This window comes from Tinamus guttatus, unplaced genomic scaffold (genome assembly GCF_059628265.1).
Source record: "Tinamus guttatus ecotype Peru unplaced genomic scaffold, ASM5962826v1 Tinamus_guttatus_pri_ptg000383l, whole genome shotgun sequence".
Taxonomy (NCBI): Eukaryota; Metazoa; Chordata; class Aves; order Tinamiformes; family Tinamidae; genus Tinamus; species Tinamus guttatus.
The window spans coordinates 7,147,416-7,435,773 of NW_028288917.1; the positions used below are offsets into that span (position 1 = coordinate 7,147,416).

The 288,358-nt window shown below is 37.1% G+C and overlaps 4 protein-coding genes across 4 annotated transcripts; 2 read left to right on the forward strand and 2 right to left on the reverse strand.

Moving 5' to 3' along the window:
* Nucleotides 1-9,438: 9,438 nt before the first annotated feature.
* HCRTR2 (hypocretin receptor 2) lies at nt 9,439-40,327 on the forward strand. The gene is made up of 8 exons (XM_010222409.2): nt 9,439-9,676; nt 23,161-23,339; nt 24,570-24,813; nt 31,776-31,891; nt 36,385-36,605; nt 37,992-38,113; nt 39,130-39,330; nt 39,778-40,327. Exons 1-8 carry the CDS (start codon nt 9,439-9,441, stop codon nt 39,969-39,971), a joined length of 1,515 nt encoding a protein of 504 aa, XP_010220711.1. The 3' UTR covers nt 39,972-40,327.
* Nucleotides 40,328-44,403: 4,076 nt separating this feature from the next.
* GFRAL (GDNF family receptor alpha like) lies at nt 44,404-68,557 on the forward strand. Its single transcript, XM_088530552.1, has 10 exons — nt 44,404-44,425; nt 46,141-46,263; nt 51,791-51,943; nt 53,444-53,878; nt 54,177-54,233; nt 54,976-55,303; nt 57,802-58,061; nt 61,411-61,509; nt 67,349-67,430; nt 68,404-68,557. The coding sequence occupies exons 1-10, from the start codon at nt 44,404-44,406 to the stop codon at nt 68,489-68,491; spliced, it is 1,647 nt and encodes a 548-aa protein (XP_088386678.1). The 3' UTR covers nt 68,492-68,557.
* Nucleotides 68,558-76,524: 7,967 nt separating this feature from the next.
* HMGCLL1 (3-hydroxy-3-methylglutaryl-CoA lyase like 1) lies at nt 76,525-150,123 on the reverse strand. The gene is made up of 9 exons (XM_088530618.1): nt 149,991-150,123; nt 128,946-129,023; nt 128,376-128,483; nt 122,843-122,938; nt 121,393-121,541; nt 108,657-108,720; nt 104,041-104,229; nt 81,594-81,719; nt 76,525-77,290 (listed from the first exon to the last, which is right to left on the reverse strand). Exons 1-9 carry the CDS (start codon nt 150,093-150,095, stop codon nt 77,177-77,179), a joined length of 1,029 nt encoding a protein of 342 aa, XP_088386744.1. The 5' UTR covers nt 150,096-150,123; the 3' UTR covers nt 76,525-77,176.
* Nucleotides 150,124-212,494: 62,371 nt separating this feature from the next.
* BMP5 (bone morphogenetic protein 5) lies at nt 212,495-264,919 on the reverse strand. Its single transcript, XM_010222405.2, has 7 exons — nt 263,680-264,919; nt 241,629-241,821; nt 235,747-235,895; nt 225,094-225,291; nt 217,258-217,334; nt 216,320-216,430; nt 212,495-212,691 (listed from the first exon to the last, which is right to left on the reverse strand). The coding sequence occupies exons 1-7, from the start codon at nt 264,161-264,163 to the stop codon at nt 212,542-212,544; spliced, it is 1,362 nt and encodes a 453-aa protein (XP_010220707.1). The 5' UTR covers nt 264,164-264,919; the 3' UTR covers nt 212,495-212,541.
* Nucleotides 264,920-288,358: the final 23,439 nt, after the last annotated feature.

Here is a 288,358-nt window from a genome sequence, read left to right on the forward strand (position 1 = left end):
GCACCACATGCATCAGCTAAGGTACCATGAAAATAACGATGAAGTGAGCTACTATAACAACGGAGATTTTATCTGGCCTGTGTTTTCTTCCTCTCATCTCCAGCTTCTCACGTTTCCTTTTGTATCATTCAGGCTATCAGACCACAAAATACAATCTTTGGCAGCTACTGTTTATATTTAAGCTCTTTATTACTGTAAATAAGAAAAATGTGTAATGGCAAGTTCAGGAAGCCAAATCTTGGTGAGCAAAACAGAAACAGCATCTAGCCTGTGATACCCCTTTAAAATGATGAGTTCTGTACAAATTTAAGTCAGAAGTATGAAAACAAAAGACTATGTATTCTTCAAGATATTTTTAATGATTAAGGCTAAAAACTTTTCTTCTTGCCTTTGTTTTCGTCAGGACCCTGCCCATGTAGTGATTAAGTATAGAAATAGCTATGAGTTTTATGAGGTTCTGATGAACAGTCAAGCAATTTTCATTTAACACATTCATTTCATGTTTTTACAGACCTCCATAGTAAGGAAGTACTGTAGCCTGAGATGCTGAAGAAATGGATTATCTATTTTCACAAAACACCACAAGGACTGCACACATATGGACTTTCCCTCAGAAACGTCAGTGGAAGGGCTCTAAGGTTGCCCCATCTGCTGAAGTCTTCAGGTCCTCATACTCATGGCATGACATTTTCAATTTCACAGAAGGGTGATAGAGAGGTGCTGCTTAAGTGTTTGTCCTGTTCAGTTCTAGTGCCCCAAAAATGTAAGAAAGAGTAATGTGAGGGATTATAATGACTTACGGCTCTGATAGCTTACGTCTTGCTCATAAATTTATGAGATTTATGAGACTGCATGGTCTAACAAGCGCTAGGTTCTCGTGCTGAAGTTCCCAGTCCCCTGGAGCATACCCAGCGGCATGCATGCCATGGCACACCTCCGAGCCTGTTCAGGGTCCTGTCCGTCACACCGCACTTCCACACAATCCATACTCGGAGCAGCTAGCGTATGTTCGCTCACAGGAGTGTTGCCCCCAATCTGCTCCTTTTGCCGTCACCTTTGCAGGGAGCAGAAAGAGTCCTTAGATGACTTACTTATTCCTGCAAAGTCCACACATATCTTAATTTTAAACCACAGATAAAAAGATATTTTAATAGAAGGAAAAAATATAATTATCTGAGGCTCAAAACTTGCCCAGTGGAAAAGCAGAGAGAGGAGTCTGTCCCTAATTGTGAGGACTGATATTCAGGCATGACAATTGAAGCTAGATTTGACTCATAAAATGCAAGATGACTGGAAACAAGACAGAAAAATATGAGTTTAATTCACTAAAGGACGCATCTGATATTCAGGCTGGGGTAATTTCTGGAGTACAAGGTTGATCTGTATTTCAAGCTTTTTAACATTTCCTCTCTTTTTTTATCTACATAATATGTTTTTCCTTCTTTTATTTTATTAGCTTTTCTTATTTTTCCAGGTTGGATCTTCATTTTAGAGTGTTTAACAGAACAAATATCTTAGACAGCAACTGCCTAATGGGAAATTGGATAATGAATAGCAATGACAGCATTCTTTGATGCAGAGCCAGGCAAAATAAGACTTACTAAAACATGCAACAAACAGTAACACATGAATGCAGAAAGCAATATTCAATATTTGGGAGCTGAAGAAGACTACTAAAGGTTCTAGTTTTAGTGATTTCAGAGCACAGGCAGATTCTAACATTTATTCCTTTTTGACCGAGCATGACCTTAGAGCCTTCAGCCAAGCTCTTTACTGTTTTGGTGTTTAATTTCTTCTAACAGACTTCCTGCTAACAGTGAGTAAATTTATATTTTATGGATACAGCAGCAAACTGCAGAAAAAAAAATCAATGCAATTTATGCTGTCACAAGAGTTCTCTTTCACCATATACACTGAAACATTAGAATCTTGTCCAAGAAGGCTGAGATCAAAAGACATAAGAAATGCCTAGTGTTTCCTTAAGAAATTGAATGTCAATATATCTTCAATTTCTTAGGGAGAAAGTTTGCTTTTATACCACAAGAAGCTGTAGAACAATTATGAAAATAACAGAAAAGTTCCGGGTGTTTCAGTGCAAAGTAGAATCCAGACACTCAAATGTTTTTTGTGAGTATTTCATTGAATGACTAAGAAAAATATTCATGCAATAGTTGACTCAAAGCAGCAGGAAAATAAGATATCTATTAACCTAACTGAAATACTTTTATTAATCTGAAAAAAGATATAAAATATAAAGGATTATACTGTCTAGACAGAAACAATGTTTTCAATGGCACATGAAAATACTAACACATAAACAGATTATGAAATTACATTTTAAGAACCAAATAGAAAGAAGAAAATAGTAGAATAAAGCATGTATTCAAATGATCTTGATGCTTTACATACTGCTCTCATGATAAAATGCTTCTGTGTTGTTTTCTGATGACACAGTAAAACTGGAAATCTCAGGAGGCCACATTAAGAGCATAGTAGGAATAGGTAATATAAATGCTTCAAGGGAAATGTCTTGAGAAATATTCTTTGTACCATTCACAGGACTAGCGAAAGTGCAAGATGTCTGTACGGGGTTAAGAAAATGGCATAGAAAAGAACAGAGAAAATAAGGAATGGAAATTATGAAAAGCAGAGGAAATTAGGGAATGGCAAACTTTAAGAATAAATGGACTTTATACAGGAGGAAGATAGTCCATCCAAAGGAAATTAAATCCACTGATGATACAAAAAATCAAAATAGTTATAGGAAAATTTTCCGAGTGATTATCTGAAACCTAGAATGTTGAAAGTACACAGTTTAAGATGATTCAACCTCTGGTGGTGATGTACTCTGTACTCAGATGAATCGTAAAGCAAAAGTCAGCAAAATTCTGACAATTGACAGCAAAAGAAGACCAAATTAATAGAGTTTCATTTAAACACACATACAACCACTTGGACACACACAAAAGAGGCAGGATCATATGTATGAGTATTTTAATGCAAAGACCAAGAATCTAAAATACAAGATGGATAATATGAAATGGCTGTCTTAAGTGAGGGTTTGGACAGGCAACTCAGAAGTAAGGAACTTAGTAGGTATATCTACAGCGGTAGGTTGAACAGGATCATGGCACAGACTCAGAGTTCCCTCATGATGGTCAGGAAATTCTGTGGAAAGAAAAGTTTTCAAGAAGTATGGACATAAACTAGGTCACACCTGACTTGTTTCCTAGACAGCAATTCCTATGTACCGGTAATGTAGGAATATCTGGCAGTCTGCCAGTATTTGTCACCTTAGAGAAAATATAGATCCCTAAAAGATTTCCAAGACCAATCGATACTTACAGGGACTAAAGGAGTAAAAACACTGAATTATTGCCACAATAACATGTTGTAACTTCTGGTCAAAAACAGTACAGGAACAGCGAAAGGTCTCATCATGTAGCCTGACTCTTAAAGAGCCCACAGGGGAATTTGAAATTAAAAAAAGACCAGTAAGTCTGTATCCTACACTTTGCAATTTGGTATAATAGTAGACATGCAAAAACATGTAATAGATATCAAAATTTTGAGGGGAGAGGGAAGGTGTGCATCACAGGTCTTGCAAAGTTTTATGTCGCATATTCTTGTTTTCAAAAAGAGTCTTCCAAAAGACTATTAAAAAAAGTTGAAGTGTATTCTTATAGGTCCTTTTGTATTTGAGAGGTTGTTCACAATAAGGGAAAAATATTAATAATTAATAAATTATTATTTCACTGTTACACTGTTGCACTGTTCAGTTTTCACTGTAAAGAGTGTGGACATCTTTACAGTGGGAAGATGAGAGACAGTAGACATAAACTGAAACACTGAAAAGTCCACGTGAACTTAAGGAAAACTTTGTTGTTAGGGTGACTGAGCACTGAAACAGGTTGCCCAGAGAGTTTGTGGAGTCTCCATCCTTGGAGACATTAAAAAACCATCTGGACAGGGTCCTGGGCAACGTGCTCTCAGTGATCCTGCTTTATCAGAGGGGTTGGACTGGGTGATTTCTAAAGCTCCACTCCAAGCTCAGCCATTCTGCAATTCTGTGACCTGTTTGCTGCCTCTCTCATTTTGCTCTCATTTATTCTACTTCTTGCAATATACGAACAAGCAAACCAAATAAAATTATCCAGCAGAAGGTTTAAAGCTGTCAAGGGATGAAAAAAATTAACAAACCATGGAAATCATTGCTTCTGTTCGGAGTGAAAGTCAGAAGTTTGGATGGGTTCAAAAAAGCAATAGAACAACTTTATCAGAAGAAAAATCCATAAACACTTATTAACCATAACAAAAATTATTTGCCTCAGGAAGCTGCAAACTGTTGACTACATGAAGACAGAAAGCTGTAATGTTGGAAAGTACCACTGCAAACTTGTCTTACCTTCATGTTGTTCTCTAAACATCTATTCCTGGCCACTGTCAGAGACGTAATAGAGATTAGAGGGATCTTTGACCTTATGTTGTATGCCCTACTTTTATGAGGGACTAGAGAACAAAGTAAAAAAAAAGGTCTGATGAAAACAAAAGAAAAATCCAGTACTTTGGTCTGATCTAATGTCAGTGTGGCCCAGTAGGTCAGTGAATCTGAATGCAGAAAATACAGATTATAGCCTTGACTCTATCATTTATTTTCTGTATGACTGAAAGTGATATGTCACTTAAAACCATCTTTGTGGCTATTCTGCTTCCGGCTCTTAATTTGTCTTCACTACTTCAGGTGTACATTCTGCAGAATAGAGATTGTCCCTTGCTACATGTTTTAAAGGCACAGAGCTCTGTTCACCATTATTTTCTATAAATAATGCATTTCTTTCTAGAGCATTAGATGTTGTTCTAAGTTCACCTGAAAGGCATTGAATCTCTTTAAAATAATCAAATCCTTTATCAAAAGCTCTGTGTTCCTTCCCTTTAGGTGTTCCTCAAAATACTCAAAAATATAAACATAATGTGAAGAAGTATTTCTTTCTTATTTGTTTATTTAAACTTCCTGACGGATATTTTCACTGGATGTATCTTGTCCTATGAGAAAAAATAGAAAGCTCTCCTTCTTTTGCCTTCTGTACACAATTCAGGGACATTTAGGGGAAAGGTGTATTATAATTTGTTATATCAAAGTTATATCTGTGTCGTGAACATTATTGATTTATTTGCCTTTAAATCTTTTTAGACTTGGTGGAGGAGTGCATATTGCAAATGGAATTGCCATTTTTTTTTCTAAACTATATTTAGTACTTAGAGATTAATAAATAAATGGCCCAGAAAATGGGTGGAAGAACAGTGTATTTGTAATGATTTTTTTTTTCATTTTAATAAGTATTGTAGCAAGTTGAAAATTATACATATGATATACAAGAAAGGTAGTAGGGATTTCTGCTGATGGCTGCACAATAAAATTTTCCCCAACAGTCAGATTCTTATGAAACCTCTAGATCACCTGCTTTTGGACAACTATGGAATATATAGTTTCAAATTGGAATTACTGCAGAGTAACCCTACTGACATGAAGTTGCTTGTAATTTACAGCAGTGTGGATGAGACTAGAATCAGACCTTTTCACTTAAAATACACTAGTGGATATTGATGATGGTGAGGTCAATGATTTAAACAACTGTTGATCTTTTCTTATTTGATCACTGTAGTATTAGAGCAATTGACCCTGGCTGTGCCTCAGTTTAACAGAATGAGCAAACAAATAACTCAATAGAATATAGCTGATATTCTTATAAACATAACAGTGCCTTAGCAAGCTCACTGGAACTTTTAAAACTGGCTCCTACTGAATGAGAGCCTGCTTTTGTATATAAAAAGAAAAATGCCTGAGTTTGGCTAAACAAACTTAACTGCTGGATATTTCTTGCATCATCAGTGGTTCCAAAATTTGGTAGCACGTCTGAATAATATCTATGATGTTAAAACTTATCTTGTCTTTTAAATTTATAGTTAATTGCTAAATTGACAGTAAAACAAAGGACAGCCGAAAGGAAAGATGTTTGGACAAGTATATTGTTTTATGGACCACAGTTATGTTCCATTATAAGGTTTGCTGATTATTTAATTCTTTTCATAGACCATAAGGTCTATGAAAGACCATAGACCAAATGTATAGCACACATTTTCTTTTGTAGCTCCTTACACCTTAGTAGCTGGTAGTTATTAGCTTTTCCCCATGGAATTTTATGGCTGTAGATTCCCAAACCTGCCTTTTTATCAGCCTTTCTCTTCTTCTGTTTCTCTCTTCTTAATTAATACCTTCCCCTCTTCACAGTCTATTTAGCTGATGATAGCCCAAATGCTGCTCAGGAGCAACTTAGCACTGCTGCCAGGGAAGCACCAGATCCATCTTGATGTGCTACTATAGGAGGAAAGACACCAGAGGGACTTCACAGCCAAAATCTCTGACACGACTGAGCAGGATGGATCCAGCAAACAAGCAAAAATGTTGGGTTTTTTTGGGTGTGCTATGATCTGGCACATTTCATAATAGAAAGAAAGGAGGCAGATAAAAGCTATTTAATCAGAAGAGTCAAAGGAAGCTGAGAGAGAGGGCATATTCACACAATTCATCTTTACTGTCAATATAACAATGTGCTTCTCCTCAGCAGCCCTATGTGGTTTGCTTCCCAAGCATGGAAACACTTGCTAAAATGTTCAGCAAAGTTTGAACAGTAATAGTCAATTTTATCTGCTTTTTTTAACCAAAGTTTTCAAAAAAATTAAAACTTGATCTGCTAAGAAGAAGAGAGTCCTAATTTAATATGCTAGGTTAGTGTTAGGTTAGTATGGAACTAATCCTCTGAATCAAATAGATTTTAAAATGAAAGGGTTAGCCTATAATATATGAAGAAATGTGGCCTATTTGTGTGATTAATACAAATGTAAGTCTGCAGTAGAATGATTATTATGGAAGGGGAAAATGTGCTTGACAAAGCAATAAATTTGGATGCTGAAATAGAGTTGGTTTGTTCCATATGAATGCCAGTTCCTTTGAGCTATCAGATGGAATAAAACATAAAATTGTATTTGATTTATATTCACATGGTCTAATATCATATAACAAGTGGCATTTAAATCCACAAGACACATCTCCCAGGGCTGATAATTTCATTTTAACGTTTTGGGGTTAGTGGTGGAAATTTATGGATCAGAAAAGATGTTAATTTATATGAACCTTTTAGCTAAATAAAGTATGAGACATTACTCTCCTGAAGTAAAGAGGTTAATAGATATAACCTTGAATTTATATTTCTTTTAAATGCTGAGTAGCCAGTTTATTCTTTGTTTTATAAATTTGAAAAACCACGTTAAACTGAAAAAAAAAAGGTTAAGGAAATGAGTAACAAAACTTTGAGGGTTTACTTACATATAAAAGGGACAAATTTAAATTGTATTACCTTTGCTGCAAATATAATTAAAATGTTATATATACAAAATCTATATATATGAATGCATTTTTAACATATATAAATCATCATTAAAATTCATCAGGTGAATCCATTTTGCTAAAACACTTTCAGAGATGGAAAGCCAAGAGGGATTATTGTAATCACCTACACTAACCTCTTCTGTTTTGCATGTCATGCAACTTTCCTGAATGAATTCGTATTTGAACTAGCACTTATCTTTTAGAAAGGCATCCAATCTTGATTTTAAAATGCACAGCTGTAGCGACTCAAGTTGATAAGCACTTGCTCAGTAGTAGATTGTTGTACATGTTGCAGATTTTAGCTCATTAGTCAAGTTTCCTTTACGCTTCTGTGTACCTTAATCTACATTCACAGCTATATAGCTCTAAGTATTTATACTATCAAAGACCACATTAACCTTTTTGGGTAGGGATTCATGATGGGAGGTTGTGGCCAACTGATTCTTCTGGATTTTGTAACATCTGCTGTTCTCTTCAATGACATTGTTTGTTGAGTGTAACAGAACCAAGAGTTGACCTGCTTGGGACCAGTAGAAATGCACAGGATCAGCAGTGATTCTTCACTTACCATTTCATTCAGAGGCCAATTACTTATCTAGTTTTTAATCTTTATTATGTGTGATGTATTGATTCCTTATTATCCTGCCTCCCTAATCAGAAAGAGGTGGAATAATTAAAGCAAATATCTTACAGCAGTCTAGGAATACCGAATTTACGCAATTGCCTTCATCAATCAAGCCTATGATCTTGGTGAAAAATAAAGAGTTGTAAGATTTTTTTTCCTTAAAACCATGTGGATTCTTCTCATATATATATATATATAATTCTGTTTTTTACCATTAGTAAGAGAGATGAATGCACTCCTTCCCTTTGGGCACACTACTTAAGAAAAGCATCTGTGTTAAGACAAGCTCTTAAACATCTGTTTCTATTGTGCACCACATACAGCTACATCCCAAACAACAACTAATAAAATCTTAGAAGTTTTCATTATGTGCAGAGCATGTTGACTTTATTTATAAAGCTTGCGAAGTCTACCTTCCTAAGCTATGTACAATAGGTGCTGATCCTACCTTTATATTAGATCATATCCCACTCTTTAATGGATTTATCCTAAGAAATTCTCTCGACTCCCCTGTGGAACAGAAAAGATTTTTTTCTTTATTCTTTCTCGATTTTTTCTTTTTTTTTTTTTTCTTTATTTTACAGAGCGGGAACTAAAGCAAGAAGAGCAGATGTATAGAAACACTGAGTTGTTGCTCAGTGGCAACACTGGGCCTGCATATGCAACGCTGGACTTTGCAGTCAGCAGAGTGGAGTGTATGCCTATAAATTGTGATTAAGTACTGTGTGGAGCTAAGCACTGGAGTGCTTCTGAATCCTTGACTCTCTCTGATGCTTGTGTGCTGGAATTAGAGGAGCACAGCAGTCCCTTCATTCTGGCAGAGACGCAGACCTTACACTTCTTGTTGCTTAATTGCCTTGGTGGGAGCAGGTGTGCTGTTTCGTGGGGGACATGGTGCTTATACCTTGCTCATTTACTTGTTCATCTAGGAAGAGATGAAACTAACAAATCACCTCGATAATAGATTTTTTTATTGGAGAGGAGAGATTTGGTTTCTTCTTTTTTTTTTTTTTTCATCCAGGACAGGCATGTCCAGAATTCCTGTCCCTTTGATTTTACAGATCGTGCGCTGGGCAAAACATGACGAGAGCCCAGGAGGCACCGGGCAGGACGGGGAGCCCCGATGGGGGTTGCGGGGGAGGCGGCGGGCGGGGGCGCCGGTGGCTCCGGCCGCCTCCCCCGCGCGGGCGCGGAGCGCGGCGCGGAGCGCGGCCCGGCCCCGCATTGGCTCCCCGCGCTCCCGCGTCACTTGCGCGCGTGGCTCCGCGCGGCGCCGCGCGCGGCAGTCGCGCGTCTCCATGGAGGGGCTGCGGGCGGGCGCGGGCGAGCGCTGAGCGGCTCCGCGCGAGCCGCACCGCCGCCAGGCATGTCCGGCCCGCGCCTCGCGCCCTGCGCGAACGCGTCCTCCTCCTCCTCCTCTTCCTCCTCCTCACCGGAGCTCAACGGGACGCGCGAGGCGCTTCTCAGCGCTCCCGCTGACTACGACGACGAGGAGTTCGTGCGCTACCTCTGGAAGGAGTATCTGCATCCCAAGGAGTACGAGTGGGCGCTCATCGCCGGCTACATCGTCGTCTTCATCGTGGCGCTCGTCGGCAACGTCCTGGGTGAGCCCCGCGCCCCGCAGCCCGCCCGGAGCCACCCGCCCGGGACACGTCCTGCGCCGCAAGCTCCCGGTTACAGCGGGGCGCCCCGGGAGCGGGACAGGAGCTCCGGGCGCCCTCAGGGCCGTCGGGAGACCCTGCCCGTTGCCACCGCCTCCCGTCCCTGTCCGCCGGGAGAGGTGCTGAACGCTCCTGGCGAGGCCGCCTCGCCCCCGCGCTGCTGCCCGCGGGGCTGCCCCGGTTCCCCCCGCTCCAGGAGCAATAAATGCGCTATGTGTGTCCTAAAGGCCAGGACGCGAGCGCTGGGCGCCCACCCGCCGCTCATTGAGGCTGGCGAGGGAGGCGGCGCGCCCCGCGCCCAGTCACCCGTGAAGGAGCCGGCGGTTGGGGCCCTTGGGGCGGCGGTTGGGGCGGTTGGGGCGACGGCGGTTGGGGCTGTTGGGGCGACGGGGTGCGGGGAAGGGAGGATCAGGGGCTGTGCGGAGGCTGCCGGCGTCGGGAGGAGCGGGAGGAGCGGGAGGAGGGTCCTTCTTGCTGGTGAATGAAAGTTTCGCTGGAGGCGGAGGGCGGAGCAGCCGCCCCCACCCGCTGCCCCCCGCTCCCTCTGCCCCTGCCTCGCTCCCCGCTCCGCCATCGCTCCGGCTCCTGGGAACGGGCAGGCGGCCCGGGATGGGGGTTAACTCCCCCTGCCTCCCTCCCGGCGCCACTCGGCTAATATACACCGGGCTGTAAGAAAATGTGTCTGTGAGGATGGCGCCAACACAGCTCCGTGTAAGCACACACGTGTATGCACACACGTTCACACACAGGCACGCTCACACTCACATGCACACTCAGACACACACACATCCTCCCACCCCCACACACATACACTTGCACACACACCCTCTCACACACACCCGCGCACACCCCAAGAACTCATAAGCACCTTCTCACATACACCCCACTCCTGAGGCGTCTCCATCCCCACCAGCTCTTTCCCATTCCTGCAGAGCTTTCCATTTCATTTTGTGGAATGGGAATATACTGGTCTTCATAAACCCCGTATTTATGAATGAACACGCATGCCGTGTGACCACCAGGGAGCTCATTACGCCCAAGAATCTGCTTATCACGGCCATTCGCATTTCTTTCTCTTTTATTTACACCAGTGATATTCTCATGCAAAGAGTGGCGCACTAATACACAGAGCTCTGCCCTAAGGGTCTCTCATTCATGTTTTTAGAAGGGATTTACTTATAGCAGGGCTGTCATCTGCAAGCTTTGTACACTGCCAAGGAGGCTGAAGGCACAAATTTAGAAGTCTCTTTTTCTTTTAAAGGACTGATATTGCTATTTTGATTCTGTAATGGCATGCTAGCTCCTGATAAATACCGAATATGCATCAAACCAGTGTGCATTTAGCAAAAGGAATTACGTTATTCAGCAGTCTGAATATCTGCTTACTCTCTGTTGCTCAGTAGTGAGCTTGATAGACAGCACTAACAGCCATTCCCAAAGAGCATGTGCTTTAAAAAGAAAAGCATCCTTCATTCTGATCCAGAGCAAAGTCTGATTTTGGAGGAGGGGATAGGATTTGTCTTCACCTGTTTACCTCCACTCATCCTGTAAACAGGCTGTCCTCCAGGCTCAAGGTCAAATCTTTTGCTATAGAATCTCTCACCCTGTTTGCACTCTTTTTCCCTGGGAAAGCCACAAGGATAAGCATTTTTCTCTCTTTCCATTTGAAAACAGAGCCAATATTGGTGCCAAAATGGAAATGGCCCCCCCCCCCCCCAATATGTGCAAGGTGTCTTTTTATTATTATTATTATTATTATTATTATTATTGGGGGGGGGGGACAGGGTGCAGAAGTTGACGTTTGACTGTCCATGCACTTGTCCTTTGTGCTGAACCTGCTGCTGTTTCTGCCAAAGTTGTCTGTGTGGGTTACTCAGACCTCACTCGCGCAGGGTGCTGCTTCTGTTTACAGGCAAAGGGTTGTTTGTGGGGTCTGCGGGTGCAGGTGCTCATTAGTTGAGCACTGTCTCATCTTTATATAGAAACCTCCTAATGCTCTGATTGCAGCCTCATGTGAGTTTGGGGAGAGGAAAGGATATGCTCCTTTTCCAAAGGTATTTTTTGAAACCTTCTTTGTTTTTTTGACTACTGGTATCTGGTATAGAGCAATACACATTTTGACATTTTCCAGGAGCTTATTATTCCTATTTGAAAAATCCGTATCCCGGTTTCATCTGGAATTTACTCTTGGACCTCCGCTTTGAACACAAGGCAGAGGCTGGTTTTAACAAGAGTTTTAATGTTTTGTAGTGTCATCCTCAGTGTTGTTCTGCTCACCAGTCTCTCACCAGTGTAGCTGGTCTAATGCAGCATGAGAAGCCAGCACTTTAGTTCTGCTTCTTCAATGTACTATCTGGATAGTACTTGGGAAGCCATAGAAGAAGTTTTCCCTTCCTGTGTTGATCTGCAAAATGAGATATCTGCCTCTCATTTTCAATAGTGCATTTGCAGGGAATGAGGAAACTCACTGTGTGCCCTCAGTAACATCTGTACAAGTGGAAGGCACAGAACATCCCTCAGTCATTAGCAATAGACTGGAATAAAACATGCTGACAGTTAATTAGCAACCAAAGGTAGAATCAGAAGCTTGAACTTGGATTGACATCTACTGGACTTTTGGCTGAGCTGCACCACAGGAATTCTCTCTATTAATAGTAGCACACAACAAAGTCTGCATTGCCATTTAGCCTTCAATTTAATTAGGAGAATTGAAGTGCACTGTCCAAAATGCTGCAAAACCAGCTAAAAGGAAAACCATCAATGAGGGTTTGCATTTGAATGCAAGTCTGATTATTACATTCAAACGCTTCATGTCACTGATGCTCATGTGTGCCACATCAGCTGCCACCAGATATTTCATCCGGAGCCACTGAAAAGAAACACGACCTTGTTGCATGGCTATGTTTTGACTTCCGGTGTAAAAGCTCAAGCCACAGCATTTTTCTTAGAACTACTGACTGAGATTTCAAGACAGAATTCCAGTGATACACAGAGTATATGAATGCTCATATGATAACACCTACATGTGCTGTCTCCATGTCCTATTTCATTTTCGGTTGGTCACTATATATCCCTAGAAACAGAATAGGTATTGAGGGTTAGGACTTTCTGTTTTGCACACAAGATTAAGGATCCTGGATGCCATAGAGCTCTTGCAACTACTTGGCAAAGATAATTCAAGGCAGGACTTCTGAACTGGGTATGGAAGCTGAGTAAATTGTTTCTTCTTTGTTTGTAAGTATTGTTTCACAGAATCACAGAATAGTTGAGGTTGGAAGGGACCTCCAGAGATCATGTAGACCAATCCACCTGCTCAAGCAGGACATCTAGAACATGTGGCACAGGACTGTTTAAAAATAGAAAAGCAGGAAATTAAAGGAGGAAAGATGTTTTTAGGATGCACGGAGGTCTCTAGTCACTGGACATGATCATTCCCCTTCAACTAGTAGCATCATTTAGAAACTGGAATAAGATCTTAAGGGATTAAGATTTTTTAAGGGATTTTAACAGAAAACTGTTCAGCTCCATACATTTAACTCTGTTTACACAGTCAAAGAATGTGAATGGTTCTTGTTTAAATTGTTCATTAGAATAAACCAGAAATTTTCTGATGAAATGCTTTCCCTCAGGGAACCCTCCCTCATTCACCAAAATCAAAATATACAGCAGGGCTCACCAAAGACCTAGTGCAGAACAAGGCTGCCGCTTGGTCTCCTGCCAGCTGGTCTGCTGGGCCTCCTCACAGCCTACAGGAGCCAAGAGCCTGAGGACACGCGTGCTGCCACCTCCCAGCTTGACACGCCACAACATTGCGTGGGGACCATGCAGGGCAGTACAGAGAGATCTCAGAGATTTTCTTTAGCCACAGAGTTTGGTGATATTTGTTTTTCTTTCCAGCTCAGAATGAAAATAAGTCCCATTGATGGAGAATTAGTCTTCTCCAGATAGGTCCTTTATATATATATATATCTATTTTACAGTAACTCCTAGCACCACATTATGCTGAGATCTTTACAGAACCAAACCATGGTTCTTTCCTCAAAGTTCTCGGGCTGACTCACAGAGCTCAAGAGGATTTGTTTGTTATTTGCTGTATGGTTTGAGGCCTGATTTCTTCTTGGGTGCAGAAGAAAGGTTTTGCTTATAATTTTAACACCTGAGTTCAAGTCAGTGTTCATCAACAGGCAACTGTAATCTCTCAAGTCTTTCTTTAATATGATTTTAAATATATTTGGTGAATTTGAGTAACTAGGATTGCTTAGTTGTATTTAAAAAAGGTACCACATAGGAAATGATATGGTTCTGATATAATTTTGTCTACATATGATATAGAATGTGTGAGTTTCATTTATGTAAGATGTAGGGTTTCAACTGATGTACATTGATGCTTGCGTAACTTGAGGATTACTAACAAGAAACAGCCATGAGCATCCTTGTGAGGTACATCTAGAGAAGAAATGCATCAAAAGATTAAGTTGATTTAAAATGATGACTATTCTTGTACAGATTTTCATATCCAGATGCCTAAGTTTACTTCCACTATATAATTCTTCTGACCAGAGGGGACTTTCCATTAACATCCTTTATGTTAAAAGGCAACTCTGCATAGGGCAGACCTGTTGAACCTGACTCAGAAAAAGGGCAAAAGGGAGAGGACTGAAGGAAGGTGAGCTCCAAGAGATCATCTGACAACTTGAACATTAGTATGAATTTTGTTGATTTTCATTTCAATTCTTCCAAAAGAAATGTCAGTTACACCTGATAGAGGCTGGCTTTGCAATTGGATTAAAAAAAAAAAGTGTACTTGAATAATACCTTAATAATTAGTAAAATATTAAGCAGTTTGACCACTTGTATTCTAACATCACTCCAAAAGACACTAGTTCTGCTGGAGGAGACTGGGTTTTGAACAAATGGAAAAAGTCCCAGTCCCAAGGATCAAAAACTATAAAAAACTATACAAAATAGTTAAAATAAACTCTCCATTAAACTCCTCCTTTCTTCTGTCTACAGCACTATTATCTCTTATCTGATATATCATAAGCCTCAGCTCAAGGGCTGGCTACGCAGCAGTTCCTTCAGAAGAACCAACTAGCACCAATTGGTCATAAATGCTAGGACTTCAGGTGGGATGGCAGAGGAAAGCACACAAATATTCACTTAGCAAGTTAAGTTGGAAGTAAATAGCAAACTCTTCAACCAATGAGCTGCTCTAATGAGATTGTTGAGATCCATGAGATCTATGTCTACCAGAAACTGCAGTTTCAGGTCAGTGAGGTGCCCTTCAGACAGAAGCGTCTCTGGGACACTGCCAAATGAAATGTAACTCAAGATTGTTGTCGCCTCTTGCCTTAGCTTACCATCTTTCCAAAACAGAAAGCTTTGGAATGTCACTTAACTTTTTTAAGCAGTGTTTATTTTCTGTGCTGCTTGTCAAGTGGAGCGTTTTTCTGGTTATTTATTAGCAGCTGATTTATTTGCTTTCAACACCGCACTTCTCACAAAAGCAATTTCTCACAGCGCAATGTAGTGTTCTACACAGTGCAGCCAGAGCAGGCTGCTCTCCTGGGAAGGTGAGCAAGGAGGCCAGGGTGACAGCCACGCAGGCAGAGCAGTGCCATCACCTACAAGGGCACAGTCCCACTGTGCCAGAGCAAGGAAAGCAGGGCAAGTCCAGTGATGGCCACAACCCAGGGATCACCAGGCAGGTCTGTAGGGATGAGGTAGGTCTGAGGTCAAGCTGCAGGTGGGTCAGGATAATGACCTGGATCAGCCAAGCTCATGACCAGGCACAGGCGTACTTGCAACATGGTTCTCTGCCAGAGCTAAGGGCAAGAACCTGAGCTTAAACGCAGCTCCCAAGTAAATAAGACCCCCTCACTGCTCTCACTGGTGTCTCCCAAAACTCTTCTGCCAGCAGTCTGGCCCCAGCTTACCCTGGCTGCGCCAGATTAGAGCTGGTGGTGGCCGAATCCCAGGCTGGAGGAAAAAATTTCGGGACTGAGTGGTGTATTTGGCCCTGGCAAAACTGTCCTCTGCCTCCTCATTCTTGAAATGGACTTCAGGAGTGTTAGCCCAAGTTTGGGAATATTTGCTATAGCATTCCATTGGCTTACACAATTATACTTTCTTTGTCTAGTCTAAAAAAAAAAAAAAAAAGGGAATTCTTAAGCCCATATTAAAAATAAACTTTTTTTTTTGTAATGTAGCTTCATTTAATACTGACTGCCGGATTCATTTTGAAGCATAAGGTTTTAAAGATGCACAGCATTTCAGTCACAAAGTTCACCTTAATTTTAATGAGCCACTCAGATTTTAATTTGAATCATAGTGAAGTGTGAGAGTTTCTCATTGCAGAATCATGCAGTATGACAGCTATATTTACGATTCTTACATCTCTAATATGAAGTGTGCCTCACTATTTTGTATGCATTTTATTGTTATTGCGAAAAGACAATTAAATACTTCAAATGTGATTATGAAATACTGATCATTCAGTACAGCCGCCTCTGCAGAGATGACTAGAAATGTAACGTCAATTCATGGTTGTAATGATTTGTGGGCATATGTAAGTGTGTAATTGTATGGAGGGACAATTTACTGTGTTTATCAGTATAGATAGCTCAAGAAATTGTGTGATGGTACCTCTCAGTTCCTCCACAGATGATCAAAACTGGGATTTTTAGCTGACTGCATTTGTTACATAGCTGAACTTCTGGTAAGAACTCCCATTCCCATCAGAACTTTAATTGTTTAAAATTACGTAATGTGATTGAGGTAGAAAAGGAACCCTGTGCAAATTATATGATTGTGCTATTGCTCTCAATTCTGCTTTATAGAGATTAGCTTCCAGCAAGTATAATGTGGTTCTTGTGTTCTTGTCTAACACCATAGCAATGAGGCAGTTTATAAAATATAGAAGTTGATAGAAGAGCACAAAAGTAGCCAACAACCCCCAAATCTCAATTCCTTTTAAAACTCAGAGTGCAATGGAGTACTTGATAGCTAGAAAGCATGTCAGGACTTATATTGCTATAAGCAGACTAGTTTTTACATACCTGTTTTTCTTTATGTAGTTTCCTTTTGCCTTCTGTGAGAGATAGTTCCTCATAAGTACATTTCAGTTAGGCTGACAATTGAGAAAATAAGATTTCATTTATTCGGTGTTATTCAAATATATTTCTTAAAATTTCAGTGTATTTATAGACTTTTTACTATAAAAAAAGTGATGAATCCTCTTCACATGGACCTTTTTACTTATGATGCATCAGGAGCATGATCTAACTACCTACCGCTTTTGTCATGCTTCTGTGATTTTGTTCCAACCTATTGATGTGTTTCTAGTGTGTCTTATGAAGAGGAGCTATCACCTCACTGACAGACTATGTGATTCCTTTGTATATATAGCCAAGAATATTAGCCATCTTTTCAGCTGTCACATCACGTATACAAGGACAGTTCTTATCTGCTGGGCATTATTACCAACTGTAGATTTTTTTAAAAATATATTTTTATTGCAACAAACAGTGTATAAAAAGTGTGTTTTCTCTGTGTCACCATTTCTATTAGTTTTTCAAACTTAACCTGATCTTATATCAGATTTGTTTTCTCTAGATAAGATTAGCTATGTAAAAATGAAGCAATGTGTGAGTTTACAAGTTCACAGTGGTTATGAGACTGACAGCCTAGGAAAGAGCTATCCCTTCCTTTTCACAGAAATAGTCTTTGTGTTTTCAGATCTTTTGTTCTTACTGCTGGACACAAACTCCCCTAATTAAATATCCCCTACAATTTAGTTAAAATGCTTCTCACTCCTTGTTCAAGATCATCAACATAATTACGGAAAGACTCATCCAAAAAGCCTATCCAATAGAAACAAAATTCACTTAGACTTAGACACCTAATTTTGGACTCTTAAATTAAAGCAGAAGGTTTCTCAAACAGGAATAGATCATAATGACAGTAGCTTCAGGTAGAGCATTTTCCCTTTCAATATTGTGCATTCATTCAGTGGGCAGAGAGGCTCTAGCACATTGAAATCCTGTTTGATTGCTTATCTGCTCAGCTTTTCTTCCAGTGTGATTGCATTGCTGGAAAGCAGCTCTGTGGGGAGGGACTTGGAAGTCCTGGTGGACAAGAAGTTAACCATGAGTCGGCAATGTGCCCTTGTGGACAAGAAGGCTAATGGGATCCTGGCCTGCATCAGGAGGAGTGCTGCCAGCAGTTTGAGGGAGGGGATCCTGCCCCTCTACTCAGCTCTGGTGAGGCCGCATCTGGAGTATTGAGTGCAGTTCTGGGCTCCCCAGGACAAGAAGGACATGGAGCTTCTAGACAGGGTCCAGCGTAGAGCGACCAAGATGATTAGGGGACTGCAGCATCTATCTTATGAGGAAAGACTAAGTGAGCTGGGCCTGGTTAGCCTGAAGAAGAGAAGTGTTAGAGGGGATCTGATCAATATGTATAAGTACTTGAGGGGAGAATGTAAAGAGGATGGGGCTGAAGTCTTCTAAGTGGTGGTCAGTGACAGGACAAGGGGCAATGGGTGCAAGTTGAAACACAGGAAGTTCCATCTCCACATGAGGAAGAATTTCATTCCTGTGAGGGTGACAGAGCCCTGGAACAGGCTGCCCAGAGAGGTTGTGGAGTCTCCTCTGGAGATCTTCAAAACCCACTTGGATGCCACCCTATGCCACGTGCTCTAGGTGTCCCTGCTGGAGCAGAGGGGTTGGACTAGGTGATCTCTAGAGGTCAACTTCAACCATTCTGTGATTCAGTGATACCACACCATCAAGACCTTGATTCACAATAGGTAATGTGAATCACATACACACACACAAAAGGAAAATGCCATATAAAGAACCATATTTTTTGGCTGGAGAGGGGAGAAAGAGGAGGAAGGGAGGGTGTACAACCCAAAACAATTAAACATTTCTTGTCACCACTGATTATAAACCATGAAATTTCTGCCTCATGCATTTGAAGACATTGATCAGTGCTTATAACCACAGAATTACTTCCATATAACTTCTGTGTATCAATACAATATTTTAGACAATCAGTTGTGATTAAATTAATATTAATATTAAATTAATATTAATATTTAATAAAGCAAAAGTAAGTCTCAAAGCTCGTTATGATGAAGAAAGAAAATAACAGTTCTTTGTTTATAGGCATTTGGGATTTAACATTCTTATTTACCAAAAATGAGGTAAGAGGTGATGTCATTCATCTATACACACAAATATCAGGCATTACTAGCTATGGAAATTATGTTTTCCTTTGGATTGAGAAGTCCAATTGGAAGTTCACCCATTGAATAATAAGTTGATGAAACTTCTGGACCATTAGAGAAATAGTTAAGGGGTTGACATGCAGAACATAATTGACAGCTGAGCCAACTATTTTCCAGTGGAAGGACTGTATCATAGTGTTTAATATGCCCAAGACATCCTAAATCTCCCAGGAGGCAATCAGCTGCATTTTATACCAGCTGGAGCCTTTGAATTGTTTTCACATTCAGCTTCAGATACAATGAATAATGCTAATTGAATAGATGGCATTACAGCCTCTAATTAAAATACCCCAGGATGCTAAATCAACAGGGATTAAACTTACACATGAGCAACATCAATCTAAAAACCTTTGCAATACCGTGGTATTTGAGGGTTTTTTTTCTTCAGGGATAGAATGAAGAACCTGAAGTTTTCTTTATGGTTTTATACAACAACAGTCTCAAATTTTGTCTCTGATTTGAGTTTGTTGTGTTCAGTCCTTCCTGAGACCTGCTCACGAGATATTTTTGAGGGAGATGATGGACATTTGCAGGGGTGAATTTGAAAGAACAGAACACTTCACAGAGGAGAACTACCACAAGTCAAACCAGACTGAGCTGGGAACTCGGTCTAGTTTCCAAGCCTTCACTGACACTGTGTGGCAGAGGTAAGAATAGCAACTGTTTTGCTCAAAGCTGTTCTCTTAAAAGAAACAAGGCAACTTCACTATAAGAAAGCAACTATAAGAGTCTGATTAGGTAAACACAGGAAAACCAGATGCTTTTCGCGAAAACTGGCCTGCTTGTTTTCATTAGTAGCTTTGAGCATTTTTATAAAATAAAAACTAAAATATAGAAAACAATGAAATAAACTGGACAGGTATTTACATTCTAATAGAGATTTGTTACAGTTACAGAAATATACATAATAAAGGAACTTTTCTCAGATTCTTTTCTCTCACATTTTTCTTCCAATTTTCTTCGAATGCCTGATCCTCTCCTCTTCCCTGCCCATGTTAATATCTTGTCTCCTGCTTTCTAACTCACACTTTACAGCTGGGTTCAAAGATCATGTAAAAGATTTGCATATAAGCTTAAATCATGCTTTTATTCAGGGCTACTTTTACTAGTTTGTAGCTTTTCAATTTAAGTTCCTAATAGTTTCATTTAACACACTATATTGTGCCTTAACTAAACACACATCCTCTTATTTTCTCTGTTATTTTCTTATTTTCCCATTTGCCTTTTTTTTTTTTTTTTTTTTTTTTTTTTTTTTTAAGCAAGGCTGGAGCTGGACTCATTTCCTGCTTTATGATTTTGGATTACTTTTTGGTAAAATCCACTTCCAGCTAAGAATCTTTACTACCTGTTTGTTTCCTCATTGCTTCTCTAAGCCCAGCACAGAGATACTGCTCTCTGCTGTTTCACTCTGCTTGATAAACAGCATTTCATACTCTGTGAAACTTCCATTCTCTAGCCAGCATGTTTCTTTAGGGCTTATAGAGAAGCCTTCACTTCCTTGCAGGACCGGCTGAGAAGGAAATGGAAATAGAAAGGCATATTTAAAGGAGTGAAAGAGGAGTGAGAGAAGACAATTTTCCCCTTTTTCAGTGCTTACCTAGTTGCCACCTTCAGTAGCATATTAAGACTGTTTTGCAATCCCAGAAGAAGATCAGCTTTGCAAGACAGAATAGAGACACTTTCTTGATGATCTGCTTGATTATCGGTATACGAATGAAACTGTTGTCCAGGACTGTTGAACAAGCTTAGCACTGTAGTAGGCTCAGAAAGACGTCAAGTCGGGGGAGGAATATACTGAATTACCTTTTTGTGATTTATGACATTTTATTCTGTTCATTGCTAATCCTCATAGTTCACTTTATGCTTGATTTAAAGAAAACACCATATAATTGTGCAAATTGAAAGCAACACTTCAACCAGCAGAGGGCAATGAGTTGGGGGAAAAAAAGTCTGATGGTCATTTAATTTTTTTTTTCTCTTCACAGGTTTTTATAACAGTCTCTCTTACACATATTGATTATATGTATATTTTCATGCAACAAATTGCTGGGAGATTTCTTAAGTACTATGGTAGCTTACAGATGCATAAATTAAGATGCTATTGCATTAAGCACCATACAAAGAGAGGATGAAAAATGGTCTATGCTGCAAAGAACTTATCAGGTCAAAAGGGGAAACAGAGAAACCTAAAGTAACAAAGCCTGTTACCTATGCTTGTACATTAATTTTCTTCCAACTTTTAGATTCCTCTTTCCTCTTTAAACTAAAATTCAAAAGAACTTAGAGCTGCTTTCTATCTTACTTCTCCCTGAGTGGCAAGGGGTACAGTCTTTTATATTTCTTTAGCCAATAGCCTTAGCCATTGTTGTAAGCTATAACTTAGTAGTAGTAGTAGTCCCTTGCACCAAGTAAAAATGGTGAAGCCTTGAATGGTTATTTTGTAGCTATCATGTGATGCTATGCATATAATTACTTCATTAGGCTAAGTAAAACACCCAGATGATCAGTAAAGACGATTAATATAGTATTTCCTTTATGCTTTGATTTATAGGCACTGCCTTTAGGCTGTTTGAGGCCACAGCTAAAAAGATCTGAAATTCTGTATCCACAAAAAACACAATAGAAGAGATAAAAGATGTGACAAATTTTCTCCAAAAGCAATCCGAAGACAGGAAAGAACCTTTCAGGGGAATTTGACTTGAATTTACAATAGCAAGACAGATGCATATCAAAGATTAAATTTAAGCAAGCTATATTTTGATATCCTGATTTTGCTTCAAAGTCTGCACAGTTTGGAAGACAAGAAGAGTATCTATTGTAACACAGCAGAATTTTAGATGAAACTTGGAAGACTACATCCTAAAAGGGTACTTGAGAAGATCAGCTTCTCTTAGAGAAAGACACCTAGTCCCTTTCTACTTTCCCTAAATTATTCCTATATGTTAAAATTTAGCCTTCAAGAGGAATGTTCCAGTTTTAGCTCCTAATAAAGCTTTAGGAATGTTTTGAGTCAGTATTGCACTAATTTTGGGCAAGGCACTCTGACAATTAGGTTGTGATCCAATTTGAGGAACATCCAGAAAATAACAAGGATGGCTGCAACAGTTCTGAAAATGATTAGCAGTAAAAGGTGAAGATATCTGAAGAGATGACTGGGAAGAGATATGATAACAATCTTCACATATGTGAAACATTTCCTTAGGGCAAAACTGCTCTTTATTGCCATCTGTATCCAAAAAAAAAAAAAAAAAAAAAAAAAAAGGCAGCAAGGAGGAGATTAGGAATAGAAAAACTTTTTTTTTTCTTTTTTTAATAGGGAGGATTGTTAAACACTGGAACAGAGAGACATGAAAACTTCCCCAGTAACAGATTTTAAATAATGAACTTGCCAAGAATGTCTTAGAGGTTAGTCTTACTGCAGTTGTGCTGGTCTAAAGACTTAGGCGACACAGGATTTGTGGGGTGAAGTAATATATTTTATTATATCTTCTGATACAGCTAGAAGATGGACTTAAGCTTTCAGGCACACCATCCTTCTTAGGATCTGAAGGTCTTAGGAAGAAGTCCTGGTCTTAACATATTATGTGCCTTAAAGTCTGTCTATTTTTTCCATCTGTGTTAGTTTAATCAGAGAATGGTTTAGCTCTGATTCTATTTTAGATTTGGACAATCTCCTGAACAGCCTTCTCATTCTCTTCTGGAGTGTTCTGTGATTTGCTTCATATATCTAAATTAAGCCCTGAAAGATTACTGAGACTTTGAATTGTCTTCCAGATTACTTGATGAAAGAATCACTGTTTAAAGAAGAATCTTTGATGTACAATGAATTGTATTGTTTTCTTACAAGAAGTATTGTGGTATTTCAGGAGAATTTTGTGGATGATTTTTTAAAGTGTTTTTAGTGTTTGAAATTCTGAAAATTTGAAAGCTACCTGTTGCTTTTAATCACAATAGTCATGTCATATCTCTCCATTTACTTTCTTGTATTTCCTTTAACACAAAACATTAAACTACATATTCAAGAATTCTTTATTAAACTAAGGACATATTTCCTTAATTCCAGAATGCAATTGTTTTCCTGTGGAAGCATCACCGAGGTTACTCACAGCACACTAATTTTTCTTTTCAAACTCAGTTTGTATTGCAGTGTGGAAGAATCATCACATGCGGACAGTTACCAACTATTTCATAGTAAATCTGTCCCTGGCTGACATTCTGGTCACAATTACCTGTCTTCCAGCGACTTTAGTAGTGGACATCACAGAAACTTGGTTCTTTGGACAGCTGCTCTGCAAAGTGATTCCCTACTTTCAGGTATTGTATTGCTGTGTTTGCACACACATTGTTATTGCTATAAAAAAGAACAAAATAATATTCCAACTGAGATTATGTGATAGAAGCTTGTCTCCACTAGAGCAGATACCTCAGGATACCTGCATAGAGCTGAAGGACTGTTCCACTCATAAATTATGTGTTTATGCTTAATAAATATTGTTCTTGGTGCAATTGATTGGTAAACCCACCTAATTCAGAATGCGTATAAGCTAATAAAACATATATAAATAGAATTTCAGGAACATATAGTAAGTGCCCATGACAGAGAATCAAGACCCTAAAGAACTGTGAACTAAGTTTATACTTATCATCATGCACTGGGATTTGATCACTTTGTGTCCCTTAAGCAATTTGTGACACTGCTCATTTATTATCAGTGGACTTACTTCTGAGAACATTTCCATCAAAATGACTGGCACTTTTTCTAAATAAATCTGATTAGATGAACAGACTGCCCATACTAGATTGACAAATCTTTTGGTCTTTCAGTCGTTATAAATCAAAACAATTCAGCAGAATTCTGAATATATATTTAATATTTTTTATGGATACAGTATGGATATATGGATACAATATGGATATGTGCAGGCTGAAGAATCACATTGTCAAGGAGAATCATTCTCCAACAAGTATATCCTCTGCTGGATTGAATCAAAATCACAAACTTTCATACTCTCCTTTCTAGTGGAATAAAATCTGAAGAGAAAGTAAAATGATTGCCTAATGTACAAAGTGAAAAACAAAAACCGAAGTCATGGATCATTTCCTATGCTGAATAGAAGTGTAAAATGACCCCTCTTCCATTGAAAACTGGTATCTGAGTTTAGCATAGAAAGATATTTTACAAAGAAAATGCAAGAATCTGATTAGTGGCTGTAGCTTTTTTAAGTAATTTTTTGTAAATTCTAAGTTACGTAATTTTATTCTTAAAGTATCTGACTCTGCCTAGAGCATCTGACTTTCTCAGCTTGGGTAGCACCTTAATTTGTGAATTGTCCTGTTGATTCCAGTGGGACTGCAACAGGTAAAGGTATCACAAAATAGGAGGAGATTTATATATTAGTTTGTAATTCTGTAAGAAGTATTTTAAAAAGAAGAGTTTTTCTGACAATTTCTATTTAATACTGCAAATAAAGGCCTAATTACATTGAAAATATAACTATTTTTTAAAACTCGGAGAAAGTTTATATACTATTCTCTTTTTCTTAGACAGTTTCAGTCTCTGTGTCTGTCCTAACACTGAGCTGCATTGCTTTGGATCGATGGTATGCAATTTGTCACCCTTTGATGTTTAAAAGCACAGCCAAGCGGGCAAGGAACAGCATTATAATTATCTGGATTGTGTCCTGCATCATAATGATTCCTCAAGCTATTGTTATGGAGTGCAGCAGTGTGTTCCCAGGACTAGCCAATAAAACCACCTTATTCACAGTGTGTGATGAGCACTGGGGAGGTGAGTGTGTCTTTGAAAATAAATAATGAATTTGTACTGCTGTTATGTAATAAATACATCAGGATATGTTAAAATGAAGTCAGAGTGGATAAGCATATCACAAAATGTTCTTAATTATATAATATTTCTTAGAAGTACTGCTTTTCAAATACTTTGTACATTTTTTTTCTTTTTTTTTTCTTCTGTATTGCTATGACTAAAAGTACTTGAAACCAAGTTTAAATGGATGAGGCTGTCTTGTGTCTTGACCATGTTAATGTTTCCCAAGGGTGAAAAACATTCCCACCCTTCAATGCTTATGCTTATGTAATTCTCAGTGATTGATGGACATTGCAGATAATACAAAGGCTGTATTTAGCCTTCGGAAATAACTACATACAAATAGAGCTTCCATTTACCTGGGATACTGATTTTGCTAATTGCTGATATTTGATTTAAACTTTATAGAAATGTCCTGGGACTTCAATGCAAATTATATACAACTGCAGAATTTAGAGATGGCATTAATATGAGGTAGAAGGTTAGTGTACCACTTGGATTTTATCATGGGCATTAATTAAGTAACTTAGAAGACGTAATCAGTTTCCAATGATTTAACTGATGAAGTATTATTCTGCCTATCCAGATTAACTTGTTCTAAGTTTGAATCCAAGTGTGAGAATTCCCAAAGAATGCAAGGGAGGAACTGCTTCTGTTTTGTCTGACTTCACCTAGTAAATAATGGTAGGCACCTCCTCAAATGGTTCAGAGCTGACTCTGGTGGGTCTTGGCACAACTCCAGTGCTAATAGTGCATATGAGCTACGTGCTGTGACCTTGACACTGAATGAAGTGACCACCAGTAATACCATTATTCACCCACAGGAAAATAAAATCAGGTTTGCCAAGGTGTATATAGTGGTTAATAGTCTCAAGGCAGAATAAAATACAGATTCTCTTTCAGAGCTGTCTCTCTGTAGAAAAAAATCTAGTCCTGTGAACAATTAAGATGAATTAGTTTAAGCCATTTTAAATGATTAAGGTTCTTCCATGTGCTATTCTGAAAGTTTCTACTCTGCAGGGCCCAGGGAGGGGATGAATGAGGAGAAACCAGGTGCCACATTCCCTGTTTTTCATATCCTTCATCCCAGCTGGTTCTCTGGAACAAGGGACCATTAGTTGTCTGGCAGCCATTCCAGGCAAAGATGCACTGAAAGTTTATAGGTTAATGCAAACCTTTATACTCATTGCTTCACTGTAGAGGACATGTTTATTCTTTACTTCTAATGTGCTTTTTTCATCTGTGTACAAATTCGTATCCCAGTCTGCTGCTGGAAGCTGCGGTATTTATACAACTATTTTCTTTCATAGCATTCACTCAGGGTACAATTTGTGTTCATCCATTTTGTTTGAAAACTAATTATCCATGCCTTCATCTCTTCAAGGTTAGATTTGCAGCAAAGATTCTTTTAATCGGCCCAGGAAACAACAATGATAGAAAGCTCTGGAGTTGATTAATTAGGGAATCAGAAGAGCATTTTGTCAGGAGAACACAATTCCAAAATTTCAAGATCTGTATATTCAAGATCTTTTTGATTTCCAACAGAGAAGTGTTACTTTCAAACTATACAGTCTATAGGAGGTCTGGAACTATTTTAAAATGTCTCTTGTGCCTTACTTGACTAGAATAGTTTCAGCCTTGATATGCTTGAGCTGAAGCACTTATTATATACCGATATATATATATATAAAAGCTCTCATGTGTGTTTGCAAGACTCCATCCTTCTGGATTGTATTTGTCCAAAATGCAATCTAACAATCTTCTGACTTTGTTACTATTCTTAACTCAGACCTTTGTAGAGGTGGAAAGGGGTATGACAAAGGTAAATATTTATGCATAGAATAAAGTTCTTTCTGTGTTTGGCTTCAGGAATGAAGTGCCAACACTCCAGAATTACTTTTTTTTTTTCTTAATTGATTATAAAGAGAAAATAATTTACATTAAAATTAAACATTAAAAACATTAAAAGACATGAAAATTTTCTGAAGTAAGATTTTGTTCCACTTAAAAACAACAAATCTGCTTTTATACAGGTTTTATACCTGCCTTCTCAAGTAATTACCCATTAATGATAATGCAATGCCACTTTTTATGCTGGTGCATTTTGGTTATGTGTAAAATAATAACCCTCTCTTCACTCTTTCCCATAGTAGTTTATTAGAACTTATTAGTTTATTAGAACTAATAGACTTGAGAGAAGAACTTTTCTATGTGTAAATAGGTTGCTCATATAATAGAATTTAGTAATTGTAGTGTTAGCCATGTATTAGCAGTGAGGATAATATAATACAACATAATATAATATGTTAATATCCCTTTCAAATAAAATGTCATTAGCATAAGTACTTTCCATTGAAATGAAAATGTCTTAAAACAATGAATGGGGCCAAAGCAGAGATGAGCCAGTTTTTCTACTAAGAACTTGGGTTTGAATTCAGATATATCCCCAAACAGAAGAGCAGTAAAACATGGATAAAAGGCCAATAGTTCGAAAAGCCTGATGAGGTTTGATCTCAGAAGAAGGAATAAAGAGATAATTCTTACAAAGAATAAGTTTTGTTGTTGTTGTTTCTGTTTGTGTTTTTTTCATTTTTGGATTCTGGGAAAATAACGGGTCAAAGCAAGTTAACTAGCAGGAGGTTGAAAGAAGGAAAAATTCATGTTCCTAAGTATAAGCTGCATTTGAAAAGAGAAAAGTGAAGATGTGGAAACTGCAGATACTCAAGAGACTCCAAGAAAATTCTGTAGGAGAGTCAATTTGTGGATGAGGAAAGGAATTACATTTGGGTGTTCATTGCTTTGTTTGCAGCTGCATATTATCTGAGATGTCTAAAATTAGGACACTTCTGAGGAAACCTTTGCAGAGCACTGCATTTACTTCATTTATCATCTGTCCCAAGCATGTTGAACTGTAAACTACCAAGGTGGGAGGTCTAAAATGAGTGTTTTGGAAACCTATATTAATTTGAGGAAAGCAAAGTTGTTGAAACATGAGGTACTAAGGACGAGTAACAAACAGGAAGCTGTGTCCAGGAAAGTGTCAGAGATGTCAAAGCAAGTGACACTGCTCTACCCCATGCAGACTTAGGTCCAGCTGTTACCACTAAGTCTAATGAATGGCTGGAGGAAAGTCTATTCAACACTTGACACGTGGGTTCCTTAACAATGCTCGAATAGAGGCCACCTTGAATAAGAAGAAGATTTCAAGTATGCTATTGGAGAGCTGCCAGTGACAGAAAATAGAGCAATAGTTCAGCCTAAAACAAGGGTTAATTTCTTCTTAATTGCTTCTGGTATTCCTGACATGAAATTCATCACTAGTTCTGCTTTGAGGGTTTCTTGATTTTTAGTACAGCTTAATAATATTTTATTTAGGAATACAGAAAGATCCAACATGTGACGTAGGCAGGTTCATTTAAGGAGCCAGTGTTGGCCATAGTTCTATAGAAGGCTCTGATAGTTATGTGCTGAATTTGATGATAAAGTGCCAAAATAAGACAGACATATATTGAAATGAATTCATCATGTGTCCAAGTCAGCTAACCACATTCTCCTAGAACTGTCTCATGAAAAGGGTGTTAGCCAAAGTGTGTTAGCCAACTGCTTTGTATATGATAAAAAGAATATGGAGATCATTCTTTTTCAACACTATGCAGTTGAGTAGAAACAAAGGAAAGACTTCTGTATACCATTTTCTCCTAGACTATTCATAAAATAGTAGAAAACATATTTTATTAATTCTGGAGAAAGTAACATAGCTGGAAATTGCATTATTAATATTGCATTAATATTATATATTACATGAAAGTTAATACATCCTGTTTATCAGTATTTAGCAGTTAATTCTGTAATACTAAATATTACCCGCAGTGCAGCAACAAAACAACCAACCAACCAACAAATTCTATATCTCGATACCTGGATCTTCCTTAGGTGTATATTTCAACTCTTAAACAGGCACAACGATTGTATTACATAGTGTTAGAATGTTTCAGAGTTCATATATGACCTCAAACAGGCTAATTTGAATGATACTAAGGAATCCAGAAATTCCTGTGTTCAGAATAAATGCAAGGAATGAGAACATTCAGACTACACAGTTTCAAGTGATTTGAAAATGTACAGTATAAGGCAAATATCTAGTCCCTTTTTATGCAGAAGTTAGAATATTATTAATGCTAGATTGTGCTTTGTAGTATTGAATGAATAATCCAAGCATCATCAATCCATACATCATGTTTTAAAATGTTACTTTAATATTAGCAAGCTATAACTACAGCAATGTAGGAACATAAATCAGAAGGCACTGTGCTATGCAATATGATTTTCTCTATTGTGGCCACCCATTTCCTGATATCTCTGTTCATTAGACTTCATCCTAGAAGTATATTTTCTTACCTGTCTTGCTTCTCTTTTTCACTCCAAAACCTAGCAGAGATTTACAGCTCCCTGAGACTAGGAAGCTTGGAATCTCTCCACAGATGCTCAAAAAATTTCGATATTCTTGTTTTTTCCTATTGTTATTCTTAGGGAAGCTGTTAAGAGTCAAAGAATTTCATTATGCCTCTGTGGTTTAAAGGAATATTTCATTTGCTAAGATGCATCAAAGGCTTTTGGATCGGCGTGTGTACACATGTGTGTGTGTGTCAGATTGGTGCCTATGTGTCAGGCTGGGGTGACCATGTGTCATACTGGAGTGTGTGTGTGCATGTGTGTGTGTATGCAGGGGTGCACTTAGTAAAATTCTGGCTGAATGTAAAAACCAAAGTTTCAGGCCTCTTTCTCCTTGCTCCATTGAACAGCAGGCTGGAACTGGAGCATTGTAATGAGGATAAAGCTTTAAAACAAAGTTTTAAATTTAATAATCCCTGCAGCAGACAGAGAAGGCCTGTTTCAGCATATTGATCACTTATCAGGCAGAGATCATCATACTACATGACTGGTACTGAGTAGAAATGCTAACCTCAGTTCAATCCCTGTGACCATTTGTTTTTTTTTTTTCTCCCTTTTCATCTTTTCAGGGAAACAGGAGGCAGCAACACTCATTCTTCTTAAAAAGATGATTAATGCAACTAAGAATGGTCTGTCCCTGTCCCAAAGTTTATTAAGTGACCCATGGAAGGCAATTTTTTTTTTCCTTTCTGCTTGCATGTAAGAGGATCAGAGGTTCCAGTCAGACAGCTGATATATCACCAAACCCATAGGCTGATTGATGTTCTCATTCAAGGAGCTGGGAACTTACCCAGCGGATAAATGAACAGTATCCTAAACCAGTACTTCCTCCTTCTTGCCACTGTGATTATCAAACAGCTTTAAAGCTTTACTTTGGCTTGAGAAGCTAAACAGAGTCACTCTTGTTAAAGAAAAGTTCTACAAAGTGCTTTGCCCTGGGTGGAGGAGGGACAGGTTTCCTTTGATGTTTTGCAGCTGGCACTTTCCAGGTGGCTAAACTTCAAAGGCAAATGTTAGAATCTTCCTCTAACCTGGCTCATCAGTTCTTTGTAGATAGCTAGGCTCATTTAATGTTTCTCCTTATATGGAATGCTAAACTGGAAGCCATAAACTCCAGATGGCCTTTTAAATATATACTGTCCTTCTACCTGCAAGGGGCCTGGCTGATTGCAGAGTATTGATGAGGCAGGTGGCACCTCCTTCTTGGAAAGAATGTACTCAGCTCCCTCCTTGACCTCCCGTGATCCCATTAAGTCATGTTACTCCAGTCTATCCTTAATCTCTCCACCTGTGAAGCATGAACAGCAGTATTTCCCCATCTCACAGGCTTGTTGTGAGGCTGTACTCCATGAAGTGCAAAATCATTTTGATATCATCAGCAAATATACAAACCCAAGTTATTGCCAATGATAAAGTAACTACGCAGAATGGTTGGCCTTCCCCAAGGGCATTAGCATGAGCTAGTACTTGTAGCTGTTCAGTTAAGAGTTGGTAAATTGGTTTGTCGAGGAATCTCAGAGCAAGTAAGAAGGCAAATTCTGCTCATCTGAATTGTCTGAACCCTGATCCATCGAAGTTGTCAGCTATCAGTGGCTATGTCTCTGTTACCTTTGCTAACCATGAACATGTACTAGATTTTGCTATACCAAATTTCCATTTCCCTGATACTGAAGTTTTTCTAACTGGTCAGCAGTTTCTCTTCTACTATTATAGTAGATTTGTGTAATGTCCATTCCCTTTCTGAAGCTGTTTTTAAATGATAAATTGTAACTAATATCAACATTTGGTAATGCCAGATTATGCTTGATGGTACAAAAATGAAATTAAGTGTTCCAGGTACCCACTGCATATATTCTGCTATAATCTAAAAAGGAAAAACTTAAATATAATATTCTTAAAATGATAATATATTCACAGGAGCTGACACAGCATTAGGACATCAGGATAAAAGAATCACTGTTCTTAAAGTGGAGTTCAAATCTCAGGAAATTCCCTTAGAACACTTGGTTGAATACTTGCTTTTATTTTTCTCATGCAGTTATAATAATATATTATTAAATATAGCTTGAAATTAAATTTATTTCACCACTGAAAAAAAACCCTGAAATATGTTTAAAGAAATGCCTCCTCTTCTCTCATTGAGATTCTAATATGCATGTACTTCTGTGCTGTAGTCCCTATTCTCTGTTTATGAGAGACTGTACAATTCACTCGGAGATACATAGCTGCCCTTAGAGAAGCAGAACTAAAGATAGTTACACAACCTCTTGACATATTAAAAGATGAAATGGTTAAAGTAACTGGTTAACTACCGATAGATAATAGCATGTTCTATGTTCACTGATTTGTTACAACAAAAACTTCTGTCATTTGGCTTTTTTTTTTTCAAAAATATTATTAATTTGGCTCAAAGTATTTTCAAAATGTATGTATACTTAAATATACTCTTTCTATTTAAATTCTCTTTCCAGCTGAAGTTTACCCCAAAATGTATCACACATGTTTTTTTCTGGTGACATACATGGCCCCACTGTGTCTTATGGTGTTGGCCTATTTGCAAATATTTCGAAAGCTGTGGTGTCGCCAGGTAAGTCACTTATTTTGGCTCTGCTTGCTTGCTGTTGTGACAGTGTATCTATTCTCATGTATAACTTTCTCCTTAAGTTCCAAATCATCATTTAGGTCTGAGTTACACAGATTTTTAAATCAGCATTATTACTACATTTAGGGTGCAATTCCCTGGGTTAAAAACTGAGATGCATTCAGAAATGAAGGCAGTCAATCTACCTTGCTCAGCTCTGTGTGAGATTTCTGAGAAAGAGATAAAGAGAGGAAAAGTGTACAGGAGCCTTAATTTTAAGGAGAAGAAAGATCTCTTCCATTCTATTTGAAATGCTTGATGAAAGACAGACATAGGTGAACTTATATGGTGATTTTACAGTGCTAGAATATCCTGTAGCAGTTAGAAGTTAGGATTATCTTTCCCATTTTGTTAGCAGTCTCTTCAATTTTATTTTTCATTTTATAATGTACCAATTTTATAGTGAGTCCAATATAAACAAAAGTAGGACTTGAAAGTAAAGCTATCAGAGCTGTGAAATTGGAATTTTCTGCTATGAACCTGGATATTATCTGTCATGTTTGATGTGAATTACGACAAATAATTGCAATAGTTTCCAGTGTGAATATATAATTTCTCAAACTTCAAATTAGAAAAACAGGTCAGAAAAAAAATTACAAAATCCGAACAACAAACAAGCAATCAACTCACAAGGGACATTTGAATTGAAGTAACAAAAATGATGTGAATTGTTTTCAGAAACATTTTTCCAACAATAGCATTTCCAAGTGGTTTTAGCTTGCTTCAGACTCATTTCCTGGGTGCAAGCAGTGCTGTAATCAATTATGCATTAGTGCTTAGTTCCATCTGATATCTACTGCTTTGCCCAGGATTTATTGACATCTATAGCCCCACTATTTGTCATTCTATAAAGGCCAATAAATTCATCTTGTTGAGGATATGATGCAAGATATTCCCTGTCCTCTCAAACAGCTCTAACTATCATTTACATCAAGATATGAACACATTTTTTTTTTCACCATTATTTTTGATACTGTCTGAATTTGAGGCTGTCCTATGCTGGGCATAATACAGAAGCACCACATCAGAAGCATGTTCTGTACAGTTCAATTTAATCCTTTAGAGAAATCACAAGTATAGTTTTGATTTCCAAGTATATGTATGTTAGTATATTTAAATACGTCACAAAACACGTATTTCATGTAAATAATGAAAATGTATGAAGAAACAAAACTAAGTCATTTTTGATATCATCTGTTCATCATAATAGCAGTTATTTTCATTTCACATCATATTAAGGTTAAATGAAAATTCTTTTATTATTATTATTATTATTATTATACGTGTTTTGAATTCTTTACATTCATAAGATTTTATGTTAACATGATCTTATTATATAATTTAACCTTTGCAATCAGAATGGGCCCTATTCACCAGGAATTATAAAAAATGCTTAGCACTGTTAGTTTTGAAACTAAGTTCAGTCTGACACAGATTTAGTACGTTTTATGTTGTTGAATAATTAGCTATTTTTTTGTCCTGTAGGTCCCAATGAGCTTATCACTATCATCCTTCTCTTCTGTGCAATCCACCTATTATCTCTAACCATTAATAAAGATACTGTAAAACAATCATTCTTAACATGTGTGTGGTCTGAAATTTGCTAGTTAAGATTCAGAGTAGAAAAGTCTGTGAACTAACCTGTTTTGTTTTTTAACCCCACTCATATTATTTGGCCTAATTCAAGATATTATCCATATACATCTTGCCTGATGAAAAATAAGGTTAAGCTGATTCTTACACATTTTTTTTTCCAGTGACAAAAGGCAACTGCTACTACAGCCTTAAAGCTGTCAATGATGGAAAATTACAGGTGCCTGTTTTCCTAGTGTGATGATAGCACTAAGGGGCTGCACTAAGTGAAATTAAAACCACTTCACATTTATTAAAAACTGTGACTTGGCTTCAGTTATCAAGTATTTTTCTAAGTGAAACAGGTACGCTGTAGTCAGTCATGTAGAGCAAGTGAATACAGGGGTCTACAAGTATTCTTTAATGATTACTTTAATTAAGAAATCATGCTGTTTACCACAACTTTAGTTAAATGTGGTGATTCTCTTGTGAGCTACAAAGAACCTTCCAGATGTATGCAAAAAGCTAAACGGTGTAAACAGCAAAATCTTTCCATACCTTACAGTTTTTCTAAAGGTTATTTTTTAAAATGGAATATCTTGTGCACGCAAATTTTCAGGTGACTAAATATAAGACGGGTTCACAAGCCTACCATAGTTTGTGCACTAACTATTACAATTAATGGCTATGTCGTTTGAGAAGGTGTTTTTATAAAAGCATAACAACATTTGAACAAATACGACTGAATAAATCTTATGATAAAGTATTGATACATAGTTTCTATACTATCTAGTTGCATACTATGTACTTGTGTATATTGTATTTACATTAAAGTCTTTTTATATTAATAAGCAGGAACCTGCTCCTTTTTATTTTGGCAGGTGAAATATATCCATGCAATCTTTGGAAGCTGTTGTTATGTTTGGAGAGCTTTTCTTTGTTCTTCAGTAAATTCTTTGATAATGTTTTCAAGGGTCAGAGGAAGGGTACATAAATTGTGGCTTTTAATACTTGTTAGGACACAACTAATGAGTTTTTGTGAATTATTGGCATTATACAAATTCTACATAACTATTCCTATAATTGATTCAGCAGAAAAAGCAAAGTATACTTTATGCTGGAAAGTGTCTACTTGCTAGGATACATTTGTATATTTACACACACGTCCCTGGAAATGTATCTGTGCACACACATATGTAAACACACATGCCTGTGAGGTGTTACATTTCTTAGATGGCACCGCTTCAGACAGCTTCTGTGGATTTTTTTTCTGTATGAAATTCTTGCTGTAGTATTGCTTCCTGAACTCTAAGTAGCAAAGTCCAGTTATTTGACAAGTAAAGACAGAGGAGAAAAGGATTTTGTAGAAATAGTCTCCATGCAATCTTCTGCAAGATCCAGCAATTTGATGTACAGTACAGTGAGTTCATACATTGTATCACAAACCCTACTTTTAATCACATCTTGTTATTAAAGACTGCTTGAATAGCAGGTAAGACCTTTCTATCTGCACAATAACATACAAGCAATGTATGTGGTCATGTCAAAAATTTCTGTAGAAAGTCATGTACAGTCTTGAGCTACAATTCTTTTACCTTTCATATGAGCTGCACCTAGTTACTAAAAATGTTTAGCAGAAAATTCACAAAAAGTGAATCTTTGACATAATGAAGAGGGCAAGTTGAGGACAGATTTGGTCAATCTTGTCACTTCTATCTCCTTTTCTGATCAGTTCTTGCTACAAATATGTAACTCACTGTGACTAAAAAGGAAGAAGAATTTTGAAATTAGAAGACCAGAATACCAAAACGCTCCTGAGAGTGCAGAATCAGAATCTTATAAAGTGTGTTATAGTGGGTCATGGAAAAGACACGCTACAGTAATATACCCCCTAATTAAGTAAGAAAAGTCTCCTGGAATAGAACAACAAGGTTTAGATATGAAAGATACAAAATGGACGTTGCTGATTTCAGCTGAGTGAGTGGCGTTAATCAGTAGAAATGTTAAGGTGCTTGGTTTTGGATCCTTAAACACTCTGGTAAAAATGAATTTTATTTTGTGTCCCCATGCTGTATTTCATTGACTACCTGCTCATCTAAACAGAACTTCACCAAGACGTTCCTTTTTTTTTTTTTTTCCTAAGTAGTAGCCTTGGTGCAGCAACTATCCACAGCAAAGAGTCTTTGGCTAACCTTCCTCTCTCTATGCCCTTGCACTCTTCCATAATTCCCACTCTATTTGTCATTGTATATACATTCAGTTCAAAGACTTTTGCAAGGGTATCCATATTTTATCTATGACTTCTTTATCTGCTTCATTGTCACTTAAGCTGCATATTTGAAAATTTTACAATATTAAGGGCCATGTAGGCTTCAAATCCTTGTTTTCTCATGACTGAAAAGTCATGTCAAATTTAGTCAAATTTAGTCAAATTTAGTCAAATTTAGTCAAATTTTAGTCAAAAGTCAAATTTAGTATCTTAAATTAGCAGCATATTAGTAGGAGATTCTGTATAATAGGATACTCTGTTATAGAAGAAAACATTTAATGTAGAACTTCATAGCAGAATAAATTTAGAGGAGTAGTTTGTAAGTGTGACAGTCTGAACATGGGAAGTGTGTGGGAAGTGAAGATATCTTTTACCATATCAATTGATATATGTATAAAGCACCAATTTTTGTGCACTGCTTCAAGTGTGTCTGAAAGCTGTTTTGCTTCTCCCAGCTGCATCAATTAATAATAATAAAAACTTCTCCCTATAAGTTTATCTTGTACATGTCAGTATGTCTATTTTTCTTGCTATAGCTACCTAAAGTGTTTCACAAAGTGCCAATAAAAATAATAACTTACGGTATTTCTTTTTTTAGATACCAGGAACTTCTTCTGTTGTTCAGAAAAAATGGAAACCTCTGCAGTCCTCAGCACTGCCCCGAGGGACGGGACAATCAACAAAGTCAAAGATTAGTGCTGTGGCAGCTGAAATAAAACAGATTCGTGCAAGAAGGAAAACAGCACGTATGCTAATGGTTGTCCTCCTGGTTTTTGCACTTTGCTATTTACCAATTAGCATCCTCAATGTTTTAAAAAGGTAAAAACCTTGAACACTTTGTAAAGCTCTTTGCTAAGAACAATTCTCTGTAGTGTTATTCCTTTTATTCTGACAGCTGCTTTGAAGAGAAAGCCTAGGTTTCATGATAAAGAAACTGAAAATGTACATAAAGTTGCAAAAATAATAAACAGCTAACCTATCTGTACCACAGAAATTGAAGGCAAGATTACAGAATTCCTGTTAGCAAGCTCTGATTCATGAAAATGGTGTATCCTACCCTCACATTGTTTCCTTTGTCATCTACATGGGATTACAGCTTGTTTGCTGTAAATACACACATGCAGACCTACACCACCTAAAGTTTAGTGGGAGACCGTAGCGTTGTGATATGGCCTGAGAAATACAGTTTTCTGACCAAAGCTTCACCGTACACACTAGTGAGATCTTAGGTTAATCATTCAATTTGTATTTGAAGCTGTTTTTTACATTTTTACCTTTTTCTCTTGTTGTATTGGGACAGAAAGCTGTTTGCATGCAGTTTTATATATATATATATTTTTTATACAGTGCTTAGCAGTCTGAGGCCTTGATATATCTTTAGAGACTTTTGGAATACATGTTTTGGAAAACAATGAAATGAAGCATAACTTGCTGTTTTGAGACAATTTGTTAATTTCTGGGAAATTGTGGTTGTGGTTGAGAAACTTTTTTTAAAGGAATAATTCCAAATTGGACATGGAGACTTAAATATATTCCACGCAATTCTGACACTTTTCTGAGGCAAAATTTAAGTGCTTCTTCATCCTCGGGTCCCTTGGTATGTGAAGCAGGGAGGGAGATGTATTTCTAGCAGGCAATTCAGGTCATGTATGAGCAGAACCACTATCTGCAGAGGCCGCATAGGCTACTGCAGGAGTCTAGGCCCCTACTTAAACTTTCACTTAATCAGCAGAAGTTAGGCATAAGGATTCGGAACAAAACAGATTTTCTGAAAGACAAAAGCTGCTACCATGGTCTCTCTACCTCATTTTTAGGTCAGTTTAATGCCATCCTAATTCCACAAAATGCTGTATACTGAAAACTAGGCCCAGAGTTAGAAAGTACAATGACAGGAATAAGGCGAAAGCAAAAAGCAACTTCCTAACCTACCAATCATTTATTTAAGCTATGTAGATGAAAAATCATGCCTCTGCTCCCCTACAAAGGGAAATGCTTATGGTCTCAATGTACAAAACCATTAAGAAAAGAGGCTGATAAATGGGAAGAGGTCTTTTTTCTTTCAACAAAGCCAACTGTGTTGAACGAGCCTTTCTGATATTGCAAATAAGTCACCTGGGATAAAAGTAGACTTGAAGTTATGTTTGACTTCTTCTTATATGCTTTCTAATTTTGCCATCTTTCAGGTTTGTTTTTCTTTTCCCTTAGGGTATTTGGGATGTTTAATCATGCTGATGACAGAGAAACTGTATATGCCTGGTTCACATTTTCACACTGGCTTGTATATGCAAACAGTGCAGCCAATCCTATTATTTATAACTTCCTCAGTGGTAAGTTGCAATCATCTAAAATTCAAGTTTAATGTAACACTGAAATGTAATGAGCCACAGCAAAGATTAATGCTGTGTAACACCAGTATAGCTCCCCCAGTGAGAACTATATCCTATTTTGGGGAGAAGTTGCCGCACATATACCGTTGCTTTCAGACTATGTACATTTAAACAAAATAACAGTGCCAGAGCATGGGTCAAATGGCTTGAGTTTCACTGTCCATACCATTAATTCATTAGAAAAGTCCCTGACATGCAGGCTATGAGGGTCTAATAGTATGAACATGGACAAGGGGTGCTAATTAGGTTCCAGGCCAAAAAAAAAAACCCCAAAAAACAAAAAAAACCCACAGGATGCTATTTAGTTTACTAGTATGATTTGTCTTCATTTAGATTTGCCTTATTTGTCTTATTTGATTTTATTTGGAGAGCAGAATCAGGACCTAAACTGGTCCTATGTAGTTCTTTGGCTTTTGTTTTTGTTTTGTTTGTTTGTTTTTGTTTTGTTTTGTGAGTAGTATGAGAATGATGTGAACAGCACACTCCAAGCTCTAAAAGAAGACTAATGGGTTATCATACATTTTGAATTTTCTTTTAAATGTACTAAAGGTGAAAAACAAATTAGTCATGACCTCTCACTTGGATGTCAAATAAAGATTCATCCATTTAAGCTTACCAGTGCTTAACCATTTGCTTTTACTAGGTGTCATTAATCAAACAAACATCATACAGAGTAACTTCAGAAGTCATTGTAGCTTGTTCTGTCTAGCCAAGAATAATATCCAATTCATACTGTATCTCACATACATTTTTTTTGAAGGCTTTATCTTTTCTGATTTTCCCTAAGCTCTTGAAATTGGGACTTCCTACATCAGCGACATTAGAAGGACATTTCCATATTCTGGGTTAATTTTGCATTAGATAACTGTTTTATTTTCTAATCTATTAACTTTGTCAAAACATTTTTTATGACATAATGTTTTCATGAGTCTTTTTTTTTTTTTTTTGATTGACAGGGAAATTTAGAGAAGAATTTAAGGCAGCATTTTCTTGTTGCTTCTTTGGTATTCGCCATAACCATGACGACCGGCTTACCAGAGGTCGTGCCAGTACAGAGAGTCGAAAATCCTTGACCACACAGATCAGCAATTTTGATAATGCTTCAAAACTTTCAGAACATGTTGTGTTGACCAACATAAACACAATTCCAGCAAATGGTACTCCACTGGTTGTATACTTGTCTCTACGTCTTTTGGTGCTATGTGACAGTAGATGATATTTTACTCTATACCCAATATCTGTCATCATTCTCTTTTTTGGGTCTGCCCTGTATTGACTTGCACACAAAAACCTGTATTTCACTGTAGCATCTGGATCAGGAACTATAAACTATTTAAGAAAGGGGAATTGAATAAGTAATACAGTATGTTTAAAATGTTTACTAATAAGAAAAATAAGATTTATTTACTGGAAATCCCCTTAGGCTCCAGTCAAGGAATCTTTGCTGAAAATTCACACATGCAATTTGGTACATTTTCTGGTAGATATTTTTGTTAGTAGATCATCTTTATACAGTTAGAGGACAGCACCAGTCACAGGGTGAGTCAGTCAGCTACCTGTTCCAAGAAATAAAATCACCTTAAAAACTATATTTTATGTTACAGGTATCACAGCTACACTGAGCCCATTGAAATCAGTGGAACTTCATCTCCACATACCAGGGATGAGTATGACTTCAAATTTAGATGAAGCAGCAAGAGTTTCTGCAGAAGACACTGGCACAGTGGAGAATGCCAAGTGGGACAAATTAATCCCTAACAAAACTAAACTTACCTCAATGGAATTACAGCAAGGCTGACTTTTGCCAAATACTTTTAAGATCACCTGAAAATGACATATTTTTAACTGTGTTGCAGACCACAGCAACAGGATAAAGGGATTCCTTCAGAACAACTGCCTCTTCTTTTTCTTCTCAGTCTTACGGAAACCTACTTACCTCAGTATGAGCTAAAGAACACATCTTTACAAGTCTTTTTAAGGATTGAATTGTACCATACTTTGTAAATATTGTAGATATTTATTTTTATACATTTTAGATGCTGTGGAATGTTCTAATTTGTATCATACAAAGAACTGTAATCATTTGAAAGCAGTCTCAAACATCATCTATTTATATCCTGTTTCTATTAATGAGCGACTTATTTGCAAGGAATGCTTACTTATGCACTAGTGATATTCTGGAATTATTTTACACTTCTTCTCCTGCTATTTCACTTGCAGTAAATTCTCTGTTTGCTATAGAAGTTTCCCTTCAGATTGATTTTGTGATATTCCAGGTTACTTCACTAAGCACAGACATGACTCAGATTCAAACTCAAATTGCTGAAAGTCACACATGTTTTCATAATATTGTACTAAATTACTATTTTTTTTCCTTCAGACTGGAGTGCCTAAAAACTATCTATTTAAGTAAAACTTATGTGATACTCAAAGGTGCTATAAGCTCTGAATTCCTACTCAGGCCAATAGGAATAATAAGTGTCAGCACCCCTGAAGAACAGGACACTAATTTTGGTGGCTCATTTTAGTCCATAATGTTCACAAGTGTTGTTCTAGAAGATCTCTGAGGGTTGTTAAAATAGACAACATTAGTTATTTTGCATTTTCTATCTCTCAGCTGTCATTTATTACTAGTGATCCAAAAAATTAAGAGATTAGTTTGCCAAGATAGTATTGAATGTTCAACAAAATAATAAAATATTTCTCTCCAGGAATGTGAAGAAGATATTTCATTGGACTGCTAGATCAAGTACTCACATATTCATTCTCCTTTCATGGGACAAGCTCCCTGGCCTGGGGCTTCCTGCTATATATTGTAGTTTTCCTTCTTAAATGGGAGAAGATGATGCTGGAGACTTAAACTGCTGGAGGACCATGGCCTGCTGGTTAGATAGAGGCTAATTTAGAAGGACCTAAGCTACAGTCCTGATGTGACCCTGTTCTTAATTCTTGCATTTCAGATAAGATTCCACTTTTTTTTTTTTTTTTCAATGAGAAGAGTAAAATGGGAGGGAGGACTTATTTTTCAGTAAAAAATCGAACTCTTGACATAGGACTTTTTCATATGGTCACATTTTGTTGAAAAAAAATAATTTTTCATAGACAAGATGTTATTGACTAACCTATGTAAATATTTTTCTAGGATTTACTTTGACGTAAGCCATGTCATGCAATGTTCTGTCTACCATGAGAGCTATAGTTTTATAAACTGCATAATCACTTTATGCTTTAGCCTTCTCTGTTACTTGTTTTATTAGACATTGTTATAATTTACACTGACATAAAATGAGATAAAAATCTCAAATTGTTTGTATATTAGAGCTCTCTTTTTGTAGTAAATGAATAAGGAGACATACCTAAATGGAAATGGTATCTAAATATCAAATAAAAGCATAGGAATTATTCCTGTATTCCTATGTACAAACTTAATTTTCAAGTATAGCTATTCACTGTTATTTAAGGAATTCTTTTACTTCGTCTCTTCTATGAAAAGAAAATCCAAATAATTGTGGGAATGATAGTTTTAGACTGTATAGAACAAGATATTATTTTTTCTATGTAATTTGAAATGGTCAGAAAAGGAATTGCTGAATTAAAATACAATAAAAAGAGAAGATTGGAATTTAGAAAGTCTTTTTTTTTTCTGTTTTGATATAAGCGAATAAAAGCTAACATAGTAATCGAACTGCAAATGATATTCATCAATCTTTTAATAATAATCATATGAAATGCTCCCCCTACCACTGTTGAAAAGTATGGTAAAGGAATTCTACAAAGCTATACTTTCATTTCAAAAAAATGTATTTCTAACCTTTTGTGGAAGAGAGAGAGCAAGCATGTAAAGTAATGTATGTAAAAAGTCAATGATTATGTAGAAAACTTTGTCAGCATGACAGGGGAGTATGCACATTTATCAAACATACAAGGTTCACCAGTGATTTTGGAGAAGCCAGAAAGATTATCATGCCTTGTGAGGCATGTTACCCCAACCCATGCGAGAAGACTAGGTTTGTTTGCTGCTCCCTTAATGCAAATTGTATAAATTGTGTTAATTATATATGAAATAAGAATATAATCAAAAGTCACTGGCACCTTTTGACTCCTGCAGATGTTCTGTGACAGGATAGAAAAGGAAGTTCTGACCTTAATGATCTCTTTTTTCGTGTGTTCTTTATTTTCACTTATATCCCCAAGAATAAAATATTCCAAAATTCTGGAAATTATTTTAGACATAAATTTAACCAAATAATGCTTTGTGTGTGTGTGTGTTCATGTGTGTATAGACCATAAGAGATGAGAATTTTTAATTGACACATGAATTTGATCTTGTTCTGGTCAAAATGTTATTGCTTAAAGAGAGATGTGGATGTAAAAATCTGTCATTTACTTGTGTGAATTAAGGGTGATTTTTCACAACTTATGCTGTCTTTTACTCCAGACAGCGGTCTTTTCTTTGGAAACATCCAAATATTAGAATACATTTAAAATACCAATCAGGTGCATTTATTTTTCAATGAAAGCCATCATAGGAAATTTTCTGTAAAGATAAACCAATGATTGAAATGAAAAATGTAGAACAGAACAGTGATAATAATGCAGACCAAAATGAATCTAAGACAGAACTGAGACTTTGAGTTCATTACCTTTTGCTGGTGGGAAAAAGTTAAGCATCTTAAAGAAATTTTGGTCAGATGGAAAAAAAAAACGAATTAAGTTTTGATGCAGCTGGAAGGGAGGGTGGCTGACAAGGTCACATCTACATTACAAGACTTGGCCAATCATCAAAAAGAAGCAGCTGATTAATGCATATTTCTTACCCATGTTGAATCACAATCTATTACTGCATATTACAGTGGAATTAGGCAAAAATACCTTTAGCCATCCAACCTAAATTTTATCTCCCAGCTTAAATGACACTCAGCTACTCCTTTCATCTTTTTTTCCCCTTTTTTTCTGTTTGGTTTATTGGATGAAGTAGTACTTTATTTTAATGAACATGCTTTCAGTGAATGACAAGCTTTTAACATGTTGAAACTGAGAGCTTTAATAAAATATATAATAATTCATCTAAGGTAAAATCTAAGTTAAAAATGAAGAAATTAAATGTAAACTTAAGTTTTCCTGGGGTAAACAGAAAATAGGCAAAATCTTAACTTCATTCAAGTTCTGTTGTGACAATGGGGAAACAATTTCATCCATTGCATCTCTATCCCTACTAGACATTCAAAAAGCTTTATGATGCCTTTTTACTCTCAGGAATCAAGGACCAAGTCCAAATAAAAATACTCCATAAGGAGTAAACAGATTGCCAACCAAGACTCAGGAGTGTATGGAGGAATGAGCACCTATTGTTTACTCCTTTCAGCGCAAGAATTAGAGGGGATCCAAAGAATCAAGCAGGTCGCACATTCAGAACAAAGTGTTCGTACGTAGGCACCACTTGTCAGTGCAAATGCTAAACATTTGCATGGGTACGCAGCTGCTTCTCTTGTGAGAGAGGGTGTCATGGGACACTCCTCCAGCTCAAGAAGATCCTAAGCAGGAAATGGTTGCCCCTTGGGGAGTAAGGGAACTATCACTTTATACTTGTCTTACACTTTCCCTTACATATATGCTTTGGGAAGGAGGATACCTAACTAGTTGGACATTCCAGTTGAACTTTTATAGCAAGTTTAATATTGTTATGATCCATATGTTCTGGCCATACTTCTATTGGGTCTGTGTACTAAGGTACCACCCACATGTTCGCTCTCTGAACCGTCAAGCTGCTACACTATCTGAGGGCTGTTCAGTAGCCAAAGTGAAACAGGCAGCTGTGCATATATCTCCATTTCTCTTAACCTTTTCCTTGCAAAGAAAGCACTGAATCTGGAAAAGGGGAACATCATCCACTGCTCTCATTTCCCTCATTTATCTACAGAGAGACGTTCTAAGATGACATATCGTTGTTTGCATGGTTTATGGTTTGTTTGCCTTTTTATTAAAAAGCCAAGCCAGTTGCTGACTCTTTTACAGCAAAGTGTGAGTGCAGCTCCCTAGGTCACAGCCACAGCCAATACACGGGCGCTTTATTTGTTTGCTGTCCGGCGAGCCCTACAGCTCCTCTCTCCCACTCGTGTTAAATAGCGCGGGGCCGGGCCGGGCGGGCGCTGTCCGCGCCGCGGGTGCTGAAGGGGCGGCGCGGAGCCACCCGCTCGCGTCGCGCGGAGCTGCCGCCGCCGGCGCCGGCCATGGCCGCGCTCCTCGGCCTCGGTAAGTGCCGCTCTGCCCGCGCCCCCGCACCGCGGCCCTCAGGCAGCGCCGAGCGGGTCCCTGCCTGCTGCGTGCTCAGGCTTCCCGCGACCGGCCCCTTCGCGGCACTTGGGTGGGGAGCGAGGCAAGGGAGCCGGAAAGGCACCACCAGCACCCGTAAAAAGTTGGGAGATGTGGAAATGGGATGTCTTGGCTGAATGAACCGTCGCTTGTGTCCTGGGAGGGAAGTGCTGAGTGCTGGCAGGGCTTTGAGAAGGGTTATTGATATTTCTCCTTCAGTTTGAATGGAAAAAACAAAATCAACAAAGCAGGCACAGGAGTTGATAAAATAGGCCATGATGAAAAACACATCCTCAGGTATAGATGCCTTTTTTATTATTTCCTTAGACTTCCATTTTCCCTCCCTACTTTTTGTATGTGTGCTGCTTCTCTCCTTAACTACTCTAAATTCCTTTTCTGCAGTTAAAACCATTCTGAAAGTGGTTTATTTTTCTTTAGAATTAAACTGTCCTTTACCATATCTGTAACCCTAAATATATATCTGTAGTTTACTTTTTCCCTTGAAGCTAGTTATATTGCTGCTCCTGAAGCTAGATAATGAATCACATCTTGGAATATCTAAGTTTCCTATTGCCTATTACTATCTGCCAGATAATAATTCTATGGTCTTGAGAGAGACACTGCAATTCCTCTCTGCCTCAGCTTCGCATGTGAAAATGAAGGAATTACTCTGCCCTTTCATTTTCATTTAACATTAGATATTAAATTCTTCAGATTTGGATTTTGACACCTATGCAGTAGGTCAGAAGGCACCTGTAAAAAAATATAGATGCCTGTAGAAATCTAAATTTATGTGTTTTCAGATTAGATTTAATCTCCTGTAAATTAGCTTCTGTTTGTAAAGTAACTCTTAGACCCTATAATATTTTTAAAATAAGATCTACTCTCCGAGTACTCAAAACACTAAAGAGCATAATTAGAGTAAATGACTGAAGTAGTGGTTATCAGCTTAAATTCTATAAGTCACGCTAAAATGACCTGGTTTCTAAAGTTATACAGGCCAGTCTCCTGTGTGTAGGCTTGCCACTGTAGCCTCCTGCATATTACTGAGCTAGCCAAAAACCTAGCTATAATTAGATGTGCCCCTGTCTTTGACTGAAAAAGATTCAATCATATATTTTACTACTTAACGCTCTGCTTTGCAAAGACATCTCTTCCTTTTTTGTGGGTAAGCTTTATCAATTTCTAGATGAGTTCAAAAAACAAACAAAAAATATTTAAAAAGGAGTAGGAGCTGCTAATGCTCAATCAGTCCTTATTTTGACTATTCATTTTCAGTCACTGGTTCTGGAATAAAAACACCTTGATGGGAGGAAGATAGCACAGCGTCTTTCTGCTGTGGACCCCAGACAGAGGGGGTCCCACCATATTAGTAACACTGGTCCCATCTTCCCCACCATGTTAGTAGCTGCAAAATATGTAAATCGACACCCAGAAAGATATCCTTTCTTTGTATTTTGTACTTAGATTTTAAAGTTTGTAACTTTATAGTCTTGCATTATCTCTTTCATCTGTGAGCCATATGGAGAATGGTTTCTGACCAAAAAGTATCATCTAGATAAGCAGTAAACTATAATGTTGTAATTTAAACATAACTGAAAAAAATAAGTACAATATCTGCTTTGTTAAATAGTCATTATATTCTGTTTATACAGTGTTGCTCTTATACTTCACAAGTGTATCTGCTGCCTGTGGGCATTTGAGGGAACCATGTATAAATGTTGCAAATGGATGTGAGAGTGTCTGGAATGTTGTGGAAGATGTCTGCAATATTTCAGGTAATTCTTTACAATGCACATGGAATCATTTTGAGTTGGTGAACATTTGCGTATTCATAGCGTATCATTATATTGCTGGTGTGACTGAAGGAAGTCAGTGGAATTTCAAAGTGCAAATGACAGCAGCAGGCAGCGAACCACCTTCTGAAATTCTTGACTACAGCCAATGTAGCAGTCACAATGTCCAATCTTTAATGTCATAAATTGCATTTCTGGAATGTAACTGAAGCAAAAATCTGCATTCAGTGGAAATTACGCTGTTTGGAGATTCCGCTGTTATCCAAAGCCAGCATTTATTTATGTTATGAGCTAGGGAATCCTGCCCTTGTTTAAAAAAAAAAAAAACCCTCCACTACCACCAAAAAAACAGAACATCAGAGGAACTGATTTTGCATCATTCCTGAGGCAGTGTAGTAGTTACTTATAATAATTTTTTAAAATCAGCATTAGAATAAGAAATCAAATAAAACATGCCTCAAAGTTGTTGAGAGGCATATTGTATTTGTTCAGTGAATAGTATTCACATGACAAAGTGATCCATATCCAGGGAATGTTGGTACAATAAATTGCAAATTATGAATATTATTGATCCTCCTTCAGTGGTTAAATAGATTCTCACAATAACGAAAGCAGAAAATCAGTCTCCATCTTTTCATTGCTATGCTAGTAAAGAAGACTAGGTATCATTGGTTTGGCCTGAAGCTCATCCTAACCTCTAACATAATCAGATGAAAATGTTCTTTTTTCCCAGCAGTCTATTGTTTTTTTGAACTCATTACTTAAAATTTATTGGATATTAGTCACTGTCTCTCACACTTTCAACTGAACTTTCCTAGCCCCAGTCTGACTGTACAAAACTGATTTCTGGGAATGGTAGCAGGCCCAAGCTACCACTACTAAACCAATACCTGGAGAGTGCTAGTTTGCTCAGCCCAAACCAGGTGCCATACAGAAATGCAACAGTATAAAAACAGCCACTTGCCACTGGCCTAGCCTAGATCTTATTCATAAATGTAGCCAAAGGGATTTAGACACACTACTGCCACTCCTAGCAACTTAATTCCACAATGTAAATTCTCAGCCACTGAGAATTACTGAGGTATCTACATTTCATGGAGATCTAAGTGTATGTGGAAATCTCTCTTCTCTTTATATTGGCATTGCCTGGACAAAACCATCCACGTCCTGATGCCATAATATGTTCCCAGATGCAGCACCCGGACTCACATTTGTTTTGGGTGGAGAATCCAGGCAGGAGAAGATACTGGCTGTTTGACCTAATGGGTTGTGACCAGAAGAAGTGACCAAGCATAATGAGTGCTGTGGATTCCCTTTTGGATTTGTTGCATTGTCCCATTTCATTTGTGTGTCTGGTTACAATACTCCATTTCCTTCACATGTTCTCCTGTGTGCTTAATTACTGAGTCAGAGAAACCTTCTGAAAACAAATCATTTTGACTGCTTGGCAACTTTTTGTGTCTGTATATTTCTGTAGGATAGCAGCTTTTGGCAAGGACCATCCAGCATTGCAGGACAGTTAGATATTCTCTTATGTCTAGAAAAATGTATTATAAATGTAGTTAGTGTGTGCCATGGATCCAGAGGCTATGAATCCCAGTCAGACAGATAATATTTCTCAGAAAACCCACTGGAACAGAAACAGAAAAATATTATTAATAAGAATAAAGTTATACCAACAGTGAAGAATACATGTACAAGATAGAAAGCTTCATGTATGAGCCGAGATCCCCTCAGTGTGTAGCATGAGCTTATACATTGGTGGCAAAAAGGGCAAATATTCCTTTTACTATGTTCTTTGCAAAAAGCTAAGTATGGATTGCAGTTTTTCTTTTACTCCATGGTACAAATTCCATAGCTCAGTCCCTCAGGTTGCAACCTCAGCATTGAGTCTATGTATTATGATGACCTCTGTCTTTTATTCTTCAGAGCAGGTCTGGGGACACTGGTAGCACCTCCTAAGTCATTTCTTTTCTCAGGCAAACTGTTTACCAACACACCCCAGCAACTTTTTCTGAATTTCAATTTGTAGTTTTCTAAGGCCTCCCTCTGCATTCCTTTCTCTGCAATGATATAGTGAAACATCTTCCAGGCCAGGATTGGAAAAGGCTGAAATATTTAATCTTGAGAGAATCAAAATCTTTCATTCCGAAAATGAATTCAGCAGTCAGATTTCCAGCATTACACAATGAAGGATTTTAAGCTTGATTTGAGGGCTGTTTTTGCTTTTTATTCATATATTTATTTACTTATACTTACTATATGATTACACAATCATTTTCAAAATCATCATTCAAAAAAAATCTCAGGTTGCTATCAAATATTAAGAAAAAGTAGTGTGAATTATATTTGAAAGTAAAGTTTACTTTTCACATCATCACAGAATAATACAATGAGTTTGAAAGGGGCCTCTGGAGATTTCTGGTCCTACCTCCCTTCTCATAGAAGGGTCAACTAGGGCAGCTGGTCCAAGACTATGTCCAACTGAGTTTTGAATATTTCTGAGGATGGAGACTCCAACATATCTCTGGGTAAAACTTATTCCAGTTTTCAATCATCCTTACAGTAAAAAAGTATATTCTCATGTTTAAAACATTTTTTTTTTAATTTCCATTTGTGCCCATTGCTCCTTGTCCTGTCACTGGACAACACTGAGGAAAGCCTGGCTCCACTTTCTTTACTCCCCCCGCACCAGCTATTTATTCACATGGATAGTGCCTTCCTGAACCTTCCCAAATCTCTCAGTCTCTTCTCATGTTTTAGATGCTCCAGTCCCTTCATCAACTTTTTGGCCCTTTGCTGGACTCACTCCAGTATGTACATGTCTTTCTAGTACTGGAGAGCTCAGAACTGGACCCAGCATTCCCACTGTGGTCTCACCAGGTCTGGGTAGAGAGGAAAACTCAGTACTTTCATCTGCATCTTCAGATGCAATTCCCACTGAGATGATTAAAGAGCAGACTATGCAAGCAGAAAAAGATTATCACCCTGGAAGTGTCAGAATCTACTCTGTTCTGCATCTGTTTGTGGTCATATGTGTGCAAATTATGTACATATAAATAAATCAAATTATGAATAATGGCTGCCAAGCATTAAGTCAGAGAGTATTTTTCATAAATGCCTTGGTAGCACATGTATTAGCTAAAATATATTACCTAGAACTAATCTATGATAATGAAACAATAATTGAAAACCAGCAATAAAATATTTTCTGCTGTTCATCACAGCTGAATCAACACAGTGTACAAACACACCAATACAGATAATAGGTTATTTCCACACTGCTTTTAAGAGGCCAGGCAAGGGAACTCTATAAATCTGCTGTGCTTTCTGATTCTGTCTATGCCCTTTGAATATTCATAGCCGCACAACCTTTAGGTCTCAACCCCTGGCTGTCACGTGCTGTAATTCAGAGAAGCATGTTCACAATTTATAAGGGCATTCTGAACACCAACAGCACAGCTGACTAATGAATGCAAAATATTAGTGTCCTAAAGGTGAGTGACTTAAGTGGCTTTGGGCAGTAAAAGACACTAAGATCTCTTAGCCTTAGAAGTTTCTTCTTCTGTCACTGCTACACACTTCTACTCTTCGAATGTCCTGAAGCCCATGACAGACACACTCATAAATTTTGTAAATTAGCTAGCCCTTTCTGACTTATTTTCTCTTTCCATCCCTGGAAGTCCTCCCTCCAAAGTTCTCTCCTGAAATTAATTAATTATCCCTAACTCTTTTGATAAATGTAAGGAAGAATAACCAGCCATCTGTCTTCATGGACTCTTCAGTTCTCACAGAGAACTTGTCATGAGAGCATTTCAAATCTATTTTTACCATGAGGGAGTCTCCTATGTCTGTGATCTTCAGTAGCTCCTAGCAGGCTTCCTGATCCCCTTGGCTACTGGAAGGAAAAGAAATGTGAGGGCTAAGGTCAGGATCGTTAGTCTTTTCTAGAGATGCATATGGCAGTTCACAGGTGGGATTGGAGAGACAGGAGAAAGCCCAGACATCATGCCATCCTCCTGTTACTGCTATAAGATGTGGTGGGAGCAGAGACTAGGAGCTGTAATTCTTGCTGGGCTGGGGCACCCCCTGTAGTGTTTCCTCTTTTAAATATATCCCAATGCTCCTTAGTTAGCAACAACAACTGGATACTGGTTGAAAATGGACTTTGGAGTGGTGGACTGGAGACATGCCCATTGGTATAGTTAATCTTCATTCTTTTAGACATAGGCAAAATGCATTGCTTCCTCTTGCAGACTTTTGCCAAGACTTCCTTCTACTGCTATTCACATCAGTATTGCATAAATGACATTACCAGCCTGTCAGTGGCAGCTCACATTAAAGCCTGTCAGTGGCAATGATAACACATGGCTGATAACTTTGAGTTTTACTAGAGCACATGATCTTTGCTGCTTCACACTGGCCACCTGAGAAGTAGTAAGTTAGGAAGCTGTGCATCATTTTGATGGGGCAGAAAGAAGAAGATATATATTTAATGATTAAAACAGCTCCTCATTCTGCCCTGTGAAAAACATGGATCTTTTGACCCATATATTCCTATTGCTAAGTATTCTAACATAGTTAATATTCATAAGTCAAAGAAAGAAATTTGGGGAGGTGCACACCTGTTTGAATGAGGTAGACTATGCACTTCAAAAAATAACAATTTCTTAAATGATAATAAACTACTTAAATAAAATGCTTCTAGAACTCTTTAGTCCTTAAAGTACAAGATTGATCTACTTATCTGTTTGCACCACAAATTACATGTTCTTTCTTTTTTTTTTTAACTATTCATGACAATCTGTATGAGTGTCTCTGCCAATGAGTGCACAGAAAAACAGCTTGCTTGAAGCTGGAGTGGCAAACTAAGGCTCTGCATTTTTTTTGTGTTAACATTCCAGGTTAACTTCTCTGTTATTTTTTATAGCATGAGATACCCCATTCAGCATTGAGATTTCCAGCTTTGGAGGCAGGCATCTAATTTCTAGGCTGGCTCAAGATGAGCGTTTCAATGCCTTGATCCAGGATATGCCCATAAGTTTTGATGCATTTTTCTTAGCTTGATCTTTGTACCTGACATACCTAGTAAAAACATTTCTATTTATTGAGATTCAGTGCAATGGGATATGCTGGCTTACCTCACTACAGACTCTAGTGAATACAGACCCTTAAATGAACTCCTTTACAAGCCAAAAGTACGCTAATTCTGTTAAATTCCTGACAAAAGTAATTATTTTAAGGTTTTATGTACCTTAGAAATGCAAAGCAGGACAGCCATTCTGGTAAGGGATCAGCTTGAATAAAAGAAGGCAGTATTGTACCCACATCTATCAAACTGAATATTATTTAAAATCTGTGAATTAGGACACATTTTCAGTTAAAGCTAAGTCCAAATCATGTTCTCTTGCAAAAGCATATTATTTTTGTGATCAAATTGAATTGTTTTATGTAACTTTATCCCCTAAGCATCCATAAACATTATTATATTCTTAATTGTGAGTTCTAGGTAATAAATGCAAGACTGAAGATGCCGTTGGCTGTAACACAATCATACAGGTACTGGCTGACAAATACCCAGTATTAAAAAACTGTGTCTGCACCACGGATGGTTTCTGCAGCATCACAACACTGCTTGAGAAACAATGCAGCATTAATAAAGGTAAGTAATTAAAAATGACACTTGAATTATGCAGAACAAAAGAAAAATAGCACTTTTGAACTCTCATTTTAACTGGACTTGTTGCTCTACATATTTCCTAAATCTGGTAATTTCCTGGAAGAAGAGCATTTTTTTTTGTCTTTTCTATGACATTCACATACCAATATACATACAAAATGTCATATTTGTTTTAAAATAAAATCACAGAAAAAGAGACAGCATATGAGAAATTTAAATGGTTTACAAAGCTCTTGCTCTTGGAATGCAAGAGTGAAAATATGTGTGATAAGGGCTACCTGCCCGAGGAATCTTAGGCACCTCCGAGGATACTCTGTGTATTAAGACATTTGCTTTCAGCCACCTTGTTAATGAGACTGTGAGTAAATGGGGCTGTTCATCTCTGTAACTGTGTCTCACTGTGTTACAGGAGCATATCCACTATATCTACTAAAGGTTAATGGATGTGGGAAGTACTATTACTGTCTTTATACAGCTGCACTTACTGCATAAAATACATTTTTTTTTTAATTCCATTATTGTCAATGGGCTAAAACCTCTTTTTTAATTTAATTATGAAAACTTTTTCTCTTGAGGAAGTTTATTTCTACAAATAAGAACTACTCAAAAAGGCTTTTAGTTTTTGATCCAGTGTCTCCTTGCACAATGATTAGAGAATCTGACACAAGAGAGGTAACATCAGACAGTGAATGTACATCTGGAAAGTGAGCACAGAGGCTGCTTCTTGACTCCAAGCCATCCTTCCATAGAGGCATCAGACGGTGTATGTCATCACGTAGCAAAATATATAGCTTTATTGCAGAGGAAATAAGAGCAACCCATTCTGAAACTCTTTGCCCCAGACAAGAATAGTGGGTATCTATCTTAAACCTGATGTCAATGAGATTGAGTGGGTTGCCTTTGCTTCTAGCGAATGGAAGTAATTTTATATGTTTGTTGATTAAACTTGATGGAATTTCTTCCCAGTGTAACAAAAATGTTGAATAAATTGTACCATTACTAGTTTTGCTTATAAATGAAGAACATTTTGTAGCTTTTAGTGCTGGTAGATACTTCAGGAGTAATTCTTCCTGTCCATTTATGCAACAAATCAACCTTTGGAATTGCCTTTTCACAGATTATACAGTGAGTCTAGAAGATAGAACATTATATGTCCAATTTGTAGGTGGCTAAAATTATATGAGATGAATATCTTTATGCAGTAAATTCAGTGAGGGTGTTTCATTTTATGGTTAGGAGCTGACTTGCTAAACTGCATAATACAGATACTAGGGCACAGAAAGCATGAGCAAGATGCATTCTGCAAGAATCTGGAATGGTTATGTATGGGCATAACACTGAATTTAATCATGGCATAGTTACAGCTATTTAACTAATTTTCTTGCATTAGGACAATTATTCTTTTCCTAAAATTGTTTCAAGGTGACCAGGAGAGAGTGATGACATTTAGTCATTAATCTCACTTTACACATATTTGTACAGAATATTTGGATACTTCCTTAAGATCCAATACTGACCTAAATCTCAGGCAATACAGAAATGCCGAAGACCAAAGACACCCGGGTGTTTTGGAGAATGACTGCAGTGTTGCAAAGCAAAGCTGCCGAGAGGACCCTTCCTGTTCTTCAGCGTATAAGAACTTCCAGCGTGTTTGCCAGGCAGAAGTGGGGAGATGCCGGCTCCAGGTGGCCATGCAGCAGTGTCTGTCAGCATGGGAAGAATTGAGGAAAACAGCACTGGGCAAATGCAAGTGCTCAGGCCCACTTCAAAAGAGATGCGTTAAAATATGGAAGGGAATATTTAACAACCCTTGTTTACAATACTCTCAAGAGAATCGAGCTTCAGCATATAGTGAAAAAGAAGACAATATGGACAATGATGATGATGATGAGGAGGAAAGTCAGGACATTGACAGAGGTTAGTGTGATTCCAGAATTCTGATGCCCTTCATACTTACAATAATATCCACATTTGTGGAAAATGATGTGTAAAGAATGTTTTTGAGAATTACTGGGAAATTGTGCACATTTATCTCAAAATCTGAGTATATGTAGCGACACTTTCAGTTTGTGAACAAGTTGGCAGTTGTTTTTTTTTTTAATTCTTTTTATTTTTACTGTGCCAGCGTCACAGACAGTACTTGAAAGTTCAGAAGTAAGATAAGACATTATTTATAATTGCTGCTTATGCCGATAACCATATTTTTTTGTTCTAGATGATGTTAGTATGGAAGCAAAATTACAATGGAATTTATCTACCCTCTCCAAGCAAGGTAACTCTGAATTTATTTGTGAATCCTAATAATTGATTTTATCTCTGTTTTAAGATAATGAGCAATCTATTTCTGACCAGATTAGAGTGAATAGTTTCAATTCAGATTACTAAAGAGCAGGAAGCCAACAGATTCCAAAATATTTTCAGTTAAATTTCTGTGATAAGAAGTTAAATTTCTGTTAAATTTCTGCAATAAGTTAAATTTCTGAGATAAGAATCTCAGAACTGATAGGTAGTGATCATGATCCTGACAGATTTACAAAGGCAAACCTTTACCTCTGCTTAAGGTCCAAATTATCTAGGTATTTCTAGAAGGTTTATTGCTTACAAGCATATGAATTAACTTTAAGAATGCAACAATGGCATTTTTGTTATCTTCTTCATTAGTTATCATGGAACATAATTTAAAATTGAATTTGGACATTTCAGCAGTTTAAATATCCAGCAGCATTCTAGAAACCATTACAAGAAAGGGGCTGTCTTCTGCCATTTTTCACGTCCTGTTCTCCATTTACGTGTCAAGGACAGAAATCTGCAGGAGGGTTGTTTATGAGGCCCAGGGCTGGAGAATTTTGAAAAATGTGCAATGGTCTTTAAATATGCAATGTTGGTAAAGATGGATCAGAGTTTGGGGAGTCAAATTTGTCTTTAAATGGAATATTGAAGGCAAAACAACTGCCTATCAGCATTTGAGATAGGCTGTCTTATGATTACATTTTAAAAATCATTATTCTTTTTAGAACACACAGCAAACAGAACCTGTTTGGATGTGAACAAAGAGTGTGTTGAAGATGAAGTATGTAACAAACAGTTGTCCCTATACCTAAAAGGTTGCTCAGTAAATAAAAAATGCAACATGAAAGAATGTCAAGCAGCCATAAGGTTCTTCTATCAAAACATGCCTTTTGAGGTTGCCCAAACCATGACCTTTTGTGATTGTACCCAGCCTGATGAATCTTGCCACAGAGCTAAAGAACTTCTTCATGGCAAGCCCTGTGCAGTGACTGCAGTTCCTACCCCCTCATGTCTAAATGTAATTCACATGTGTGAGGAGAATGACTGGTGCAGGTAGGTAGAACCAAATTTACTTTTCCTACATTCTGCCCTGTCATATGCATGAGAAAAAAGGCTTGATGGAATAATCATATATATGTGTATGCCATGTATCTCATCTTTAGCAAAATATTCTTATGTGCTGCATCTATGCTCTATTATTATTTGTACCTAATGTGCAAAAACATATTATATGGATGAAAGCAGTGGAAGGCTTGCTATTTTTTACACTTCAGTCCTGACATCCCAGTTAATTGAGAATCTTAGTTCTACACACATCATAGTGTTTAGTGCCACTATTTATTTTTCAGGCAAGATTGATTGTCACCTTGGACTGGTGCTCCAGACTATTCAGATTTCCAAAGTATGTTCTAAACTTCTAAGAAATTCCTCTTGTAAATTTCTCTTTCTCTGGTAGAAGTTAAAGTCATGAAGAGACAGATCACAACAGATATTTCCTCCTATTTATTATGCTGTTGTTATTAATAGAATCCAGATGTTATTAACAGCAGAAAGATAATCACACATGTTCACTTTTTCATCCACACGACTTTTTTGCACACTCGTCCCCTCAATGCCAGTTAAAGCAACAGTTGGGTGGCCCACACCAAATGATAACTCAGAGAAGTGTCCCGGTGGCCCAGTGGCTTCCAGAAAGCACTGAAGGTAACACTGAATGTTTACATGAACTTGTCTTCCAGCCAAATGTACTTAGACTTATCAGTCTAGCTTGCCCAATTTTAAGTCGGAAAGCTAGGTTATCTGTCACTTGGCACAGACATTAGACATTAGGTTCTCATCTGAAAAGTGACAGCAAAATGACAGCTTCACCTGCATGCCTGTCATAACTGTGGTAATTTTCTAAATAAAATAAAAAGAATCTCTTTCAGCTAAGGTCTGAGATTTAATATGGGCTTTTGTTCTGCCTATGTTTGATGACTCTTAACACATTTTCACTGGACAAACTATGTGCTTAGGTATTTTCATTACCACTTGCTTCAGATAACACCTGCCAGTCTGCACCTTTGCCCTCTAGCAGTTTACACAAATTATGCAGCAGACTGGGCAAAGTTTGTTGGGTTAAAATAATTACTTGCTCCACCCAAGTGTCTGACCCTGTGGCTGGATCCCGCCGTTGCTGGATTCAGCGTGGCCTCTTTGTTAAACTTTCTATTTACTCTTTTCTACTCAGACTGACTGGTACGTGAAAAACACTCTTGCTAGTCTGACACACGCATAAACCATCAACATGAAGAATAACATAGGTTTCAGGTTGTATTTTGTTTTAAAAAACATATGTAGTCTTATTTAATTATCAGCATTTGTGGATGGTCAATTACCTCACTTACTTAAGTTTTCAGTGTGGTCGCTGGATCCCATGTGGGTCAGACATGAAGTTTACCTCATAACATATTGTGGGAGCATTAATGTTTCCTGACATTGACAGTAAGTGGACATAATTAGAAAAATTACTGTGTAAATTACAGCTAGCTATATCTAAAAATTAGGAGGTGAACAAAGCATTTCCATTAACACAGAGGTGGTATCTGCTTTGAACTCTTTTCCTAACTAATGAAAATACTTAAAAATAAGGTCCTAGCTGGTATCATAATAGTCCATATTTTTCAGTGTGACTTGCTTTATAACAGCTACACAATAGCAGTATTAAATTAATAGACCAATCTTTACCACTAGAAAAAGTATTTTAATATATTTCTGTGCAATATACAAGAACATTTTATTTCTATTCTCATTGAATATTTAATATAAGTGATAGTTTCCAATCATTATCTCTGGTTTTTTTTTAGTTAACTTTTAACAGATGTTTTCTATTATCATACATAGTATATTAAAGGCTAGTTTTGTCCTACCCCAAGAGAAAATAAACTGAATCTGCGATTACTGAGCTGTAAAAGAAATTAATCCTTCCTATAACTCATCTCCATTATCAATTAGTTTTTAAAGAAGTCAAATGCGTGTAGCTGAATTTCTTCTAATTTATCCAGATTTTTTGACATTTTGCCTTTTGTTAGCATTTTTTTTTTAGCACTGGATGTAGATTACTTTACGTCAAATAGATATTCATTCTGCCTGTCATCCTACCCAACAACTTATCCAACAAGTGTAGAAAGCACCTGTTTTTGTTTTATTGCAATGACCAGTTTTATTTCTTTACCCACGTTCCTTCTCTGAGTATCTGAGATTACCATTACCCACACTGTTTTTTACTGTACCTTGGGAAATCTCCACAGGTGCTGATCTGGAGTACAGTTGGTTTTTCTCAAAAACATTTTGGATAAAACTCATGTTTTCCTCAAACTGCAGTCTTGCAATTTCACAGAATCAGGGTAAATTGGAGCAGAATTTAGGTTGGCTGCCATGGAATATTGTGAATATTAAAGTTTAAGTGCCATCTCTGGAGAAATTCTCTTTTTCCAAATATCCTCGATTTTTTTTTTTTTTTTTTGGAATCACAATGCTTTTGAACTGTCATTGCATATTCTTTCCACTAGGAAAAAATACAAAACTTTTCGGTCCAAGTGCTGGAGACACGTGACAAAAAAATGCTATGACGATGAAGCTTGTCTTGAAACGTTAATCAGGGATGACATCCCGTGTTCTGCAAACGCTGCTTGCCAAGCAGCCTACATGGGCACGTGGGGCACGGTGCTGCGCGTGGAGTGCTCCTGCCACCACTCACCTGCTGCGGAGCAGCCTCTGTGCGAGCTCTTCCAGCGCCTGCTCCACAGCAAATCCTGCCTCAGCGAGTTACGTGAGTAACACAGAACACTCAAAGGAAGAATTGGTTTATAGGCTTATTAAAATGCTTGTTCACACCAAACTCTCTTAGCAGCAACCCCATTAATTATACCTGGAGCTTTTAATCCAAACTGAAACACCAATTGTTTGTGCAGTCTTTTCTCAGGCATTGGGAAATATTTTGTGTTAGCAGCAAGTCAATAAAACTGCCTACATGACTCATTGCATGGATTTGTTGGAATGGCCACAAAAGAATAGTTTCTGGGGCCTATAATACTATGTAGATTAGAAAAGCTCCAAAGCATTTGTGCCATTCACTGCTCATTGTGCTTTGGTGCAGTATTTTTACAAATAACATGATAAGTGATGTTATTTTTTCTTTTCTTATTGGAGTCTAAATATTAGTACACTTGACTCTGTAGTTTAGGTAATGTATGTTTAGGTAATTACTTAATAAATGATAAAAAACATCTGGCATTGTAAGAACAGCTCAGGTCTGTGGTGAAACCTAATAGAAATCAGGAGAATTAATTAATCAGGAGAATTAATCTTCTGTCACCAAACAGTTTGTTTACAGAAATGAGGAAGAATACTAAAATCAAGCAGACATTTTTCTAGCTTTAATCTCTGAATACAGATCTTGCTTATAACTGAAATCAGAACATACATAACAATGCATACACTGCCCTTTTTTGATAGTAATTTATGTACTTCTTATTTGCTTTACATATGGTGGTATGGTATGTTGCAGGCCCACCATTTAATAGCAAATAGTTTAAACTTCTTGTGTTCAGAATATTATTGATAGCTTTTAGTTACATTCATGTTGACTTCATATCTATGTAGCTACCATCTGTCAACATCTAAGTGCATTTCTGAGACACCATCGTAATATCACTGAAATAATGCAGGTTTCTACCAAAAGTCATTAACTAACACATTCAGCGATGACTTTCATTCTGCTGAAAATAACCTCAGGGACTTAAATAGAGCTTCTGCAGGAAAAAGCTGTTCTGTATAATGAATTGAGGCTTCAAGCTTTGATCCTCAGGAAAGACCCTGAGATTAACTCAGAGCAGCTATGCTTTCTCAGCACCATTCAAGCCATTTAAGTGCTAAGCCAGCTATTTATTTTTGTTAAATGTAAAAGTCATTGCCAAATACTACTTAGGGAACTGCTAAATGCAACAAATGGCAAAATGGGTGCATTTATGGAAGCAAATCCCCTATTCCTCCCCATCTCCTGCACTGAGCTCCAAATTGCTGGGCAGTTCCTGGGCAGGCAATGCCTCTGGGTGAAATTAAGCTGGAAGGTTCATATGCTGCATCTGCAACCTTGAGCCACCACCCACCTCTGGAACCAGAGTAGAGACCAAGCACCCCCATCTCCCCAGCTCCACACACTTCCACACTCAGGAAGGACTCATTCCACTTTATGCCAGTTCCTTTACTGTATACGTCATTTGGGAGGACACCATTAGCTAACATATCATACCTTATATCAGGCAATTTCTATATTCTCAGCCTAGCTTGGGAGAAGTAACCTTTCATAATGATTTCAGTGAAAAGCGATGTCAGGAACGACTATTTCAAAGTTCCAGCCCAAGGTCTATCATTTAAAAATACATCACAGTTGCCTGTATGCATTTCACTAAATTGAGTAGATATTTTTTGAGTTATAGAAGCCGGGGAGTTGTCAGTGATAACTGCTTAACTTTTGTTTGTCACTCTTAAAATACAAAGGCTGCCCAGAAATGAAAATTAAGTTGTTGAAACACTGCCTCCAAGCTTACATAGTCAGTGCTAAATTTTAGACTCTGGTACAAGTTTATAAATTAAATATAAACTTCCCTGGAAAAGGGATACCAAACCAATTTTAGATTTGAGACACACTAGCTGTGGTGTTGCTGATGAACGTTATTTATTTGTTTGTTTGCTTTATGTCTGTATTTAATGATCCAAATGAGTGATCCCGTAATGAGACTAGTTATTCTTCACCTATGAGCAAAGAGATGACCGTCATATCATAATAATCAAATAACTGCTCATCAGCTGCTGCCATTCCCTGAAGCAGTCTCATGATAAAATGCTTTTCATGATGGAAAACATCTACTTCACTGAACACTTGTGTGGTGATTTGTGAATTTTGCTTCTGCTTTTATTTTTATTTTTTTAAATGTCTGGCCAGGATGCAACTAAACTATGAGAGATTTGATTAAGCTGATGAGTTTTTAACATTGAAGTTTCTCTGAATTGGCAAATCCAGAACTGGTGCTTCCTGTAAATAACATTTTCACCATTACACGGGGTTGCCTTGCTGCACATATTTGCTCTTGAGGATCAGCTTCCAAAATTAAAGCTTGCAGCATGCTCAGTAAAAAGCGAAAACCACAAACATCTGTCTGCTAGATGAGACAGGAGCATTGTGTGGACTAGTGTCAGGGTAGGATCTGTGGCTTGAGAGGAATAAGGAAAAACACCAGTGACATAAAGTAAAATGTTATGTTTCCAAAATATTTTAATTTCGGGTTATACTGTTGGATCTCATAGAAATAATATGTTACAAGAAGATTTAGTTTAGGGCTATTTAGATGCTATTCGAGACTGCACACATGATTCTGTATGTCTCCTTCTTTTAATTCCTCAAAGGAATAAAAAGTTATCAGGTTGCTCCTGTTTGTGTGAGTGATCATGCATGTTCTTGCATATTTTAGCCTCCCACTCTGTAAATTCTACAGGTTGACCTTTCACTGGGGCTGTTGTACTTTGAGATATGTATTTTTAGATATAGTCATGAAATTATGTTCACTGAGCAATAAGGCTTTGTAAAAGAAAATCAGTATTTTGAAATCACTTCAAACTAGCATCCATTCCTTACGACTTCTCTTTTTGTTTTCCTTTTGGAGAGCCTATTTCTAAACTTGTTGCTTTTTTTTTTTTTTTTGAGTGTATGTGTGTGAAAAGAAAATGTAACCAGTTCTTATGAGGAATTTATTTTTTCTTTAAAACACGCTTCATTCATAAAACAAACTCTAGTGGAGATGCAACTGAGATAAAAAAAGGAAAAGCTTGTATTCTCTCATTCATTTGGTTCACTGAGTATCAGTAAATAATTCTTTTAAAAAGCTTCATTTGGTGGGCCTATTTCTAAACTTGTTACTTTTATTTTTTGGAAGGATGTGTGTGAAAAGAAAATATAATCAGTTTCAATTGGGATATTATTTTTCTTTAAAACACGATTCTTTCATAAAGCTTCATTTGTAAAATTCTGTGACTTCTATCAAAGCAACAGGAAAGAATATTCACCTAAGTCATCATTTAAAAATAAAATTTTGAATAAGTATTTTCTTTTCAATATTCAGGTCAAATCCCAATTAAGAAAAGAGATTCCCATTGGGTAAATAAAGAAATACCAGGAGAAAAGCTTTCCAGAGCACAGCTGCATTCTTCTCCAATTAACGGTGAGTTAGAACCAATCGCTTCATGATTTTAACAGAAGTACTCTTAAAATTGCTCTTATGTATGACAGGGTGGACTAAATGTTGGGACCCTTGGATGTGTTCAGGAAAGTGAACTAACTCTATCTGTGGCTGCCCCATTCAATATAATGTGGGCAAGTCTTTCTACCTGTTTGTCTTAGCTTATATAACTACAGAATAAATATAATGAGACTGACCCGGTTTTGCTGCTAAGTGGTTTTGAAATAGCTGGCTCAAAATCACTATATTATAATTGGGGAAAATTAAGCTATTAAGCCTGACAGAGCCTGACTGTCCATGTAATCATTAGAGAGCAGTAGTCATAATGTATCAATGATTAACTTTGATGTCACACCTACTTCTTTCTTAGCTCCCTTGATGTTTTGTGCCATCGGGGTTACAACTACTAAATTAGGAAGCCCCAGTAAGCGGCTTGAGAAGGGTACAGTGTCACTCTCCATCTGACATTACTTTCTCATGCAGCTGAAGGGTGTTTCATTGTAGATCATAATATCTCACAAGATGAATAGCTGCATCTAGTTATATTTTCAAGCATATACAACTCACAGCAAACATAACACAAAGCTAAAGGACGTTGAATTAATATAAAAATATTCTCATAGCTGGAGCAATATTAATTTCATATTTCCTTTTGAAGGACCCCACTACAGAATGAGAACACTGGAAAGCTAATGCATAAACATTGACTGGAATGAGAAAGATCTGTTCTCCAGATCTGTTCTCCCTTACGTGGAGCAGATTAGAGCACTCTAGACATTACTATGAATTAGTTCCTAGAAATGTTCATACTGAGCATCTTTTACAGTGGATCAAGCAATTCAAACTCTGTGCAGAGTACAAAATAAAGGATATGCTGTTATCTCTATCCTTCAGCTATTGCTGAAGTGGGAAGTATAAAAATAGATTGTCATGACTGGAATTCCTGAAAGCTGCATGTGAATTATTAAGTGAATAATTAAGCATCCATTTGTCACTTTAGCAGTAACATTACTTACTCAAGAACCACGATGTCATCTGAGTGCTCTGTGCAGTTAATGAAGAATTTCAGAGACTATTGGAGGAGGACTGATCCCATCTTAGGCTGTCTTTGTTGGTATCCAGAATGTCCTTGACGTGTCACCCAGTCTTTACTGACTACAGGGAGGGCGATGAAACTCCATCTGGAACTTAACTCTAATGTTCAAGTAATTAAATTTATGGACAGAAATACTACTCTTAACTGAGAGAATATCAGATACGAGGTGTTTCACTCCAGTGACTACTATTAACTACATATCCTTTCAGTGGGTGGAATGTATTATGCATTTTCCCCAGAGAGCCAGATAAATGTTTGCAAAAAGCAGGTTGTACCTAGTTAATTCTTCTCCCACTGAAGTCTGAATACTTTCCAAAATTCTGTCCTTGAAATCCACCAGAATTTTGGATGGCCTTAGAAAAGCAGCAAGAGTGCTGACCAACCTTAAGCCTGCAATAAAGCACTCCTCCTGTTAGAGTTGTCGTGTGCACTAGCTGGGACCTCTTCTAGCTATAAATAGGAAGTCTCATAGGAAGCCAGGTCAAGGAGGAGAATCTGATTCAGAATATCTGATGATAAAAAACATATTGCAACTATTTTGGTAAATCCCATTGCCAAAAATATAACCTATGATCCTATATTCATATACTAGTAACTGTGCATTATTCCAGCAGCAAGGGGAATTAGTATCTTTACAAAACATTTTTCTTTACTAAAATTAAATGCCAAGCAGAATCTCAGGTTGCAGAGACAAATGGTTCAGTGGTCAACCATGGTCTTTGTGTGCATGAAGCTATTAGCAAAACTTGGAAGGCAGGAGATGAAATTTGCACATATCTTGTTCCTGTATCAAAATTTCTGCAGGGTCCTTTATCAGCTTGCCTTTGAAAGACAGAAGGATCTTTTTCACAAAATCAAACTGATGACCATTTCAGATGAACATGCTAGGAATGAAAGTCTGTATTTCTTCAACATAATAAAAGTGAAAAAACAATAAGATTTCTTTCTTCTTTTCACTGGCACTGATAACCATGCTATTGGAAAGGATTGTTTCCAAGTAAAAGAAATGTTCATACTAAGTTATATATATACACAAGTATATTTACAAAAAAAAAATTGTTCATTGGAAATAATATTATTCCAGCTTTCGATGCAACCAAAGACACTTTGGTGTGAATGGCCAAATAATTTGGGTCAAGAGTATGGGATGTTCTATTTGGATGAACAAATACCTTATCATGATGCAACCAGTTCCTGTGGATTAACTGATCCACAGAGGCACACTTTTAACCTGTAACAAAAATTCAAGTTATTCCATTTCTCATTGAGAAGGGGAAAGAGTAGGCACAAAAAGTTGCTGCAGAAAAACTAATGCCTGGTAACTTCATGCACTCTAGTACATCATATATCAAAGGCGTTAGTCTCCTAAATATAGTTGTGATGCCCAAGGTCCTTCAAAAATCATAACTGCATTTACACTCAATTGCACACCCAGGAGAGTCCATGGAAAATTAGTCAGCTGTGGGTTACTATAACCCAGGTACTGAGATGTGATGTGGGCAGTCCTAATCTTACAGAAGTTAATGAGAATTCTGTTGCAGGTTTAGATAGGGCTGGAATTCTGTGTCTGTAAAACAACGACAGAAAATGTTAAAGCTAACAAAAACACTCCAAACTTGAAAAATGTTTGCCTATTTATGCACTTTCGGCCTGGTTTTGACTTTATCCTATGCAAATTATCCCCATGATTTTAAAGATTCACATCATTTACAAGATTACTGCCTACACTTTAATTTGAAAAATGATTCATGTGTGAAGATAAGCATTTACTTTCATCAGCGTACAGCTTTGGAGCTCAAGTATTCTTTGGCTGAAAAGGGAAGCTGAGAATATAGAATTCTTATCTGCTTTTTGTGAGATAAAATAAAATTGGGCTTAACACAAAGCTGATGAAATTAATCTTATTTTCCTCTTAAAGTGTAGAGCTATCAGATATTTTCTACTATAGAGTGTTGCTGTACTGCAAATCTAGATAAACAAGTAATTGGCAGGGTTTATCTATAATTATACCAGCTGCTGTGGGAACCGAGATTAGTTCAGCTCTGGTGACTTTAATTTGTAAAGTATGAAACATTGTCAGTTTCATTGTTTTATAAACACAGAATAAAAAGTCTTGCCAACCTGCAGGTAGCCAAGAGCCCTCTGAGCATCAGCTGGAATTAATCTGCCCAATGAATATTCATAGTGTGTATACATAAATAGGTAGATTTAGAGATGAAACTAATCCCAGTATTTTTTCCCACCTGCTGATCCACAGTTATCTTTCCCCAAACTTTGCTATAGAAACATCCTTACATCCGCTATAGAGAGCATAGAAACATATAGAAACATCCTTACATCTGCTTACATCCTTACATCTGCTTACATCCTTACATCCATATCTACATTGCTATAGAAACATCCTTACATCTTCTATAGAGAGCATCGTCTTCTGCAGTACTGCAGTACTTCTCAGCAGTACCTACCCCCAGCTGTTGTGTCCCTGTGTGTTTCCCATCCTGGGGGGGACAAGATGTTTGCTACATGCCACACTAGCCTGCCCTACAGGCACCCTATAGAGCTGCACTATAGAGCTGCCCCTATAGGACTTCTTTAGTCTGTGTCACCAGGGCTGCGGCTGCTCTAGAGGATGGAGTTGAAAACATCTCACACACATACACACAGAATATTTATACCCCTTTCTCCACAAAGCCAAAGAATCCAGACTTGCAGCTTTGCATCTCAGCCAGTTGAAGAGAAGGTAATGCTATAAAAACAGAAACAGCTATTTCTTAGGAGAGTAATGAAATAAACATGTGGATACACCACTTTTTTACCATTTCTGCTGATAATATGAAAGTATTCCAACTTTAATGATGTTTTTAATTCTTAATGATGGCTTTGTCTGCTTTCTAGTGAATTATGATTGAGGACACAGCAGGAGCAGTAAGGCTGTTTACAGAACCACTCCTACAAATGTGCTTAATTGCAGTTAGTGTTCTCATTTATTTCATGCACTGTTATTTAAGCCTATGTCTAAGTTGCCTTAGTTGTGTGATACACAGTATAGAGAGATACAGATGTCGGCACATATCTGCACAGATATGCACATAGACATGTGTGTGTGTGTGTGCACATATATGTGGGTAGATATGAATAAATATAAGTGTATGCATATTTAGGTGATCAGTTTCATGCATGCTGTGATCTCAATGGGATGATACAAACTGTTATGCCATAATAAAATTTAAATGTGTATTCTGATAGTTTTCATGGAGAGGATTTTGGACAAAGACAAAATTTTATATCTGTACTTCTAAATTTTCACAGCACAATTTTGATTTTTGACAACTGAATGGCTATAGATGACAAGTGAAAATTTACATTTTACTTCCACTTATATTTTTGACCATCCATGACTGCTACTGCTTAATTTTTTACCCAATATTTGTGGAGATTTAAAGTGATTTAAAAACTTCCATTTTTCTTAAATATGTACAAACCTCTCATTCCATTTCAAAAAATAATCACAAAATCTTGTAGCCCCTTCAGCTACAAGTGACTTAAGTGTATAATTAAGATTCAAAAACTGCCAAAAAAAAAGCATCAACATTATTACTTTCTTAAATATCACCATTTTAAATAAATATCATAACTTGGGAGTGGGAAGTTTCTAATCTGCTTTTAAATGTATGATATTAGTAGTCCTGTCACTGTACAAAAATAGATCACTTTTCTTTCCAAGATTCACTACCTTAAATCCCTTTCAGTAGCTTGCTCCTCGAAATGCTATGTTCATTCTGCATAGCGGGTGATGGTTTATCATTGCTTTCATTTCTTCTTTTATCTGCTTCTTGCAGGCCCAGTGATGGGGCTACAGAGCCAGTCTCTTCCTCAGGGATTATTTATTATTTATTATTTCTGTGTACACAGAACAGAACCAGTGCCATAGAAGAGTCTCATGCTTTATGCTGGTGGATCTGGACTGGAGTCCTGTTGTCAAATAGTCTAAATCACTGCATTTCCTGTTCCCAGATTCTGTGTTATTATTGCATTCTGAACTGAAAATTTTCCTCAGAATATTTTATCAAAACTCATTCCCTCATGTAAAATCAATTTCCTCTCATTTTCTGGATGACAGAAGTTGAAACAATTCCCAGTTTTTCCTCAATAGTTGGATTTTTTAGCACAGAAGGCGCCTAAGTGATTTGTTGGTCAGAAGCCCAAAAGAAAGGAAATTCTGCAGGCACAAGGCCCAGAAACATAATGCCAGGTTCCATGTTACATTAGATTGATCAGGTACTGCTGCACACTGCAATTATGGTAATATAGCAAAAAGAAAAAGAGTCTAGAAGATTATTAAGATCCAGATCTCTTGTAATAAACAGAATAAAATTAACACCTTAAAGTCAGCCAGGAAAATATTCCAGAGTATATTTCAAATGCAAATCAGAGTAATAAACTTGTGCAATTCCCCTGGAGCACTAACAAGTAGTGCCATGCATAAAAATTGCTTTTGGAGTTGGTATTTACTAAGGGGAGTCCAAAATTTATTTTGCATCAGCTAGTGATGGAAGGATAATTCCTACTATTGAAAGAAAAAAGAGAAAATATACTTGTTTTCTCCTTTTAATGATACTCAAATTGGTTACAATTTATCTTGCTTTTGTATGTATTCAGATCTCAAGCTTCATTCTGATTATTAAATAATTTTTTTCATGCCTGCTTTCCGTTTTTGTCTTCTAGGTGAGACAGTCTACATTATTGCCTATTCCTGCTGCATAGTTCTCATCCTAGGAATAGTCCTGTTGACTCTTCTAAAGATCAGGTAATTTGATAGGAATATTAATCTTTGGTTCCAGGAAATTGGAAAAGCAGAAAATAAACCGTTTCAGTGTAGCTAAGAGTTTGGCACTGTGATTGTCTTCAGAACCAGTCCAGCACATCCCAGGGATGGAAGGAGCCGACATGGTAGGTGTCAGCAGGAAGAAGTGAAATATGAGGTGTATCTACAATGCCCTCCATTCATACAGAGATCGGGGGCTTCTGAAGGTTTCATTTCCTGTCCTCTGGCCGAGGAAAGCAAAATCTAAATTTGAAATTCTGGGAGGCTACAATCTTAGCCCTTTAGCAGGCAGGGATAATGCAGAAAGGAAATGAGCATATTCAGCATTGTAGCATATTTAGAAATTGAGCTGTGAATGCTGCTATTATAGTTAATATTGTTGCCAACTACTGTTATTGCTGATAGGATTCTGTAAACATTCCCACACATGCTGCATGGAAAGCTGCACATTCACCATCGCTTGCTAAGAAAACAGAAATGTGCATTCATTTAGGCAAATGAACATGGCCTTTTCTTAAATGATATGTTTTCTTGGACCAAATTAAATGGCCAGATTTCAAGAATTACACTGTCAGATGATAGGTAACAGAACATGATGTAGCAGGAGCTATATATAGTGGGAGGGATATTGAGTCAAATTTCATTATTAAATTCAGAGGCAGATCAAAGAGGACTTATCCAGAAAAATGCAAAAGGAAAGTCATATATATGGGAACAGAGGCTTTCTCTTTAGGTTAGCATTTATAGGAATATCAGCATATAAATAAACCTCAGATTTAAAGAATACAGGGGATGGACGAATGAACAGCACATTAATAATGGGGCAGGGAATTATTTTATACCACAAAGTTCATGATAAACAGAGGGAAATTTTGCCACTGATTTCAATTAAGCCAAAGTTCAGGCAAAAGCTGTATAGTTTATTGTTAAATATATGCACATTCTTTGTTTTCAGAGCCTGCAGAACAAAATATGAGTCAAGAAGTCCCTCGCCAGACCATTCTTCTGAAGCATTTATGGTCCATTATAAAAGTCACAGATGAACCACTCTGTTGCTTATGCTTTTTAAGGCTGTTCTTGAAAGCCAGCCCATTGTACATATGCGATAATAAAGTATATATTAGAAAACCTACTAAAAATCACGGAATTTTGTAGTTGAGCATACAAAAGAGTTTTATATTTATTAACACATATTAAACCTTTCACAAGCCAAAAAAAAAAAAAAGAGGTGTACTACTTTCATTTGTGTAGGTCCACAGATCTGCCACAGGCTGCACATTTACTTCATCTTTCTATTCACACAGTAATGGTATAAATGCTTTATCAGCATAAATCTGGCTTTGCGATACACTTAGGAGTGGCAAAATTTGAAATCACCCTTGCGATCCGAACCCATTTTGGTGGAAAGGAAAAGACTCAGAAACCATTCTGGAGAGATTTAGAAAAACGCACATTTGTTAGATTTGTGCACCAGGTTCACTTAATACAGGGAGGACAAATATCCCATAGATATTTGGAAGCCCTCACAGGTAGGCAGGCAATAGTTTGATGGTAAAGCACTTTCTTGCATAGGAGGAGATCAGGTTTTAGGGCCAATCACTATGAAGAGGTATTAAACTGACTATTTGGACTAATGCTTTGTGCACTGGGTTGTTGCTGAAAAGATAAGCCGTTATCATCACTAGTTAGTCTTTCTCCTTCAATGTGCAGCAATAAAGAAAAAGATAAGCACTGCCAATCTGAAAATGGTAATTTTAGAAAACTGTTCTGGTGCCTGAATCCATAGAGGTGCTTGTCTGGGGCCTATTGAAGAGCCTGTTTCTTTAGAAAGAGAGAAGTTAGGCTCCATTCATCACCTGTGTTTCCTATTCATGCGGTCCAGGCAGCACTTGGACTGCCCGGTCGAACATGTGTACTGGGAGCCATGGTCCCTGTCACACCATGCTGGATCGTGCTCTGGGGCTTTGTACTCTGGATTTCACTCTGTAGCTAAGTTATTTTGCTAGGGCTAAGCTTTTATTTATTATCAACTGCTTGACTTTGGTATATCTTCATTCTGGATCCGGTCAGCACAGAATAACAGACTGGCACTCCTTATACTACTATGTTACCATAAGTAGCGTATGTATAAGTAGCATATGTATTACCTTGTTATGATAACATGTGATGAATTAATTTGATTTTCAATTAGATACATTTCAATTTTCTGAATTTTTTATTTATGATTTTACATACTTATTCAGTTCCAAGCTTAACTATGTTTGGCTCAGATTTAGGGCTAGAAATTAAAAATATCTGTCATGATTAGAAGAACAAGAATCTCTACTCTTTAAACTGACTTTTATTTCTGGCTCTAATTGATAGCTTGTGAAATGATTTACTGTGTGCAATCCTATGGTGGAAAGCTTTAGAAATCTTAACAATTACTATACTGTATCCTCTTTCCTTGCGACATGCCTAAAACCAAAATTACTTTCTTGGTTTGCAATCAGATGCTATCTCTTTACTAGACCAACATTTCTGCAAAATTGCAATGGACATAAACAAGGGAAAATTGGGTAGATTGCCATTCAAAAAAATCTCCTACATAAACTCGCCAATTAATCACGTTTAGTATATTTTCCCATTACATGTATTCCACAAGTTTTCTGGGAGTTGAGATTAATATTCCTAATCTTCAAATCCTAAACAAGAAAACTTATGAGAATACTATTGAGAATACATTCTCAGTGTTGAATAAAAACATTTTTTTTGCTATAGAAAATAGACATATGAAACAAACCCTTTGCAGGGTTTTAGTCTGACTTGAAAAAACAATGATGCAGCAAAGAACATGTTCTGAAATTTGCAGAAGTCCAATTATATTCAGATTTAAATAGAACTCTTTATTCAACAAAAAGAATCATAAAGGCTTTTCCTGTAAATTTTTATCTGAAAACTTTATTAGAAAACAAAAGTTTTCTAATATTAGAAAATATTAGAAATATTAGAAAACTTCTATTAGAAAACAAGTTTCCTATTTAAATGTTGGGAGCTTTCTGCATATGCACATTTACACACACATATATGCATACGCAAAATGTATTTGAACTTGCAGATAGGTATGTGAGTTATTATGGAAAAAACATATATTTAGTGGAGATTACTTTTGTAATTTTATGGGCTCCCTTAGTTAGGGTTGACTTAAATGCTTAATGAAGAAATATATTTTCTCCGCAACATATGTAAAATGTATATCACAATTCTTTTGATTTATATTTCATACTGATACTGTATTTTGTCAATTGCAAGTAGGTAAGTGTTAAATAAAGGAATTTCTGCTGTGATGATGTGTACTTAGGTGACTTAACAGTTAGTTAGGGTCTAAATCAATTCAATCAATAACATTTGCCAAAGAGCAAGATCCTCTAGTTTGGCCATTTTACTCTGATCTTCCAGTCATGTTAGGAAACACCTAACAATATCATACGCAAAGCAATTTCAGTCGTGCGCGGCAGAAATGAGCTTTTTTATAACAGTCTCATCATTAGAATACTTTCCTGTAAAATCAGACATATGCACCTAATTCCCAGATGAGGATTATTAAACTCACGTTGATGTCACTGGGCAAATGACTTGGAATTCCTGGGCTATAGGTCATTTTGGCTAAGCACACTCCTCGCCTCCCTTCCATTGGAGCAGGGATGCTGCATACTGGATACGGAAGAAAAGGAGAGTGATTGGGCTAGAGGGGGAGAGCATGAATTTTAATCTTAAAACACTATCATTTGGAAAGGGGATACTGGGTTCCAGTGTTTGCTTTCAAAGTGCTTTATACAGTTTATCAAAAAACTTTTTTTTTTTTATATTAAATGAGTAAACAGACAAATGCATAGGACTATCTGCTCCTTATGCAGTAACCAAGATACAAAGCTGTGAAGTCAAGTCTTCACTTCTCCTCTTCTCTTGCTCCAGTGAGTCTTGCATTCTTCAGAGGAGGATTTTCCTTAGCAATCTCACTTGTCTGTGAGGTGAGAGAACATACTTCTTGGACAGAGACCTAGACTTAGCCTTTTCAAGCTGTAGAAGGAATTATACCCTGGTATTTGGTCAACTAATCAAGACACTAACACAGAAGATAGATGGAAGAAGGACCTGCATCATCTCCAAGATGATGCCCAACAAGGGGAACATCATTGAGTCCTCTAAAAAAAAAGACTGTGAGCATCAATCCATCAGAGAAAACCTTTAGTCATTCAATTCAAGCTGGTGAAGACACTTGAGTACAGCTCAGGCTGAGGCACTGCAACACTAACGTGGGATGGGGAATTTTGCTACTGACTTTTCCAAGATATTTCTCGGACTGACATGCTGTTTCAGACCACACATTGAAGTAATTCAGTCTGCCATGAAGTGCGTAGGGGTCTCAGACACTACTTACAGGGCACTGATTTTTACTTTGCAGTGGAACATCTAAAGTTAGATAACGCCTCATTGAATTTTCAAACTCCCAGCTCCATTATTTGATGTAGCTTTTAATGTCTAGTTAATGGAGGGAAGAAATATATCTCCCTAGTTACTTAGAAGAGATTTGTCAGCTATAAAAGCACACAGGGACAACTGATAAAAAGGTAATCGTAAGAAAATGCACTCAGAATGGATTGCAAGGTAACAAAGTCAACACAGGCATACGTGTCAGAGTGACAGCTTATATTTACTAACGCCGTGCATGTGAGCTGGTTAGTCAAAGCTGCTGAATCTGCCACGTTACACGAGCATATCAGTTTCAACAAACACAGCAATACATTTTACTTCGACTTTAACATCACACATTGCAAAATCACAAATGTATTTAACCAAGAGGACAGGCGACAATTTTTTAGCAAGTATATAATTGCTTTGACATCCGATTTGAAGGACTGAATTGACTTTGACTTATTTTTTTTCTGCCTGCCATGATATGGTAGCAATGAAGACCAAACCTGCATTGGAGGAGAACTGCAGAGAAGCATAATTTTCAAAAATAAAACATGTCAAAAGAAAAGCATTTATCAGTAAGTCAAGAATTGCAAAGCAAGTGTCTTTCATTCATTTTTTCACCCTGATTTTTCTATTTATTCAGTTCTCTAGACATTTCAGGTACCTTCCATAATCCTAATTAATTATTCTTATAAGTGTTATATGAACAAAACAATTATTCTGCTTTTCAAGAGAATTTAAGGCAGTCTCAAAAATCATACAAAAACTGAGTGGCAGAGAATCCTTATTTTCAGGTATTTAACATAGTAACCAAACAATATTAAAAATATAACTCTATGAATATATTAGACAGATCTTATACAATCACACTCATTCTTTGGACAAGGATTACTTCATTTCAACAGCATTGATCCCAAACATAGGAATTTACCTCACAGTAAATTGCAGTCTTGCAGTCTTAATTCAGTGATTCCTTTTTACAATAATAAAAGCTTTATGAACTCAAATGATGCTATTAGGAAAGGAAAATCAGCCAAAGCCTCTCTGGACTTATTCACAAAACAGAATATTCACTTCTTATTCCCATAAACCCTGGTTATGCATGAAAATGAAACATTAAAGTGCTGGTCCAGAGCCAAGTTGCCCTAATATAAAAGTTTAAGCTATAAAGCAAGCTGCTGCTGGAAGACATTAGCGCTACCCATGTAAGGATCCATGTCACTCCTGTCCTGTGAAAGGCACTGAGGAACAATTATGCCCATTGCTAATGGAACTAATCAACTTCTCCTTCAAAAAAGCCTTTGAAAACTAAATATCTTGCTCAGCCAAAGAAAACAGTATTTGACTTTCTAGCTATTGCCAACAGCATGGGAAAAAATATTGTGACAGTATTAATGTTCCAGTAATTTGTGACATTGGTCTGTTGTTGTGGATGCTTCACAGGTTCAGACCAGGGCAGAGACTAAAGCCTGTTCTGGCAACCTTTGCTTACTCTCTGCATGGCCACGACACAGGTAAGATGATCTCCATGCTGTTCTGTTAAAAAAACTTCAAAGCACTGAAGTAAGTATCTTCTTGCATCTAATAATTTCTCACTGATAAGACTCACAGAATGCAATCAATGACTACTCTTTCTCTTGTCTGCAGGCTGTTACAGTCTCTGCATGTTGTCAGAGTCTATGCTATCCCCTTTACAGAATGTATATGAAACCAACAGCAAAATAAATCAGCAGGTTTCACGTCCCCAAATTGTGATCACAGCATGATCATGACATTCATCTCTCTATTATTTTTTCTTGATACCTATCAACATATATATGTAATTTTTTACATTTTTATAATGACATAGTAATAAGAACATCTGCTAATGGAAGTGAAACACCTACATGAAAGTCTTCTGCTGCCAGAGCAAATTAAAGCTCACCTTTAGGATAAAGTAACTGAGAAGGACTATGAGACCAGGAAACACTCCCTGTGGGTCACTCTCAAGATAAACATAGAGATTTAAAAGGTCAGAAGCACTGGAGAGCAGTGATACCATCACAAGACTCATGGCTCCAGCCATACTTTTGAGTAATCTCAACTGCTTTGCTGTGTGCTTAACTCTCTGCTGACTATGTGCATAATGCACACTCATGGCGTAACTACTGGATTAAGATCTAAAGGGCAATATATGTCTATTTTGTAAGGCCAAAAATTAGGTGTTAAGATGCTTAAGTAGGCAAAACAACACTGTTCCAGGAAGGCAGAGGTAGATCTTTATGTGCCTAACAATCTTTGGCAGTAAGAACATGAGATGTCTAGAGATTCTTAGCCACATTACAAGTAGAGAAGGTTTTTGTGGAGATCGCTCACCTGGACCCGCAGACTAAATTCATCCCAGGTGGCACTTTTGGCACATAAATGTTTTTTTGAATTTGGCTCTATATTTCTTTCTCCTTTATAGTGATCTTGACAAACTATCTGTGACCTCCACCCTGGATTACAGTAACTCACTATGTGGTTGAAGCTGAATGTGAGCATAAAGTACAGGATCCAGATGTAACTGCTCATCTTTTCCACTGCTCACATCATTATATAATAACAGACCTGAACCTAAATCTCCACAAACTCCCAAGTAGTTTCGAGAATAGACTCAACAAAGAACTGAGGCATTTTAAGTTGTTCATCTTGATGATGAAGTAGGCTTCCAGTTTCAGAGCATATGGAGAGTCAAGACCCTTAGAAATGTAAACTGGACAGCCCAGACACAGAGAAGGCGATGATATAGAAGTATTCAAAGAGCTACATCTGAAAACTTCTCTAGAGTTTAAGGGTCCCCTGGCATCAAAGACAGGAATCCTTCTTAGTGGGTTCATACACAGTCTTCTAGAACTCCTCTCTCAAAGGACTAAGCAGAGTTAATTCTCTTATTTCAAAGCAGAAGCTAGGTGGTAGTGCAAAATTCACTTTTACAGAAAATGTTGCAATTAGAATATTTACTAAAAAAAGTGGACAATAACAGTTCATTTCAACCCTACATAGTGGCATAACTTCATCCAGATTTACTAGAAATTGCTTAAGTGCCTTTTTTTAAAAAAAAAAAAAAACATTATTTATTCAGCTTAATCCTGCTCATGTGGGATAAACAAGCTCACAAGGTTTTGGTTGAAAGAATATTCTTCAGGCCTCACCTGTGCAATGGATACTTCAGCTTAGTATGAACTAATATTGCCTGCACAGAAGCAAACTGGTGAAGAAATTACAAAGAAAGAGGAGTGTAATCATGACCCTAGGCACCTTCAAGGGAAAATGGCATCTGAATTACAGTGCCTTTAGATGCCAATTCTGGCATCTCAGTTAGGCTTATCTATTAATTACTGGACTAAGTACTGCTTAAGTACAGCCGTGTGTTCCTCACTTTATTGAATTTAATCTTTCACAAAATTTTCACATCTATGGATCGCTCAAGACCCAGCTACACCAAATTTCACATTTTATATAGGGACCATAGTGACTGCTAAACCACAAAAGACCCAGTTACATCTTCAGAAAGCAAGAGTGGAGCACTTCTGTGGGGATCTAGCTATGCATCCAGAGCAGATCAAGCAATTCAGGGTCTTCATGTTTTTAAGAGCCCTTATAAGTCTTTTTATTAGATGCTTCAAGAAGGGGTGTAATTTAATATTTTGGGTTGATGGACAAGATATTTCCTGCTCCACCTAAGCAGGAACTCTTTGCTTATTCTTTAAATCTTACCTTGAGAAGAGTGAAGCATTGCAAGTTATATTGTTTTTCATTACCAACATAGCATAAATAAGGAGCATATTAAATTTCTAGCTTTAAATCATGCAGCATGCCAAGTTTGAATTTCTCAAACTGTGCCAATTCTAAACTACAACATTGGCTAAAAGATCTCAGGAAAGGTTCACTTGGGAATTTCAAAAGCAAGCTAAGACTCAGCTGTAACTTGGCAGAGCTGAGTTCCAGACAACTATCATTCAACCTTTTTCTTCTTTATATGCTATCTTTCACTTTCTTTCATCTCACCTTTTCCGAACTGCATTATTTCAGAGGAAAATGGAGTATGTGGAAAGAGATAATAGTCCACATGTTAACAGATTATTTTCAGAAGAACTACAGAGAGAATTACTGAAGCATAAAACACAAACAATCAATAACAGTACTGACATTTCAGGTTGAAAAACTGGAAGATTTTTCATGCAGCATTTGAACAGCTTATAGAGATGATAAGGCTCCTTTTTTTTTTCACTTTTTACATTATTGATATACAAATGACAATACATTTCACTACCATCCATCCGAACTAAGACATTTAAAAGTACAGTGGCTCCATCAGAAGACCGCAGAGAAAAACTGTTGGTGGTTCTCTCTGTGTAAACTAGCCCAGCAAAGTATTATCATGTTCAAAAATTCATAATTTATGCTAAGCAAGAATATCAATTCTTAGATTATAAAATGAAAAGTCAAGATGTTTGATAAGTTTATAGACAAAAATCTAGCCCATTCTACACTACTACTATGCTGAATGATGGCTGAAACTTTGCCATTTTTAGTTGCTTCATACAACTAGATTTTAACACAGTTAAAAAAAGGCAACTACAACAAATTTGACATATGTAACAAATAAGGATATTTGCATTAGATTTCGAGGATCTGGCAGGCTGCCATTCACCACGAAGTCCTGGAACAAGATAAAGTCATCCATATATTTAGCAGATGTTAAACAAAATAAAAGTATAAAGTATAAAAGTGCTATTGCTAAAAATTTCTTATGGTGAATTCAGATTTGGCTCCATGTTCATAACATGACTGACTTGACGAATGAAAAGTATAGATCCAAATAAATAAAACACATAATAGAAAGGCCACACACAATGTGGGATCTCATAAACTACTGCAAATATTTGTACTGTTCTGAAGCCATCTTGATAAAAGTTAACTGTTTATTCTCTATTTCTAAACATTTTTTTCAGAAAAGAACTTACATTTAATTTAAATATACCGCAAACTGTCCTGACGTGTATATTTTCTCATCTGCAGAAGTACCAAGCATATGGTTCTGTAGTGCAGTCATTTATTTCTTACTTGCAGATCAGGCAATGCTTGACAAGACACTAGAGTGCAGCAACCCTTCCCATAATAAGATGTTACATCTGGCTCCTATTTTGGTTTCCTACTGAAATGATTTTCTTGAATTTGTTTTCTTAATATAAATGTCCTTGGTAAAAGTATGTGACAAGTGAAATTAATTCATAAAAATATTTCATTTAATTGACAGGTCCAATATTGAAGGAAGCTTGTGCAACTTTTGAGTTTGTTTTCTTGTTCAAAGCTGTACAGATGAAATTTCCAGTTTCCATCACTGCATAAAGATTTACTCCCTAAAAAACAGTGGGAAAAAATGTTAAGAATAATAAATACACAAACTTAAGATGCTTAAACTGCATGTTGTCTAGATCCAGATCCTAATCTTTGCAAACAAAGTGTCCAATACATAGCACAGGGAAATTATGGAGATGAGTAGAGGTATACAATAACCAATTTCCTATGCTTTGAAGGGTTCGGCCATTTTGAAGGTAATTCCTTGTCCTAACAGCTGTGCATGGGATACATACTACAAACGTAGAAGAAACTGGAATAGGCAAATGGAATAACTAGGAGACACTAGGAGAAAAGTGTAGCATCAAAATGCGTACTGTACTTATTTATCACTGAAAACTACGAAACCTCATGTATATAAGTGAAGTATCCTATTCACAGGTCAGTAGAATGGAGGAGACTTATGCTTGAATTGACAGCTGCCACCAGTGAGAAATGGGATCCTGCATTCTTTTAAATAAACATAATCTTCTTCTTGAAGCAGTTCTCTTTCAATTTAAAATTATAATTTACATTAGTAACACAAGCTAGCAAAAAAAAAAAATGCAGATGATCGATCTGATCTGCCCTGTCTAAAAAGATGTTCCTTGAACAATCAACTCCTTTTTATTTTCTTTTTTTTTTTAATAACATAAGACATTGATACCTCTTGATTGCTGAAGTGCAATCAGATCAAGGAGCAAAAAATACTTTGTTATTAGTCTCCTGACCTACTCACGTAGAGTTAAAGTTTTAGAGTTAGATTACAAAGATGATTTAAGTACTTGCTCCAAAGATTGGTATTTGCAAATCAGTAAAGTTTCTGCAGAAGGGATGCAAATAAAAAGAGGTTTGTAACTGTCAATATACTGGGCAGACAGTTACAGAAACTTGGGGGGAAGTGTGTCACTGGGCATTAAAGAGCACAAGACATATTGCACTGGAAATACACTTTCATAACACGGATTTACACACTACAGTACATAGACCTGATTTAGACACTTAAACCTACTATTGGATCTAGCAGTTATTTCTATGTTCTACAGTCATCTTTGCCTTTTTCACCCTTCTGGTCAGCTATAAATGTTAATGAGAATAGAAATTATTTCATGGAAATGGAATCAAAACCATATTTAACTCAAAACAAATGTTTCAAAGTTTTCCGATCAACTCTAGTACTTAGCACCATCTAAAACACATTGTTCAAATACATCCTTTTATCACTCTGATATCTTTACTGAGTTATAATTAGAGTGATTTCAGCTCATTCTGTTTATCCTTATTGATCATTATGTAGCTTTACTTTGTAGAGCACTATTGTTCATAATGTCATCTAAAAATGCTTACATCATCTGTGCTGTTTTACTAGGAAGAAATGAGAAACATGCCACCATAGACATACCTGGTAGCCAGGTAATGGAAGAGGAAAATAATAATAATAAAAAAACAGCTATAGGAAATTCACATTTTCAGCTCTGTAACACTGCATAATGTGATATATGCCGATAGGAAACATATGTGGACAGTTCACATTCATTAAATGGAATACAAGCATCTCTCCCATTTAAATTTTCATTCTTATGTAAGTGCCATGAACCAAAGAAGACTAGCATCAGGGCACAAAACCTATCATGTATAAGCATGATTCACAGCTGGGAATGGGAAAAGAGTAGAGACAAAAGTTTGTAAGGTTCCTATGTCAAAATAATACCTCTTCAGGTAGATGCTCAGAAATGTGCTTAAATCTGTTTAAAACTAATCCATATACTCAGAATTATCCTCTGATCCCTTAAAACACGAGCAAACATCTGCATCTCTAAAAGAATCTCTGGCCTGCACAAGTGACCTAAATGGTAAGCCTGTAAGAAACTAAACAGTTTCTAAAAGAAGGCAAAATCCCTTAATTATCATTGACTTACTTTGATTAATCGATTCTCATTCAGCATTCATAAATACCACGTCTATTATCTCTCTGAACTTTGGGTTTGCTGCCTGTAATGTGAGGCTAATAACTGCCTCTCAGAAAGGCTTATTGCTTGTCAAGCACTTTGAAAGCATCAAAACCACAAGTATTATTACTGTAATCACATAGGAACCATATAGAAATGGTCTTCATGTAAAGTACATCTCTCTACAAATCTTCATACACATTAATGATCTATGACATAATCGTCTATTCATTTACCATGGTACAGCAAATGAATCTCTCTGTAGATGGACACTGCTAGAAATTTACTTCACTTTTACCCTGCCAGAGATTAATTTAACATGCCGCTTCTCAGTTGTGCCTTCTGAAGAATGCTATAAAACAAGCATTAATGATTATTTAGATACATATAATCATTCCATACACATTAATGAACACTTAAATATTGTCCATGCTTTAGCTGTCCCTTTAAGCGACTTCAGCTTCTCATAAAATGAGAGCTTTAGTGCATAGTCAAAAGGAACAAGAGAAATACCTCCTAGGAATTGGATACCATTTGTAATTAGAATTTCAGTATGTGCAAAAAGAGACATATAAACAGATTGTTTTGGCAATAATTAAAGAAGTGACCATGGTACCAACAAGAATGATCAAACCTGATTACATTTATGTTATAATTTTGAGGCTCCATAGATACATTCAAGAATTTGTCTCTTTTCAATGGGGCATAAAAGACAAATGAAGTCTTGTGTTTAGCTATTGCATAATCAAAAATTAAAAAGGGAGAGAAATAAACATGTCTGACAGTAGGGAAAAGGACACTCATCTTCACAAGATTTTGTATCAGCCTTTAGGACCAGTTGGATTCCTGCCTGAAGACTAGTTTGTTCACAGTGTAGTAAATCTTATCAATCAACCTGCAACCAGGCACATTTGATTCAATCAATTAGAATCATTTTATCTAATTGATTCCTTTTGCTTGAAATCATGTTAGAAAATGTGTATTTTGCCCAAGGAAAGAGTATACTAAAAGCCGTAGCTTGAAAGGTGCACAGCAACATATACAGTGTGAAGTGAAATGCATGATTTCTCCTCCTCAATCCAAAGAACTGTGTTATTTTAAAAGAATAAACACATTCTTTGTGAAAAAAGCAACCCCACAGCTCCTCTGAACTGTTCAAAACAGAGTTCACTTACAGAGTGGGCACTCGTGATAAATCTTTTTCCTATACAGTTATCTGATATCTACCCAGAACTCCCTAAGGAGAACATGAAAACATTGCACTATGTAAGGTACTAAATATGATTGAAGAATTTGCAAAGGATGCAAGATTTGGAGAAAAGTTCCATAATCCTTTTATGCCAAAGAAAGTCTTCTTTAAGTATTCAAATGATAGAGAGCTCCCCGATAACTTAGAGTTTTGTATGTCAGAAAACAGGTGTTTTTTAATTTCTTCTTACAATAGAGCAAATGCAAAACACACAAGTTTCATTTTTGGCAGCTTTTTACACATTCTCATTTGAACTTGACTCAATGTCCAAGTTAAAGGTAAAGTCATTGCACTGCTTGAGTTAGTAAAAATTCATTATGCCAGCTTTCTAGAATAATGATGACCTACAGGAAGACCAGGGACCAATGTGTTGGAGGAGACAGTATTACCAGATTCGCAGGAATGCTGAAAAATTAACATGCCAACCTAGGCAGGGATACCAGATGTGTGATGCTGAAAGGAGGAGGCTTACTGCTCCTTACTTCCATAAGTGCAGCCCACGCAGATGAGTTACCTTGACTGCTCCGCTAAGAATAGGGATGGAGATAAAAATGACTTGGACGCTTACAAAAGTCAGCCACCGCTGTTCTAGGATTTTGTACACTATTGAAAGGTATTAAGTGAGTAAATGACAAATAGCACTGTCCTGTGCTTTGGCTCCAAATATTGCTATTTTTTTCCTACTTTGAAGACAGAAAAAAATGTAACAAGGACTGTGAATGAAATCCGAAGCTCTGTGATCCCCTTTGTTCAAGCAGAGTTCTCCTTTGTCTTTCCACAGAAGATACTATTAGTCTTTTGGAACAAAGTCTACACTAGTGATTTTTTTTTTGTGGTGATTGATGCAGTGAATCGACTCAAAGCAATTGTTGCTGTTTGTCTAATCTCTGCCTACAGAGAGTGAGGGTTAATTCAAAGTCTGTCAAAAAGCCAAACTAGTTCTGACTATTGCTAGCGTAGAAAACATTAATCATATTATATATTGAGAAACGTTAAACCACTGAGCTGGCAAAACTACCACTTTCTCTCAACATCTTCATCTACACAAGTGACTGTCAGGTATGAATATTATTTTTTGTAGAATTTTTTTTCCTCTTAAAGTTTCAAACAGTTTAAAATATTACTTACTGTACTGATTCCCAAACCATTAAGCATGTATATCACATCCTCTGTGGCCACATTTCCAGTTGCACCTTTTGCATAGGGACAACCGCCCAGTCCTGCAACAGATGAATCCACAACAGCAACTCCCATCTGGAAAATAATAGCAAAAATATGAAACATCAGCACAGATTATTATTTATAATTATTCATAAACATTAGACTATGCTAGCTAACATAGATAAAACATATATTTCTCCACAAGTGGACATATTCCTTATTGAAAATTCCCTATGAAAATATCTGTTCTGACATGTTCATAAGGTAAGACTCTTCAAACACAGAATATGGAACAGAGAGCCAATGGCCCATTTCATGTGATTTTGGCAGATAAGGCTTTTTTAGTCAAACATAGTTTTATATTTTCTCTCTGTGCATCTACATCTAATTCTGCAATGGCTTATATACAACCAAACACAATCGATGTATTCAAATGTGTAACTTTAAGCATATATAAAAGCATTTGTAAGCTGAAAGTCTTAATATTATCATCTCACTGTGTCTCCAAAAGATCTGGGGTTATCTATCTAAAATGTGTTTTATATTAATGGCTCTTCCAGGAAGGATGTTCCTCTTAGCATTTTCTCTCTTCTGATTTTCTTTGCATTTCCCACTTATTAGGGATGATGAAAACAGTATGTAAATAATTTTGTGGAACTTATTTTGCCTTAGCTTTCGAGGAGACTGTAAGGTATTTTCACCTAAATTCAGCACTGCAGTTTAAAGAAAAATATGTTTTGTCACATCTGTTCAAGAGTTTATGAGTTCAAATTAACCAAAAATAAAGCTTTAACAAACTTTATAATGGTGAGTCTCACCCATTGTTTTTAGTAGACACCAGTCTAGAGGAAACAGTCCCCCAGAAATAAACTTCCCACCCTAACACAGTCTCGGAGAAGCAGCCAAAGGCTCCAGTCTGGAATGTGCTTAGAATAACTGGATAGCTTGGATATCATGGAAGTTCTCTATGGACACAGATTCTAATCTTCACTTTTAATATTTTAAAGGGACTTCTTCATGTACAGTGCTAAGCTTGCTCATTTAAATTAAGGCTTGGAAAAATAACCGATCAGCAAATTGGTTTAGAGCCCTCACTGTAGAGCAAGCTGATTCCTGTTCTAGAAGAACCTAACTGTTCCCGTATGTTTGACTAGGAGCCTGAGTTTCTTTCTCACAGCCATGAAAACAACTAGCTGGCATGGTAGTCAAAAGACTCTGCGCTGCATGTTGCAATTGCCAAGTTCCCTTTCCAGATATAATATACCTCTCAATCTCACTTTATATGTAGGGTTTTTTTTTTGTTTGTTTTTAGTTCTGAAATAATCTTCCCTAAGGCTTTGCTGTATTGCTCCTTGTTTTAACAGTGCTTTCTATAGTCTTACCACTAGTCTCAGAGGGTATTTAAAGTTCCAGTGGTCCTGGAGGGTAACAGTAATTCGAAGGAGGGTTGTCCCAGGCCCTACTCTAGAACAGGAAAAGTTACCCTGAGGTAGGTAGCTGCTCTCAGCCTCTAATGAAGACTTCAAAGGACACAAATTGCCTAACCGTGATGGGCAGGACAGCACTGGGGGCTCTTTAAGCAGGGATATTGTACTTGAAAGTACACTAATCTGTGAATTATGGAGTGAATCACCAAAGTACGTTCCACATTTCAGTCACTTGTCACACACTTTGTTTGTGTAAACCACTGGTCAGAAAATGTGTTATGCAACACATTTGTGTCCAATGCAGAGAGGATACGAGTTTATGATAGCTTTCAGCTAGAAATTCTGTCTCTTTTGCCCTAGCTGCTAAGAGTCATGCGTCTATTTCGGAAGTCATTGCTTCAAGCTCAAAATGGCAGCTGCCAGGCTTGCAAGTGTCTCTGTGGAATCACACCTAAGGCTTTGTACTGAAAAGACTAGCTACAGCAAAAGATTTGGCAAAAAAGTAGAGAGGTAACATGTAGATGGGCCAGTATGATATGAGCCTGCATCCCACTGTCAGGTCTGCTCTCTCAATCTGATTTTCAGACTTCCATCAGAAATGGGAATTTCCATCAGAAAGGAGTGTTTCGAAGAAGAAAACATAGAAGTTCCATGTCCTTCATGGAACTTCCCTGCAGCTGGCAGGTTATGACCTAACTGCTAAACAGGGAGTAGTCTCCTTCCTGTACTCATTTTCATGAGTGGAAATAAAAGTTAAAGATAAATAATATGCAGAGAGGCACAGTTGTCAAACTAGCAAAGAATATCAACAGCAGTCACTTTATAAAATGCTAGTGAATTACCTCATGAAACACTTGCTTTTATGCAAAAATGGGGAAAATAGCAACTGAAAGTGGTATTTGACAACAATTAAACTGGCTTCTTAAAACAGGTATAAAAGTATGCCAGCTGAAAGCTAGGGAGAATTTGGAATAGAAATCTCATAATACGGAGGTGCATATTAATTGTTAGTACCTGCTGAAAGTGTCCATACATACCTGGTGCTGTGCTGGGTCTCACAACAGTGTAAGCAACATAAAAGTAACATGAAGTACATGCCTTTGCCGAAGCAAAGAGCCTCATTTGAGTTAATTCTAACAACCTTCATTGGAAGCTGGAACAAGCTCAGTCAATTTTCCCTATGTGGTTGCAAGAGCTCTAAAGCAAAGTCTTCTGCTGGCTAAGCAATGGGAGAAGTAACCAGCAGGTGACAGGCAATGACTGTCAGTCTGTGGCCACTATGTCTGCCTGTTCTGGCTAAGCAAAGATGAGAAAGCCTGTTCACATGCTTATGTGTGGAACGTCCGCTGTGCAGCTGCTTTCATGCTATTATGAGACACTTCATTGCCTCCCAGAAGCAGACTGTAATGTGTTATGCCTCTATCATTTATCTGCATTAGGATGGATTTGCCATTTTAACATTCAGTTGGTTGCAGATAAGGTCTTAACATTCCTGTTGTTATATACAGCAGCTCAGACTAACCTCCAAACATAATATGTTTCCAAAATAGTGCTCTTAGTATGTAATGAGTGTATGTCTCTTTACTTTTAAGATATTGTACTTAAAAGTTCTCTTTAAACGCTTCTGCTAAGGTGTCAGGTCCAATAAATGGCTAATTTGGCAGCAGGCTCAGGTGCTTCATGCATGAGGCACTTCTTTCAGTGACATGTGAACACGGTGCGTTTTCTGATTTACGTGCAAAATCACTGCAGCTCATCTCCAGTGTGGCCCCGTTCAAAAAGCCATGAAATAATTCATGCTCTGAACTTTATTCTTATAGCGTGTAAAACAGATGTTTGAAAACATCCTTCAGCAGCATTACTAATTTTGAGGTTAATATTACAGCCTAGCTTGTCCCAGCACAGAGTCTGTGGTCACACCTAATAAATAACTTCCTTGCAAGTTTGAGCAGCTATGAAGCTCTTTGCTTTTACAGCCCTTGAAAAACATAATGGGCTCTAAAAGAAGAGCTAAAAATCAAGGTAGAGTGTAAAACAAGGCCTCATACTCCATTACATGTACAATACTTGTCAGGCTTTGAGAGGAGATAATGAGTTGCAAGCCTTTCAGCAACCTGAGCTCACAAAACGTTCACTGTCAATATGATATCCTTAAAAAGACCACAGTCTCGTTGTCACTTTCTGGCAGGCACTAAATTGTGCTGCGATCCATGAGAATTTGCACTGCAGCTATTCCATAGGACGTGTCCAAGAAGAGCACTCGCAGAGCGCTAATGCATGGAGATGTGTGTGGGTGAACGCTGGCTGGGCTTCCAGGACAGTTTAAGTGCTCCAATATCTTCTGACACTGGTGGAGGTTTGATAATCACTAAATCCCTGATAGCAGTTCCTGAACATCTTCCAAACTTTAGCTTTGGCTGCCTTTAGCTTACTCTCTGGAGAAAGCAGAAGACTTTTTGCCGCTGTCCCACGTTAACTTTCTAGCTCCCCAATGAGAGAGCACGGAATTGAATTAATCACTTCTTGTCAGATAGCCAGTTTTAACAGGAAACCATTACTGCCAGTGAATAATAAATGCTTCATGTTTCTCAGTCTGCTTTACTTCTTGTTGGGACCATCAAACTGCTTATTTATTCATCTCAAGCCTTGTTTCATCTGACAGAAAGGTAACTTTGTCTCTCTCTCACAAATGGTCAGCTTTTCCTATAAATGGGAAAACTAAGTTTCATATAAGTTAGGATGTTTTTAAAGCTATTAGGTTTTGAAATCTATATTTTGAATTCTTTTTTTTTTTATCATTTGCACTTATGAAGTATCCAGGGTGTCTAGATAAGAAGCGGTATCCCAAGTATGCTACCGTTTATAAACAAAAGTAGGAATAGGTCTCTTATCCCAGGACCTGGAGGGCCCAAAGCATTGTGAAGTTCACAACCACAGTGCCTTAACAATAAGTACATTTAGATATAACCATCTACTACTATATTAGCTCAGCATTTGCACAAGGCGGAAAGAGAGGAAGAACTGCAAGGACGAGCAGCACACATGAAGTCGAAGACTGCCCACACAGAAGCTGCCACAGGACTAATACTTCAAATTGTCCCATCTTGTAGCCCTGCCGTGCACTCCTGACACACTGTGGCACTGTGATATCATGGGTCTCAATGGCATCAGTCTGGTGCCCATTGCCTGGCATCTCTTCTGGAGAGATACTGATTGCCACAGAAATATAAATAACTCTTCCAGCAAACACCAAAGTGTGTGGCTTTGTAAGGCGTAACTCTTCCAGGAGTTACATCACCAAGCTACCTAAAATCAAGGTTTGCCATCCCACTTTATTTTAGTAAGACAAAGTCATACAAACAAGTAGTATTTTAGTAAATGAGCTGTATTAGTAACTGAACTGAGTAAATATTTTAACACTTAAAGCAGTAAAATGGAACATGTCTTTTTGTGAAAGTGCTACAAACCAGCTGCATTTCTTATTTTGCTTCTTTTTTTCTCACTGCTCTTGCTAAAGGGCATCACAGAAGTAAACAACGCCAACTCCATCACTACTGACCACAGGGTGTCACTGTTACATTAAAGTCTAAAATTTCCTATTTCAATTATTTACAACATTAATATATTCAAAAAAAAAAAAAAGCTGTTCTCCTTAAATGTATTGAGATGCAATTTCTGGGTAAACATAACGTAAGTTATGCTGCATAAAATAAGTTAATACAGCACTCCTTTAACTCATTGCAAACATCTTTTCATCTTGTTACTGACACACTTATAAGCAAAGCTGGCAATGACACCTAAAGGTCCCTAACACTTTCCATCATTTCCATCATTTACTTTGTCAACCTCAAACTTCTGGATCTTGTATTTTCTATGCCTTGTTCAGGCCTCAGGCTGGATTGTTTGGGAAAGCTTCAGCAAAAATGAGTTTGGCCATTTCCAAGAACAAGTTTTGGGGAAGAAAATCCTTTCTTGTGCTAATATTCAGCAATTCTAACAGCAACTTCAATAGAGACATTCTTGTAGCTTTACTTTCTCAAATTTGGCCCAAGAATAGCTTTTTTTTAAGAGATCATACAGTTTGGGCAAAGTTCCACCTCACAAGTTAGAAAGTGGTCAGTCGGGGAGCTGAAATGCCTGAGGATCCACCTAGAGCAGTGCTGCCCAGCCCGAGAGAGCAGTCACTGCCTCAACTCAGCAAAGAAATTTGGAGCAATTTCTTTGAAATTATCAATTAGAAAATTCTTTAAAATTATCAATTTGTAGAGGCTATCTACATCACCTGCACAGGATCACCTGCACAGGACGTAACAACCTCTCATCAGTTGGCACTTCACACTTGTGCTGTGGATCCTGGTTTTTTTCAGATAACCTTTGCGGATATTTTGGGGGAATCAATGTCTTTAGGCATTAACAGTGATTTTGATTTTGTTTTTGAAATTTTGAAAGGCTTAGAAAGCCATAACAAAATTATAATTTGGAAGAAAATGTTCAGAAATTTCTAACAGCATCGCCAATGCAGGCTTATTTTTCTCCCTTTTGACTCATTTTCATCTACGAGACATTGTGGGTTGCTAATCCAGAGCCATATGCAAGTAAAGCTGCTCCCCCACCAAGGATCACAGAACCTGCAGGGGGAGCAGGAGACACATCTTGGTGCCACCAAGACGAGATGACCATCCAAGCACAGGATAACTTTCCATAATCCCCTTCTCCCTCCTGCCCCCATGCTCCCCAGGACAAGAGAGGGCATTGCCAGACTTTGCAGCTCAGCTGCTGCTGATCTAAAGTAAGTAGTTACTGTCCCAGATGTTCCTCAGCACAACTTGCTTCTCCGAAGTAAACCTCTGGGAGTTTTACGGCCTGTCTGCTTGGTAGGTGCTGTGAAATAATTCAGTTTCAAAATTTTGCTTAGGTTTTAGAACATTTGGAATCAATAGTACTTACTGTAGAAGAAACAAAATCCACTCACTTTACAGTGGATGTTTCACAGAGGATAAGCTGTGGAGAGAGGGACCCATTTAAACAAAATTATGATGTAGAGCATAATGGTTGAGTTACACAACAGCATCTGAGACTGGGTTTGAGAAGGTAGGAACGACAGAAAACTTCTGAGACAGGCTGCAGCGAAAACACTCCACTGTGCATTATAATGCTGAAATAAAGGACAGAAAGCAGCTATGGGGCAGAGATGGAAAGGCACAGATCTAGTATTCGAAATGCACATGCCAAATATGGAGCACATGAATCCACAAGTGAAAATTGCTAATCTGATCTGAACATCACAAATGGAACCAAAACAGTAAGTTTTTGGAAAAGTTACTTTTTCCTAGTGTCAGGGATCGTATAACTTAGATCATCTATCTTAGGTGTTAGATCTATCAAGATCTATGCCTTAGAAAGAAACTACAGAGTATTTTAATCTTGCCTTCTGGCTCTGGCTAGCTAGCCCCAACTCCTAATCCTCTAGTTGCTGAAAAACCAGTTCCTGTTGATTCACCCAATGGCTCATGCTGGGTGGCCCATTTAAGCTACTCCTGGAGGTCTATTTTCCATTACTTTCCACTAAGATGATAGCTCTTTTCTGTGTGATGCACCAAGTGGCAGAGTATACTAGTTTGTAATAATGTAGGTGGGTGGCAGAAAAAATAATTTTAATAAAGTAAATATGTGGTGTCTATGACAGTGTTTATAAAACAGCTGGAAAAGCACAGCAGAACTATTTCTCTCCACGTTAGTGTAATGGTATGTTAGCACCAGGGTATCTAAAGGGGAGAAACGGTAGCACAGCATTTAAAAATCCATCTGATTTTAATTCAGCCAGAGCCCTCACAGCAGCACCTGAGCCTCCCCTAGAGCCAGGAACAGCCCCCACCCACAAAAACACTTTGTTTTGACTTTCGTTCCCCATGTTATCTCTGAGGTCACACCCACCTGCCACCCAGTCAGTGAAAAGGAGGACCTCCCCCATGTCCCTGGGACTCATGTCCAGATGTGCTGCGGAGTCTCCCTGCAGAAGCATCATCAGCCCATGTGTAAGGGCTCGTCACCTATACAGCATGTGTGGTCTTCCCAGTCTGAGAACTACCACTAGCTCATTGGCATGGCAGCTAGCAATACCTCAGGGATCAACACGGGTGGAGAGGATGCACACTAAGACATGAGGAATTCCAGTGGCATTTCTGGAGGTGTGAAAATGTATCCTACTGTCAGCTTCCTCCTCCTCTGCATGGGATGCTAAGGCAGATTAAATGTGAGGCCCCAGTTTATACCGTCATACACTAACTGATGCATGTTAGTCCTAGTACAAAGCCATTTTCCTCCACAAGTAGTTCAACTTCATCCAAAACTTCCAAAGCAATTGCATAGCTGTCTTCTGCATATAGAGTGAAAAGACCTTTTCAGACATTAGTGAGTTTTTGTCATGTTCCTACTCAGCTCTCGGCAAGGAGACCTACACTTGTTTCTCCTGGATGCGATTACAAACAAAAGAGCACTAGGTGAACACTTCAGTCCAAGCCTCCCTTGTCTCTGCCATATGAAGGCAGAAGTTCTATCTGGAGATTTTGACTGGCACCCCAAACATGATGGCAGTTGTGATATATTAAACGACCTGCTGCTCATCAGAATTTACAGTAGCTGAATACTCTCCCTCCATTTTCATACTGAGGACACCATCCATCACAAGAGCACCATGTCTCAGTTCCACGGCAAAATGTTGTTGGCATTTCTTTCTAAGGAAAAACAAACCTGTGTTTCTTTAGACATGTAAGTATCGACTAAGAAAATAAGTAAATGCCTAATCATGTTCAATAAATGTAGCCAAAAAAAAATGGTTCTGGAGACTCATTAGCTTTCAACAAATTAAATTTTAGTATGACATTAGTTTTAATATTACATCGTATATTCACTCAAAATTTTCTTTTTCAAAGTTGTTGAACAACCAACAGCTTTCTGTATAAGGGTGCATTTGCTGAATGAGTGGCTTATTGCTGCAGCAATAAAATAGTGGCTGCTGAGACAGTTGTCTTGGGAATGGCTGCTTTTATGTGTATGTTTTTATGCAGTCTCATGTTCCCAAGGCTTTTCCTTGGATGTCAATACCTATGTCTTCCAGAAAGTCACTTTGGTTACTGCTGTAACTGTTACAATCGCTTCCCTGCCATGTAAGCCTGAGTCAGTGGATTGGGCTGAGTGTTTAAACAGATCTTAGTAACAATGGAGTACCAGGATTCACTAAAAAGAGGGCAGAAATAAAATGATCTGGTTGTATTAAACGCCAAAAGTCTGAAATTATTAACTGGCTGTTATTGTTTTCATCTGTGTTTTTTTGGGAAAAAGTAACAGTTCTGCTAACTCTCGAGGCTACTTATTTTGGAACAGAAGATGCTGAAGAAACTAAAGATACTGCAAATGCTGAAGAAACTCATTAATTTCCACCAGGGTTGGTGGTATATATTGATATAATTTATTACTTAGTACTGGGAAAGCACTTTAACTTTTATCAAATGTTTAAATAAATTCTTAAGTATTTCATATTTGTTTATATGAATTCAAAATGTGCAACAAGAATCTACAAGATTTTGAATTCTAGTTTAGTGGTATTTTCATGGCATTTTCTGCACTTTGTATTAATATATAGAATATACGATTCATATTCAAAATATATACAGTATATGCTTATAGCATTTATCTTCCAGTGCAATAGATTCCTTTTCCATCTCATTTCTAGAGATACGTCTCACCACAGAAATGAAGAATCATATATTCTCTCTGCAGTTTTGTAGATGTGTATCTGCACTGTTCACTATCGTTATGCACTGTATTTAAAGTTCAGGCCAAAAATAATATGTACTGTTAATACTGTTAAATAAAAAGCAACACCTTTGAGATTTTTTCAGGCACAGCTATAATTTTGAATCTCTTTTAATTCTATTTTCATAATCCCTTGAGTGAAACAATACTTCATTCTATTTTACTGCGCAGGATGTGCGGAAGAGTTCAGAGATACTGCTCCGTAGTATTCATTGACAAAATATACTTACCATTAGGAAAAGTAAGTTGCCAAGAAATATGGTAAACTACCCTCAGAAAAAAAAACTCCTGGCATTTATTACATCATCTGGATAATGCAGGTGCATATCCATCTTCTGCCATATTTGGAAAATAAGAACTGTGTTCTCCATTTAAATGCTTTCAATTTATTTACAGCTAGATCTGGAGACTTAATATTTATCATCACAAAGTATAAAGCCAAATGTCCTTTTTTCTTCAGGAGCACCAAAGATTAACAGATTAGAATGTTTTCCACATGTCCATTTTACTGTCAAGAGAATATTAAAGAAGTTTTCCAGCTTCCGCAGCTCAGCCAGATGTCAATGGATCCCACAGTGAAGCAAAATTGGCAGAGTAGCCTTCTCATGACCCCAGCATTGTTTTATCAAGGATCAGTTTAAAAGTATAAAGGGCCATTTCTTGCTGAGATCTGTAATGTTTTTCAGCCCTTTTCCCTGCAATTACACAAAAGTGCTGACTTTGTTGAACTACTGATACGCAGTAGTATTTCTTATGACTTCTCTCACACTGTGCTGTAATTGCTGTTTGTGTTGGCACGAGAAAAGTACCAGGTCTTGTTTCCACTGTACATTTCCGGACTCTGGTTTCAGTAACATCAGTGTAGGATATTGCACTGGGCATATGTTTTGTTGTGTAAACATTTGCTGGTAATTTACTCTGTCAATCTCCACCGTATGGCCTCTAATTAACAGAGGTTAAGGGACTTCAGATGGACAATTTCTAACATATTTACAGTAGTTATACTGCTTCTTTCTTTCGTCACTGGTATCTGTGTTCTGAACATCACTGCAAAGGGAAAAACCCAACAAAATAAAAATAAATGTATTTTGGCTTGTACATCTCATTCTCCAAAGGGAATAAACACTTGGTTCCTATTTTGTTAAGCAAAAATTACAGCAACAATTATTAAAATAAATATTATGGTATAATAAAGTATTAAATATTTGTGATTTTCTTATTATTTTTAATGTGATTTTCTACACCTTTTGTAACAAAACCCAACTTTTTTCTACTATCTGCACTTTTTTTTTTAATATTCCATGCATTCCCACTAAATATGCCATGAACTTGCAAACCACTATGTACAGGCTTAATCTGATTCAGGATTCAGCTGAATATATTTAGCAAATGGGAATAGTAAGGTCTTCTTGGAAAATATATCTTCCACTGCAATATTCAGAACCAAGGAGCAACTCCCATTCCTTTTAAAAGCTCTGGAATATATGTTTTATTCATTCATCTATATAGTTCCAAGGAAGTAGAACTTTCCATTTTGTGCTTAAATATAATGACCTGAGTAGAATTCCAGGATAGGATTAAACAGCCAATAGCAAAGGAAATGTGAACAAATAGGGCATCTTTTGGAAACCATAACTAGAATGAATCCTTATCTAAAATAAAGTCTTTACCCCAGTTTTCAACTCAATGCAGTAAACTTCTACAGCAAGTGTGACAGCTTCTCAGCTTCTACTATTCCATCACGATTGGGTCAGTTTTATCATTTTCATCCCCTTTATAACCTCCTTGCCTTTCAATACACTAATTAAATGCAAGCATCTACCTAGGAAATTTCTTTCTTTTCTGAACTAAGCTCTTTTTCTTAAAAAAAATATAAAAAAAAGATTATTTCAATTTGTATAGCAAAAGCATCTCTCAACAGTAGAGCCAGAACACTGCTTTTATTCAAGAAAACAGTTAGCTTAATATCTCTTTTGCTAGAATAATACTGTATTGCCTTGCTATATTGACTTCTGTTCATTAGCTTTATTCTTAAAAGAAAGACATGCTGAATTAAAAAATTGTTACCATTTGTTCCAACTGTTAGTGTAAATAAAATCTCACTAATGTTAAAATAGATTAGAGAAGAAAGTTTCTTTCATTCTGCAATTACTAGCTTTGTGCATTTGGGAGGCCTTTGTGTGTGTCTGTCATTTGCCTCTTAGTCTATCTCTGTACAGCACTTGCACTAAGCAATAAAGCAGAAAAAAATAAACAGGAAAATATGAAAGTTGGCAAAAATCACATTGTATAAAGCTGTCATTCATTTATCTCAAAAAAAGATCAAAATCTTTTAACTTCTGAAAGCATAACTGTTTCAATCTGTACCATAATATTAAAAAACAAAACAAACAAAAACCTCCCACATAAATGACAAATTAACTGACTCAGAAGACTGGTTCAGTGTTGCTTTTGCACAGAGCAGAAAGCAAATACGATTGTCATACTTCTAGTTTGGTCAGTTTTGGTTTCTTTCTTGGCCAAGTTATCCTTGATTTATTGAACTTACGCAAAATAGTCGCTTGCTCTCTCACGGCTACGAAGATCTACCCAGAACACTACTTAGATTGAATTCAGGAACCTGAATCTGCCCAATCATAGCCTCTCTGAACTTTTTACACTTTAATTTACCTTAAAACACCCTCAAGGGTTGTTTAAAGCCAGTTTATGTATCTCAACAACATGGAGCAAATCCTCCTTCATCGCTTGCTGGATTGTAACAGAATTGGTTCTGTGGGGCCCTAAATATACAAGAATTGCCAGAGGTTTGGGTCCACCCCCTCAGCACAGCTGTCTGTAGAGCTGCCCAAAAAGGAAGTGAGCATTATCCTGTAAACACTGTTCTTCCCTACTGGAGACACTGGGATTTGGGACCCACTTGCAGCTATTTCCCAGAAATGTTCCTGCCATGGCAGACTAGCCTCCCTCTTGCATGGCTCCAAATGTCAGCTTGCAAGACAAGTATTTTTTTTTTTTCTAGGCACGACTAGAACAACTAGAATAAGCACATTCACAAATAACAAAAGGACAAGAAGCACCATTTCTAGCTGGGAAGTATTGTAGCAGTTTTTACATTTACCATTAAACTTAAACAAAAGAGGAAAAAAAAAAAAAAAAAGGAAAATCACTCCGGAGGAAAAAAGGAAGGAAAAGTCATTTTGCCAGAGCAGAAAAATACACATATCTAAAAATCATTTATCTTCTTCTAGCTGATGTGTACAGAGGTACAGCCTGATCAATGTGCAATATGATTTTTAGAGTATTTTTTTTAAAGTCAACAAACTTTTATAGGAATAATTTATTTTGAAAATACAATTAAAATGATTTTAAAACTGAGCCCAAGAAAATGAATGAGGAATCAAATCTTTAAGAACAACAAACTAAAGATACTGTAAATAATTGTATCTTCACCACATTCTTGCAAATTTTCTTTCGAAGTTATGTAGAAATATGTTATTTTTGCCATTATACTACATGTCTCTTTAGTATGCTGCATGCCAGCTCAAAACCAAAAGCAAGTGAAAGGAATAAGAATATGCCACAGTCAGTCAAGAAAGACACTAGATGAAAACATAAAGATAGATACATAACTATTAGCATATTCATGTTTTAAATTACAGATTATCTACAAATATGCGTTCTAAAATCATTGAAAGTATATTTTTATCACAGAAATAAATAAGAGGTCTGTTAACACAAACCTATGACTCTATAATCATTTTAGGTGACTCTTTTTGAAATATAGATATCAATCTTGTGATTAAATAATACATTTAATTTAAATCATCACATTAGCCATGTCAACTACAGACAGTGGATAGCATTTTCCATATTCAAATCCCATGGAAGTTGCTTACAGCTTTAGCATTTCTTTTTTACCAATCGAACTAAAATTCTTTGTGATGACCTTGAACTAAATCACTTTGGAAAAATAAATAGCAAAAATATAGTTCAACTTTTAAAAACAACATAAATATACTGCTTTCCTTATATTAGTAAATTAGGATATACTCTCTTTTAAAGTGTTCATGCCCCTGTGGCTTTGATCTAAGACTTGTAATCTGGGCAGTTCCATTTGGGAACTAACATGGATAAGGAACCATTCACAGCTGACAGTTCGGAAGTGGCGACTCAGTCTGTTTTGGAGGGTAAGAATTTGCTGTTATAGCTGCGGGCTTTTTATTTTAACAGGTATTGGTGCCAGAGAAGTCCAGGAATATTTATTTATTAGTATAGATGTTGCCAATTAACACTTTGCTGGACCTAGGCAGCACAAAGGAGCAGGGTGACTGATTAAGGTAGAGATATGGCAAGAGTAAGTGAGCTCTGGCAAGGAGTGTGAAAAAAGAAAGAAAAAATATAGCTCAAATAGAAGGATAAGGAGATATTGAGGCTAGAAACATGTTAAAGGAACAACATAGTGTCTACTCATCTAGTGTGATATCCAAAATTATTGTGTCATCTTATGAAATGGGAATGGATAAAGAAATGCAGGTGGTGGATGAAAGGGAGAAGGGGACGGGCCTGCAAGGATAGGGCAGGTCTGGGACAAGTCAGCTGTGTAGGAAACTCTGCCTGCGGAAATCCCATTTCATTTTTTGTAAATTGCAAAATGCATGAGAAACAAGAAGGCCTTACAAAAGGGACAAATAACACAGACTTTTGAGATTTAGCCTGTCTTTCTTTGAGCCAAAAAGTGCCTACGTGGTGTTAAATGAGCCAAAAAATCAGACTTTACATTAACAGAAATTCCTCGTTTTCCAGTCATCTTCATAATCTAGACTCTGATTTTCAAAAAGCATATTAGAAACTGTTGCAAAATAACATTTAACAGTCTCATTTCTGATTGCTACTGGCAAGCAGCTCATTAAACCTACAAGTAAGCCATGCAGTCTCTTGGAAAAAAAAAAAAAAAAAAGAGAAAGATCAAATGTTACCTTTTTATGCATGCAATCCAGCTGAGGCACAATACAAAAATGCATGGGGAATCTGACACCAATGTGCCCTCGTTATTTTTTTCATGCATGCAACAGATCAGTGACTTCAGTTTTCCAGGGCTATATTTTGACAACTCCTAAAAGTACTAAATATTTATTTCAAATTGGGCTTAGCATTTTGAAAACTATTTTATACTAATTTGTTCTATAAACACCTGAAAACCCTTTTTGAAAAGCCTTCTTACATTTCCAGCATTTGGAAGTAATTTGTCTCTAGTCCAAAAAAATGAATGTCTGTCTCTAACAGAAAGAGCTGGATTACTGCCCAGTCCACTTCAGAACTGGATGATGCTGACTCTTAGCCATTTAAATAGTCAAGTTAAACAAGAGACAGTTGGGCTGATAAAAGGAGGTCTGTAAAAAGACTATTGCTCTGGCCATGTGGACTTACAACTACCAAGCAATGACTAGGAAAATAGTGGAAGAGAAAAATTGCCAAGTGCCAGAGAAAATTTCAGGGATTAGGTGAATGCAGGGGCACATGTTTTTTCATATCATTCTTCCTTATTGTCAGTGAGCTGCCAGCACTGCATTCACTCCCCCGATGCACTGAAAAAGAAAAGAACAGAAAAAAAAAAAAAAAAGGAGAACAAAGGAGAGGAGAAGTAGGTAATAACAGTCTATACTGAGTATTGCATGTGGATGGGCCTGCAATCTGCTGTATATATCTGAGTATGTCTAAATTATTTTCTGAACACAATAATTTGTGTGCAAGGACGAATTTACAAGTCTGTTATTAACTGGCAAATGATGGGGCGGTGAGGGAGGGGGGGAAAGACGATTCTCTTCTCCAGTTTCTTGAAATCTAATTTCATTCTGTTTTGTACACCATAGTTCCAAACGTGAAATTGAAAGAATAATGCTGCGAGTACAATTAATAACGATCAATTATTTAAAGCAGATTGTCTGAATCTGTTTTTTTTTTCACAGAATTATATCTGAAACAGAAGAAAGATGCACAGTAGTGGAAGCAATAGTAGAATACTTTTCAGGTGTCAGTCCCCTAAATCCTAATGCCCTTAATGCTTCTGGATTTAATGAAATAGAAAATTATCAATGACGCTGAAACTGGAACATCCTACTGGCACTGAGGAAAGTGAAACAGCAACTGAATATTACTTACAGAATGGGAAACCCGAAAGAGAAAGCATACATTCCAGATGAGAATATAACCATCTTTAAAATGGAAAACTGCTAAAAAACATTTTAGATTTTATTTCTCCAGTTGTGCAGTGATTTCTCCATTCATATTCCGTTTAGATCTATAGTGATAATTCTATGTGTAATTGCGGAGATATATACAGAGAAATAAGTGGATTTGCATGAGAAATTCTAGGTTTAAAAATGTTTAAAATGACAGCTGAGCTTTGAATTTTAGCCAAAGGGAAGTTGTGTCTATTGCTCCAAGTTGGCTCTAGTGGGAGAACCTGGGGATGAGAATAATCTTTAACTGCTGCAGGATCTCTCTGTCTGATTACTGTCTTGAAGCAGATTTAGACTTGAGGTTTGCTGGTTGAGGACTGAAAACTTCTGAAATTCAATCATCACATTTGAGGAGTGAAGATTTCTATTATTTGCTAATCACTTAGGATATATTAAAATTCATTAAAAAAAAAAAGGCTTAGTATATTCATATAAACACACCTTTGTCTTTGGACCAGACCCTCTCCTGAAAAGTTCACAATTTAAACATTCTGAAACAAGTCAGGAACTTATTAAAATTGAACTCAAATAACTCGTCTAAACTTTATTCCAATGGGGTAACAGTTGTAATAATATCAGTGAGGAATTCATTTGTGAACTACAGAAAAATCAAGCCCTTCAGGAATCGCATAGCAGGCACATCCTGCAAAGAGCAGAAGATACTAATAAAAATAAAGCTGCTCCTTCTTTTGCATTCATCAGAGAAAAGAGCAGGGGTGTTACCATTTATTCACTTACTTTCCTGTTTGTTTTTCTTTTTCTTTTTGAAATTACAGGCAACAGTGTAAAACCAAGGCCTTTATAGAGCATCATCTCTCCCCCGTCAAAAAAAAAAAAAAAGAGAGAAAAAACTTCATTAGAAATACTTCAAAAGATTTCTCAGACTTTCACAGTGGCTGCCCATGCTTTCATTTTCTTCCCAAATGTTGGTCTGATTTGTTCATTTCTGCAGTATGTTTTTTCACTTATAAAAGTAACTATCCAACTGTTCACAGCAGTAGTATTATCTGATATTATAACACAAGCATTTTTCTACTGTCCTAAGGTACACAGGCTCTTTTTAAGTTCTCTTCACAGAAACCTTGCAATCTGGAACATTTTCACAATTCACCTGCCATTTTCCTCCTGATTTCTTTGCTTTTAGCTACAGACAGACTTACTCCTTTTTGTTTTGGTACCTATCATTCTTACATGATTTTAATCACTTTTTCCTTTCTTAATATCATGTATTTTTTTCTGCTCAAACTCATAAACTTTTTAACTTCTAGCATCATCTATGTGTTACATTGTTTCTATATGGAAACAAGAGCAAGGCATACAGACACAAAAAAAACAAACTAATGTTTTCTAAGGAATTTTGTTTTAGTTTGCTGACAGATAATTCAAAACTATTGCTTACATTCTTAAAACCATTAAAAAAACACACACTAGTAAGTGTCCAGGATAAATCAGTTCCTACATAAATGTAAAAGTAAAAAGCTGTACAAGGATTTTTTTTTACAAAAAAGGAAGAGAAAGGCACATTTTACCAAATAACCTATTACATGACCTTATCTAAAATTATGCATATTCCTACTCTTCTGCTTTTATCCCCAAATACTTTTATTTTTTTTGCTTGTGTTAGAATATTAGCCAGCTTTAGCTAGAACGATTGCCCCTAAGATGAGACTTATGGTACTGCAAGTTATTAACTTAAGCAGAAAAACCTGAGACCCACAGACCGATCCCCGCCACTGCCCTGTTGGTGGGCGCTTTCCAGCTTGAAGAAATTCCTTTTTATAACTCCCATTTGTTTCCTGCCATTTAGCCAACTTTCCACTTATTACACGTCTCCACGCCTTAATATTAACTTCTAGTACAGAACACTGTAAATTGTTTTCTGAAAAATCAAAGCATATGATGGCCACTGTATATCCTTTGTCTGCTTTGGCAGTGACCGCCTCAAAGAATTCCAGGGAAATACTGAAGCATGACCAGCCCTTCCTGAATCCCATACTAGCTATTCTCAGTCAAGCTGTCTTTTTTTCTAATGTTTCCCCATCTGAACTTAGAAAACTGGAGCTCTCAGTTAAGTGCTTTCCAGTTTCCTAGCATAACTTTATTATTTTGTAAGCTGCAGAAAGCAAAGCTGTTAGGACTACTGAAACCTCTCCACCTCTATGCCCTTCTCAAAACAGGAATGCAAAAGTACCTACATTTTCAAAGTCCCAAAACATATGGATGTTTCATAAACCTCATTTCTGTTTTAGAAATGGAAAATTGAAGAAAAGTCATGTGCACAGAGACATGGCAAACTGGGAAAAGACAAGCCAAGATTTTATGGTCCCTGCCTCCTGTACCTCATTCATTCTCTATAATATCTCCCTACTGACTTTAGAAGCTGTCTTTAGTACAGTGTTGAAATTTTAACTAAACCTATCGTGACTATTTTTGCTCTGTTAAAAATGATTTAGGTGGAAATCATTTCACTGCTGGGCTCTGGTTACCCCAGCATACAGCTGATAATAATAATAATAATAAATTCCTAATGGTATTTAATGTATTGTTTTTGTTATCCAGCATGCTGTGGTTGTTTGATTGTTGTTTGACACATGCATGAGCAAGGAACCAAGTTTTTAATTTTATTGCTTAATTCTTACTTTATGTACTTATAATTCTCCCATAATAAAGTATGTTGCAACGAAGCTCATCTAATGTCCCTTAAAGTTGTGGCCCTGTCCAAGCAACTGTACACAAAGTATAAAAAGCTCACACTGTTTTGCATTAGAGACCAGCTACTATTTTGCATTAAAATCATGAAAAAGGGGCAATTTCATCAAGGACAAACTTGCTTGCGTTTGCTTGGAAACAAATCCCAAAGAGAAAAATAAAAAAGCACAAAGCTCTTGAAAACTAAACCCAAGGAAAACGTGTACAGAACACAGCCCTGAATTTTGATCATCCAACATGGTGATCACTTATATCAGCACCTAAATAAAAGTACATGCATGAATTAATAACAATTTGAGTTAATTCAACCTCCTCTGTTCTCTTTGTTTTTGGCAGAAAATTAGTCTCACTTAAGGCTTCAAGTGCAGGACCACAGGCATCATGGAAAAGGAGGATTTCAAACACAGGCCTTTTTTCAGTGCTTAACTCAGGCCATACCTTGGCTGGCTGCTCTAGTCTTGTAGCATATCAGCCCTCCTGAATCCATACGATGAGAGCTTATGTATCTCTGTTCTGATTCCTCTTTGGTTCTGGCACCCAAAACATATCAACACCAACTGCCTTTGTGTGAATCTAGCCCTATTCTGCACGCAAACTGGTGCCAAAAAATAACGTATATACAAATCGGTTAGTGTCACCAGTGTCAACCAAAGGGGTCAGAACCTGGTTAGCCAAGGGATAGACGGATTAATTTAGCAGCTTAAAAAGGCAACTTAAACAAGTTTATTTAATCTTTAAAATCCAGGGAGCTTAAAACATTATTAAAACCGTATTAAATATTTTCAGCTCTCTCTAAGTGCTTTTTATTCTAATGTTGATGATGAAAAATTCCATATTCATAAATTTGGATTTTGCAGTTGCTTTGATGGTTTGAAAGTTTAATTATAGGCTTGCTAAATTCAATTTATGGTACTAAAGTGTGAATTTGGGATTGTTCTTAATTTTCCCTGAAGTTTTCATTTTCTGGAAAAAGAAAGCCCTAACAAAAATGCATTTTCATTTGACAATTCATCAAACTCATTCATCTCATAGTGTCCAATAAGATAGAAATGATCACACAAAGTGTTAAAAATCCTTTTTTCTGATGAGTCTTTAGAGTTTTACACTTCCTTTCTGTAAGTTAGGCCTAATTCCAACAGTGTAAGGATCAGTCTACATCAATGAATTAAGATTAGTGAATCAAATTTGATAAATTTCTATGAGATTGCCATGCAATTGTTTAATTCATGGAGCTATCACTCATTTATGTCTCTTGGTATATTATTTCTCATGTTCAGATATGTGCTATGAAAACAGACTCATTCAGCTGTTTCTGCCAGTGTGGTTACACATGCTATGCAAGAAAGTAGTTCTTCCATTAAAATACACCCTGCTTCTTACCCATTCTGTAAATGCAATGGGAGTTAATTGCCAAAGTAACTCAAATCTCCTGAGATCAGTGGTCTACGGTATTGAGGCATCTCAAAACACAGAACTCCATCTTTTTACTCTGCCTTGGAGGTCTGTAACAATTGCCTAGATATATTTTGCTATTTGTTTTAGCTGCATTTTGTTTTTGTCACATTAGCTAACCTATGCCTTTTTTTACCCAAAACATCACAACCCCTAATTAGATCACCACACCACTTGCTATCTTCTTATTTTGGCTCTTGAATAAATTGAATTTTAATATGTTTTTAATATTTTAATATGTTAATATGAATTTTAATATGTTATTTTCCTGATTGAACCAAGTTTATGCCAGTTAATCAAAAAACATGTTTCTGCTTAAAATATTTAATATTTTGTTTCAAAACATCATTTCATGTTCTTCACATCTTTATACAGATTCTCTTCATGAAATAGTGTCTCTCCTTTCTCCAGGCAAAGCTTTCTATCTGTTATTCACTTTAACAACTCAAAATATTACTTATCCTTTAAACGGTGGCTTATCTCTCCTCCATCTATCATTACCTATCCTTTTGCTAAAACGACAAGACATAAAATGGATACTACTGTTATATGGCTACTTCCATGCTAATTTCTTATACAGATACAGCCTGTCAGTTCTAGATGACTTTGGATCAGCCCCAAACAAAAGAAAATATTTTGGATGGTATAATCCTGCATGAAACAATATATGAGCTGTACAAAAAGTCTTACTGAATCACAAGCACCTCTTTACACTCCTAGGAGATCTCCCATCCAAGCACTGCATGAATTAGAGTGATTTGTGCCTTTACATCTGTCATTCATTAATTCTTAAAAAATACAATATACAATAGTATTCAGCCTGAGGTTAGAGTCTACAGTGTCTTTGGAAAAAAGCAATTTGCTTGCTGAATATTCATTATAATTGTTTTCATACAAGAGATGCAGCCTGTTACTTCTATAACTCCTCAAACAAATTTTTCACCTTATGAAATACTGTATCTGTCATATAGGCTCATAAAGAAGGAAAGGTTAGAAATTTCATTTGTAGAGATAGTGAAAAAAAAATACTGATTTTAAGACAAGAGATTTTGCTCCAACACCTTAAACTATCCTGCATTTTCCTTTGGGAGATAGGAAAATACAAACAAGCCTAACAGCAGGGGCTAGAAGTGACTTTTAGTTCTTCTGATACAATCGCTTTGGCACTCTATGATAAAGATGTCCAGTAAAAGCTGCCCTGTTTTCGAAATAATATTGATCATCTTTAACTCAATGCTAGTTACCAGTTTTCTTTAAACAAAGTTATTATTTAGAATCAGTGGTAGGCTACAGAGACAGCAAAGGATGTTTGATGTAGGGACCCAGTTTGAGGATCCGAGAGTCTTACATTCAGACTAAGCCAAGGAGCAGTTTGCATAAAACCAGTCACAGGGCATGTGTAATGCCTATTTCATCAAGGACTTGGTTAAATCTGTGGCAAGTACATGTAAGCGCAAAATACAGCACCTTTAGAAATGCCCTGTAGCAGAATTTTATTTTTCTACTGGAATCTCAGGTTTCCCTAGTGTCTCAGTAATCAGAGAAGGTTGGGTAGGGAACTATTTTTCACACTGCACATTAGGTACCTAAGAGCTTTTTCCCCAGTTAGCTCTTGCTGAGAAAACTTATGAAATAAATAAAAAGATAGGAGCGTGAGGTAAATGTGAAATCTATCAGCCACAACAGGCACTGGCCTTAACAAAGCATAGTCACTGTGTCGGTGCTTAGTAGGCACCAGACAGCAATTATTTTAAGGAAGGATGTGAGAAACAATGCTTCAAGTATTTTTATGAAGAACTCCTCCCATGCTCAAGGGTTTTTCAGGCTTTCAGCTATTACATCTGCAACTGAAGCTAACTGTGAAATTAGCAATTTATTTATCCCATGATACATACGTACCCATTTGCAGCACTAAAATCAAGTAAGAATCAATACACAAGTAAAAGTTAGAATCTTTTTTACTGGATTTTCACATATGAATCTAATTGAATGCTCACAAGATTCCCATATTCCCACTATTCATTGTTCTTGCTGATATCATTAAAACTGTTAATATACTGCTGTTCTTTCTAAACAACATATGTGGCATGTCAAACTCAAAGGAGAAGACATCTTCTAAGAAATTAACTCTTGCTGCCTACTTAGCAACAGATTAGATTAAACAAGATATAAAATTATTGTTCATCTTATCTGGAAAGCAAAATTGCTAAATATGAAATAATAGAAAGGGCATGTTAATAATGGCAGTACTAAACCCCTCGTTCTCTGTAACACATTCCCAAAACATTTAAATTTATCAAGCAAATCCAATGCATTAAATTACGCATTGTTCTGGTTTATATTTAGTCACCTCTTTAAACTAGAAAATTTTAATTTAGTAGTCTGTGAATGTGCACATGATACTAACAAAAGAGGAATCCGAGACATCAGAAGAAAATATATTTTTCTCCCTCATTCACCCAAAATTATTGGCTTTTAATCACTATCACTGTCTCTTAATGTTTTCATTTGAAATTCAAGGTAATAAATAGGTAAGAGTTCAGAACTGACAATTTCCAGTTTCACGCAGGATTGTAGAACGTGTTTTGACATTTTCTTGGCATAAGCAAAAGCAGTAATACCTGTAGAAAATCTAAAGCATGAGCTTTCTGAAAGCCTGGTGAGTGCCTGTTTCCTATCTTCTTGATGTCCTTAAAATTAAGATCTTTTAATCTGTGTATTATTTCAATTCAACTATTACTATCATATCTATAAAAGGAGAACCCCAGTTACCTGTATGGCTGTGAGGATATTGGCTAACGCCTGGCCATAAGTGTCATGACAGTGAACTGCAAGAGCATTCAGAGGAATTTCTTTCATAACAGCTTCCAACATCCTTTTCATACTTCCCGGAGTCCCCACACCAATTGTGTCTCCCAGAGATATTTCATAACAGCCCATACTGTACAGACGTTTAGACACCTGAGTAGACAAGAAACACAAAGAGGTCAAGGTGAAGAGTGAAACACACAGTTAAAAGGACACATGTACTGCTGTTAGTTGTAACCCTATAACACATAGGGTTTTGTCTCACTGAGGTGGACCTACTATCAGAAATCCTCTATTTATTCTTAAAAATTGCCACTAAAACAGCATCCCAAAGACTCTCTTTTTGAAGTTTTTAGTTCTGTTTCCCTACATGGAATAACCAACCAAGCCAAATCCATCAACAACATGCTTTTCGACTCTCCCACAGAATCCAAACAGGCAAGATTTTATACGATGAATTAAGTTTCTGTCAAGCCCTTTCCCAACATTTTCCTTTCTTCGGGGATTTTCCAGCTGTTTGGTTTTCTTCATGTACTTTTCAGCTTACAAGTTGTACAGGATAAAGACCTGCCCTTTTGCTTGCTTATTACATGGAGCCAAGCACTTGGCTGAACTAAGACAATAAATAATTAACTAGAAGCCTGATTTTGCTTTCTCTTGGCACTGAAAGCAACAATGAAAACTGAAGTTTTAACATACTCTAGCTAGCATCAATTTTGCTTGCTTTTCATAATACCAAACATTAAAATACAAAAAAAAAGCAAAACTGTAAAAAGAATTAACATCATGTCCTTATGTCTCAAGATTTTTCCTAATACCAAAGAAAACCCTACACAAATGCTTCTTATGTCTATAAGTAGAGCCCTAAATGTGCCTGGAATTATGCCTTTGAGTTTTTTTGTATGAATAAGGGATTTGAGGTCTGGCCCTGTAATGTCTGTGTGGAGAGAGATATATACCAGGAAGCACAAAATTATGTTTGCACTGAAAATATCACCTTAGAAATTGAATATAGAAACTTTCTATCTTAGCTTGTAGAATTTATTTGGAAAGGGTTTTAATTTATTTTCAGTTCCTGAGTATGTTTGTCCCCTTTAGCATCCCCCACTGTGTAATAACACTCCCAAAAGGAAACTCCACTGGCATGGAGTCCCAGTCTAGAAATCAACTGTTTAGAAATAACAAAAAAAAGAATCCTCTTTTTCCAGGACAACTTCAGTTGCCCTGTGCTTTGCTGTTAAAGCAATTCCAAGACTTCATTAGTAGGATTGCTGTGAATACGTCTGAGGAAGCTAACAAAGCACTGCACCAGCAGTCCCGGATGGATTAATATTGCTGTTCACTTAATTCAAAGAACAGCTGAAAAAGAACTTCAAGTAGTCTGAATTGCTCTGCTCAAAGCTTGCAAGTTCTGTGACTCTTGCAAATGTAGTAAAACTCTTTGTGCTTTAAAGTCAGAGTCCTGGATCCATACCATCATAAATTCGATATATCCTTAAGCACAGGACATTCACAGGATTTCATCTCGCAGCAAATTTTTATATCGTCAACACAAGACAGCTGTTTAAGCTGGACCACAGCTATAAGAAAAAAAAAATGGATCGTCTGCAGTTAGATAACCCCCAATCTTTTGTCTAATATCTGCGTGAAAGCAGCAGACTATATTTTTAGGTGTTTGTTTTCTATATTTGATCCCAGGTACTTCTAGCTGGCTAGAAATCCTGTCAGATTCAGTTCTTTCATGTGCTCAGTCTGTGGGTCTTTCAGCTTTTGGAAAATCAAGCTCTGAAAGGTCTTGATAGAGAGTACTAACAAGGTGACTTGGTTAGCCATCACTGACTTTCCATGATCTAAACTTAAACTTAAAAAGCAAAGAGGTATATATTTAATTCCAAGAAAAATATGTATGTTTTAAAGTTGAATGGTAGCTTTTTGTATTGGATTTTCTATCCCGCTGTTCTTCTGTCAGTTCTAGCTTATCTTAAGAGAAGGCTTGCTTGCTTAGAGTTTTGTTAGTTTCCAGTATGGATTTTGGGGAGGAGGGCAAGGAAGAAGAGAACACATTGTTTTGTCAGTTTAATCAGAACTTCATGACGTAGCTTTGTTAACAGAAAAACGTTGTGCTCTGCATTCACTGCTCAACAACCTCACTGTGCACAAGTCTTGTACTGCTCATTGTGGGAGTACCGCTCTGATGCCAGGCACTGACTAAAATGTGAGGGGCTGATCCAGTAGGCGTTCCTTAAGCACGTGAACAATTCTACTGCTGGAAAGAAAATCTAAAATTACACTCTTAAATTGAATATAAACAGGTTGCATTCCAGTTACAGATTTTTTTTAAGTGAATAATGGCATAAATGCAAACTTGTGATATAAGGGAAACTTTGAAATTATCTAAATAATATTGAAACAGAATACATACATTTTCTGTGGCCTGATCAGCATGGGGAAATTACCACATACTGGATAATATTTGTATGAATTCACTGATCTAGGTTAAAAGGGAACTAAGGCAAGAAAGATGCAAGCAAAGAGACAACAGCTCCATACAGAAACAGCCGAGTATATGCCTAGAAGACAATGGGCAACACAATTAGTTTCAAGGATGTTACCATGGGTTTCCAACAACTTTCAAGCCTTATTAACCTACCCTTAAAGATCACAAACTAACTGGAGGATTGTAAGTGGTTAAAAAGTGACTCCTTTTTAGAAAGCAGAGTTATAAAACAGGGTTATTCACTGGTTTATTTTACAGGATGAGAAGAACCAGATGGATGTCCTAGATTAATTCTACAAGTCTGAAGGCATCTCAAGTTTAGACCCATTAAATCCCTATGTGTAAAATGGTTACATATTTAGTAAGCCAGAAATACATGTAGTCTGGTTTGCAAACTACTTCTCTTAATTACTTTTGTTCCAGGTTTGGAAAAAAAAAAAGGCTTGAAAAAAATCTGCTCTCTGTGGCTGATCTTGGAAGAAACAGTATCAACCTAAGCTGTATTTGCTTTTGCAATGCAAAGTGTCATGGAAGTGACATGCTCCCATCCTCGAAAAGATGACCAGCAGGCAGCTCTCTGACAGAGTTAAGCAGCACAGACAGTAATTCTTATAATCCTGATTCAGCAAAGAATGAGTGCATGTGTTTATGCAAAACCCATTAACAGCTAATCAGATATTTCTAGATAAGCATCAATTCTTGTTGAATCAGGGCCTGCATTAATAACTTAATGAGGTACCTTTTAATATATTTTTAAGCACATACAGAATCATGAACAGATAGAAAAAAACTTACTGTGATGAACAGAGAAAACATAACAACTGTGTGAGTAAAAGGTTTGGAATACTCTCCCACTGTCACACTGAAAGGGAGCTCTTCTGTGCAAGGAGAGCAGTTAGTTTTAAAAAATGAGCAACACATGGAAAGAAGCCTGTTGGAGAACATGATATTGCAGTAAGCAATTTACCAACAGCACAGCTGAATCTGTCATCACTGCTGTAACTAAAGCTGTGTCACTTCTAAATTTCACTTCATACTAAAACCAATTAATTTAGAAACACTGAATACCTTCCAATTTAGCTATTTTTTCAAAGAGTGCAAATATATGTGGCTGCCGTGGGAGCAGCACTATCACAAATTCCATCTGGAATGTAAACTAGAAGATGCAGAAGTACAGGACCTGGAAGCCACACACACAGAACACAAGATATAAGACAAATATTGACTAGCTGCTACAGAACAACAACCAAAAAAAAGATTTGGAAATTCTGCTAAGGTTCCAAAAATAGGTAATTAAGTGTAAAAGGCACAAGAAGGAAAGAAAAATCTTCTCAAGGAGCAAAGTCAGCATGTCTTGCTGACTCTTGAATTCTCTCACTTTCATGTCCACTCTCAATTTTGCTCTCTGTCTTCCTGCAGAAATCTGTATTTCACTCTCCTGCCTTTTTAGGGCCTCAACTCTGTCTCTGCTGGAGAGAAAGGATGGACAAAACATCTCCTTCCTTCTCTTTTATCTTACTTGGAAAAGGGTGCTGGGAGGGAAGGAGTATCATAGGAGTGGAGTAAGTAAGCAGCAGGAAATGACATTGTGCATGGGTTTTGATTCATGCCTTAATCACATGGTATTAGCACCTTATGTGCCAGAAACACAGTGTTTTAGTAGTGGCACTATGGATGGACAGTGTGCAATACGCTCACGGGAGCACAGAGCACATTTAACAGCACGTTCCATTCGCAGGAGGAGGTTGTGCTGGAAATCATCTCATGCAACATGGTCCACTGACATATGTACTTGAGTCTATTTCCTTAAATATTTCCTTGACATCTTGTTGAAGGAAATAGCAGATTTTTTCTCAAGGTTGATTATAATAAAAACCCATTATTTTCCTTAAACTTGACTGGATAGGTTGAAAAAAATAGTGAGGTTATACAACAAGTTTTAGAGTAAACTATGTTTGTGTTTGTTTCCCTTAAATTTTATTAATTAAAGACCTTTTTAAGATTAAGTAGAGAAAATAACTCAGGCAAATTTTAAAAGGCATATTTTTACCATTAGAAAGACAAGCTAGAAAGGCATTCTTACTTCTGCCACTTTAGTTGGTGTGATATTTCCTTCATAGGGGCATCCCAGCGCGCACGACACATACCTGCAATAAAAAGAACAGCACACTAAGATAGTTTTGTTTTATATAGACTTATCAATATTGGTTCACATGTTACATTCAAAAAAATGTTACTTTAAGTATAACTTTGAATATTTAAGTAGATCATAGGGTAATTAAAATTGCATCAGATGAAAATAGCTGATTTCTCTTTTTTTAAATCACAGATCATAGTTTTACAGCATTATCTATGGACAATGTCTGTCACAAATTGTAAAGGACTGGTAATGCAGTCAAGTTAATGCGGCTGCAGGAAAATTCAATTTTCCTGGTATTTCCTTTTTAAATTTTAAAGGCCAGTGCAATTTTTTTTTTGTCTGGCCCACACAAGATATTCAGAGGAGTAAGATATCGATTACCTCTTTGTGCCAGCTACCTGGACCATAGATAGCAACACAAGGACACAAGGAAGTTAGAACAACCCTTCTACTACATTAAATGGAATTGTGGTGAATGGCTCTAATCCTACACCACACAATTTCTCTGATGGCCTTTCTATCCCAGTACTCCAGAAAAAATGCTAATTCAATTGCTGGCTGCAGCTTAAGTATGGTTTTGGACAAGACAAAACTGAGAAACCAGCCTGTGTCTCTCAGCAGCTATCTGCTCCACAAAGCATTAAAAACGCCACCACTGAGCCTTCATTGTTCAGTCCTAACACTGTGTTAATGTAGAATTTGGTTTAAATTTCAATTTTTTAATGATAATTAAAAGCCATGAAATTCCAATTGAGCTTTTAATTGTTGATCTTAAATCGATTAGGAATAAGATTAACCTAGCCAGAAATAGGCTTTCAAAATCAAAACATGTCTGGCTGTACAGGGATTTACAACAGATTCAGAAGCAGACAGAACCCTAGTCCCAATGGGAGGTTGCTCAACAGCTTAAGCAGAAAACAAGAGCCTTCATTGATTCCCCATCATTCTGTTTCCACGAACAATGAAGGATAAAATGTTAAATTATACACTTTATAGTGCAAACTGGATTGATCTGAATGGATGCCAGTTTGTATATAGTCAAGATCCATAGGGTAAGGGATATATTATTTGCAGCCGAAGAAGAAATTGATAGAATGTGAAATCAGAGTGAGTAACAGGCAAAAACAAATTATGAAAAATTGGTCAGCATTTTACCATCTAGAGCATATTCCATTCCAATAGGTGAGTGAGAGTGTTACACAGTGGAACTAGCAGTAAGAAAGAACTTAAAAAGAATCTGAGTAGTCCTGATGAAGAAATTAATTTTGTTTCCACTAAAAGGGCTGGGTACATTACATCCTGCTCGTAATTCTAGTCCAGATTCCTACTGAGCATGATTTCAATTATTTGTATGTTATTATGAAAACCACATTCCCAAAACTTGGCAATAGACTTCATCAAATATGTGCCCTCCTTGACATTAAGATGTCACGATTTAAGTTTCAAATTTTTGAATTAGCTTATCTACACTAAAAAAAAGAGGTAGCTACTTTCAAAAGTAAAAACATTGCCTAGCTTTTCAGTGATATGTACTCAAAGACAGCTTAAGATAATTTCCATATATTTTACATGCATATGCACAGATTTTCAAATGAATCTAGGCATGAATATTCTCAGACCCAAAGGATTTTTATCATAATACTATGCTACCTAGGATTACAGAACACACAGACTTTTACTGGGATTATTTTGCAACGTAAGCCACAATGCTCATTATGAAGTGAGAAACAGTACTAAACACAAAGAAAGTAAATGCAAATGCTCCCTCTATTAGCCATATCTTACATGTTCCTAACAGCTACATATATATTATTATCAAAAAGACCTGCATTTGGTAGTGATAATGTGGCATGAATGACATCTGGAATGGGGTACAGCAAACCAAATAGGCCAAGGGGTATCCACAGAACAAGGAAATACTCCCTGTAGTTCACACCGGCTAGCTGAAAGCGATGACCTGAGGAATCTGCCTACTGCAGTGTACAAATCTGTTTGAGATTATGAGCTCTCTGCATGCTTATATCATCGTGCTTAGGCTAAAATTTTAAACAAAGAAAATATGGCAGACATAATCTATCTGGACACTGATATTCAGTATTAAACTTGAGATAAAGACTTATTAAAAGAACTAGACAAGTAAGGAACTTCCTAACAGACAGAAAATAAAGTCCTGTGGAGATTGAAGAAAAAAACGTTAATAAAGTTCATCAAGGATGAGTTTGGCACAATTTTTATTTCATCTTTTCATAAAATTAATTGGTGTAAAAAGTAGAAGCATAATGGTAATATTAAATTTAGTGGCATTGTACAAAAAAAGTACTGTGATTCTATGAAGAAGGGACAGGAGAAATAAAAGCGGGACTCAGTTCACGGAAATGATTAAGTGAAATGTCTAAAATGAGGCTTTAAAAGATTCAAATACATTCCATATATACATCAGGACAAGTATTTTCATTTGTACGTAACACTAGAACACTGAAATAAGAGATACGATTTGAGTCATTCATAGAAAAAGTAATACAAGCTGGAACTGATGCAGAAAAGGGCTGCTACAGCTAGCTGGGGTACGGAAAGCTTATCATATAAAAGTAGAAAATACAAGAAAATATGCAGATCTACATAAATGAGGGAAGATAATCAACTATTTGCTCTGAGCATTTGCCAAAACATCTAGACCCAAGGCAGCTCTGGATGGAATGCTTTGTAATTGCACTTGTGCAGTTACAAATTAATAAGTTTCAGTGAGAGGAGATAGGTTGTGATAGAAAGGTAGATCTGCTATCTGTACCTTCATTTGGCAGATATATATTTTTTCTTTAGTGTTTGAAATAAGCCAAAAGGCATTAAAAGAGAAAAGAAACTAGCCAAAGCAGAACCCCAAAACCACCACCTACGCCCGTTCAATACTTCATTTGGAGACAACTCCACATACTGAGGGTATGCTTAGAAATAAGAAAATATCAAGGAGACAGAGCCACTTACGGCAACAGAGGACAAAAGTGTAAAGACAACCCTGGTCAACTGCAGCAAACACTACTGACAGGTCAAAAGAATGAGGATAGACTACTGTTTCTGAGATCTGGTCATCGGGGAGTTTGGTGAGAGCTGTTGCAGTTGCAAGCAAGGAACAGAAGCCAAAGTGTAGGAGTTATAAGAGGGAATCACAGAAGAGGGTCCCCAGACAGTAATTATAAACAGCGCCTTCAATGAGCTAAGGAATGAAGAAGAGATAGACGATGAGATATGAGATGAAGAACTGAGTGAGGTCAAAAGTGAAATTTTTAAGAGACAAATGCTTGCTTATATTGCAATGGAAAAGAGCCAGGGGATAGTGAGAGGTTAAGAAAGAGAATAAGGGAGGGAAGAAATAAGAGGGAGAGCAGAATGTGGGGTCACTGGGGCAAGTGGAAGGGGTACAGATGGAAAGTAGACAAGAAACTTCTGCTGCTCTGACAGTGGAGGAGAAGAAGGAGGAAGGATTATAGAAGGAGGGAGTACAGAAGGAAGATCAGATTATAGCTATTTTTCCTTAGGAAAAATGAGTAGGATCCTGTTTGAAGAAAAGAAGCAGAGGGAAAAAGAAAAAAGAGTTTGAGCAATCAGTTACAGAGGCAACTGGGATTCAATTTTGGGATTCAATTAAGCTGGAGAATACAGCTGTTTTCTAAAAAGATGGCAGGACTGAAAGAAAAAAAAAAAGAATTTGTAACGAAAAAGGCTGTGCTGGTCTCAAGATATTCACCAGAGACACTCCACACTATTAGAGCAGAGGCAAATTTCTAAGAGTTCACAAAGCAGACTTTGCAATTGAAGTGCTTAATTCTAGTATGTGCTTAAATCTTCACTGCATCAAGGCCAGAAATTTTTGTAGCTTAACCATGTCTCTAGCATCGAGAAAAGAGCCCATGCAACCAGAGGTGAAAAGAGGGACCTGCAATATGTGAAGCTTGTGCTATAAAGCTGCTCTAAGAAAATACAGGTAGATGCTGTTTTTCTCAATCAGGTTCTATAGTAAAAAAGTGATAAAGAGAAGCACTCTGCTTGTTTTGTCGGGCAGAGCTTTCCCAGACACTTGCCTGTTCTCCAGATTTCACTGCAGGTGAGTATCTTTTGGTAGACTCAAAAGTTGTTTTTTTTATGCTTATAGCAACAGTAACAACTTTACTGTACAATATTTTGGACAAAAGTGCTAAACAGTCTCTGGGGATGGGGAGGAGAAGGAAGAGGAAAGAAAGAGAGTTTTCAATATCTTTCAATAAGCCAAAACCAAATTGCAATGTTCCATAAATGTTATAGACAGTATACGGTCCCCACAATCAAGGTCACTAGCAATGGTGATAATCACCACACAAGCCCAATGACTGTGAAATGCAGGATAAAAAAAACACAAACGGGGTAAATGAGCAAACTTTTCATAAGCAAAGTGTGTTAAAGCAAAATGAATCCAAGCAGAAACTGAACTCCGTGTTGTAATCAGCCCTTTGTCAGCTTGTTTCAGCAAGACTTCCAGAGCCAGATCCACAGCTGCTACCACAGCTGGAAGCATGGAGCCTCCTGAGAAGCCAGTTGCAGACTCAGATGCTGCTGTTTCCTGTTTATTATTATAGTGTAAGTTCGCATATAATTTACCATGTTCACTGCAGATGTATTTATTTTTATTGGATGTTCGTGCTAAAGTGTATATGCCGATCATTTCGTGAATTCATAATATTAAGGTTGATATATTCTGACTCTTCGCAGAGGAAGCCATTTGTTAGGAACAGGCAATCTTTACTGTAAGGAGAGAGAAAACGAAAGAAGAGGGGAGGGAAAGGAGATTCTTCCAGAAAAAGAATCTCCAAGCCAAGTCCTAAATGTGTAAGAAAGGCCAGCTTTTTTTTTTCTCATTTTAATTTTAATTAAAAAAAAATCTTTTTACTTAGTACTTATTTCTAAACAACATATGTGCCATTCAAAGTGAAAGATTATGATAATAATATTCTCCATTACTTTTGAGTGCCTGGAAACACAGCTACAGTTTGTGCAAAGCAATGCAAAAGTTAACTTTCCACGTAAAATCAAAGCAAAACTATGACTGTAACAAAGGGCCACTTAACCACTTCAGATTTAGTGTATCTGTTAAGCTATGAACCAATGAAACCAATGTCATACCAGCAGACATACTGCATTGTTATTTTATAATTTGATAATAACATTTACAGTCTAATTTTACATTATCTTTCCGAAGAAACAGAAATCATTTTGAATTTCCCCAGGAGTCATATATTAAAAAATTAAAAAATTTATCTTCTTTGACTCACCAGCATTATTTTCTACCTTTCTGCAGGCACGAAAATAAATAAAAAATAAAATTAAAATAAAAAATAAAGTAAATAAAATAAAATAAAATAAAATAAAATAAAATAAAATAAATAAAAGTGTGAAAGGTAGTACAAAACTATTTCCTAAGGAAAAGCTCTCCTCCTACACCGTGTAATTATCCAGTAAGATAAAGCTAGTATAATGGCTATTATGTCTATTTCTTAACCTATTCCCAGTCGACAAAAACACACACAGTCCCTACATCCTGGAAATCTCTGTATTCTCAAGTTGTGCCAGGGGACTGCGAGCAGCTGGCTTAATGCAGTGTGAGCAGAAAGACTTGTTTACCACTTACACACAAAATGTGCTGCTTCCAACTCTATGAAAGGCACGCCTACATCGTGGTGTTCCCAAAGTCTCAAGGTTAGGCTGACTTATAGTGACACGAAGGTGTCAGCTGGTTTTCGTAAATACCTGAAGCAGTAAGAATGGTGTAAACCCCCTGCTATCAGCGTAACTGTGACTACGCTAAAGAACTGTTCAATGTTGTCAAAAGGGCAGTCTAAAGCAAATCCAGAAAAAAAAAAAGTGTACTCCATCCCTAAGTATTCCAGAATGCCAGAAAATAATTGAATTCAATGTTTCTGTCTGTATTCATAAAATGCATGCAGTTTTGAACTGTACTGATTTGTGCAAGACCACACTGTTGGAGTGTTTCTCATAAAGTCCCTAATTATACATATAAAATACAGCAATATAAGGCCAGCCAAATGTATGAAATGTAATAAAAGGAAAAGAGGCATTATTGAACAGAATTATAAAGATGATATTACCTTGATAGTCAGAATTTTTCTAACAAATTTTCCAATTAAATTATTCAAATTAAATAGCTGATTATTAACTCCTGGAATAATTTGTTCTAGGTATATTAAAATCAGTATGTGCTCAAAAATTCAAAATAAATCAAAATATCACTGGCAGATGCAAGACAAGCAAAATGATTTTTTAAAATAATTTCTATAATTTTACATCTTCGTCCATTATCACAAATTCTTACAATAATAATAATAATAAATATTTCCTGTAATCAACAAGGAAATGTATCTGTAATAACCTGCAACACTAGCATTATAGCATAATATTTAAAGATACTAAATAATACTGCAAAAAAATAACCAGTGTGGTACCTACCTGTCATAGCAAAGATTATTTCTGTATTTCAAGTACATCAATCAATATTTATACTTTATACAAGGACAAATACAAGCAGAATATTGATATTTTTCAATATTCTTTTATATATTGTGAACTTCATCATACTGCTCATTCTTAAAAGTTACATGTCTACAAAATATATTTTAAGGGAATTACAGGCATAATTTTAAGAAGCAGCAGCTTCTCAAAGAAAGGCTTTTAGAATTAAAACTGTTATTCTACAGCAAACATTTCCATCTGTTTTTCTAGCACTGAACCTCTAAATATTTGCATGCAACTTCACATTTGCACATGCAAATAGTCCAGCTGGCCTCAGAAGCGCTATTCATGCAAAACTTTTTCAAGACTGGGCCATAAGTATGCAAGATTGTTTTTAATGATGGCCACAAAGCGCTGCTCTTTTGAGACAAAAAACATACTATTTTCAGCTTTTATATTCCCAGTAAATTTGCATTAGGATTACAACAGTCAGGTACAGGATTGATCATTTCAACAGAAGGTAGTTGGAAGCTACTTCACTTTTACAGGACACAATCCATGTGCTGAAGTTCCATTTGTGGGAAAAATGGGGACAGAGGACTCCTTATTTCACCCCACCCAAGGAACGTGGACTTCTATTGTAGTACTTGCATTTTATTTCTGTGTCTTTTTAAATTCTGGAATGCACTCAGAGGAATCTAGCTTAACTAAAATGTGCTTGTCTGACATTTTCTCGGTATACTACATTTACATTTGCACTACATTTAAACCAAGACACAGTCAAGTAACTACTTGTAATTAGCACATGCCACAGCTTCACACCAATCTTGGCTGTTTGGCTTCATCTTTATGCACTGGAAGAGTAGTCATATTTTTTAATAGTACCTAAATTATGCATTAAAAGATGCAATCCTAAAAGCAAGAGTATTTTGTGCCATTTCACATGCAAAATATGCATAGTAGTCATTAGCTGACCACAGTTTAGAACACTGATTTGGCACAGTGTCTCTACAGAATGTGTCCCAGATGTTTTTATAAAGTTCTAATGCATGTACAAAGAATAAAAATAAAAAAACCCTTTATGACACTAATAAATGGTCTAACTTCTAAGACCATATGCAAGATTTCAATTCTTCATAAATATTTGAACTAATTTAGTAAACATTTAGAAAACTGTGTACTGTGCTACAGATTTTAAATGTGACAGCTGACAACATAAATTTTCTGGATGATGATCGAGTCAATGTTAGTGCAGCTGTAGCAACAGTTAGACATGCAAAAGCTTAAAGTTTAGTTTCAACTCAACTGAGTGCATTTTTCATGTGATTCAAGGATTGCCAATGATTTACACTCACTACATAAATTCTAAATTGCCAGTAAAAATAGGAAATAAAATTTGAACCCCTTAAAATTATTTTTGGAAGCATTTTTCAACTATACAAGTAAGGAGTTAGGGCAAAGCACTAAATTATCCATTTCCTGCAAATAAGTAACATTTAAACAACAATAGCGCTTTAGAAAGGAAACAATCTCTGTATTGAAAATAACATAAATACAATTTATGCATATTAATATTTTTATTACCTAAGTAATTCAAGCAAAATATTTAGCATACCAAACTCCCATAAGAAGCCAGACTGTGTAGATATGGGAGTTTGCTTGAGCAAAGGCTGCAGGTTTGGGGTTTTTTTTGCCTTGGTTACCTAATAGGTCTCAGTGTACAGAGTGCATATCATTGTCCACTGCTTTATTCAATGTCATCTTGTACCACTAATTAATGCATTTATTATATCATTACTTACAGAAATTACAAGGTCCATCCTTAGGCACATAAGGATGGGGTTCATCTGTTCTAACTTGAGCTATCAAAGAATCATAGAATCATAGAATGCTTAAGGTTGGAAGGGACCTTTAGAAGTCATCGAGTCCAACCCCCCTGCACATGCAGGGTCACCTAGAGCACGTGGCACAGGACTGCATCCAAGCAGGTTTTGAAGATCTCCAGAGAAGGAGACTCCACAACCTCTCTGGGCAGCCTGTTCCAGTGCTCTGTCACCCTCAATGTTAAGAAATTGTTCCTTAAGTTCCTGTGGAACTTTTAATGCCTCCGTTTCTAACTGTTTCCTCTAGTTCTGTCGGTGGCCACCACTGAAAAGAGACCAGCACCATCCTCCTCACTGCCTCCCTTGAGGTACTTATAGACACTGATCAGGTCTCCTCTCAGCCTTCTCTTCTCCAGGCTGAACAGGCACAGCTCCCTCAGCCTCTCCTCATAGGGCAGATGTTCCAGGCCCCTGATCATCCTTGTGGCCCTGCGCTGGACTCTCTCCAGCAGCTCCACATCCCTCTTGTACTGGGGAGCCCAGAACAGGACACAATACTCCAGATGTGGCCTCACCAGGGCTGAGTAGAGGGGCAGGATCACCTCCCTCGACCCGCTGGAGATGCTCTTCTTAATGCACCCCAGGATCCCATTGGCCTTCTTGGCCACGAGGGCACACTGCTGCCTCATGGTCAACTTATCATCCACCATGACACCCAGGTCCCTCTCCGCAGAGCTGCTCTCCAGAAGGTCGGTCCCCAGCCTGTACTGGTGCCTGGGGTTATTCCTCCCCAGGTGCAGGACCTTGCACTTGGCCTTGTTGAATTTCATGAGGTTTTTCACCGCCCAGATGTCTAGTCTGTCCAGGTCCCTCTAGATGGCAGCACAGCCCTCTGGGGTATCGGCTACTCCTCCCAGTTTCATATCATCAGTAAACTTGCTGAGGGAGCACTCTGTGCCTTCATCCAGGTCATTGATGAATAAATTGAACAGGACTGGACCAAGGACTGACCCCTGGGGGACCCCGCTAGCTACAGGCCTCCAACTAGACTCTGCACCGCTGATCACCACCCTCTGAGCTCTGCCATCCAGCCAGTTCCTGATCCACCTCACTGTGCACTCATCTATCCCACACTTCTGGAGCTTGCCCAGGAGGATGCTGTGAGGGACAGTGTCAAAAGCCTTGGTGAAGTCGAGATAGACGACATCCACCGCTCTCCCCTCATCTATCCAGCTGGTCATTCCATCATAGAAGGCTATCAGATTAGTCTAGCAAGATTTCCCCTTGGTGAATCCATGCTGACTACTCTTGAGCACCTTCTTGTCCTCCATGTGCCTGGAGACAACAGCCAGTATGAGCCGTTCCATCACTTTTCTGGGGATGGAGGTGAAGCTCACTGACCTGTAGTTGCCTGGGTCCTCCTTCTTGCCTTTTTTGAAGACTGGCGTGACATTGGCCTTCTTCCAGTCCTCCCGCACCTCCCCTGTTCTCCAGGATCTTTCAAAGATGATGGAGAACGGCTTAGCTATGACATCCCCCAGCTCATGTAGAACTCTGGAGTGCATCCCATCAGGGCCCATGGATTTGTGGTTATCGAGTTTCCTTAGCTGCTCTCTGATCCAAAAAAATCATCTACATCCTATGTCTTGGATAGGTCATTTTTAGGGCTACTAAGAGAGGATAGGATCAAAAGGAAAGATCACCATGAGGGACTTAATTAGAGCACACATGATAAAAACCCTGAAGGCTGCCTATAGCTGAAAGCGTATTTAGAGTGACAAGCTCAGACTTACATGCCCTGTGCTTCAACAATCGTAAATAATATTTAATTATCATAATTAAATAGAAGCTACTAAACAAAATAAAACCTGAATTTATTTTTCTCCTTGAAGTAGAAAAGAATTAGTAAAATGATGAGCAGCAAATCAAAAAAAATGAATGCAAACCAGAAGTATTTAACATCCCATCCTTCTACTCCTAAAACACTGGCTTTAATAGCATTCAGCAGAAACTGGGTCGCAAAATCCAATTTCTGAAATTCTTAAGTTTCTGACCCTCTTTCTACGGCTATTTGACTAGCATATGTGATGCTCACAACAGAGATCTGGAAAGAACATGACATAAAAATGTCATAAAGTGCTAATTGCTTCAGCATATAGAAAAATTTCCATGGGATACACAAATGAACATGCCATTTCCCCAATTTGTCACTCAAAACATCCTTTTCAGTAGCAGCTAAATAAAGGAGAAGATTATAAATTAAAGGCTCTGAGAGCAGATTTTTTTTGATTGTTACTTCTGCAAGAAAAAGTCACCCTGTGATTGCAAAGCATATTTCTATCAAAGCAGTACCTAAGTTTTGCTTTCTGATTATCTTACCTTTCACTTATCTGATTACCCAATACCTTATATCCTCCTCTTTGTGCCCCCTTATCTTGTTTTCCTTCTTTATATTCTTCATTACTATAATATTCTTTTCTGGTTTTCTTCCTTGGCTTTCTATCCAAACATTTTTCTGCTTCTTGCTTCTTTCTCTGTGCCACATACAGTGGATCAGGTAGTAGATAATAAAAATATGGAAACACTGCAGAATTCTATCTTGGGAACAGTCATTTTCCATCACGTCAGTGTATAACAGCCAGAATAACTGCTACTGGCATGCCACAAATACCTTAAACATACATTATGTGGAAAAAAGCAGCAGGTTGCCACTTTATTAAACACGTACAAAATAAGGCAGAGAAGACTAGTTACCATTTCATGCTCCAACAACAACCGAGAGTTTGCCATAGGGAGCTTCCTCAGCCTCATGACTTTACAACTCCTGGTGCAAAGTTTCTCTGTTGACACTCATAGCTATCCAAACACAGAGCCAGTGTACAAGCCCGGAGAGTCCCTTTAGCTGAATTGTGGTAGTGAAATACAGGTATATGAAACAAAAACTATTGCCAGATACACTGAGATACCTGAGAAAACTGAAAAACAAAAACCTAAGGTTATGTCTTCTCTGAATTGACTGCTGTCTCCTACACATATTTTGGACCTAAAATTTAGATATCCCTGAGCTTAATTATCTCTGAATTTTCTAGTTTTGTTCTCACCACAGAATTTGATTTCAGAAAAACATGGCAAAGAACAGTGATAAAGACATTTTAAATAACAGACCTCTTGTAAGAGGTCAGGAAGACAGGGTTTCTATCAACTTGAGAGATTAGTAGGTAGGTAAAGTATTAAAATTCTGGTACAATCTTTTATTTCTTAATTCTGTGAAAGTTTTTATTTATTTATCCAATAACTGATTACCTAAAACAATTAAGCCAGGGAAAAAGGTCCCAAGCAGGTATGAGATATGTGTTAAAAAATGCCTGAGTCTGAAGCAGAACTAGAAGTCGGATCTCCATTTTTTCAAGGGACATGCTCTAACTACCACTGTGAGCAAAACGTGAGCAGTAGCATGACCACATCACTATTGCTGGAGGAAAGAGAGATCCCGCTATTATTCCTAGATCGATTTTCAGGCACTGAGTCTCTGAGGTATCTACTTCTATCTATTTTCAGCTCCAGGTACTTCCTGAGCCTGATGTAGTTTCTATTAGTAGCCAGTGGATCTCACTACTGAGTTTCCCCTTAAATCTATGTAACCCTTTTTGGCGTTCATTAGGACTTTCACAAATAACCTTTAATACATCGTTTTAATTACACAATGTAATGAAAATGCAACTGAAAGACTGTTCAAGGACAGGAGTAATTCAAGTCAGGAGTAATAAGTCAGGAGTCAGGAGTCAGGAGTAATTCAAGTTTAAATGAAAACACTCAGAGAAAGATAAATGCTAGAAGAATTGAATAAATACTAGAAGAGTTTTACGCACTATAGACTCTATTGCACTTAGAGTTTCCAGAATAAATTTTATCAAGATTTTTTTTTCCGTAGGAATAAATTCATTACATCATTTTTATATACCTTGATTCTGTAATGTATGCATTGATATATAACCAATACTACATAAAATAAAAACTACGCAGTATAAGTTTAAAGGTTGAGCACTGTTACGAGTTCTGAGCACACAAAAAATATTCTGTCATCTATGGAAATAAAATCAAATTTCTATAATAAAATTTATATTTATATACAAAACAACTTTTTTTTCAATTTCCAAGTAAAATTACAGATATCAATAGTACTTTCAAAAGACAGAGCAAAACACTGAATATATTCCATTGTTCTCAAAATATTTTTAAAACAAAGACTGTTATGTTAATTGAACTGTAAAAATCCAATAGCCAACTTTTCTACTGGTGTATAAAAAGAAACCATAACAAGAAATCCAGTAACTATGAATTATTTAAGAATCTATATTTACCCACGCACTGGAATATTCATATTTCTTGCTGCTTTAACAACTTCTTCAAATTTGTCTATGCTTTCTTCAATTGAACAATTAATATTCATTTTGCTAAAAGATTCAGATGCTGCACCAAATACTGAGACTTCTGTAGCCCCTGATGCAATCTGAAAGATATATTTCAATAAAACAGAAGAGTAATAATATATTAAATGATTAAACTGTGCTTAATTTTGTAAGCTATTCTAGAGTTTTAGTTTTAAGTACATTATAAGTCTCACACATAAGTAAAGTATAAATGCAAATTAAATTCTGACTGTTCTTTAATCTATTTGAATGCTAGGAGATTGAAACTAATTTTATAAATTCATCTCACTGGCATATTTTCTTCTTGTCAATTGAATAAGCAGACATTTTTAAATGATATATGTACATACTAAGTTGTAGGAAATGATATAAAATCTGACTATAAAAATAACAGAGATGGACATTAACATTTCATTTTTTCAGAAAAGAAGGAAATTATATAAATACTGTGAAATATCCACCCTCTCTATGAATAGGAGGAAATCACTCTAATACACAGGACAAGCTCTATGACCTACACATATTCAGATGGACAACAGTATCTGCTTCTGCAGAATAACATTTAAACTTCAGCAGCTCTGACAAGAACAAAAATATTTTCCAAGGGAAGAGAAAAATAAATATCAACAAAAAAGAACTTAGGACTCACAACTCCTCTACTTTCACCAAATAAGATATAAAGGAGATATAATTCAACTCAACCAACTACCATTGCAGCTTAAGTGTAGTAGTATAAATCTGACTTGCTGTAGTTAAAACTCCTTTGTACATAGGTCACATATGCAGTATAAAAACTGACTCAGAGTAAGCTATAAAGGTCCAAAAAGGACTATACATTCCGAATGGCTTCCTAGATCCAAACAAAGTATAGAAAGCATAAAAACTCTTCAGAAAATGAAAAATACTCTTAAATAGCAAAACATACTGCTTTAAGACTGAAATGCTCTTTTTTGTAAGTTTAAACTCACAAAAAGTTTCTGTTATTTTGAGTATGTCTTGTATGAACTGAAACATTTAACAGTTTTCAAACTTTACTAAGGTGGGTTGGAATTTTTTTAAAAATTAATACAGACCTATGAAGTATTTTCATTCAAATGTCTCGCTACTTTCCAATAAAACCCCTTACATCAGAAACTTCTCTAGGACTAATAAGTCAAAGAAGGAAAAGAAATTTTCTTCCTCTGTTTATACAAGCACCAGTCATAACATTTTGCAAAGACTCATTGATACTGCTATTAATATATGAACATACATAATTTAATGTCATTCTGCAAATATTGCTCAGTTCTAACAGAACAGTGTATATGATACTAAAGAAGGAGGTTTTGGTACTGAACTGATAGTATCTGAAATATAAAAGCACCAATTGGTGACATCTTACAGCAGAATGAAAACCTTGCAGATTAGGCGTGAGAACAGGATATTGGACTCCAGGATACCGCTCAATGCCTCTCATTACTTCTTTGTGATCTGCCATCTAGAATAGATAAATATTTTGTATTGATTATCGGTTATTTTCTCACTTTGTAAAGCAGAAATTATCTTACACAGTACTTTTGTCTTGATTAGGTATATAGTTTGCAAAAAAGTGTAACAGTAAAGAAGTTAAATAGAGGTTGTTAAATGATCCATTTTTTACATTTCTTAACTTTTGAATACTTGTGGTGCAAACTTTCTAATTCTATATTATCTTAAAACTGGAGATAAGATTTCTCTTGTGTTTCTTTTGTACCTGTAAAAAACACTATTGTAATGTGCATTGAGTAATTATGATCAAGGAGATCACTGCAATTCCAAAGCTAATTCAACAGACTCAACCAGTAGAATGAACAGAATAATGAAAATTCCAATACCATCAAAATGTCAAAATTTTCCCAAAAATTCACCCTGACTGAAAAGAGCTAAAAAAGACTTTACAGTCTTAAATGTCACGGAACCTGAATTATATTCAACGCAATAATCAGTGTGTCTGAAAAGACTAATCACAACAAAACTATTCTTAAAAAAATAGTAAAACATAGTTCTACATACAGTACCACTTTTAATCTATTTAGAATTTTATTTTAAATACAAAAAAAATTGTTTTGTTAGAGGAAATAAAATGTTATAAACAGGTCAAGAAAATTACTTTCCTCAAGCATTTGTTTTCATTCACAGTATTTAACTGTACAATCTGCATTCCTTTGAAGAGAAATTATCTATTTAAGATATGCTCGTCTCACTCATGATTAAATATAGTTCTGTATACTAATCAAAAAGATTAATCAGAAACTCATTCATGTAATAAACTACAGATTATTCAGACCAGCAGAAAAATTGAAAATAAGTGTAGGAAAAATGAGTTTATGTTTTAATAGTACCCCTTTCTGGAAACAATAAAATTAATAAAGCATATACCTCATATTTTGTGTCTCTAAAGGTCTGAGTTTAAAAAAAAATAATGTGCTTTCTGTGCTGTCAATTTAGGACTACCTTAGTAAGAGACATAACAACAAAGCTTTGGATACACATTATTTACAATGGAGGCACTGACAGCTTCACAGTACCACAATTGTAAATATATTTATATAAATATATATTATTATTAAATTATACCATACTATTAAGTGACAATACTATTGGCATCCTGGAATCTTCATGTCACTGTCTTTCTATTATGAAAATAAATGTATTTAAAAATCATAAAAAGACATGCATATCAAACATACGTATGTACACAATTATTTTCTCATCAAGAATAAACTGGTGACATAAGGCATTTTTTTAATTGTTTCTATGTAAAGTAAATCAGTGTGACCACCTACCATATGTGATAATCTCACAGAAATACATTCTATCATGCCTTATTTTTTAAAAACTTTTTTTTTATTCCTTAATCAAACAGAAACAGTATCTACATTTCTCAAGAACCGGGAAAATACTTGAAACCAAATGATTAATTAAATGGCAAATGTTGGAACTAATTCCACACTTTAAAATTATAGTCTGACTTAGAATATACTAGAAAACCAAAACGACAGCATTTCAAACAGCATAAAGCTGCCAGGTCCAAGTAATATTTTAAGTATTACATTTGTCCCATTGCTATTTTTCCTGTAAGAAAAAACTTATTTTAACACATATTGCATGTTATAAGTTCTTAAATTGTAATAAAATATTTTTTTTCCAAATTTCTTTTAAAATAAGCTTTTAATAGTAGGTATTTATAATTTTTGGCCACTTAGGTTATAGGTGTGGGATCCTGTTTTATATGGCACCTTGCTACCGTGGAACTTTTCCTTTTAGCTTTTTTCGGCAATAAAATTTCTGCCAAAAAAAACACTGGGTGGGAAACCATAAAAGAGCCTTAAAATACTAAAAAAAGAAGTAAGTGAATGAGTGATCTAAACTTAACCAGGAATTCTATTCCCATGACCTACGAAAAGAAAAAAAGAAAGGAGCACAGAAAAGACAAAGTCAAGACTGCACTCCCTATCAAAGCAACACAGTCTTATCATTTAAATAAAAAACATTTTAAACACAAATTAAACCATGAAAATAAAGTACTCAGACTTGAATTTAAGATAAGAAGAGATTCTTATTTTTTTTTCCAAAACTGACAAACCAAAGCTAAATCTGGTACTCCTAAGGGCTCACAGGAAAAGCAAATAATTAAGCAAAGAAAGAAGAAATCGACTTTTGCTTTCCACTTTTCATTTGCATATTTAAAAATCCTACATTATTCTCTGTTGCTGTAACTGCCAAGGTGTGATGGTTCTTGGAAGAAACCTAGCCTAAGCACTTCTAATGGAAATAATCTCAAAGTACATTATTGTGGGGTTGAACAGAGAAGTTTGGCATTGTTTATGTTTTTTTTTTATTCTTTCATTTTACCCTTTCTTTGGGCTTCTCCTTGGTGGTCTCAGAAATACTGAAATAAATTGAGCGTGCATGAGAAAGTGCTGTACAGCCAGCCTGCTCTCTTAGCTGTTGAGCAAGGTAAGGTACAAGCCATCCACCAGTGCTGGGCAAAGGTGCATTCTCAGCTTAAAATGCATAAAACTTTTATACATTTTGACAGAAGACAATAAAAAATATTTTATATTAATTAATTTCAAGTTTTATTTCTTAAATAAGATGAGTAGTCCTTACTAAATATACAAACTCAAATGTTTCTGTGTCTGCAAAGTGTGTAACTCCCTAAAAATTAGTTTATATGCTATAAACAAGGATTGACTTAATTCTTTACCTGCAGGCAATAATCAAGTTTTCACAAACAGGAGTTACGTAGTATACTTCAGGACTAGGCCTGAATTTTCAGTATTAAATCTCAAATAAAAACCTGGCACCTCTATTGGCAACAGAGCTTTGGTGCTGGCTACAAAAAAAAAAAAGTTGGGATTTCTGTTGAAGTGCAGTAAAAATAGAAATTAATTCTGGAAAAGTAATGAGCAAATTATTACAATTCACCAAAACCCTATAGGGCCACTGATAGAGTGCTAGATCTATAAAACAACTCGGGTGCCTAACTGCAGCTGCATATGCTAAAGTCCCAAATTTAGAGCTTCCAAATACATTCCCCAATATGGAAAACTGGATTTCATTTAGGGGAAAGTAAAGAATTATGTGACTTTTCTGTTTTACATCAATGTTTATTAGTTCTCAGAAGAGTAGGAAATAGGTAGAAACAACTTTAAGTTATGTTAATGATCTATCACCTCAGATCTCTAGTCTTTTAGCTCTTTGGTTTTTTTAGTTACAGTTAATCAAATATTTAAATAAACAAAGTACAAAATAAAACACGGAAGTACTCCCCTTGTCTCTACTCCACACTGCAACATAGGACTCAGCATAAAGAATTTTCTATGTATTAGTGATTACTGTGAAAAATCTCTGCCTCTTTCAGAGCACATTCAAAATTCATACATAATCTGTAATCCTGCTCCTTCAATTGGAATCCTCCTCATGCAAGTGCACATGTGTCTGTATGTGTGCAAATGTTTATAATGGTGGCGTTGGGGAAAGGAGAACATCATGGATAGGTATAAGAAAATCACAGATGTTGGTAGGGATGTCTGAAGACCACCTGGTCCTAGCCTCCTGCTCAAACCAGGTCAGCTAGAGCAGGGTGCCCAGAATTGTGTTCAGTCAGGTTCTGAACACCTCCAGGAAGCGAGGCTCCAAAACCTCTTCGGGCAACATGTTTTGGTGTTCAATGTACCAAACACAGCAGATATACTTGAGGAAACTGATGTTTGTGTTCAGGGAAGTGTCAAGCTGCCATGATGCTCTTCACACCCTCTAGGCCTGAAGAATCTATTCCTTTCACCAGGGAGCACTGCTGTGAAGTATCCCTTATTTGCACTAACTCCACACACCCACCTCTCCCTTTTCTAATTGCAGGTTCTGAATTAGTGTTGCTCCCACAGGAGGTGTCCTCCATTATGAATATTCCACAGAGGTCATGCCCCACAGAGATCATGCCCACTGCAGTTCATCCAGACACACAAATCCAGGGCTCTATACTCTGACATCTTCATCTTCTCAAGTCTTTGTCACTATGTTTACACTCAGAATCCTATAATCCAGTTACTCCATACTCCACCGTCCCCACACCTCTTATCCAAACCCAGTGTCCTGAAATCCAATTCCCACGTTCTCCCTTTATTGTTATCCCTTGCACATCCACATACAAGCACATTCCTCACCTGCTTCCATAGCCTCGTGCTGCTAAAGGAAAACCTAGAATCACCTTCAAACATATTTATGTTTGGAAAGTGAAGATCACATCCATAATTTCTCACATGCCATGTAGAAATCATTCTAAGTCATACTCCTACTATTCCTGTTTATCAGAACCCAGTTCCCCTCCTAAAGGCTTTAGCTGCCTGCACTGAAGTCCAGTTCATTGATAAGATGAGAGCAGTTTGAGAAGCCTCAGCCAGCTTTGTATCCTCTCAAGAAAAAGTCAGAAGTTTCAGCTGACAGGTGATTCACTGACAGCTCTGTTAAGAAGCGTGCTTTTTCACTCAGAAGCAACTCATAAGCCGGACTCTCATGCTCCCACCTTCCTGAGAAACGCAGCAGTGCATTGCAGCCAAGCTCATTCTTGGCTGTGCATCCTCTTGATTGTACCTCTGTTGACTGACTTTGTGTCAGAGACTTGTCTTCCTTGACCTCGGATCTGCCTCATCACTCAACTTCTCTGAAGATCTGCATGTTTGGCTTCCCTGGCTACCTTCACCAGACCTGCTCTGTTCTTGGGTGGGACTGCCCTTTGTCAGCGAGGCCTCAATCTCTGCTCACCTTGTTATTGTTGGCTCCCAGCTCCCCATTCTTTGTGCAGCCACCAGCTGCTCCCCAGCTCTACTGACTAGATTTAACCAGCTTCCCGCCTAGCTTCTGACTTTTCCTAAAAACAATTTTTTGACACTGTGTTTATATGCACTGCAGATGACCCCACAGGCATGTAAATCAGGACTGTGGTAACATTAAATGGCAGAACACCTTACAAGTGGAAATGCCTGTGTTCCAACAAATCCTTCAATAGACAGATGAAGGTATCAAAGGTTCTTTCAGTTTTAAAACTTTATCAATATTCAAAAGAACTTGACAAAATGTCCAGGAAAAAAGAAGTACCTGTGCTGCAGTATCTTGGTATTTTCACTAAAATATAACTTGTGGAACAGAGAGATACATAGATAAAGGTATGTATATTCTTCTACATCTTACTTCTTCTTAATAATTTGCACCCCTTCACTGGACTTGCATAAAACTGTAAAACTTTAAAACTGTGAAAATCTTACCAAAAGAAAAAAAAAGATTACTGCTGTCCCATATTCCTGCATAGTGAAGCAGGCAAAAGTATTAGAAAACTTCATTACATGGGATAGCCTTTAAACTTAAATAGTTCTCATGGTGATGATTTTACATACCTGAGGAACCCACTTGGATGAAACAAAACTAGTCACTTCTATTGCAGGCAGACCTGTTTTAGAAAGCCGGTTGATTAACTCAATTTTGATATCAGTTGGGACTATGACCTATGGACATGGAAATATAGTAAAGTATTTAATGTAGCAAGATATTTCTGGAGGAGAAATGTTCTTAGCACATAACACATTATTTAAAGTCACAAAAGAACGTGAAAAATCTTCTATGCAATTGCATATAAATTTGGACTCACTGATTCTTAGTAACCAAATATGAGCATATTGAAGAAGTGACAAAGGAAATCATAACCCAGCCAAAGGAAGAAGAAAATAAAAAAGATGAACAGAGGCAGATGCAGATGAGGCAGAGAGAGTAAATCTCCTATTCTATTAATACTAATAATACCGTTAATACCTTTGTCATCAGTAACAACAACATACGTAAACTTAATCTATTTGTAGTATTTATAAATAAATATCCAAATATAGTACATAATGAATTAAAATGATATTTCTATTTTGCATACAGGGTATAACACATTCTGGTAAACAAAAAGTAGAGAAAAAGATTACCTTTTCATTTTGCAAGCCATCCCTTGGTCCAACTTCTACTATCTTCACATATTCAGGCAGTCCGGGCGTTTTAGATTCCTTAAACAAAAATCACTCAATGAGCACAAAACACTGAGGGTCTCTAAGATCAAAGATACAACGTGTACATGTCTTCTTATATGATTCTGGGTATGAAGTCATTATATCAACAGTAAATTTGCTCACTGTCCTTAAAATTCTGTGAGAACATGTTCTGCACCTTGAACTAGGGAATAAAATCTGAAAGCAGAAGTTATCTGCATGAATGCTCCATTGCTTCTCTGAGGCCACAAATGTTTATTATACAAAAGTATATAAAGCTATAAATGAGCACTGTGTTTTACAAAGTGAGAAATAAGTCCCATTTCAAAAAACTTCCAAACAAACGATGCTGTCCTCCAGCTTTTACTGAATGTTCTCAATTTGTGGAGCAGTTACTTGTGTGTAAATGTTTGCAAGGCAAGGCTATAAATCTGAGCGGAGCACAGCAATCAAGAAATGCTGAAGAGATTATTAATGAAAGACAAAAGTAATCCCTCTGCTTGAAGATGAAGAAACCGAGGAAACCTGGTAGACAAGAAGAATTTTCCAGGTGTAAAAGCTGATTTGGAAAGGTAGGAGATTTGGGGTGAAAGGAGGGAAGGAAGGCAGCAGCAAGGTCACAGGGCTAAAGAGAGCACAGGGAGCTAGAGGCAGGGGAAGGGAAAACAAGAGCAGAAAATGAATCATTGTTTGGCTGGTCTGTTTCTGAATCGAGCTGGCAGGTGTGGCAGTCAAACTAACCTGGGCTTTTATGTTGGTTCAGAGTAGCTGCTCATATTGACAAAAGCTGTGTTGTTTAAAGACAAATCGAATGGCAAACTTTGGGCATCCTGACAGGGCCTATTGCAGTAGCAGGGACATGTCCAAGCAGCCCCAGCAGGAGCTCGAGGGACACCGATTCCTGCAGTGAGATGAACACAGTATCCAAGGCCGTGTCTCCATCCCAATATTTCAAGTCCTTGATGGGATTAGTGCTAGCTACTTGAGAGACTGCTGCTCCCTCTCCAACCATGACCTCCCCTGACAGCTCAATTTCCCTGGACAATGAAACTGTCAGCTGGGAGGGAAAGGCGCCGGGAGCAGGAGCCAGAGCTTTCACAAAAACCAGGCGCAGACTCAAGAAGTCATTTCTTCGGTGTGTAAATAGGACCACTAATCTCACAACATTCACATTTTTCATCCCTTCCTTACTAGCATTGTCAGTATAGTTTCAACCAAAGGGCTGACGGTTTCTCCTCACAGCAATGGAAAGCAAGCCGTCTGCACCATACTTCTACAGCACCTTTGGTTCACTCCCCTCTACACACCTATTTCACTGCCCTGGATAAAAGTAAGATCTCTACAGTAACAGTCACAATACCAGCTAAAGTATAATAAACATATTTCAGAGCATTTACTGTACATTTATCTAGGCACAGTAAAAAGAATGGGAAACAGCTGTATAGTATCTTTTGCATCACGTGGAACATCTGGTAAATGAAAAATTTGTCAGGCCGTGCTAAGCCCACACTCACTGACAGCTTAAACCCACTTAAACATGGAGGTAAAACTTTCACATCTGCTGCATATTGTTACTTTTTCAAAAAAAAAAGTTATTTTTGTGAATATGGCACAGTCTCAGCACTAGGGGCATAAATCTGGGCTATTTCATCATTATCAGACCCTTCTTGTTACAAGACAAATGTCACAGCTGTGCTATGAATAAAGCTGTGATTGAAAATAAAATGGATTATGTGAAGCAAAGCTTAATTTAGTGCAGGAAGAATGTCCATAACACTTTGGTGGCAAAATGTTTAATTTCTAGGCCAAATCATGTAAATCCCATTCAGTTTCTGCTGTGGTAAGGCTTCTGCTGAAATCAAGGGCTAGCTATGTCTTTACAGATGGTTTAAACACCTGTATCAGGTGTCACTTCAATAGACATTCACATAACCTTTTAAGAGGATGGATGGAGTTGCTGGATTTCACAAAGATTAGAAATTTGGAATGGACACTGCTGAAAGGCAATGAGTATTGACTTTTATACAACAGCATTGATTTTTAGTTCCCATTTGTGATATAACAGGTGTATAACCTCACTGAGCCAAAGCCCAGGCCTCTCATAAGACAGGATCTTCGTCCTTGCAGCCCTTCTGCCCTCTAATCCCACCTTGAATTCACCATTCTCAAACACGACACTGAAAAGCGTGTACAGGGTGACTCACAAGAACCACCAAGCAGAAATGCAAAGCCCTATTACAGACAAATCCTTACTTCTTACCAGCTCAGAGTGGACTTCTTGGCTCTTAGCCCTCAAGTATCTTGCTTTGCACTGAATTTAACCTCCTTGCTCTTGCCTTCATGGCTACTCAGTTCCTCCTCCGTGGTATCCAGTGTGCTACTAACCATCTTTCTGTCTTCCTGTCGTCCGCAAATTTTTACCACCTTAGTATTCCATGGGGAGAATATTTGGACTAACGTGATTATTTTCACACAAACATGTATTATTTCCATAAATTTGGTCTAGTACTATTGAAGAAACATGTTAAGCAAAAAGATCTGAGGAACTCCACCAGCAAAGTCCCTTCAGCCTAATAAATCTGCTTTTAACATTATCTCATTTCCAGCTTCTTATTTACCTCACAATTCGTGTGCCCATCCTCCTCCTCTCCAGTTTAACTAATAACTTCTGTTGTGCTGTACTGATGAAGCTTAGATAAAAAGCAAGAAAAAGGGCTGCAGAATACTTAGATTCAGTCCCGTGTGTGCTATTTATGCATTTTACAATACATAATCATTGGGGGAAAAAATCAGAAATAAATCAGATACTGTATCTCTATATGCTGTTTTCTGCTAAAATTGACTAGCTTTTTTCTCATTCTGTGGCTCAAGCTCAGTAAGAGTAGGAATGAAGTATCTCTTCACCCTGATCTCGCCTGTCCCATGTAAGGTAGCAGTTAGCAGGGTAGAAATTAGGACATTCTTCCAGGAAGTTTGGAGACTTAATAGGATTTTCAGGAAGGAAATCAGAACAGACTTCCTGCTTTTTTGGAAGGGCTTCTGATCCTGGAGCCACACTTGCAGAGAACTTCAACACCATTTAAAAACATAGCTGAAGAAATGACCAGTCCATTTTCATACTGGACCCAGTGCCACTCATAGTCCTAAAGCAAACTCCGAACGCACGGAACAGATTGGAGTCTTAGTGAACTTACGAAAAGTTTAAGCTCTTCTTTACTATCTGGATGGTCTAGACCTTAATCAGGACTCAGACGACCAGGATCAAGATACCTGGTCCCCCTAACTAACTGGACCATTCAAAGGTACAACCATTTGAAGTAAAAAAAAGAAGAATTTTTAGAACCAACAATGAGACACACTAGGAGAATTTTAGGTACCTTCAATTGTAACACTAAACAGTCCACAGAAAATAAACAGAAAACGAAAACTAGTTTGTATATTTTAAGAGAATCCTCCCCCCTCCCTCCAAAAAAGTGAATGTTACAGAAATGCACATGTATTCATTACACAAGTATATATTTCACTAAACATGTCATGAAAATCTTTCCTGTTTCAGGAAAAATATTGAATAAAATTACTTTACAAAATGTATTTTCATGTAATAAGTATAAAAAGTAGCTTTTGTAGATATTTAGAGGTGACTGCTTATTGAATTATATACTGGCTCTGTTGAAAAGAAATGACTACCAAAGTACAATGTTTGGAATATCGAAAAGGAAATAGTTGACATAAAAGACTAAGGGCCTGGAAAATTTGTTTTTTCCATGTATCAAACCTTGCCAAGGGATAACAAAAAGCATATAAAACCACAAAAAAACTGCCTTCCTCAGAATTCAGCCAAAGATTCTTAAAAAAAAAAAAAAAAAAAAAAGGAAAGAAAGAAAAAAGAAATAGGAAAGCCATACTATTTAGCTTCAGACATTGTATGCCAAATTTCTGTACGGAAACATTTTCCCTGAGTTATAAATAGCTGAAAATAGACGTCTTACAGAAAACCCTATTAACCCGTAATTAGAGCAGCAAAAGCTTCTTAGTATAGCCATAAATGCAATCAAATTAAATAAACTTACTTTCTTACACTTTGTCACTGCTTCAGAACTTTTAGTAAAGCTGCTGACATTCCTCCAGCTTTCTGACTTTCATTCCATGCAGCTCATCCTTACGGACACTGACAAACAGCCCCAGAGCTTTTCAAAGGTAACTAAAGGAACCCAAAAGTAAGGGAGAAGAATTTTCAGTCTTTCTAGCCAAGCAAAGATGAAGCTTTGCTTTCCACTTCCACAAGGTGGTGTCCTGGCATAGAAGACAACTGTGCGAAGGTAGATAGATGGATAGATCCATCTTGTAAAAGGAAGAGATGTGTCTGAGAAGGGTTTTAAACTAGGATTACCAGGGAGGTGGCATTGTAACTCCATCTGTGCATGTGCAGTGACATGGACAAATGCCTAAAAACTGGAAGAAGGAATAATATAGTTGCTGGAAAGAAAACGAAGAAACAATGGTCTATCTTCTGAACGCTCTTCTAAAGTTTACAAGACAGGGAGGAAATAGAAAGAAATTAAAATGTTAGTATATAAATAATATTTGAAGTGGAATTGCACAGATCTGTTTATACAGTTCACAGTAGGAAGACAGGTATCAAAGACACTCCTTTCTAAGTAAATTAGGGGAAAAAGGAGATTCACCAGTGAGATGTAAGAAAGATAAACTGATACTCAGAAAATAGTTGGACACAGACCTAATGACTGTTCCTAGACAAAGATAAATGGGAGGAAGACTGAGGAAATATAGAGAGGAAAACTCTTCTGTTGATAGCTTACTATACCAAATCAGAATAAGCAGATAAATGCAAGAATTTAAGGGTGATAGAGTCTCCTTAACTGGAGAAGGAGGAATCTTCTATTGTATTTCAGATTGAAGAGAGAGGACACAAACTGCAAAAATATCCTGGACACAACTTTTTAACACAGTGGATAAAGCAATTTCAGGGATCTCTTGAGACAGCAAAATGCAGCTTCTGCCCATCCTGCAGCATACATGCAATGTCTGTCACATGCTGCTAATATGACTGTTGGGAAAACAGTAGCCAGGCAAAAAAAAAATCATCAGCCTTTGAAAGGCTTTCAGATAGTAAATTATTCTTATGATATTATTGAGTATTTTCATTGATGTCTTGAATGACAGAATAGACAAACCACAATTAAAGTAGTTGCAAGAGTGCTGGATAACAGGGTAAGAAATCAAAATTCCCTTAACACACTTGAGATAAGAGTGTTTGACCATCCTCACAGTTAAAAAAAAAATCTTGCATTTAAATGGAATTTTCTGTTCTTCATTTCAGACCTACTGCCTCTTCTGTCACTGGGCATCACTGAGAACTGTTTGACTCCGTCTTTTTGCTCCTCTCATCAACTAAACATTGGTATGGTCCCACCAAGCTTTCTCTTATTCAGGCTAAACAGTCCCAGTTCTCTCAGCCTTTCCTCCTATGACAGGTGCTCAGTCCACTAATTTTTGTGGTTCTTTGCTGGATCCACTCGAGTATGTCCATGTCTTTCTTATACAGAGAGTAAACCCCAAATTACTACTTTAGTCCACCTCTTCAAATTTAATTTGAATGTTTACAAGTTTGCCAATATTTTTTAATTAAAGGGTTTGTGTGAACTGTTCAGATATATCAGGAAATTATCTGAATCGACTAGAAATTCACTGTAGAGATTTGCACTGTAAAATAACAACATTTCTACTGTCACTTCCATTAATTATGAAATTCCTATATAATCTACCAGCACATTTATAAAATTGTTGCAAGGTTGTTTGTAAGGAAATGCAAGTAATTCATACAGTAACAGAAGAAACAACTGCAAACACAGGGGAAATTCAAATGAACTACAAATATTTAAGCTGGTAGAGTGGCCAGTAGTGTTCAGTTTAACCCTGCTCATAAAGAGAACTTTAAGGTCATATTGCCAATGATATTAACCAATAATGAGAAAAAAAAGCTATATATTTTATTTAGAAATTACAAATTAATATTTTGAAAAAGAATTCTGTCAGGAAGTTTAATGAAATGACAGCTTGAAAGGTAAAAATTATAGGAATATGGAATGCTCTCGACCTTATAAAAATATTGCAATGCACAAAACTGCAAAATTCAAGTCACACTCCAATCTACTCAAGGACACACAGTTATAGATTAAGAAAAGTAAAATATGATCTACATATTACTATGTCTTTTGGTAAGTGCTTTAGAATTGGACTTCCAAAGCTACATCTCAAGGTTAAGTTACCTCAGCTCATTTCTGTTGCCAAAACATATGTACCTAGAGTCATTCTGGATGACTTTAGAACGATGGCCTCCAAATGTTGTTCAGGAAGGTCCCAGTCCCAGTTCAACGATTTACTATAGGCCCCATTTCAATTCTGTCATGATGTCCAGACATTGTAGGGGCATCTTAAATGGCACTAGACACACGTGTTTAGGTAAGTGAATTGAGCTTCTAAATTATTCTCTATATGTAGGTATCTAAAGGCATGCTAGATTTCTAAATTCCCATTATGCTATATAATTTAATACAGTTGACAGAGCATAAAAAGTTCAGTTCATCCTGAAATGGACCCCTCGTGGCTGATCTGCAATGCCAGGTTTTTTTAACCGTGCTTGACTAGGGGACTGAATACTATTCCAGAAAAGAAAGGGGCTCCTTTACATGTTTGCATCAGATGTGCCTCTCCCATACAAATGTCTCACACATACTAGGTGATTAGTCATCTATGTTTAGGCAATTGAGTCCTACCCTAGATCTTTACTGCCTACTTGGAATTTACAGCTGCTATAGACACCTACATGTCTTCATTTCGGTGTCTTAACATAAAGCAGAAATCTTCTGTACTATGTATCACCTAATGAGGGATTGAGAGAGCAAACTCCTATTGAGTTCCTCCTAGCACCCAGCTGTTGATACCTTCTTTGTCTCATTCTTGATGTTTTCCCCGTTCTCTGCTGGTACAGTTCCCAGTCTACACTGCTGCTACATTTCACCTTTGCCTAAAAACCCTTCCTCATGGGATATTCATCTACAAACCTGAGAACTTGGAAGACAGGTAAATACATAGGCGAGGGGAAGTAACACTCCCTCTTGTAGCAGACCATTTCAATCCCAAACACATTCTTATCAACTCATTACTGTGGGCCTACCTAGGGGTCACTGGGCAGTTGGTGATCCTGATTGCCATCAGTGGGCCTAATCCTGATCATCACTCACTGACCTGCACTCCCAGCCTAACTTCCTTATCACCACAAATTTGCCTGATGATCTGGACTCTTGGCTGAACTTGGCTACCATGTCCAGTCCTGCCCTGCTCAGCTCACTTGCAAACTTCAGGGCCAGGCCCTGGCTGGTGACACCTCCACCCTGCCTGCCCTGTTCATTCTTGGCCTCCCTTCCTTAGGGAGCAGCTGACCCTTGTTGCTCCCTGGTAACCAAACTGAGAGAAATCACTTGCTCTAGCATTATTCACAATATCTGAACCTTGCCCCCTGACATCCAGCTCAGATACATAACTCTCAAGCACTTCTTTAGCCCAAGTGGTTATACATACTGGAAGTGGAATGGAACCTACTTCCCCCTCTCTTTGCTGCTGTAAATAGCACTTAAATAGAAAGCTTAAATTGACAGTTTGTAATGGCTGTCACTTAAGCATAAGGATTTTTTTTTCCTGATGGAGATCAGTATGTCATATGCTCCAGTTTATGTCATCAATTATAAATTACTCCTGAAAGACACTGTTTTGCACATTAACTCCCTCCGATCCTGCTGCATCTTCTCCTTATATGGTGGAGGATATAGCGATCTGCTGCTACGAGAACAACCCCGAAGGATAATGGGTGGTCCAAGGCACAAAAAAGAGTCTTATTACCATCACTGACAAGAAAAAAAAAAAATTCCATCTGATAAGTAAAAGAGTTCTGTCTGTTACACAGATACAAGTCCACTCATAAAAGAGCAAATGGAGGCACAACACGCATTTGTGTTAAATCACTTCCTGCCTAGAGAATCGCAGGCGTATTACTAAATGTGCAAGCTGATTTCACAGCGCGATACCTCCCAGGTCTTAGTGATATGCAACAAGAGACCTCATGTATTAACAAATCAAATAAGCAACTTCTTTCTATATAGGCCTTTCTGTCAGGCCAAACACAAAACAACACTCTTTCCAAAAGCACTACAGAGTTAATAAATCAATATAATCTCTGTCCACAGGAGTCAAACAGAGGGAATAGGAGAAGAAATTCCTCACTTCTCGGGATATTTTTCTTTGTACTAGATCAGAGGAGGTCAACTCTCACATTTCACTTTGTGTGAAACACCTGCTGAATATTGTTTTCTTTGAGTTGGAGTTTACCCCTTCACTTACAGTGCATGTGCTAGTCGCTCAGAGAGGCAAACAAAACCTGCAGGTGCCTCCAACATATAACTTGCCTCATATACCCAATTCAAGTGAACTCAGCTTGAACTATGAATACACATAAACTGAAATCTTGACTCCTTCCTTTTTAATTGAAAAGATAGTCGCATATTTGAACACTGTCTGGAGGTATCTACTTTCAGTTTTATTTTAAAAACATAATTATTATTAGTACTAATACTTTATTTATCCACATTAAAGTCTGAAGTTATTTCTGTTGTTCTTTTTCCATCACAACAAAGGCTAAACTGCCATGCATTGATATACTATTCCTTGTTTTCCTTCGCCTCTAGGAAATGCCAAGTTCGGAAGTAATAAACACATTTAAAATGTCCTATTGATTTTTAGCATGTCATGGCTTTGGAATACATTTAGAAGCTCCTTCTCTTAGTTCAGCAAATTACACGGGCTGCCATACTGATCTTGGAACGGTATTATCACACATTTCTTTATAATTATCTCAGTTTGTTTAAAAATTTGGGTTTTTTTTTTAGATTTCTCCCTCATTTGAAGTGAGCACAGAAGGTAACAATGTATCTTTCTGTATTAAAGAGCAACACTAAACTACTATACCAAGCGCATGCTTTTCCCAGTAAGGGTGTGTAAAAGAGTGAATTGCTGGCTTATAATTTCTAGCTTTTAAAAGACTTTTGAATTGAATCTGAGCAGACTAGCTAACAATTTCAGCATGACCCACACTCTTTTGATTATCTGCTCTGTGATACCAAGGCCATTTTCAAAGAACATAATCTCACAATTCAGTTTGAAAGAAGACTGGATATTTACTACAGCTGTACTGAACGTAAAGTCACAGTGGGTACCTACCTCCTCCCATCCTTCATTATTTTACAAGTCAAAAAGGGTTTAGTTCTTGCTTTTCAACTTTTCATGTGCTACTTCCAGTCGTCCAGACTGTGCAAAGTGAAATGACAGCAAATTTAACTGTTAGCTATGTCTCAGATATACAGTGATGCTGGATAGAAAACTAATAAAAGGTAACTTTCCCAGCATACATAATGGCAAACAGCAGCACAAATTAAATCCACTTATTCAAAATATAAATATTTATGATAAAATACATATAAATATGACTATTACAGAAAATTATTAGTTATTAGCATTGCTTCAAATATTAGATATATTTGTGGAAATATATACATAAAACAAAGAAATTTCTTGATTTACTAAATATTTACACTTTTAATGTTTTAGAATCTTTTTCCTCCTCAGATATGCTGATTCATTTAATAATTTAAATAACATCCGTAAAACATGTAAAACTGAATATGATGTTAAGATGATTACAGATTCCTAGAAGTTTCCGCCTTTAGTAGGTAAACGTGAGAAATGTGAACAATGTGAATTATATAAAGTTAGGCATTTTAAATCGTAATAAACGAAATCACGATAGTTCATGCTCAACCGTAACTGCACTGCAAGGACAACGACTTCTTAAGTGTCACTAGAGAGTCACACAAACATTTCTGACTGTCATGGCTTAAGATTTGCCAAATGTGAGTGAATCAGAAAACTGCACAGGCTCATGCAGGCCATAGGAACTGCTGCTTTGACAGACAGCCATGATAAAATGAAATCCCAGGAATTACACTCTGAACGGAGAGTGTAACAGGCAGAGCAGACTTCCACTGAAGCTAGTTCTAGGAGCAACTGCAAACCATATCCAATTCCCTGCCACTGATGTTGGATGCTCTGCAAAAAGAAAAGTAGAAGAAGAAGGATAAATAAAACCAAGCCCAAAGACTGTTCACCATCTTTGAAAACAAAGAAACTCCTCTGATATTCATGCATGTATTTTACATAACATTCTTTATAACCTCAAGTCTATCAAATAACAACCTCCAGGATGATTCTAATCCGTCTGAATTACCACTGATAACTTGGCTTGCATTTTCCACAAAGAAAAAAGTTCTCATTTTCTACAAACACAATTGTAGAAGAAGTGCTATTGCAGTAGTTTGAATACAAGTTATCAGCCATAGCTAGCAGTCCACACACCCTAAAAGCATATAGGTGTGTGCTGTAGTCACAGATGATTTTGGAAAACTTGAAAAATAATGGTTAAGAGAATGTACTAGCAGAACCAGGTAGTAGCAGAGACACGGACAAACACAGTTAAACCTACTTAACAATGGAAGCATTGAAAATAAAATATACTAGAAGCCTCTGTTGTTTGTAAGATCCCAACACAGCTAGCCACTCACTCTAGCAAAAATTAAAAATGTATTTCCAAGACATGGTGTATACATTATCTTTTTCTATTTCCCTAAATGCTTCTCTTGGCTAACAAGCAACATTTCTCCATTAACCAAGTTGATTTGCAGCCAATTCACTTTCATCCATATCCCTATCTTGGTCAAAGTCTGGAAAAGCAATTATACTCTGCCATCTGGGTTGGATGAAAAGGATACAGAGAATTCAGATCAACAGCATATTGATGACACTAGAGCCAAAACCTCCCACACTTTCCTCCACTATTATTTATGGTAATAGTATTACGGTGTGTATGGCGTTTTACAGGCAAAACTAAAGACAGAATTGTAGAAGGCAGAAAGAATGGCGTTTTTTTCCATACACATTGAAAAAGCAGAGGCACGATCCTTACTAGACCAACATGTGAAAGTAATTTGCCCTTTACAATGCTTTGGGATATCAGTGGGGAAAAATGAATACACTGAAGAAGCAGCCCATCCATCCCATTAGATATGCCTTGGTACATTGTCAACATAAGTGAATATTATAAAAAAGATCTTTTACAAACTGAAGTTTAAACACGAAAGCAAATCAAGTAAATCAAAATCACCTTCTGTGTCAGAAACCAGAGCCTAAAAGACCAAAGAAATCTTTAACTCAAGTATAACTGGCCCACTACCACATTTTCTATAGCTCTCTCTCCAACAGACACTGATAAAAAATAAGACAGTAGTTAAATAGCTATTTATTTAGCCATAGTTGGCAACTTGTCCTTCAGGAAAATTTGAAATTTATAAAGCTCCTCTTTAGAAAAATAACATCTGCAAAGTGTTACCATAATAATTTCCTAGTAGTAGAGAGGCTATTATGGTATCTATCTCAAATGCTGCACTGCGCTTAATGTTATAAAACATGATCCATTTTAACAATGGAATCAGTCAGACATGAGTATATTTAGAAAGTTAAATTTTCTGCCATTGAACTGATAAACATTTAAAGCTACTGAAATTTCTCCTTATTTAAAATCTAGAAACAAAGACAGACACAAAGCCTTATTTGTTTTTTAATTTTTTTATTACTCCTCTCATTTAAGAATGAAAGGAGTAGAGGTCAGGGCAAAATGAATCATGAGACTTCCTAATTGTTTACTGCTATCATTTCTTGACTTCGCAAATTTAGTAAGCTTTTTTTATTATTATTTTTAAGAACTGATATTCTGGATAATAAGATGTGCCACACATGAGAAAAAAAAAATGCCCATTTTTGCACTGGTAATAACGTCAGTGGGTCAGTGTTAGCCAAGTGTGAAATTTGGCAAACATATCTAACAGTATTATCATTAATGTTACTGGCACCTTATTATGACAAATAATTACAACAATCTTGGCCAAAGGATTACTCTAAACTCTGCTGACAGATAATAATGATTAGGGACTAAATGTCAATCCAGCCATACTACCCACTAAGTTCAAAATGTCCTTAGTGGCAAGATTCAACCGGAGCTTAAAATACTCAACTTTAGGTATAAACATATGTGTGTCTAGAGGTATGTTAGGTGTCCCAGTACAGTCACTTTATATATTGGCCTATTCTTAGGATTTCCAGAACACAGCACATAGGATCATGCCTTTTTGGCAGCTGGAGGTCAAGATCTCCCAGGGCATCTTAAACAGTATTTCTCTTTAAGACTCGGCAGGTGAAACAAGCCATTTCTCAGCACTGTCAGCGTTGGACCAAGAGCCTCAGAAACAACAAAGCTAAGTGGTAAGGGTGTTCCATTCATTTGGCTAATTACAGGAAGCTAGTGCTTTGGAGATGAATCCTACTTGATCTCCAGCTACCAGTCCGGAGGATACAGATCTCTCACAGATCATATGTGGTATCTGCACCCCTGTGAGCTGTCTCAGTTACCCTAAGGCATCTCAAATGGCACCAGACAACTCTTAGGCAAATGAATCAAGACCCAAAGATCAGAAAATGTCTGGGAGACAGGAGGTAATTCCCAATCCCCAGTAGATTCTTCTTTGTTCAAGCAAGAGCCAGCTGGCTTAGTAGCTAAACTTTCCATCCTCTTCATACCACTCAAGCAGAAATGAGACACAGCAGGGCCAGGGAACTTGCCCATCCTCTCTCCTCCTTTTTCCTACAAATTCTTCATGTAAGCTGTTTTGCTTTGCATGATGCCAACATAGAGTTCAATTAGTAATATGTTTCCAGACTTTTAAAAATTCATCTGTGATTAGCCATGGATTCTGTTAAATCTTTTTCCTAATCCCGGCGTTCCACATGACATACCCTCATCACTTAGCTCGCTCCCCCATTTCTCACATACTAACACCTATATTTAATCTCATCTTAACTACTTACATTAAAAGTAAACCCTAAAGCCACATACAGCTCCTTTCCAGATGCTGCTGTTGAATTATTTCCCTATGGATTTCACCTAACTTTCCACCAATGTCCTCTGGTGCTTCAGTCCACATCTTATGGATTCAAAGCTTTTAATTTTTTTTTCCAAGAAACTCATAAACTAACACCTTTATTCCCACACAAAACAGCTAACATCTGTGGACAAAAAAAAAGAAAAAAAAAACAGCCAAACAAAGAAGAAATGTCTACCCAGCTCAGTTTTCATACCAATACACCTTTTAGCAATTTTTGCATGTAATAAATCTATCTTCTCATAGTAAGAACTGTTGAGAAGCATTCATAATAAGGATATTTAATCCAAATAATAAATTCAATATAACAATTAGAGAATATTCATTTACACTAGATCATCAAATAAATCTATTTAATACAAGAATTGTCTTAAAATGTATCAAATAACGTTCCATCAGAAAGCAAAATTTTCTTCACACATTTTTTCACTAATTTTACAATATCAGAATTTTGTCCCAAATCTTGCACTGTCAAATACTGCATCCAGCCCTGTAGAAGTCTGAAAAATCTTGAGCTGATCATTTCCAACTGTAATACCTTATGTTTAGAAAGCAACCCTTGAAACTATCTCTGAAAGCATTTTACTGAAATGTAAATCATGCATTTATCAGTTTTCTGACATAAGGTTTATACTCCTTCCGAGTGAGAAATTGATGAAAAGACCGAGAAAGTTTGGAAACAAAAGTCTGTATGTGATTCATAATCTCGTATTTAATAAACTCCTGACTCTCCATTACAATCTATGTTACTCACAACATATTACAAGATAGAAAATACTTTTTATCTCTACTGCATTGCCTATTTTCAAGGTTTGTACACTGTTTTGACATTTCTGCCCAAAAAGGACTGTACAAATGTGAATCATTAATAAAGCAGTAATATTTCCTTTTTACTGAAGAGCCAAAATGCTAAATTATTTTTACTAATATTTAAAATAGCACAATATGAAAACCTGATTTTGATCATAGAGCTATAGGCCTTATACTACATGCTCTAACCTCACAAATAAGCCAATAAAACTTCTGAGCTTCAACATTCTGTTGAGCTTTTCTATGTGATAAAAGATGAGATAAACAAAGAGAACCTTTCCATATAAATTTACGCTGAATAGTCTTAACATCAGTATTTTTCTGTGTCATTATTTTTTCAAGATCAGTTAGTTAATGAGTTTTCACAAAGAAAGAGCTGAGTGCTTGTTTTTTCATTACAAGCAAGCATGTCTAGTTCCACATGTGCATTATGGTGTGCACTGCTACACAGTGTAAGGTGGGACACATGCAAGGTGAACAAGTTCCCAACAGCACAGAGCATCTTTAGCATATTTTTTCTCTTTTGTACTTCATATATCTTTCTAAATATGCACTTGGGGGAAATTTGGGTGAAATGAGAAAGAAAAGAGTGGATCTTTGTTAAATGAATGAATGAATTAAATGATAGAAGAGAATCTGACCCAGCCTGAAGGACTAAATAATTACCTTTCTGAAGTCCCCCACCACTTCTTTAAACATAATTCCTTCCACACTTGATACATCAAAGGCTCTCAATATCTTTAAATTTCTAAAATTTCAGAGAAATGGCACCTTAGTTAAATTCCTCAAATATTTATGCCGTGAAAGAGCAAAGGTGACAAACTTCTATCATCAACTTCATCTCCAGACAGTACTCATAATGCACCAATTTCTCACTGAATGAGAGCCACAGAGAAAACTGAATTTCAACCACACTTTCACAGTGAAGTGAATTTTTCAACCCACGTTCTGGAAGAACTGAAGCCATCATTCTCCTCTGAAGATGAAAAAACTCACAGCATAAAAACTTAGAGGAAATAAATGCAACCTCATGTTAGCTACCCAGGATTTTACTTGCTTTCAGAAAAATCTACCTGAGAAACCATGCAATGAAAATCCAAGACACTATAGAGTGTTATTTTTATTTCTTAGTCTCATAATCAAACATTTCAAAAATACAAAATCTGATTAAATAGCATGTAGTTAACACTAAATAAACAAGTAACAATAAGTTTTTTGCTTTATGAAGACTTCTGTGTCTGTCCAACTATTAAGTCTCATAGTGGGTAAAACAGCTGTTGAGATTACCTCAACCACACCAGGGCAACTAAGAGGGTAGAAGGTCCAGAATTTGTGAAATCTTGATTAAGAATGAAACCTGAGTTAAATCCCATTTATTTCGCTAGGAACTACATTTAGATCTAGTTGACCATAGGCAAGCATCTTATCTTCATTCTCAGCCAAGGCAATGACAAAATGTAATAGGATGAATGATCTCAAGACATACGACTTTCAGTACAATGATCTGAAACATGGGATGTCTGAAATTAATCTTTTTCTTAGAGCTAGCAAGTGAGGAAATGAGCACCACTATGCCCATGTGTAGTCTTTGAAGGAGGTAGAGGTGGGACAAGTAAAAAACAGGATCTCACCAAAAAACAGATGTTGGGTCTAAGTAGAAATTTCCTGTGTATTTTTTTTTAATTCCCAAATTTGCAGAGCGAGATCTGTTAAATCCTTTACAACATTTCCAGCTGTAATATAAAGTACTAAACCCACATAATAATCCAACTATAACATAATTCTGCATCTGCTAGGAATTTTCATTTATCTTTCCACTATTTACAATCCAATGGCATAAAAGAACTAAAAATCAATGACTCGACTCAGGTCAAACTTTCACTTTATTACCAGCCTTTTAACATCCAGCACACTGCCTGACAACTTTAGCACGCATACTGCTTAGCCTTTCGTTTCCTCCATCTTCAACACTCTGCCCTCCGATGTTTTTGCTTATTCCACAGCATGAACACTATCTGGTAAAAAAATCAAGATGAGCCTACTGACAGAGCCCTTCGTGCAGGCTGCCCAGAGGAATTGTGGAATTTCCTTCTCTGGAGATCTTCAGAACCTGCCTGGCTGCCACCCTGTGCCACGTGCTCTAGGTGTCCCTGCTGCAGCAGGGGGTTTGGACTGGATGATCTCCAGAGGTCCCTTCCAACCTCAACCGTTCAGTGATTCTGTAATTCTGTGTGACTTCATCTTCTACAGGGAAAGCTCCTCTTGACTTCAAAGAAAATTTTTAAAAGAGCTCAGCAATGAACTATTAAATTCAGTGGAATCGCCTTTTACCATCTCCAGAGTCATCATGATTCACACTCAACACAGCGTGCTAATATGAACTTAGATACCTTATAAGTTTTTTTTTTTTTCTAAATTGTTCTTAGCTTTCTAACGATCATTTTTAGGTAAAGATCCTCTGTTCACCTATCTATTTTTACTGTTTGAATACCACTCTATATCTTGTGAGTATTAATAAAATAAATGTTTCTTTGGATATGCTTGGGAATCTGCAACAACAAAGACTTGTCTTTTTTAAGAAAACATGATATGATTTTTGTAAATGACAATAAAAAAGGAACAAGCACATAAACCACTTGTTTATGATAAAGCAAATGTGAATTTGTTCCTGGAATATAAAATTACATGAAGATAAAAGAATACGAAATGTAGTACATCAGTGACATTAGTCACTCTGAGATGTAACTGGAAAAAAAAAAGTCACGCCTTCTCATTCTAGGTAGCACAATACTGTATGCCTCATTTTTATGTTGTATGCCTGTGAATCAGGCACCAACTTTTGAACACACAAAGTGGCTAACACAAATATACACAAGTTTGTTAAAAGGACTTTGTTGTTATTATGTCATTTTTTGTTTAATTTAAAATTAAATTTGAGAGATTGCTAACATATGGGTGCAAATATGACGATACGATACAAAATCTAAATGACTAACTTCTGACTACATAAGTAAGACAATGTTATCTATCTCTCATGCCAAGTGCGGCAGCTAATGAGATGAGGGAACCTTAGGCTGTGGGTAAGAGGCTATATCACACCATGCATGTTAGGTCCAAATTTACACCCAGTTTATTGCATGTTGTCAGTTGTCAGTTGTTGTCAGTTGTACATTTCAACACAGCTGCCAGGAGAAAGATGGTCATTACTGCCTTACATTTAGCCACTATCCTCTTGCACTGAGTTCAAGTGGCATTGAAGTTGACACTCTGTCCTTAACAAAATCCTTTTTTCTCCAAGGTTCTCTAAGCCATGTGATGTAATCAAAAACTGGATTTGGAATTGCCCTCTATTTGAAATCATTTACATGCCTATTTCCTACATTTCTTATTACATAAACTTTAAATTCTCAAGTAATCATCCATTCTTGATGCTGCGAACACCACATTGTAATCCTATTTCTAAATGTGAACTACATAAGTTATTTAGCCTCACTTTTTATTAGAAAGCTGAGAATCTCATCATTTGATTATTTAGATATTTTTAAATTCCTACTCTACAGCTTATTTTCCTCTCCTCCCATCATGCCCTTCTCCCAGGCCCCACCACTAGATATTTAACAAACAAAAGTCATCTTACATTTCATTTTCATTTTCCTCTTTCTAGTGGTGCATGACCTGAACTGTTCCAGCTGGAATTCAATTTTCTTGAACAGGACTAACCAAAATTGTATGCCCCACGTAAGGTTTTTTGCAATGGCACTAACATTGCATTGTCTGAATGAAAATACTTTATCTGATGTAGCCTAGGATTTCACTTTATTTTTTAACAGCTGTACTGTATTGGTAACTCACAGTTCTCTTATGATTTGTTAGTATTCCAAGGTTCCTCTTTTCCTCAATCACTTCTAACTGATAATCTCACAGTTTATAGTTTATAGCAGAAGTATGTTATTAGTCTCCAAGTACCTAATCATTTTGTATTCTTGAATTTCATCCCAGTGTTTTACATCACTTCTTTAACCATTCGGCTCTTCCTTGCTGTGTCCTTACCATATTCCTAATCCATTAAAAGTCCATGTTAATCTATGTGAAAATATAACATTAAATGTGTAAGACAGGACCAATGTCGGTCGTTCCCTGAGCATGAAACCTTCCTGCCAACAGGTTGCCCCTAGGTCAGAGCAAAACAGCCAAGCAGCTGATATGCAGCCCTCCTCCCTCATGCTCAGTCCAACCTTCAAAACCAACCTGTTTCTTCAAATCAGAACCCAGTGCACAAAACAAACTGCAAGTGCCATGTGTCACCATCAGTAGTAGTCTTGATCACGGAGCAAAGGATCGCATTATATAAAAGGTCATAATAATAACTGAGGAAAATGGAAGAAGATGATGACGTGCTGCAACAAGAACAGGGTGTCCTACTTACTGGTCAAGTGTGCAATTGTTTATCTGTGTAGTACAGAATTAATATATTAATGAATGAAATGGAGAAACTAGTAAATTTTACTTATTTTCTGTCTAGCTGTTAAGACCAAATGCCCTTTGCTTTTCACATCTCCTTTTCAATAATTTCACTAGTCAAGAATCCTTGTGTTTCAAAGTTAAATATAGCTTTAATAATCCTAAATATTACTGGCTACAGGAAGCATGAAAATGAATGGAAAACAAAGATTCAAGACCTCTAGTTATTCACTTCAGACCCCATTGTTTTGCCTCAGACACAGTTCCAGGTGTTTTAACATGGACTAGCACAAATTTCTCAGTATAGCATATGAACAAATCTATACACACTTATTTTTTCAAATAAAATTGAATGTTTTTACTTTTACAAGAGCACTGGTAATAACACTCTAATAACACCTACATTTTACTTTGTGCTTAAAGAAAACTGAAAAAAAATAGCAACAAAACCAACTCTCTATTTTCATTAGATGTGAAAGCACTAAATTACTTCTGGGAAACCTTCCCTTTCCTTTTTTATTTCTTTGCACACCTGCAGAATTGTGGTTACAATGTGCCTGCAACTGTCTTGCAAGCACTAATCAAAACAGCAACAACAAAAAAATCATTTTTTACTACCACCAAATGTGCTACTATAGATGCAGTATCACATAAAGAGGAACACTTTTTTTCCTAAAGATGACTGCTACAGAGCTCACTCAAGCATCAGGAAAATGTAACAATTTAATTGCTTTACAGGCTGTTTTAGTGTCTGTGATTTAAAAAAAAAAACAGATTTCTGTAAAGCAGAAAAATTATTAAAAGTATTTAACTGAATATCACAGAGAGGCAATGCAGGAGCTGATGTTGGCATAAAAACAGTTCCCAACGCTGGACGTAATGTGATTAGCATCAGTGCCTGAGCGGGCCAGCTTGCCATGTAGGCCATGCAGCTTGCAGTCACATCAACATGCAGGTTAAGCAGCAAATTCTCATGTTCACTGCTGTTACTGAGGGAGACACTTTTCTGGAACCTTGCAGGGAGAAAAAAAGGGCAATGAGAATGAAAGAAAATACAGTCACTGAAGCGCACTGCAAAAACAAAGCAGAAGTTACAAGCATCCATTAAAATAAAGAATTCCATCATTTTCTCTTGACCTGTGAATTTCTGGGAAGCTATCAGGGCTTGTCTTTTACTTCAGACCCTCTCTTTGCTGCAGTAGCCCTTGAGCCCTTCAGATCCTCTGTTTCATAAAGGGCAGAGACTGATGCAGCCGAAGTGGCAAATCGAGGTATTTTTTCACATTTTTTGAAAGAAAGTGATGCACTAAAATGGAGCAAGGGTACGTAATGTCACCGAAGGGGACTGTGCTTTGTTTCATGCCTATACATAACGAGTCCCTTCATTCTATTTTTACATATTTTACAGTAAGAAAAGGCTTTTCTTCGTTTACAGAATCAGCTGAGGAAAACGCATTTCAATTTCCTCCTAAATTCATCGCTGTGCAGACAGCATGTTCAGGAAACAATAGTAGCTGGAAATTGTAGTGTAGCTTACCTACACAAAGTTTTGTGCTCAGAACGGTATTTTTTAAAGCTTGACAATTTTTTTATCTCCAACAATAATTCCTCTGGCTATTCCATATGTGTAGCTTTTGAGGTGTCATGCCCAGATCATCTGAAGCAAAATTACAATGAAATATTGCCAGCTGTGCTTGAGACTCAAAACACTACCTCTTTCTTCCTAACTTCTCCACCTCTGAATTTACACTGCTATCCAATAGCATCAGCATTTCAGCTGCTTACAGCAGAGAAAAAAATGTGTGTATAGCCTTGGTATAAACAAAAGGTACAGAAACCAGAAAGCAGACACAATGGACAGTAAACACATTTTTATTTTAAGCCATGATTTTAAATTCTGTTGCAGGCCTAGTTCATGATTTTTGATCGTTCAAGTGCTTACTCATCCCTAGAGTCTAGCTGCGGTAGGATGACAAGTCAGACACAACAGGCCTTAACAATACATGAGCTATTATAGTGACGCCAACCCCACGCTCCAAACAATTTCCTTTTTTGAAGTAGTCCATGCTCTTTATGCACATCTTCCTTAGATGTCCTTCCAGATGCACCCAGGCTCTGCCCCAAAGCCTCTGCCAACCTTCTCTCTTCATCAGCTGCTTCCACATGCCCTGGTCCTTGGTTGCCTGCCCCTGTGTCTCCTCACCCAACCTCTTCTCCCAAGACCCAGCATCTCCAGGGCCTATTCACAGCTGACAGCACCAAGGGCAGCAGCCACCTCCCTCATGCCCTCCATGGCAATCCCGTTGGACCAGTCTAGAGCAAGCCAGGAGGGAGACCCCATCCGTGAGGAGCAGGCGGCTTGGCCGCCCACACGCAGGAGAGCGCATGTGACACCGGGGGCAGGCAGCAGCTCCGCGAGGGCTCACGCCGCCTCCGTGGCAAGATGGACACTGGGGCGTGAGAAACAGCAGGCCTTTCCCGACCTGCGGTGCCGGAGCGCCCTCCGCGCCCGCCCGCGCCACATGGCGGCCGCCGCGCCCCGGCTTCCCCCTGGCGGCGGCCGCGGCGCCGTCCCGCCCCTGCGCGGCGGTACCTGCGCGGGCTGCGGAGCCGCGGCCGGCTCGCCGATCCACAGCTGCTCCTTGAGGAGGTGCTGGTAGCTGAGGCAGTGCTTCAGCGCCGACGGCACCGTGCCCATGACGCCCGCCGGCAGCCGCAAGGTCAGCGCATCCCGCCGGCCGCAGGGACCCCGCCGCCGCCCCCGCCGCCGCCGCTGCCGCCGCTCATTGGCCGCGAGTGAGCGCGGGGAGCCGCCGCGCCGCCATCCCCGCCTCGCCCGCGGCAGCGGCCGCCAACGGCCGCCCGCGCCGCCAACGGCCGACAGCGCGGGGGAAGCCCGCGCGGGAGCGCGGCGACGGCTCCGGTGGCCATCGGCACGGCAGCCTGCCCGTGCGGCGGGTAGCCAACCCTGAGGAGAAACGGCAGTGCCGGCCCTGCCAGTCCAGCTTTGTGTGGAAACTGTGCACAGGCAGTGGGGGGGATATCCCGAGCTGCGCTTGGAGTTAACCCTGATGGCTGCGGGAAGGAGCGGGGCGAGGAGAAGGGCCAGGGCTGCAACAGGAGGAGGCGGCTGGCGCCGTTTGACATGGCAGGACTGCGCAGGCAAACCTGCATCACGCCTGTGCCACCAGCACATGTCTTTCACAAGCAGTTTTGTATGTGCCCTTGCTTTGAGGCTGCTCGTTTCTTGGGTAGCAGAAATCTAGACCATAGCAAAGGAGACCCCTTCACGTTTCGGCAGCCCTTTCAAAAGCAGCAGGTTATATTTTATCATCTCCTTCAGCATTCAGTGCGTTAACCAGTTTTCCAGACTACTGCCCGGTTAAAGACTGGCTGCATCTGAAATTCATCCTGGATCGTTCCTTTTCCAGGGTATCACCGAACTCTTGCTAAATTCACTAACCTTTCCCTAAGCGTTTTCTGCAGAAGATTAGCAGGTTTGTAGCCAAGTCTCTGTCCCAACCCTTTGCTGACAGGCGGGATGCTCTGCAAGAGCTGTCCTTTCTGCCCCTTCGACTTGCAAGCTTGCTGTTCTGTGCATCCAAACCCTTCCCTCCCTCCCATGTGCCAGTGCGAACAAAAACTGGATACTGTTTGGATGACTTGGCCTTTTTTTTGGGGGGGGGGAGGGGATGTTGTTGAAGATAATGAGTCCCTTCAGAATTTTTTAAAATCCCATTTTACTTTTATTTTCATACCTTTCTATCAGGCATTTCTACAGTCTCAGGGCACAGACGAGTGCCATGGTATTTGCCCACTGACTGAATTCCGAAGCAATGAGTTTTTTTTTTTTTTTTCTCCCAGTAAAATATTTGTGTATTCAAAATTCCTACCTTTTCTTTCTGAGATTCCACTAAGTATCCAATACTTGCTGAATCTGCTTTCTTAGGTCTTATTACGTGTATAGCTAGGGATAAAATATACAAAGGCTAATGCAAAGGCAAAGGAGATAAAATCAAGTCTTTCCCTTTGTTATGAGGAGAAAAACGCTTCATTGATACACTTTCTATACATTTCTTATCACCAATTATGGTGTTAGGGTGAAAAATCCTGCTAGGTGAGGAAGAGCATTTCTGTGTATAAAGCATATCTCTGTCTCCTGCCTACTCAGCCCTTTCTCTTACAAGCAGCCCCAGTAACAAAGTGGAATTATTTGTTTGTTTCTGTCATCTCTCTACAACTACTTCTGACATGAACTTCACAATAAACTTCTGCAGATAGCTTATCCATCAAACTACTGCTTTTCCTTATTAAATCCCTCCTAATAGCAGTACTTCTCTGCCATTGTTACTATAAACATCGCTAAACCAGAAAAGTACACTGCCAGAATGGAATGTCGATTTTTGTAGGGCTTGAAGCTCCAACATGCTCTTCTAGGCTAAGACCATTTTGAATATTTTCTGACACAAACCCACTTCAACATTCAGAGTACCACTATGGAGGAGTGTTTTTTGTCTGATACCTAAATGTGGTTGGAAAATGCAACAATGATACATTAAAAAAATTAAACCTGGTAAACTTGCTTCACATTCAATCATTTCTCGTCGTTATTCCTACTGTACATCTTTTTCTCCCTGAACACCGAATTTTGCTTTTCATCCTTACCAACAGAACAAATTTTCAATTATTTCTCATAATTATTTGCAAAGTGATTGCTTCAAAATTGGAAGACATACTTTTGTGAATAAAATATACTCAGTTGTCTTGGTTCTGAATTTTCATGTTTCTTGAGAGAGGGACATGATCACTTAGTTGCCTAAAAAAATGCACTGTATTAAAAGCTTTAGAGCTATCCAAAACAAGAGTCCTTTGGGACAACACAATGTCAAAAGTAGCTTAAAGAAAGATGCATCGCAGGCAACAATAATCATACTGCTACTGTTCTTTAATTACTGCTGTTGTTCTGTAATTACAAGGGTTAACTTATTCTACCCCACTCTGCTTTAACATGAAGATAGATATGGTACAATATCCTGTTAAGCCTTGTCTGTCTTGAATGGCAGTACCAGTATATTTATTGTTAGAAGGTTTTACAAAATAATGTGAGGAATAATGGAGACTTCTGGCAGATCTTTCTGTAACAGCATATGGGCCTCTCATGGTCTGGACCTTTATATGCCCTGTGCTGTTCTTTATTTTGATTCTGCATATTTTTTGTTCAGCAATGGCATTTTGGAACCACTTCAGTTTACTAGAACACATGGAAGGACTCAGATGTGTTTAATGCTACATGAGGATAGTGAATAGAAATTACACATGACTGGCTTTTGGCTTTCCATCTGTCTCTTAAAACTGTATATCATTGTGATACTCCTCTGAATCTGTCGTTCTCGTTGGCTCACACTCTTTTCTGGTTTAAAAATGTTTATTAAAAGGAATGCTTTTCACTAAAGTAAATAATCTCTAGTAGAAATCATGCCACCAAGTCAACTACATGGGAAGAACATGCAAGCTTGTATAATAAACAGAGAAACTTGAAAAATCACTCTGAGAGGTGTTTCTGGACTGCTTATTGTCCTCATGCAACTACACAGGTAGTTGACAGCTAGATCATTACAAATGGAAACATCAAACTGTTGGATTTCCTACAGCGCGACACGAAACCTTGGCCAGGAAAGGCATGGCAAAAATAAGTTGATCACTTAGAAGCATCTAAAACAAAACAAGAAAGTTGTTTAAAGAGTGTTTTGATGACAGCAAGGACAGAATCAGAAGCAGGAGAGCTATTCGTACTGCTGATAATCTAAGTGCCAAACTGGCAAGCTGCCAAGGTGCCTACTAGGCAGGGATCAAAGACACATATGGTGCGTCTCAAACAACAAATAAGCCATAGCATTTTGGCAGGCTTTACAGGAATAATATGCTCCAGCCTTGACAATGAAGATGAGGGCGAAAGAAAAAACAACTGGGCTACCAATAGCGGATGATACCTCAGGGAAAGCAAAGCTTTCATCATTTCAGTTTTATTGGAGAAAAATGCAGATAAATTCTCACATATGGTGGGTCTGGTTGATCTAAATTGATGGGAATTGTAACATAATGTAAAAAAAGATTCTTTAAAGTTGTGGCATAAATCAGTGTTCCATTAGCAGCGGCATCATTCAGAAACAGCATTCTTCAGAGAGTTAGTAATAGGTTTACTTTGCCAAAGAAAGATGACACCCCAGGTGGCAGACCCCTGGCATTTAAAACAGGCATTTAAACTCAGGAAAAAAGTCCAGGTTACATCTTGCCAGATGTTGGATTATTTTCTATTCTTTCATGAATTTGGTCAGATGGCCTTTTTTATTTTATTTGTAAAACATACAAAGAAAAAGAATTCAAACATTTTAATTTCATTGTAGTATTATTAGGCAATAATAAATAAAAAGTAAATTCTGTGAGTTTAGACCTACTTTCATAATCACAAGAGTTACACAACTCCTTTTTGTTACACAGAAACAAAAGAATGTACAATAATATGTATAATTTTATATTTATGAAGACACTGCCTTGTGCATTTGTAAGGATTCTCCATCCTGTGGGTGGCCCCTAAGATGCCAAAATTATATAGCTAAAAATTACTATTATGGGACATTTCAAAGAAAGCAGAGAATTGTGGCAGAAAGTATTTATTTATGGGTAACATTTTCCATTTGAGATATTTCCGTAACTGACAGAAACGCTGATGAACCGAGTATGCCCTTTGTCTGACACCGTCTGTTAGACTGCAAGGTCTTCGTCTCAGTGACCTAATCTACCACTGGGCATTGCCATCAGAAACAGTGAGCCAGTTCCAGAACAGATTTCAAGGTGCTATTATAATATTTAAGAAAATATTTCCTTTGCAGAGCAAGTACTTTGCCTACCATTACACAGACTGCATTTCCATTTCTGTTTTTCACATAAGTGCAGCTAATATCTCCCTCTCCACCCTGTCTTTTCTGCCAGTAACTACTGATCTTATATGGATTATAAGGTCAAATATGCAGTAACCTCTGATTTCCCTTTTCCCTTCATGCTATCGAGAATCAACCAACCAGACAGCGCTAACTGTCAGTGGAGCCAATTTTCCAACTCTTCCAGTGGGAGTCACCTTTACATCACCTAGGACAAAGAGAAACTATATATCATCTTAAGGAAATATTTACTGAGTAAGGAGATATTGGGAGAACTTTCATGTGAAATCCTTTTCTTCTCAAATGCAGAGTATTTATCAGATAACAGAAGATAACCTCCTGGCAAGTTTTCCTGTGCTGCATTTGAAGCATAGCGCTTTCCAGGCAGAAAATAAAGACCCGCATCGTTTCTGTGTTATTTTAGGGAGCACTTATATTTAGCCACTTAATTCCATATCGTAAGCTATGCATTTGTCTCCCCTGACTCTGCCTGAGATTTGGTGCCAAACTCGATCTGTTAAGGGTCATAGCATTGGAGCGTGCAGATTAAAGAGATGACTGGACTATCAGTCCATCTTGGAGGCCATCAGGGCTGGATGCAGTTTCAGCCTGAAGGGAAAACGAAAAGAGGTGGAGTGAAAGAACTCAAGTGTTTCTGAGATCACCATCTTGTGTAAGGACCTGTGTATTAAATCACAAGCGAAATGGATTGATTAGTTGCTAACTTGTTCGTTAGTGTCTTTATAACAAACTTTAGGAGGATCAACTAGGCAAATTTGTCATTTCAGGCTATTTCAATAAAAGGTATCATCTAATAAAGTTTTTTGCAGGAGTATCAGGGAAAACTGTATTTTGGTTTACTTTTAAGCATTTGCTGTATAAACTGCACTTTATAAATGATTTGATGCACTCAACTGCTGCATCTCTAGCATTCAATTGCTAAATTAAAATTTTAAAAATACTAATTACTTTTTTTTAAAAAAAAGTAACAGTTTAAATTCTGTCTTAGCAGAGTTCCATCTATCTTTAAATAGAACTTTTTGTTTCTTCTCTAAGACCAACATTACTCTAGTTAGGACCAAAAATAATCAGGGAAAAAAATCTATCGTGCTATATAAACTTGCCTATCCACCTTCGATCGTAGTTGGATAGTGTTGCTAGTAGCCATGCAAAACCAAATCTGTGCAAGATGACTAATGTAGTAACCTCCCAAAAATCTGAGTGCTAAACGACGATACCTTAAAACCACAATGGAAGATGATAGCTAACACAATAACCCTAATCCTAACTCAGTCGAAAAAAAAAATCCAAAATGTAGGTGTCCAAAGCAGAATGTGTAGTGTTTTCACATATCATTAAAAATAGATATTCCATAGTCAATTCCATAATATAACTCCATGACATTAGAGCAAGAAGAGTTTTTCTATAAATCTTTTTTTTTCTACTTTTACTAGGATCTGTAAGAATTTATAAAAACTGAAGCTTCATACAACAAAAGTTAGAGACTGTCTTTGCTACAAATATGGAAAAAAAAAGGATTTTACTTGACCTACAGAGTTTTTTTTTTTATTTAGAGTGCACAAAAGACCTGAATTCCCATTAAAAAATACAGCAGCTACCACCTACTAAACACTTGTGTATAAAAGGATAAGTTTTGATATTATTTGATATTTGAATTATTTTCATTTCTGTGTTAATTTTGCTAGGAATTTGCTAGGATTACAATATCTTTGCATGTAAGTTTTCCAAGCATACATAGAAGATTTTTATGACACCCTTAAGTTACTTATATACACTTATCTTTTAAGCTCCACTTTAGAGTGCTTTTTGCCCAGTTAAAATAGCATCAGTGAAACAGAGAGAAATAGCTCATCCAGTGTAGAAATGCTGAATTTACCAAGGTAACCTCCACATGTTTAATGTCTGCCTGATATTTTTCAATTTACTCTGTATCATTTGTCAAAACATTGCCTAATTAAAAATGCATACCCACAATAACTGAATGCAGTCGTTAAATTATCAACATAGCAAGAACTTTTGGACAAAATAGTACTGACTAATGAAAAATAAATTGAAATAATGTGTAATACAGAATAAAAACAGATATCACATGCACCACAACAGAAAGTAATCTGTGATCATCAAGTAAATGTGTGCATCATTTCTTTCTTTCATTTCTGTTTGTACTTAACTTCAGAGTTAGACTGCAGGCTTTAACTGTGTCCTGTGATCTGAAATCCTCTTTGGTAGCATACATAAGCTAGGACAAAGGATTGTATTTTTTGGCTTCAGGAGCAAAGACTGTACCAAGTCAATGAATACTGTAACTCTAGAGGAGAGACTCACATAGGAAATATAATGAGATAGATTGACATTCAGGGATTCATTTTTTAGCATAATGGCAGCACGTTAAAATAGAACGCTTGAAAGAAATAGTTTTTTATGTCATCTTTTCTGTCTTCAACACTGAGATATAATCACATAAGAATTAATGAACACTACTTCAAACTACAGTTGCAAAGATAAACATTTCCTTGAGTCTACAGCATCTGAAACAAAAGTGTATGTGCAAGTGTCATACGGAGATACAAAAAAAAAAAAAAGAATATCTCTAAAGGAAAATAATGATGCTATGTAGGAGGGTAGGAGGGGTGTATTTTTTTTCAGGAGCCCACAATGTTAAATAAGAAATGTTCCATAAAAATAAATAAATAAATAAATAAACCCATATTCTTGTTTTTTGTAACAAGAATGTCATTTAAAGTATCAATTGTTCCACTCCAACCTTAATTATTTCTTTGTTCAAACTAAAATGCAATTCAAATCCATAGCAGACACTTGTACAGCATGACAAGAAGGGAATTGTTTCACAAGGCACCTGGGATTTTTATAGTTACGTGTCAACTCGCAGAATTATGTGACAACATAAGAATTAGCTTGCCTAAGAAAACTAACAATTTTCTGATCTTTTTACTTGCAAAGAGTGACTTTAACATGTGGCATTATGGTCGTAGTACAAGAGGTATTGCGGTCTTTCTTCATGAGACTGTAAGGAGTGCAAACAGGCAGTAGGAAGAACTTCAGTGCTGGGTCATAGTTAACTTCCTTGATTTGGGAACTTAGCCTAGGCACTTAACTTAGACATTGCAGAATCTAGGAGCCTTTTGATAGTTTTAGACTCCCTAAATTGATTTTTTTTTTCTGCAAAATAAGGTGAAGTATGTGTCCAAATAAGTCTTCCAAGGGGTTATTCAGAGCAGCTTAGCTACAGACCTTCTCCACTGCAGCAGAGGAAGCTAAGGAATCTCTTCTAGACAATGCTGTATGTCCATATGCTGAATGGGTAGTCACTGAAATTTGGCCAATAGGAAACATCAAGCACAGAGGAACAGCCATGAAGTTCCTGGCTCAGAGTCTGAGAAGCCTTAAGGGTATTGAACCCACGCTTCCCATTTCCTAGGAGAGAATCCTAAATGCCAAACCAAATGTTGACACTGGATCACTGTACAGCCAGGAATTTGAGTAATAAGGAATCAAGAATTAAAAACAATGCATAGAGTATTTCTTTAAGTTCTATACATTACTGTAAGAGCTCTGACTTTTCATTGACCTTTGAGTATTGCTGGTCTTAGTGCAGAAAGGTGCTTAAAAAGCTATAGCAGGAAGCTTGGACTAGATGGTCTCTAGAGGACTCTTCCAACCTCAGCCATTCTCTGATTCCCTTGAGAACAATAAGTAAATGGACTTTCTGGATTAAAATTATTCTTTATTATTTTTGGAAAACATTTTTTTCCTCTCCTGAATTTCTCCTGTTAATGTTTCTGAGGCGTTTCATATCATGTTAAGATAATTTGACCCAATGTCCCAGTTATTATAAATCAGATTTTTATAAGAGCTCAAACAGAGAGCAATCAAAGATGTGCATGACTGTTCAGACTGACATGCAGGCAGGCTGAATTCTTATAGTTCTGTTTCCATCGATATTTTGAGGAAGGACAAGGGACAGGTAACCATGGGGCATCAGAAAACCCGGCACAGGCAGTTGAGGCGGTAACATATGTAGCCAGAGAGGTAGTAGGACTGCTCCAGCACACCACAGCCAGGCAGAGAGGCTTTAACTTTCTTTCACAATTGGTCCCAGAGAGACTTTTTGCTCTTCCAGCCTCATTAGCCTCCATTTCCTGTTCCTGGCCATAGTGTTGTCACCGCACATTCTCAGGACAATGGACTTCCCTTTAATTCTTCCACTCAGGGTAAGTAGTGACCACTATATTTAAGTTGCTAAACTTTTCCTATTACAAGGGTATGTCCAACTAATTTTAAGAACACAGACATCTCCATGTCTTGCAACAAGAATTTGGAATTCAGCAGTAGGATAGCCTGGAGTCAAGAAACATGCCCTCTGTAGTCCCGGTGAATATCCATTTAATTTCTAAACTGTTGAGAAATAAAATTTTCTGGCTCTGTTTTGGTCCTTTATGTCTGCTAAGAGCTAACAGCTCTGCAGTTTAATATTTCATTTTCTTCAAGTACATTTAGCTTTGGCATGTCTCTCCAGCATGAGAAACAATGTTGAACCTACATCTGGAACCCAAACACAATACAAATCCTGCAACTGCTCTGCAACAAACATGCTCTCAAAGAGTGAAACTTAGTAAGACACAAAAGAAGAGTTCTGGAATGAAGATAAAATGTCATTCTTTAGGATTTCAGACAAACTAAGTGTGGGGCCCTAGGATGAGACCTTCTTAATAGAGAGGTAATCCAACATCTGCCTACTGTAAGGTTTTTTTGCACCTTTCTGAAAAACATCTGGTGCTGGCTAGCATCACAAACAGGATGCTACACTGCACGGATTACGTATCCCACTCACATGCTTTTTATACTAAGGATAGGAAGTTCACAGAATGCTAATACATAGAACACTAGTTCAGAAGGAATGCTATTATACCTATGTAGTATTTTGATTTTACTCAAACAACAATTTCCAGCAAAAGATCATTCTGCTAATAACTATAAGATGTTAATTATGAACATATGAAAGTACCACAGTACTTGCATGTTTATTTTGCCTTTGGCTGTATGCAGACATAAAATAAAACATGGGCCTTCTCCCAGTTTATCAAAATGCCAAAAGAGAGCACAAATACAGGAAAAGTAAGGCGAATCAGAAAATAATGAGCACTTAAAAGGCTTCCCTTCACAAAAATGATACAAAATAGAAATAATACTGTTTCTTTCAGAGAGAAACAGCTAGGAATAATCTCTAGGCAAAAAGTGCTGTTCCTCATGGATCGCAATGACTAGACTTTATGAATGAGTTTATTAGCCATATAGATGCCCTACAGAAAGCCTTTTATGAAAACAATACATAATTTCTGTTTTTCTTTGTTTTGTATCTTAGCCAAGCACTGGTCTGGTGTTTAAACAGTACTGAGCTACAAAAAGAATAAGATGAGCCCTGCTTAGATGGAGGGGAGATCAAAGAGTCATGCTCTCGGAGCAGAGGACTAGGTGGAGCACCCAAAGTGGGAGGTGGAATTCCAACCAGAAGGAACTCAGTCTTAACACTGATGAAGTCTCCACCCATAAGAGAGTTATAGGGAAAAGGCAAAAACAGTTCAAGTGTCTTTTCTGCTGGAAGATGTGAAGCAATCTGCTAAATTAAGGAGTACATTCACTGCATGATGAATAATTCACCACCCTTATTAATCCTCTGGTTTGTTCAGACACATTTGGGATCTTTCTGTAGAAACATAAATGGTCTGTTAAACAAAGTAATTATTGTGTTATTTTCAAAATGCAGTGCATTTGCAGTACTCTGTCATAAATTATTATGCAGCTGGTGCTGTATACACACATGGAATACAGGAATTAATTACAACCATTAAAGTAATATGAATCTTAACTGCCAATGAATCTTATCTGTCTATATATAGTACTCATGATTTCTGCTTTGGATGTATTGAAGTGAGAGCAAATGAAGATTCGATGCAGCTTAAATGTGAACTGGACATCCTCAAAATACGCGACCTTTTAATTTACACACTATGTAAGAGGTTCCATAAAAAATGGAAGGTTAGAAAAGAAGGTGTTTGAGAAGCATCCTTATGACAAAAAATAATTTGTCTGGCTTAAATAGGTAGTGTAGCTAATCTAAGAGAAAAAAAAAAGAGGTGGGGGGGAGAAGGAGGGTTAATTGAAAACATACTTCCTGAGGAATGATATCTGAAAACAGTGATTCAGCTTTTAAAAACAAACTGCAAATTATATTCCCATACCATTAGGAAAGCAAATGATTCCTTTGATTCCTAACACATGTCATCATGACAAATCAGAAAAGTATGATTTTCTAACCAAGGTTAAAATTGAGTATGTCACATTTTTTCCCTTAAAGCATAAAAATAAGGATGAATTTCATGGCAGGCCAAACATTTCAAACTGATAAAAATATTTTTATTTCAATATGCACTCGACGGTTCTTAACTAGTAAGGACTATTATCTTTGCATAAGATATCGTGGAAGCTAAGTGCTAAGCACAGTTCTAATGATTAGTGTCCATATGCATGAAAATATAGACCACTATAAAACAAAGATTAAGAAATATAACAAGGATTTACCCAGAAGAAGGAAGAATTAGACAGTTTCCTCTACAAGCAAGTTTCATTATCGGACACTATCAGATTTCTTACAATGATCCATGGATTGGAGACAGGTTACTGAGAAGCTAGACCTTATATCTGATGTAGTTTGTATCTTAATCTATAGTTTACATAAATATTGACATACAACCTTCATATAAAAACACTAATTATGTCAAGCTTTTGAGGTAAGGCTTGAACGCTCCCGTTTATAGTGCTGTAACTAAGCCCTCTGTAAACTTCAAAAGATAAGGCTATATATAAGAGCAGAGGAGGCAGTAAGCAAGACAACTTAAACAACTTGCACAGTTGACAACTGAATAGCTTGAACAGTTTTTCATCTGTGATTTCACAATAGATAAGGTGCCCCCTAGCAACAGCAATATACGGGCATGAGGGAATGATGTCAGAAGACAATAAAGTTGATGGATAAGTTGCTGTGGTGAAATCAGCCTTCTCCTAAAAGAGGCTGCCTAGCAACCACTTTATAAGGGGTGTCTAGGCAACATGGGAGAACTGACTTTATACAAATTATGACCCAAGACTTTCGAAGTAGTTTATTTTTTCTGAGGCATCATATAGGTAATCAGAACGTCCTATTCCTTGTGTCACTCAATATTCTGCAGAGTGAAGAAATGAGGTGAGCATGACGCCTGGCCCTGCTCCCATTCCTAGCCATTACTGGTGCACTAGTCTGCACAGAGATTTACCATCAAAGTCTATTGTCCTGACTTGTGCTGCCAAAACACAATTACAAGGCAGAAGGAGTCTTCTTGGCCTCAGAAGCAGAATCAGAATTTGCCCCAAGGGAGAAAAAGCACTTTATTTTCCTCATGCGATGAGAAATCCTGAAATCCTGCATAATGACACAGTATTTGGCCTTTGTGCAGGTGTTGCATGTAAGATCTGGAGGAAGACAAGTTGCCAGATGTTCATTTGTGCTCTTAACCTGGCCTACCCCAATATATCCTGACTGATATAATACATGCAAAGCTCACCTCTCTGCAAAGCCCAGCCTTACTTCCTCACTCATCATTGCCTTAAGACCAGTTACAGCATTAAGCACAGGATCTTCTTACATGAAATTTCTGGCACAAAAGGCTCAAATATACCTTACAATGAAACCACTCATATCTACTCTGGGATTTCATACTGCCTAGGATTACAGTATCTGAGTTTATTCTACAGCAATGTCCCATCTTAGCAAAACAAAAACTATTTTTGGACTGGATTTTTTGTTTTAAAATGCAAGATTTTATTCATTTCTTTTTGCTTCTATGGCTAAATTCTCAAATATTAATACTTCTAGTATTGCTGTGGCTGTGATGGTCTAAAAATACGGATAATCAGTTTGTAGGCAGAGGCAATATCTTTAGTGAAAATAATTGGTTTATTTGGAAAAAAATAGACAATCCCTTGGATATATTAATTCTTCCAAAATGCTAATTTTTCTTCTGCTACAGCGACCAGTTGACTAGTTGAGATAACTGGCATTTTAAGAGAAGACAAGCCAGGACTACAAAGATTGTTCTACAGCAGGAAGGGTTTTTTGTTTGTTTGTTTGTTTCATTTGTTTAGTTGTTGTTTGGTTGGTTGTTTTAAGTGGTGTTTTGTTAGTGGAATTAAAAGGTTGTTGGTTAAAAAAAAATCTTCTTTTGTCTAGTCTTATCAGATATCTTATAAAACAAACAGAAATCTTGGTTCCTCTGGAATATGATCCTGTACATTTCCATGTGTTCCTGTTAATTTAATGCCTTATATGTACTTTTACAGCTGGATTCATGAGCTGAAACTGTTAAATTTAATTTCTAGCAAGCTAAATAGCTTATGGTCTAGTTTTATTATTCATATTTCTGAACCTTAAGCAATAAGATGTTGCCTGTAGGGATGTGTTAAACCAACACATGACTAATCTGCCCCATGAGAGCATGAGTAAAGGAGGGGCCATACATACATTGAGCTGATCCCAAAAGACTTTTTCTCATTATTCTTGCAGACAAAATAGTATCATTTGAAAATTAGTGCAATAATAGAGAATAAAACTTGGTGCCTAACCTGATGAATTGCTCAAAAAATTTAATGAAGCAAAACAAGACTGAAAGATAAAGTGGACTGGAATGAGTCTTCTTGATATCATTCTTCATGTTTGACATACTCACCTGCTGTGAAAGGAGATAAAGGATATTTCCCACTGAGATGTAAACTTTTTAGACCCAGAATGTTGCACTAGGGCTGAGACAGGCCTTTCTCTCCTGCAGGAATCTATTTTAAAACATTCTGGAATTTTGCAAGCACATACTGTTTTGTCTACTTATATTAATGATAAAGCATATGCCCTCAGATAAAGCTCCAGTCTTCCTTTAAAGTAATCATATTATTTTGCATTTTAACTCCACCTGAGAATTTTTCAGCAAAATCCACTTATATATCTTTTCCATGTTAAAAAAAAAGACAAGCAAAATACACTTACATCATTTGATGGATGATTTATTCTCCAAATTACAACCACTTTCAATTTGATATATTGTGTTTAGGCAAAAGCCTCTTCATGTGTAAAAGCTCCCTCGCACCAGACGAGTATTTCACAGGCTCACCGTGCCGGCTTGACAGAATTCAGTACATTTGGATGGATGCACAGCACACGTCTGCAATGCATTTAGTTTTGCCAAGGTAACGCCAGGTGTGCAGTCTCGTAAACTGGCGTCTTACTGTGAGGCAAAAGTGAGAAACCCACAAACAGCAAGCCATGTGAGCAATATAATATTTATTCCAGTCAGAAAAGTGCATGTTTATTGATAGCTTAATAAAATGCAACTGTGGGACCGTGCGGCTTAAGGACATTGTTTTGTGAGGTGCTGAGGGCTGTTAACTTAAGACACTTAAGACATTTACTTAATATTTTTAAAAAGCTGTACTAGATAAAAAGAAAGCAATTTCATTATGTCATCAGGTCTAATTAACCAAAAGAGGAGTGTTTAGTGAACACCTCAGTAACTCACATGCCAATTTTAAAGGAAAGCTTTAAATTTAAAGGCCCTGAATCCATCAGTTCATCAAACACCTCCAGTATTTGAGCCAATACAGCATTATCATTTTGTTCTGTAAAACAGTGTTATATTACACTTATAAACGAGTATTAGCTGAATTGTTTAATGTGAATTTAAAAATATAAATAAATGCAACAGCCATTATATAGAAAGAATATCAATTTTTTCCTGGTGGATTTTACAAACCTACGACTTGGAGGATGATACTTAATGTAGATAAGAATATATATTAAGTAAAAACAAATAGCATGAAAATTTATTAGATTAGGATTTCAAAGAATATATTTTCTGAAAAGAAATACATATGCACACGCACGTTCAAGTATACTTTTTATTATTCATACTCATGCATTAATTTGCATAGAAGTCACACATATATATGTGAATATATAACAGTATAAAAATATTGATGTGGCTGTATCTACGGTAGTTAATACACAGGGGATACTCATCCACTAACGAAAGGAGCACCAGATATAACCAATCCTCCAGATTTAAGCTCTGTCCCATGCTTTGCCACTATAACTTCTATTTGTATCAAAACAGAAAAGAAGACCATCATATATTTTGCATAATGCAGCCAGGCAAAATGTTTTTCTCTCTATTGCCTTATACTTCACATGCAGCAGTGGGGAAGGTCAAAACGGATACACTTATAAAGATTTTGATCTTAAATTTTCTGATACTACAGCCCAGATTGGTGTTTTTGCTTACTTCTCTTTGAAAATGTTGTTCTTTTGCCATAGCAAATCCTGGGCCCAAAACTTCCTATATTGGTGCAGTGAGAACAAATTTTGCTGGCTCCCAGCAGTGCAAAGAGAAACAAATGAAGTCTTCCAAATATATAATGATAAACTGTAAAAATTCTAAATTTATATTTTCCTTTTTGTTTTCCTCCCCTCTGCTGTTTGTTTTTTGGCAGAGTGTTTTATTTTGGTTATTATTTTCACAACAAAGTAAAACTAAACTGCTGAACTTAAGCCATAACTTCAAAAGCCTGCATTTTAATTACAGCCTGTACAGCAGCAGCCGGTTAGGAAAGCTGGCCTTTTTAAACATTTCAAAATGGTTGGAAATATCATCTGGCAAAAGCACATGGAACACCTCTTAAACAGACACAAAACAGTATGCTACAAAGGACACAACTGAAATGCCCTTTTAAACAGTTATCCAGTTTTAAATACAAGTCAAAGTGAAAGCCAAAAGACATTCAAAAAACTGAAACGCCACAGCTTGGACTTCCTCATGCTGCATGCTGAAGAAAAAGCTGGATAGTAAAAAGTCATGAGCTGAGCTTCCATTGACCTTTGCTCTGCCTTCTTAACTCTGAAGAGCTCAGTGCTTCACAACTGTAGATAACCATAGTCATGCTTCAAAAAGAGATAGTCCAGATTCAGGATACCTGCTAATGTACACTTAAGTAGCAGAGGAAAAAAAAATCTAATCTTCTAAAGTAATGTATTTCCACTGGGTAATTAATGACAACAAAGTGGTTTAGCAATAACATTTCTTTTTTGATGACAGAATTTTAATCTCATTTTTTTTTCAAACTCATTGTAGAGGAAAAGACAAAAATATACCTCCTTCCCCTCTAAAACCAACATCATCAAAACACTTTGTTAGTTCCACAGATTTTTGGACATCTCATGAGAGCTATATCCAGCCACAATGTAACATCACTGATGCTTTGGACAATATCTTTGCGGGTTTGGCCTAGCTCTAATCGCTATATAGTTATTCTTCAAGTTTGTTGAAAATGTTTGGAATTCACTTTGTTATCCTTATGAACCATCCTTTTTTGAGTTCTGTACAGAGACATGTCAGACATCTAAAAAGAAACCACCCTGTTCCGTGTCAAGCTGGCCTCATTACAGGCATTTGCATAAGCAGATTTACAGTGTTGCTGACCTTACTACTGCTGATCTCTCTGGGGGGAAGCAGGAGAGAATTACGGCGCTTGTCTCACATCTCCCTACCATAGCTAAGATTCTCTTCTCACACACCACAGTGCTGCTAGCTTGACTCACACAACTTGCTTTCATCTAGCACAGACCAAAGAGATAATAATCCATTAATAAATCAGGCAGAAACAAACCAACCAAAAATATATATATATTTTCTACATTTCTACCTTCTCCTTCCTTCTCTGTCTTTTTCTAATTCTTTTTTAATCACTGGTTGCAAGAAACTTGGGAACAGCCTACCTTCATGCCCAATATTTTATTATTGAATCATTTTATTTCCTGGCTTTCACCAGAAGTAGCAAAGGCAAAGCTGTTATGATGAAGTGAGCTACCTAAGCAATGTCTTAAAGTGCCTTCTTCCTAATTAAAGATTTACGGAAAAAAAAAACAAACCCTGTTTTTTTTTTTTTTTTTTTCTAGCTTTATTATTCATACCAAGTTACCAGAGAGGTTCATTTAAGTTGGATTCAAAACAAATTCATTTAAATGTATTATGTGTATGTGAATGTATCTAACTCATGTAATCACTGCAAAAAGGCATGAGTAGAGTGATTCTTTTAATAAAAACCATAGTTGTGTGTTTGTGTGTGTGTGGCTCAGGGAGTTAACAGCTGGACCCAACTTCTTCCCATAGCAATCAGTTTCCAGCTGTTGATGTGTACATTGTTCCCACACCAGGGAAGCTTAGCAAAGCACTGGTGGCAGAGACATGATAGCAGGGGGCTACTTTTTCTGTGGAGTGAGAACAAAATAGGGTAGCAGACAAAATGATTAAGGTAGAAGAACTCTTTGTCAGAGAATGAGGGAACCAAAACCTTTTCAGAAGGGAGCCACAAAAGTCTTCAGTCTCTCTCAGTGGAGCAAATTGAAGCTAAATGAGCAGATTTGAGATATGGGAATAGGCACCAACTATTCCTGAAGAGCTATGAGACAAGAATTCCACTTGTGTGAACCATAAATAAGATAATTATATTTATTTCTTGAGGAAGAAATAAATGATCTGTGATTCTGTGAAGAAGCAGCATCTTTGTGAAGCACTCCTCACAACACACATTAGAGAAAATACTAATAAGTTGTATTCTGGGGGAGAGAGAGAGGGAATGTGGGCATGTGCCTAAGCAGAGCCTATCATCTAGTGAATTCTCATCCCTTTTGAGTAGCTCAAGGTGGAGTGAATATCCCATTGGCCTGATCGAGGAACTTAATATCAATGAAACTATGTTTGTTTCCCTTGTTTCCCTACAAATATTAGCAGGAGAAGTAGTCAACACACAATTGCAGTGTTTTCTGATTTTCCATACTTGGAAATTCACATGAATCTGTCTTGACAGTATTTTAAGGGTAGAAAGAGATAACTAAAGATTTTTAGAGTCCTAGTTTGTTATCATGAAGCCACATTTTTTAGAAAAAGTAATACAACCCAGAGCGTGTGGTAATAGAAGATAGCGATATTCCCCTTCTGTCCTGTTGCAGTGCTACATCTTCCTTAAAGTGTGTTACCAGAGTTGTGAAAGGCTTTTTTTCAAGGTTAGAGAAGGAGAATCTGAAGCAGGGCATGTGAAGGTAAGCTTGGTACTCAAAAGGAGTGATAACAGTGTCTGCTTTTAACATTCCTCAGCATCTTCTCTTCCCTTGAACTGAGGCCCCTCAGTACTTATTATAGCAATGTCCTCTTCCTGTAAACTAGGCTTACGTGTTTGATTGCTTCACCATATTGAAGGCAAAATACATACTTTGAAGAAAGCACAGTTCATATTTTAAGACATTTCATCACTCAAGGCCACAGCTCGTCAATACCAAACAACCAATCAAGAGTCTAAGGACTGTCAACAAAGGACAGTTCTTTACATCACAGAATCAGACACATTTGCACTCAATTAACACTTTGCTTAAAATAGACAAAGATAAGCAGTAAAGAGCATAGTGCCCCACAACCCTGTCCTTATATATACAACAGCAATGCATAGCAGTAGTTATCCTAATACCTTACCACTCCATTTGCATAAGAAGAAAATAAAACCACTGCCAATTCCTTATCATGTTTTGGCTGTCTTTGGAGATACTATTACAAAGCTGCCCCATATGGCCAAAAGGATGATAATCTAGTATTTGTTTTAAAAGTGAAATTTATATCATCTTCTTTTCTTTTACTTAAATTCCTTGGGGCTGATTAAACATAATCCTCTGTCATGTACAGGTGGCAAAGATGCCTTTATGTCATTTACAGGGTTCTTGGTGTTCAGCAGAAGCCATTTAGAAGCTAAGTCTGCCTGAAAGTTATATAAGCTTGTATATAGAAACAACTATACAGGAATCAGCAGGAATGCTCTGGATCATCCTCTTTTCAAGCAGACCTTCTCTTTTGCATGGGTAAAATTGAGTGCTACTCAGCCTTGCAGTCCTTTCTGTCAAGACTGCATGGGGATTATTTATCATAAATAATTATAAGATTCAGTGCATGGGGATTCAGGCACTCAGAAGAATTGAAATCTGCATAGGTCAGCTAACCCTACAGCTGTTCTGCAGCACCTGAGGAGTGCAAAGCAGGGATAATTAAGCTGAGAAGAAAGCTTGTGTTATAACAGGTCACAATTCAGAAAAGCATTCTGCCTCTCTTCAAGCATTTCCATCTGCAAATCTGTATCTGGAGAAGGTGTACAGCGTTAACAGAGCACTCAACAGAAGAGTAAACTCTTTGTCATCTCTACAGTATTTTTCTAGTGAAGGAAAACACTTGTAGAATAACAGTAATAACTTCCCTTTTACAGGAGTATAGTTCTTTGGAGATTGTTACCACATGGAGAAGAAATGCCTCTTTTTTTTTTTTTTAGCATTTACTTGGCACTTGGGACCTATTTATTACTTCATATACTTGGATGCAATGGCACTTAACACACAGTTATGATGGGGAAGTGATGTAGGATACTAACAGATACAAATTGCAGTACATATTAAACTTTAATTTGCCGCTAGTCTCATGACCTTCAGCTTTCCTAGGACTGTAGACTCCTCTAGAAGCAGCAGAGTGGACATGAGCTGTAGCAGCTCTTATTTAAATCTGTTGCTGCAAGCCTGCTCACTGGGGGAGCAATATCAGTGTGTTCTCTGTACGCTTTCATGATTGTATAGAGAAGATGCAGTTTTTGTAGAAGCATTGAGTGTGCAATACCCGGCTTCCTTGGTCACCTTGCAAATAGGCGGTTTACAATATTTGTGTTTATAGCAATGTGGTCTCTACATCCATATAGGTCACTGATGACAATGGATATATATATATCAGAATTATTTACATGTGATATATGTATCATAAATAATTATAAGATTCATTGCATGATTAAGACACCTAAATTTATGTGTCTACGTATATGCTAGGCAAATAAGCTCTAGTGACAGCCAGTGCGAACAGAACCAATACAGTCAGCAGAAGTGGAAGCACAGGTCTCTAGGCTACATCAACTAGACAGCCACCAGCCCTGATTGCGATTCAGTTGCCAAAGTCCTGTGATATCGGCCATCTTCCTGCAGATGTCTTGGACACCCCACATCACTTCAGAAGGTCCTAGATGCAGCCTCATGTGTCTGTAGACACTTACATGAGTCCCAGTGTAAGTGTTCATGGAATCTGTTCCTTCCTCAGTGTCTAATGTTGGGACTATTTCTTCAGGGAAAAAAATAAGGGGGGGGATAGTAGTCAAGTATTGCAAGGTTAAAATTCTGAAGCACCAGGATGCAGTTCCCTGGGAGATTTCCGAGCTGCGTGTTACATTTACTATTCAGCCTTAGGGCAGAACCTGGGACTCAAGAATGGGATTCACAGAAAGCAGAGATGTTGATAAGAATTTGGATACTTAATTGCAAATTAGGTAGAGATGCCTCTCGGCAATGGCATTTCACAATCTTGAAATTAGGGCAATTATTTCTGGAAAAAAGGCAAAGCAACCAACTACCTTCTGTTCGGCCACTAATCTAGCAGTTATGGTTCAAATGCCTCCTGAGCAGACCTGAACCCTTGTATTTATCTGAAGGAGTCTCCTAACCATCAGACTGTAGATTTTCCTACAATAACAGCTTATGTTGGGCATCTCCATTTTCTCCAAACTATATTTCATGATTCAGAGAAAGAATTAAATTTTCTCTCTCATTCTTCTGAATACTTTAACAGGCAGGACAGGGAGTCACTGGCTCCATGATCAGTCACTGAGTACTAAGTATTTAATTTGTCAAAAAATAACCCTTAGCCAGGTAAAACTGTCAGCTCCTATTCCCTAAACGTGCAGTCGGATGCTTTAGAAATGCTGATAGATTCACCTTCTTTTAGCAAAAGGATGGAACTGAAACCATATTTCTTTTATATCCTAGGTGACACTTTCTGCGGGCTTTCAAATAAAATCTCTACTTTCTTTATACACAGAGATAGAATTATCTGTGGATATGCCGAGAAGCAAAATTTACACCGTTACATGAGCCACTTTGATGTCATAAACTTCTAATTCATAAGAATTGTATATACCATTAGTGCTAGGAATTAGCTGAGTGAGGAGTTAGAAAACCTTTATAGTTAGATATCTACAGAGGCAATTTGGCGATAAGATTATTGTTCTGTTACAGAAAAAAAGTTGATTAAAAATGTACATCATTTTAAATATATCTTAACATTGAGTTAAAACTGTGCATTGACATTGTATTTTTCTTTATTATACCTTAAAATCACCATACTGTGTGACAGAAAGGTAAGTCAAACATAAAAGCAAGCACAATTTTCAGCAGTGTAAACTGCTGTGCAAATGCAAGTTAAAGTAATTTTTTATCTTTTTCATATAGCATTTGAATAAATTATTTTATCTTTTATCACAGCATAACAGAATGTATTTTTATTACTGTTAAATACATTATTTAACACTAAAATTAAAAAACTGTAAAAAGTGAAGTGAGTACATACTCAGTTGCTCTCACTATCAGTGAGAACTTCCCAAATGAATTGAACTAATTGCTGAAAAAATAAATATAGAACAAATATGAAAGAACCTGGAAAATAACTATGACTACTTGATGATGATGGTGGTATCTTTCCATTCCTTGAATGATTATAACATAACCTTCAAGTGGGAAGCATATCAAAACTTTCATTGAGTCTTGCACAGCAATGTTCAAAGAATTTCTTCTCAGGAGAGGAATATATAGGAATATGCATCTGAAGTTTTTCTTTTGTCTTTTGATATTGCTTACCAGAAGATACTATTTTTTTCTTTATTTTTCATTCCATTTTACTTCTCTCTCCCCTAAAAATGCTTACAATTTTTAAAAGGCTGATAGAAATCAGGATTGTACTAGCCTTATGCAATATGTACAGTCTAATATGTGTATGTCGCTTCAGGAAAACACTTAAGCAGCTAAAAGGATTCTCAGTGTTCAGGCAGTAAGTAGACACTTTTAGTGACTTGTTTTAATTTTACATATTTACCCTAGAAACTTTCTGCGCTTGAGTGGAAAGGCAAGAATACCTCTTACAATCCAAACTGTACCCAGATCCAGATAATGAATATTATCTTCCAGAAAGCTAAAAAAAATTAAAGTCTGTTAGCACTCTTAGGCAATAATGGATTAATTTTTATCTTAATCCAGTTTGTATTAAAATTTTCTTCCTCTTTGATGTGGTATATATTAAGCGAAAACATCATACTCTACCCATCAAAATCATGCAAGTGGTCATTCTTTCGTTTGCACTGATGTTACAAAAGGAGATAGCCTGCACGACTGGAAGGTATCCATGATATTAAACAGTTCATGGGGCTGTGAAGTGCTGAGAGCAATCATGCAGAGCAACAGGCCACAGGAATGCAAATCATCCACAAAGCCAAAAGTAGAGCTAGCAGGTGGCCTCTCCTATTCATCTGATGTCAACACACTGTTCAGATCAAGCCCTTTTTAACATCTGGGTAGGCCCACTATTGCTTTTAATTAAATATAATGCAGCCATTCAATGTTCTCGCATACAAGAAAACCACACAGTAAAAAGCATATCTTCTGCACGCTGAGGGTCACTATAGTTATATAAATAAATAGTTCCGTTTAGCTTAGATTGTGAGGTAGTTTAAGTTTCTTATACTTTCCATATACTATTCAACTTTCTGCGATTAAAGCCTCTTTGACATTTTAGTGACTGACTATATTTCCATGGAAAATGTTCTAGCTCCTTCAGAGGATTTGCGGGGGAGAAAGCCTTATAATTAACTTTTTTTTTTTTTAACCTTTGAAACATTTCCACTGTAAAAGGTTTTGAACAGAAACATTTGTTCTCAAAATTAGTTTACAGAGAGAATTTAACTATGTTAACATATAACCCATGGAAACTGTCATAATATCTAATTAAATTATTACTGATGTTCCAATCAGTAGCAAAAAAACATCTGTAACTGTAATTCTACTATAGAGAAAGTATAATTAAATCTATTCAGTAATGGGTAACAAGACATTGCAAAAGCATACCACAGTGCTTTAGAAAGCTGGAATGCTTCAAATATCTTTTTCAAGTATAATAAAAGTTTTTTTTTTCAAGTGGGAACATGAATGTATGCATTCTTCTGTAGACCCTTTATTAGTATTTAATTTCAATGCATTTATGATTGCATTAGTCTTTCTGTTTGAAATTGACTAGAAAAAATAATTCCCATCCTTTCGAGTCTCAGACTGAAAAGCACGTAAGTATATGTTCAGTCTTTTTCTGTGGAAAGCAAATAGTAATGGTATATTTCACTTTAATTTCATGAGATAAGTGCATGCCTAAAATAAAGCACACAGTTGATTGTTGTCCTAGAAATAAATGCTTTCTAGAATAGGAGCTAGAAACATATGACAATGCTGAAGTGCATTAGTGTGAGATATTAAGAAAGTAGATGACTCAGGAGGAAAGTAATGGGATATGAAGCATTTAAACCAAGGTCACAAGGTCAACTCTTGGTAATGGGCTAAGAGTTTTAATGTAAATGAGGGCTGTTCAGTAGCTCTGTTTAAAGAGAGATAGATGTCTAGTCCCTAATGGACAAATGTGATCATCCCACAACTATGTCATACTTGCCCTTTTTTTCTTCCTTCAGGCAGAAAAGGCTGCATCCAGTGAAAATCTCATCTATGCATCCTTTCAAATTAGCACTAGGTATGCTGGTAGGCTGGAGAGCTGCCTCGTTTGAAATATATTGAAAATTATACATAAGTGTGGATATTCTCTAAATTTGAAATTATAAAAAAAACTGTAGTACACCACAAAGCCAAAAACACATCAGCCTTCCAGCTCAACCACTCTCAGATGTTAAAGACAAAGTTTGAATTATAAGTAGTAATATTTCTCTTCTTCCTTGAGCAAACTCTCTATCCACCAGTTTGGTTTCATTCAGGTACTCGGTAGTATATATTACAAACAGTCAATGTCTATTTTACATTCATTATTCTGATATAAAAGCCCATTTATCTACTAATGGTCATATAATATAGAAGAACCTCAATAACACTTCCAGAATGAACCTCACATTTCAGCTACATAACTTCTGCGGCTTCACTGGGGACTGGGAGTCTAAAAGCCTCATTAAACCCTTTCAAAATTTATGGGTATGTAACTTTTCCCAGTGTTAAGCTAGTCTAACTGTAGGAACAAATATGTGGCAGGCATTGTGCAGATAAGAAGTTTATTGGCCTGCAAGAAGAAAGGAAGTTTAGAGTGTGTTGCTTCTATTGGAATCCTTGGCAAAATTTCCACTCATTTTAACTGAGGCAGAACTAGGCTTGGAGGGAAAGACATTTTTTACAGAATGACAGAATAGTTGAGATTGGAAGGGACCTCTAGAGATCATCTAGTCCAACCCCCCTGCTCCAGCAGGGACACCTAAAGCACGTGGCACAGGGTGGCAGCCAGGCAGGGATTGAAAATCTCCAGAGAAGGAGACTCCACAACCTCTCTGGGCAGCCTGTTCCAGTGCTCTGTCACCCTCACAGGAAAGAAGTTCTTCCTCATATTGAACTTTGAATCATTTCACTGACTTCACTGATCCACACCTTTCTTTTATTAATTTCATTGTGGAAACAATTATAGTTTCAGGGTATTATCCCTGTCAAATATTTCATGACCTATCATACATCTATCAAATCTTTTCTTCTCAAATATGAGAAAATATTCTCTTTATGGGAACTCTGAAGCACTCATGCAGATTGCACTTGGATTAAGTGTTGTAATGAAAATGCTGCCCAAGTGTATTTTATACTACAGTAAGTACTTAGTTCAAAATTCAATTACACCTACAGGAATATATTCCATGCCTGATTATCTGGGATATATAATAGTATCCGGGCAAAATAACACCAGCTCTGCTAGCTTTGTTAGTGCTTTTGAACAAGAGTTTGGGTGAAAATATTGCATACAGTCTGAATTTCCTCTTCTAGTCTACCAAAAAGTGGTATTTACTTCAGAGAAGTGAGAACAAGAAGACTACTCTCTTTGCTCCCTTCTGGATGTGCTCTTGCTTTCCCACTATGTCTACATGCTCAGAAATGTATCTGTTTGTTAGACCTTTTAAATTATACCTTAAGGTAAAAACAAACAAAGTGCTGTGGCTTGGGCTAGTACTGCACTTTGCAAAATCATGGTGTGCAAGAGCTACTCCAGGATTCTTCTGCAGCACAAATAACACACAATAAAAACAAGAGAAAATTCTGTTAGGGAGAAAAATAGATTAGCTAAATATTTTATTATGACTATATTCTTTGGGGAAACAGAAGATTTAATTGTATTTAACCCTGATTAAGAAAAATAAATAAGTAACATTTGGGGTTTGAATATCTGGCTATTTATATCTTTCACTCGCTTGCAGAAATTGTTGACACAATTCTACTGAATTCTTTGAGGCTGTCTTGATGTGCTTTCAATAGCTGATTTCACTTTTACTAGTTCATTGGTACTCGCGTCAAGCACATTTAGTTTTACAGTTATTTTAAGTTTATGTTATTTTATGTTAGTTTAAGTTATGTTATTTTGTTTAATGATTGTAGTATGAGCTGTTTAAGACAGCATCTATTGATATTTAGCATTTTAACTGTCTCCTAAATATTAAATGTGATCAGGACGTGATCATGTGAATTAGTTTTACCAAAAAAAGATATATTTTCGGTATTAAGTATATTGATATTATACACATGAAGGATCAAAAATATACAAAATCACTAGGACAGAGAATGTATTAATGTTAAATGTTACCATTTCATTTATAAGTTCACTCCTTTTAATTCTTTAATAGTTTTAGTATACATTGCTTACTTACTGACCCTTCCTTTTGCCTTTATTGAAAACAAACTAACACATTCCTTTCCCCAAATCTCCTATCTTTCTGACCTCTTGATACACTGAAACATTTTAAACTTTAAAAAGTTTTACAATGTGTTATATGACAATTCCCATATAAAATCGTCTATGCCTTATCTTAAAAAAGAGTTTAGGAAACTCTCTGTACGTAACATCTATCCTAAAAGAACCTATAGACATGGTAAAAAAAAATACATTTCTAACAGATTCCTTCAGACTGTGACTTTCAGTAACACCGAGACGGGATTTCAGTGGTGTTAGGAACGATCAATGTTTTTTTCACGGACACAAGACTTTCTGATCATCTGCACCAAGCTTCAAGCTAAGTACAGACTGATTATAACCCTACTGAATTAGTTATGGAACTCAGACAATTTGAATAAAGGAAGATGTCAGCAACAGGAAAGATGGTGAAGTTCTCTGCCCTTTAAGACAGAGAAACATTTTTAGAGAAACATGTTCCCCTGAAGATGGTTTTTCAGGGACAAATCTAAAACCATCCATTTTTCGCCCTTTTTTTAATTCTTATTTCAACTTTCATGTTTATACTGGGAAAGCCAATTAACAAAATAATTATCAAAACAGAGGTGCCCTGGGTTTTGCCTTTTAGGATCAACCACTTATCTTGTTAGATTTCTCTAACACCTCCTTGTTTGTGCCAACCTACTAAAAGCAATCTATTTTGAAAGGCGAAACCAAGCCAATGATTATGTCAGGCAGAAAGTTAAAGAACCCTTTCAAATATATTCAGGATACTAAAATATCAGGTATAAGTAAAAGATAATTTTGAAAGCAATACAGGCACAGCACAGGCCAAGATTGATTGTTTTCTAGATGTTTCTCTGAACTCACCAGCTTGTAAAGTTCATATTTCAATATAGCTTAATGTATGTGTGCTTAGTTAGCATGAGGGATACTCTCCTGTTTGGGCAAATTCTGAAAAGAGCACTTTGATAATGCCTAACCACATCTGACTAATACGTGCTAGTTCTGGAGATGGATTTCATAATATTCAGTCAAGAATCTTCATTCTTATACAATACATTTTGAAAATTAGCTGTCTTAGAAAGGTATGCATAACATCAGCCTACCTGAGCAGGAATGATGCAGCATCATCTAAGCACCTAACAGTTCATGCTTTGCTCATTTGGTACAAAGAGTTGGCCTGTTATTTGGATAAAGAGTGGTGTCAGCACCACTGCCATTTGCATAACATCCTAGTACCTGGGCATCCACCCAAGAAATGAAAGACCAAGATTAATTTTCATCTTAATCAAAGAGATTCAAATGCTTTTTTTTGTCTTCTCAGTAGGTGAGACCATTGAACATGCCTCACTTGACAGCAGCCAGGAAAACCAATTTTGGAATCAGAAGGATGACAAGTAGTTAAGATTCTCTATATATAAAAGCAGAAAGGTTTGCATTATTCACTGATATCTTTTGCATTAGGTGGAGGGGATAATCTTGATAGCAAGGAGTGAAATGGATAGTTTACTACAAGATTATGCTGATAGATTAAGCTAGGGAAATATTCCTTAAACCAGTGTGCTGATTCTAGTTAGTTTCTCTGTGTGACTACACAATGAACTTGACAAATACAACCAGCATTGTCATCTAACATTATGAAGAGCAGAGCTGTAACATGGATTGCTGAATATATTCCAGTCAATTCTATTGATGTGACCAAACAGAAAATGTGACATCACATTAGACAAAGTTCGTGTCATGTTCAGTATATTAATGACTTTTGATTTGTGACTCTCTATGCTAACTCTGTGGAAACACTTTGTTTAATTAAAGTTCTGAAAAGATCCAAATAAAAATGAATAAACACATCAATTTGTAATGCATTCAGATAAAATTATCTATACAATTCAGAAATGAAACTTGCAAAAAAATATTATCCTTCGAGTAATGAGTTTAACATTTGACTTCATAATCTTCTCAACACTTCTCTCATCCAGGCTCCTACGAAGTCCTCAAAATATGTGGAATGATATATTGTGTTCTGTTTAATCACTGACCATGTGAATAAATACAAGTTTTTTGGATGGAAAAAAGTGTTTAGAACTCTATTTTTATGGTATCTATTTCCTTTATCCATGTCTAAGCAAAGGCAGACAGTCCCAACAGTATATTTATATATATATATTCTCTTAGCAAAAGAGATATTATTCTCATTTATATAAGCATGCTTTTTGTCCTTTTTTCCCCCTATTTTGGAATCTTCTTAACTAACATAACCCATCTGTGACAGCTGCTCATGATAAAAACTCTCTAAAAGCTGCTCTGCTTGAAGATATCATGTGCTGTGTTTTTCTCTTTCATAACACTAAAAGTTATTAGAAACAATTGACTCATTTTTCAGTGCCTTATTACTTTCTATTATTTAATTTTGTTCTATTATTAAATTTTCTTGTATTCAATACATTTCTTTATAATTATGATTGAAAGAATTCTTGATTGAATGGATTAGAATTCAGGATCCTTGTATAAAGAAAATGTCAAATAAAGCAGGAAAATACCTCAATGATTAGGTTCATTACTGAATGAATGACAATTCTAGAAAGAAGAAAGGATCAAACAGGATTTTTTTATCAGCTGACTAGGAAATCTGTTATGGAAATATTAGAGAAGTTCAAGAAAACTTTGCAAAGTAGACACAGCACTAAAAGATTACATACTAGGAAACAGCAAATGATGTATATTGTGATTAAGACTTTTTAAAAATTCATGCATACTATAAAGTATTTCCTGCATTTGTTTATATTTTATAAAATTCAGTTAATATTATAAGCACTCAAAAGTTAGCAATGCCTTTCATTCTGGGATTTCCTAATTCATGACTATCTGAACATGCAATTTGACTACAATTCTTTAATGTCTGAAGAGAGTCTTGGTCTTTTTTAATAGAGGAAATTGAAAAAAGAAAAACAAAGAGAACAGAAACTCTATATAAGCATCCTTTGATCTCTCAATGCACCAGACAAAAATTCTTCCACTTGAAGAAATGAAGTAACTTGATAACACACATAGAGTGGTCTTCCTCTTTGTTCATTATCACTGGAAGAGGATAAGACACTTTGTTAGTGTTTGCTGACATCTGAGTTGATAGCAGGTAAGGAATGTTGGGTTCTGGACTGAACAGAAATAGCTGTTAGTAAGAAAGGACTTTTTTTGCCTTTCCCTTCTAGTCCATCAGCTCTAAAGTGCCTTTGTTTTGGCCTCTTTACCAATCTAACTGAAGCCATGTGGTTATATGGCCTATATCTAATGTGATTACCACATATCACTCCCCGCCTTTTTCTTTTCTTTTTCTTTTTCTTTTTTTTTTTTCTCTGCAGAGAATCTTTGTCTTGGAAAAATCTGAGTACACTGCCATCTTCATGGCTATCCAGACTTCCAGCTATCTGGTATTCTCATCAGAGTAGTAGCTAGGACTGGACTATTAAATGTCAAGAAACACCAAATGAGTGGCTACCACCGCCACAGTCCTTCACTATCTCGATGGTGGTTGTTCCCAAAGACATTCCCACATGCTTTTATGTCACCGATATAATTAAGGACCATACTGCAAAGTTCTGCAATGGACTACAGCATAATCCTCAGTATTTCAGACACTTTGAACTGATACTCCCTCACATACACACACACACACACAGAGTTACACTTTAGAACTAACAGAGCACTTCACAAGACTCACAAGGATTGGCCAAATTTTATGTGCTATGAATGATGCAAGATCGTGTCACTTGAGCTCAGAGCTAGAAGAAGGTACCTGGCCTTTTTACAGAAACATCAGTTTAGATCTCTGAAAAGTGACCACAGGAGTTATGCCTTATCTGTAGTTACTGCATATATGATGAATGCATGATGCTTGGTAAGGCATTCCCTAAGGGCTTGTAGGGTAGATGATATATTTGAAGTGTGGCATGGACACACTTTCAAGTCAAGGACCCTAATGAGCAACCTACCACCGGTTCTTGCACTTTGATGTGGCAGCAAGCAACAGCAAACCAAGTTGCAATTACAAGGCAAGCTGCAAATTCTGATGTATATGCCTTCAAATCTACCTTAATTCTCAGCCAGATTTGGACACATTATCACTGAGAGCATATCCCCATAGACTGGAGGCCACTTATTAGTGGTCTCTTAGTGCCAGCTGAACTGGCAGTATGTCATCCCTGCTAGGGGGAAGGCATGAGGCATTTTCAAAGAAAAATTTAACTGAGAACTGCTTTGTTGTTGTTGTTGTTTTGTTTTAATGTGGAAGAAAAAGATATAAATTACTTGTAAAGAATGTATGTCTCCCTAACTTTCACAATACCACTAAAGAGGGTTAGCTGAAATCTTCAAGTAAATAAATACATGCCCCATACAATCATTTGAATGCAAGCTGAACTATTGACTTGGAACTTTTCAAGCCAAATGGTTAAATTTCATTAAATTTCAGCAACTGAAATTTAGAGTGGAAAGTGTCAGGCAACTTGAAATAAATGGAGCTGCCAATCCTGCCTGTAATAAAACTTCTGCACTTCCACATATGCACATGCACATCCTCAAAAACCTAGTATGTGCTCTGATGGCAGCTTTTGCACAGAGACAGCAGAACTGGCAAGTCCCAGACAGGAAGAGTCCAGCATTACCAGAGTGAGTCTGGACTCTCTGGAGTGAGCTGGAAAATGGGACTACAGAAGGGACTACAGTTCTCCTCTGCAGACAGTGGCTCATAGGTCACATCATGCTGCATGTGTGGGTGATAAACTCGAGAGCTCGGAGTAATTAGAGCAACTTGTAGGTTATATGGATGCAGACGTGACCAAAGCACTGGCTGGCAGCCAGCTCTGCTCAAGACGAATTGGTGGTTGGCACTCTTCCTTTCCACTCAGCGCTCAATCAACTCCACTTCTGTGCTCCCTGCCTGTATGAATATCTGTCTAGCAGGAAATGATCCTGAGACAGGAGTCAAGATAGTGTTTCGTGATACCCCCGATATCATTCCCATTCTGCTAGCTGCTGTAAAGAGTGGGGTCAAAATGTGGTATCTGATTTTAAGGAGAGTGAATATTGTGGATGGCCTACTTAATGCCTGTAGGAGTATGTGGTTATTAAAGTACCCTTCCTAACCAGAGGCAAACCAGTAAAGCTGCGTGTTAGGGACGTTTAGTGGAGCTCCCACAGATTGGCAGCTTCAAGAGATGCTTTACAATAAACCAAAGAAATAAGCCAAAAAATGACATATTAAAATTATAAACGTATTAGAAAAGAGGCTTTATGACAGTGTTTCAAATATTTTTCAGATTTCTTGGTGCTACTTTCCAGCCTGCTGTTCCAGACTATCCCACAAGCAGTGTCACAGCTATAGGCTTAAACAGCCCTTCCTCTGCTCTTGAGGTTCTTACAGCTTTTTTCTCCCATTAATAACTACATTTAGAGCTATTTAGTAGAGTCTGTTCTATTTGTTTTTAAAAAGTTTTAAAAAGTTTTAAAAAGTATAAAAAAAGTATGTTAAACTGGGCAAGCTTCTGTCTTAAAAATAATGAGGAGTGACAGCAGTGAACACTGACACAGAAAAATACCAGATATACACTTTTATTTCTATTATATAGACATTTTTTTCTCAGACTTCCACTAATATTGCCTGTTGCTTGGTTTTTTTCTTTATATGATTCCAACCTTTCTGATGGTCTCACCTTTCTCACCACGCTGATTTTCAATATCATCATTTGGAGCCATGTAATGGAGGTCTACTGTGAAAGGAAAAAAAAAAAAGATAAAAAAAATAATAAAAAAAGCTCTGGACAGGTGTAAGGACCTAAAAAAAGGTGGCCTACTTTGGGGAATTAAGGTATGAATACTTGCTTAGACTGTCTGAGAAATGTTTTATATACCTGAAATTAGGACGAATAAAATCTATTTACCAGTTTTAACGTTTGATTAAACAACAGTTGCTCTCCAAACATTAATAATTCAAGCAATAAGTCGGATGTTTAAAGTTTATTTAAAATTTGTCCTTATAAGCCATAAATAGAGCAGAAGACCATTCTAGCAGTCTGGCATCTCTATCCTTCTTGGATAAAAAAAGGAAAAGGACCATCATGTTATAAAGAATTGGAAGCAAAAGGTATTGCATTTTTATCATCAGTTGCAGAGCTGGAAAGAATATTGTGCCCTAATTATAAAACAGGATGTCTTTTTTTTTTTTTTTTTTTTTTTTTTGCTGCTGCTGCTTCTCAGATCGTGACAGAGTTAGTTTTTCAGTCTCTGTAAAAGAAACTACAAAGAATTTTCCACAAGGGTCCTGAAACCATTTAAAACAGCAGCAAATATCTAAATGATATTTGAGACATTGTTCTCATGAGGTTAACAGCTGTTCTCAGCTCTTATCTTTCTGGAAAATAATGAAGATATTACATTCAGAGTGAGCATGTCCAGATATTAAATTTAACCTTAAGCTAAAGTGTCTTAGGCATTAACTCTGTAATATAACCAAAAGTGCTAGAAGAACATCTTGACAACATTTTTCCAGATGTAGGAAGGATCTTTCTTTTCCTCCTTTAAAAGCTCAGTCTCAGTCACCCAAAAACTGTGCATCAATTCCACTGAATGTGTATGATGATAGTTTCGTTCATGTTTTTTTAATGTTAATTTTTTTCAAGAAACATCTACTCACAACTTGGATTAGAAGATCCTTCTTCTGCTCTTTACACCAGGTATCTATCTTAGGGGTTAAAGTACTAACATAGACAGTAGCTAATGAATTTTTCAGGTAAAAGGATTTTAAGAGTCATCTTTAAAGAGAAATGTAAAAGCTAGAAAGCCTTCTGAGAGGAGGTGGGTACACTTGGTCTTCTGTGAAAGCTATTCAGTTTTATGTAAACACATTCCCAATAGAACAGGCACTGAAACAGAGACCTCCATCACTTTGTGAGTAACTAGACCAGAGTTTCTGCCTATGGCTGTCTCAATATAAAGTTAAGAATAGGCCTGGAAAATACCCATTTCAGAAGAATAATGTTTCCCAGTATTTACATTGCTGAGAATCAGCTGAGAGAAAACTGGTCCCATCCTCTACTTTACCGGGTACAGCTCCGGGTACAGGTGAGGACCTTCTTGTCTTCCCTAGCTCAGCCTCAAGACTGGAGGCTGCTGCTACTATTTTCTTGCAGAGGCAGAGCTTGGCCTGGGTAAGGCATTTTCACTGTGCTCATTGCTTACATTCTGATTTGGAAACCACTGGTCTAAGCTGTAGAGCATTCACCTACAGGAAGATGACCAAAACTGAATCTGTCCAATTCAAAATGCACATGCAGAAAGATGCTGTTAACCTTGTTTATTCTTTTTATTTTTATTTTTAGGTATTTTCTCTTTATGCCTCCCATTGACTTTCTAAGTATCCATTTTTTGAAATGCATATTAAATTATTTGTCAAACTGGAGAACTTTCTATATCTTAGTTCTCTGTAACACTCAGTTGAGAGTTAGCAAGTCTAGATATGCTTCAATTCACAGGATGTTTGTACTTGTATAAAGTAAAGCTTGTTAACAGAAATTGTTGAGCACAGCTCTCTAACATAGTATTCCCTTGGGGTGAGACACTTATAAGAGACTGAATATTGGCAAATGAGGCAGACCCAACACTGCTTAATAGCTCTAAAATGTTCGATATTGGACATGTTCCCAATTTCCTTAATAGTTAGACTGAACCACTCATTACTTTTCTTAAAGGCACCTAAATTATTTTATGGCACATCAGATGAGATATTTTGACATGAAACATCACATTTTGGCCAACAAACTAAAAAAATGTAGTTTTGCTCATGCCATTCCTTTTCTTTTCTTCAGCTAACTGAAATCAATCAACCACTAGCAATGACCTTCTGAGGACTGCCTTCTGGGTGTGCTGTGGAGCCACTAGTAGGAATATGGGAACATGGCTTTATTTCATTGGTCTAATCACTGGAAAGTTTTCCTGCTGTTAACTTGCACCTTCTGCACTGTAGTTTCGGCCTATTACTTCTTGATCTCCGCTGACAGAGAGATCAGATTTTTTTCTTCTCTTTTGTTTATTTCAATATTTCCCATGAGATACACTTCTTTAAGCCAAACGCTTTCATTCTTTCTTGGTAGACCATACCTTCGAGATCTCAGATTACTCCTTCTGCTGTCCTTTGGACCTTTTTTTATTTGAACTACATTTTTCCTGAATGTGATGCCCAGAGCTGAACAAAGTCCGACTTGATCAGAATGGAAGCATTATTTCACATGTCTCACAGTCTATGCTCTCACATTATAAAAGTTTTCTTCTTGACACTTCAGAAACTTCTGAAACCTACTTGTTCTACAGTGAATTTGGCTTATATAGGCCTTAAAGTCTTTGCTTCACTGCTTCCCCAACTTGCTGCAAACCACGAGAGGAGTAATGATTAATTGAACAGAGATGCTTCAACTATTTCCTATACTGGATAATTCACTCTGTCACAACAACTATGGAATTAAAACAAAATAAAACAATCATTAAGAAACCAGGTTATAGTATGGCATGGTAATGTCAAGGCAAGCAGTCCTTAGGTCAGTGACTAATTCAACCAACTTCCCCTTACCTAAATCACAGCATCAAATTTCTTTATTAAAGCAGCATTATGTATCCAGGAAATCATCACCCCCGAATTTAACATGCAGGTAGTGTGTTGTGCAAATAACTGACTTTTCTATATGACCTCACAACCAAAATATATGATATGATATATTTTTTATTTCCTCTCCCACTAATGAAAAGGAAGCTAATAAATTAGCATCTAACAACTATTAGGAGTTTAAACCGGAGTTCATGGAGAGAGAAGGCTGGTAGAGAAAATCACCATACAGTATTCTGCAACAAAAGGTTGAAAACATTACAAGAAAAAAGCGAATAGAGAGCTTGAATAGGACATCTACTAAGCAAATATTGAAGACACTGAATTATGTCCTAATTATAGGAGTGCTGGCAGTGGCAAAACAGGGCACCTTAGACTTGCTGTGAAGGGAGCCCTGGGATTCAAAGCATTCGGAAATTTCAAATGGTCTCATTTCCAAAACTTGTTTTCATTTTTCGCTCAGTAGGAATAATTAAACAAAATACAAGTCAAATTTGCACCTGCTTCTCAATTACTTCAAACTGTATTTTAGGAAAGGATAGGAAGGGGTAAAGAGTTTACAGTTGCTTACTGGAAAGAGAAAAGCCATCCAACTTCAGTAGTTAGACAATGTAAGTAAAGAATACATCTAAGTCTCTTTTCAAAACAAAACAAACTCTGTAGATTTATCATGACAACGTAATAAAAATTTAGACAATATAAATCACTTTACTATAAATAGTGGCTTTTATTTAAGCTCACATGCAAATGAATTTGTTATGGTATGGAGGGTAAGAGATTAAATAAGTTCTGCCAAAATAACAGGATTAAAAGATACAGTTGCAATTCTGAGAAAGATGAGGGATGGTAGTGATTAGTTTAGAACTCCACCAAGCACCTTTGTCCAATTAGCCAAATGCTTTCTTTCTCTAAGCAGCTTGGAGGAGTACAGAGCTGCTGGCTGACCTATAAAGGAGGCATAAGTGTTGTTGCTGAAGGTAGTTAATCTTTATTTTGTCTTAAATCAGACATTCTTTAGAGATAAATATTCATTCCAAAAAGCAGGATGCAAGTACAAAAATTACACACAAAAAAGTGATTTCACTTCATAAGAATTTAAAAAATTCCTTTTATTTCATAATTTTTCCTTCTCCCATCTAGACATTAAGTTTGAGCCCTCCCTCAGATAATAATTTTTGTCTTCTTTCTGCAGGGTCCATTGCTCTGATTATTTCGACAGTCAATTTTTCTTAATTTTTCTATAACATTTTATGAGAGTGTAAACGAACTAAAATATTTTACTTATTCTGAAGTGATCTTCAGAATTAGAGAATTTAGGAATGATGCATCTGAAGAGCAGGGCTACATTAAAAGGTCATGACGGGAAAGCCTTAAGTAGTTATTAAATCTTATAAAATAGAATAAAATTGAATGATGTTAATAATATTTTTTTCCTTCTATTTCTCATTATACATGAGTCAAATTCTCAAGTTAAAATGTGGATAGGCCGCATTCTTTAACTTTCCAGTTTTTCCAAATGCAAGGTCCTGCACCTGGGGAGAAATAACCTCACACACCAGTACAGGCTGGGGACTGACCTTCTAGAGAGCAGCTCTGCAGAGAAAGACCTGGGTGTCATGGTGGACAACAAGTTGACCATGAGGCAGCAGTGTGCCCTCATGGCCAAGAAGGCCAATGGGATCCTGGGGTGCATTAAGAAGAGCATCTCCAGCAGGTCGAGGGAGGGGATCCTGCCCCTCTCCTCAGCCCTGGTGAGGCCACATCTGGAGTATTGTGTCCAGTTCTGGGCTCCACAGTATAAGAGGGATGTGGAGCTGCTGGAGAGAGTCCAGCACAGGGCTACAGGGATGATCAGGGGCCTGAAACATCCGTCCTATGAGGAGAGGCTGAGGGAGCTGGGCCTGTTCAGCCTGGAGAAGAGAAGGCTGAGAGGGGATCTAATCAGTGTCTATAAGAACCTCAAGGGAGGCAGTGAGGAGGATGGTGCTGGCCTCTTTTTGCTGGTGGCCACCAACAGAACTAGAGGTAATGGCCACAAACTGAAATACCAAAAGTTTCACAGGAACTTAAGGAACAATTTCTTAACATTGAGGGTGACAGAGCACTGGAACAGGCTGCCCAGAGAGGTTGTGGAGTCTCCTTCTCTGGAGATCTTCAAAACCCGCTTGGATGTAGTCCTGTGCCACGTGCTCTAGGAGACCCTGCATGTGCAGGGGGGTTGGACTCGATGACCTCTAGAGGTCCCTTCCAACCTTAAGCATTCTATGATTCTATGATTCTATGAATTGTCAGAAACGCATGATTATTTGTATACCCAAGGACACTCAGTTGATCCCAGGGTCTGGTGGCTTTTTTTGGTTACGTTAGGATCATAGTGTAAAGCCCACTGCAGGGATTGTCTCCTTAGCACTGGAATTAAGAGGTTGACAGCTGGGCTAGAAAAGTTAGGATTGGCATAATGACTTGGCCCAAGTATTTGCCTTTGGGGTCCTTAATAGCTCTCCATGCTGTGGTGGCCTTATGGATTCCATGAATATGAATCTACCCATAGCGGAAACAACCCCAGAGCACTCCAGTGTTTACCACTGCACAGCATGCTAGTAGTAGGGGCTTCACAAGGCAGATTAATAGATTCACCAACCAGAGAGGATCACAGGCTTATTCAGTATCTCGTTCTATTTAGGGCAGGGATTGGATTTCACCTAGTTACCTTTTCTGCTGAAACCACTAACATGTTCACTAATGTAAGTCTTCCAGGAAGACATCCAGTCTCAGTAGAAGAGATATAAAACCCAAAGTTTCCTTTTTTTTTCTCCTTTTTGTTTTTGCAGGTATAAGGTACTCCTGATTAAGGCATGTCATTTCATTTCTAATCTGACTGTGCTTTCTTGCAAAGTTCGGTTGTTAATTTTGTCATGTCTGTCTCTGCCTGATTCTAAGAGTCTGTATTTGTACGTGGAGAAGTAACTGATTTTCAACTCATTTGCCAAACTGAAAAACTGAAAATATTTTTTACTCAGTTGAAAATCAATCTAATTTATTTTAAGTTTTGGCATGAAACTAGCAAACAAAAGGCTTGGATCAATTTGAAATATTTAGTTTAGCTCTTTTACTTGACCTCTTTTCACTTAGGTCAATTTTTAAATTAAAATCTTGTTTTCAAGCAATGTAACAAACTTCAGCTTTAAAAGCCCCCAAATTAAAAGCTTTTCACCTTTTGCTAAAACTATCCACATTTTCTAGCGATTTCAATCAGCATGAAACTCCTATTCTGGGTGCATTTGCAATGTCAGAATATTTCACAGGATGTTTTTATACTTTGCAATTGAGTTATCTCTCAAGCTTTTATTTAATAACCAAAGCAGATTGAGGGGCCTTAAACACATTCTTCTGCTCTCAAATCATGTTGCAACCTCTCCAATTTCTAGATATCCCATGCAAAATGCAAACACCAAGATTCCTCTGCAGTCTTTAATAATCACTTAATATTTAAAAAAAAAAAACAGAAGAAAAATCAACTCCCTAAAATCGTAGGAAAAAGAATAAGAAAAGAGTTTGACAAGAAATATGAGGGGAGAAGGAGGAGGAAGGGAGAAGATATGGAACTATTCTTCCTTTTAAGCTGAAGATGAGCATAGGTGAATGGAAGACACTGTCTATGTCAGTTTTTAAAGTTCAGACAACAAAGTAGCATTTTTTGAAATAAGCTCAGAGAATCCTATAGGTCTCATGGAAGTGTTACAGAGCCTTATAGAAGTTAACCACATGAGAAGCAATTTTTAGAGCATTGATTTCAGAGGATGTGACCATGCCTCAGTCACAGAGAGGAGTTTATACTGAGTAGGAGCAAGCAGAGTTTCTCATGGGCTCAGACTAGTCTGGATGGCAGTACAATAACTGGCTGAACAAAGGAAAGATACAGAAACGTGCAGTTCTGTTTGTCTAATCAAGCAGATCTCCTCAGACCTCTTTCTTCCTGTGGACTGGATTAAACACAAAGCGGATGATGCCTTGGGGGTTCGATGTGCACTCAGTGGGACTACTTAATGGAAATCAGAAGATGGCCAGGAAATCACAACAGGATAAAGCTACTGGCATAGGAAGGGGGAAGGGCTTATCCTTCGAGTATAAACTCAGTCAACAAGCCTACATCAATCCCATCTCCTGTGGCTCCTTCGAGGAGTAGTAGTTGTATCACAGGCATGAAAACAAAACTAGAAGACTGCCAAGCAAGACCAAGCAAGACAACTTTTCAAGTACTAGCTTCTCAACTTCATTACCACTGTAACACCACCACACTGATTTTGCAGACAGGCATACTCTCTGTTTGTCCTGGCCAGGTCACTGGTCAAGTTTGCCGCCGCTGTGTTCAACCTTGTCTTGGTAATTCTTTCTTTGCTTTATTGTTTCTGGCTAACTACCTTTAAAAATATTTCTATACCCCTTCTTCTTATCTTCTCCACTGCTCTCTTCTGCTACAAAACCCTATAAAATGGCATGAAATACATTGAAAAAAAGCTTGCCTTTGTTGAATTGGGATGTAAAAATACATAATTTCTATAGTTTCATCCTTCTGGAGACATAGTAGGGAATGCTTATACCTTAAGAATGAGGTACTTCTTCTTAGACCATGACCCCATTAGTGAGTCGATCACTACTGTGTCAATCACACAAGTTCACGGCACTCTGTTTGCTGTAGCAGACCATCTACACCAGAAATGTGCGCTGAAGCTCCTCCATGCAAAAATGGGGAAAAAGTGTGTCTGAGGCAGGACTAGAAAGAGCAACTCCAAGAGAGTTTCCACACTGAAGTGGAAACCTAACCCTGCTGAAGTCCATTAACTACACTAGGGTCAGGATTTCACCCCAGCCTCTTTTTTCCTGCTTTAAGTAAGTGTGTGATTTGGCAGGGGAAAAGTTCAATTGAAGGCACACAGTTAGACTAGACATAAAACAAAGAGGCGAGGAGGAAAAAAAAGGCAACACAAAGGATTACTTTAAAGTTAGACCTCAGTCTACACAATGAAGGAAAGCACATAGGTTTCAACAGGATAAAAGCAGACTTTATTTTGTAAAGAGATCTCGGATGAAACAAAGGACTGTAATTGTACCTCCTATCTGCAAATCTGAGGTGGTGAAGGAAAAGAAAGTGGGTGGATGGTTAACAAGAATGGCCTGAAACCATGCTTTGTTAACAGAGTAAAATTAGCTTGCTGAGAACCTTTATTTTCCACATAACTTTTAACAAGAGCATTATTTTACATATCTCCATGGTAGAGAGCCCATTTACAAATTTGTAACAAGCAGCCACTGAACTCGAACTAATTTTTTCCTCTGTGTTCTGTTTCAGCTGCTTAATTAATGGCAATGTATTTGAGTTGGCTTGCTGGCACATGGAGAGCGGCTGGTCTATCAGCACGTCCCTTTTACACATCTTGTGCACTTTCACATTGGCCTATTAGCAGCTTCTAAAAGCAAATTCTAGCCTAGTGAAACTGGAAAATGTTTGTAGGTAAGAGTATAGCTTGTTCTTCAAAGAGTAATTCATGGGACTGTATTTGAAATACAGGATGAGTCAACTGAAATTAAAATGGAGGAGTACTGAATTCAGATGTTCTTAACATTTATTTGATTTTTGAAAATATGAAAAGCCACATTGGGGTCAGACCAAAGGTCCATCTAGGTCAGCACCTGCCTGCAGCATAAGTCAGTAGCAAATGCTTCAGGGAAAAGTGATACTTCTCCCCACCCCCACCATACCTCCCAACTACTGGCACCAGATCATCCCCCACAGAGGAGCTGAGATCTGTAATTTCTGCCTGTTGTTTTTTACAGTTAAATTTTAGCAAAAATATACTGTACTTGGCATCATAAAACCTGCTCCTTAGTGCAGAGGCATTATTAGATGACAGTTCATTCTGCTATTTCTACAAACCATCTGTGGTGGAGCACTGGTGATTACACAGGAGTGAATTTTTTTTTCTTCCGTGTTTGTATGGTGCTTGATAGCAAGGAAATTGTGTGACCTGTCAGTGCTGCCCTCCAAAAACACTCTTGGAATTGGCTAATCTGGCTATTGTTTTCAGTTTCCTTTCTAACCTTTTCCATGATCTTCGAGTCTTTGGTATTCCAAGGGAGCAAATGCAAGATACAGACTGTCCCCATCATTTGCTGCAAAACTTCAATGGTTTTTGGCTAAAAATGTCCTCTACAACTTCACCTCCACCTTCACCTTCCACTCATTTTTTAGGGCTTTTCTACCTTGCAGAGTGAATTTCATCATGACTTATGTCATGGCAGGTGTTCCTCTCCCCTCACCTTCTTAACACAGGAAGCATATGGGGCATTACCCACAATTATTACCCCACTGAATGTCTCTACCAGCAAAGAGGACAGAAAGGCCAACTGGCCAGTTCAGAGCTTCCTTTCATAAGGGAAATTCCATGGGAGTTCTGAGGCTTGTATAATAATAGCCTTATTCTGGAATATTTTCCTATATGAACTTCATGTTCAGCTTATGGGCTTGGGGAAAAAGAGTTTTAAAAAAATATAGGTAGAAGCTAACATTTTTGAATAACAACTGGAGAATGTGCAAGTTCAGATTGAGTTTCAAATTGTCATGTTTGGGGGATTGTTGATTCAGACTCTTGATGTTATCTGAATGTATTTTTCTAGGGTTTCATTTTTCTTTCAATGTTTAAGTTCATTCAAATTTATTTTGCAGATCCTGCTTTGGAAGAGGAAATCCCAACATTATTAAATTCATGGACTCGGAAAAAGGAAGGTAGAAAAAATATATGCTACCTGGAAAAATCAGTTGATTGATACTGAAGGCCTCTCTAACCAATTTAAAAATAAGATTAATCTCAATACATATCATATATTCAAAACCATTTAAAAACTGCAACTTAGAAACTATAGTTTATTGCTGCAAAGTTTAGGTTCTTCTATAACAGCGAAGTAATAGAAATAACAATTGTACATGTATTTGACTGAATTATGTGTATATTTATATTTATTTTTATATATTATATGTATAATCTGAATTATATATGAATTTTTAAAACAATTTCTTTCTAAAATGTTCAGTAAGCCTATAGTAACACTTTTTTATATGTGTGTATCTAGCAGACTTTTTAATACAGGAGTTACAATATACAAAGTACAAAACAAAACCAATCAAATAAACACTTAACTACAGAATAGATACTTTTTAAGGTTTTCATAGTGATCCTTTTATCCTTTGAATATCTCCAGATACTTTTTTTTTCTCCTTAATTTCCCTCTTTAAAACATCAGTTATTCTTTCTATACTTTTTTTATGGTTTTAGTCTAAATTGTGCTGCCCAGTTCAAGATGTTGGTGTTTGCTATAGAATGCTCTCAGACTGGAATTCAGCAGTCAGTCTCCCATGCTTGTGGGAAATGCAGAATTTCTACCTCTAAATTGAAGCACTGTTTCAAAGCATTCCTTGCTGGGCCAGATAATGCCTTTGCATTCCCTAGCACCGATGAAAATTGGCCCAAATTCATTGATTTTGCAAGGCTTGGATAAAATCCTGTGGTAAAAAACAAATTAGCTATTCCTGAATCTCCTCTAGCAAAGGTAGAGTATTTGCCAGCAAGCACATGATATCCATAGTGTGAAAGCAGCTATCCATGTTCTCTTTTCTCAAGTGAAAGAGCAAAAAGTAAAGACATAGAGTAGAAAGTAAATGATTAAGTTGCCTATAAATGTAGAAAGCTAATCAAAGGTGATAGCGGTGGTAGACAGACTGCAGAGGAAACCATAAGATTCACTGCTAGGACCACAATATCATGCAGCGGGGAAGGCTGCACCACCAGGCACACTCCAGTCCATCCGCTGAACTTACAGCCAATAAACTTGTGCAGAAGCTTACTTACATAAGGCTTGCTAAAACTCTTGCTAGTGCTAGATCCTGTGTTTTCAATTATGTTTGAGTTTTCCCCTCTTAATAGATGTCCAGATTTTCTAAGAAAGATTTAAGTGCTCTCCTGGAGAAAGGCTGAATATACATTTTTATTTCTGCGTTTGGAAAATTTAAACATCTATGATCCACTCTGGATCATCTGGAGACAGAATCCTTTAGAAATCAGAGGCAAAAGGGCCTTTTTCTACAGATGAAGGAAACAGTAAACAAATGTAACACAGATTCTCTTCAATTATACTTCTAAAGAAGAAGCCCCAGCTTAGTGGTCAACCTCACAGTTCCAGCGCTCAACCTCTTCTTCCATCCCTGTTGGTAGCTGTGGTGAAGGCTCTCACTTAGCATGTAAGCACATAAGCGACATATAAATTCACCAACTGAATTCCACCATCTCTAATATTCTGTGATCTTTTTTCCAGGCACACAAAGCACACAAAATCAGAATATCAACAATATCAAAACTTCTGTGACAATAAGGACTAAAACACTGACTGTTCAGTGAAGTTGGAAGCAACTATGATATGCTAATTATATAGCATAACATTGAAACTAGTGCTAGGACTTGAATGGTAGGGAAAAAGCTTTTGATAAAGCCCTAAGCATGCATCAAATTATACGGGGTTATCAAACCATCACAATGTCAGTGATCTAACATGCTCTGTCACATAACTATTGCCAGCCACTTACACATACTGGTGAAATAAATATGCAATGCATGAGAGGATTATTCTCCTGTAAGCCATGTATTAAAAACTGGCTTATTTCCTGAAATGTGTGATGGTTTATGTCTCCCAGCATTCTCATCTGTATATTTAGGCTTTACTACTCTAACTCCGGGGGTTAGAAATACACTGGTAAACGTCCAGCCTTTCTTGGATCCTGTCTCAATGAGCTCTTGCAGCAACGAGTTCCACCAGCTAACCATGAATGGCATGAAGAAACATTTCCATATGTCACTTTTATTGCCAGGAAATCACTCCGTTTTTCCTGTTTTCCTTTAGCCAGTTGATCTTTCTGATGAACAAGGTGATCCACCCAAATCTAGCAGCTGTGAATTTCTGTGATTCACATGGTGAGGAATGTGGTATTACATGGAATTTTATACTGAGGCAAACGCACACCCATCTTTCCAGAAGGCTGATACACAGCACACATCGTGCCTTTCTTTACAGTCCAATTCTGCAACAACCTGTAGAACTAGTTTAAAGTTTGAAAGTGGATGAGGGATCTTTTAAGTGCCATATGTATTTAAAAAGTAATTGTCCTTATGCCTTTGATGAACTTTGCCTGAAGGCTAATGACCATAAACATTCCTACATAATAGTAGTCTTCATTAACAGGCCTTTGACAGTTGTCTTTAAGAAGAAAGAAAAAAAAAATTTGCATGTGCTTGAATGTCTTAGAGGAAATAAAATATTTCTTTTTTTTTTCTTTCTTTTCTTTTTTTTTTTTTGAGTGAAATGAATGTGATGAGGCACTGGCTGCTAAGATTTTCTGTTTAAAAACACTGTGTGGTTAATATACTTTCCTCAGTAATGTTATGAAACAAGTACAACTGAGTTTATAGACACTACAAAGTTATTAAGTTTGCAAAAATTAGGAACATATTTAATTTCTTTTTCAACGTCTGCTGGATTCTAATGTTATCTTTTTTTTTCCTATTAAATTATTCTCTAAGTAATTTCTTCACATTCTACAGATTGCTGGAAGCTATTGTGAAATCTGACTTTGTCAGTAGTGTGGGCCATTTCAGTTGCTTTTCCCTGCTCTGGCCAACTAATGTTATTATGTAAGTAAGTGACTTAAAATGTTTGTATTTTTATGAGCTCCTGCTCGTAAGAGCAGAAATATACAAGAAATATAACATAGGCAAAATTATGTGGTTCAGGTTCAGTTTGGAAAACACGGCACACGAGAGGTGTCCATCCTGTACTACAGACGTGAACCATAGAAACATACATGGATTTCTTCAATATGCTTTTGCATATACAATGTCCACTGTGTGACCTTTTTGAAAGCTAGAAGTTGTATTTTTTTTTCAGAAATATATCTTGGATGTTTTGTTCTTTTGTCATTTTGTAATATTAAATGAAATAAATGGAGTGTCCCTTGTTTTTTCCTTAGAAATACATCTCTATAGAGTAGAATTGGATACAAAGCAATTATTGTTCAGTCCTATTCAGTGGAAAATTTAAAAATTGTGTTAAGTAAGTTATAAATGTAAAATGGGGCAAGGAAAAATAAATGCATTATAATGTTATGAAAATGGAAGAGGAAATGAAAAAGAAACTGCAAAAGATTTGAACTCAATTTTAAACTTTCCACAGAAAGACAGACATGAAGGCAAAGTGCACATTTGCAGACTACACAAGACATATTAAAAGGATTTTAGTGAACTGTGAAAGTTAAGCAACCTTTTTTTAAAAAAATATTAATTTGTGGGAGTACAGACAACCCTTTCCCAATATTGGTTACATTTACAGTAGCTTTCTTACAGTGTCACAATTCTCAGCAGAGGCAGAAAGCACATAGAGCAATTTCTTGCTCTACAGTAATTATTGTATCTGATACAACCAAGCATTACTGAATAGAAATTACCTCTGCATGCCTACAAATAACTTTAGATTTAACAATGCTGCTTTCTTAGCAATTTGATGCAAGGAAGTGTTGGCACCCATATCTTCCAACTTTCAGATCTTTACATTGGGATAAAATAAACAAGCTACAGTTTTACCAGCTGAAGCTCCTATCCAGTCAGTTTTTAATTACCTCAGTTCTATGGCCAGTAGATTTTAGCTTTATTATACCTCTTGCCCTTTCCTCCCCCTCCCAAGGTAGATACTCCTCTTCTAAGCCTTTCTTATTACTATCTTTATGTTGTGCCCAAAGGATTTAACTATACATAAATGTTACATGTATCTAAGTTCTAGAAGGATGCCTGTATAAATACAAATAAATACATTAGGATTTAATACAGAATATTATGATTTATATGTTAAATATAAATATGTTAGGATTTAATAATAAATATATTAGGATTCAATACAGGAGTTTGGCTGACAAACTAGAATCACCTGGAGAATTTCTGATTTTTGGCTGCACTTGCTTTTATCAGATTAATTTATGGTGAGAGATTTACTGGAGCCTGCACAAAATTAGAAAAACAAATCCACTTATAGTGGAAACTTCTCTACCATGTAAAAGCCTGTTAGGGAATTCTCTGGGCAATCCACCACTACTCGCTTCCCTTAAACACCTTAAGCTTCGATCATAGAATCAAACCTATATAAGAAGAATATATCTTTTGGTCCTTCGAGATACTTTCCTGAAAATATGAATGTTGAACAGTCAGAAAAAGAAGGCGAAAAGTCTACAACTTCTGTCTTTTCATTGTTTCTTCATAGCATAAAATTATTCAAGAGAGAGGTGCCTTAATTTCACTACACAGGATGACAGTTTATGTTTCTATTCTAAGAATACTCTACTGTAGAAATAAGTCTGAATAAGCTTCTAGAAATAAGCCTGAATACTTGTGAATGAGCTACTATTAAATGATTTTTTTCTACCTCTACCTCTTATTGCCAAGCTTCCTTCAGAGACAACTCTTTGTCATTTGTAATGAACATTTTTTATATATTCAAAGATCATTTATATTATTTTCACATCAGTATAGCACATTTTAGCTCATGTTTTTTTTCTTATTGAAAGCGTGCATATCTGAGCAGAATCAGACTTAGTGAAGAGAACTGAGGTCCTATTGATACTAGAATACAGTGCGTAAACAGAAGAGCTTTTATGCATATGTCAATATTACTGAAAAATGCTTCATATCATGATCCCTAGTACATAAACCTTAGTTAAACCTTGATTGGCTGTAAGGAATCCCAGTGTTTCTTCCTATGTCATTTCTTCAGTTTCTTTCTGCTCACACAATTTGTATATTTGTGTTTCATACTGAAGAACTTTTAACAGAGAAAACTATTTGCAAGTCAAATTTAGAGCCACACAAACGAGAAAGCTATTTCATGGATTTCTGGCCTGGTATCAGGAAACTGTGGAGAAGTAAACATTACATCCCATCTACTGACCATGAGGTCATAGTACACACAGTTATGAAAAGTCATTTAGAAACTGCTACCTCTGGTTTTGGGGCAGGGTGCTCTTTAGTTTGTACCTATGAATACTATAAACCCTAAAGATTCACCCTTATAGGAAAAAATCTGAGAGTTATGTTAGTCCAGCACTGAATGCTGTTGCTAAATGCAGAGGTTTTCTTATTAAAAAGAAAGACGTGTCAGAACAGGAGGAACAAGTTATTTGCACTGTAGCAAGAAATCCTCAGATCAAGCAGCTCTTTTCAAAGTGTGATTCTGGAAGGTAACAGCTGCTCAAGATTTTGCTAACTTGCAGGAGATTCATGACCAGTAGATTAATTTGCTTTTCACCAATTATAATTTATCTTACAACAGGACTGTTTACATTTTCTCTGTCATCTACATGCATTAGCACCAGGTTAATGTGCAAACCATATACTAAATTATGTCCTGTATAAATCTTTCCTCCTAAATACCACAGTCCTGTCCTTACTTCCTGAGAATAACCTTTGATCTTCACATCAACAACAAAAATAATTACCATCTCTGCCCAACCCAGGACAAGTCATTTCACTCCTAAATAGCTGCACAGCTGGAGGCAGATGTGCACTTCTCCCTAGATAGACCCTAGAGGGTCTTCCACTAGGCTTTATATCATACTTGTCATTCGTTTATCAGTGTCCCAATGTTGTACATTGGAAATGTGTGTAAAACATTCTCAGAATTTCAAACAATAACAAATCAGAATGGGGGTGGGGAAAGAAAAGGCTGTAGGAAAAAATAGAAGTCTTCCAGCTGTGCAAACTTAAGTAGCTGTGTTAGTAGAAAACAAACTCTCAAAGTTACATTATCCGAAATTTACATCTTCAGCAAAAGTTGATTGAGGAGATGCATTCATGACTTACAAATCCAGTGAGATATTGATAAAAAATGTTCAAAAACTTACTTCAGGACGTACAAGGCAATCAAAATCATGGTATTTTATTCAGAGGAATCATGTACTTTTTTTTTAGAAACCTGATACTTTTTGAGATTTTTCATGTTGCAGAAGACAAAGTACTTCTGTTTTCTTCTTTTCAGGAAAAGATATTTTTTCATTTCAAGCATAAGACTCAAAATTTAATTCTGTTTTTCCTTTAATTTTACTTTGGTTTATACTTTAAGACAAAAGTATTTTCCAGCACTGGTGTCTTTTTTATTTCTTAATCATACGAAAATAACTGGTTCTGCTACATTAGAAAAGTGAATATTAAATAAGCACTATGAATAAGGGAAATGAGGTATTTTCAATAATCTTTTTTTTAAGATATAGTAAAAAGAATTTAAAAGACAACAAAAATAAAAAAGTTAGATTAAAGAAATATATTTTTATCATTAACCCATGTAACTCAAGATTGCAAGCTTTTCAGAAGCAGGCATACAGCTACTGTTAAACAGTTTATTAGAGTTAAGTTTAATAAAGAAAGCAGTGTATTTTATATAAACCTTTAAAGTCAATGTAATGACCCAGCTCATATTAAAGAGAATTTATAAAACCCTTGATCCAATATGGCAGATGCCACTCAAAATGAAAGATTATTTAAGGCAGTCACAATAATTAGTCTCATAAATACTTTTGTTTTCTTTTTCTTTTAATTCAGAAATCAGTAGGGTTCAGTCAGAAAATGTCAATCATGCCTAAATGAGATGGAGATGAAAATATAAAAGAACTTTAATTAGAGACCTCTTCCTTTTAGAGCTATTTACACCATCATCAGTCTCCTGGGTCTCTGCTAGCTGCATGGGCAGTCCTGAGTTGCTGCTCCTTTGCTCACCACAACAAACATTTTCACCTGAGAATAGCTGCTGTCCCAGCTCTCTCATCCTTGATGAATGCTCTTTTTACTCCTGTAAGCACGTGTCTATCGACAAGCGAATAAAATGAGCCAGGACTTACCCAGCTCCCACTCTTGCTCGAAGGACAAATGGTTTGGCAACCCATCCACGCAGCCTCATTTCCCCCAGGTAAGATGGCCGGTAGGAAACAGTCCCCCTAGCCAATATTACCTCCAGAAATGAGCCTAGACATGAAAAGCTGAAATTACACCCAGAGAGACTATAATACTAACAGCAACAGCAGTTTGTATGTGGACAACCAGACTGACCTGGATAGGACCGATGTGGACAGCAGGACAAACAGGTGCCCTGGCCTTGTTTTATTAGCATTTATTAGCACAGACATAGCCGGAGCGACGAAAATTGTCATCCTGATTCATTAGAAATATTTCAAATATACAGATGAAGTAAACAGACAAACTTTTTGAGAGTACTTTTTGAGAACTTGAATATCTATTGTATGTACAGTTCCCCCCCCCCGCCTTTTTTCTTCTTTCAGTGAGATCCCCTAAAAACAGTGCGCTGGGTGTGATGAAAATTAGATCAGCTGCTATGTAAAGATCTCATATTACATTTGCCAGAGAACTGCAGTAAACTCTGTTGGTCTACGTCTTTTTAACATTTCTGTGAATGGAAGGCTTCAGAGTGACCACAAGGTTCGGAGTCCAGATTATATAGCCTGAAGCAAATGGGGAGTATCACATTCTATATTAAACATTTTTCAGCTAGTATGGCAAGGAGTGATACTTTTGAAAGCTTCTAAGTGACTTAAAATCCCCTTTTCAACTGGGCCTCTCTACTATATATGGTATAGTCATTAAAAAGCAGAGCTCCTCAGCAGCAGTGTTTTGCATACCTTACTGTCCCCAGGAAGCTCACATGCAGTTGTCTGGTACTTAGGGAGAGTTAGGTGCCATATCTGGCTCCTGGAAAGCTGAAAGAGAACTGACTAAGCTAACGAGCACATGGTGATAAAGCAGTTTTGGAAGATTTGCCAGTCTGTGTTGCGTGAAGAAGGCTCCATATAGATGGAATTCATGCCATTAAATCCTTTACAAATTAATATTTTTGCAGTCTTAGGCACAAAACTCTGTACTGGTGACAAAGCTGATGGCTAAAAGTATTTCTTTTAACCTGAAAAACTGAATGTTATAGGCAAATATGTGGTGATTTGGTATTCAGAACAACTTGAGAGGATTGTAGCACATGTCTCCCATATAAGTTCTCTAGTCATTAATGTATTGATCCTCATAATCATAAATCTATATTCTGCAGACATATAAAATTCCAGAAGAACAATTGTGTCAGGCAGTCTTTTATCCCAAAATAATCTTTAGAATTGAAAGTCACTGTCCATGATCCATGAGACATGCCTGCAGATATTCACTTAATTCCTCTATGACTGATAACAGGTTGCATGCCACGTACCTGGGAGAGCAGAAAGGCCACAGAGGAGCTGCAGGAGCAATCCATAGATGGAAGATGACGGTGAGTCCCTACTTTCCCATGCAATGGAATATGCTAGGTCTTAGGAAGCTCTGGCTTCAACTCTTCAGTCACTTGCTGCCAGAGTGATGATTTTGGATGTGTCACAGCTCACATGGCACCAGAGAGATGATTTGGCCTGCAAAGAGGAGTCAAACTTACACTGTTCATGAACATAATAAAGAAAAAAAAATGTCATAAAAATTTCGTAGTTAGTATGATTGGAAACTGAACATTTACAACCACTGCGTTGTTGAATAATGGGGAAGGCTTCCTTCTTCCCACTTGTGTTTAGTGTTTGGCCTAAACAAGTGTGCCCTGCTGAGGAGTTTCAACAGCCTGAGCTGGCCTCACCACTGGTGACAATCCTGCCCATCCTTTGCTCCCAGCCTTGCTGTCCCTCCCTTTCCTTTACACCAACCTCAACATTTGGTCAACATTGCTTTGAGTAAGGGTGCTACGAAAATCACTGCTTTTTTCTTTTGTGTTGATTTTCTGTTGGATTTGCATGCTGAAATGACTCATCACAGAGAGGGCCAAACAAACTCTGAGGACTCTGGCATCCAACAGTTCAGTCAGGTTATGTTTACAAACCAGCTCTTCAAACCTGCCAGTGAAACCGGTAGGATTGCCTCGGCTTTGCTTTAAGCACAAAAGAATTTAGCAACTTAGCAAGTGTTGCTAGTCCTTGAATTACCAAGAGTAGGCATTAGCTTACTTTCATACAGTTTTGTGTACAGTGTCTTAAGACAGTCGTTCTGTCTCACTCTTTTATTTATCTATTTCTTCAAACCTTCATGGAAAAAGATGTTTAAAGTGTAAGACAGCAGCAGATAAACCACAGGCCCCGTAGCTGAAAAGATAGAAGACCATCTTTATTTTTTTATGGAGCATGTCTTTCCGTGGGCATCCAAAGCTTGAGAATTGAGAAGTACTCTAAATATCCAAATAAAAAAATAATAAAAAAGAAAAGAAGTAATTCTTCTTACTCTAAATCTATTTCAATAGCAGTAAATCAGAAAAAAAAATGTAGGAGCCAGAGAAGGAATAAGAGTTTATGCTAGGATGCTAATTACATTTCCGTCATGTAACAAAGTTGTTGCAAATGCTTTTTATCAAACAAGAAGAGTAAGTTGATAAATTATAGAAATTCAAAACTATTTCAATTCTTGGTAGAACCCATGGGATTAAAGCCTGAACTTTTTCCTTCTTTCCATTATTTGTCATTGAGATGTATGCCAGCTGTTGGATAAAGTCCATATCCAGGTTTTATTTCTGTGTGCACAGCACTGTTATTGTGTGCTGTGAGATGAGAAAGCTTCACTTTTAATTGCTGCAAATGACAGAGTCAACCCTTCATGTGACGTCAATCAAATATTATAAAGCTACTTTAAAAAGCACCAGCTGCGAATCTAGTCCAGAGACTGAAATTTTAAGTTTTATGCATGACACCTCAGGTAGAGTGACATACGATGATAAAAAAGAAACTGTCTAAGCACTATTGTTTTCATGCAAAGTCACCGCAGCCTCTTGACAACATGCACTGTGACAGATATATGTGGATTGAACATCTGTGCTCAACAAACCTCAAATAAGAGCAAAGTTTCTCTGAAGGAGGACGTGAAAGCCTTAAACCACATGCTTCTTTCTGCGCTATCCTTGAGGGAGAAAGTTTACTGCACTCTGGAGTACACTGTGCTACATATAGTATCTGGAAGAAGCCACAAATCAGACAAGTACAGATTCATAATCCAGAGAGACCTATCTTTTTACAAAGGATTTTTATCTCTCTTCCAGGGAATTCAGAAAGGTAAATGAAAAATCTAGAGTTTCGGGCCATCATATTGTGTTTTGGCCTTTCTAGTGGGATTCTAAGCCCATAAACCAATTCACTGCACTCAACAGTGCATTGCTTGTTTGAAATAGATCAAGTGAAAAAAAGACTGAAAAGCATTTCAGAGAAAGCTGGTCTGTACCCCAGGAGGGGGTTCTGTGCATGCAAATAAAGTACATGAATAATAAAGATCACACTCAAAGACACATAAACTTGCAAATAATCAGAAAATTAGGCGTACTAACAAATGGTGTCTTAAATCATTTTTCAACAATAGTGCATGGAGAGGAGAATGAAATGTGCAGAGCAACTAGTGAGGCTGAAAAACTAGTAAAGGGAGAATTATCATGGTTGAGAATTCATAGAACATCATGGTTTAATATAATACGTATATAGAAGTGAATTTTCATAAAGAGTGGCACACTGATCTAAAGGAACAGATGGTACAGATGAGAAAATGAATTTTGCATTGCCATTTTGTTTATGATGCTCATACTTTCTTGAACTGGGTACTGCCCAAAGAGCATCTTAATTTTTTCTTACAAGGCTGAACTTGAAGAGCAATTTGAAGGGGGGAATGAGAGGGAAATTTATGAATCAACTCAGTTATCAGAAAAGATACAGAGACAGTATGAAAAGCAAAGAGACAGGTAAGGTTGCTTGCAGTTTGCTGTTATAACAGGTAACACAGAGAGATGTGAGAATGAACAAGAAAAGGTTGGCCAAAGAAAGAAATATTCAAGCAGGCCTTAGTGTGGAAGATGATCATTTTTGATCATCAAGTCAACAAGGAAATTACTTGAGGTATGATACTGCAAGACAGAGGAGCAGCTGGTAAAGATTTTGCACTTGGAAGTGCTGAGATATCAAGGAGATGAACAAGACAGAATCACTAATGTAGATATAAGAAATATACTTACAGTTCACCAGCATAAGCAGGCCAAGAGGATGAAAAGCTAAAGAGAAAGTTAAGAAGACAATGTTTCTGTGGGCATCTATGTTCTTGCTTAAGGGTATTCAGTCCTTCAGGATGTTCTGAGTATACCAGCAGCTATGCAGGAGATGAAACAAGTTTATATAGCCAGAAATCAAAACAAGAACTAAACTCACCTGGGGATATCACCTCATCAGTATTTCAGTTGAATACACAGTCTTCTTGCTCCGAGCTGTTTTTAGATAATTGTCTTTCTCATGACCCTTGTAATCTACAATTTCATCTACTTTTTCTCTTTTTTAAAAAATCTGAAAATAAATTAAGAGATGCTAATAATGCATCTTTCTATGCAGGAAGTTCATCAGAATCTTAGAGATTTGCTTCCAAAGGAAAAATTGTAGATGGCAATGGGTGTAATAAAATTGAAGCATAAAAACCAATCCTTTTGATTCTAGTGACACTAAAAAAAAAAATCTTAATGGAGGTATACTGTAAAGAACATTATAACGAGCATTTCTACTTCTGTATGCATTATTCACACATAAATCTTTGCCATCAGGGAAATAATGATCAATGCAGTCGCAATTTTTACATAGCCATTGATTTCAGTTCTCTAGCACCCTGTACCTTGCACCAACATTTATAGCTCTGCAAAGATTAATGTGATATGATGAATCACTCCATTTTGTCACTAACTAAAGAAAAATCCTCTCAGTTACAATGAGCCATCAGCTAGGGTATTTTCTATAGTTCAGTATATAATGTTTCTCATTTTTTTCACAATATGTGTATAATTGAGAAAGCAAGAAAACTCAGATTCTAGAGAAAGTTGTTTATGAGGAATAAATACAATAAAGAAAATAATCTTTTTCTTGGGATGACAGAAGAATTTTTTAAGAAGGAGAAAAGTATTAGATTAATCCAAGTAAGCACAATAAGAGAAAATTTGGAAAAGAAGAACCCAGATGAATAATAAGTTTCTTCATGATTATCAATAATGAAATATATCAGATGGTGTATATATATTAATAACATATATGCACTTAAAGGACTACTGATATGTCTGAGTCCTTCATTATTATTAATGCAATTATCCTCATGGTTCTCCTGTGACACTAAAAAATGTTGTTTTTTCTGTATTACACATAAGAATTGAAGAAAGTACTTAAATCCTACTAAGCCAAACACATATTTGAAAATTATCACAAAAAGAAGTGTATAGGCAACAGAATTAGGAAATTCTACTCTGTCTGACATATTTTAATCTTTAAATGTGTCACCAATACTAATTTATTTCAAAATTTTTCACTTTCACTTTTGTATTTTCACTTCTATTTCATAAAGGCATGGGGCCATGGAATTTGTTTTCCAAAATTTCATATGGAATCAGTGATAGAAACAGAGACAACCCAGAACTTTCAGGCCCTTCTCTCTTTCATTGAGTGAAGGACAATGTTCCATTTATTTGCCCTTGAAACTATACTTAAATTATAATAGTTACTTATATAAAATTACCTGAATTTTTGACTTCAATAAACAGTCCACAGATTTCCTTAAATTAATTGAGTAAATAATTTTGATAGTCAGCAGCCAATAAATACTGTTTTTTTCTTTACAAACTGACAAAATTGGGAAGAAAGGAACCATACGTACATAGCCAAGAATACATATGAACTGAAAATTATACAAATACAGAGGCTGCTTTAGGAAAATACTTCAGGCTGCTTTTATTGATCTAAAGGTTTATGTCTTTGTGCATACCAAGCAAAAGTGAAATAAGATTGCTTTGTATTCTATTAAAATCTTACTAACTGGACTGTATACTGAAATAGACTCTTTAAAATAGAAAATACCAATAGAAAATCTTGAGAGAGATTGAGAAGATGAGTGCTGTCAGTGGCTTCTATTCATACACAATTTAGCCAACATCAAAACTATCAATGGAACATTTTCTATTTTAATTTAATTCTCTCAGAGTTTTCATCATTGGACATGTATGTGCATTTCAATATCAGGCTGCCAAAGTTAAGGAATTCTCAGCTCTGCACAGACGACTCTGCTACTTGGTATCTGATTTGGTTAACCACTTCACCACATCTTTGAGACAATGCATGAAGCAATGAAGCTGTCACCTTTTTGCAAAACTAGGATTCTCAGAGATGAAATGAATAAAGATAAAAACAGTCAAAAATACTCTTGACAGGAAGTTAGTCAGAAGATGGTGCTATTATAACAGAACTTCTAAGGCAGCAGAAAATATGCATATACCAAAGCATACAAGACAGATGCAAAAGAAAGGAAAATCCAAGTGTTAATGAAAATTTGATTTCAAAGAGAATTGATGCTCAGCATGTTGTTGAACGCAGCTTACAGAAACAGACTTATTGAAATGAAAGACCCTTGGATTTATGCTTTGGCTTGTTTGCAATATTCACAGCAAAGAGGATACACAGAAAAACATAATTTAACAGCATTGCCATTCACAGATCCTTGCAAATTCATTTAGATCTTCTCAGTTTACCTCACAGACTCACAGATGATCAAGAAGTATTTTATGCCATTTTGTGTATTGCCTTGTCAAAATATAGGTTCTGAATGAAATCCTGCTGGCATTGCAAAAACGTGGAAATATACACTAACACAGTTACTGCAGAGGCATTGCCTTTGGGGCCGAGTTAGCTCAAGTATCTACACAGCACTGGATTACGTCACAAAGAGTAGCCTTAGAAGCACGTTCTTGTCTCTTTCTAAGGAACGAAATGCAAATTGCCTGACTTTCCACAAACAGAATGCTTTTTGTGTGTGTGTGTGATGTAAAAAGATTTAAGTATGACTGAATAAGAGAATTGGTGGGGAAAACGAGCAAACAAGACTGTAATTACCAATACACCTGGGTGCACATAAATGAACAAGTTAATTACCTAGATATCAAAAGGATGATTAGGAATGCATGAAATAATTGGAATTGCCCACAGAAAAGTTAATTGTGGTAACTGAAATGATGTCATCTGCAAGTTTGGGGCAATCATGAAAGCTAAAGAGGAAGGCAGAACCATTGAGCAAAGAACAACAAAAGTGGATTCTAATATGCGGCAGAGTTCTCTCAGCTGGTAGAAAAGTATAGTATCATTTTTAATATCTAGAAAATAAAGAACATATTTAATGAAAATCAAACAGGGGAGGGGTGTCATCTTCATGATGCAAGTAAGGTAATGCAGGAGGTTACCACTCTCCCAAAGGAAGTTACCAAATTTAGTAATCACCAGCAGAGAAATACTCAATCTAAAAAATGCAAAAACTGGTTTGATTAAGCAGCTTAATTAGCCTGGTATTACTTGAAGAATTCAAATGAGCTTAACAATGGAAAGTGTTAATCTGCTATAGCACTGAAGCAGGGCCAGGATATAAGCATTTTGCACAGCCATTGCTGCATACAGAAAAGGACATCTGTCCTGATCTCAAATATACCCTTGCTGTATAAGACACAGTTAAACTGAGGGCTTTGAATGATGTGCACACCTGCAAACAGCTGCAAGCTTGTACAAAGCTGCTCTTTCTGCCCTGAGGCTAAAGACTGAAAGGTAATAGATTTGCATTATATCATAGATAGTTAAATGTAATACAATGATTCTTGCCTTGACCATTATTATTTGACTCATTTCTTACGGCTTTTTCAACAGCAGAGGTCAGTTAAGGGCAAAGGTTCAGAGGAGTAAAGGTCTGGCAGCAAAACACTGTAGAAAGCATTTTGCAACGCTACTCCTCTATTCTAGAGTAAATGAGGACAAGCACTATTGCTTCTAGTGGAATTTGCATTTACATCACGGGAAAAACTAGGAGAATGGTAAAAGCTTGCAAGATGGTCAGTAGAAATGAGGTGTAAGGTGATTGAAGATAGGGGTCAAATTCTTTCCTGCTAAAAATGAGCAAGCAAATGTAAGTAAGACTTCACTCAAAAGAATCAGTAGAAATTTCAGCCAGCAATAGCCTGGGAACCTCAAGTGTCAAAAAAGTCAATTTATTGAAATGAAGATATATTTTTAAGCACTTTCCTAATGAAATACAGGCATTTTCAGCAGACTTTACTATGCACTGCTCTATTAGAAGCTTCTCCTGTGTGTCTGCCTTGGATGCACAAAGATGCACGGTTCCCAGACAGCCTTGCTGTCTGGATTGTGTCAGAGCAGGGAACCCTGCGGCTTCCAGGCTCCTTTCCATGACTCTGGGAACTCGCAGTCCCTGGGAGTCCTGGCTCCTCATCAGGTTGTGGAGACACCCCATGGGTGCAGCTCCTGCCAGCCAGGCTGCCAAGCCTTCCCATAAGGTATAGGAGCAACCTGCTTCTCTGCCGTTGTCTGGTCTCTACGGATCAGTAATTTTTTTTAAAACCTTTCAATGGAAATTTTGGGATTTCTGCTTTCAATTCCAGTCCAAATCATTATTTTTTCAGAGTCTGAAGAACTTTAAATCCTGACTTTCATCTGATTCTCACTGTGGACAGGTGAGAGGAAAGAGTAAAAGCATAGGATTTTTGTTATGAGGACGATAAATCTGAGTACCTAAGAAAAATAAGTAGTTAATTATTTTCTGCCATAACAAATGCTCTGATTATCTCATTGCACAATACCAATAAACAGAAAGAATCAGAAATATGTTCATTAATATTTCAAGGCCACCGTTAATTATGATGGATTTCATATTGACATCAGTGTATTAGAGAATAAATTTCTGATCCTGGCATATAAATCCTGAGGCAAACAATGTAGATCCTGCTAATTAACAACTCATTAATTTTGACTAAATTAATAGATTTCAAAACATCAAATGTAACCTAGCTCAATATTCTGCTAAAAAATTGTTTCTTTAATGGGCATCAGAGTTTTTTTACCAGCTACATCCATCTTATTATTAAAGAAGAGACCAAATTTGATTTGTTTCTTGCTAAATGAAACCAATACTGGTCACAGGAAGATTTCATGCACTACTATGCAGTTATCTACATATCTTTATCCACAGACTTTATAGCATTATAACAAACCAAGAAACTTCCCAAATGCATGCAAAAATTAAATAAAAAAGTGAGAAAAGGGGGTTTCTCTTAGCTTCACATCACAATTAAACAAGTAACTGACTTGGCAGGTCTTGTCTTTGTTCCATCCCTGCAGCACAGTTTAGGAAAGTGCATTCCCTGTGGGAGTTGTTAGTTTTGAATAATAAAACAGATAACATGCGGAGAAGGTTGAAAAGAGCTGTTTCAGAGGTTAAGGGAGAAACACTAATTTTGAAAATGAATCCCAGTGGTGGATATATAATTGGCCCAAATAAAGGGGAACATACTTTCTTGTGGCAAGTTCATACATGATGTCTCAGCAACCAAGAAAATAATCAGGCATGGAAAGCTTTGTTTTTCAATTAGATCGATTTAGGGAGTTTGATCTATGTGCCATGTTTCTTCACCACATCTTGTTTGACTTTTAGCCTCTATGCAGTTGAGCAACTGCAGGTTTGAGCCTAGATTTCTCTTTTGTGGGAGAACTTTGGAGAGACAGAAAAAGCCCTGTCAAAGTTTTCTCCTCAAAATTTCATTGAAGACCTTTCTCATTTTTAAAAATGTTTCTGCTCACAAGTCTGCTGAAGACCCAGAGGAGACCAGGGCAAACTATACAGACATCCTGCTGCCATACTGCTGCTTCAAGTTAATTCTCCAACAGAGCTGTTCCTTAGGAAATATGTTTTCGTCATATCTCTAGGCAACATCTGCCCTGAGATCCCTTGCTACAAAAATATTAACAGTCTTAACTCATTGCTAAACATTTCATGGAGCAGGAAGAAAATGTGAGGAGAAAAATCCTCCTGATTTTCTCTGATCACTGATCTCAACTCTACTGATGCAGACCATTGAAAAGGTGCCTCAGAATCTGTTTCAAGGAGGTATTGGTTGTTTTCGTAGGAGTAACATTAAAATATAACCATTTCCACATAGAAAATGTGCAGTCTACACAATGGACATCTCCCACTTTTATCAGCCACTGCTCAGATTTCAGCAAACAACCTTGAACTGGCAAAGCTACTTGGTAAATGTAAGGTCTAGGTCCAGCTAAACTGTGCATCAAAAGTCAAGAGAGACAGGAACTTAAAGCGTATATATCAGTCCAAAAATGCTGTGAGGCATGTGGAGGTAGAGCACTGGGATATAGGGGATCTGGTTGTCTCCCTTGCACCGACCCACTTCTGCTGTTATCTTAGGCAAGTCTCTCCGACTTTCTGTACCTGTAAAACATCAATGACAATACTAGCACTTATCTTTTCATAAACCATTAGCCCTCACTGAAAACCTTCAATGAAAATATCTTAATTCATATTAACAATAATAATTGATGGTACCCATCTGGAAGAAAAGCAGTGCAAGAACAGAGCACAAAGTATTTAACTGGAAATACAGCAGTCATAAGCAGTATCTGTGCCATGTGTTGTAAATATGGAAAACAGAATACAAAAGACTCAGTTAAATCTCAAGAGATTCCCAATTCCTCATGTACCACTTTTGGCACTGATTTAAGGAAGTTAAAATGGCAAGAATACCAAAAACCAACTCTTGCTGTTTTTTTTTTTTTTTTTTCCCCTTGGAATTTTTAGTGTAGGTTTCTTTTGTTTTTAATCAAATTCTTGCTCAAGCCATGTGAGTAAGAATTCAGTAACACATTGTAAATCACAGTCTGCAAGTCCTGTGACTGCAGATGAGATAGTAAAAGATAATGCTATATAACTCACATGTGGCTTGTTCGTCATTCAAGCACCACATGTCAAATTCTCCCTATGCACAGCTGAATATGTGAGCAGGAAAATTTAGTACAGAATGTAAAGAACATAATTTTAATGTCTTGGCTATTAGATTCCTTTGCTTCTAGCAAAACCAATGCAGATTCTTACAAGTACAAGCCTTCGTTTTTTTTTCTTGCCCATTTCAAAAGCATTCTGAGTCAAAGTCAATTTACCATCAAGCTGTTTCAAAAAATGAGGTGACAAAAAACGGAACAGAAGAAATGCCCAGCAAATGATACAGGCAACTTCTTTAAAATAAATGGTATTCTTTAAAATAAATGGAAAATCGTATACCAAAATGGAAATGTCTGAAATCAAGATAACAAACAGAACTTTTACAGCAGCATAATATTATTTTAAAGTCATCACAGATCATCAATTACTACATGTGCTCAGACATGAAGGCCTATAGCACATATGTTGTCTGGAGTAATCTTTATAGTCTTTGGACAGAAATAGGTGAATTGCAATCCAAAAGTGCAGTTTCTCTCTATTGACCCTACAGGAAGTCTAAATTCAGGTGTCTACAGTATAGATGTAATTCATAGCATTCATCTATGTAGTGCTTAGGAAAATGAAGCCCCAAACTGTCTGACACTTGGATCCCATGATAAAATGAAAACTATATACTGTATTATAGTTCTGTAGATACCAGTGTATAAGAAAAGACAGCTGCAAAGTCCTGTGCAGCTATAAAGGACATCAACTCCCTGTTGTTTGGAATAGAGGAAGCTTTAACAACTTTGAAAAGAACAAAGTTCTGTCATGTGTCCTGAATGATAATGCAGTAGAATGATCCTAGTAATTATATATAAAAATATACAGTACAACTTAATGAATTCAACATTATATAATCATATATTTACTTAATTTATACATACATATGGAATTATAGATTTTGGATACGACATAGCAAAGGAACAAAAATAGTACCCTATTAGGTATTATTGGAGAAGGGGATACCCAAACAAGTTTACACCAAACACACAAGGAAATATACACACTTTTCTGGAACATGCAGAGGGTGTGATGCCAAATTCCTTCATTTCAAAGACAGGAATGACCAGGTAACAATCTATAGCTTTTTTATACTTTTTTGTTTGTTTGTTTCTATTTTTAGTGAATTTTGACTGCAGTGCTAGTAGCTTGGAGACAGTGGCATGATTTTAATACTGTATGTAGGTGGTACAATCATCTGCAGCTTAAGAAGCAAAAAGATAAAAGTCATTTTTCTATAAACTCCAACAAAATCTATCCAAAATTATTGACAAACTCTTGCTTTTGCCTTTCAAAGAATACACAAAGCTGGCCTCCTTTTATTATGTGGTTCAGAATCAAAATCACAGCACAGCAAAATAGTATTACAGGTTTATTATGTCTTAAAATATAGAAATATATTCCAACAGCATATTTTAAAGAATAATATAACAATAATCTTCAATTTCTTATTCTTAAAATGGTACACCATTATTCAAAAATATATTACTCAATGTACCCCAAATTTAGTTTTCATCAAATTCTATTTAGAATAACTCAAGTTCAAAAAGCATATCCATCTACCTGATTTATACACAAACCAGTACAGTTTTTGAAGACAGCCCTATGAAATCAAACTTTCATTATTTAAGTATTTTGAAATGGAAATTCAATAGGAGACCTTATATTTAGAAACACACTATTGTGCACCTAGACATAGCTAAGTAGGGAAGGCCAGTATAACGTAGAAATGGAAGTATAAAATGGAACTGTAATAATAAGAGGAAAGAGCTCCAGAGACTGACAGAACTGTTAATATTAAAAAATAATAATAATAAAGAGTGCATGCGTAGAAAAGATTTATGGTAGTACTCCAATAGTAAGAAAAAATAAATTAGTTTCTGCAAAAAAAGACCGACAGACGCATACACACAGGCATACACACGTGCACACACACACACATTTTATCGGTCTACCATAATCTGAGTTTTCTGAAATATACTTTAAATAACCACTGAAGTTATAGTTTAAATGAATAGATTCACAAAGATAGGAGAAATTGAAATGGTCCATTCATTTTTAACAATACTCTGAGAACTGTTTAACTGTAGCATATTTAATCAAGGCAATTCATGATAAAAGCATATACTACAATTAACCACATTAATAAAGAGAAAACAGGGTTTCTATTTTCCCATTTTCATAATACTAAAGCAAAGGGGTATCCAGAGATATTAAATCTTGTAACTCCAAAGCAAGCATATGGTTGTGGTGGTGAGAATGATTACTATCTGGAATTAAATTGTGCATTTTACAACCACAGGAGTTTATTGAGGCCAAGAATTTAGGGGTATTTTAAAAATGATTATAGATTAAACTATGGATTTGAGAATTCTCGAAGTGGCAAAAGTTGATGCTAATAGAAGATAAGGTTAAATCTCACGTCTCATCATTCCCACAATCTCTAACAAATAGGAAAGTCTAAAACAGGCTACAAATAATTAACCAATGGCTCCTTTTGAAAGGTGTTTTTCATTTTCTTCTGAGGAGAGGCAGCACCAGAAATGAGACCCTGGGTTAGACAGGTCACCCAACTGTCCCTGGGCAGCAGCTGCTGCATCTTTCTCCTTGCACAGTCAGAAAACAAACTGGGAAGTGGGACCTAAGCCCGCCAAACTCTGGGCTTTTGCGTGATTTGGGTATAGTCAATATACTGTCAGGAGGAGAGAGAGGCTTTTGTGTTTGTTTGATTTTACCTTTTTCTGTTATTAAAAAATATTTACCATAGTATTGCCATAGGTAATAAGCTGACCTGATTTGAGGTAAGAATGTTGTAGTTCAATTTTTAGTATTAACATGGAAAACTTATAGATGGAGTCTGTCTCCACAGAATTCCCGAAGCTTCGAGCCTTTTGAAAAATCTACAACCCACAAGCCAAGAAATAACATACTCCTCCAGTTACACTCATCTTGTTAAAGAAAATAGTTAAAACAATTATGTGCAACCTTTTAACTTCTATTTTCTATCTACTATTTATTTACTTAAACACTTCAACATTTCACTTTTTCTAATGGAGCAGAACTTCTAAAAGAAGAAATATGTTTAGCCAAGCAGTTTTGTTTATTTTTTTTGCCTTTTTTTCCCTGTGCCTTTTTCTAAATAAATACCCCACCACAGTTTTCTTTGGCACAATATTACCAAACGTATGACCAAACATATTTTAGTTTCTTTAACAATATAAAGCAGTTACAGAAGTACTGGAATTTCTCACTTAAAAAAAATCTACACAAAGGTTTTATTTTAAAATATTGAAATGGAATGAAGGGAGTTCCAGTATGTTCAAATGAAAAATCACTTTTTGAAGTTCTACTGCATACAGTAAGGTGACCCATAAAATAAATGGTTTTGAAATTTTGTTCATACAAAAGAAACTATATACTTTTAAATAAATAAAAGCTACTATATACATTATACTGTACATTTAAATGAGAGATGACATGAAATGGAATAAATTTAGGGTTGCCTTTTCATCAGCAAGGCTCATAACTGACTTTATTACAATTCTGAATAAAACCCTCTGCTTTAGATTATTTTTTTTTTGTTCTAGTGGCAACCACATGAACGCACTACCATATTCCTGTATTTTTTTAGGATAACATTGGAACTGTCATCAAAGTAGAGCACGGAGATTGCATTCAGTTTTGTTGGTGCACAGCATGGCTTTGGTACATGATCAGGGAACATCAAATGAACCTGAAAGACAGATAAATACATTGCTCATATATCAAACAGAGTGGTACAAGAATCAGGTCAGTGCAAAGCATGACTATAGAATTCAAAGGGTCCTGTGGTTACAGATTTTCTTTGGGTAGCAACTTTAAATTCCACCTTGTCTTGTGAACTTTTCACTGATTTCAACTCATGGCCAGACCTACACAACAGCTGATGGAGAGATAAAATAGGAGGAGCAGCCAAGACAAAAGTGGTTTTCAGATGAAATTTAGAAAAGCATCAGAGTTTAGGAAAGCACTTAAACATATGGTTAGTACCATCTTTGTTCAGGACAGCACTTAACATGAAGCCAATGCTCAGGACCCTGGACTCGATGGGCTCGTTCTGAAACACTAGTTCCAGCCTGTCAAACAATAAGATGTGGGTTTCCAGGCAACATCAGTGTATTTTTAAGGTCTTATCTAGGGATTTATGGAACCAATTCTACTTCCACTGGAGTCAAAATCAATTTGTAAGGTGGGTGCCAGCTGGACAGAAGGTCTGGGGAAAGGTTTGAGACAGAGAAGGCTTTCTGTACACCAGGCTGGAATATATCAAAGGAAGGTTAAGGAAAAGAAAACAGTTTTGAACAGCATCCCAGAATGAACAAGATCTAGTGGAAATATCTGAAAATGGGGGGAAATACAAGGTCTTAAAGTTAGATGTAATATTCTACACATGCTGAAGACCTGGTAACTGGGGAGGCCAGAAAGGAGGGAGTTGTAATAGAGAGGGCAAGAGATTATTAAGGCATAAATGAAGACTTCAGCAGTAATAGCTTTCCTTTGTATGTTAAGTCTTTGTAAATCTGTTATAGCCATCTGTCTTGTGGTGATATAAACCCAGAGTCTTTGCCAGACAACAGAGAACAGTTTATCAGGAAACGATTTTTACATAACTGTTACCATGAGAAGATCTTTTGAAATGAGCAATAATAAATCCTGAAGTAGCAGTTTAGTAAGAGTTTAGACACACATTTAAAAACAGTTTAACAAATGAATAGCAAAACGCTGAGGAATGATTATGTCTTGCCTAAGCAGATGTTTGCCCTGCCATAACTTCTTGGCCCACCAGCCTCTGCCTCTCCAGCTATGAGCTTGACAGCTCTGTGAATGTGTTAGACTTGCTGGTCTTTTTTTGCCAGAAAGATAACCTGGAAAACCCTGCAAGCTTTTAAAATAGGCTGCTATGTTTTTCTCTCTCTCTGAGCTGCCTTTCCTCCACCGAGCTACATGACCGTGCTTTTAAAGAATATCTTTATTAAGGTGAGAATTTCAAAAGCCTGCAGGTCAGCATGAGGCTGCCTGCTAATCTGCTGACTGCAATGACCAAGCGGTCAATTCCACCTCAATACTTTTTCCAAGGCTCACGGGAAGAGAGATAAGAAAATAATACAATAGTAACTCATTTAAACATGATCTATCTTGCATTTATATGCATCTATGTGTTCTAAGTTTAGTATCATTTCTCCCACAGAAAGAAAAAAAAAGGAAAATGAGGGAGGTACTGACCCAACATCTCTCCTGTGCTTGTTACAAAAGAAAAAAAAATGAGTCAGGCAAGTTTGGAGGGGTACCAAGGAACAATCACTTCCCAACCCAAAGAGTGGGCTTTTTCAGCATGGTGTAATCAGGATGGCTGGGACATGATTACATTTGGGTTAGGGTGGGGTGTATGAATAATTGTTTCCCAAGCTATCCCCATGTGCACACCTTGTGTAAATCTGAATTTTATATAATTTAATCCAGAAAGCATTCAACTACTGTTATCTCATCTAATTTATGTGCAGTTAAAATTTAATTAGCCTCATGATTTTTTGGCTGCATAACCGAATGCATGTACAGGATATGCAGAGGGAGACACACAATTCCAAAAAGGCAATAAAAAGGAGGGAAAATTTAAGTATCCACATAAAAAAAATACATTCTGCAGAAATTTCTTAACTATGGGAAATTAATGATTTTTGGAAAGAGTAGATGCACAAGTGAAAATAGCAATGAGACACTTTTTATTTCACAGTCCATAACTGTAGGAAGGAACTCTAACCTAGGGATCTCACTGGTATTGGCAACTTTTCTGGGCAATGTGCAATGTTTACATAATGCTAAACTATTGCCTTGCTGACTTATTTATTTTCATTTCATGGCTGCATATGTGTTGTTCTTCATCATCTCACGGACACATTACTATATTCCTTCCTAACTAGCATTTGCTTTTCCCCTGCACCTGAACCCCTTAACGCAGCCCTTCTCTTTATTCCCAGCCTCTGACTTTTCCCCTTCTTTTCGTGAATCTTGCTGAGTTGAATTTTGGGCTAAAGGAATAAAATATTGCAGCAGTGTAATGACTTGTGGAAAGTGCATAAATAAGAAGCTGAAAGGAAAAGGAAAGGAAAGGAAAAGGTCTCGGGCCATATGTTTTATTAAAAAATGCCCCTGCCATGTAGGAATACTTGCCAATTTTCAAAGGCAAAATCTGTTTTTTTGTTAGAAAGAATCAAGCAAAACCAAGTTTCCTTGCATGGGCAAGTGGGATGTGTTTATTTTTACCCAGGAGGGTAATAGGTGCACCCACTTTTGAAGTAGAACAGGTTTCTCAGGGTTTTATAGTCAAAAGCAAAGAAAAAGACCATCATCCAGAGATAGACTCAGCAGCACAGTCTGGTGGTCAGGATACTTTCTTGACCACCAGCTGAAATCAGGGAGAGCCTTGTTTCTCTAGTCACAGTTGAGTGCCTTGACCTTTCTAGAAACTAATGAGGATTGGCAAGCATTTCCTATCTTGGTTTTGTACTCCTACTCTCATCCCGCTGTTTCTTAGTCTGCCAATACTAATGCTGTCCAGAGGCAGTTATTTAGCTGGCACAGGTGGAAAATTAATATCAGACACAAAGCATAATGCTTCAAAATGTCCTAGGTGTCTTGCCTTCTGGAAGTGCAATGCATCCTGAACCGTAACCAGACATTTTGGGAGTAGAGGAGGCCTTGCCAGTTGATACAACTCAGCTCCTCCTTTTGGCTGCTCCAGCTAAAGATTAGCCTAAGAACTGGCAGAAGCAGAAAGCTGGCTGCAGATCTCCTCTTACATGTACCAGGCAGAGCAGCAAATCCAAACACTTGTTTAGAGGTTGTGTTAGCCAGGCCTGACTGAACAGAGTGTCTCACATGCTAATGTATCTACTTGCAACACTTCCCATTAAACTACATTTTGAGCTTCTCTGCCAACAGTTGATAGCAGGAGTCCACAGAGTGGCTATGTATCTGGAGCATTTCTGGAAGGTATTAACATGTAGATATTAACATGGGCTGTGAAAAACTCTTGGAAGTGGGGCTGCCTCCACTTTGCTTCATGCTACAAAATTCTTTGGTGGAATGACACAGTCTTCTAATGTAGCATTGCATTTGAAATGGAAAGTAAACCCATCCTACACCCTGGAATGCTCATCTGCTATTCAGCGTAATCCTCAAAGCATGGCTTTGAAATGAGCTATCGTTTACAGAAAAATAATCAAAATCCAATAGTAGCAAACAGAGAGGAAGAGAAAGACAGATCCTGTGCCAAGACACTGGCAGCTACAAAACAGACAAGGATAACCTAAGCAGGGGCGTACCAGCGTCTGCACTATGGCATGATTCGTTGCATTCATGTGGGCATTGAGTGGGAATGAACACTCTCCATCGCAATAAAACGCAGCATAACCTTCCGGTGCAATAATCCAGTCCTAAAAGGAAAACAAGTGAACATACTCATTTATACTTCTCAAGTAGAGAGAATTTAAAACTATATAAAACTAACTAAGACTTATCCAAAGACAAAATGAACTCCATAATGTGGCATGTAAATGTACTTTTTTGCCAAAAAAAATGTATTTCATTTGTTCCTGCAAAACTCAAATGAAAATTCAGTTAAAATTGCAAAACATAATTCTCCTAATTGAAATTCCTGAGCACTTTTTGATGTAACAGAAGTAATTAAAATGCATTCTCTCGTCTCAGCCTACTCAATATTATAAATGCTATTACTGCATGAGACAGAAGATTACAAGTGATTACCTAGTAGAATTGTCACTGCAAGGTGCATTTTGACTACTTCCAGCAATATGGACAGCACAGGGAAAAGATCACACCCAGGAATATATTTTAAAATTTTAATAAAGGCTATACATATGTTTTGTTGAATTTCTTCTTCGCCAGGCAAAAGAAATGAGCTATGGTGGGAAGAGGGGGAAAGAGCCAGGTGCATATTCCACGGAATTAATTTCTTTTTATCTCACTTCATCCCAAGTTTCATTGTTCAAAACGCCTTTTGTTCTCCAACCAGAACTTTGAATTATTCTAGTACATTTGTGACAAAATCTATGTGCTTTTCTCTATGGTCATGGTCCAAAGCTCTGAGATGTGTCCTAAAGGATTGGAGAGTTTAACACACAAAACACATAATTTTTCTCTAATCTATGAGATACCATGAGGAAATGTCCAACGACAGTGGGAGAAAGTAAAATAAATTTTCATGATTAGAATAGATAGAAAACAGTATTTGTAACCATACCTGCCATCCTAGGTCTCGGAAACTCACATAAAGTTCATGTTTCTTACATGCTTGTTTTTGCTCGCTTGTGTTGTAATCTACGGGAATAAAATAATTAAAAAATATATATTTAGAAATACTGCTACAACTGACAGTATTTAGCAGGGCAGTGAAAAAAATAAATTAACAGAAGTAAAATTGTCTTGATACAACAAAGTTACAAGATTTATTATTTAGACATTAGTACATTTTCATTTTTTACCACATTTTCCTTCATCTTTTGCTGTACTTTTTCCAGAAATATTCATCAGCTGATTATTTTAGTTGTTACTATTAAACAAGTAAAATAACAAACACTTTCTAAAGACTTAAATGTTTCTGCACTGTCAGAGATTTGCCAGGATAGAAGAACACGCGGAACACCCTATACATGTCCAGGACATTCTGTTATCCAGGACAATCCTAATCCTTGAGGAAATGCAGTGCTCATTCCCTACTGCAACCTGTCCCAGAGAAAGGGAAAGGGAAGGAAATGCGACAGTATCTTCATTACAGTAGCACCACCTGAGTTAGTTCAGGATGCTAGTTCTAATGATGCTGGCAGTGAGTCATGTGATAGAGCTGGGAGGACAGTCTCTCTCCTCTGTTGCCATTTAAGGAAAGCTTAATATGCCTTTTTGGGGACCAAAAAATCATTTCTGGCAGGAAAAAAGAAAAGAAAAGAAAAGAAAAAAAAATAGCATTGCCAGAAATTCACAACAAAAACAACAAAGACATATAAGAAATACACCAAAAAATAAATCTAATTTTCATTTTTAGTGTTTTAATACCAGAAGACTGGAGGCTTGGAGTTAGAGGTCTGTTTAAATTTTTTTTGCATATTCATAGTTTTTTTTTTTTTGCATAAAATGAAAAAAAAATCCAATATATCTTAGAACAATATGGGAAAATTTACATTGAGAGAAACAGCCACTCTGGAACATAAGGTTCCTGCAGGACTTTTGCCTTTATCCTACAAGGTTCCTTAGAGAGTGTTATGAACGACACAGTAGAAATATATAGGCATTGCCTGAGCATTGCATCATGATGGAATGAGAAAAGCCAAAGTTCAGCTGGAGCTGAAACTGGATAGGCATGAGAAGGGCAACAAGGCAGGCTTACACAGGCTCACTGGCAGCAAAAAGGAAAGTAAGAAAAATGTGACCCTACTGCTCAACGAGGCGTGGGACCTTGCAACAAAGGACTCAGAAAAGGTTGAGTCCTTTAGTGCCTTCTTTACCTTGATTTTACCAACAAGATTTGATCTCAAGTCTTCTAAGTCTCTGGAAATAGAGACTGAACTACCCCCAGTAGAGAAAATTGAGTTAGAAGCAAACTGAAGAAAGCAAACTGAAGAAACACAAGTCCATAGGAGCAGGAGGAGCACCAGAGGGTACATAATTTTTTAGTACAAAATGACTGTGAGGTCACTTCCTACCACTTTTAAATGTATCTGGCACCTGAAGGATGTTTATTGTGACTCAAGAATGGAAAATATCATACGCATCTTCAGGAGGGCAGTGAATCTCACCTGAGTTTCTGGGAAGACTATGGAGCAAATCCTCCTGGAAGGCACATGAGGAACAAAGAGGTGTTTGGAAACAGCATAGATTTATCAAGGGGCAACCGTGCCTAACCAAACTGAGTGTTTTCTGTGTTGAGATGAGTAGCTCTATGGACTTTGGGAGAGCAGTGGATGTTCTTCATTTTGCTTTTTTAACATGGTCTCCCGTAGTTTCTTATAGACAAATTGGTGAGACATGGTTTGTATAAATAAACAATTTAAGGGGTGGAAAATTGGCTGGACTGTTGGTCTTAGAGGTTTGTGATCAGTGGTACTAATTCTATCTGGCAGCTGGTTTCTAGGGGTGTCCCTCTGGAATTAGGCCTGGAGCGAATGCAATTTAATATCTTTGTTACCAACCTGGACAGTGAAGCAGGGTACATCCTCAATAAGGTCATAAAGGATGCCAGATTTGCAGGAAGTGATCAATCACCCAAATTACCAATAAAATGTTAGACTGATTCAGATCCAGAAGAGACTCAACAAGATATCATTCAAAATGCCTGCCTAAATTTTATAATTATCTGCAAAATATTACAGGAATATGACCTTTTTCAATGAGCAATATATGCACTTTCTAACAAATATACCCAGAATGCAAAGTATCTCTTAAGATTGCATCAAAAGCTATACACAAGTCAAGATATACCATAGACATGCCTCCTCTGTGAGCTTAGCTAATCATTTGTAATTCTAAATAACTTGTCCTAATATCACCACTGGTGCTGAAGTTAGACTTACTAAGCTACAATGCTCCTAAAACTCATTCCTTTTTAAGGATGGATGCTACTTTTTTCCTTAAGTTCCTGTGGAACTTTCGATGCTTTAGATTCTGTCCGTTTCCTCTAGTACTATCAGTAGCCACCACTGACAAGAGGCCAGAGTTATTTGATTATAGATTAACCTGGGTTGGACGAGCGACATCACACCAGCATATGGTTATGATGGTCTGTGTTTTATGGGAAGATAAGCTATCTGCAAACCATTTAACCCACACACCTACCTATGAAGAGCTTTAGATTCACAAGAAACTCCTATTAATTCCTTAAATTCTATCTTTCATATAGGGCATATATTGTGTGTGATATAAAATTACATATAAGTTTCAAGTGTGACATTTATAATAGGAGCTGGTGCCAAGGATCCAATTTCACAAACTTCAGCATCAAGCCCATATCCTTATTCTGTCAAGAATCAAAACCATAGGATATTGTGACTAAGTAAAAGTTCCTGAGCTATTCAGGGACTGCAATAAGGGGGGTGGGGGGTCCGAAAATTTACATAACAGAAAGAGCTATGGAAAGAGGGCAAGAAATTATAAGAAATTTGAATAAGGCTTGGGGGAGGGAAGAGAATTAAAGAATTACAGACATCTCTATATCTACTGTCTCAAAGTTGTGTTCTTAATTAATTAGTGTGACACCAACCAATAAAATGAAGGAAATACACAGTTAAGTATTGTTTTCTGCTCTTGTGCTCACCACAAAATATGATCTTATCTATCCAATCAAAAGATATGTAGCTTTGTTTTTGAGTTTACTGGTAGAATTCACTATTAAATATTTAAAAGTGTATATCCTTTAGTGCCCAATTATATTGCAATTCTATTCAAAGGATAAAGTTCAAAAGAAAAAAAAAAGAAAAGAAAAAAAAAAGCTTTATGTGGTGTACTTTGAGGAACAAGATGTCTTATTTTGATTTGTTTTAGTTATTTTTCCTTTTATCTGCAGTTTAACCAAAACAGAACTGGGTAAGTAATAAACACTTCAATCCTCTGTGCATAGAAGGCAGGTGGGGTCTAAAAGCTAAGTTTAGTTTTCTGTGTTTTTGCACTGCATCGAGGTCATATTTTCTTGAAGTTCTTAGCAACACAGGGATGCTGACACAAGATCTGTCAACATTTGCCCAGCTGTTATAATAACTAGCACATATAGATCTTATTTTCTCCATGTTGTGTTTGTTTGTGTTATAATTCCTCATGAATAATTCAGAAACATGTTTTTCAGTGATAATATGGTCGAAAGAAGGAAGGGAAGAACTACCTGCCCGGCAACCCTTTTTGACTTGCTGAGAATACAGCAAAGCCTGTCCTTGACATCCAAAAGAAAAAGGAATAAAACCCCAAAGTAACAGGAGAAAAATAGAAGAAGAAGGAATTATTGGGGTAAGGACAGGATTGGCCTGCAACAAAAGTATAACCACACTCTCTGACACATTAAGTGAAGCATCTTGAAGCATCTGCATCTTGAAAAGTCCCACCATTGATCATTAACAGTACCCAAATAAAAGGATTTTGTCTATTTGTGATGTAGGGACAGCTGGGGCAATGGTGCAGAAGTCAAACTGTCATGCAGGAGCTGCTCCTCCAGGCAGTTTTGTTATGGTAGACACTGCTATGAGAGCTTGCAGTTACCTGTGAGACTTCTGCTATGTCATGAGAAATGGACTGTAGTTATGTAGCCTGGGAAAAACCATTATCTCCTGGAGGAAGTGGTGGAAAAAAGTAGAGCAGATGACTACTTCCTTCTCTTGAATTGTGCCTTCTACTCTCTACAACTCTACAACAATTCTTGCTGTCTTTTTCTTTCCCAAATCTAACTGTCATTTTAAACTGAATCCTAGGTATCAAAACTGAGTGCCTTTCACTGCATACACTAAGGTCAGATAAATGCAATTAACAAATGGGAGCAAGGAGGAGTTCTTTTATGGCTCTCAAACACAGAACACTTAAAATTTAAAGGGAAATTGTAAATATAGAATAGTACTTAAACATTAAGGTAGTTTGCAATAGCGACATAAATTATCTGCATTTTAACTTTCAACACAGAACATCATCAAACACTTCAGCATTCAGCTCTCTGCCTGAATAAATCATAAAGAGATATTGTTTCATAAAGCACTTTTCACTGCTCTTGCAGTATTTACAATAGCTCTGGAACGAGACTGGATACGTAAATGAGGTTCACTAGTATTTTGAAATATAGAGACAACTCTTCCATAGGTAATTCCCATGCTAATGCAACTTTCTAGCATGTATGGTTCATACCTGCCACTACAGTTAGGGCTAAGAAAGTTAAGATTGCTTGTTTTCCAACGTTAGGGCAGCAGGGAGTTTGTATACAGCTTTCCTGATATAATCACACAGGCTTAACTAATTTGTTCAACTCTTATTTTCTAATGGGGTAGAAAGATGGGATTCATTTTAAAATTAAGATAGTTAAATTTAGGTATCTGCATGTAAATGCCTACAGACATGCTAGAAGTATAAGCCCCCAAAATATTTGATGAAAATTGAGGCAATGCAGTCAAGGGAGATTGGGTAGCAATCCAGCTCACCCTAATTAGCTGAACTGATACCTAGACTTTGTTGACATGTTTAACAAGATGCAGAACGCAGTTAACAGGGGGTGTACATCTATTACCACTTCATAAACCCTGGGATATTAGAAAATGATATGTGGTTAGCATATATGACACAGGACCTATGGAAGATCTTTCTGAAATGACACTAGAACATCTCAAGTGAATCCAGACATCTGTGTGACATCTTAATTAAACCTTAGGTCTTCAGCAGCTGCCTACACAGGTAGAGATCAGTACATTTAATATGGACCTTCATCTCAGCCTAAAAACTGCCTAAAAGACTAAGGTACTGCTGTATTTTGGTATGTTTGCAATGTGTTTGTTTTCCTAAATGCCTTCCATGTGTTTTATAGATAAAGGAACATAGTGGAGTTTGAGATGCAACTGGGTAAGATATTTTTGCCTTAAAGTTTTAAAATCACATTGAAGGTGAAGTGAATAAAAATGTTAATTTCCCTTTACGTGTGGTTCAAAAAGAAACTACCCCATCACTGTGACCATTAAAATCATTGAAAAAGTGATGGCTTAATTAATAGATTTAAAAATCATAGTGCTGCTCCTCATTCAACACAAGGTACTTTATTGGCTTTTATATTAGCTTTTAAAAGAAACAAAAACAGCAATCAAATAGTGGATATTGAAATAATTTGATGAGGTGGACCAGGATTTATTGACAAAAGAGCAATAAAATTCTTTTATGCATTTAAAGAACATGTTTAAATTTTAAAATGTCTTTCCCAAAATGGCAGACAAGAAATAAAACACATAGCCATTTGTATACTTAGTTTTTTGTTATTTTTCCTAAATTTCAATTACATAATTCTCAAATTAGTAGATATTTTCTGGCAAGTATGAAAAGCATTTTTATGGGTTTTTTTTGGTTGTTTCATTGGTTGGGTTTTTTTGGTGCAGAAGCAATATTACTTACCTTGGAAGTAGGGAATTGGGGTTTTTTTTGGAATTAAAGCAGTTTCACAGAGCATAACTGACTACATTTTAAGAAAAATAAATAAGCACCACACACACAAAAAAATCACTTTGTGTTATTCAGTCCAAAGCACTTTTATGAAAATAGGGAAGTACATCTTGTAGTACCAGTAAAATAGAAGAAACACTTTTTGCAGAACCAAAGTTATGATACTGGCATTACACAAACTCAATCCCTTTATCAAAATCAATGAATTTAAAGTCAATGTAAGCTAGGAAACAGATATTAAAATATGAATTGCAGAATGCTCAGCGAATTTTAACCTATTGTTTCCAAAAACACGCTCGTGGTTACTGAATAAGTAAAACAGTTAATGAAAGGAGAACATTTTGTTAATATCATATTGTATATAATAAATAATTTTACAAAGCCTTTCTATTAAAGAACATGCAGGTTTTTTGATTTTATTAATAAAAGTTTAAGTTTTCATCTTAAGGTCATCTTTTCCTATTAATTTATAGTTGCTCACCTGCAATACTGATTAATGAAAGTTAAAAATTAATTGTGCAGACAAGGTGCTTGTGGTACAGAATATCAGGGAACTTCACCATCAAAATACAAGCAAAAGAACAGTTGTAAATAAAGGATCCCAGCATCTTAACAAATTTCAGCACCTTTTCAAAAGCTGGGGTCCTCAGAGGGAACACGTCCATCCCTCCAACCCATCTACCTCAGAAATAAACATGTCTCAGGTCCTCAACAGAAACTAGAGAAAGATGAACTGTATTCTGCAAAGAGCACAGTGTTTTTTCTACCTATACCTCATGCACACATAAAACTGAACCCACTACTGAAGTGACAATAACCCTTGCTATAGATTAAAAGGTTTTTTTTATATTATTTCTGTTCATATTTGAATACTCATTTTTAACTCAAAAGTGGCATTTTATTCTAGTAGATCACCAAGTAAATCCTAAGTAAATTTAAAAAGATAGATTCAACTGATTTCTACGATTTCTTAAGCAAGAGTCTGTGTTTGTTATGGCTAAAATTCATCCATGTGCAGAGGATCATGGAAAGACTTATGTATTGCATTAGAGGGGTCTCTAATATGCCATTTTTGAGGTTTTGAGTGGGATTTAAGTAATGCATAATGCCCATAATGGTTCTCCACAAATAGAGGAGTTCCACTCTGAGAATGAATTCTTTCCACAACAAGATACTAATTTGCTTGCTTATAAACATCCACTGAGCTTAAGAGTAGTGTCAATCCTGAGTTTTTGATACTGTGATAATCTGCCATGCTTTCGGAAAGATATATCTTGAGTTCCTTTCTTGCATCCTGTCTTCCAATGGTAGACACTTTTATTTGAAAGTGGGAACATCTAGAAAGTGACAGTATACTCTTAACTGAAAAGAGCATTTCAGGAAAGACTTTCAGCAAAACTTACTCCAGGTTCCTAATGGAAATACCATTTCCACATGCTTTATTGTAAGTACCTTTCCCATCAATAAGGGATCAAATTCAGTTTCATTCAGGGATACAGCATGAATTCATACCAGGTGACAGCTGCTCTGAACTCATAAACTGTTTACGTTTTCACAGACTGGCTAAGCTTCCTCATTTTAAGTATTCGTATTTCTGTCTTACATCCCAGCTTCTTTAACTGGAAAACTGTTAAACAGAGTCCAAGCATTGTGCCTGACTGAGGGTTTCTAGACAAGCAGCTGGCATGCAACTCCTTGTCTACCTCCTTGTCACACATGGCAGACATTTTGTGCCACTGCCTGCTCCAGAGGACTCATTTCAAACTCATATACATTTCTTTTTCTCAGAACTACAGAGTTTCTGACTGTTCAGCCCATGAGCAGTGTCTTGTTAAGCAGCTGTGAGTGCCCTACAGTCGAGCAGCTGCCTGTAACTCCTACAAACAGAAGCTAGTAAATCACAGCATCATCTTACCCCCAACACTTGGCATCCTGGAAGACTCCTGATGGCTACTCGATTTGTTGCGGTTCTGGTTTTTCCTTTTATTGTTGGCTGCCCGAACAGAACGGAAAAGCACTTCGCTTGCCTTGAAGAATGCAACCATGAATGGTTGCTTTGATTGAGGCCCATGTCTTCCAACCAGGCCAGCAGATTTAACATTGATACTCCGACCTGTAAAGTAATGGAAACTGTAAGTTAAATTCATGAGGTGAACTTCTGGTCCTCCTGAAGCCCTGGTGGGAATTCTGCCACTGACTGAAGTCTGGCAAGGAGTTTGCCCGTAATTCTGAGTTTATGTTATTAGGAATCATAGCCTAATTTTGTTGAATAGAGCCCAGAAAACAGAAAATCCAATGATTTACAAAAGTTTCAACAACCTTACAGGCAGTCTGCCATTGCATAAAATTGTGCCTCTGTATGCTACCTACCTTACTTGATACATGGATATTTTAATTCAATCTCATGTACACATCTTTAGAGGTGAAAAATAAACAAGGCCCATTCAAGCTGAGAGGCTATCAAAAGGATAATGCAATGTGGTCACCTAATCTTTGCATCGCAAGGGTGTCAGATGTGGAACCTTATATCCCCAAGGCAAAGAGGTAGCAGGGAAGCGTAGATAATAAATATACTTCTGCTTTGAAAAATAAATATTGTACAGTGTTACTCAAACTCATGTTCATTCACTAGCAAAGGTATGAAGGCATCCCGTCGTTTGAGAGAAATCTCTAACAGAGTTTGAAAAATACACGTTATTGACTCTGGTTCTGTTCCCAAGGGATGTGCATATTTCTTTAAAATATTTGTTCAGTCAGGCCTCTGTGGTAACCTCACTATATTATAGAATCTAGACTTCGCTAAAAGAAAAGAAAGCAAAACAAGTGACCGAAACGGCATCAGTGACATTTTAGCAAATAAACCCTTGCTCTGAACAGAATTTATTTTGGCAGCGTAAACACTTTTGTGCGTACGTGTATTATGCAGAGCCCTTCAAGCGTCAGAAAATGAGACAGTGTCATGTGAAGCTGTGCAGCTGTGCTGGGTGGGGGACACAGAGGTCCTTTAAGCACAAGGTATGTGCAGAGACACTGCGCGCACCGCGAGCCCCGCACATCATCAGGAGCCTCCGGAGCCAGTGCAGAAAAGTCTGTTAGACGGACAGCCCAGCAGCATCTGCTGCACAAATGTACAGTACCCCTAGCTCAATTCTCTAAGAAAAAAAAAGAACTTGCAAATAATCCTAGGAGCAAACCTTTGAGAAACGAGCATATAGGTTTCCTTTTCAAGAGCAAACCTACAGTGGCGGAATGCCAGAGTCTATATTTCTTAGAAAAACTCTATCATTGGCGTAAATGAAAGAGGCAGTTTGATTTGTGGTTAAAGTAGTTTCCATTCTACTTCCACTGTAACAAATGTATTAATTCAGCTCAGACTTCCTCCTTCTGGCAGCCCTTTTGCAGTAAAAAGAGAAATTAGAAGTTCCAGCCAAATACCATACCTTGAACTGACCCACTTCAATACATAAACACTTTTACAACATGTTTATTCAGGTGTAGCACTTTAAATTGGTTTAAGATGTTTCCAGTGACAGAGAGCCCAGCAAAGGCAGGAGAAGAACTGAGAAAGTTAGCAGTTACGGAGCCAAGTAATTGGCAACATATTCTGAACAATTTTGATAATTACTTTTTTGACTGCAAGGAAAAAATATATTTGTTGAAGCTTCTGATTTCATTTTAAATGGCTTTTTAATCTTATGTTTCTTTAATTCTTCTTTTCATGTGTTTATGTAAGTTTCTCTTAAATAATTCAGTAACATTAATTTCTATATGTTCAAATTTCTGTAGCAAGTCAGATACGAAAAACTATACAGGCCATTCTCTATTCATTGCACTATGGACAAACTAACCTCTTACCACAAAGTTCCAAGTTTCCCCTCATTTCTAGAGGGAATATTTTTATTATTTTATTATTTTTCTTTATTTTCTTTATTTTTTTTCCTATGACTTTCAGAATCTTAATTTTATCTATAAAATACCTTACTGGTGGACATTTTAAGAATACTGTTAGATTTATTTACTGAGGCTATAAAGATATGTGCAGGTTTTCTGAATTTAAATCTACGTTCTCTGAATTTACAATGGTAGATATTGTGTGTGAAGCAAAATATCCTTCAAACCAGTGTGAACTCCCTTTAAAATAACTTTTAATATTATTAAGTTTCCTCTGAGTTTCCTTTAGACTTCAGCTATAGATGACTTAAGATTCCACAAGTTAAGGCTTACTTCATTATTCAAGGTATAGAGATATGCTGTAAAAAAAAAAAAAAAAGTCTGTAATCTACAGTCCCTTTATACACAGAAAGTCAGTTTATGTGACTTTATTCCTTTATTTGCTTGATCTTTTAAGCTGCCAAGCTACGTTTTTAGGAAACATTTCTTTTTCAATTTCTGAATAGTCTAAGCACTGAAATCTGCTTCCAGTGAAGTCAACAGGAAAACTTTTATTGACTTCAGTGGGTTTATCATTAAACTTTTCTCTCTCAGTTTGTCATATACCTTAGATTAGCTGTAACTTTCAGAAGATGAAGCAATCAAAATATACACTGCCCTTGAGACACTGTATTTCTTCTGAGGATGATCTCTGAAATGTTTGGTTTGGAAATTCACAGAATTCAAATCACATATGTTGTCTCCATTTTAGGTTGCTTCTGTGTAAAAGAAAGTTTGCATTTGCAGAACTTCTAGTATCCTTTATGAAAAAAAAAAAAAAGAGAGAGAGAGAGGAGCAGATTTCCTTCAACAAAGAAGTCCAAGTTTGCCCCTTGCTGAACAAGAGGTCTTGCAGTGTCTGACTCAGGGAATGCCCCTCGTCTTTGCAGCTCTGTCCGTGCACGATGTCCATGGTGGGGAGCCTGCGTCTCTCCTGCACGGTGGACTTCAGATTGCCCAAAGTAAGTGAAACCTCATCCTGACCTGGACTGACCTTTGTGGCAGGAAGGGACCATGGGCCAAAGTCTAATATTTTTGGTAAGCATTTCGAGAGCTGTCCTCTTGGCTTCAGTGTCAAGCGAAAAATCAGGTCTCTCCAGCACGCAGCTGTTCCATCCTGTGGTGTTAGGGCAATATTTGCTAAAAGCAGCTGAGTGACTCAGGCTGACCTGCTTGACTGCACCGTCCCTTCGACGCTTCGCCCACGTGAAACGAGTGAAAACAAAACAGCAACACGTAGCTCCCTGATGCTCCTCAGCATCTCCGGACAAGAGCTGAAGGTCGTCAAGCATTCAGAATAATTTGTTTTGATATTTCTATCACATCTTTAATCCTGAGGATGTCAAAGACCTTTCTTCAGACTGTAAACACACACGGTATCAACATATTGCTCGCGGCACTGAAACACAGCACAAGCAGCCGGCAGGCAGTGAGCACCCGCTCTGCTGAACCCAGTCACTGTAATCACCCCCACACCTAACCAAAAAATTAGCAAAACAGATGGACTTCCTCTGTACAGGGATGATCCGGAGCCTTCGTAATTTCTTGCATGCTGGCATGCACTTCTCAATCCCACTCAGATAGATAATTTATTGTTTCTTTTTCATATTGACAGGTATATTTGGAGACTAAAACCTGTATAAGGCCTTATGTTCCAAATCTGCTGAACTCCCTACTCTTTATTCATATAATTTTGAGTCTTTGGCAAAACATATTTGTTTGACTTGGCATTTAAACTTATTTTTGGCTTTTATTCCATTTGATAGTAAAATACCTTTAGCAGTAAGTACAAAAGGTTCTGCAAAAGTGCTGGTTTGACTGACTCAGTGAGTAATATCTATCCTTTTACCTTCTGTCTCCCTATAATTAAGGAATGACTGTTTAGAAAATGTCTATGCAGTTCAACTTATAAGAAGACACTATCCCAAAAGTGCTGAGGATTTTGTTCTCCTTTTATGCTCACAGAAAAGGGTTTCCACTCAGGAATGCAACTCTGGAGTTAGTTGCTGTGTCAGTGAACCCAGGTTTCTGCTGTCACACACAGCCCCATTTGCTTTCATGAACTGATCGAGTTCCATCTTAAAAATCCATTTTTCCCTCGGCTGCTTCAACTGGAAATGCAAGAGCTCTTCAAGCTTTGTATAACAGAATGTCTCACGATCTTGACCTGGAGACATCACCTCGTTTTTCTTGACAGTCAGAATCATGACTTTTTCGTAGACTGCCAGCATGAATACCAATGACAGTGGTAAGATTTGTGACTTGAATCTTTCTCCCCAGGCAGCATATATTTTACGTAAGGCACTGAGCAGACACTAATTTTGCAAGAATTTTCAGCCACTCTGCATCTTGGCCAGATGTACCCTGGCAATGCAGGACAATGAATGATTCCAAGATCCATTATTTTGTCCTGAGTCATCGAACTGCAGCAAACCACTCATTTTGTTATGAAAAACAAGCACTTACTTACTTTCAAAAATGTTCAACAAGCCACAAAACACATTTTACAGATTAACTAGTACTTTTGGGTCACAGTAGTTAATTGGGGTAATAATTATAAATATATGTAGAATTGAAAACTCTAGTGATGCCGAGAATTCATTTTTGGTTTGCTGAGAAAAACAATCTGATAACACATCTATGTTTTCCTTCTGGTGGGGAATAATATCCAAAATGAGACAATTCACAAGGTAACTTCAGAATTAGATAGAAACTTCTGTGGTTTCTTATTCCTGAAGAGTGCTCTTGAGAGCAACAGTACGTCACAGAAACAAAATAACTGAGGTAGATCTTGCTTACCAAAGACTAAATTAAGATTTATTTAACAAAATAAGAAAAACTAATGACACAAATATGATAAATCCATCTATAAGGCAACCGCAACACTCCAAGATATTTTCTCCTGTCTCTATTGCATAACTTACATAGACAGTTTTGCAAACTTTTTCTTTCGTGAACACATCTATCTATATGGATGTAATATACAGCTTTTCGAAAATAAGCTTCATGTGTTTTGTTAACTCTTCTGCTCCCTGGAGACTTAAAGGAATTCTGCAAAAATGGGTGGTCTTGGATGATCTATTCTACATTTCCCAGGCTGCTCAGCTTTAGCCAAAACTAAATTTTCATATTTTGTTTTCTGAATTGTTCCTTCTGTTGTTTTCATTCAGTTCAGTTGAACTAAATTTGCATAGGTTTTTGTGCCAATTTTTATATTTATAAGGGTCTTGATGGAAGCAAATGGGATTATTTGTGAAAATGTTAGGAACCATGGTGCACTGTATAATGGGGCAGTACCACGCATGTTTAAATGAAAAGATGTAATTATAAACAAATACAGTTTGTTAATTACTTAATTTATCCTTGAGTTTAATGTACTCAAACAGTGAATACTGTTGGGAAGTCCTAGGCCTCTTCTGCACAGTTAAAATGTCTTCAGTAGGACAGTAAAACAGAGAAAGACTACATTCATTGGTCATCCATTGAAGATGAATATTGAATTAATTATCAATTGAATAAAATGGATGAAAACCTTCCAAATGAAACTAAATGTAAATGCCAACTATTGCTACTAAAATACTGTGCTTAGGGGCAGACACATCCTTCATCTACCTGGGAAGCAGGGCAAGGAGTGAGAACTGCTCGGCCATACAGGAGGACTGGTATGTACCAGCAGGCACTGTGTGCCCTTGCTAACAAAGGGTGTTTTCAGGTTGTCTTTGACAAGCAGACATAGGAAAATGCTGACTCCAGTGTGACCCAGCTGGAAACAAGCACTACACCTAGTTCAGTAAATCAAAGTGTGCTCAAGAGTGCTGCCAGGCACTGCTTCTAGATCATGGACGCTGTTCATGGAGGAGGAGGAGACTCCCCAGATGCCTCCAGCCCCAGCCAGGTATCACTCTCCCACGCTTCTCCAGCCCATCTTGGCATCTGGTGCTGCAGGGATCCAGTGGGCAGGTTGCATAACAGCCACCCTGTTTTGGAGGCTGAGAGTGCCAGCTTTCTGGCTTGTTTCATGTCAGTAGAGGTTAGTGCCCCACTGTATTCCTGAGCATGCTTAATTTGCTAGCATAACTTTGGCCAAAGTCAGCTCTGAACCAGAACTCATGTAGCTGTACTTAGCCAGTGCCTGAGCCCAAGCTAATAAAACCTGCTGAGGGGCAGGATATATTAGCTTGGGTTCAGTGCTGTGCTAACATGGCTATATGGCTTCCAGATGGCGCAGAACTTAGGTAGAGCTATTGCCTGCCAAAGTCTGTATATGTATATAAAATATATGCATGCATATATGTATATATGCATATATCCTAAATGCCCCTACTATAAAGACAGTGATCAAGGTACTATCACTTCTGATACTTTGTTTTGAAAACATGAGCTCCACCAAGAGACTTAAGTGAAAGAACTCAACAGCTCTGGAGTACCTGAGGGCTACCTTGTTCTTGTAAGTTAGATGCCAGTTTGCCTGGGCGTGACCTCAGAAGGAAAATTATAACAGTGCTGTGAAGGTGAGGGAAAGGCTGGTATGAAAGGTTACAGCCTCACTACCATCTAACTGAAAAAAATAAGGTGCTGCTGCAGAATGCTATGGGTCAAAAGCAAGTCAGTCATCTGCGACATATACTCTAAAGGAGATGGTGGGTGTGATGCCACTCTGAAAGGTTAATAGGAGAAAGGGATCTTGAAAGTTCTAGGTTGAGAGAAAGACAGGGCAAAAAAAGAGATAAGAGTGTGTCTCTTAGTGCCTATCCACCATCACTTTGCCATTCCCTCTTGCAGCATATAGGAATGGTGCTAAATCACCTTCCAGGGGACATGTGCAGAAGTGACCCCAAAGATGATGGACAGAGAACTGGCTTTTTCCCGGCTTCACTTGGTTCAGAAAACCCATTTCTTTCAAGTTTCCCTTTGCGCTGAAGGGGAAAAAAGACACCTGAGTTGGAGTCAAGTGACAGAGGATTTCTGCCTCAGAAGGATTTCTACTTCAAACAGCAAGAAAACTCAAGGAAAACCTGCCTGAGGACTATGTGGCAATAGAAATCACGTTAATCCTCTTGGCCTTGTCAAAGTTGCCATCAGTTTCTTCCCCTGGGATGACAGGCAGAAGGAAAATAACTCACAGTCACAATGATCCAGGAAAAGACTGGAGGCTACCCAGGATATGGCATTGAGGTCTGTGTCTTGGATATCTGCCTTATTCTGTGCACCATCAGTTTTAGACATTTTCTCTCTCCCATTTTGACTAGAAAAAACAGGCTCTCTTCAGCATGAACAACATAAACAGCCAAAGGAACACTTGCAGCTTTCGATACACCTCCAGTTAAAATGATGTGCAAACTGTTGCTAGCTTCCAATTATAAAAATGTTAAGTGTTAATACAAAGGTGCTGATTCACTGGAACATATTTTAAGTAAGTCTTACAAGACATATGGTGCACATACAGGAAAAGTGTCACATGGAGCTTTTCAAATTGTTTCTGCATCTGCACTGGTTTTATGCTGCAGTCCATCTAACACCCTTACTTCCATCAGTGTGAAAATGATCACCTCTCATTTTAAACACCATCAAGAGGTCTGGTGCCAAAAGAAGGGAATCAGCCAAAGGGGGATGCAGCAGAATGTTGAGGAGCCATTAAAAAAAGAGAATCAAAAAAAGTTGATCCTTAATTTACCACAGCCCCAGGGAAACAGTGCATTATATGCTGACAGCTTCCATATGTGTCATGCAAACCTTATTCTTACTATTCAAAATCAAATGTCCTATTAAGAGAAAAAGTCTACATTTCACGCTAAAAAGATGTGTATGATACCAAATACTGTCTTAAAGAAAAAAAAGAAAGCACATTCCAGTGTCATGTGACCTTCTGTACTTTTTCAGCATTTTCAAAGGGAAGAAAATATGAATTACAGCAACCAGAACTTCTTCCAGACTTGTTTTTATCAAACTATTATATTAAATAGTTACAAAATTGTTTTTATTCCTCATGTAGACATCATTATTATTTATGTGTCATCTTACGGAAAATAAAATTCCCATCTTCGGGGAAATAAAATTTCTTCACCAAAGAAATATATCTACACAACTAATTGCCTATAAACTCACTGAAGCATAGCTATAAAAAAGATTACTAATAATGCTAATGGTAACAACATAGTGGCACCCCAGAGACTCAATAATTACCGGTGCCCCATTTTAAAGCTGCTATATGAATCATTTTTAAAAAAAAAATCCTGTGCACCTACAGACTTTATTTTCCAGGAGCCCAAAGCAGCATCTGAATACCTCAAATGTGAACCCTCTGACTTAACAGAATCCTCTTTTGTTGCAGTAGATTTGGATGGATCTTATTATAGAAGTCCCATTGGGTCCTGGGGCAAAACAAGTCCTGTAGTCCACACAACTCAATGGTCAGCTGAAGGCATGAAGAAATGTGCTTCTGAGCTGCACAGCCTAAAGTTCACTTAAGCCAGTGGAGGGTTTTTCAATTGATCTGAATTAATTCCTGACCTTTCAGAGAAAAAATGATTGGAGGAAAGGTGGGTGGAGTTCTCTGTGTTATGAACAGGACCCACTACATACTGAGTCATGTATAAAACTTCATGTTCTATCTGTACACAAACATGTCATTCAACTGCTGGTGTTTCTAATAGCTTCCAGAAGAAACAGCAACCAATAAAAATAATCAAAGCCTTAACAGCAAAATTGTAAGAGCATGAAAGGATGATTTTCCTTATAGAAAGCCAAAGTGACAACAGCACAGCTCTTCACTATAGTTTTGAAAACTCTAGTCCCTAAAATGGCACTCTTATGAATAAACTGAAAAGGGAATAGAAACTGGGAAAAGAAGGAAATTCCCTCCTCACTAGAGCAACTACCTAGAGAAATTCAAATAAGCACAGTGCAGAAGGTAAAGCTGTCTGTGGCTTTAGAATTTATGGAAGAAAATTATCTATCACCTTCCTGATCTTGGGAATAACACAGGGGAAATTTTTACATAAAGCAGCTCATTTACAATTCCTTCAGTGTGTTAATCCAAAGGTTTCCTTTTACCCATACAAACTTTCCTGATGTTTACTGAACCAATATAATCTCAAGGCTAGAACCAACAAATTGCTCTATTTCGAGTTCCAAGGTTCTTAATGAATGCCTTTCATGGCTATTTAATTTTCGAGAATTCATCTATTTGAAACTCCTGGAAAAAAAGGCAGGGATGGAGTTCGTGCTGGAGCCAGAAAACTGGGTAGATGCCAGCCCACCTAATTTGGACGCCAGACGGAGGTGTCACCTCCCCACAACTGCGAGGGCTGAAGCCCAGTGCAGCACTGCGACAACTGGAGTGGTTCCTCTGCAGCCTGCACTCAAGTGAGGGACCACTGATGGGCATAGCAATAATGTGCTCCACTCCATACCAATGTCTTCCTTTTGCCTGACTCTACAGGGATGACAAAGGTGATATTAGGTCCGCCCAGGCTGAAGTCAACCAACTCCTTTTCTTAGTAGGATGTCTCTCAAAGGCCATGATGATCTTTATATAACTCCCCAGCCCTTGCTGAAAAGGCCCAAACAGCTTTTTTCACAGCCTGGTGGGGCCCAAGGGGGAATTCCGATCAAAAAAAAAAGAGAAAACATAGCCAGAACACAGCAAGTAAAAATATATATATACATATATATATATACATATATCCTTACATTAGGATTTCTCCTGCTACTCATTAGCATAATGTCAGCTGAGGTTTGGATTAACTGGCATCATTGATGCCCCAACCTTTGATATAAAAAACTTTTTGACCAGAAAAAAAATAAATCTAAGAGTTTGCTTGTAAAGTGGTGTAGATTAAGTGAACCATCCCAGAGAAAATAGCCTGTTTATACTCTCTTTATTAGTTTCTAAAGAAGTTTAAGTAACAGACAATTCTTCTAAAAATATTATTTTGCATCAAGATGCATTTTCACTTTTTTTTTTTTTTTAATGGATAGGATAACTGTGAACACTGCAATACTCTAGTCATTCTAACCAAATAAATAAATTTTATTTTAACGTTCTTCCACCAGTGACTGAATACATACATTCAGGAAACTCAAACAGATCTGTGGGATTTTTGTTTTATACAGTTTCTAAAGATGCTTCTGAAATGGAGCATAAAGAATCCTCAGGACTGCTCAGAAACTATAATCCAGCACTGATGCTGGAGAAAAGTTAAGAATGGTATAATGTGGGAAATATTTTCTATCTTTTGAAAAAACAATTAAATTTTAAACCTTTTTATCTTGTAGTGAGTCAAAAAATTGAAATCTTGAAAATTTTCATTAGCTGAAAATTGGAAAGAAAACTATGAAATGAATAAAATTTATAGTTTATTTATTTATTTATTTGGTTAGATTTTTTATATGAGAGCTTTTACCCCAAACTTGATTTAATTTAACAAGAATCAATTTAGTTTTACAATTACAATATTCTACAGATTTGAGAATATTAAAAGATATGCTGGCTATGTCTACAGCAGGATAAAACTGTCTTCTCTTCTGTGCTCTCAGAGAATTTTCACCCCTTGGAGTTAAAATGCACAGAATAGAAAAGGTTCACTGAAACAGACCACAAGAGCATGTACAGAGTTACGATCTATAGTTGTCTTACCATCCCCAGTTTCAGCGCAGAGTTGCAAGCCCAGATTGTTCTGCGGATTAATCACCCAGTGATTGCTGGTCGCAGTAATGTCAAATACAAACCAGCCCACATCAGAAGCCTGAGCTTTTCTTGTGTCTAGCAGGAACAAGTCTGCATCCCTAAGTTAAGGAAAATAGAGAATTAGGGCATTCAAATATCATTTTTTGTCCCTAATTTTCTTGCTGACAATAACATCCTTAAATCCAGATGAATAATCCTTTGACATACCTTCATCACGATACAGTACAGCATATGCTATACCTAATATAATTGTTAAGTATAGTACAGGTATTTCTCCTTAGTGGCCTTTCTGAAATGGGTCTAAGCAAATAAAAACTATGGTTCTGGGAAATCTGAAAAATCTAGCTTCCTGATGTGCATACACAAAATGAAAAATCAAGATTGTTCATCAAAGACTTGTCTTTCAACACTAGAATGTCTCAGGAAGATTAACTTTTATAAACCGTACAGTGAAAAAGATAAAAAAGTCAAAATCACATTCCAATTTCAACCAAAATTGAAAGGCAAAGCATCGCTAAAAAAATCTATTACTAATAACCTATAACAGCATCTGTATCACATGACAAAACATGAACATATGACTATTTAGGTAGTTTCATTAGTACTTCTGTTTAGCAAATAAGTCTATATAGCAAAGCAGAAATTATATATCTATTCAATGACATACATTTTAACCCTCAGTTTCCCGGTATATTCTGAAATTTGTTCCCATGAAACTCTCCAGTAGTTCAGAAGGAATACTCAAGGAGTTAGCATAATTATGGTACTAAATGTGCCATATGGATTATTTCTTTATTCTGTTTTCCTGTATCTCCTGACACAATTAGCTTCAGAAACACATCTATATTACAAATAATGTCCTTCAATGACCAAACTAAAAACAAGATATTTAACTCTCATGGTCATTTTACCCTCCTCCAACAAGGCATTATTAAAAATTGCTTTCACCTTTTAGCCTTCTTAAATTAAATCTATAGCTACAGAAAATAATTTCTTTTCTGCTGTAATCAAAACATTAGTACACCAGTAAAGGCAGACTTGGCTTATACAAACCTTGGAATTGTACCATTACCTTACACACAGCATGAACATATACTTAAGGAGTTAAGACACGTAATATATGTCTGTATAATAAATGAAGTTAAAATTATGGTGGTCCTGTCATTGCAATCTAATGCTGCTTAATCATAGTGTTCTGACCGGTAATTACTTATTAACTACTTTAAATGCACCTAAAAGTTCTTAAATGGAAAAAAATATCCTTGTGTAGCTGTGATTGATCAACTCTCAAAACTAAGTACAAAAGAACTGAGAGAACTTTTTCGTTTACTTAAGTGTGAGAAATATCTGAAACATCAGATTAAAGAGGAGAGCAATGATAAAGAAATCATACTATATAGGTTTTTTTTCTTTTTCCATGAAAATTGGAAGAGCTGTCTTTCAATTTTCCTTTTTCTTCTTCTGTTGAACTGGGATCTTACAACTGCTATCCTAGCAGGACTGTGTTAATGACCACACAAGGAGAAAACAAACCTTCTCCCTCCGGAGCTAACATGAAAAACACTCCTACAATTCTAACAAGCCTGACCTGCTATGCTAGCACTGACAAATTAACAACGTACCACAAGCTCATAAATGGTACTCTCTGGAGTCTTAAATGCCATTTTTTTCTCTAAAAAGCAGTTTTAGCAGAATTTTAAAATGGAAAGTTTTTCTTCTGAATGAGACAGTTTTCAAGAGAGCTATTTGTTAATATTGCTTGTATCATTCAGAAAATTTAAAGAAAACTTATATAATTGTTTGGAATATAAACTTTGCAATATTGCAATGCTATAACTTCATATTTTACTTTCTGTGAGAATACATAAGTATTTGCTATATGGTTTCATTCAGCTCTACACTGAGCTTTGACTGAATGAAATATCCACAGAAGAACTGTGCTTCTTATGCCAAAAGAAGAGGGCACTACCAATGCCCAATGGATACAGTCCTGAAATTCTTATAAAGCACAAATTTCTCCCCAGAAACCTTCCCCAATGTGAATTTATCATTCTCTGCTGCAGCAGAAACAATGGATACACAGACTCAAATGACGAGTTTAGTCTCAACTATTACCATTACTAATGAATCACATCATACTAAATAAGAAACAGAAAACTAGGACTCATTCTCAAGAACAGGCAATAGAATAGGAAATTAAGTCTCTAAATGAATGCTAATGATTTAAAACATGTAATGTACTACATAAATTGAAAATATCTGTCAGGGAAAAAAAAAAGCTTTTTTTTTCGTAATTCATTATAAACATAGGGTGAAAACCTGGCCCCTAACAGTTAACCGATCGCTCTGGTATCACTATTCCACCATAAATAGTGTCATTTGCTAAAATCGATCAACATATTTTATGACATTTTTAATTTCAAAATACTCCTTCATTTTGAGAAAAGCAAAATCTCTCACACTTAAAATGAAAAACAGCTGCAAATTTTGGCTCTAATTTTTTTAAATTTTCTATTTAAAAAATAGGCCACAACACATAATAAAAAAGTAAAGCATTATGTCATAAATAGCCTGAAATACAATAGTGAACACGTTCAGGCAGAATGCAGCTGATTTGCTTTCCTTTAATGGGCTTGTTTAAGCTTAGTGACCTCAGGCTGGTCTGAAAGGGCCAGTTGTCTACAACAGAAATGCTACCATGGTCAAGAATTTCAGCAGAGTCTATGGGGTGAATGTCTAAGGAGCTCCATATCTCCTGGATCACTTAAGAAAATAAAGATGAAACAAATCACCTATTGTTCCTTGAAACCTAGCAAAGATTTAGACCAGAAAAAAATTGTCATTACTATGCAATAGGCCATCCCCATTATGAAGGTTCAGCCCTCACCTCATTCCTGCTTTAGTGTCTTAATGCCTTTTGAGGATTCCCTAATGTGGGAAGAATACTTGCGGCTTTAGATAAATTAGTGGTTAGTTGCCACCAGATCTTGAACAAGCATTTGGCCTGTAGGAGTACATTACTTTTGTCATGAGAAAACATCATTGTACATTGGCAGGGCTGTATAGGAAAGTTTGCCTTGCCATTGGCTGTATATTACACATTTCTGTGTAATAATAATATAATAATAGAATAAATAGAATAGAATAGAATATGCTCTGAGGAACTCATCCTAGAATAAATAGAAAACTTCAATCTGAAACACTGTCCTTTCTGCAAACTCCAAACAAATGTACGCACTTAAGAGGCCATACTGCTGCAGAGATAGAAAAATATAAAATATAAAGTAATCCTTAGTCTGCAACTCAAAATCCATAACCCATGAACAGTACAAGCATACAGAACAAGGTCTACAAGCATAGCAGAACCACATGCCAGATTGCAGAAGTCTAGCAGACACCCAAAATCCCAGCTTTAAGCCTGAAAGCAGCGCTGAATGGAGCGGTTTTGCTGTAGCAACACGCTAGCAGGGAGTGGGGAGCATCTGCAGCTTCTGAGAAATTTCATCTCAAATCTTATGTATATAAGTAGGGCAAACCTGAGGCAGCAAGTCAAGAACAATGCTAATGAGGTCTGAGCTCCAAAGCGAAAGCTGTAATATTATTTCCAATATCAATGTTAAGATATTCTCGGGAGCTCATATGTCTGGAGGCATCAAGAAGCAGCTGGGAAACCAGCAAAATGTTGCTTGTTTTAAATATGGGAGAAGATCTTGTGGTCTTCTCCCATCTCATCTCTCTGAGACATTTGTTTCTACATGCTCCACATATAAGGAGAGACTGGCACGATCACCAATAGCAAGTAAACACTTGACCATTAGAGTAGGAAGTCTGAAGTTTCCTCAGGCATCCTGGTAAAGAACAAATGGATGAAACTATACTGTTGAATATGCCCCTTTCCAGCATCAACTGGGGGCTTTTATATTTATAAATGGAAATTAGTGTATTTTGCTGATGGGACATTGAAAGAAATCAGTAGAATTCTTCACTAGTTCACCATCACCAATTGCATAGAGGCAACTGTCAGTTTAACATGCCAGATACTATTAAGGTGTGACCCTGTTTCCGAGTAGCAAGTACTTCGCCTTCTTGTTATCTATCTAGAAAATAGATAACACTTACTGCGGAAAAAAAGTGCTAAATGAATCAGAAAACTAACCTTACCAATTAATTCCTTAAAAAAAAAAAAAGCCTTCTGAGTTTACAGAATTTATATCACCTTAACCTTGACGTGTGCCCTTTAAGTAGACGCATTCTCTTCCTTCCTGTTCTTTAGAATCATAGAATCATTATGGTTGGAAAAGACCGTCAAGATCATTGACTCTAACTGTAAGACCTTCAATACTCTGCCTGCTAAACCACACCCCTAAGTGCCTCATCTACACTCTTCTTGAACACTGCCATGGGTGGTGGTCTCCACCACTTCCCTGGGCAGCCGGTTCCAATGGTTCACCACTCTTTCCGTGCAGATTTTTTTCCTAACATCCAACCTGAGCCTCCCCTGGCACAACTTGAGGCCATTTCCTCTTGTCCTATCAGTAGTTATTCTAAAGAAGAGATTGACCCCTGCCTCACTACAACATCCCTTCTTCCAAGAAGTTTATTTTAGGATCTACTTCAACACCATTTCTGCAAGCCACACACAGAGGAAGCAATTTCTGCACTGTGAACCTCAGGAAGCAGAAGGTATTCTGGAAGGATAAGTTCCTTCCCTCTTGTTGTTGGTTCTAGTCCACTTGAGATAAAATACCTTGGTATAAAATACCAATGTTTATTGGGCCAGAAAGAAAAATGCCATAGCAATTTTATATGCCTATATGCTCAGGTTCTCTCCTGAAATATAAAAGCTCAAGCCGATGTGAGAAGGAAGGGGATTTAAACTCTGGCCTGGAGGCTCCTGGTGATTGAGGGCAAGTTTAGGCTACCATTTTCTTTGCTTTGGTTAAACATGCCCAGAATGGAAATGTGTTAACTGCTCCAGCATGAGGGAGAGTTTTCATTTGTCTCAAAACTATTTTTTTAACTTTGTTGAGAAAAGACATACAGCAATTGTATTTCAAAATGTTCAACAATCCAGCCACAAAACCAAAAATTTTGAAGTATATACCTTTTTTTTTTTTTTCCAGAAGTACCTTGGTATTGCTAGCAGTTTTTAGTGATAGTTTCAGGTTTGGAGGCCTAATATGGTCATTTACTCAGATTTTGCAGTCTTGGAAATATATAACACATAGAGTGTTCTTCAAACTTAAAACTAGAGATTTGTTCATGTGCAATGTCTTACTTGCTTTAATGTTCAGTTTTGGTAAGTTTTAGTGTCAAATGTGCATTTATCAACTGAATGTTAGTGTGTGACTTGATCTGTTTAATTACATTTTATAGAATATTAAAACACATACGCACAAAAACAATGCTCCTTCAAAAGTAAACAAAACTGAATAATTTATCTGCCTTTAAGGAGCAAAACGAATCTTGGATCATAGTACCTCTGTGTCAGCAAATGGAGCTTTTCCCCGTTCCAGCCCCAAACTGTGGATGGTATTCTGCTATGCTCTGAGAAATTCATCCTTGCCCCTCTTTGCATGCAGCAATAGAGAGCCGTCTTGCCAGATCATTTGGTGAGATTTAATATACAACTCTCCATAACAGCAAAACAAATTGCACTGAAGATATGTTTTATTCTCATTCGGAATTTGTTGTTGTCTGGGAATTAGCACCACACAAGCTATGCTGACAGCAATGATGTCTTGCAGAATCCACAAATCAGTTATCTCTCCAATTAAGACAGAAACATAAGACATTATTCAAAACCTAACACATGCACACAAATAAGGTACCTGTTTGGGTATTCCTTGATGATTTGATATATGCTAATCTGAATAGTTTCATTCCCAAATCTGCTGTTGCTCCGATCTTTATAAATTCGGAATTCAGCTGCAGTCACTGCTTCTCCGTGAGGGATTTGGGTAAGGTCAAATCGAAATTCCTTGTAGTGCCTTCTCTGATGAGAAAAGTCCTTGTCTCTTTCAACTGTTCGAAAAAGAGTTGAATTTAAGTGAGAGAGGTGGAATGAATGCACATTTCCTATGATTAATGGAGCATTCCCTGGGCTTCGAAGTAAACAAACAGAACAATACAAAACTGTGCAAATCATAAAACCACAAATCCAGACATACTTCCAGTTAAAGGAAATTCCACAAGCCAAGTGTCTTCAGTTCAAAAGGAAAAACCCTTAGTGGCTTTTATACAAATTCCAGAAGTCAGAGTGGAAAGAATATCAAAAAAAAGCTGAAAGAGGGCATGTTGTTAAAGTAGCCAGAAATATGGGCAAACTAAAACCTGTGAAAGGATTTAGGACTTGAGTTCAGTCATAAGCGCAGCAGCAGTAATGTCAGGCACATCGCTGAATTTGGAAAACCCTGCTGCAGGAATAAGTGGGCAGAGAGGAGGACGGCTGATCACTTCCACTCCACGTAACAAATTCAGAAGAGATGCTAAAGTGCAGTACAGCTCCCACTCATTTAAGAAGCAGCTGCATGATATAAATTAGCACACTGTGAAGTGATAGCATGAGGGTCTTGATGGCAGCAGCGAGAGGAAGGGATGTTGAGGAGGGCTGCATGGCTCTGGAGCCAGGTTACTGGGGAAGGTTGCTCTAATATGCTGCAGTGCAGATGTTGCCACCATTTCCCAAAGGAAAGCCAGTGTCTCTCTGCTTACTCTGGGTTGCACAGGATTGTAAAGAAGAGACAGACTTGTAGGGATTTGGGGTAATGCACCCAATGCGGATGCAGAATTAGGAGTGACTTTCCTAACAGAATCAGTGTTTTAACGTAACAAGCAAAATTACAGGCCATGATACTGACTAGAAACCAATTTATGGGATTAATATTCCAGATTTTGCAAGTTAGAGTACAGCATGTTTTTGGGCTCTGAGCAAGGTAGTTCTCTATGTCCCGCGGCTGCTTAGGAACTCTTCCATCGGCCTCAGAATACAGGTGTTTTGGTTCACCAAGGATGGACAAAGTCTAAAGCATCCATACATAGGATTCAGTTTAGATAACAAGCTAAACATACATGACTGCATCCAGCTCCACCAAACACCCCCTTAAACCCTTTCATCTGCTCGGCTTAAGTACTGATAAACCACAGATATGGGAGAGAAACAGTGTTAGGTCTGAAAAAGCACATACCTGAATTAAAATATAAATACATAAATTCTGTAAATAATAAATATTACAATAAAGCTATATTTAGACTTTTATGCACATACCTGCATGTACATCCACACATATTTTAAACTGGTACAAAATACAAACATGAATACAACATAATATGTGCTTGTACATGTCTGCGTGTATTAATATAATACATATGAAGGATCACAAAAACAACTACATTTTGGAAAGCCCATAAAACATTATGAAAGCATGGAATCCAGAGCTATAGCTGCAAAAGTATTTTCATTCTCAGAGACGTAAATAAGATACCTTATATCTAGTCCTCTAGGAATTGTAGAGTTCTATACACTCCTTGTCATGCTTTCAAAAATACAATCCATCGTTGCTGACATTATCATAATTCTTTTAAAATGTGCAAATTCATGTTGCCATAAGAACCACAGAAAATAAAATGTATAGGCTATAAGAATACTGTCTTTACTGCAGTGAAAAGGAACTTTCTCTACAAAAGGAAAATTGTATGCTAAATGTGAGACTTCCTTGGCTCAAATGCATATTTAGCCTCCAGGAGTTTGCCATCTTAAACTATGTAGAAAAAAATAAAGCAGGGAAGAGGCAGAAGCATGTAAACTGGGTGTTCTGCATCTGAAGATGAATGGGCTGCTACTGAAGAGAAACAGGATACTATCTATTTAGCAGCTCCATTGCTAGGTTTTAAATTGGGAGATAGTTACGGAGATCAAACTTGAGGTTTGGGACTTATTTGCATTTTTTTTTTTAATTCATGTAAAGATTTTGATTTCTTAGAGAACCTGGCAAGGATTACCAAGGATACCTGGCGAATGAAGTGCACTGGTCAGCATTTTTTTTTTCTGGAATAAAGGTCTAATTTCAAGTTCCAACAATAATCTTCAAATGTAAAATATCTTAAAAGTAGAATTAAATAGCAATCACTCCTGAGAGTCTTTGGTTAATATTTATTCAATAACTATTTTCTAGCATTTATGGGTACTGTACAATATGTACTGTACCATATGAGCAAGCACTAGAGAATTAGACATTAAGGTTTTAAATACCAGTACTTGTGTGTTGTTTTGCTTTTATTTGGGTTGGAGGTTTTCTTTAGGCTAATTTCTTATAAATACGCTTGAAAGAATAATACTAGTTAAGAAAGAGAAATTTTCTCCATATATGTTAAGAGTTTGGACATAAAACTGCAGCAATATGCTAACACTGATAGTGTTCTTTCAAGACCACTGAAAGAGTACTGATAACAATTTCCTGATGAGTGCAAAATAAATTAATACAATTAATGCAGATATTGCTTATCTATGTTCCAATGTAGGCCTAAACTCGCTAGGACAGAATTTATGGGTAGGTTATGATTTTAGAGTAATAACAGACTCTTCAAATGAAAGGCTGAACAAGCTGTCAGTCCAAACTGTGAAAAACCCTGAGTCCAAGGTAGTCCCCATTCCCACAATGAAGCCAGAAGGTCAAACTATAAATGTCTGTAGGCCAATGTACAAAACCTAAAAACAAATCTGGACAGGCTAAAGTTTTGTATTATATGGTAGACTGCCAATAAACAAACAAACAAACAAACAAATAAATAAATAAAGTTGCAATATTGTCTAATGACTAGAACGACAGGTTTTAAGTCATAAAAAAAAACAAAGAGAAATATCATTTAATGAAATTAAATATTTAAATACTGAGGATAACACATAAATCTAGCTCACACATTAGTCAGAGATGAATCACTTCCCTGTCAGTGGAAACCCTGAGTATTTAGTCAGGTTATCTCTCAGATCCTTTGTTATGTTGAAATGGCACAAACTGCTGTGAGGTGCTATGCCTCAAATATCTTTATTTCATGTGCATGAGCTTTTCAACAGTGACAGCCTATAAAACGTAGATTACGTTTTTTAATGACATTCATTTTATTTTTCTGTTTTGTTCTCATGTCATCCCAACATTATTCTTTTCATCAGCCAAAATGTATCTATTTCTGGTTTTGTTCACACTATCTAGAAAACAGTTGACTAGAAAACTGAGGACCTTCAGAGGAATATAATTTTTCTAATTAAAAATATCCTAGTCTATCAGTGTCAATAAAATATCAGGGCTGATTACATGAAAGATCATTTGCTCTCATTGACCAGGATTCTTAACATCAACTTAAAAATACCACCTGAAGTTAGTATATTCAGCACTCTGGTTACATCAGGCAAAACATAGCTTAGGGAAACATCACAAATATTCGCTTGCGTAAAATGACAAAGAATTGTTTTCATACCCATTTCATCAGTGAAATATTCATGCATTTATGCAAAGCACATTTATAAGAAGAGAGAAAAATTTACATCACAGAGATACATTAGAAAAAGGGTCATCACTGATATCAAGAGAAAATATTTGCAAAGGTGAATCTGAGAACTGCACAAATTTTCATTAATAAAAAGTCTGATCTTCTGGAAGTAAAAAAAAAAAAACTCATATGGATGGGCAGTGTAATAAGCAATTAACATGTTATGGATTCAGCTATAAATGTCTGACTGTCAGTAGAGCTTAAAATTATAATGTAAGAAGTGTTAGCAACAACTTTATGACTACTGCTCTTTCATTAGCAACTAGCCATGTGCTTCACCTTTGACCAACCAAAGAGGCTGGTATGTTGTGACCTAGTGGAAAGTGAAAGCTGCTTTATCAAACTAAGGACCAAATCAAAGCTATGTTGTAGCATGCTGATTTTGCAGTGCAAGATCCTGAGATCCTGATTGAACGCGCATAGTGAAGCTTCACTAACACACTTAATGTCACTGCTTAACTACTAAATATACATATCAAGACAAAAACAAGGGTCTTGCAGACCATGTGACTGTCAGGGGCCATTTACACTAATCTCACCGAATTTCACTGTTTGACTCTGAATTCTTTGCATAAGCACTAAGTAAACCAGGCAGTTTTAATCACTTGAAGGTGATAAAGGTTGCAGTAAGCTGATACACTACAAACAACACTCGTTTACATCTTGAATATAATGAAATGATAGTTTATCTACAGTGAACACTTGTGATTATCTGACAAAAACAGGTCAAAGGTTCCAGGCATTTTCTCCTGAAATTACTCAGTGCTGCCTCTAATGACTGATAATTGAAAGCAGAGGCTGGAAATATCACATGTGGTAGGTGACCGATAAGCAACAGATTAATGTAAGGACTTTGTTGCAGGACACTAAAAGGTCAGAGGCCCTAGGAATTAGCTATTATGCTACTGTGAAAGGACAGACATCAAATAGCTATTTACTTTATTCTTGTTCTTCTCTCCAAAATTCAGATTCTAGAGACCCATTCTCTCCTCCATGGTAGACTATTTAAAGAGGTAACACATTTAAAATAAGACAATAGGGTGAGTAGTTATCATAAAGGCTGTGATACTAGAGGTGAGAGAAAGCTTAAAAAAAAGCTTTGCTGGATGAAAATACCTTAATGAAATGCATCTGAGAAACATTAAGAAACACATTAGGCTGAACACCATTGACACTCTGTGGAGCAAATAGCTAAGGAGACCACATAACAAAAAGCATTTTTAAAGTTTTGTAATTTTCTAAAGACAGAAACACAGAAGAAAACAAACCTGTATTAACTTTATAAATTTAAGGAAAGCTTGGTTCAACAAGTGCATCTTTTATTTTTGTTCTCTAGAAGCCTTAGAAAACACCAAACCTGTTTAAAAGCCCATTGAAGTAAATGGTAGTCTTTTCATTTTGCCAATGGCCTTTGAGTATGGACTACAGTTCTTCTGAAGGAGCCTTTAAGTACTTTTTTAAGCACAACTATTGTAAAAAAAAAATTACAGAAATGATTGTTACAAAAAAAGAAATTTGTCTGTTCTATGGAATTGAAAGAGTGCTTATCTGGATGCTGAAAGTCTATTTCAAGTTAGACACTGGGATTCATAAAAATTGTACAAGACATTATCTGTCTGATAAAGTCAATAGAGAGACACTTCTGTTGGCTAAGGATCATCTGTCTAGAGACAGCCAGTAAGAAGAACAGACAAATATATCTGCATTTCCTCTCAAGTCAGCTGGAATCCCAGAGACCATGAATGGGAGATACCCCTTCCTCAGCCAAAGGGCATTTCAGTCAGTATCAGCTACTTTCTATGGCTATATCCCAAGTGCCAGGATATTGAATAGTGCTGTGCTACTCCACAGCATAAATAAAAGAGCTGGGGTCAAAATAAGAATAAGACAAATTTTGGTTCCCACATCTGGCTTTTTATTCATCTTGTATTAGGCATCTACTGAATAATCAATATTCAGCTGAGTGTCCCAAACTTCAGAGTTGTATGCTAACTTACTAATTCAGCTTCTGGTACTAAGTCTTCTGCATTGCTTTTTCTTCTGCAAGTTTTTCTGCATTGAGACCTATTGAGACCCCCAGAGCAGGTTACAACAGTAGTCAGTTGTAAAGGAAAATGGATGATATAGACTTTATATCCCTCTCCTTTCTCTCCCCACATCTGTCCCCAGGCTGTGAAGGAAGCTAAAGCCCCATCTCCCTTTCCTCTGTGTGGCTTTAGACCATGAAAGGTGTTCAGGGAGATGGCATCATTACCATCTCATTTCTGCTTCAGGAAAAGATGTTATGTAGGATTCTGCAATGTCATAAGCATGTTCAGAATGCTTATGAAATTAGATATTTGGGGAACTTATCTCTAATCAAAATAGATCACTGAATATTGAAGACTCAAATTCAAGCATATTAGGAACCCTTAGGTGAAAAAGATTGGCATTGGTTGAAAGTGGGGGGCCCACAATTAGCTGTCTTCCCAAATTATATCTTATTCAGACCATCTTAAACTTCAAACTTTGTTATAATCCTTGTTATAATCTTACTCCAAATTCTGACCCTCTCCAACTGAGGCAAAACTATTTCTGTAGTTAATGAGAGCTTGATTAAGGAAGGAGAATCTCCAGAAACCTTACCTTTTTCATTGCAACATTTCAGTTTCTTAAAAACTTCACTATTGCAGTACTGTACATTTGAGCTGTTCTGCATTAATATTTGTATTAAAATAATTATGGATCTACAAATGCAGTTCTGAAAGACTGACGTAAATAGCTTTTACATTTTTATTTTTATTAAAACACAAAGCATGGTGGCTCACATTTTGAAGCAAGTTATGCTACTGTAAGTTCAGAGTTATTTCACTAAAGTCTTAAAGTCTTTTTTTCAGTCAGTTACTGACATCGATGAGCAATATTTGGCTATTCTGTTCAACTAAATTAGGGACAGCTTTAAAATTGGTGAAATACTATGCAGTTACTGTAAGTTTCAATACATGAAAAATCATCTCTGGTTTATAGAATACAGACTTAGTACAGACTATCCCCTCCATAATTACATAGAATTACTGAAATGTATGTTTCGCAAAGTTATTCGAGACAAGACAAAGTCAGTGAAAAAAAATACTGACTGCAACAGGATTGCAAGAGTGAATACGAAAACCACAATTAAAAATATAATAATATATAATCTGGACTTTTTTTTTTCCCGAATTAGTTATCATTCTTTATCTTTCATAGACAAAAGATAATCCAATAACCCGTATTTTATAACAAACATAAGATGACCTCTCAAGGATCTTACCCAAGCACTTTATTTTTATATTGTTTAAGAAAGATCAGGAAAGTACCGGTCTATTATTAAAACTGTAGGACCTTAATATTGTTGTCATTGTTAATTAGATCTTCTTATCAGTTAACAAAATATACATTTGAAAACTAAAATTAGTTTGAAACACTAAACTGTCCATGAGATGGGTAGATTTTTGCTCATATTCAGTTTCATCAACAAAAAAAAATTTCACTTAAATAGACTAGGTTAGAACAAAGACTGCTATACTAGATAGCTGTGGGCTAATGAATTACCTAATCCTTACATCTCGTGATTGAAGCTATTAATTTTCATTTTCACTGCTCTCTGCCTAGTTTTGACATATTTGGTACATTTTTATCCTGTCTGTCATTAGTCTTCCTTTTTTTCAGGTATTTAATTTTGTTTTTCTCCAATCACAAATTGTCACAAAGAAAACGAACAATTATTCCCAGGTTTCTGACTGTGTGTGAAAGTCAGGATGTCAGATCAACACAACCTCAAGGTTAACAAATGACAGAAAAAACAAAATCCCTCTTGGGTTCAGCTGCAACTGAATAGGAACAAAAGTTATACCTCTGGGATCCAATGGTCAGAAAATAGGTGTAAGTTATAACTGTTTTGACACTGTAAAAGTATACAGATGGAACGTAACTTCTGAGAAGGGTGAAAGGGCATATATCATCACAGGGCAACTGACAGGGGAGTAAAAGCTAAACATTAAAGTACATTCTATCTTCCCACATCTTCTTAGTTCCTGCTCACATTAACCCTCTACTCACTCCCACTGAATGGTGGCAAGTTACTTTACCATTTACCACCTTGTCTAATAATCTCCATCCATTTCCCACAGTAGAATTTGTTTGAAAAGCTTCCATAGAAGTTGTTTCCACATATCCAGCTGGATATGCACTATTTTCTATTTACCTTATATTCATATTAGATTATTTTAATATTACCTGTGTTACACTCACTTCAGATTTATAAGTGTATGACACATTTCAATAAACTGTATTTGACTGAAGTATGGAAGCTGTTCCAGAATACATACAACAACGTATCTTTCAGAAGCCTGAGACTGAGTAGGCAATTACTATTATTATCCTGCTATATTTTCTTTTCCAAATGTTCCAAACATGGACCAAACATTCAATAAAATCAGTTCAGCTGTTACAACAACAGGGAAGAAAACCCTCTAGAACATCTCATTCAGAAATCAGAAAAATTCTTACAATATCCAATAATTTAAAAATTATTTTGATACACTATTTTATATAGAATATTATATAAACACATTTGCAAAAAATAACTGATCTAAGGCCATATTCCTTGTTGAAATGGCAGTATGGTTCCACTTAATTAGGAATTTGTGTGCACAAATGTAAACCAGGCTAATTGTTGCATCAACCAAACCATCACCTTAAAAATTAAAAATACAGAGATACTGGGATTTAATCCTCCCTGTATTTTAGCCCTTCTTTTGAAGGTATTCACTATGCATACTTGCTGTGGGCCAATAACCTACCACATCCCTGGGTGACCCTGAGCACTGGGGAAGGGAAGCGGAGCTGGGGCAGGAGCAAGGCAGGGGCAGGAGAGCAGGTCCCTCCCAGAGCCCAAGGAAGCAGGGCCAGGGCAGTGGGCAGTCATGGCGAGCATGGGCACTTCCAGGTGGAAGGTTTTAACAGCCAGGCTGGGAGCTAGCTGTGATTTTAACAGCTTGTTATACTGATTCAAGCTCTCTCCTCTGCAGCTCTGGTAGTCTGGATCCTGATCAGAATTTATTTATCACAAGGAGAGGATATCTCACCCGTATCTAATCCCATACTAAGTGAGTCCCATCACTAGGAAGCAACAAACATTTGTATTTTTTCTCCTGTAAGGATGTTAAATCAAATCTTACCCAAGTTAACAAATGTTTTAATCCTTTTTCAGTGCAGAAACTCACTAACCAATAGCAAATTAGAAGTCCTCTGTGCCTTATATGCTACCAAAGGAAAAAAACAGTTTTTCCAAAAAACATTTGTGCCATGGAAGACCTCAGATTAGCTTTAAGCAACACAAAAATGAATGGTGATCCCACAAAATAGACAAATTCCTGTTACTTTGGACAGACTGGGGGAGAGAGGCACAGGAGTGTCAAAATGCCATAAAGAAGATGGAAACAATTTCCGAAGTATAAAAAAGAAACACAACACCTAGCACAGAAATGCATATCCAGCAATTGTCCTAACAAGATCATCACATCACTCAAAAAAAAAAAAAAAAAAAAAAAAAGAAAAAAGAAATTAGTAAAGATTGATGGAAATTACTATGGCAAGAGCCCCCTTCTCTGTGGTGCTTGCATCAATCCTGTGTTTGCACTGTTGTTCCACCTGGAACTGCATTTCTCATGGGTACACAGATATAACATTTCATAGGAATATCCATTTAGTTCATGGACAAAATACTTATACACAGAATCCATGCTTCTTGTAGACACATCTCTCAATATAACAAATCTCTAAAACACTGCAGATGACTTCCTGAATGAAGCTCCACTGCTAATAACTAAATAACAGTGTCTCAGACAAAATTTGAGTGTCTTTTTCAGCAAAGGCTAAAGAGAAGCACTGAACGGTATGTGGCCAATAATAATGGACTTTAATTCACATGCAATTTTTTAAGGATAATGCTGTGGGTATTTATTTTACAGTGTGTGATCAGCCTTTGCAGCTGTTTGCTCTAAACTTTTGTTTCTACTTGGGATAGAAGTGACTATTGCCCAGCTCTTAGGTTTAGCCCTGTTTTTCTTTACAAAGCAGCTTAGAATCCCCTGTTGTCTGTCCTCAGAATAGAAAGTGTCAAAGTCTCCTCTTTAGGGGCTTTTCTCTCATTCACATTTTGACCATGTCCATGCAGACAAGTTTTCAGCTCATGTGTGTGCCCATTTCATTCATTGGAATCCCCTTCTGGTGGATCCCTTTTAGCTCAGGTCTTCCATCTCCACACCACCTCCAGGCACATCCTAGCGAGCATAGCCTTGGTATTCACCCAGTTTACATGCGCACATGTAGAACACAACAGCAGGGAAACAAAAATGATGCAAATACATATATACTGCAAATATATCTTAATGACATCAATCCCTTCGTTCTGACACAGTGAATTGCAATGTGAATTCAATGTTCTTCATAGTCACTCTGTAGCATAAAGTGAATTTGAATTTTTCATCTGAAAATTTCACACATTATATATATAATCCATCTCATCTACATGTGATTTCATTATGAGATTATCCAATGTACTAAACATTAATTCCATATTTTAGAAGAAATTAAGAAATATATATGCATGCACTCTTTAAAGAGTCAGGTGGTTAAATCTCAAGAACTATGAAATGGCATTCAAAAAGGAAAATACCAAGGAATTCAAGAAAAGAACATCATTCTGAAATGACATCCAATATCAGACTGCTTTGTTAAACATTACAATGTTTGGTCACAAACCACATACCTCTCAAAACTCTGAAAAATAGAACAGTCCTCTTTGAAAGTCATTATATTTGATTGTGTGATTTATGTTATACTTAGTCAAAAACTGAAGAGGCCTCAAATATTATGATCTTTTTGTCACCTTAGTATGATAAGCAGGAAATTCTGCACTTATTTTTTATCATATATGTTTATAATCTATATCAACATGTAAAATATATAGCTATGTAAATGCTGTTGCGTATCATTTAAACTGTAGACTTAGTCTTTGCTACTTCAAAGACAACATGGATTTCAAGCTCCTGCAACAATGTTAACTTCACAGCACTGTATCAGACTAGAGTCTTACAGCACATCGACAAGTACCTTACCTTTTTTATCTAGAATATTACTAACATTTTACAGTAACATCATAATTGTAGGTGTTTACTGCCACAGACCTACTTAATTCTCCATGTCACTTCATTCTCCAGTAATCTGTGCTTTGATAAAACAAAATTGAATCCTATGATTCTCATCTTGGGATAGATCATCACCCAGTATTCATCAGCACTGCTCTACTGACATCAAGGTACATGCCTTATTTACATAAGACAAGGAAATATATATATATACACACACATATATATACTTGTTTATATACAAAATAAAAACACAAGATCATAGAATCGTTAAAGTTGGTAGGGACCTCTAGAGGTCATCCAATCCAACCCCCCTGCACACGCAGGGTCACCTAGAGCACGTGGCACGGGACTGCATCCAAGTGGGTTTTGAAGATCTCCAGAGAAGGAGGCTCCACAACCTCTCTTGGCAACCTGTTCCAGTGCTCTGTCATTCTCAATGTCAAGAAATTTTTCCTTAAGTTCCTGCGGAACTTTTGATGCTTCAGTTTGTGGTCATTTCCTTTAGTCCTATTGCGGACCACACCAGAAAAAAGGCCAGCCACGTCTTCCTCAGTCTCTCCCTTAAGGTATTTATATATACTGATCAGGTGCCCTCTCAGCCTTCTCTTCCTCAGGCTGAACAGGGTCAGCTCTCTCAGTCTTTCCTCATAGGGCAGATGTTCCAGGCCCCTGATCATCCTCATAGCCCTGCACTGGACTCTCTCCAGCAGCTCCACATCCGTCTTGTAGTGTGGGGCCCAGAACTGGACACAATACTCCAGATACGGCCTCATCAGGGCTGAGTAGAGGGGCAGGATCACCTCCCTCGACCTGCTGGAGACGCTCTTCTTAATGCACCCCAGGATCCCATTGGCCTTCTTGGCCACGAGGGCACACTGCTCCCTCATGGTCAACTTGTCGTCCACCATGACACCCAGGTCCCTCTTTACAGGGATTTGTTGCTATATACTCACCTCCCTTTAATTTATTGTTTCTATTCTTTTTTAAAAAACTTTTATGTTAGGAAATCAAGTTTAATCAAACTTTTTTTTTGTAAACTTCTTGCCAAGGGAACTGTGGAACCACAATAACAGAGAAAACATATATATCATCTTTAACGAGAAGAAAAGCAATATGGGCAACCCGAAGTGCTTCAAAAGGCACCAACTATATGAAAAACATAAAATCGGAGGTGTTTGAAGTTGCTTTCTAAGCCTTTAGGATGCCTTCTTTGAAGAACTACATTTGTTTATAGATGTTGATTTGTTTTTATTTTTATTTTTCTGCATCTACAGGGGATAAGTGCTGCTTTTTAATGAAAGCTCAGATGTTCTCATAAATCAACTCTTAGAAAATCTTATAGCAAATATTATGCCACTCTCAGTAAGCTCTTGAGAGCTGGCAAATCTAGGGAAGAAACATAAGGAACTCTGAAGTTTTCAAAAACCACAGAAAAAGGCTCATCTCTTATGTCATCATATGTGAACTTCAGTCCTTGCAAAGCTGTTTGTAGGCGTCTCACGCCTTCCTTGATGTCTTTAGAGAAAGCTCCAAGCTTTATTTCTGAGAGGTGTCCGTGACAGAACAAAGAAAATGGTATGATCTTATTTTCTGAATCACCAAGCATCATAAATGGAAGAGGAGGAGTTTAAGGACCTAATTTTGCAGTCAACTGAGCAAAGAACAGCTCTTTCTGAACTAACTAGGAGATTACTCAGCACCTCATACCACTGGATTCTGTTGCTGTTTCAGTGTTCAGCTCTTTGGAGCAGATCCATAAACTCTCCTCCTTATTTCAAAATGTTACGACAGGATGTAATTAAGTACAATTAACGAGGAGGTCAAACGGTCATCTGATAAACACTGATCCAAACAGTCAGCTTGGAAAGGTCGGGACTGCTCAAGCCGCATCGTATTGATGGGAAAGAATATTATGATTTAAGGGGGAAAAAATCTGAATGACTAAAACTGAAGAGATTTACATGCTTTCTATATTACATAGACAGACATGCTCACATGCTGATACGCATGCACACATGCTGCAGAGACACAGTTCTGTACATTGAGAACAAGGGCTCAACCAATCAATTGCATAGTATCTCTTAATTGCAACAGCACTCAAATTTACATTTTGGTGCTTGAATTCCAATATTTCTTTTTCTATTTCATTATTTTACTCAATTGTCTGCCTCGACATTAGTAAATAGCTTGTTTTCCAGTGTTAATAGAAGCCTTTTTAAAATAATGCTTGAGATCACTAGGAGAAAATGCAAAGTCCTACAAGGCTCTTGCAAACAAGCTTTTCTACAGAGCACACTGCCAGAGGAAGAAGAGACCACAAGGGAATAAAGCCATTCTAGTACTCTGCAAGGGCAAAGAAAACAGATACCCCTTGAGCGCCAGAGGTGAAATGAAAACACAGGTATTTGCCCATCCTTGTTTTACAGACTGAGAAACTGAAGCACACGGGTTTCATTTGCTGTCTTTGACACTAGGACTGTGACAGACTCACTGCAAGATCTTCATGCAACATTTCACATATGGTACCGTGAGGTTACCTGCTCAGGAGCAGCAGATTAGATTTCTGGGTCACTGACACATTAGGACTCCTAGTCATTGACAGATACCCCAGCTGAAGTAACCTTGGGGACAGTATTCCCAAAGGATGAGACTGCACAGCAGCACAACCTTCCTGCTGCATCTCAACTTTCATAAATTAACATAAAGACTACAGCTGTCATGGTGCATTTGTGGTTTTACCATCTATGCCACTCTTCATTCATCTCTTTTGCACTCTTAGCCAGCTTTTTTTTTTTTTCTTTTTTTTTGTGCATGGAGGAGCATGCCATGACTCTAGGCATGAGCTGGAATTAGGTGCCTTTCACTCACTGCTTCAGAAACAAATTCACAAATCTTTTAACATCCCTGACGGTTCTCCTTTTGTTAGCACAAAAATTAGCATATCTACCTCCAAAATTAATGCTAGTAATAAATCACTCTTCCATTTTGTCAAAGTCCAATGCAACATCTTTTTGAAATTATTCTGTAGTATCTTGTAATTGAATGTCCTACCTCGTTTTCTCCCCTACTTTTTAAAAACAGAATATTTTAAATTAACATACTTGGAAAAAATATTATCAGTTTGTAATAGTTATACTAGATCTTGGTTAAAGCTCTTCTAGATAACATAGTTTCATTAGTATGACTACAGTAAAATATATGAGAATCAGGACAACAAATACTTCATTTGATAGATTCAATCTACACAGAGATTTTATAGACCATGTATTCAAAGGGTTTGAGTGGATAAAAATTGCTAAATCTGATAAACCTACTTATTAGAAAGTTCAAAACATAAAATTACTATCAATTGTTCTCCCAAGGCCTTCCTTAACCTCCAAAAAGAGTGGCCAGATGGAACTGTCCTTCTACAAAGCCACTCCTTGTCAACTATGCATGCATGGTATGGGCCTTACTATCACCAGCGCTCCTGGCTTTATTGGCTCTGATCTGTTAATAATTGCTGCCTCCATTTGCCAGGAATTACACTGGGAAGAAAGTATTGCCACACTCTGGTCAGGTACTACTCCTGCCACTGAATTACAATAGTAGTTGGCAAAATCCAGTTCTCAGCCTATTGAACTGGAAGAGTTGCCTAAGAAGAACTGGAAACTAAAAAAGTAGATTCATCTTTTGGAAGATCTCTCAGTAATAGTGGTCCCTGGGAAGCTTCTGAGAGGAGAACTGAACTGTAAAACCTCTATTTTCCTGCTTGGCTTTTAATTCTTTTTTTTTAATAGAAACAAATCTATAATTCAGTACATAATACACAAACCAACTCCTGTGTACCCCACCCACAAACCTAAATAATCCTGTTGTCACGGATGACAAGTTGTGCCTGCTGTAGCACTTCTATGTTTTATAGGAAATTTTAACCAGGGGTGTTATTTTAAGAGATGAGCAAATGGGGAAACCCCATGGCCCAGCCAATAAAATATGAACTCTAGGTGCAGTGGTGCACTCATAAATATGACTCCGAACAAGGGGATTCATTGTTTCTCCCGACCCCTTTTAGCTGCTCCTCTGATCTCAGCCTCTTTCTGTGCGTCATGGCAGCCCTCATCCTTTAACCTGTGGTTTTTAAAAGGTAGCGTTCTACGTTATTTATGGCTGTAAATGTTAGTAGTCCATCTGCACGCACCCCGCACACACATGGAGTGGGCGGCGGGGGCTGCGCTTTACTTTGCAGGAACAAAAAGGTTTGTCCAGGGCACCAAGTGGCTGCTCTGCCCTGAAGCACTGTGAGGAAAACTGCTCCCTTCACCTGCAGAGCTTGCAAGAAGAAGCCAAAGCCACGCTTATTTTATGTTCCTCTTGGACTCACTTCATCTTGTTCCCTCTCCTTTTCCCTCATGTGTCCCCCCTTTCTGCTTGCATACACCTTTTCCTTCCAACTACCAGAACACTGCTCTGACGTGTCCCTCAGTTGTGTAACCTTATGGAGCTTGGAAATGCTCCCATGGGGCTGCTCCACCATGCTCCCATGGTGTTCAGGAGGACGTCTCCACGTTGGTCCTTCCCCGTTCCCACCAGCTTCATGCCCAACACTTTCCCGTAAGTCTTGGGCTGCACTTTGCCATTTTTTTCCCCATTCCTTTCTTAATTCCCTCTCTGTCTGTCTCCTCTGTTCACTTCTATTCTCAGCACTTTTCTGCCTCTAATCCCCTTGGCAGCCAAGTGACACAGCCACAAAATTAAAGTTTGGTGACCCTGCCGGGGCAGAGGGGGGCAGAGACAAGGGAAAGGACAAGTGGGAGAGGATGAGGAGAAGTGTGGGAAATATAATTATAAAGTCTGGTAGCAGTCAGAGCTCTCCTGAAGCCCTGGGGAGCCTTTCTTTCGCTGGAGGCTGCAATTGGCACTTCATAAACTGTTCATTCTCAGCTACATGGAAACGCCAGAGGACACCTAGAATGATCAAACTATAATCAATCAATTTTCTGGGAAATGCTGTTAGTCAGAGGGCCTGTGAAAGCAAGCTCAAAGGAGCTGCCGTGTTTGAAAAGAGGAGAAAAAGCAGCGGCCCCTGCTCCCATAACTCCCATAATTGCCCCCATAACTCAGGCATCGGGAGGCAGGTGGCCATGGCAAAATTCTTCACATAATTTAGCATTCAGAGAAAATAAGGATAGAAGCAATAAGTGTGGGAGACCCTGTATGTGCCAAAGTTGTCCTGTTATCTGAAAAAATAAACTGTGGTTTAGGAACAGGATCAAACCAATGCAGTCCATGGCGGGTTTGTTCCTCGCTCATATTCTACACACAAAGCAAGGCTCCGCAAGCCCTTCTCTCTCCCTTTCATAGCTAGCCAGCGTCGCCACGAGATCGTGTTTTCCTGGGAAAATATGTACTGTACAATACATACAACCCCACAACCCCACCCAAAGTCTATGTTTAGTCTGGAAAGCAGTACGTGCTAAAGAGGAAGCGGAACTGTGTCTGCCATTCTTCCCAATGGGAAAAATATTAAGAATAATACATATTTATACACACACACACATATATATACATATATACACATGTACATATATAGTTTTTCACCCATCTACTCCTCAGCTAAACCAGTTTCTCTTCAGTTATCTACAATTTCTTTCAAATCTGTCGGCAAAGAAAGTCAGACAGTTTTATATCGCAGTTAATGGAGAGCTTGACGTTTTTTTGGCGGAGGTGATACAATAATTTATTCGGATTTAAAGTGTTAACTTTGGCAAAAAAATGGCAGTTATAAAAACATTATTTTGTTAGATGATATTTATGGAACACACACAAATCTATTTAGAGGTAGAGCTATATAATTCATAAAGTTCATGTAACATGAGAGATTTCAAAGGAAATATAAAATATTTCACTATAAAACAAGAAATGTAGTGTAATTCCAAAAAGGAATATGGAGAAAAAATCATGCTTGAAATCAAAAACAATTCCTAACAACCTGCTCTGTCATCACACAAAAATAGTTAAAACTGCCAAACGAATTGCTAAGATTGGGTGAGGAGTTCTAAGAAATGTTAACCCATGAGTCAAGCTCTTTTGTTCTGGAAATAAATAACCTATTTTGTAAAATGCTGTCTTCACATTTAATTTGCACATAGAAAATGATTTCATTCTTAATAGGTATTTCTAACGTCTGATTGGGTATATAGCTTATCTTAGTCACAACAAAATGTTTCTGCTTACCGACTGGGTAACGAAAATATTATAAAGGGAAATATTAGAATCTCAAGATTTGGGTGAAGAAGCACTAGATCTCATTTATTTTAAATATTAAATAAAAGAGTGAAAGACACTTTTGTATTAACTTCAGGTTGCCAGATTCTTTACAAGAGTTTTCTCATTTTTTCTCTGTATTGATCCAACTCCACAAATAAAGGCTATAATCTATTTGTTATTTAACAAGTTTTATCTCCCTGATAGAATCCCTCTGTCTAGCACTATTTCCATCACTTCAAATAAGACTGTGTCAATATTTTCATTAGAAGTCAGCATTTCATGGGCTAAAACAGTACCACAGCCAAAGAAATTCACTTTAGTTTAAAATTACGACAATAGTAACTGAAACTGGGTGGAAAAGAAAGAAAGAAAAAAAGAAAGAAAAAAGGGGGAAAACCTGTGGTCAGTTCAAAGCTTTAAATGAATGGAGAAGTTAATGATTCTGAGGACTTTTCCACGTATGCTTCAAAACCAGCTCCACTTGTGCAATTCCTGACATTTTATAGCTTAGCGCTCCCTGTCCCTTGCTGGTGATATGTTAGCTGTGAGTAGGAGGCTGTAGAAATTGAATTAGTTTAATTTAAGAAACCAGCTACTATATACGCTTAAGGTCTAAAGGCACTTAGGAATCCTTTCTTTTTCCTATGCAACGAAAATGTATTTGCACAGGTATTCAGTATGGATTGACATGCAACAGTGAGCTCAAAAGAGTTCTGCAAAAATTGTTTTCTACTCCATGAGCATTCTCAGATGAAGACAGTGGACTGTAAACATTGTAGAATTGTGTGTTTGGTTAGTTACTTGTGTTTTAAAGGAAAACATACTCCTCAAGGCAGTGTACACAGTTGGGGTGGAGAAGCTGGAGAAACATGAACTATCTATCTTCTCTGCCTAAAACAGACAAAATTTCCTTTGATTCCAGAGTCCGATTTAATAACAGATCAGAGAGGGTGTGGTTTGAGAATTATTTCAATTAAGTTTGCAGAATCTATCCTGAAAAGTCCTACAGAAGAAAAGGTGATTTTTCATGTTGCACTAGATATTTAAATAAAATCTTCATAATATCATATTAGCATGTGCAGATCAAAGACATAAATTTTATAGTGACTTGGACATTTTTAAAATTAATTGTATATGTTAAGAAAGAAAAGCATAACTTAAAAACACAAAACTTTTGTATTTTTCAGACCTATCATGTAAAGAGGTAAGATTAATTCATAGGAAAATGCAGACAAAGAAAATGGAGTTGCTTAGCAAATGCAGGAATCAGTTTAGAGAAAAGTCTACAGAGGTGTTATAAACAAATGAAAGTACTGAATATTTGAATTGCATGTGAAGGAATTCTTAAAAACAGTAAACTTAATGCTTGCTTGGATAGTACATGGAAAAATCACTTCAGGAAATCTTTAAATGCAATTGTTAAAAGTGTCAAGTTCCTCTAAGTTTTGATCATACATATATTTTTATTCAATCCCACTATTCTGGTGAGAGGTGAAGAGTGGAAACGCTAACATTTATACTTGCAAAGTCCTTCACCAGCTCTATTTTGAGTGAGCGTTAAAGTGTATAGAACTACATGAGTACTATGTGTCTGTTCTCTGAGGAAAGGCTTTCCTATCTTATGTATGTATGTCATTTTGGGAAATGGGCCAAAAAAAAGATGCCAGAACTCTAGGCAGGCAGTGATGTGCAACGCTACAATAAAATATAACAACAGGATAAAAAATACCCGGTGAGGAAAACAGAGTCCTGAACTTGTAGGTGATAGAATCAGATCTTTGAAAACCCTAGTGTATTTAGTGAAGGATTTATTCTTTGACTGCTGGACCAATCCCAGTTAACTCTTCTGTTACAATCATCAGTATTTATGGAGAACTGCCAATGCACAGAGTCATATACAAAATAGAGGACAAGGCATAGTCTCTGTCTTGTTGTATCATTCAAGACAGAAAGAGATGAAAATTGTGGCATAAATTCCTATATAAAGAGCACGTGTTTATAATTTTAACTTCAGGAGAAATAAATGCAGTCTTGTTTTTCTTTCTCGTTGCTTGACAGACTAATAATTACAATTCTCATGATATTTTTTAAATTTATTTTTGAAAGTGAGGTATTTGCAACACTTGAGAGGTGATTTCTATTGAAATTAGCATATTTCATTTTTTATTCTTTAATTAAAAATCATTTGTCCTTACCTGTCTTTTTACTCTAATTTTGAATCTTACGCAGTTTTGTTTTCTGATGGTCATGCTTTATAATTCTTATCAAATATCTCAGATATACATCTTGTTGATATATATATATATATATATATGTTTTAAATTATTATACCTGCCTACAACTATATACAGAAGATTCCATTTAAAATACCATGATGATTAATAAAGCTGTATAATTGCACCTTATGTAATTAATGGTGTGCAAGTTTGAACATGGTGAATACTATTTCCAGAAGAGATTAATTTGATTCAAGTTGACTGATGCTTCCATTCTAAACCCAGTTGAGTTATTAGAGCACTGCATGAGCATTTATTGATTTTAGGGTATGGTGTTAACATTCAGTTATCACTGCATATTTTTCCCTCTTGTACATTAAAGGAGCTTGCCCTCATCTGTCACGATCTTACGCTGTATAAATCATATAAAAGGGTTGCCTGTTTCCATGATTTATTTCATTATGATGTTAATTATACTGAAACATAGGTTTGTTTAATAAAAATGTTGAAGCTAATCTATACTAGTCATCAATATTTGTTATGAATGTTGCATGGCAGAATGTGTGAGAAACCACAATAACCAGCATGTATGGAAGAGCATTTGAAGTGATTTAGAGTTTAGCCTCACTTAAAGCTAACACATATTTTAAATTTATAGATTTACATGGTATTTTTGGTAAATTAATTATGTCAATTAACTAAAATCACTAGAAAATAAAATATCCAGTCCTCAATATACATGTAGAAATGTAAGGTGAAAGATGCACTCTGACTTCCTAAAATTGCTTGGTTAATGGGACATAAACTTCCCCGCAAAAATTAGTCAAATATTAAAAACTTCCCAACCAAAGTAAGATACTCAGTTGAAACTCACATTCTTCCCAAAAGGAGTTTTACCTGGGAAAGTGCAGCGGGATCAGGCTGGCACATCTTTGACATTGATCCTTCAAAGACTTATACACAGGCATCGTAAGAAGTTCTCTTGAAATCAGTGGCAGTGCCACTGATGAAGTGGTCTGTGACATGTGTACTGAGAGTTTGTCTGAGGATACTTGAGAAAAGTCTTTGTGGGATCAGGGCCTTAGATAATATTTAGGAGATTAGAGTATTTCCTATTTTCCTTTACAACTTTCCAATTTTAAATGCAGCAGACTCATGATATTCTGGGTGAACCGAATCATACAATTGATAACTTTAAGGCAATACATGGAAAATATCTCACTTTCCTTTTAAGGATGAAGAACACTTTTTTTAAAAGAAAGAAATGGGGATCTCATTTTCTTCTAGTCTCCTTTTTCAGGAATTAGGGCAATAAACAAATGTAGTTGTGGACAAATGTTGCTTTTATGGAAAAAGACCTCAGAATTGAACAATTTTTAATCTGTCAAGAAATAATGAAATATAATTTTATTATTTTGACAACTAACCTCTGGAGTGCTATTTTCCTACAAATTCTAGTTGCTGAGGAGTTTAATGATTGGATATATTTTTAATACTGATGCAGGGATTACCGACCTGGTAGACATTAAAGGTATAAAATGTGTATGATGATCTGAAGGCATTCCAGGACATGTGCCATTGTTTAAAAAGTTTCTACAGAAAGTATTATCCTGGAAAGCAAGACTTTTATCACATATTGTATAAGCTTCCTGAGCAACTTCAAGTTTTCAATGCAAATCCCTTGCTTTTTTTCATATGAAAATAAAAAGAAATTTTTAAATAGTCTTATGAGCCTTGCTTTTGAAATTCTTGTAAAAATAGCAAATACATTTAATCAACTATTTGCAGCCTTCTTAGTGAAATTTACCTTACCTTTGATTAAATAAATCAGTAACTGCTTTTTTAACCACAATCTCACTGGTAATCATATTTACACCCAGGAGCTAATATAATTTAGTTCTATCAGGTTTTTTTTGTTTCTGTATCTCAATTGTTACAATTTTCAAAAGCATTCTTTGCCTGCATGTTTCTTGTATTTAATACTTTATTTGTTATTTAATTTACTTATGACACTGAAAATTAGAATCAAAGGAGACTCTGGGCACCATGGCAATTTAATAAAACAGTCTGTGGTTATTAAATAAAAATAACAAAGAAACAGCAACAGATTATTTAAAATCCAGCCAGCCAACTGAAAAAGATAATAAAAAAATGACTTACCAGGAGGAGGGAAAAAAAAAAAAAAAGGAAGAAAAGCTAAATGACCTAAGAAGTCCTCTCTTTTTTTTTCGGAAATGGCTTAACTTTTCCCTTTTCATAGCAGTCTAGTCTTTAAAATATTAACAGCTGATATTTGTTCATGCCTAAGCTTTAAACAAACCAGTATGAGAAATAAACTAGCAATAGGCATAAGTGCTTGAATTTTTTGAGATTTAAAAAAATAAGGAGTTAGTTGGCCTAAGGCTAGAATTTTCATTACATCAATGAAAGAAAGAAAACAGAAGCCAGCAGAGGGGAGTTATAGAAACTGACTTTGTATAAACAGTGAGAAAAATCTTTTTCCTTGGCCACCTACAACGTAGCTGCTTTGCCATTAGTATAAGTTTTCTTTTACGAGTGGCACAGCTGCCAGGGCCCAATCCTGCTGCCGAAGGGCAGGCTAAGGTGCAGCTGAGAGATTTGCCCTGTAAAGACTTTAAGACCGGGCTAATGGTTTGTGAGACAGAGCAGAAACAACAAGAAAAAAAATTGAGACGTACCTAAATTGACAAAGCTCATGACCATGTCAGCATCATTCAGAAAGTTGGTATCATGCAGGCTGGCCAAGGGAGGATTCTGCGTGCTCAGGGGGGTCGTGCGAGACAGTTGTATCCTCCGCGAATATCCATTTGGAGAGGCAGGGTATCCTTTCCGCATCCCTCTGCTTTCCCCTGCCACTGATCCCTTCAGTGAATATTCCAGCTCCTCGGGCTCTTCTTCATTTGTCATGGCATTATACAGGTCCAGCATGAAGAGGGGTGCAGAAGAAGCCTGCTTTCCTGGTGAAAATGGTCTGGGTCTGTGAGGTAGACCCAGGATAGAGAGAATCTCTCTCTGAATCTCCCTTCGCTCATGGTTCCGCAGCCTCCTGTAAATAAAACTCGAATGGACATGATTGTCTCCTAACCCTCCCTGTGCGTGACCCGCCAGAGCCCAGCAATTCCAGAGCAAGCCCATGAAAGCTTTGAGCGCAGTTAGGTTCATCTTTGGAAAGGAAAAAGAACAACAACAACAGCAAGAAAAAAAAATCGTTCTCCTACTTGTTCTGAGTTCCTACGAGGTCTGCTTTCCCAGTGGCTGAAAAGCAAAATTTACCTATTCTTCATGTCAGTGTCATCTCTAAGCGTAACATCTTTGGTGATTTCTCTTCCCCCCACCCTGTTTAAATATTACGGAATGTGTCAGGTTGCAGTTATTTCTAAGAAAGCTGAAATTCAGACTTCCAATTTTCCACTGTTGTTATCGTTTTTTCTGCATTTATGGAGCAGAAGACCAGTATTTTGTCAGCTGACCTAGACATTCCTATGTAAACCTTAGATAACCAGGTCTTTGGTGGGGAGCTGTATTAGCAAGAGCTGTTCTTCTGACACATTGTAGTTCCCAGAGTTATCTTCCCTTGTTATTCTGAGTTCTTCGGAACACCTTGCGCTCTTTCCAAGATAAAATCCTGAGTCACAGATTTGTCTTGATCTGTACCTTGGTGGTGCAACATATATTTGTCCAGCAGCCTGGTGATAACTTTAACATCTTTTGAATCGCTTTAGTGTGAAGTAATTCTAAAGCATGTACTAATCAAATTAATGTGTTGCCATGAATTTACTTGAGGAAAAAAAAAAATCTGTAAATCCATTCAACCCTTTGCAGCTTCTTGACTGTTATTTCCAACCCTAGCAGGCACAAATATAACAGCTCTCTTCAAGAGAGATCTAAAGACTAATGTAAGCACAACCCTGCTGGGAAAGAAGAGGCTTCTCATTGTAATTTGAAACGGGTATAGCAAAAAAGTCCTTAACCCTTCTGCTGCCAGACAAAGCTTTAAGTTCCCCCCACACACACACCAATTTACAGTAATAAACCTAACTTGGCTATCGACTGCATTTTTCCTGACAGCTTCCAGAACATCCAAACAATCAATTTTAACTTAAAAAAATTTAGAATATAAAGCTAACCTTGTGGCATAATTTGAAAGATCCTGAGTCCATAGTTAACAAACTTGAATATGAAACGCTCGTAACGAACTAAAAGAGCATCTTATTAATTCAAGAAATGTGTATATTTTAGGTAAGCTTAGCAAATAAAGGTGACCTTTTCCTCTGTAGGAAATTTGGTCAGTGAGGCTTGATTTTCTCTTTTCTAAAACGCTGGGAGTGCAATCTGAAAGAAAATAAATGTATTCAGCAGACAAGATTTCAAATTGTGCATAGCCAGTGGTATAGTTACAGTCACAACTTTAATAAAATATAATTTACAATGATAATTTATTCAAAGTACATTTTGACTCAGAAATTGCTACACTACATTTCTTAGTAAATATCAAAAGCCTCAACCTATTATTAGCTGCAGAAAGAAATAGCTTAACTCAAGAATTAAGAAACTTTAAATAGATTTTGCTTTTTAATTGCTATGCACAAAATTCGCATTCAGCTAAGAATTTTATGATAGCCAGCAACTTGTGTTTTTCCTCTCATTAAAACAAAATCACCGTGTTAAATTTCATATTGCTCACATTATCTGCTGTCATTTTTCTCACTCCTTTAATTTGCCGTAAGTCTTGTGGAGCCTTTCCTTTGATGAAGGAAAGAAAATATGGACAAAAAAAAGTTAACAAAATATGTGACGTTAAGGAAAGAAACAGGTATATAAAATGCATCCCGTCGGGTTTCCTTACATGACTAGCACCTACTCAGCAAATCACAGTACTTGAGTAAACTTGGGAGTGTGACAGCAAGTATAATCACACCCTAAGAAGCCAGGAACAATTTCTCTAGTATGTTAAGTACAAACGAGCTTTTTTCATATATTGCGAGTCCTATTCTATATTTATAGTCTAGTTCCACTATCGCTAAAATATGGCTAATTGTCTCTCATAAATCAACATGCATAACAGCGCTCCTACCAAGAAAGGAGTAGACCTGCTGAGCTAACATTACAATTAGTTTAGATTAGTTAGCAAAAGTCCTCGTATTCTTTGTGGAAGAAAAAATAGGTTTTTTTTTCATTTTTTTTTCCACTCTAAATCCATTTGAAAACTATTATTTCCTGTTTTTGTTTTGCTTTCACTTGTCCTGTTCAAATAGTTGTAATGATATATGAGAGCTTACTATACATATGTCTTTTCTGAATTAGACCATCATGTATTCTGTAACTGTTTTTTTCTCTCTTTTCCAGCAATATATTTCATTTTTTCCCAAAGCATTCATAAAAGCCAGTGGATTGATTGCTCAGAGGATTTAAGTCCTCAGCCCGTCAGTACATCCAGCAATAGTAACTTCCTATATTATCCCACTAGAGTGTCTGGCGTCCACATTTATATAATCTTTTCCCATTTAAAAAGCCAAAAATGCCCTCAACTTTCAGGGTGCATCTCTGTTGTAAACATCTTTCTAGACAGAAAAACAGAAGAAGAAAGCATATAAGCCAGTAATTGCACATTTGAGGGAAACAGCTCCTGTCATTTTCAGATGGAGCCACAACCAAATGTGTAACCTAAATACAAAAGATATTTTTTTTTTAGTAATCTAGCCAAACTGAGCCACCAGGCATCCTTTCCTAGGACCTCTAAAAATAAAAGCCTTTAACTGTTTTTCATCAATATAAATACAATGTCATTTTCTTATAAACCTCTGTTCCATAAACAACTACTGCTAATGTGGGGATCTTATAAATTTAAGATCCAGCAAGCTCTAAAAATGAAAGCCTTTGCTAAAGGATTGAAGGAGTCTGTGGTAGCTGATAGGTCCCATTTCATATTTCCAACAGGCAAATTGCCTTCTAAAGGAAAGTATGATATACAATGTAAGCATGTCAAGCTATTTTATTTGATAGTATAAAAAAATACACTGGCACAGATATCTGGATTTAGTTTAGGTTTGGGCTCAGTTTCAAAGTCACCTTAGATCTAGATTTCCAGTTTTACAGCAAAAAAATATTGACAGCGCTTTGCATAATATTGCAACCTGAAAGAAATGCCATGTTCTTACTCTTTCTAGCCACAGACAGATAAAAATAACACTTCAAGTCAACGTAAAATGCTGACCCAGAATCAAAGGCTGGGATTTGAGTAAGACAAGACAGAGTTTTTACCCTGTATCTAAAACAGAATTTCTGGGGTAGAAAATTGATTTAAAATTGATTGTTTGGATGTTCTGGAAGCTGTCAGGAAAAAACGGGCAGCTTGACCTGCTTTCTGCCCCAGATGCTCAACCTGGAAGCAACATAGGAAACCACCTGAATCATCCTTACCCAGTCATTAGGAAAGAAAACCAAAGGGACTCCGCGAGTGAGCTCACACTACGGATAGACTGCAGACGCATGAGCGCGTAGCCCGCGGAGCATCTGGAGCCTGGGGTCGCAGCGGTGGGAGTGAGAGCAGCCTGTGCCGGCACTGCTGGAAGCTGGAGGCAGGAAGCAGTTGCGCGAGTGTCTTTAAACAGTGTGGCATATATATATATATATGTGTGTGTGTGTGTGTGTGTGTATATATATATGTATAGATATGGGAGTGAATTCAGAGCTTATGGCAGCCACGCTCTCCTAGGCAATATTAGAAGTTGGGAAATAAACTGGGAAATCCAGATCTCACCAATCTCAATTCCACAGGATCATAATACTGCAACAGGGAAAAATCCGTAATTACCTGGCAGACTGCAGCAATCACAGAGGGTGTGATTTTTACAGGCAGTGCCCACCACTCCAAATTAAAATTAGCAATTAGCTACTGAAGGTAGCAGCCCACTGGATCCCCAGTATCACAGAAACTGTGGGTGATTTGCCATAGCAATGCCTCTCCGTAACTGTTTGCATACACAAAATAGAAGAAAATGTGGACTCACTCTGAGATATTTACAGTCTAAACCTGATGCCTGCAAATGCAAGCTGAATTTTTTTTTTGCTCTTTCCCCTTTAATGACCAGCAAAATCTGACATTCAGAACAATATTATGCATGAACAGATAACCCAGCATTAAAAATACACACAGACACCACAGCTACGCGTGCCTTTTATACTACCACCACCTAAATATTTACAATGGTATGGCCAACAGGAGGTATACATATGAGTATTCACACATATTATACTTACATGCATTTGTTCCAAATCAACAAAATGCGTACACATCTTTCACTCAGTTGCTTTTGAATTCCATTTGTCAGACACAATGTAAAAACTGGTAGGAATAGCTGAAGAAACAGTCAGGTAGAGATATATATTGATTATGATGTTTTTAAATGTCACATTATCTATGTAAACCCCTTTTATTCAGAACATTTGTTAATTACTGTATGAAAGACGGGAATCGTTTCACATGCAGAAACATTGCCATTTCTCAATGGTATCTCTTCATCTGGTATCTTTCCTCAGACACCAGTACAGGCTGGGGACTGACCTTCTGGAGAGCAGCTCTGCAGAGAGAGACCTAGGTATCATGGTGGACAACAAGTTGACCATGAGGCAGCAGTGTGCCCTCGTGGCCAAGAAGGCCAATGGGATCCTGGGGTGCATTAAGAAGAGCGTCTCCAGCAGCTCGAGGGAGGTGATCCTGCCCCTCTACTCAGCCCTGATGAGGCCGCACCTGGAGTATTGTGTCCAGTTCTGGGCTCCACAGTACAAGAGGGATGTGGAGCTGCTGCAGAGAGTCCAGCGCAGGGCTACGAGGGTGATCAGGGGCCTGGAACATCTGCCCTATGAGGAAAGACTGAGAGAACTGGGCCTGTTCAGCCTGGAGAAGAGAAGGCTGAGAGGGGACCTGAGCAGTATCTATAAGTACCTCAAGGGAGGCAGTGAGGAGGATGGTGGCCTCTTTTCAGTGGTGGCCACCGACAGAACTAGAGGAAACGGACATAAACTAAAGCATCAAAAGTTCCACAGGAACTTAAGCAAAAATTTCTAAACAGTGAGGGTGACAGAGCACTGGAACAGGCTGCCCAGAGAGATTGTGGAGTCTCCTTCTCTGGAGATCTTCAAAACCCGCTTGGACGCAGTCCTGTGCCACGTGCTCTAGGTGACCCTGCGTGTGCAGGGGGGTTGGACTAGATGATCTCTAGAGGTCCCGTCCAACCTTAACCATTCTGTGATTCATTAAACTTTATAGCAGGATGGAAAGGTAGCTCTGCTGAATTCTCCTCAACCACAGGAGAATTTTAGGATAACCATTGGGGTATTACTCAATATCCATACTCTTTACACATATTTCTGGGGATCATTAGGCATTATATATAGAAAGCACTTCTGTTTTATGTTCCAGACAGAAGAATGCATTTCAAAATAATACCCACTATGTAGAGGTGTTCAATACGCGGATTATAGTGCTATTTATTCAGTTACCAGCGAGTTTCCTGTAGTACAAGAGTTTTTCATCCAGAATTTCAAAAGCTCAGGCAAAATCACAAATCGGCCTAGGAGGTAAGTCATCAGGCATTTTATAGACGGCATTTAATAGAACACTTTGTTTTAAATTTACAGAAAGACCTCCAGCTTTAAGTATAATCATCTGTGAAGTTTGTTCTATTCATAGCACACGTATAACATTGTAAAGCTATCAGCACAGAATAGTCTGCAGGATTAAAAATATACTCTCCTTTAAGAAAGTGGGGAAAAATAATTTTGCTATGTGCCTGAAGACTTTTTTTTAACCTATTGTGTTCAAAGACTAGGGAAGAAAAGGGAAAGCTTGGTTCACACACATTCTTTGGAAATACACAAACCACAAAATATACAATTAATAATATAATTCAGCATCAGAATGCTGTCATTTGCATAATTTACAAACCTAGAGAGCTCCTAGAAATCCCCTTTCATTTACAGTAAGCCTCTAATTAGTTTATATATATATATTCATATATATATGTAAAAAAAAGGAGGAATTGTACCGAGGCAAATACAAAGCACTTGGACAAGAGCAACATTTGCAAGCAGCAAAGTGTAGCACTTCCTCAGGAGCTTATTCCTGGCTGTGCTTATAGCGGGGTTGTACTGTGCCCTAGCTGCACACTGGTACCTGCTGGTCTCACTGCCCCCAGCTGCAGCGTTTCCACGGGCGCTTTGTGCTGGGCCAGTGCTGTGCTGTGCCGTGCGAACCTCTCCTAGCTCTCGCTGGATGCCTTTTGGTTTTCAAATACACATATGCATAAAACTTTGTTCATAAACTGATACCCTCTGAGTACCTGAGTAGCTGAATTGTTTGTTTCTTGAAATGCTCTGCCTTCATTTGGGGGTCGCTTCTTCCCTGGAGCATTTATTCACTAAATTCTATAGCTGTGACTTTAGCACCTCTACTGGAAACTATATGATCCAGCAGTCTCTCAATCTCCTTTTGTAAATCACAGATTTGTTTTTAGACTTTTTTTCCCATAGCTTGTTTTATATGCTGTCTCCTTCTCTTTCCTGTACTTCTTCCCATCATGTCTTGCTCCTCTGTCTACTGCTTGGAAGTGGTGCCTCTGTTCCCACGTGGTCTTCCTTTTCAGCTCTTTAACCTTTAAACCTTTTTCCCCCTGCCATCCCCATTTTCTTTTACCCCTTTCCTGCCCTTCATATTTCTTCTTTCCCTCCCCACGTATCTGTAGACAGATGTTATTTTCTTCTTTCAAAATGACTTCCTTTGTTTAGCAATATGTTTCCCCTTTTGTAAGAGATCAGCTGGCCTCTCCGGCAATAAAAGAGGAGCTGCTGCTCCAGCACTTTCAATTAAATGAGTACTACCATGAATCATGCAGTCCTTGAGAGACCGGTCATCTCATATTGTTCAAAGAGCATTGCAAAAGAGAAGGACGTGCACAGGCCCACTGCAAGACGGTGCATATCCTGAAATCCTTGGTACCCGCTGACTGCTGTTTCTACATAGACTTCTTGGGGCATGGTCATCCATCTGAGAAGCAGCCCAGATCCAGCTAAGGAACTGGCAACTGCTCAACGCCACAACAGCATTTTCAGGAAAATAGACAACTCAGAATCAAATAGGAGTCAGCAATAAACACTAGGTAGTTTTTTGAATTTTCCAGTAACATTAGAAAAGGATATTCCACTAGCACTTTTTTATTGCTAGCTCAATTTGAAAGGACATCTTTTGTATTCTTTGTGTATGTACTGAACTATCATCACAAGAACCAAAAGAAGACAGGAGTTGAGCTGCACTGCGATGAGCAAGTGTGTGAACACATCATGACCATCTGTAAAGTCTCCAGGGTTGGGTCTATGTGGTGGCAATGGCCATATCACAAGTCAAAGAAAGCATTCACAATAAACAGTTTCCTCAGTTTCTCTTATTTTATTTTATGCCCTTCTAGCACATGATGACTTTATCTTGCAAAATATTTAGAACCTGCCACAGTTAATAAAATTTATTCAATCAAAAATGGGGTAATAGTTGCTAAAATTTACTACTACAAACACTGCAGTTCAAGCCAGAATTTCTTAAGCTGACAAAGCAAAGGAATCAAGTCAAAAGTCAGTCTATGCTGCTGGCCTGGAAAAGCCACTTTTTCTTCTCAGTTCTTTGTTACTACAGCTTAGAAAAACTGAAAAAAATGGTGAAACTATTTACCTGCTTTGCACTAAAACATGTGTATTGTAGTTGAAGGACTGCTCTATCCAAGAACCTTCACGCAAGCAGACTTCTGAAAACAGGATCTACCTGATGTTGAATAGCATAAACCATGTTCCTCACAAAACAGACACAAGCAAGAAGAGCATAGTTTACATCAAAGGCTTTGTCTCTGAAATTATACCATAGTCTAAACATAGTATACACAAGTAGACCTTCATTTCTGCTTCGTTTCTGCACAATTTTGGGTGTTTTTTTCTTAGCATTAAGATCCAGATCTAGGAATTCTTGTTAAATCATAGAAATTAGTAAACAACTACCGAAGCATAGCCTCAGGACACAAGCGTATCTATCTTCTCATGGTCATGTTTCAGAGTAGATGCCCATTATTTTCTATGCTCATTTTCTCTTACCATCCTTCAGTGATAAAATGTGCATAGGGACCAATTACTGGGAACTTTCTATGGGACAGTAAAATGTGACTTTTGAGAACTAATCTCCTTATCTTCCTGGGAGCATCTGGAGAACAGAGACAAGGGTCTGCCACAAAAGATTTGGCCTCAGCTCCCTTCTCATGAGACGCACAAAATAATATCTCCTGGGACCCCTTCCTCATCTTCCTCCACCCTGTGAAGATACCATTGGCTTCTGCTGAGGTGAATCTCAAGGTGCCAGTACCACTGGCTGCTCTGTCTTCGTGGCATATTGCTGTTGGCATATGCCTATCTATAGGCATATATAAGATACCTGGTATGAACTTCCAGGCCAAGCATTTTAATGGATAGAGTATAAGACAAACATTTTTGCAATTATTTCTTCTGTGACCCAAGATTAACTAATCTCTATTTGTTCTCATTTCTCCATTGCAGTCTTGTTAGTAGTCAAACTTCATAGGTTCATTTCTGTAAAGAATCATGAAGTTTGTTTTCAAGTATTTATGGATCTTTAAAGGACTAAAAACCCCTGCATCCAAGCAATGAAGGATATTCTTGATGCAGATGACAAAAGTAATTGTGTTTATCTTCAAGGATGGCTAGAAAGTTTCAAAATCATAAAAATTCTGGCTTGTTTAGTGCTCTCCTAAAAAACATAAAGATGACCAAACAGATTATTTGTATTAAAAAAGAAAAAAAAGGGTTTAAGAATTTCTTTGCCAAGTTTCAGTCTAAAATTATTTTTATGGCTAAGTTATAAATTGCTTAAAAATGGGATTTATAATGGAAATGGTGACAGACTTAACTATGGCGGCACTAGCAGGCGCCAGCATAATTACAGTCTTCTCAAGACATAACTTATTACAGGCTATACAGTAGAGCCAATATTTTGTATTTTAATTAAGAAACCTGGATTTTGTTTGTAATAATTGACTGTTATGCTGCCCTTCTTGCCAGGATACTCTTGTAAAAGAGACTCTTGCCTCTAGTAGTCTTTCTTTGTTTAACATTTTAAATAAATTTTATATTGTTGACTGGAAGATTGCATGCATTTTATAGATCATTATTAATTGTCTTTTGGTGACTTCAACTGTTCTATAATTTTTTTAATGGAGATTTTTGTTCCTCTTATCTATGACCAGGAAAAGTTTACAGTCAAGGTCTCTGAAAAGTATAAAGCTGTAGCTTTTAAGTGTCTCATCTGCCTGACTCTATTCGACACAGGCCTTAAATAAGGAAGTTCTTTGGCTATACTCTGCTTAAAACACATTAGACCTCGTTTAATGCACTAGACAAGTACATACAGATTCTGCTACTGAATGAGATAGTAACACAAAGAACTTCTGTACACTGCTTTGAAAAGTGGATTTCAGTAGGTTCTGCTCTCATTTGAGATGAATTTCTGTTTTCTACAAAGAATTTCACTTCCTTGATACTAAGCAGAATTTGCTGCGTGCATGTAATCCCTTTTGTTGCATGCTTCTGGAGCAGAATCACAGCATGCTGTAGTTTGAAAAGCATCAGATATAAGGCGTGCTGTACGGTGATAAACTTGAGCAAGCACGCACAGCAGCAATAGCCTCTCTGGCCAATGTTGCATGGAATGCTGCCACCTTTTGGTGCTGCACACTATGTACACAGCCCAGACACTGCAATCGTCCGAAAATAGCACTCGGCTCTAAACTGTTCTCCATTCCATCAACAGCAGTCATAAATACGCTCTGTAATTTTGCAGCCTTTACATTTGCTTCTTGATTTACTTTCATTATGCTTAAGGTTGCTGGAGTATGTGTCTTTCATAGCCTGCAAGAGGTGTTGTCTCTTTGCATGCACATAAGAGTTGTTCATCTAATTCGGACAGGACAACCAGCAGTGACAATTAAACAGATGGACCTTGACAAGCAAACTTGAGCAGGTAAGCGTATGTCTAATTTCATATTATGCAGCACTAAAACCAGGCAGACACACAGACAATGTGAGATCCGTAAAAGTGCTTAAAATGTAACAAAACAGTTCAGGACTAGTGTAAGCCAGGCATAGGAAAAATAAATTGGTATATATATTGTTCTAGGAAAAACTGGGCTCCTCACAACTCCTTCTCAGTTTGGCCTCAGAGTGATGCTATTCTAGCAAACAGCACTCTGTCATTTCCCCCCAGGGACTACCTACCAACTGGGGAGATTATCAAAGCTAATTATGTCACTTCCTTTCTTGTCTCCAGCATACTGCTGGGCTATGAACAGTGATAGAAGAGTGAGCTTTACTAGCAGATCCCTCCCTGCTTCCTCCTACAGAAGTTCCTCTCCTGCCAAGAAGACCTTCAACAAGTCTTTGCTGCCTTTGTATCTTCCAAGCAGAGCACAGGGAAAAGAGCACAGGAGACAATCTCTCCTACCACGAACTTCGAAAAAAATATTAGCAGGGAAATAATTATACAGTCCTGTGATTCACTTTTGTGTCCTGAAACAGCTGACAGTATTACATTACCAAAGAGCTACAATTATGGCCAAACAGCTGAACGAAAATGGAAATACAGTATTTGTTTTTAGTTCCTGTCCTTGGAGCACAATGCAAAGCAGAGAAAGAAGGAATACATAGCAGGAAAATTGCTAGAAAATGCACAGAAATTATAACACAAGCCTTTCCCAAATACCTATGTTGATGCTGTGATATCAGGTATCTCAATTGTCCCTCTTCATCAGCTGTTCATTAGGTGGCATATATTTCAACTGCATGGGGGAAAGAATAGGCTGGAATGTTTTCTTCGGTGATGAGTTGTTCTCAGAAAGAAATATCGGAGAGGAAGCCATAACCCCTGAGATGTCTGGAAAGATTAGAGTCTGCCTACTTCTAGCTAGGTTCCAATGAGATCCCGAAGAACAGCAACATCCAAATGATCCAACAGTGGATTCTTTTCTGGGATGCGGACTCATGCTCTGCTTTTAATCAGAAGAAGCAGAGAGGCTTTTAAGGTGAGCTGTAGAGTATGGAAGTGACTCACTGTTCAGAAAGTTCCAGCTAGCTGATGTAATAGGAATGAAAGAGCACCCTTGGTGTGGATGGCCAGCTGGGCAGAAGAGACACTGACGAGTCGAGCAGGACCAGCCACCTGAGCATGAAGTGGAGATGAGGGCAAGGAAATTGGATGGAGCATGTCCACAAAGATGTAGAAAACCCAGCACATTTGAAGACTGTGCATGAGGAATGATTGCATTAAGTGCTACTGTAGGTTCCATATTTTTTTCCCCTTGGATATATGCTAAAACGTCTCTTCATCTGAGTCCCCAAATATGGCTCAAGTAATATTTCATCACTCACACCACAACAAACAGGCTGTGTTTGACAGACAATGAAAAAGGAAGAAAACACTAACCTCATCATCTTTCTTCCATATACAAACTGACAGAACTGATTGCTTTGGCATCATGTTTATCAATTCCACATGTGATTTTTTTTTTTTTTTTGGTTTGGGGGCTTGTTTTAATTCTCACAAAAGGATGCCGACAAAGGTGAAAGCAGAAACCAGAAGGGTCCATCTGCTAGGAGAAAATATTTGACTACAGTGCTTTGTTTTTTTGGTTTTTTGTTGTTGTTTGTTTTTTTATTATTATTTATTTAGAAGAGAAGTGAACAAGGGCTTTTGAAAATTGACAGGAAAAAAGAAGTGTGGAAAAGTGTGGATGCATTTCAGCAACAAAATTTATGAAAAAAAAAACAATGGAAGAAAAAGAAAATAAAAGACAATATACTTCTAAGTAAGTCCCTTATGGTCAAGAGAGGTGTAACACGTACAAATTCCTTGAAAACCAAAGGCTTTTCATCTTGCAGTGTCTTGAAGTGGTAAAGTGTATTTGAGCTATTGCCAAGATTTTGTCTAATTAAGAAGAGAAGAGAGGCAACAAAAATACTCTGGGAAGTGATAGGTAGAAATCAGCATTATGTACAATTGTCACAAGAATGATGTGCAAATATGAAACTAATGACACTAAATCTCTGGCACCAGATATCAATGACAGAAAAAATATAAATAGAATAAAATAGTAGGGGACTCTATTGGAAATAAAATGCTGTTTTTAAAGGATCTGTTGAAACACTTTTCTATACAAAATGTAGAGGAGCTGAGAGCAAAAGCTTCATTCTGTTTACTTACTAGGAAACCTGTTCCATTGCATGTCACTGCATAAATAAAAGGGTCATTAAATCTGAGAACTCAACAGGAGCTGAACAACAAGATAATGAGGTATCATTAGCTATTATAAGTCAGTGTTCAGGTCCTGCAGTAATCCTCCATTTGTTCTCCGGCTGAAACGTTGAGCTGGATACTTCTCAGCTGGAATTATTCTGGTGACTTCTGTCATAACAGTGGAATGATAGAAAATGTTGGCCAAATCATGCAGGCTTTAGGCAGGCAGAACACCTAATTAAGTCAGTGGGAGATTTTTCCTTCATGCTAACTGTGGAAATTGTCCCACTTTCTTCATTCAGGCACAGATCAGGATTCCTATCTTTTTTTTGGTACTGCGATGAAGGATGGTTTTGGCGCTGTCTGGCTGTTTAATGTGATAACAATCCACAAGGTACCTCCTCTGTCCTGCACAGGGAAGATCTGCCCTGAGCAGGATTGGAAGATGTGTTGTTTCAATGTGCTAGATAATTTGCCCTGGCCAGCAGGAAAATGTATTCTGGCCCTGTTCCAGCAAAGCACTTAATCATATGCTTATCAGTTAAAAGGATGACTTAAATACTTCAAATTACGAACACGCTTTGATACCTTGTTGCATCACACCCAGAATGTTTGCACCATTACCCAGGATTAATATTAACCAAAGACTGGAAGAGCTGACATGGGAAAGGAAGGTTTATAGTGAATTGAAATTCCAAACACGACGACATCCAACTCTTGTATTTCGATCTTGCTAATACTTTTCAAACAGTTTGTACAACCACCTGTTTAACAGATGAGATCACAGATTAGAAACTTAGAAGTCTCAGATCTTCAGTGTTTAGCTTTTAATCTTTAATCTTTTTTTTTCTTAAGTAAGTCATGCAAACTCATTCCAGTTACTCAAGGTTGGTCTCATCAGTATTTCAGCTTTCTGAGCTATGAAACAGGAATGTCATAAAGTCTTGTCTATTCCTAACACTGTTGCTCTTACTTGCTATTGATGATGTAGTATTTAAAAAATCAGAAACTCCTGCAGCTGCACAACATAGCCCCAGCTGTGTGTGGGTGATGAACCACGTGAGGTTATGGACTCTGCTACTGGTCATATTAGAACCTGGCACTTTTTCCCTTGTGCAACCACATGCACCTTTGGCCTTCTTACCACAGGGGTGCTCTATGGTATGCAATGACCTAACTCTAACAACCTTATGCTGGAAGCCTCAGAAAGTTTTTTAACATGAATAGTAAAGAAATGATTTTTAGTTACTATATTGCTTGATAAAAGATAATAAAATCAATTCCAGTTATCTTCACACATCAAGATTCAAAAAACAATGACTGCATACAGCTCTGCTTTTATAAACAGAAATACAGACAAGAAATAATGATAAATTCTTGGAAAACTGCTTCAAATAGGAGAGAATCAGAAGTCTGATAGAAGCAAGAATGGGAAAGCAATGAAGGGAAGGAAAGATTTCAAGGTCTCCTAAATGAAAATCCAAGATGATATGGGAGAGAAAATTTTCCATTGTAACTCATGAAAATACCAGGACCAGATAAATAATTCTTCAGTGCAAGTTTTTCAGGTGGGGAAAAAAAGAGTTGACAATTTGCTCCAAATTTTTGTAGTTACTATCACTTTGTAAATACATCATCTTTATACTAGAAACTGATACTTCTTGTACACCTTTGGAAAAAGTTAGCAATAATTTGTAAAAGCAAGCCTATAGTCAGTTTTAGTGGTAGTATGAGGCTGATAACAATGACAGCGAGTTCACTCCCATGCTCAGTAGACATATTTATCAAAAGTGAAAGAAAAATAGCCTAGAGTGAAAGCAAAGACACCCACACATGATCTTAATTAAACTATCAAATGAAAAGTGAAAAAAACAGCTATTGGCTTTTCCATGACATTTTTATCTGAGAAGGAAGTTTGCACATATACACTCATTTACTTTTCTTATTATTCCAGAAATTTGTAATACCTGTCATTTTACTTAGATTATTGTTAGCTAACTTTAATAATCTATACCCATTGTCCCTTATTTACATCTCCTCTCATGTCACATTGAGGTGGCTTAGACACCATGAAGTTGTTTCCTGTTCTTTTTCTCCCTTACTTCATCCTTACAATGCCAGATCTTGCTTCACGGAAATGATCTAAATACCTGTTTGTGACTACTGTGGAACTTAATAGTGCAAACAGCATTGCCCACTTGATAACCTGGAGAAAATGTTTTTTATTTCATTAGATCAACATATGTCTAGGTGTCATGGTATCTGCCAATCTTGGCTGACTATATGCATAAATGAGGCACCAAGTGAGGATTGCTGCAATCCTAGGCTCTACATAGCCAGAGAGATGTGGCTATACATATTTTTTTTTTCTTAGGCATCCTTGCATTTCTGAGGTACTTACAACCCTTAAGAATTCTGTGATTTATAATGCTTCCAAAAGGTGAGAACTGCTCTTCAAATGCTCTTCGACTTTCTCTGTTTAACAAGAGATATCTATATGAATGACTGTAAAATAAATAAATAAATAGTGTGAATTTTTATAACATTATTCTTAAATACATACTGAGGAAAGGGAACTAAAGACTGAAACATAACAAATCCACAGTCTGCAATAATAGGAAACCATCTAGAGGTGAAATATTTATTCCATGCAATCCAAAAATCTATTCTTGCCATATGTGTACCTCTCAGTTAAAATCACTTGTGTACACTTGCAAACTGGGAATTTCTAGAAAACAGGCTAATACTGAAAACTGAAAAATTGTCATAAAAGTCACTGACATATTAATGAAATTCATGGAAGAAATTATTTACTAAATATTTTAGTGAACTGTACAACCAAATGTATACTTCAAATATCCAAATCTGAAAATAATTATTTTAAAATCTAACAGATTATGCGTTGAACATATTATATGATAAATATTATTCAGATCCTCTAATAGATTTTCTTATATAACTTTACTTGCTGGTTTATGCTAGAATAATATATGGTAAATGTTGGGGGTTTCCTTAGTGTTCAGTTTTGAATAAAAACAGTATTAACTTTTTTCAGAAATACAGATTTACTATCAAAAAGAGAGCTTTATGACAATCTTGATGGAGAAACTGGTCATACTGTGGGCAAATTTAATAAAGAAATAAATCTAACATTAAAATAACTCTCTGAGGAAACTTACTTCATTTTAGGGGAGAAATAAAGGTTCACCAGTAACCATAGTGAGTTCGTATTATTGCCATTGTTTTTATAAGTTGTTGCCATGACTTTTTTGACTTTTGGGTTAGATTGGAGTTTAAACACAACAGATGGCTACAATTATGTGTCTGTAACTTTTTTTTTTAGAATAACTAGACAGAGCACAATAAAATAAACAGGCTTATATTCCAAAGAGACTCACACAATTTGAGAGAGCTATACATGGGTTATTTAAAAAAATCTTTCTATACAATAGGAGTAAAACATAAATGACAGATTAGTTTCACAAATGTGCTATATTTATTATATACATGATTCATAACCTGATTTCTTCAACTAGTAATTTTAGGAGCTCTGATAAAAAAATGAAAGTACATGACTGTGTAATTATTGGGGGATCCAAGTGTGCATTGCTTTCATCAGCAAATCTTCCATTGAATTTTGTGACAGCAAGAAGTACTAGTTTGGACTTTTAATTTGTAGGAGTAATTTTTAAATTAGTACAGCTTAATAGACATTTTTATTATCTAGAATCAGTGCTAAAGAAGCCTGCATCAACTGCCTTTTAGAAAAAAAAAATGACTTTTTGTTGTATTTCAATTTCTGTGACAGTGGAATTAGTAAAGCACAAAAAGAGATTTCAAAAATGACATGATAAAAGAGGAGAAAAAATGTGTATTGGCTAAATAATACCACACTAAATCCACAAAATACAGTGTGAGTTGAACCTTGTTATGTTCTTAAACCACCCGACTTTGTTATTTAACATCAATTATTTTAATTCAGCTAATTTGAAGCTCCTAAGTAGTCTCAAAAAAAAAAAGAAAAAGAAAGTGTACATCTGTCATAGAATATCAGTTTTATTGTTGAACTTTCCTCATGTTTTGCTGTTGATTTTTTTAATTGAGACTCAATATTTTTATCTTCTGTAGCTGTGCAAGTTATTTAGGCATTATTTTAGAAGCATTTAGAAGTTACAGAATCACAGAATGCTTAAGGTTGGAAGGGACCTCTAGAGATCCCTGCTCCAGCAGGGACACCTGGAGCATGTGGCACAGGGTGACATCCAGGCAGGTCTGGAAGATCTCCAGAGAAGGAGACTCCACAACCTCTCTGGGCAGCCTGTTCCAGGGCTCTGTCACCCTCACAGTAACAAAGTTCTTCCTCATATGGAGGTGGAACTTCCTGTGTTTCAACTTACACCCATTACCCCTTGTCCTGTCACTGGCCATCAGGGAGCAGAGCCTGGCCCAATCCCTCAGGTACTTCAGCATGTTAATCAAATCTCCTCTCAGCCTTCTTTTCTCCAGACTAAACAGGCCCAGCTCACTTAGTCTTTCCTCATATGACAAATGCTCCAGTCCCTCAATCATCTTCATGGCTCTCCACTGGACCCTCTCTAGAAGCTCCATGTCCCTCTTGTACTGAGGAGCCCAGAACTGCACACAGTACTCCAGGTGCGGCCTCACCAGAGCTGAGTAGAGTGGGAGGATCCCCTCCCTCAACCTGCTGGCAACACTGCTCCTGATGCAGGCCAGGATCCCATTGGCCTTCTTGGCCGAGGGCACATTGCTGACTTATGGTTAAAAATCCCAAATCCCTCTCTGTGGAGCTACTTTCCAGCAGGTCAACCCCTAATCTGTACTGGTGCCCGGGGTTATTCCTCCCCAGGTGCAGGACCCTGCACTTGTCCTTGTTGAACCTCATCAGGTTCCTCTCTGCCCAACTCTCCAGCCTGTCTAGCTCTCTCTGAAGGGCAGCACAGCCTTCAGGAGTGTCGGCCACTCCTCCCATTTTGGTGCCATCTGCAAACTTGCTGAGGGTGCACTCTGTCCCCTCGTCCAAGTCATTGATGAACAAGTTGAAGAGCACCAGGCGCAGTACTGACCCCTAAGTTACTTAAGACTTCTTTTAGTACTTTTAGTAGTGTGTTCTGCATTGCTAACTCAGCATGGAAACATCAACAGTTTGGGTTCAAGGCAGTCTGCTCCTTTCTCCTTCCAGGCTAGGACCGACATGTGTAGGAGAATTACTCTGTTCTGCTGCCTGCCCATGACTGTGGAAGAAACTGTTTTATCCAGAATTAGTACGATCCACTCAGTGACTATGTGGAAATACCTGCAAGATTCATGTGTCAAGCTGAGGCTGTGCAATTTGAAATCTACAGCTTTGCCCTCATTTTCCAATATACTCCAGTTAAACTTCACTGCCTGTTCAAAGTGGACATATGCAGAGAAGTGGAAATGTAGACACACCACTCTTCCGCACCCATGTGATGTGCATGTGGCTTCTCATCCCTCTATGGACAGACAGAGCCTAGTAGTCCTCTGGCTGGATGGAGCATTATGGTGCAGTGTCTTAGTTTCTACAAGATTCTGTAACTCTATCCTCATCCCTAAGCACATTTAACACATTTGCCAAAATGTTCAATAGGTTTTGAGCAGATCACACTGGAGAAAGTTTATGGCATGGTGGTGGCAGTGGACTAAACAGAACAAGCTTACCTATGGTAAATTGTCTCCTTACCTTACCTTACAACATGTGAAAGCAGTTTCACTCGTTTGGTCCTGTTGTGAGTCCTCAGTGGTTCTGATCAATCTTGCCATCTTCTGTCAACCCTGCTGCACAGAGTTCCCGCAGACAGGTTCCTTTTCACACTGGAAAGTGAAACTTCACACTATTTATCAAATGCAAAGAGAATTTTAAAAGCAAGAAATTATCTAAGCTGTGAAAGTAAAGGTGACAAGCACAAGAAACTTATTAGTGAGCATAATAAAAGCAAGATAAATCACAAGAAACGAGCAAGACATCCACTTAAGCAAAGCACTCCAGCATATGCTAACCTTTAAACACATACTGAAATTCACTGAAGCCAATTCATACTAAGTATTTTATTGAATCCAGGATAAATTGTGGAATGCCATAAGTAATAAAAAAGGCTAACAAACACATCTTATTTTTCAAGATTTATTTCCTTGCATTTACTAAAACTTTATATACAAAACCAGGTAGTTTTGCCTTCATGGTGTCCTCAATTTTCAACTTATTATGGTATGGGTCTTATATTTGCTGGACCACTCTGATTTTATCTAGAGTAGAATGCTTTGTAAATCTAAACAGAGACAATTACTTCAGTCTAAAAAGTGTAAGGGAAAATTGGAAAACCAATTTACTGTATTATTGAAAGTTGTTTTTGAAGTGTCAAGGAAAAACACAGAGAATGAAGGAAGACAGTGCTGCTCAATACCAGCAAGACAAAGACTGAGATGAGCTCCGATTAAGTTTAACTGCCCATAAACACTGGAACTTATAATTTGATTAGCATGTTATGAGCATAGTTTGTAGAAGAGTCTTTAAGATATTCACATACACTGTGTTAAGTCATTTCCTATACTCACTGTTCCCTGAATTATGAAGTATTCGCTTTTGCTTAGCTTGGTTCATTTTCAATTTGACACTGATTCGTAATGCAAGAAACATGTCTTGCTCTAGTCTTCAAGAGTTCCTTTAAAGTCATCTTTTCATTTCAACTCTGGCTAGTTAAAAGTTTCCTGAGAACCTTTAATGAGGAGTTGAGGACTACACAAAAAAACACAGAGGACGCCACATGAAAAGGAAAACTCCACTCCAGTTCCTTCAAAGCAAATTCCAATAACTTCTGTTGAAATCATGAACTCACCACTTTCTTCACAAGAATAAAGCTGCCAGTCTCCAAGATCTCAGTCTCCAAGAGTTTGATTTTAAAAGATTTAATGAAGGATGAAACAGTGAGGCCTTAAATTTGTTTAATAGGCAGAGATATATGACCACACCAAAATGTAAATGGAAATTGCCAGGTGGATGCAGAGAGTTTGTATTCAAACTTGCAGAGCTGTTTACGTGGGACTTCACTCTCTTACAGGAATCTGATGGGGGAGTTTTCTACAACTTGCTCAAACACTTCAGGGAAAGGAGATTAGTTTGGCTTTAATTTAACCAGCTAAATTGAGTGTTATTACTGGAAACAGCTCTAAGCTTTTCAATTCCCCTAATGAGGTCAAAACTTCTATGGATGCTATCACCTGAGACTACTGTAATATTTTATTTGGATTTAAATCTTCAACTTGGCAGCCCTGCTGCATCTCCGTGGACACCTCTCGTTTTAGTTTTATATTCTCCCAGGTGGTTGATTACTTATCCCCGTAACAGGATTCCTTTTCATATCGAGGAAGTTTTTGACCTCCGTTGCAGGACTGCGTTGAAACCTTAGCAGACAAAGGCTGTTGTTTTCCTTTGTTTTGTTTAGCTATCAAGACCAAACAATCCATAAGTCTTGATTTATTTGACAGACTTTTCAAGCCACCTTAATTTTCTGAGTTTCTTTGATTCTTAATGCCATTTGGAACAAATCTCTTCTGCTAACATGAAAGCAAACTAAGAGCCAAGATTTTTATGGGAGACAGGAAACATATATTTAAAGGAGTGCTGTGTTATCTTTTACAGCAACAACAAAGGGAATATAGGCGAATATACTCCCAAATGACATAGAAGATTTTTAAACTGGTCTCAAGCGTAAGCCTTCTTGCAATAGTTGTATAGTATCAGCAAAAGGCAGTAAAACCTGCTTACAACCACAACACAAAATCCCCAGCTGCCCTTATTTTTAGTCAGAGACAATCATCAAACCTGCACAGAACTCCAGCTGTTTTCAGATTTGCTAGAAATCTCACAAGAAGAGATTATTTAATAGAAGAAACTATTTAATAGAAGAAACTATTGACTTTGCATTTGTTAACATCCAACTGTGTAAGGTTTAGCAATAGCAGAGTACAGTTGTCCAGATCCATCTAGTCAATCAAACTACATTTCTTTTTCAAATATAAATATATATATATATAAACTTTTCATACACAAAAAAGGGCATTTCTAGAACATGATACCATTAAGTGTGACAGATGCCCCTGGAACAGTCCCTGAAACAAAATGTGTAGAGAGAATAAGCATCATACTGGCTGGAGAATCTCCATTCAAATTGGAAATGGAAAAAAGGTTATTTAGCCTTGTTGGTCTCTATGAACTGTTGAGGACAAACTGATTTCTATAGTGTTACTAAGAGAGAAGTTTTTTTCTTGAGATACATGATTTGTGAACTGGTATATTTGAAAACTAGCTGAGAAAACATGGATAACAGAACTTAAGAAATATAATAAACACATAATTAACACATAACACACACTTTCTAACATAATTAACTCATAACATATGGTTTCTACAAAAGAAAAGAAAATTAGTTAAAACAAAGGAAACATGTTTGTCTGCCTAAAAAAACTGATGAAGAAAAGAAGGTGTTAAAAAAAAAGGATGTGTAAAAACCTCTGCACATCATATCAAGCGGACCTTTGAAAAGCCAGTCACAATCTGCTGTTCCTCATATAAGGTAAAAAATCAGAATTATTGCAAGGTTTTTTGGGCCTCATCCTACCAGACATGATTCTTGCTAAAATAAATTCTCCTTCCTTAGACTCATGACAAGCCGAATAGAAAAAAATCTAGACCAGGGTTAAATTTCAACAGTGCGTTACTGTGCTGTTTTTTGATAACTTTTTTTTTTTATTGTAGTGAATCTTTAACCCATTCTTTTTAGACTTATTCTATCCATAAATAGTTCTAGTAGTTTAGAAATGCATAAGGAGCAATGTACTTTAATTCGAGGTGCACTAGGGTCCTGCAAGCATCCCAGGCAAAATTGTTTTTCCCAGGACACAGGGCTATGCTGTGAGGGAAGCTCTGGGGACAGGGCCTGTTCTCCCTCGGAGTTGCCTTTTCTTCCCCAACCCTCCTCTGCTGTTTTAAATGTCAACTTCAGAGCATCAGACAGCAAGTCAGTCAAAGAACAGATCTCAGATTTATTCAGTGTTAAAAAAATAAAATAAAATAAATACTTTTTTTTTCCCCTAGTCTTTCTTGGAAATGGCTGAGCCCTCTTGGCCAAAAATATCTGAAAAGTTCAGTCTGAGGCAGAGCCTGGGTATAAGATACTAGCCTGTTGTTTTACTGTTTAGAAAATCACAAGGAATTGAAAACTGGGTCTTGGAACTGACAAACACTAAAAGCATGGGTGATTATGTTAGTCTCAATAATATACAATTTACATAATATCTGGAAAGCATTTCAAGTCACAGGACAACTACATATAAGCTAATTAAGGCAACCTAACAACTCCAAGTGTTGCTCCATCTGGAAACTTTCTATTGATATTTAGCAGTTCATCTCTTTTGCAGTTACAAAACGATAGAATCGGTTTTGCTGGAGTTAAAGTCTTTGACACATTTTTGCTCCCTGCTGAATATTTCGGCATACATTATATCACTCAGCCTGAGAGGTAGTTGTTTTTTTCCCATGTTTCAAACCTGCAAGATGTTACTGAAACTAAACTTCCATGGAAAACATCTGCAGAAAACAACAGCCTTAGCAGTCACAGCATTTGTCAGATGGTCAGAGAAGCACCCAGTGAAAATAATTCAGAAAAGAGATACGTATTTACATAGTGAAGCGATCAGCAATGAAGGTGAAGGCAGTGACTGGGTGAAACGTACAGTAGCTCATTTATAATTTCAATGCCCCATAAATGCAAAAGAACAAGGTATCAAGTCTTTAAGTTACCTTGAAGTATCTGTGACAACTCAGAGAGAGTGGGCTGATAGAAGCTGGCTAACATATGACCAGGCCTAGTTTGAAGAAATGAGAACTCTGGAACTGTGAGTCAAAAGCAGTGTTTAAAAACAGCAATTTTAGCTTTCGTGGAAAGGGCTCCAGAATATCCTGCTCTCAAGGGTCTCCTGCCATCTAGTGGGCAAATCCCTCTCACGCGCTCTTCGTGCAGGCTCGTTCCAGGCAAACAAACTTGCTTTGGGCACTAGAAGAAATACTCCCTGGAAAGAAGTTGCAGTGGTTACACCATTAATGACAAAACAGGCTCACTTCTGAACTTCTGTAATAGAAGCACTTTTTTTTTTAAGGAAGATTTACATTAATATTAGTGTCTGTAAGTTAAGACTTTTAACCTTGCACATGCTTCATGTCTAAAGATCTCTGGGAGCACTTCAGGATGTTCTTAAAATTAAGTATGTGATTCTGAACTGTCTGCCTCAAGCAGCAGTGTGTTCTTTACAGGTACAGTCACAAGCCTGACCTTGATGTGTGCCACAGAAAACTGAAAAGCTGCTCTATCTGCTTCTACGGGAAGAAAATGACAGGAATACAGACAGCTCTTGCAACTTTCCTTTACATTCCCACAGCCAAAACATAAAGAAAATTGTGTCTTAAACCCACAGCGACTTTGCACGCAGCAGTGCCAACTACTAGTGTCAAGAGTCCTGAGTTCAGCAGAGGCCATTCTGGTCCACACCTGAACACAAAAAAACCCACTCCCAGACCCACTCAAAGCGAATAGTTTATCCCCCATGTGCTACTGACTCTAGGTAGATGTTACCACTCTGACTCCTTTACTGACCCCAGGGCCAAATTCTGGCCACAAGGACCCACTTTCTGAATCAAGGTTAAAGTGAATCAAGGTCAGTGTCAGGTGTGACAATAATGAGCCCAAGGAAAGGGCTTGCTTTCTAGAAGAGCTGAATTTGTCTTTTTTTAATTAAATATCTTGTATAATGTTAAAGATCTCTAGAAAAGGAAACAATGCATCCTCCATTATTTATAATGTTTTTTAAAAAAGAATACTAGAAGTTTAACCATGCATTTGTTTGCTGCATTATTTTCTTTTCCTCCCCTGGGGGTCCTAGTAACTAAAGGCATGAGGGAAATATTTATTTACTGTTACTGTCTGGTTCAAAACCACCTTATATCAAGGGACATAATAGTCTAAACATTTGTACTAAATCAAGGCAAAAAAATGCTAAAGAAAAAAAATCCTTCACTGAACTCATTTGTATTTGGTGAGAAAATACCTGTTTGGGTAATCTTGCATTCATATTCTTTTATCTCTATATATTTGTAAAGATATTTTCCCTGTCTTCATATTTAATGGAGTAGGTTGCAGAGCCATTCTTCAGCAGCTCAGCAAGGTACATGATCATCTATGGAGCTTTTGAAGCAAATTACTACCATTTGCAGATGTGACATTATAGAAAACATCCGGTTCATCAGTGCAGCTTGAATTCAGAGGCCTGCTCAGCACGCACGTATAGCTAAAGGTCACCACAGAAAGATCTGGGAGGCTCCACTGGCACGCGCATGCCTGTACAGCTGGCACAGCTCATGTTGGATTCGCAGCAGAAACTGAACTGCTGATCCTCCACATCCATGGTGAGCAGTTACTACTATTTCTTATTTTTAACTGTCTGAAAACCTACACATTTGCTGACCTGAATTAGGAATTAACTCCAGGAGAAGAAATATAGATGAGGAGACATCTAGGTCTGGCACAAGCACAGCAGATCAAGATCAGCACTGTAATATTAAAATTACTTTAAAAATCTATACTAAGGAGAATTTACAACTAACTCTACAATGAAACAGAAAAGAGAATTAGAAGTTTAGTGCTAAGTGTGCAAAGAAGATCAGTAGTCGTTTCTTTTTAATTGTATGAGACCATGAGGAATTTTGCTTGATTCAAAACTTAAAATCAGATGAACTGAACTACCTAGATGTTCTGGATGTGTAGATAATAAGGAAAAAAAAAAGTTACTTTATTCCAAGATGTGGAAGTTTTTCACATTTATGCTACAAATTTCTATATGGACAGAGCTTCAGTAGATACTACTTGTAAAAGAAAATAAAAACAGACAACAAAGGAGGTAGAAACAGACAGTAAGACTTCATGACTTCC

Coding starts and splice junctions, on each gene's coding strand:
- HCRTR2 (XM_010222409.2), top strand. CDS start 9,439: ATGTCCGGCCCGCGCCTCGCGCCCTGCGCGAACGCGTCCTCCTCCTCC. Junction 38,114..39,129: donor TATTTATAACTTCCTCAGTG/GTAAGTTGCAAT, acceptor TTTGATTGACAG/GGAAATTTAGAGAAGAATTT. Junction 39,331..39,777: donor AAACACAATTCCAGCAAATG/GTACTCCACTGG, acceptor TTTATGTTACAG/GTATCACAGCTACACTGAGC.
- BMP5 (XM_010222405.2), bottom strand. CDS start 264,163: ATGAACCTAACTGCGCTCAAAGCTTTCATGGGCTTGCTCTGGAATTGC. Junction 241,822..263,679: donor CATGAGCTTTGTCAATTTAG/GTACGTCTCAAT, acceptor TTTTTCGAACAG/TTGAAAGAGACAAGGACTTT. Junction 235,896..241,628: donor ATCAAGGAATACCCAAACAG/GTACCTTATTTG, acceptor TCCTTAACTTAG/GGATGCAGACTTGTTCCTGC.
- HMGCLL1 (XM_088530618.1), bottom strand. CDS start 150,095: ATGGGCACGGTGCCGTCGGCGCTGAAGCACTGCCTCAGCTACCAGCAC. Junction 122,939..128,375: donor CATCCAAGTGGGTTCCTCAG/GTATGTAAAATC, acceptor TATCTATTCTAG/ATGGCAGATCACAAAGAAGT. Junction 77,291..81,593: donor ATGGTTTGGGAATCAGTACA/GTAAGTAATATT, acceptor ACTGTTTTTTAG/GGAGTAAATCTTTATGCAGT.
- GFRAL (XM_088530552.1), top strand. CDS start 44,404: ATGGCCGCGCTCCTCGGCCTCG. Junction 44,426..46,140: donor GGCCGCGCTCCTCGGCCTCG/GTAAGTGCCGCT, acceptor CTGTTTATACAG/TGTTGCTCTTATACTTCACA. Junction 58,062..61,410: donor ATCCTGCCTCAGCGAGTTAC/GTGAGTAACACA, acceptor TTCAATATTCAG/GTCAAATCCCAATTAAGAAA.